This window comes from Phycodurus eques, chromosome 21 (genome assembly GCF_024500275.1).
Source record: "Phycodurus eques isolate BA_2022a chromosome 21, UOR_Pequ_1.1, whole genome shotgun sequence".
Taxonomy (NCBI): domain Eukaryota; kingdom Metazoa; phylum Chordata; class Actinopteri; order Syngnathiformes; family Syngnathidae; genus Phycodurus; species Phycodurus eques.
This window is the reverse complement of record NC_084545.1, coordinates 10,480,517-10,768,874: the sequence shown is the minus strand read 5'-3', so window position 1 is coordinate 10,768,874 and position 288,358 is coordinate 10,480,517. Positions and strand designations below refer to the sequence as shown.

The following is a 288,358-nucleotide window of genomic DNA, read 5'->3' as shown; positions in this document are numbered from 1 at the left end:
ATGCTATTCCATTGCAAGATGTTTTTTCATAGATTGATTAAGCTCCTGAAAAACCTGAAACAAACATTGGTTGTATTTTATTGTGCGATATTAACAGTTGAACTGGGCTATTACTTTTGCCTATGGGGCTAATTTGTCATTTAAGTGTCAATTGTGACTACACAGTTCAAGTAAGTTACTGTCCACTGTGGCAAATTATCTTTTTTCTCAACTTCTCAGTACTGTACTTAGCGGACAAGGTTCCCTACCCATTCACCATCCTTCGACTTAATCTTAGTTGGGTTTGGTTGTATTCAGTAGTTGTGATTAATTGCTCAAATTTTTAAGACTGCATGCCACATATTAGTGAAACTATAAAAACACAATCTTCTATCCAACTTTTTTCCACATTATCTTTCTCATTGTGTTTTGCACTCCTCTCTCTACAGCTACTCTTCCAGCTGGACTATTGAGCTTGAGTGTTCAGGCAATTAAATAATTGGGTTTGGTAACCACTAACTTGGCTTTCTGTAAAAAAGTTTCTTTTAATGTGGAGTCAAGATAGCTTTGCTATGTTACAGGAGTTGTTTCAGTTCTGAGTATCAAGGTTTTCTAAGTGTTGGAAATTGTTTCAGATTATTAACGGAATACAAAATGTGACAAAAGAAAAATTCACAGCTGCTTAACAATGCCCCAGCCAAAGAAAATATTTGAAGGTGGATGGTCTAAAGGTGCAAGTGAATATAGGGTGTTTCCAAATAAATATTTTTAGTTGAAGCAAGTTTGAAGCAAAATGAGGTGTGAAGTGTAACACGGTTGTTAATTGTGACCAGAATAGTCGTGGCCTTGAATCTCTTGAATCATCATTATTATAATCAGTATCTCATGTTTATAATTTTTTTTCAAAAATTCTTCTGGGGAAAAGTGGATGGCCACTCTTTGGAAAGGGACAGGAGGGTGATGGGAGATTATTATGTCCTATCCATCCAAGTGCCAATTCTAACAGTCAGCTATGACAGTTTCCTGTACAATTAAGTTCCCTTACAGTCTTTGAATGAAGAAAAATTGTCCAGTTTTGGTAAAACTGCTGCATGTCCGTGGCTGGAGGTACAGTATTGACTGTGTGAAAATTAAACCATGCTTAAAGCTGCTGACAGTAACTCTTAAAAAAACGCTCATAGGTTTGGTCATTTTTGCATTTTCGGCCAGGCTTATCAATTTGAAGCTGAATTAACCTCATGGATTTGGAATCTTATATACCTGTATGCTCAGAATACACAACCCTCCCCTCGCTTCCTGAAATATGTTTTTAAGTAAAAGACAGCGCTCACAAGCTCAGCGTGACCACTGGTATGATGTGAGAACATTATAGGCTGACAAGCCTACTGTGGCTGGCTCTGTTCCTCTCATTTGGTTGTTCTCAAAGCTTAGTGACGTGGATCTTAATAACAGATTTGTAGATGCTTGCTGCAAATGCCATGCTGCTTTCGCATTCGTTTTGAACATCAGGTGTTGACGTGTTCAAAGTGACTTGGTTGGTCTGTGCTCTCATCACTGTTGGAATTGTTCCACTCAGTTCATCTTAAAATGTCCTCCTCATAGCACGCAATCTCTCTTGTGATCCCACTGTCTTTTTTTCATTTGGTTTTGTTATCAGACATTTTCCCTCACCATGTTTGTTAAATGTTTGGAGACATGTGCAGCACGTTATCATATTAGAGCATTTATTATGCCAAAGGGTATGTATGTTTTATTTTGTTTGATGGTCCTTTCGTGATTCCTTAATGGAGATGATTGGAAAATGCCGCAGTACAAAGAGTTAGCGTGGATATTTTTATTGTCTTCTTTTATGTTATCCAATACCAAGTACAGTGGTACCATGACTTATGAGTTTAAGTCCTACCAGGACCGAGATAGTGACTCAATTAACACATATTTCAAATCAATATTCCCCATTGAATTGAATTGAAATGCCATTATATCCAATCCACCCGCCCCCCTCAAAAAGCACCCTATTTTTGTGTTTGTTGTTTATCAATTGTTTTTCAGGACAAGGACAAATGAGACTAGTCATATGTCATCAGCTAATTTTGCTCTCTTTCTTGTTTCTCAATCAGAATACATACTGTATTTGGTTTTCTTTCTTTTCGTGTGTGTACCCTTTATCAAGTGATGATAAACTGAAGAGAAAAAGGGAGAATGATGACAAAAGTATGTCTCACTAATAATGCGTAATAATGTGTAAATGCAGTTAGTTAATAATGCGTAGATGCAGTTAGTTGCATTTACAAGTTCTCTTTGCTAAACTGCTGTTTGCTAAACTGCTTTGCTATACTGCTTCTGTATGCTAAACTGTTACGTCATTACCTATACATTTTTTAAAAGGTTTTAATATGGCAAAGGTTTGACACCTGGAATGGATTTATCCTATCCATTATTTCTTATGAGAATTCAATTTGAAGGTCGGTCAGCCTCTGTAAAGGTTCTGTTTGAGTTCCAAGAGTACACTGTGAGCTGCAGGCTAAAAGTGCGAAAACTGTGGCTTATTTTCAAGTTTTGTAAAATTTTGTCACATTCCTTTTTTGTTTTGTTTGTATTTTTGCAATACTTGTCAGTCTTGACAATCCAGAAACTTTTTATCTCTGCACTAATTCTCATGTTCTGGACAAAGAGGCATGGGTGCATGTGTGTATATCTCGCTTTCTTTTCCTGAAGTGAAAACATTCTTTTCATCAAGCACAGTAAATCTCACAGTCATGTTCTTTGATGTTTTGTTTTGTTTTTTAAATGAAGAAATATTGTCAATTCTCGCATTTGTGACATTTAAACCACACCAGAAGCTGTTGCTACCATGCTATTTAAAGGATGCTGATGGGTTTGGTCATTTTGTTCTGAATGTTTTGCAGTTAAAGACCTCCGCTTTCATTATTATAATAGGATAAATGCACATAGTTGATTGTGTGTCAATGTGACATTCAAATGTGAGTCCGATGCCATCGTACACAGCGGCCTGCCTGGCTCTAGCCAACTTTAGTCAACACAGCAATACCACTTCTGGGCCCAAACATCCAGACATCCCAGCCGCTGGATACCAGTGGGTCAGCTGGATTTCCCATTATAGACCCACAAATAACATCAGTTCAGAGCTATAGCAGTTGCGGATGACATAGCCAGCATTATTATTGTAAAAGCTCCAAGAGGATGATTGATGTCTGTGGATTTTCTTAATGAGGGAGTTGATAATTGTGACGAGACAGGAAAGTCTTTTGATCGATACGGTGTGTGATGAACTTACAGTAGTTTTTCCATGAAGGGCAGCCATTGGAATGAACTATTGGCAATTTGACATGCCATGCTTTTCTCATCTGTGGCAAGCGGGTTTCCTCTCTGACACAATTAGGGCAATGGAATCACTGCTTCTCTGATTCCATTTGCCTGGAAGTCTTTACACACAAACACTTACAGGTTGCAGACTGTCCTGGTAGAATTGAATTACACTACATGATATTTTAGTATGCCAGATATATACTGAACATAATGTATATGTTGCCTGTTTACATCAGAGTGTGGAAAGCAAGGGAAGAAAGTAATGACACAACCAGAGCGCACCTAATGAGATTAAAGCAGGCAGCCCATATGTTTGTGTTTTATACATCAACTCGTGCTTTCAAAGCAATACATCTTTTGCTTGATGGATTAGACCTTGGTGCAATGGGAACATTGCAGAAGAAGATGGAGCACCGTACTTAAAAACAGAGAACACTATTGGTACGCTGTGCTACGTTATTTTTTTGGTACTTATACTTTTATCTAAACAAAGACAATCGTTTGTCAAAACAAAACACCTTTGTTCATTGAAAGACTCATTTTCAGTTACCATTTTGATAGCTGCCAACTGAACTGATAGGAATACTAGTATCATTATTGATTCATATCGTTTGGTACGTTTGACAATGCTGTAAACCCTTGCATCCCTGCAGCATAGCATGCAGACGAGCTACTTCACATTGTTAGTACTGATACTCTTCAGTGATAGCAACAATGAGTTCCCAACCTCAACTTGCACGAAACTCTTTTTTGGGACTTTTACATAATGACCAGACTACCCTCTCGTTCTGTGATTACAAAGGATCTCCAATGTCTCCTTCACATATCCTTTCCATTCAGTATGTCTTTGCTCGAAACAGTGGTTCAATTTTAGCAATGGCAAAAGGCCTGGTTGGACCATTCCTTTGAAAATAGCCATGTAGTAGACACATCGCCAACCGCTCTCAACACATTTTGCTGTGTCCTTTGGGTAATGCTTTGGACATTGCATACCTGATCATGTGTTATGACTTAAGTTAGATACAGATTTCCGACAGATCTCTAAAATTTCAGGTTCACTACCTTCCTCAAAACGTTGTCAGTTAGTCCTTATGATCATAAAATAACCTTTTAATGCTTAACAGTGGGGCAGTACAGATGTCAAGGGGTTAGCCTGTTAGCCCCACAGTTCTGAGGTTTGGAGTTTGAATCTGGACTCTGCCCTTCTTGTGTGAAGTTTGCATGTTTTCTTCAGGCATTTTGGCTACCTTCCACGACCCCAAAACATGCGCGTTCAGTTAATTGAAGACCCGCCCAATGTCAGTTAAGATAGGCTAACCTGCGACTCTAGTGAGGATGAGTATAGAAAATGATGGATGCTTAACAATTTTAAATGCTCATCGAATTCAGGTTAGTGATGTTGTTCACAATACTAAGAAACAAAAGGCTGCGGTAATTTATCGTAATGTAATTCGCTTCATGCTACACTGAAACAATACACCATGTTAACGGAGCACCTGAAGAATTTCCCAGGTCCTAATCTTACAGGCCTCTTAAATAAAATGTCTTCCTCCCATCATGTGTAATCATTAAGGCAGACACACACCTCTGTCCTTTTCCGCTCAGTGTAAGGAGAGCCAGAGGCTCCATAGCTGAATGTGGGCATTGTTTCCTGCTGGGCCGGGTGATCCTCAGCAGCTCTGCTTCCTAACCCACTTTGGAAATGAAAAGTGACACGTGAAAGTGCTGTTTTCGTTTCTCAGAAAACACTAAACAATCTCTCAACAGAGATAAACCTCTCTCCATGACACAACAGTCTCTTTGCATGCACTCTGTTTATGCTGGATTTTGTGTCTGCCTTGGTCACGCTTTTAGCAAGCAGGGGATGACTCGGCTCACTTTACATGATGATTCATGGGAACAGTATGGAAAGTAATAGACACACCTTGGTCATACATTACTAACAGATTTACACCCTTGCATTCACCAACACTTCTGAAGGTTGAAGTGACTTCCTAAGTGGGTTTTCATAGCAGCTGGGTATTAACTTGCATTAACATTAAGCTTTAAAGAAGAGAGGGCGAGTACAAAGGGGTGGTAGAACACAAATGAACGTAAGCTGCTCTGTCACGAGGACGTCTGCATTACATTACCTGGCAACCTCTCCTGGAATCCCTCTGGCTCACTGTAATTATCAGAGTAATGACCCGCAATTTTCATTTTTCTCAGTATACTTGTTAATTACTAGCAGGAGGTCAAGTCCAGGGTTAAGGAAATAAAAAGGGGAAACCAGAGCCTGGTTCAGTGTGAGTGGGAGTCTAGGTATGAGAGAAGTGAAGGGCAGGTGAATTACTTTTATTAGTTGCAATCAGAACACATTTAATCAAACAGGTGGAAATGCATAAAACAGGTCATTTATTAGTGGCAACTGGCTTTTTGCATTGCATCACCTGGTTAAAAAGTCCCTTTTAATGCATACAGAATCCATTATTTTTTTTCTTTAGTAACCAGAACATTTTCATCTGCTGTTCTGCAGATTTTGTACACAAGTATTTAAAGTATTTAAAAATGCTTATTGATGATTATAACAGTAAATTGTTTTTGTCTTTTTGTCTGAACAGAGCTGTATGGCTGTAGACTGAGGAAATACGCAAGGACCACAAAATACATACAGTATCTGTTTTTTGGGTGCATTTAATGTGCGACGGGTGGGAGGTTGCTATGCCATCACAGTGAGGTAAGATGAAATGACACACTCCCAACACCAGATATGATTGGACATAATTGTATTTTAATGTCCAGGAGGCCCATAACCACTTTGTATTTGGGTTTTCCATGGTCGACATCTGGTGTGAAGAATGCCAACATGTGTTTCCACTACATTTGTATTTATACCTTTATACATAGTGGTCAACACAGCAGTCGGCGAGGGTTTATTGTCGCTGTTACACTTCTGCTGTTAAGTGACATCATGTCAAAACAAGTCGGCTTCTTTGCCTATGCCGCTTGCGTTTGTTTTCTCTTGTCGCTGTCAATTTAAAGGGAGGAATATGTTTGTCAAATGCTACAGTGTTCAGCGGAGTTCACAGGGTGATGTTTTGAGTGGTCGTTATGCGCCACAAGCGAAATGGAGCGCCATGCTTAATTTTGCTTGTGGGTTTGGAGTCACAGAGTGGCTTTAGTTGTGGCACTGGATGAGGTAAGGAGATACTGTACAAGGATATTTCTGTTCCGCTGCTCTTTTCTAGAAAGGCCACACATGGGCAGCACCAAACTTTAAAATGTGTAATGAGTCAGCCATGATAACACGCAATCCCAATTGTCACATACACCCCCCTCTAAAAATGTTGGGACATTGCTGGAGATGAAAAAAAAATGGGTTTGATATCAACATATGAATATGAGGTCAAAATTTCAGCCTTATTTCCTGGTATTTACATTTTGATCTGATACACAAGTTAACCCTTTTGTTAGAACCCTGCCATTTTTCATGTGGGCAAAAGTAATGGAACAAGTGATTGACAAGTGTGTTTTGTTGCCCAGGTGTGCCCTATACCATTGATTCTCAAAACAGTAAAGAGCACCGAATGTCTATGCTGAGCAGATTTTTGCTTTGCTTGTGAACACTACATTTGCATTAGTCAAAGGTGTAACCAATAGACGGCTGTCCTTGGGTGAAGAATAAACGATTATTGGCTTTAATTGAAAATGTAAATTTAAATATTTTAAATGTTAATCACATCCTTGAGGCCTTTGAGTCTTGTTATAAACTGAAATATACTCTTTCAAGGGGTTTTAATGATCCGTTTTAGCCACCAACACTGAAAGACAGCTGCTCTTACTGTTATAGATTTTTTGGCAGTCTTTGACATGCTTGATCATGATATCCTCTTCTCTCGGTTGGAGAATTACTACATGGGTATGGCTATCGAATAGTTTCGATCTTACATGCCTCGCTTGGTCAGTTTTACTTGACATCTGTTCCCCTAACACATAATGTGCCCAGTGGTTCCATTCTCTGGCCCATTTTATGTTCTCTGTATCTGCTCCCCCGGTTATCACTAAAGGTCATGGTATCTCTTTCTATCGTTATGCAGATGACTCCCAAATTGACTTTCCATTGGAGAAAAAGGTTCATGCTGAGCATTTACTTGAACTTAGCTGATATCGAAGCTTGGATGTGCCGAAACTTCCTCAATTTCAATGACAGTTAGATGGACAGTAGGTTATTCAGGGTTCCTACACATTTGAGATTTCAAAATTCCATACTTATTCTAGACCCTAATTTTAAGACTTCTCAGTAAAAAAAAAAAAAAAAAATCTAATAATTTGTGACGTAAATCCCTGATAATTGTACACATTAACCCAATTATATAATGGTCACTTGCCAACAAAACTAATTAATGAAATTACCACTCATAAATTAATACATTTTGTAGTCAAGATGGGAAGTTTTAATAAAACAATTTTCCTTTGGTAACACCTGAGGGCTTCACTAATGATTTTTTTCGACAGGAACTACTTGAGACGTTTATAGGGTGTCATTTTCTGAGCCAATCAGAATCAAGTATTCACCAAAACCATGGTATAACACTGTGTGCTCTCCCACAAACATAGCTGCATTTACAATCGCCTTAAAAATACACTTGATCGATCTAATTTTTTTTTAAATAGATATTTTTTGGAAACAAATTTTTTTCCATACTCTCATGGCATTTAACCAAGGTAAAGGCTTTTCTTTCGTTTCATGTAAAGGTCTTGCGCCGTCCTACCTCAGGGATGTTTTACAAATATGTGCTTCATCCAGTTCTCTGAGGTCTGGAGATAAATCTCTCCTGGTTGTTCCCACGGGAGAGATAATGTGACGTGTATCAGTCCTCCCTGCCCGCTTATTTACTGACAAAACCAGACAGAGTTGGTAAATATTCAGCAACGACAAGATCCACTTATCTAGCCAGCTAATGGCGGATGCGTTGATTCCCAATGGCTGCTCTCATCAGTCATCAGCTGAACTGATGAAGCATGCTCGAATGAGAGGCGAAAGGTCTTCTAAGACAACCAGAACAGTCTATTTGCGATCGATTCAATGAAATGACCTTGAATGAATGAGAATATTCACAGGCATCCAGACTGTTGATCTCTTGTCTCATATTCATATATCGATGTCAAACCCGAATGTTTTGAGTCTACAGCAAAAATAAAGGAAGTGGTCTCACTTGTTCAAATACTTTTAGAGGAGTGTTGTAAAAACTAAGCAAACCTCACCAATATTACCAGTCAAATGTGTATATTTATAACCAATGCAAGAATAAAGCAGGTAGCATTAGCTGCATATGGAAGTGATTCCATGACTAGCTGACCACAACTAGAAAGCCCTCCGCAGTCCAAGATAAACTTTTCTCGCCTCCTTTAGACTAAGAGTTTCTGTGCATTCATCTCTCTGCCTGCCATCTTTTGCAATTAGCTTTTTGAAGACTTTTACTGTTCTTGTGGCATGGAACTGCTTTAACAGTTGGCAATGGGAATCAATCCCTGAATCTTTCAGTATATATTTTGATTCTTCCTTTTCCATGTCAATTTTAGATTCAAGCCACTTGATGTTTAAGTGGCATCTCATCTCTAATTACTAACAGAGCATGGCCAATTTAGGTGTAGTAACTACAGTAACTAGTAACTAATGATCCAGTTTTTTTTTATGTTCCAAAAGAGGCCATTTGCACTGATTTTAGGTAGAAGCCCACCTTAATGACATTGTTCTCAAAGAGACATGCTTCCATACACAAAAACTACAGAAATTGGTCTCTCATGCATTCTTGTTAATGACCTAGTTTCAAATCCCAGCCCCGCCTGTGTGGAGTTTGCATGATCTCCCCGTGCCTGCGTGGGTTTTCTCCGGGCACTCCGGTTTCCTCCCACATCTCAAAAACATGCATGGTCGCTTCATTGAAGACTCTAAATTGCCCATAGGTGTGAATGTGAGTGTGAATGGTTGTTTGTTTATGTGTGCCCTGCGATTTGCTGGCAACCAGTTCAGGGTGTACCCTGCCTCCTGCCCGAATAGAGCTGGGATAGGCTCCAGCACTCCCGCAACCCTGGTGAGGATAACCGGCTCAGAAAATGGATGGATGGATGGATAGATAGATAGATAGATAGATAGATAGATAGATAGATAGATAGATAGATAGATAGATAGATAGATAGATAGATAGATAGATAGATAGATAGATAGATAGATAGATAGATAGATAGATAGATAGATAATGTACAGAATATTTTTTCAGTAATATTTAGTTTCTATGTACAGTAGAGATCTAGTGTTTATGTGATGTATAAATTTGCAGCAATATTTACTGTCTTGGTTTCGGTTTATTGTATGTAATGTCCTCACTTGCAGTAGCTCAGGATCTATCAACTTATCTACACATAGTTAATGCCCTTATGTATGCTGCATAAAAATCCAAATATTCAAATATATACAGTGGATGTCCATAGATAAACCTTCATATCCGCATTGGATGTGTATTGTGACAGCTTTATTTGTTTACATTTAGGAAGCACATTCATTTAATTTACTTAAAAAAAAAAAACTCTTGCCACTGCATTTTGCTTTCTTTTTTTTGGTATCAGACATTTGGCTACCGTATCTATTCTGAGTTCAGCATACTGCCTGCCAGATTATTATCAATATAATCTTCCCTCCCTTCATAAATTCCCAGCACTCTCCTGCTTTGGCTCGCTGGGATGTCCTCCCATCAAGTTGTAATGCATTGAGTCAGATATAAATCACAAGTTTAAATGAGCTTTAAAAAGCTCCTTGAAGAGAGTTGTGAGGTGTCAAAAGGAAAATAAGTTGGTAAATGGGTCCACTGATAACAAGGATTGTTTTTCTTTCTGGTGAAAAAAGACATAAAGAGTAGTAATAAAATGGCTCACTCGCGTTCCAGAAAACTGGGTTCATGACCCAAGCTGTTCTTGTTTTCTATTCTAAATGTGTAACTCTATAATCACCATAGCCACTTGCAATAAATGTTGTCAAAGTGTGTTCTTAAATGGCATCAGGTGTTACACATTTGAGCCATATGTGACAAACACAATATATATCTTCCCACCATGCGCAAGCATTCCTGATACATATGCAAAGCACGTCTCGAGCGTTTATGCAGACAGCCCATTGTCATTTCAGAATCTGAGTTCAATTCTGAATCTGTTATTTAGTTTACTTTAAGGCTGCCACTAGAGAGCCCAGAGGACATAATACAAATATCCATAGTACTACTGGGTATCAGACAGCTGTTAATGGAATGTCAAAAAGCAAACAAACTACAAACTGAAAGAAATGTTAAAATATGATTTCTTGCAGGTTTCCATATTCTTACAAACACACACAGACACGCACACGCACACAGAGAAAGGCATCTCTGTCTGTTGGGCACCGCATTACATGTAGCTGCTTTAACTCACATGGTGGGGTTATATTTAACCCTGATACGAGGCTCTGTCAGTACCTTCCCTTCAGGTTGACCCATTCCACTGATTTCTCCACCATTGCAACCTCTCAAGTTAGGCCAATTATTCTATTAGGCACAGAAATGTCTGCAGACCTCACCACTGTCTTTTCCCTGATGTCTTTGCTAGTTTCCATCTCCACGCCAATCGGAAGGCCTTGAGGAAACCATTATCTAGGAGGAAAACCATTAGGTGTTGAATAGGTTGTGAAAACAATGAGGATGACATGCTAATGACAGTGGCAAAGTGGCACAAAGCAGAGGCTCCTTTGGTCCCATAAGTGTTTTTACTCTCTCCTTCTGTAGTCCTCCAATGAAAGTAATAATGGAGAAGGTCTGTTAAACGACAATAACATCAGGAATGACAGACTGTTCTTTTTCTATTGCTAAAATATTAGTATTCTTTTTGGATGATGAGATTAACAGGTAGGAATGGTTATAAGTTTGCAACCCTGACATATGTGGCAATTGAACAACTTACCCTTGACCCAGAACAGGATAAGTGACAGAAAATGGATGGATGGATCTGTGTAATTTAGATTGTCCAGCCAATAATTCATTCTGCAGAAGTAAGTATCTAAATGCCTGCCAAGATGGAGTCTGGTTTTATTAAGATTGCTATAATGAGTTGGCACCTATAACGCCTATACTCTTTTCTCTCAAAGCAAAAAGATGATTAAATTGTAAATGCATCACCGCTGAATATCGACAATTTGATACAAAGCACTATCCTATTTAACCCAGAAAACATAACAACAGACAGACAAACCGATGAAAAAGACTTATTATTACAGAATTATTAGATACCACAAATGTTATAAAAAAAATTATATTTAGTTTTTGTTATATATTATAGCTCACTGGAGTCATCCTATTGGTTGAGGTTATGAAAGGAAGAGCACCAGACACAAGGAGTCCAGTCAATTCTTTTTTTTTTTTCAGTACAGGTATCTAGTAGTCCATGTTGAAATAATTACAAATGTATTTTATGTGTGATAAGGCCTGTTGGGTCTGAACTGATTGAGGTTGATGGATAATACCTATTATTGGTAAGCATTGTCTTTTTGTGACATGTTCTGCCTTGTGTCCACTGTTCAAATTTGTCCTCTGTTTCAGCTCAATTTACTCGGCCAAAATAGCAGTCTTTTTTGTGATGGCTAAAACGTTCTTCCACTTATCCTGGAATCTGGATATCTGTTCCCAAACTGAACACTTTCTTCACTTCTAGAAGTCTTTCTTCTTTGTGTATAGACCACATGCATCAATACCACCAACATTAAAATACAGTGGCGTAGTGTTCATCACATATGAGGCAGAGGTTTTATTTGTAAAAGTATTTTTAATATCACTGCCAGTCAGCAACACATACAAACTGGCATTTATTTATGCTCTGTGTGAACAATGACCATTACTGGAGCTTAATGTAATTGGAAGCCTGGTGTCTGACTCTGCTTCTTGGTGCTAATTACCTTGCATCTACATCCATTAGAGTTCAGTGCTGACCAGCATCTTGTGGCACAACGTGGTACTACACTGAAGGCTGACATGCCTACACTTTACAGTTCTGTAAAAACCTATTAAAAAAAACGATAGGGGCGCAAACAATGAACTGTGATCACTTAATGTATTAACCTATTGCCTTAACATTGCTGTTATATTGGCAGCTGAGTCTCACGAGACTATGCTAATGTCCATGTAGTGTCAAGTGTGTTGAGGTTTGGAACATTTTCTGTTGTGACTGGGCAGAAAGTTATCTACAGTACATGTAAGAAAAAAACTATTACTCGCAGGTCACAAAGGACCATGAGTTTTCGTCAGACAGTTTAGCATGTCCAATAATGTATGGAATCACTTTGAGTCTTACGGGAAGGCATAATATTGCTAAACGAAGGAAACATAAAGATGTAATTATTTTGATGAATTAATTCGACCATTTTAGAAGCCAAAGAAACAATAATGACCCAAACAAAACATGTCCGAAATATAATTCCACAATATGACACAAAATAATTCCCTTAAATCAGCAGGATGTCGAAAACATGGAATCGCTCCCTTTCTCTGTGATTTCTTTCACACACCTACTGTATATACGTATGTTTTTCCACATGAGCCGAAGTGTCTTAGAAGGGTTTACTCATAATGACAGTATCCAATTTGGCCAGATGATACAAAAGCCTCTAGCAGGAAAATGTACTGAATTGAAATTTTGTCAGTCCAACTCGCTTTTGTGTTGATGAGATTTGTCCCATGCCATCCAGCCATCAATCCATTTTACAAACCGCTTATGCTCACTAGGGTAGCGATTTTATGTGTTGATAAATAACACCAAAATAAAATTGGCCTGCTTTCAAATACTGAATGACTTTTTAGAATTGTATTCAGTTTCAGACCTTATTTGGTCAACGTTCTTTGCGATGCCAAAACTATCATCCATCCATTGCTTTTGCAGTGGTGCATCTATGCTTAGAGGTTTGGGAAGGCACTGATTGGTTTTAACCCAGTGGAAAAAGTCATCCCATCTAAGGAAACTGGATAGGGCTCCTTTTTTTTTTTTGATTATAAGCCAAGATGAAGTATCCACGTGGCAAGTCAAACATGGAGAACCCTGTAGACCCCTAATAGGATCCGAAAACACGATTCTATGAACATGAAGTAAGAAAAAGCACCTGTGAAGGAGACAGACAGCTCCTAGCGGTTTAGGATATGTACACTAAATGAAGGCCTCTACATGAAAGACAACCTCTAACAGTATTCTGATAACTGGATGAGACAAAGTTTTCTTCAATTGAACCACAACAAAACTGAGCTAATTGTTTTTGGCAATAAAGAAAAGAGCATTGCTGTTAGTAAATACCTGGAGTCACTCTTTAAAAACCAAAGAACAATTCCGAAACCTTGGTGTACTGATAGATTCTGACCTGGCTTTCCACAGTCATATCAAATCAAATCAAATTCCTAAAACTGCCTTCAACCATCTGAAGAACATATCCAGAGGAAAGGGTCGCATGTGCCAAGCAGACCAGGAGAAGCTCATCCATGCTTTTATCTCAAGTACACTTGACTATTGTAATGGTCTTCTTACTGGAATCCCCCAAAAGAGCATTAAACAGCTGCAGCTCATTGAGAATACTGCAGCTCGGCTTCTGACCAGAACAAAGTGGTCAGAGCATATTACTCCAACTCTAAAGTCTTTACGCTGGCTCCCAGTCAGCTTTAGAATAGATTATAAAGTTCTGCTACTGGTCTATAAATCACTAAATGGTTTAGGTCCCAAATATATGAAAGAAATGCTAATGGGATATAAACCCAGTAGGGCTCTGAGATCGACAGACTCAGGTCAAATAGTGGAGCACGGAGTCCAAAGCAAACATGGTGAAGCAGCATTTAGCTATTATGCTGCACACAAATGCAATAAGTTGCCAACAGAAGTGGCGTCAGCCACAAAGTGTGATTTTTTTTAAAGTCCAGGTTAAAGTCTTTTTTTCTCATGCTTTTTACAGCTTTTCCACTTTTAAATTATATTTCTTTCACTGTATGCTGTTTTAATTGTACTTTTATTTTTTGGTCTTTGTTTTAAATGTTTATCTTTGTTTTTAAATGCTTTTAATCCTGAAAAGCACATTGAGTTACCTTGTGTATGAAATGCACTATATACAGTCAATAAATTTGCTTTGCTTTGCTTCTGTACCTTGCTCATAGTTACCATGCCAGTGTCTGGGCTCAAGCTAGCACGTATCTGCTAAGAAACAACTCCAACTTAAATAACCTGTACTGCATACCTCACTCTACTATATCTACTCCTACTGTCACTTCATATTTTTTTTTCAAACACAATCTGCCAAATTTCTCCTACTCCTGATTTCCGCACATTGTCTGGCCTGAAATGACTAATGACAGAAAATGATAGTCCTGGTATGGATCCATTTTGGACAACAAGTGGATGGAAAATTGCAAATCAGTGTGTGCTTGGGCGGCCACACTTGATATGTAACACAGAACTCGGGAGGCTCGTGCAGATGCAGTACTTTGGCACGGTCGAAGCAGCAGCCTCAACGGTAAACACACGTGCAGACATGATAGAGAAAGTAACACCTAATTTATAAACAATCAGATTCAAACCACAAGTAATTTGTTTTTTTCTTTACTCCCACACTAGTTTATCTCTTTTTTTCGGTCAGAGCTCCAAATTTAAAAGAATGAAGCTGTTGGAAATTTGACGCATATGCTGTCTTTCATCTTTTTATTACCCCCCTGTTGTTGTGAAAAAGTCTTATTGTGCATTTTTTTCTTTTTCCTTTCTAATCTCTATTCTCTAAACGGTGTATCCTGAAGATTTGCTTTGCCAAGACCTGTTGCAGCCCTACAAGTCCAGATTTCTTCGAGTTGACAAGCATAATATATATTGTTTCCTGTGATACATATAAAAGAACAGACAATATACTGTTGATAACTGACAGCAAAGCAGTACTTGACAAATGGACAAATTGAAGAGTGGACAACTGCCTATGCACACTTACAGTAGCGCAGCACATTCTTTGTCGTTGCTACACCAGTTGCCTTTAACTTTAAACCTTCTCACACCCCATCATTTTGTATGGATATGATTATGTCAAAGACAAAACATTTGACCATCCATCCAATTTCTATTGTTTATCCTGTTCATGGTAAGCTAGAGCCCTTCCTAGCTAACTTTGGGCAAAAGGCAGACTCCACCCTTAAATAGGAACTAAACCAAAATGTGTTTAAAGCAATAATACATTGTATGTGCCAGCACTAGTCAAAACACGATACACTGATTAATATTGGGTTCGTGGAATAAGAAATTAATCAGCATTAGGGGTGCCATGTTTAGCAAAATCATTATCAGCTGCGGACCGGAAGTGACGTCGAAGCTAAAGTAGCGAGTTTCCTGCTAATACAGCACTCGTTGAACTGCGTCGGCTGGCAGACTGCAGACAGAGATGGATTTACTCATTTGATTTTGTGTACATCATGGCTGAGATGGAAAATAGCAGCGGTCATCAGAGGAAGTGTAGTGAAGGGTAAAAGCGTTGCACATCAACCTCTTGAGGTGAAAGAGAGCCGCAACATGAGATCCAGATCAGCTCAAAACTCAGTAAGTACATGTAAAGGATGACATTTATGATCATGGTTTATTATGTAACTTTTGTACATGTAATGAAATTGATATGTAGCTTGTCGTTGCTGTATATTTACTAACTCTTTGTTTTTCGTAGTAAATAAAGCAGGCAGGAATTGACGAACACACGTCTCACGCAGTCTCGCAAGAGTGAAAAGACTTTCTACCCTTATGATTTAGAGACGTGAGAGAGACCAATTGCAATAAATTCATGGTGGCTCACTGTGTGCACCATATAATTCTAATCTATACGTATCTCATGTCTTGACAATGGCTAATCTCAATCATCAGTACATCAACAGAGGACCATATCAGAAATGGCCCTACTTCTTGTGCTTTATGTAATATGAATCGTTGAATAAATAGCTCTGATGTAGCTCCAATGCAAATAACTGCAAATCATCAGTCGACATCTCCAAACTTTCTCCCAGACTACACATAAGACAAAAACATTGAATCCATTTGATATTTTACAAATGACAAAAAGGAATATAAATTGGGTTTGAATAAATGGAGACAGAAACAGTCCATGGGTCATATTCAGTAGTGGATGTATGCCTGTGGAGCAGTGGCAGCCAAGTCCAAAGAGGCTGGGAGGGACAGTTTAGACAGGGCCAACTCAAGTCCGGCCTTGGGGCCATGAAGTAGTTTAATCAAAACATACCGCAGAGACCCCTTTTGTTACCATGCCAAGAACAAAGGCGAGTATTGAGGTTGGGGTCGCCCTCTTGATAAAACAATATTGATCTTGGCAAGGGTCTCATCAGAGTAGCTCTTGTCTTGCTCATGCTGCTTTCTTTGATGGATTTCTTGGTTATGAAACCGGCGTGCAGTTTTTACGATTAGGGCTATTCTTGGTAGAAATAATTTCTCCTTTTTTTAACCTCTTGAATAATTTCTATAAAGAGTTCGTCTTATTTCCAGACTGCCTTTGTGCTCTCTGAATATTCAAGTAGCGTGGTCTGGGTTTCTGACAGTATCTGTCTGGCATCCAAACCTGTCCACTGACTGAGTGTTTGGGTTGGTCTGCAGTCTGCGTAACACGTGAACACACATCTCTTTCTGTTTTGTCCCTATGTTATGTTATTATTTTCTTTTTAATTTGGCTAAACCATTCTGAAATATTGCCATATATATATATATATATATCCATCCATTTTCTGAGCCGCTTCTCCTCACTAGGGTCGCGGGCGTGCTGGAGCCTATCCCAGCTATCATTGGGCAGGAGGCGGGGTACACCCTGAACTGGTTGCCAGCCAATCGCAGGGCACATACAAACAAACAACCATTCGCACTCACATGCACACCTACGGGCAATTTAGAGTCTCCAATTCATGCATGTTTCTGGGATGTGGGAGGGGCCGGGGTTTGAACCATGGTCCTCAGAACTGTGAGGCTGACGCTATAACCAGTCATCCACCGAGCCGCTTATTTATATATATATATATATATATATATATATTATTTTTTTTCCATTATTATTGTGATCCTCCTGTTGTAGAAGCTGTCCCTGAGTTTGTTTGTCATTGACCTCACCTTCCTGTACCTTTAGTCAGACAGTGGGTGTTGTAGAAGCCTTTCAGGGAGAGAAGAGGGTGGGGTAATGATTTAGTGGGTGGTGTAAATAACCCTTTGCAGTGTCTTCTTCTGTGCCATGGTGCAGCCGGCGAACCACACAGCAATGCAATAAATAAACACTCTTAATGGAGCAGCTGTCGAGGATGGACAACAACCTCTGGACCTCTTACCTGTGTGCTGTCTCATCATCAGCAGAGTTGAAACCCATCACGCCGGCAAATTTAATGACAGCGTTTTCTGGGTGGGTGCTGACACAGTCTTCATGTACAGTGTGTTCATAAGAGGACTCAGCACACACCCATATGGGGAGCCAGTGCTGAGGCTGAGGGCTATGGGCTGTGGGGAGAACCCATTCTTAGTCTTCTGTTTATTATTTCTACTTTTAATTTTTAAAGAGAAGAAAAGAAGTTTAGAAAAACATAATGAGAATCATCAAATCATGTTGCACTTGATCACAAAATTACAAATTGTTCAGGTATTATTATTCTAGGGTATTGTTACAGGTATTAATTCTAGAGAATTGGAAGCATGTCCAGCTTGTTTAACGAGAAGGCAATGTGTGTGTCCGATGACGCCAGACCGATTTACAAGGTGCTGACTTGGGTTCGTTTGTTTGTTTTCCCCCCCTCTCCTGTAGAAGATGACAGCCACACTCAGTTTGGGACTGGTGTACTAAATTAAATTAGAACAATATATTCACATTCTTCTCAGCATTTGCTAATATTGGGTGCCGGTGATTTATATTCAGTTATCACATAGTGTTCCATTATGTGAGTAAGCAAGGCAACAAGAGCCTTAAGCAATGAAAACCATACCTCTGGTATAGGCACCAGATGGAAGCCTACCAATCTGAAATAAGGAAAGCACAGAGATGTTTATACTGGATATATCTGTAAAATTCACATATTGTCCTTGTTTTTCTTTTTCTTCACTTTCAAGTTTCCTTGTCTCTAAATTTTCATGAATCAGCCATCTACTTACTTAGGTATAAGATTAGATGTTGAATCAATTTGTTATTATTATTATGGCAAAAAAATGTTTTACTCTGATGTATGCTTTTTTATTTTTATTTTTTTTACACCACACAGAACCAGACCTCACATAAAATAGCCTGCAAGAACAAATGTTAGAATGATGGCATTTGGTTCTTTGCTCAAGGGCACCGCAACAGTAGTGAAGAAGAAGTCGACTAGCATCTTTCCAACGGCCATATCAATTTATTTTTGCCTGCAGTGGGACGCCAACCATTACCCTCCAGTTAAAAAGCCAGAGGCCTTAGAGATAAGTTACTAGTGCCCCAACAACAAAAACACTGCATTGCATGAAAAAGAGGGTATAATCATAACCTGGAACACTAACATTTAAAACAACTGGAGACAAACCTGGCTGGTGAGCAACCAACATTGTGTGCTCCGGGACATAAAAACGCTATTGTAAGCAAATCATGAACTGAGATACATAGTCATACAATTTTGAATTAGCAGTGTTTGTTTAAAATTGCAACATGGCAGGGATTGAAGTATCCTTCTAAAATGTTCTCAGCATCTTAAACTACAAACAGAATTTAACCTAAGTTTAACTGGGCACTGGCAGGCAGTGACACAAATTTAAGAATGTAATAGTTATTCCTAGTCTGTCTCCGCTGTGTCCTGAATTAGCCTTGGAAGGATTTGGGTTAAAGGGACAGCTTATTTAGCATGTTTTTGTAGATGTCCCCGCCCCACGTCCGACATCATTGATGTGGTCCTGGTCAGACATGGCAGTGACACGCTGCTTGTCCAGCCTTGGAGGGCGCTCCGTCCAATTTCCTGGCTTGTTCACAGAGTGTTTTTCATCGTGGTTTTTTTTTTAGTCATTCCGCCTCTGGAAAAACAGAGAATTGGTCCACCTTTTACTGTGTCCGTTCTACTAACTTTGTTTTTTGCTCAATGTTTGATGGTGTTTTTGCTCAATGTTTGATGGTGTTTGATACGCATGCAGCAATAAAGAACCCCATGCTTGTTCAGCTTGATTACTGTCGGTCCACTTTCCAGGGTTGAACAGATCAAACATCAGTCTATTATTTATAACTTTTTTATACCCCTTACACAATCAATGCGTTTGATAACCTTCGCCTCGCCTTTACCCATTTGCAACCAAAACAACATCCAGCAGTGTTGCGGGTGAGCAAGATTTCTCTATTCCAGCTGAGGTATAACTGAAATGAGAGAATGTCAAAATGAGTAGAAAAAAACTTGAGTTATAATAACATCTTCGCTAAGCGAGTACTCGCTCCATGGCTTTTCAGCCTGTTGGATGTGGTTTTATGATTTAGAGTTGGCCCGTTCCTAACAGTTTGAAACCCTAGAACCTACAGATGCTTTTGTAATGCTACTGAGGTTGCATAGGGAAATAAAGAAAGCAGTGGAATAGGATTAGCATTTGTTGTGCTCAGTTTTTGGTAGTTTTCTCTTCATATCTCAGTGATGCAATGTCTGTAACATCAATTGCCAAAAATGAGCTTGGAGTATTACTTGGAAGTAAGCAGATTCCTGTGCTCCGAGATGCTTCCTGAGCCAAGTGATGAGAAGAAAGCACATCCTGGATGGATGAAAAAATTTGTCCCCTGATGCCATCCAATCAGATTTATCTAGGGAGTATTGCTCAGAAACTCAAGTTTCTGTCCAACATGTTAACAGAGCAATAATCGGGCACATTTGAAAAATATGCACCAGGAGATTACATTTTCCCTATCATTCATCAGACTTTATAAACCAGAAAATCTGTACATCTGCTGTCATAACCCATGCCAAGGTTATGTATGAAAAAAACATGTTCATAATAAAATATGTTTTTTTCCCCCCCTCGCCATCAAAAGTGGTCCTCATATTCCATCTGATATCCATTTCAACATGTATAAAACATTTAGGTATAATCAGCGTTAGGTTTAGCTGTCTAGCTTGATTGCTAAGCGCTTATCAACTACTCAACTATCTCATTTGAGCCATAAAAGATCCTTGGAATTTCCTGGACTGTTGCGTTGTTGTATAGCCTCATCTCTGACTGCACATCAGACTGATGAAGTAGACAGGGATGTTATTTAGCTTCAGTACTTGGAACTTAGTGGGTCCCTCCTATTGGCATGTTGAAAGGAAGCTTCAAGGACTTCCCACACTTGTGTGTACTGTAAGTGTGTGGTGGAGGGGATACGTTTACTACTTGAGTTCACAGTGTTCTTATCGGGAAACAACATTTTGAGGCACCACATATTATTTTATTGAACCCAAAACAACAGGGAAAAAGCAACTTGCCCTGGCCTCTGTATCTATTTTAGAGTAATACATGGAGAAGAAACAGGCAAGAATAAAGGAGAGAGTGTGGATATTTTAGAGGCTGTTGTCTATGATAGCTCCAATCATCGACTGCACTTATGGTTTTCGGCAACAGACACGCTTCGATTTTTAGCCGCAGGTACATATGAAACAAAAACTATTGTTGTAAAACACCAAATATACTATACTGTATTGGTATGACTTGGCAGCAGCCAGCTGGATTTTGTTTGGTACCCAGAAATGTAAATTTTTTAATGCAAAAGATTATGTTATACTACATGGCAACACCTTTCAAACTAATTACCATTCATGAAAACTATTTAGTGAACCCCGCACACAGTGTGACAACTCAGTCAAATTCGATCACCTCGCCTGGTGTGCTCTGCAGCCTTAAGCAAGTACCACGTTCTCAAATTGTATTTGCAATTAAAGGTACTTGCGGACATTGTTTAGAAGTTGAAACTCACACTATCAAATCGTTCTGTTCGCTAACAAGAAGCTGAATGGCAAAACCCATGTTTATTTTTGTTAAATTTTGAAAGATGTCCACTTCTTTGCCTTTCTCTAACTTTTCCAGTCTCTCTGTATCTGTGTTGCAACCTGCTGATGACACTCTAATCTCAGTGGCCCCTTCCCTCTGAGAACACAATTGTTAGGTGTCGCCTTGGTGTCCTGATGTCAAAGTGTGCAAAATGTGAATAGCATGCTGAATGCTGAAGAGGACTCTTTAAATACAAATTCTAATGAATCCAGAAATTGTTTTTCTCCAATCAAAGATCAAACAACTGTTGTGAGTTTTGCCGTTATGCTCTTTTTTTTTTTTTTTTTTTAAAGAATAGCGAATTTTGCAGAAGTACAACATTTTCTAGAAGGTCAAATTAAGTTTCCATGTAAATGATATAGTGAAGCGGCACGGTGAGCGACTGGTTAGAGCGTCAGCCTCAAAGTTCTGAGGACCCGGGTTCAATCCCCGGCCCCACCTGTGTGGAGTTTGCATGCTCTCCCCGTGCCTGTTTGGGTTTTTTCCGGGCACTCCGGTTTCCTCCCACATCCCCCCAAAAACATGCATTTATTGGAGACTCTAAATTACCCGTAGGTGTGAATGTGAGTGCGGATGGTTGTTTGTTTGTTTGTTTGTTTGTATGTGCTCTGCGATTGGCTGGCAACCAGTTCAGGGTGTACCCCGCCTCCTGCCCGATGACAGCTGGGATGGGCTCCAGCACGCCCGCGACCCTAGTGAGGAGAAGCGGCTCAGAAAATGGATGGATGGATGATATAGTGAATTTTGGGTACACCCCAAAGCCCAATAGCCCTAACTTCATATAAGTATTGTATGTTAAGATCTATATAACTTAAAACCTGTTTTTTTTTTGTTTTTTTTAAACCGTTACTGCATACTTAGAAGAAGCCAAGCCAATGAATATTGCTGGTAAAACCTAAAACATGCAATTGTTTTTGCGTTCCACTATCCCAGCTCTTTAAACAAGCCACCATGCAACTGAAATGACTGTTAAGATCATATTTCACAGTAGAATTATGATGTCAACACTGTGGACTTTCAAATCTACGATGTCGGCACGCAAGGTGCAGATAAGCAGTTTTCCCCTGTGTGGTAAAGGTAATACTCATTGGGTGGGGGACTGTGGGTGCCAAATGAGAAGATTAACCAAACGATAGATGGCACAGACAACATAAACCCGGGCTTTACTCACAGTGGAACAAAGTTTGCCCTAAATGATCACTGTAACATTATATTATGCTTAGTGGCACACTTTGTGCTGTGCAGATACATAGGCTTATGGATAAACATTACTTTCCTGCTTCAGTGAATTCCAGTGTTGTATTTGCAACGCTGTATAGGTATTACAGAATTTGGAGAAGAATATACAGCATACAGAAAATGGCAAACTGATAATAGTTCTGCTCATACAGTCTCTCACCAGTATCACAGCAGATAGAACATGGAGTGGAAAAAGTCAAGGAGTCGTGACAAATGCATCAACTTTTGGCTTTCCAGTTAATTCGTAACGAGAAAGCGGGGAATAACCTATACACAGAAATTGCATATACAGTATTGGACATTGGACTTCTTGGTTTCTGAAGATTTAAGCCTAATCATTGTTTAGATCATCAATATTCCCTCAATTTGGGCCAAGATCTCCTTTCTCCAATCTTTTATAGATGATTAAAGATATGCATAATCTTGGTTTGGGATGTTCAGGACTTTGAAAATCATGGACATAGACAACTCCATACACGAGAAGTAGGGAGTCATTTTTGTCCACTTGGAGCAGTGTCAGAAAAGGACATCCTAAATTTATTAAATAATATGATGTAACAAAAGATTGCTTTTATTATATGTTTTGGGAAATTGTCAGACGAATGTTTTCGGGCTTGTTTTAACAGTCCTTATAGGTTTTTTTTTTTCAGCTGAAATGCTCTTGCCCGCAAGATTCACTGTCGGTTCATCAAACCTGCCATCCACCATTGGCTCACATTGGCCAGCCAAATATGTACTATTACATATCACAAAGAATTAACCTAAACACAGGCTGGTGTACTGTTTGGTGAGTGCTGGCTGCAACGCAATGCTTATTGAAACAACGGCACTGAAATCATGCTGACCTCACTCATTGTTCTGCTTTTCTGTGGTGCGCTGTAAAGCTTGGCACAATGTATGTTTAAGGTTTTAATAAAATACCTCCCTCCACTCCATCGAGAGACACATGGCACATTACTGAAACGACTATGACTCAGAGTTTTGCCCCAGGTGGCTTAGTGCACCCCCCCAAGGCCCTCCCACCTCCCAAAAATCTTTCATCAGTTTTGGGACTTCAGTAGAATAAACAGAGCAGGCTTTAAATTCATCAGTCAGATTTACTATGTTCATTTACTGCACCACATGCTTGATGACCTTTTCCAAGCTGAAGGAAATGTTTACACTTAACACGTTGGTGTCACAAATCACTCCATAGATGGATTAATAATGTCCCAAAGTCTTGAAATTAATTTAGTGGTTTCTCATTCTACATTTGTGGTTGGAAGACAACTCTTGCCAGTGACTGGTGGAAAGATATCGCCTGCCCAGGTACATCAGTAAAAAAATAATTTCGGAAAATCAATTGTAGAATTGTCAGAGACATTGACCATATTTTCTTTAAGAAAATATGGCAAAAATGTCCCTGACAGAAATGGAATATAACATAAATTTCAACAGTGCTTCAAATCAGTTTCATTTACAATGCAGATCTATTTTCTCCTCATTTACAATGTCAGAATGTGAATGGCAGTTTAAAAACATTCAATTAGTGCCTCTGTCAATGAAGGTTATTTTCTTTCCTTACACATGCACTCAGTTGTACTTCACATACATAGACTTCATCAGGACTTTTGTTCATTAGCAAGGCCAATTCCCTCCCCTCTATTCGCAATTTTACTTGCAGAATGCTCACTCCTTCCTACATTTCATGCTAAAGTAAATATTTTCATGTACACCCCATAATTTGGAGGACAGCCTACGGACAATAATAAGGTCTAATAAAGCAGAGACCCAAGGTAATCCCTGTACTATGTTTCTATGCTTCTTTTTTCCAAAGGGTTACTTCTTAGAAATATGACTGAATTTTTTATCAAAAATTGAAATGCAATCTTTTTATTGTCTGCGAAATATATTTGAATTCAGAGAACCTTTTGCCAAACCATACCACTAATGGTATAGTGCTCTAAATATATGCTTGTGTGCTAACAGTGCAAAGCCAGAAAATGCTATACAGCTCCCACTTCTGCTCTTAAAAACATCTCATCAGCATTTTTTTCCCATACATAATAGTTTGAATGTAATCACTTAAATTCTGTGTTTGTATGGTGTCTTGACTTCTACACCAGGTGCGACTGCTGCAAGGTATTATTGGCTGGTAATGTACTACCAGCCATTAATACCGTAATCTTTAGATTATTTTGCCCACAGTCTAGTTTGGCAAACAACAGAATACGTACTGTACATTGTTTCATACATATATTGTTACATGGTGAACATACTGATCTTACTGATTTGAACCCCCACCTTCCTGCACTAAGGTGTCAGTGCAAATTAATGACTACTAACTAAAATTCCTTATGATTTAGGGTTTTTTTTGCATTGTACCCAAGATGACAAAAAAAATATTTGTCATTTTGGCTATATCATTTATATGCACAACAGTGTTGTGGAGCCCGGAAATGCTAAATATTTTCGAAACAATACTGTTATTATTTCCATCTCAGTGCTAGAAATGGTCTGTCAAAAGGGAGGACAATTGCATGTGTGTTTTCAGTCATGGCATTGATGAGAACGTCACACTCAAAACTGTAATGTGGACCACGTTTTTCATTTGTTTTAGTTCTGTGCTAACTTTTTTACTGCACTGCACCACCACTGCATCCATCTGAATCATATTACATTTACATATGTCAAATTCTAACCTCACATATGCCACACATATGCCCAAAAAAGGTATTTATTTATTTATTTATTTATTATTATTTTAATGTTCCATTTGTACAAGGATCGTTTTGGCGACAATGTCATCTGCACATGAAACTCGTTGGAGACTCAATATGTTTAGTTCAGGTTCAGCAGGCCTAGAGTTAGGCTTTACTAGGCCTGAAAACCCGGTAGTTCTCAAACTTTATAAGATGAATTGTGCCTTTGACCTGGTCAAGTTTGTCAATTTGAAGCATTATAGGATGTGTTTTTATTGAGCCTCATAGCAAAATATTACATTTTTACTGCCAAAGCAATTCACAACATCAGAAGTACACAGAGTGAGTCAGCCAGTAAGGTTATATTTTATTGCACTGCTGATGATAGTAGGGAAGTTCTACAGGCACTGCTTCTTTTAGTTAAATACCTAGTGGTGTTTCTGTTTGGCTACCTTGGCAGATGTAGGCACAGATTAAATAAACTCAAATCACTCTCTGGGGAATTCTCATAAAGCCCAGCAGCCAAGTGGCAAGGGAGAAATGTCGAGAAATGGTTGGCAAAAGATACAAATAGTTGTAAAGGGAACTTGTTAGACATCACCAGTGGTAGCCTCAATGGCTCAGTTGGGTCGCTGTACAGGACCAAAGCCATATACACTATTTCAAGCAGACACACATCCGTTTTCTTTTACCGCTTATCCTCACCGGGGTGGCATGTAGTGCAGTCAGGTAGGTTATTCCACCTAACTTTGTGTGAGAGACAGGGTACGCCCCAAACTGGTCACGAACCAACCAACAGGGGATCTACCTATCTATCTGTAACTGGGTGGGAGGGTGCATCCAAAACGGGGTTGAGTGGGCATTAAGTGGTCCTCATATTCCATCTAATATTCGTTTCAACATGTATAAAACATTTAGGTATAATCAGCGTAAGGTTTAGCTGTATAGCTTGATTGCTAAGCGCTTATCAACTTATTTGTTTTAAGGATATAGACTGTTAAAAGTATTTTCCTGCAACAAGTTTTGCTGATATAGCAGTGCTCGCCCAGAACGTTAGGCATGCAAAGAATCTTCAATTCCGATGATAGTGCAGCTTCCCTCCAAAAAAAGCAAATCCAAAGCCATTTTTACAGATGTATTGTCCTGTCATTTAAAAGACACCAAAGACTTTGGATGATATAAAATAGTCAATAAACAGCTGTAAGAATGAAGCATTTCGTCATATTAAAATCAGCAGAGGCAATTATGAGTACTTTCCCAGACATTTATGACTGTCTGTCTGTTGTATTTTGTCAATATAAAAGCTTCACAACCTTGACTGATACAAGATCACTAACGGCATGTGTTCCACAGTTGCAATCACATTGCCCAACATATAACATTGCTGCTGTAAAAACTGGATGCATATAGCAGGCCCTTTGAGCATTTATAATTGATCTTGGATATCAATTATAAATGCTCAAAGGGCCTGCTATATGCATCCATTATCAAATAAATACTCAAGCTCTTTAAGCATTTTACTTGCTCATGAAATTGTCTTCTTAGTGAGGACAAAACTCAGACTGGTAGAGAGACTTAAGACGGATAACAAGGATATCGAATAAATGACTTGCCATAGTTAGCCAGTTGTTTGTGTCTCAACTGTTATTGAATTATTTTTCAACTTGTATTTAATTGGATCAAAAGTATAATATTGACTTTCTAGCTACATGATATCCTGAACAGACCAAAGCTTTTTTTTCAAAGATTAATTTTTGTGTGCTGGACAACAGAACAAAAACAGCCTTTTATCTCTGATGTAATCCTCAAACAAATAAATAAAATAAAATGTCCATAAGTAGAGACAATATTTTGAATAATCATGTGTCTTGTTCTTGTAAGAACACATGCCTATGACAAATAAGATTTCTATTCACAATGTACTGAGGCAATATATTTTCCCTATCAATAGATGTTTTTACGTCCATCAATAATGCATTCACGGCACCCAAAGATATAAAAGCAAGTCTTGATGACTAAATATTGGAAGGAGGTTACAGTTGAATTAATAGTCACAACTTCGCCTATGCTGTCCTCTCATCTGTCTTCATCAGTTTTCCCCTCTGGGAATGTGATGGGAAATCCATCTGACGGACAGAAAATGTTCCTTTATAATTTTCATTATTCTGTCAAATAACAATTGAAGTGTAACCAAGATTTCCTCTCATCTGATCACACTTAAAATCAAAACAATTATCTCTCCTAGAGATTCTTTAATTGTGTTGATTGTGCTTTCATCGATTTTGCGAATATTTTTTTACAGATATTCTTTAACCATTTTGATACATTTGGCACTGAACATACTTGCAATTTTTTTTTGTATGAGATATTGGAAACAATTTTTTTTATTAGTTTACAGTATTGTCAAATATTGGAAGCGTGGCAGTACTCCAGCTTTACTCATGTCAAAATCTTTGAGCTGAAGTAAATTTAAGTACTGCAACCATTATTCATTCTATTATTTACTGTTCATCTCTTATTTTTCTCCACTGACATTACTGTCATTGAAATGTCGACCTTGTCATGTTTTCAAGGAAAAAAAAAAACAGCTTTTAGCAAAGCACTGTGTCTGCTGTCACTAGAGATCATTAGTGATAGCTCAAGTAATGTCAAGTTGTGTTTGTGCTGGACCGACTTGTCTTGTGAGTTTGAGAGAAAAGGGTTGATCTTTGACCTGCAGTACTTCAGTGTGACCGTCCCATGAAAGTCGACATCATCCATTTCCTGCATACGATGAGCATCTGCTGCAGATCACATTTATCGTTCGAACCATTTCTCTCTCTTATAGTTGTGTCGTAGCTGTGTACTTTTTGTAATTGATTATGTGTTTCATACATTGCGGTCCCCATCACTCTTTGGTCTGACTTGTTAAGAGTTTTATAGTTTGGCAAATATCCTGGGACTGAGGACCACAATTTCCTTTTCCTGCTCCAACATCAGATTAAGTCTGTATCAGCTAAAATGCTGTTCTTTCCAAAATTAAACAAATTCACATAACCTTAAGTAAACTTATTTACTGAGATGCAACATTGCTACATAATGTTTCAAAACTAACTCTCAGAAACCTATAAATTTTACAGGCACTTTTTTAAGTCAAACTGCATGAAATCTAATGTGATTCATTGTAAAATTCCATCCATCCATTTTCTGAGCCGCTTCTCCTCACTAGGGTCGCGGGCGTGCTGGAGCCTATCCCAGCTGTCATCGGGCAGGAGGCGGGGTACACCCTGAACTGGTCGCCAGCCAATCGCGGGGCACATAGGAACAAACAACCATTCGCACTCACATTCACACCTACAGGCAATTTAGAGTCTCCAATTAATGCATGTTTTTGGGATGTGGGAGGAAACCGGAGTGCCCGGAGAAAAGAGTCCTCAGAACTGTGAGGCTGATGCTCTAACCAGTCGGCCACCGTGCCGCCTCATTGTAAAATTGAATATGTAAAATAATGTTTAAAATTCTGGCGTACTCATTACTAAATAACAGGCTGGAAGTGAGCTCAATCTATTAACGCATTTTGCTATAATTATATACGCTATATTGTTGCATACATATTGGCAGTATTAAGATGATCACCTTATGATGGTTCAGGAGTCAAATTTTATGCTGACAATGTGTGAGAGTAAGTACAGTTTGAGCCATGATATTCAAGTGTGGGGCACATTCACAGAGAATCGACTCCACATGCATTTCTAGTCTAGTAGTCTACAAGTTCTGTGTTTCTCTGCTTCCAGAAGTCAAATCACGTCTTCCCAAAAGTTGCCACACAGCAACTTCATTTCCGAGTTTAAAATTTTGTGACAGAAAAACACAATTTTGGCACCAGTTGTTGTCTTACTCGGCATGGAGGGAAACTAGGATGAGATTTGTAGGAAATGTGAGGAGGGCTGATACCTGTGGACATGTACATTATGTTTAGTATGCTATGTCTGCAATATTAATGCCATTCATTTCCAGTTAGTGAGCCTATTTTTCCAAACGGCTAGTTAAAACTATTATATAATAATAATTTTTAAAAAAACAAAAAAAAAATCTTAAATGTGACCTGTGATTGGGTGTTTAATATAGGCCAGATCAAATCTTGGCTCTCATTGAAAAGAAAGAGACTCAGAAACTGTCTACATCTTCTCCTTTTGACTGTTCGCTGCCAGTGGACACATGGCTGTATTTAACACTTGCTGTTGTTTTAAATTAAGCCTAAAAGCATTTCCCCTTTTATTGAGTTTGGGGAGCCCATACCAACCTTCTAAGAAAGGCAAGGAAAACTCCAATAAGTCATTACAATTGGGGGTTAACATTTTGATTCCAATCCAAGCTTACTGATATTTTCCATGAATTTGGAATGACCATTATTTTGATGAACAGTAATTGAATTCTGTACCACAGAACAGATGTCAAAGTAAGGCATGGTGATTTGTGTTGCTTGAGCTGTTTTGTATCTTTTTTAACAGGTGACTTGTTAAATATATTTTGTGACAAACTCCTCTGGTCTCCTTGTGTTTTTCTTTAGTGTCTTCACTGTCACAAGTGGATTTATATGTCTTCTTTAGTTTGTGAGTTTGTATACCTTGTGTGACACAACAGGAGTGACGACTGAACTGACGTATGACACTTTGGTCGGCGTGTGATCACAGTTTTATATACCATATTTATCTCACCTTTAACCTCTGTGGTACTCCTGAAACAGGCCAGAAGTGTGAGTTCACCCTTTGACCCTAACAAAACCACCAGAGGTGCCTGCTCACGCGCCCTCCACGTACCGCCGCTTTCTATTCACTCGCAAAGCTTTCTCGTAGACCCATAATGAGATCTCTTAATCTCTTTGTGGTTAAAATGCCTGGTAAAGCTCTGGCAAAAAAAAAAAAAAAAAAACGATTTACTTTTATTACTGCAGGCAGTTATTTACACTGAAATTACACAACAATACATACAAGGGTTGGCACGGCCCAGCAGGCATCTTGCCCAGCATTGAGCCAGACACCGTGGGACTGAAGTAATCACTCTCTTCCACTCTTTGTCCACGCTCACTCTCACAGACACCAGTTGGGCTAAGAGGAAGTATGACAGCTAAAGCGTTTATTTTTTATTTTTTATTTTTTATCTCCAAACATTTTTTGACTGAGAAGGAGCAATATGTGAGCCATACTGTAGCTGCCATCACCACAAGAGGAAAACTGTGCAACACATCATGCAAACTTTTATAAATTACTGTGTCACTATTGAATTGTCATGTTAATTTGGCTGCAATGTAATACGACTTCTGTGAGGTGTAGGGTCAGAGACTTGACATCTTAATTTACTGTATATAGCTTCAGTCATTTAAAGCAGTGATTCTCATAGTCTGATACGAGTTCCTTTGGTGGTACGCGGGCTCTCTCTCGTGCTATGCAAAAGAATTGCTGCCCAAGTACGGTTCAGTTGTATTTAACTTTTATGTGCAATGCATTTTAGTTGTATCATTTAAGTACAGTCTACTTTTTATATTTTTAAGTTGTTTTTAAGTTTTTAAGTTTTATGTTGAAACTGTGTATAATGCTTCTGTAACTTACAATAATATTACATGTAATTTTACAAAACCTCTTCCTCGTTTTTGATGAGCGCTTACTACGCTACTGCATTTTAATGTTGGTCACGATGTTGGTACTTGTAGAGCTAAGAATTTTTGTAGGTGGTCCAATATTTGAGAACCACTCATTTAAAAAAAGATGACGGTCACAATGTTTAAAAAAATAATTAATGATGCACAAATATAGTTTGAGACCAGCAGCCATAGCTGCTGTCTCTCTGTAGAGACCTAAGATATATATTTATCGGGAATATCATTAAACCATCTATCCATTTTTATACCGCTTACTCTCATTAGGGTCGTGAGTGAGGTGGAGCCCATCCCAGCTGACATTGGGCGAGACACCCAAAAAAGAGATTATTTTCTCAAGCTAAAACAAGTAGACGTGATCATAATATTATGGCTTTGGTCACGTAAAATGATGACTTCAAATCACAACTTTTTTAGTTGTGATTTGGACATAACCAAGACTTTGGTTATGTCCAAACAAGCTCAGACATTTGATAGACAGTCAAACTGCCTTTTCAGTCAATTTTAAGTATTTGTCTGTTTTATTATTTTGGTTTGTTTTCTGTTTTTTTTTTTTTTTCCAGGGAATAACTTCACAATCAATCCACGTTAGGCTTCCCTTTTTTCCTGATTAATCATTGTTGTTTTTGGCCATTTTCACTGACTTTTTCCGGCCTCTGAAAAAAACCTTGAAGCGCCAAACGTCACTTTATTCTTGGGATATGTTTTCATGTGGATTGATATGCTAATGCCAAGGATAAAGACAGATTCCTTCAGGCCTGGGGCAGGAAAAAACTTTTCAAAAATAGCCTTTTAAGTGTGAACATAGCCTTAGATTATATGGTAAATATATTTATACAGTATTTATCACCCCAAAGCATGTATAAACAAACACATGGGATACTGCTGCGTAGGTTGACTAGTAATTTTTAAATGCTGGGTCAAAAACAAAGCATGCATTTGTGGCGTTTAATGTAAATGTTATCACCATTGATGCATTTACTGTTAAAAAGTTACTCTGAGTGACCTATTGAATAAATAACAGATGGGTCATATTATTAAAAAACAACATAAAATGATTGCAACCATGTGAGCTTGATCAATAACATGTAGTTTAGACTGTTTGTTACTGTATATAAGGATACCTCTGTAAACATCAGACTGTTTAACCCGAGTAGCAGTGAAGCCAGCTGTCGGACTAGTCCAGTACTTGCAGCTACTGTTCAAACACGGACTCCCTGCTGCTGTGTGTCTCTGTAACTCAGTGTGAGCTGGTGCTGACAGGACTGCATTGGTAATGGATCTCCAGACACTGGCCCCAAGGTCTCCTGTCTCTGCTTCCTCTTCTCCTTGAGCACACGCTCTGCATTTGGCTACACACGTGACATATGTGGCCGACAGGCCGAAATAAATGTTGTAATATTAATGAGAAGGGTTGATGCCTTTAAAATGATCGCATACAAACAGCAGAGGAGGAGAAATGCACTTTGGGTGTTTTTGTGAAAACCCTGTACAGTGTTTATGCAAGCACATACAGCACTGATGATGCAGATGGAATCATGTGGTGCTGAGTGATAAAGTGTCAAAGGACGCGGAAAGACAAAGTAAAAGCAGTAGCTGTGTATTTCGGACATGGTGTGGTACATTCAAGGCATGCAATGATTTTCAGGGTGTGTGACAGTGGTATGATGTGGATTTTTGTTTTTGTTTTTTTTTGTGTTCAAATTACAAGGCAGAAAAGTAGACGATGAATAAAATGAACTTGCTTGTGTTATGGATCGAATATACATTTAAAAAGATAGGAGAATCTTTGTGTCAAGCTACAATTCATACTCCCAATAAGGCCAAACCTCCAGTAACATACCTCGTAACACACCAGTATACACTGGGTACGGAAAGTATTCAGACCCCCTTAAAGTTTTCACTGTTATATTGCAGCCATTTGCTAAAATCATTTAAGTGCATTTTTTCCCTAAATAATGTACACACAGCACCCCATATTGACAGAAAAAAAATAATTGTTGACATTTTTGCACATTTATTAAAAAAGAAAAACTGAAATATCACACAGCCATAAGTATTCAGACCCTTTGCTCAGTATTTAGGAGAAGCACCCGTTTGAGTGAATACAGCCATGAGTCTTTTTGTGAATGATGCAACAGGTTTTTCACACCTGGACTTGAGGATCCTGTGCCAGTCCTTGCAGATCCTCTCCAGGTCTGTCAAGTTGGATGGCGAATGTTGGTGGACAGCCATTTTCAGGTCTCTCCAGAGGTGCTCAATTGGGTTTAAGTCAGGGCTCTGGCTGAGCCATTCAAGAACAGTCACGGAGTTGTTCTGAAGCCATTTCTTTGTTATTTTAGCTGTTTAGGGTCATTGTCTTGTTGGAAGGTGAACCTTCGGCCCAGTCTGAGGTTCTGAGCTCTCTGGCGAAGCTTTTCGTCCAAGATATCCCTGTACTTGGCCGCATTCATCTTTCCTTTGATTCCAACCTGTCATCCTGTCCCTGCAGCTGGAAAACACCACCACAGCATGATGCTGCCACCACCATGCTTCACTGTTCGGATTGTATCGGACAGTTGATGAGCAGTGCCTGGTTTTCTCCACACATGCCACTTAGAATTAAGGCCAATAATTTCTATCTTGGTCTCATCAGACCAGAGAATCTTATTTCTCACCATCTTGGAGTCCTTCAGGTGTTTTTTTTTTTTTTTTTTTTAAGCAAACTCCATGCGGGCTTTCATGTGTCTGACACTGAGGAGAGGCTTCCGTCGGGCCACTCTACCATAAAGCCCCGACTGGTGGAGGGCTGCAATGATGGTTGACTTTCTAGAACTTTCTCTCATCTCCCGACTGCATCTCCGGAGCTCAGCCACAGTGATCTTTGGGTTCTTCTTTACCTCTCTCACCAAGGCTCTTCTCCCCCGATTGCTCAGTTTGGCCGGACGGCCAGCTCTAGAAAGGGTTCTGGTCGTCCCAAACGTCTTCCCTTTAAGGATTATAGAGACCACTGTGCTCTTAGGAACCTTAAGTGCAGTAGAATTGTTTTGTAAGCTTGGCCAAATCTGTGCCTTGCCACAATTCTGTCTCTGAGCTCTTCAGGCAGTTCCTTTGACCTCATGATTCTCATTTGCTCTGACAGGCACTGTGAGCTGTAAGGTCTTATATAGACAGGTGTGTGGCTTTCCTAATCAAGTCCAGTCAGTATAATCAAACACAGCTGGACTCCAATGAAGGTGTAGAACCATCTCAAGGAGGATCAGAAGAAATGGACAGCACCCGAGTTAAATATATGAGTGTCACAGCAAAGGGTCTGAATACTTATGGCTGTGTGATATTTAAGTTTTTCGTTTTTAATAAATCTGCAAAAAAATCAACAATTCTGTTTTTTTCTGTCAATATGGGGTGCTGTCTGTACATTAATGACGAAAAAAATGAACTTAAATGATTTTAGCAAATGGCTGCAATATAACAAAGAGTGAAAAATGTAAGGGGGTCTGAATACTTTCCGTACCCACTGTATCTATAATAAGCAGGACGGAACATTGTAAGAGTTATAAACAGCCTACTGTAATTCTTTAACTTATTTTCAAGCTGTATACCAACAAAAATAAAATGTTCTTACATGGCCAATTACCATAAAACTTTCTTTACAAAATGATGTGCCAGTCAAACTCGAGGCTGTCTGTCCGACATTCATCATGAGCAGACTGTAAGTATAACATGCCGTCCTATTAGCTTGAATTTTTTTCCACATCCTTTCTCTGCGAGCAGCTTTTTTGAAAAGATTTCCCCCAAAAAATACACATGTGGCTTACTTTCTATTCATGACAGCTGATTAGTGTAAAAAGGAGAAAATGTTTACTTGTGACCAGTTGCTTGTTGGGCAAAAGTCCTAAGAGATAGTACAGACTTCGCATTCAGGGCTTCTGCAGTCATAGTAGACCTGACAGGTGTTATTGATTGAAAGGGTACATGTAAAAACAAGCTGGGCCGAAATGTCTGCTTTTTACATTTGCAAAGGAATACTATCTTCAGATCTGTCAGCAGCTAAAAAGTATAATCTTGGAGATTTGTAGGATTTTTGTAAATCATCTCTCTGATGGATTTCCTTTGTGTGACAGGACCCGAATCCAAAGTTACTTCCAAAGAACATTCGTTTAAATACTAATTTATATGGGGAATATTAACGGGATGTTCCATGAAATCGTCTTTGCTCAACACTTACCGTACTTTTCCATCTCACCTCACAAGTTCATCAAGTTCGGCCAGTGCTAAGGGAATTACTACGGCACAAGACTGAAATTGGGCCTAAAGGCCTTGTGTGAGTGACAAAAACAATTCTTCTCCACCACTTGCTGCTGCTCACTCTGTGTACTTCTTAATTTTTTTGTCCTTTTCGCATTTTCAGTCTATTTATCTCGATCTGTGTATTTTATCTATCTATCTATTTTTTTAATTTTAAAGATTTCATTTCTGGGCCTTTTTATTTTATCTTGTGGTGCTTGTTACCTAAACATATGTCAAGCTTCTTTGAGCATGACTTTCATTCATATAGGTCATTTCCCACTCTCTCCAGTTTACCTTTTTGTTTTTGTTTAGTGGATAATGACAGACTGGTATATACAGTGCATACCATGATATTACCATTACTGTCTGTATATATATATGATTTCACTGTCCCACACCACATTGACCCTAGCAGTATTGAGAATTAGTACTGGGGCCATGCTTGCCACCTTGTGGAAGTCTAGAAAAGCTATTTACTGTACATTTATTTATGTACAGTACATGTTTGTTTTTGGCAATCATTTGTGGGGTTGTGTAAGCCCAAATTAGTTTTTGCCGTATTATATAACTGTCATAATCATGAAAATAACATAACTTCCAAAGTTAACCTCTTTAACTTCATACAGTATGTGTTCAATTCCTCTTCCAAGATGTCACTTTGGAGACACTGGCAATATTTCATGCAGTATTGTGAATCTTAGTGTAATGACCCTATATTCACAGCTTACAAACGAAAAACTGTAACAAGTGGCACCACTTCCTAATACATTTGGACTGAAAAACTGTAATAGTTTTCGTTTGTAAAAACTGTGGATAGCTGGAGAACCAGCTTCCGCACAGACTGATGCAAGATGACACATGGGCTAAGGTGAAAAAAAAAATCTGAATCAGAATAGCATTGCCTGTCTGTTCATCATCTTACATGAACCATAAAGTAGCCTATAGCCTCATTAGCTAACCAAGAAAACATTTTCAACATCCTTAGTTAATCATCATGATGGGTGGCAGTAGCACATCTCGAAGGACTTGGGCTTTGGATTTCAGTCCTGCTACGGACAAAAACTTCATGACGGCAACTAGCTGTAGGAGAGAGGCTAGTCGGTTTGAGGGCTACTGCCGAGGCGCCCTCGGACAAGGCATTGTACCCACACCCCAGCACAAGTGGTGCAATTTGCGTGCCTATTTCCCTCTGAATATTTCCTTGCATGTCTGCATGTGTGTGATATGTTTCTCATATACAGCAGAGTGTAAGTTGAATTTCTCCTTAAGGAATTATAAGGACTATAATAAAATTACATTAAAAAAAATTTAAATGAACAAGGACTATTCTCTACCAGGCTTAAAAGTGCTAGACGGGACTTATTTGTCTTTCTTTAGATTACTTATATATTAAAAAATAAATAAATAAAAAATGTCGGCAGCAGAGTTTATATCTGGGAACAAACAACATTCAGTACATGTCATCTCAGTTTGGATATATTACTGAATACTGTACACCACAACAGAGACAAGAGAGATGTGTTATATTAAACACAAACAGAAAAAAATGTTACGTAAGAAACTAGACTTATTTTTGACCTCAAGATGATGTAAAAAGATCACTCACCTAAAATACACATGGAGTCCAATCAAGACACAGTGTTTTGCTTTAAAGCATATGGCTTTCACACTAAACAGAATGAACAGAAACACTATCTGCACCCCATGTGTACAGTACGTGGGTGATAAGGTCACTCCTTACACACCTTACTCCCAGCCCAGGGGCCATCCAGATGAAACCAATTAACTGTTGCTCACTGCTGCTGTGCAATAACAGAGAAGCTTGGTGATGGTTGATGGTTTTCCCAGCCTCACAAGGCCCACCCCATGCTTGCTCCTTGCGCCTTGCTCTCTTTCAGCCGTCAGCTCTGAGGGCGCGTGCCAGGTCTGTAACACAGTGTTGCTGACCTGACACCTGATGGGACGCCACATCGTGTGATAGGTAAGAGAAAGGACAACTGTCAAGAAGATGTGATCACAACGAGATAGAGCAGCACAGGAACAGATGAGGAAGTTGTGACTATCCCAAGAAGCTGTGAACAAACACTAAGCACAAGTGGCACCACTTCCTAATACATTTGGACTGAAAATAACATGATTTTGGATAGAAGCTTCATATTAGAAACCAAATGTGGATCCAATTATCCAGACATATATTCAACCGTAATTCCTCTGTGGAAACATTTAACTTAAACGGCTAGCAGAACTACAATTTATGTATTGAAAAAAGTATATAGTATGTTTATAGTTTATAGTTCAGTTTGCTATTACACTGACAAACAGATGTTTCCGCAGATGTTTTTGTATCTTAGTGATATAATGTCACTTGTATACCCACAATGCCAAGTAGGTTTGATCGCTAATGTTCTACCTTTTAACCCTGATGAAGTCCATCGAGGGGTCTGGAGGGAAGCACACACTTCTCTGTCTTTGGCCAAATCCTCCAGTTCTAATGTAAGGAACCCAAGGCATCTCGGGTCAGCTGTTAGACTCGCCAGTCTGTCCTGGTGTCCAGGTGGGACCCAAAATGGAGCCACCTCAAATGACTGCTCTCAATGTAGAGGAGAATTAGCTCTACCCTGGCTCCCTCCCGAATCAGCCTTGAAGAGTCTGCAGCTTGACTTTGTCCTTTGGTCATGTCCCAAAGTTTATAAAGTCACTCTGAATAATAAGTAAGGTTTATTACTTCAATAAATGTATTGCTTAACATGGTGTTTCACTCATATCATTCATCTGCTAACTTTTGATAATTAGCCAATTATAATGGCAATAATAAGCTCTTAAGTAATGTAAAGACAGATCTTTAAAAATACTGTATGTGGAAAGAAGGCACAATTTTGCGATCTAGGAAACCAGCTCCTGTTATTGTTCATGCACAGTCCTGGAAAGTAGGTCAATGAACTTTCTTTTAAAGGTTTTGAAAAAGAAGCTGATGTTAGGGGGAGTTGTTTTAGACATACCTGTATTTGATTCAAACCCAGCTGTATTTCTCTCACAAAAAAAGACAAAGTCTGCTTTTATGATAAAGGGTGAGGAACAGTAGTCTCATTGTTTCAGAGACACGGTGTGACTCTAGCAGTATTGTTTGAGCTGGAGATGTTTCAGAGTAGATTTTCTACAAAGAGCTGAAATGTGATTTAGGCAGTGTTGTTCTAGGACGGCGGGCGGAATGATTTGATTTAACTCCAAAAGTGTATTTCTTTTTAAGCATTGTTAAAGATTATACGGAACAATTCCTTTTCAGATTACAGTAGTATAGTACTTACCATATTATTCCACTTTAGTGACTTTGCCTGAATATCAATTAACGATCTATCTGTTATTTTTCTGACTGACCAACTTCCAAATGAAGCATGCTTGTACCCAGTGGCTTCTGGAGAAGATGGACATATAAAGCTCTCTGCTGAACACGGACAGTTGATAGCCAGTTGAATCCTGACCTTTTTGTTAAGAGGAATTAGTTTTACAAATGTTTACTGTGTTATTTGAAACTTTGGCTTGTCTCACATGAACAATGCATGCATGGTAAGATGTTCACAAAACTTCACGACATGTTTTATCCTGCTGGGACTATTGTGTTAGATGTTAGTTGCTGCTGACATATGTGCTCCTGTAAATGTTGGCAGAGGTAATTGCTCTGTAGACAATTACAACAGTTACAGCAATTATAGATATACACACACACAAATATATATATATACACACCTACGTTAGAAGCTCATTAGAGGCTTCTGATGTTAGTAAATACACTCCCCCCCCACACACACCCACACACGCCCCACACACACACACGCCCCAAACACACACACACGCGTTAAACATGGTTATCATCTAAGTATGATTCTGTGGCCAACAATGGAAGTTCAGCCGATCTTTTGTCCACATGACAAAAATATTGTGCCACAGCGGAACAGTCTTCTCCACAGGCTAACAAACCTCCTTCCCTTCCCTGTCCTCTTTTTAGTCTCACCCCATCATCCTGTCAATCTCTGAAAAACCCCATAGTTCAGGTTCTGGATTGCATATTCCCAAATTTATGCTTTTGAATTTCTTTTGGAGTCTTAATTTATAAAATCAGGAAACAATGGCAATGATAATAATAATAATAATAATAATAATAAGAAGAGAGAACATTTTGAGAACAGTTTCTCATTCGCAATGCCAACCCTAAAGTCACTTTTGGGTTCAGTCTTGCTGAGCGGACAGTCAGAACCAGGATTCAAACCGCTACCCCTTCAGTCAGTGCACAACCCGCTCTACCAACTGAACCACAGCTGCCCTAGACTCTGATATTAACTGTGCACCAGGTTCAACCAATATACAGTTATTAACACCAATATTTACTCATCTAGTATTATGCATTTATCATTTGTGGTTATTTGCTAATCAGTTTCAGTGTAAGGTTCTATTAAAAATATCTATAAACATTTTCATACTCATGTTTGTTACAGTTAATTTGAGGGACATGTCCACATATATTTACGCTTGGTATGAAAATAAATGCATACAATAATACTAAATATGTTCCTATGAACAAAAAAAAACATTGTGACCAGATATTGTATTTTGTGTGTGTCACACCAGTGCATTAGCAGCACTTCCAACTAAAGTCTTTTTAAGAATGTTTAAAACATAAGACTATTAGAAACCAAAGGAGCTGTCATATTTCTTTTGGTGGACAACTTACATACACACCTGTAAAACGAATTCAAATGGGAGGGAAAGCAGTGAGATTCGCCATTCTATCTTATTACATTCCAATACCTCAAGGATGACTTCACCCCAAATGTTGTCATAAAAATGCAGTATTCTTCCTTTTTCGCTTACATTTTTAATCTTAGGTATTATTGGATTTATGAAAACAAATGTGCACATATAAATTGCTAATGACACTGCGAATTGTCTACATTTTAAATTTACATGTTCGATTTTTTGTAATGTGTCTAGCTGGCATCTGAACATGGTGGAGGAAAATGTTCAAATGTCTCGATTTGTTGCCCTTGAGTGCCAATCAAGCTGCACTTTACTAAGTTGAAATTTTAGAGAAACCCCACCAGGTCCATCTTTCAGCTGTCCCACAGAGGCTCAGTCTAAAATGCACATTAAGTTAAACAGAGCTGACACCGTTCATCTTGTAAATTGCAGTGCTGGAAAGAGGTACAGTAAATTCCTGTCTCCTTCTCTCATATGGACCATCTGTAATCAATTTGAACAATATCAGAAAGATTTCTCTTCTCAATTAAATATTTTAAGTTGTATTTTGGTTGATCCAAGTATTTTTTCCCCCTTTTAGAATCCTTGAATCAATGCAAGATGCAAGGAGCAGGCCTACATGATCTTGAATTGTCCACCAGAGTATATAGCAGGCCCCTGTTTGATGACGTTCCAAACCCCCCACTCGTCACTTGACCAACTCGGGTTGTCTAACCTTCACATTTTCCCTTTCCATCGTGCTCATTTTGATGGCTGTGTGGATTGTGGAGGGGGCTAAATTTGGTGAACTCGGTGAGGAGGAAGTTACAGAGAAGGTCGGGAAAAGGTAAAAACACTCACTCAAGCTGGGGAAAGAAACCATTTATCCCCCACTCACTATATTCTTGCAGTATTTTTCTCTCAGCCTGTTTTCTTAATTGGGATAACTCAGCAGGAGACCCATTGTTATCTTAAGTCCACAGTAGTGATGAAATGCAAAGGTTGGCAACTGGACTTCTTTGTGTTTGAAGACATTTGGGGCTCTCTTTTCGTGACTTGCGCAAATTTAGCGCTGTGCTTGGCGTAACTCTGTGAGAAAGCGGGCTAGACTCGGTTTTGGTAATTTCGTGGACCTGCTTACACTCAGCAAATTTAAAAGTGGGACGTCTGTGCTGGTGTAGGCAACGTCACAGTCGACTTAAATCCTGTAAAATAGAAGTGGCTTCTTTCTTCCCCTTTAAAAGTAGCGCAATGATCTTTCATGAGGACGTCTGTATATATGCAAGAGGGCGGAGACATCCATGTGTGACTGGAGCACTGAACGTTAGCAGGTACCCTTAAATACAGAATGCGATGGTGAAAACCGCTGGTGACTTCAATAAAGTCCATGGACCTCATATCTACAGCCCCTCCAAAGATTGTTCATTTCCAACCCTGGCCACCATAGCTGCATACCAGCCAGTATTTGGGAGGCTTTAGAACTTATAACTACATTATATACAGGTATTACCTATAATAATGAATAATAATAATCCATTCAATGACTTGATTTCTACAGTGATTAGGAGTGTTTATGCCCACTGTTAAAATAAGTCTGTCATCCATCTCACTTGTCCGAGGAGTTTATGTGTGTGTCTGTCTGCCTGCGTGTGCATGATGAAATTTGCCAAAATCGCATTAGATCACCTGCACCAAAAGTTCGATGTGGTCCAAGCAGGCGTATGCTTAGACTGATTTTCTGACACCAAGATCTAACAAGGGCACACCCCTGCTGCGCCGAAAAACACCCATCTTGACAAATTGGCAAACACGCGCAGCTCGTGCTGCACTTTCACGAAAATCAAGCTAGTTTTTACACTGAAACACAGCTTCGCTGTTAACGAAAATGGAGCCCTTGATGTTTTCTGCTAAGAACTTCAGTTCATAACACTTGTCCTAATAAGGGTCTTGGGTAAGGCTGGAGCCTATCCTCAAAGCTGTATTTGGATGAGAGGCTGGGTTGATCCTGGACTGGCAATCACAGGATTACAAATTAAGCATTGACACTCACATTCAGTATTCAATGAACTTAAAATGCATGTTTTGTAATGTGGGAGGGAGCCAGAGTACCCAGAGAAAATTCCCATGCAAGCACGGAGGGAACCTCAGAACTGTGAGGCAGACGTTTTAACCTGTAGACCATTGTTGTGGCTGCCCATATGAAATATTGGATCTAGTTAGAGGTTAATTATTTAGTAGCCCTGCCTGGGCGTCAGTCTCTACAGCATCCATAACCTTCACTGTGCTTATCAATCCCTTTGGCTGGCATTGAATTCCAAATTGCACCACATTTGGGGTGCAATGTATTGTATTTGTTTGTTTTATGTTTACCATTCATTTTCATTGATTTACAGTCCCTGCCTAGGTTTTTTTCCCTTTCCATTCTACCCCAATGAGAAATGTTTTTGTTGTAATTGAACTTCTCTGCAAGGGAGTGATGCTGCATGGGTACCTGTCTTACTAATGAACAGCGTTTGACAAGGCTTCATCTGAGGCGATGACACTGTCTTTTGTCATGTCATCACTTTGCTCCTTTAGAAACTCCCACCGTTGACTAAGCGATGAGTGCATTACCTCATCTTAACTGAAGTGGACAGAACCACATGTTTGCAGAGTAAATTTACATTTCATAAAGAAAGTCTAAGAACTAACAAATGATGTCCCTATGGTAAGCTTTTTTTATTTGTTCTGTGTCCAAGCTCGTTACTCAATTTACTAGTATCAAATCAATTTTACCCATTGGAATGAATTGCCATTAATCCATTTTAGGATGCTGTTCAACTTCAGATTTGTTTAGCTTTCATGACAATTTTCCCATAATATTTGTATTAAATGAAAGATTAAAATATATACATATCGTTGTCAAGGACACCATTTGAAGTGAACCAAAGACGTCTATGGTTGCGCATTTTGAAATGGATTCAACAAGGAAGAGTGACTTGTGCGGTAATGTCAGAAAACCCAACAAGCATGGGGTGAACATAAAAATGCTACAAAAAAAAAGAAGTTAGAGCTAAGATTCAAATCCAGAACCTTACACTTGGTCACGGTGTTGCCAGAGGTATATTTTTTCTCCAAATTATGGTTGAATTCTGAATACGTACTGCGACATCAGGGGTGTTCAACCAATCTCCTGCTTCCTCTTTATTATTTCGCATGTTATTCCTTAAAATGCAAGCTGGCGTGTGAGTAAAACTCAGCAATGGCTTCTCCGGTTCAGACATGGATACTAAAGCACATCAAATCAAAGAACAGAGTATGCGTTTTTCTCTTTCATTCCAAAGACTCAAATAGTCCAACATAATGCTTTCTGCATTTTAAAGATTTATGTTAAGAAAAGCTAAACCTTAGTTGCAGATGCTGGAGTTTTATGTTACCCATGTTATACTGCAGCGCGGTCTCACGAATCACTCTTTTTGGCCTTTTGGTGTATTTATTTCTGTTTAACCATTTTTGCAACAACCGAACCTATTGTTTGAGTGGTGATGAGAGACACTATATGAGCAAGACTGAAGCAGAAAAGTGGGCTGAGTGTAAAGGGCAGGTTAAGATGTGGCAAAGATAAAAATTAAAACATTTAATGTAATATCACAGGAGCTTACTGTGAATCAGTTACTACATTTGGCCGTCCTTTTAAAAATACTGTATCTGTCTTCCGTTACTACTATTTTAGTGAATTGGCATTTATCAAAGGAGAAACCAGACATTTTCAGAATTTTATAAAGAAAAACAAAATCCTTGGATAAGGTTTTGTGACTATGAATTATTTATGATGGGGGTGTTCTTCAAATTAGGTTCCCTTTAAATTGAAGACAATCAGAATCATCTTTATTTGCCAAGTATGTCAAAAATACAAGGAATGTGGTTGGAGCTGCTCTCGTACGACAACAGACAGTCAATTGGCAGAGAATACTTTTGAGACATAAAGACATAAAAAACACAGTCACTGACCAATAAAAGGTTACCACCAATGTGGTCATGCCAGTACAATTTTTTTTTTTTTTTTGACAATTGTGCAAAAAATGCAGAGTCCTCTAGCAATTAGAGCAGTTTAAAATGACTAATAGAACAATAATCCGGTGCAATGACCATTGTGCAAAGGGCGCAGAGACTTCAAGAAATCTATGCAGTTTGAAGTGACTAGTAGTGCGATAATCTGGTACAATGTTGATTATGCAAATGTTGCAAATGCTACTCAGGCACATGAGTGGCCAGTATTGGTCAACAACACATATGCAAATAGTGGAGCCTTGTGAGACTACTACACTGAGTGCACGAGTAATGTATAATTGGCCCGACAGAAATGTGACAACAAACTTAAGACAAATAATTGGCAGCATGTTGCAATGGAATTGTAAATTAACTGTTTAAGAAGTTAATGGCAAGAGGAAAGAAGCTGTTGGAATGTCTGTTTGTTTTAGTTTGCATTGTTCGGTAGCGCCTACCTGAGGGAAGGAGCTGGGAGAGCTGGTGACCAGGATGTGGAGGGTCCGAGAGGATTTTGCATGCTATTGTCTTAGTTCTGGCAGCGTGCAAGTCCTCAAGGGTGGATAGGGGGGTACCGATAATCTTTTCAGCAGTTTTGATTGTCGGAGTTTTGTCACTATTTTGCTCCCTCTGAGCCAGTCCTCCTGTCTACATTTGAGATCTAAGAAGGTAGCTATTCATTTGTTAATTTTACAGGTTATCTTGATGGTGTGCATTCTCTTAGTACTCATTATTGTTTTTGTTTTTTTTAAATCACAGGAACCCCTTTGATTAGCTAATATGATTGTTTTCCCATCCTCAGGTAAATGCCTTTGATCATATAGTGTGTTGACAGCGCAAGAGCTTCCATTATGTCATGTCTGTCGGTGAAGGTCTTTGTGGGCATGTTACCTTGAGCTGTATTACTCCATTAGAGGCCATATGAAACTGCAGGAACAGGGGATACCCTTCACTGGTATTTGCCCAGAGCATCTGTTTATCTGGGGATGTGTGTTCATATGTCTAAATAGCTGTACTGTATAGGGTTACTAGAGGAGATATGCTACACGTTTTTTTCACAATTTAAAACATATCCTCGGTGTCTTGCTAACATATCTGTGATATGGTTTTGACAAAAATTCCCAAAGATAAAAAATATCTTTGCACACCCTTTTCGAGGGGGCGACTCTGTCTCATACAAGTGAGCCACTGCTGGGCCAATGGCAAGTGCGGATTTTGTTACCATAAGCTATAGTGCTAAGGCTGGCTGCATGTTGAACCCAGAGCCTAAAAAAAGCAAGTGTGAATGGCAAAGTACAAGCAAGCCACCACAAAGACAGTATGGATTGTGGTTTCCCTCGTGGAGGAAGCACTTCATCAGCAAGCCACTTAACAATTCAATTAGTGTGCAGATGTGTGGATGTTGTGCATACAATGCAGTGGCAAACACAAATGCGCATTCTCCCCCCCCCCCGGCCCCATATCAACAAAGTCTGAGTCTGAGCTGCACTGCACTGTTGTGTCCCAGTGGGGCAAAATTCATAACCAGTTGCTCACTAACACATTGTAAATATATTTAAAAAAAGGCAGCTAACAAAAGAGATACTTGGTTGTTTAATTTCACGCTTTTGCACTTTTGTATACATGCCGTTAAAAATAAAATTTTCCATAATATGTCCCCTTTAATATGGGGTATTGTTTGCAAGCACTTTTTATGCAACTGGGTAACTGATTATCCTGAGGGCCACAAATGTGTTATCCATCGAGGAAACCAATTTCAATGACTCATGCACTTATAATGAACTATCAATAGCTCCTTTAAATACTGTATAAATACCAGGCTTTTTTGGAAGTTAGCCACAATAACATCTTTGCCATTATGATCCTTTTTTTTTTTGTGTGTGTCTGTCAAAGCCATTTACATTAATATACACGCTCTTAACTGTCATTGACAAATTTGCAGTTATCTGGAAGTCGGAAAGTTAGTCCTCGGGGCTTCAAATCAGTGTACGTATTTACCGCAGACAATAGAAAAATGTCTCTTCTCATTGGTTTTGAGAAGCTCTCACTATGCTAGGTTTCCATCAGGGCTTCCATTGGAACATCTTTTTGCAACTTCAAATCCAACACATGTGATTGTAAGTACCGTAACAAAACATTGTTTCTCCATCATTGAGCCATACGGCATACAAATGGAATGTAGTTGTATGTCCAGCAGAGCTATGAGAGTCCAGCAGCAGTGTCCCTGTTGACCCAGTGGCTAATGACAGTAAGTGGATTACAAGGAGGCCCAGGTCACTGGTTGCGAATATTTAGTCCACTAAAGTTACCTCCATGTGGCAGTAGCTACACCGCAGGGAATAGAGTGCTGGACCTCAAGGCAACCGAGTAGCCAATTTCTTCACAGAGAGACTCGGAGAAGTTGATGGCAGGCAAGAAGGAATTTCTATGATTCAATTATTTTTTAAATTTTCAAGTGCAGAGCCCTTCTGCTAATAACAGCTTCTGTGGGCAATGTCAAGCGTTTTAGATGTAGCCTGTGGATAACTACATTACGATTTACAATGATATATGACAATTATAAAATAGTTTACTGTCGTCCGATGCAGAACTTAAATATTAATGCTTTTTGTCGGAGTTTTTGCCCCTGATCAAACTGAATGTATTTACCTTCATGGAAGTTAACATTTCCAAGCTCATGAGTAGGCGTATCCAATACCTTTTAGTAAAGGACAGAGGAACCAAAATAAATGACCCTGTGGTCATACAATTTGGAGTCCACCAAAATTTGTTGGAACAATATGACTCTAAAAGTCACAAAAAAGTCCAGTATACAAGAGGTTCTTCAGCATATCTTGTGAGACTTTAGCTCTGTGATCTGGTGTGATGATTGTTTTGCTTTTGTGTGTATGTTTGCGTTTGTTTGTATGTTGCCACCACAGATGGGTACCTGTGATGACACTATGAAAAATTACCGTCAGCGTAACTCATTGCGACATACTGTAGTAAATGCCATAGCCTTCATGTGATTTGACTTGCGTCCTCCCTTCAATTTCATGTTTATCCTTGGGCTTGCCATGTCTCATAAAAGTTTGTCAACCACAGTTATATGGCAGTCGAGAATCTAAAGAGTTTTATGATGGTGAGATTTTTTTTTCTGGAACTGATTATTAATAGTTCCACTATTTCCAATGGAGAAGAAATTGTTTTGAAATATGAGCAAATCAGACGTTGATGTGTTGCAGAACGGATCGTTGTTTACCATCAAGGTTCCATAAGTATATGAGTATATGAAATATAGAAGTCATTTTGAGGATTTGTACTCATATATTCATTCATTCATTCATTCATTCCTTTTCTGTACCGCTTATGCTCACTAGGGTTGCGGGCGTGCTGGAGCCAATCCCAGCTGTCTTCGGGCAAGAGCCTGAACTGGTCACCAGCCAATCGCAGGGCTGTACTCGTACAAAATTGATATATTTGTAATCCTACAAAAATTAACTTCCTTTCATTAATCGAAGAATAAATATCTTTTGTTAAAAGAACACTAACTTCTAGAATGCAGTCACATGAAGCTCTAGAGGAATATAGTGTTTATCTTTGCATAGAGGCTTTGTAACATACAGTACATGTAGGTGTCACTCCGTTTTTGGCATGTTCTCGGAAACATCTTGACACGTTAGGTAGAGGAGCTCCTGGAAAATCAGGATCAACGCTTTAGGGGGTTGACAGGGCCTAGAACCTGACCATGACAGTTGCAGATGTATCCTTTAGACCTGGCCTCCCCAAGACCTGGCCCATGAACCTAAATACCCCATGAACCATGTTTTGACACACTGTCAGTCTTTTTTTTTTTATGTAGTAGAGGTGGGGGGGAGTCTAGATATGAGGAGCGCAAGGTGGCTGCACATGTGTAAACTTGCTGTGGCTGTTTATGTTTCTAATCAAGCACAAGTTCAGCCTTGATAGCCGGAATTTCCCACCTGGGATAGAACAAAACAAACAAAATCAAGAGGAATAAGATTCCATTTGGGCCACCTGACTCACTTTGCAAAGGATGATGATCAGTGACGTGACTTTCTCATGCGACAAGTCCCGTTGCGGGGCTGATGTAATTTAAAAAACCAAAGGTCACATTAAGATGTCACTACATTATGTATTGACCAGACAAGAGTCCTGCCCAGATAAGACGCGGTGGATAGAGGACAGATCTGTGAAAATGTCCACACAACACATTAAACTGTCAATGTGTGTGACTCACGAGAAAGAAACCATGTGGCGGGGCCCTAGACAAACAAACCATGAAGTGGTTCACCTTTGCCAACTAATAACAGTTAGCTTAACACTCAAGGGTGATGACTTTGGGACATCTGAAGTGTTTTTGAGGAAATGCAGTACAAGGTCATAAAGAAAAGGTGGCTAATAGGTATGCATCTGACAAGCAATGTGCCAGGAAAAGAGAGACGTGTTGGGTCTTGTTAGTCAAAATGGTCAAAGTTGAGTTCTCCCCATGAGCAGTCATTTGAAGCCTGTGGGCTATACAGTATGTTAGCAGGTGTTGATGGGGGCGGAGTGGAGTGAGACTATGAAGGCTTCGATAGCAGTTTGATTTTGAGTGTAGACAACAGATCCTAATGAGTGATGATCTACGGTGGCTGGTTTATAGCCAGACAGAGCCTGAGAGAAAGGATCATCTCCAAACTGGATCCATCTGAGGACAGGGAAATTCCCACAGGTCTAAAGTGTGGTTGGCTGTCTGGCACAATGCCAAATCTGTAGTCCTCAAGGGAGGAACCCACCTTGAAGCCGAACCAAAACTCTCTGTCTGTACAGCGGGTCTCACACGCAGGCTGCACACAGACTGATTAGTCTGCCGGGGTTTATAATTAGACTACATTGTTAACCTTGGAACAGCACAGATGTTGCTCTGGCTGGTTCAAAGAAGCCTGTTGAGAAATGTAGTCCCCAACTTTATACATGTCAAGGAAGGATTTTATCTTGCAGGTGTCATTTTCCTTTGGGATCGCTACAGTCTTTTTTGTCATTTGTCCTAGCCTATGTCGAAACCAACCTTTTCCCGATGTCTTTTGGCTCTTCATCCATGCACGAGCTGCACTGAAAATACATTTTTGGGAAATCTCTGGCCAGAGTGAAAATTTACACAAAATGTTTTTACCAAACCAGGCTCCACTGGATAAGATCAAATGTGCTGCCATCCAGACCCATCGCCAGACCTCATAAAATTCATGGCCTCCCATGAATTTTTATTACCCTATAGCCTACTCTGTTTACAAAACACTGACACATGTAATCATCATGTTAAACCTAACCAACAACAAGTATGACCAGCTACAACACCAATCCTCATAATTTAAAGCAATAGTATCAATAGCCACAAAACACTTGAGAGTTTAACTTATGAGATGTAACACAGAAACATCTCCCAAACTGAAAAAGCTCCACGGTTTAAGGGCCCAACAGAGGGAGATGCATTGCCAACACACACACACTTCGAACCTACTTTTAGTTGTGTGTCAGCATAGCGTGAGGCGATGTCTCTCTGCGCTGAACCTCCTCATCAATGCATCCTTCAAATCAAATTGACATTTTTGAGTGAGGTCCTTTTTAAAAGCAAGCTGGGCGGCATACTATGCGCCAATGCTCCGAGGAAAGACTTTTCACACATTACCGTGGACGTGTGCAGGCTGTGACAAACGCAGTCAGTTTGCAGCTTGCAGTACATATTTGAATATGCTAAGTATGTTAGCTATCGTCCATTTTCCACCTTTGAGGGGAACTGGGGTGTCGACCGTTTTTTTTCAATGGGAATACACAGCGAGCTACAGTATCCTTCGATTCAACCACATCACTCCCAGCTAATACAACCAGTGGTTGAGCTTTAGAACCATTTGCTCATATCCATAATTAATAATTAACAAATATACTCACTGATTCACTTTGAAAATTGTGTTGGACTGTTGTGAGGCAACATGTACAGTACATACGTAATGTTATGTAGGCCTACGCATTATGCACCGACTTTTGTTTTTTTCCCCCCAGTCAAGCCGTGATCAACTGTTGCAGATTTCGTTCATATCATAATCACACCATTGTTTTTTTATTTTATTTTTATGTCTTTGATGTCACAACGTTAGTATTTATTAACAAAAACAAATAGCTACTATGATAAAATAAAATGAAATTTAAAAATGTTTTTTTTGTAGAGATCTGTGTCTCAAGTAGGGGGGCACAAGCATCTTGGTGGGTGGGCATTGTCCCCTATGGCCCACCCATAGTGACGGGTGTGCTGCCATCTCTTGACGTGAGACAGTTTTTGTACCGGATACGATACGTGTGTATGCACCGTAAGTGTACTGTAGATTTAATGAATAGTGTTCCCGTCAACATTTGAAAGTTTTGCTAGCTTAACTTTCAGGAGACTATTCAAGTATGATCACACACGCAGGCTTAATCTTCGACGATATTGTTAATGTGCCTTTTCTGGGAATGACTTTCTTCAGGTTTCTCACTGGCTGAAATTTCTTTATAATTGGGGATGATAGAACCCAGGGTAAAAAAATAAATAAATAGCAAAATACAGTTCAGACACAGCCACAGATTAGCAGTAATATTTCTTGTTGTCCAAGCGCTTTCATGCTTAGAGCTCATCATTTGTCTCCAATAACTAAGTTTGTGACGAGATGACTGACTGGAACAATGTCAGCAAAACATTGAGGACTGCTTTCATTACAATTGTATCTTCATTTCTGCTCATTTACAGTAAGGTTGCCTTTTGAGCTTTGGCCAAAACACTTTTCCCACGTTTTGGCATATATTTCTTAAAAAACAGAGCAGCTAGCAGGAATATTATTCTACAAGAATGTTAGTCTAAATACCAAGAAGAAAGGATAGGAACATTTGCTCTAATTTAAACAGAATTGATTGACGGAAAAATTAAAGGAAAATTGAGACTGTTAATACAATTCCAGGTACTGTTCATTTGTACATAATTTTAAATTTTAAGGAAAATAAATACTTCACAGGCCACTCTATTCTTAATATAAAAGTGGTGAACAGTGAGTTTTCTTTCAATGATATTTGTGTGTTCACAATTACATCTTTCTTGTGTGCCTTTCAGGAGGGTGTGTCATCATTTCCAAGAAGTAGTGTTTCTCCCTGGCTCTCTTGTTTTATCGGAATGGCGGCACAGATGTTGGAGCGGCACCAACATAAAGGTTTCTAGCAGCACCTCCTCAAATGATGGAACCAGGACCAGCCTCCTCCCGAATCTGCCTCTCACTAGCGGATTACTACCACTCTGTCTTGCTTTCCCCAGTTTGACCATTATTTTCCACCCAACAGTTATCTTCATCTTAGTCCATTATTTGCACCCATGTTTTGTTAACTTTTTTTTTATTTTTCATGCTCTAATTCTTAAAGCAGGCCCACTGTTCTCCATTCTGTCCCTTGCTCCTAGCTCTTGCTTTGCCCACTCCCTTCTCACCCCCACCCACCTTCATCCTCTGGCAGGGAAGTGAGGAACAAAGAGCTCCTGATGTCTTCCCAGAGAGAAGTTAAAATGCAAAAGTAAAATTGTGTCAGAGCGGCCTGGGTTTTACCGAGTGAGGCACTTCCAAACGTGGAAAGTCTCTCAGACCAAAATCATAATTACACTGTTAGCGATGAAGCAAAGTAGACAGATGAGTCAGGAGGTGAAGGAAGGAGGAAAGCAACATGGGGGAAACCTGATTTTTTTTTAAAGGTGCTAAATGTTTAAAAAAGTAGAAACAGCTGTTATCTCAGTGCAAAGAGAAGTGTGAGCTGATACTACGTGATACATCTAGCAGACTGAATCTTGACTGCTCAAGAGTGTTTTAGAATCCTTATCTGTTAGATAAATGCGTTTCTCACATAGGCCAGACCAAAGACATTACAAAGGAGTACAAGGGACACGTTGAAAAGAAATAATTCTAACATTTATCTAAAAAAAAATAATAATAATCTGAATCAACTGCTCACCGAAGTACCCCTGAGCAAAGCACGAACCCCAAACCCCACTAACACAAGAGGTGCATGCCTGCAAATGTGTTCGCTGGTTCTCTGTCTGTTGTGCAACACAGGTTTCCAGCAGTGTGCGAGTTTAATTTCCACTTTAATGATTATTGAATGATTAGTCATTCATTCATTCAGCTTCCATTCCACTTATCCTCACTAGGGTCGCGGGAGTGCTGGAGCCTATCCCAGCTATCATTGGGCAGGAGGCGGGGTACACCCTGAACTGGTTTCCAGCCAATCGCAGGGCACATATAAACAAACCACCATTCGCACTCACATTCACACCTACGGGCAATTTAGGGTCTCCAAGTTCTGAGGACCGGGGTTCAAATCGAGGCCCCGACTGTGTGGAGTTTGCGTGTTCTCCCCGTGCCTGCGTGGGTTTTCTCCGGGTACTCTGGTTTCCTCCTACATCCCAAAAACATGCATACACTTTTGAGACATAAAGACATTGACAAAAAACAAAACAAAAACAAAAAAAAACAGTCACTGACCAATAAAGGGTTGCTAGTTCATAAAACTGACTTTTACATACTGGCCAAAATGTTATGTTTCTTCTCATGTTGCAGTATGATAATGCACAGTCCTATGCTGCAAGAATCTGTGTACAATTCCTGGAAACTGAAAAAAATCCCAGTTCTTACATAGCCAGCATATTGTCACCCATTGAAAATGTTTGGGATGCTCTGGATCAGCGTACATGACAGCGTGCTCCAGTTTCTGCCGATATTCAGCAACTTCACACAGCGGTTGAAGAGGAGAGGACCAACATTCCATAGGCTACAATCAACTGATCGAAGAAAGATGTGTTGCACTGCATGAGGCAAATAGTGGTCATACCAGACACTGACTGGTTTTCTGACCTCTTGGCATCAGTGGAGTGTTTCAAATAGTATACTTTTTATTATTATTGTGAGTAGATAGCATTATAAGTGATAGATATTTGTATTTTTGCACTTTCTTACATGTAATATAATGGAGATGCAACAATCTAGCTGAATCTGAATCTAGCAGCATGCTCTTTGCCTCCCCACAGTGAGGAAAACAGTAGTTGGCGCACATCCTCTTTAGCCTATGGGTATGTTTATTGTGAGTGTTAATGGTCTGTTGTGGAAGTTTGTGAGCGGATGCAATCATGACATTCCTCCCTAGTAGGGAGGCTAGTGTCCTCTGTGTGTTACCGTGCCGTTTAATCAAGGACTAAACATATAAACATCGCAGAGCGGTTGTGTTTATTATGTTGAATTAAGTTTTGAGTTAAAGAACATCCAAGTTGCTCCAGATGAAAGGCAAATTTGTTTGACTTTGTAAAAGATCAAGGAAGGGGGAAGCATTTCATTTCATCCTTTAACAAACAGCAATTAGGCTTTAATTACTAGCTAATTAATCAGTTTTTGGCATGCTTTTTCTTACATTTTTTCATTGTTGTCCATCCACGTAAGGTTTAGCATTTACTGCTTCATAAGTAAACAAAATAAAGCAATCCTTCAATTCTGCCTGCAGCTCCTCACCTAATCACCTTTCTCTATTTGTAATCCTTGTTCATATTAAAAATATTGAAGGCCTTTAACACTTTTTTTTTAAATATTCAATGGAAGTGCAGAAAGGAGCACGTTTGTGTACTAATTGTTCAACTTTGCTTATCATCGAAACATTTCCAGTTCACACGATTGCAAAGCATGTTTTATCGTGTGCCAAGAGACCTGCACTACAGTAACAACATCATCAACAGGTCTCATATTGGCATGGCTAGTTTGTCTAGAGAACAACAAAAGGAGAAGAAATAGTGTCAGAATTACTATGCGACCAATGTGTTTGTTGCTATTCAATCACACTGATGTGTTTACAGCCTGTATTGGAACAATGGTTTGCTTTTGTCAAAAAGTCATTTAAAAGCTTGAATAAATTCAACTGGAATTCATGAACCAGAGCCTTGTTAATATTTTCAGCTCAAAATGCAGCTTGAAATGATATGAGTACAAGCGGTATCGAAAATGGATGGATGTTTGCATGTAGTATCCAAATGGAACATTTCGTTCTTTTTGAGTGTTTTTTATTAAGGCCACATAGAGCTTGGCTATGTCTACTCGTTGACCAAAATCGATTTAATTGATAAATGTTGTTTATTGTGTCACATAAAATTTTTTTTATTGCTGACGATAGTGAACAAAAGCATTTATTTCCTACTTGAGCTCTTAAGCAATTTGACTTACTTAAATATGAATTTATTTTTAGATGGTGACTTTATTCAATACAGTTTATACTCTATAGCAGGGGTGTCAAACTCATTTTTGTCTCAGGCCACATTTCCCTCAGAGGGCCATTAGAACAATGAAACAATATAAATGTTTAATTACCAAATCATTTTATTACCATTACACAACAAATTGAGGGATAACTAGTTTTGAAATCAGAAGAAAAAGACAATAGATTGTTGAAGTATTGTTTAAATTACTGTAGAGGAAGGGTTTGGTAACAGAAAAATGCAAAAAACTCAACATTATTGTTTATTATTATGACAATTTGGAAATTGGGTACAGATTTTAGCAAAAATCATAGAAGTTGACGAGCATGAATTGCACTCGTGGGCCACATAAAATGATGTGGCGGGCCGCATCTGGCCCCCGGGCCTTGAGTTTGACACATATGCTCTATTGAATAAAATCACCTGCTTAGTTAGCCTTCTAAGATTAGAACGTGGATGTAAAATCTATTATTTTTTTGATGGTATGAAATTAATGGCCGACTGGTTAGAGCATCAGCCTCACAGTTCTGAGGACGCGGGTTCAATCCCCGGTCCCGCCTGTGTGGAGTTTGCATGTTCTCCCCGTGCCTGCGTGGGTTTTCTCCGGGCACTCCGGTTTCCTCCCACATCCCAAAAACATGCATTAATTTGAGACTCTAAATTGCCCGTAGGTGTGAATGTGAGTGCGCATGGTTGTTTGTTTGTATGTGCCCTGCGATTGGCTGGCAACCAGTTCAGGGTGTACCCCGCCTCCTGCCCGATGACAGCTGGGATAGGCTCCAGCACGCCCGCGACCCTAGTGAGGAGAAGCGGCTCAGAAAATGGATGGATGGATGGATGAAATTAATGAAACAAAATATGAAAGTTTATCAAAAACATACGCCATAATCTGCAGAAGATTCAACACAACATACAACTGTATGTTCTGAATGTAATAATATGAGAACATCCTAATTAATCTTGACTGTAGGCGGGGAATAATATATAACTACAGTACTATGCATCATGCTGAGATAAGTTTTTGTATGTTTGTATGTTTCTTAATACAGGATTTAAGATACACAAAAGGGACAATTCATTGTGAATTATTGGAGTTTTAAACAGCCGATTGTTGCCCATTAGAGCCAATGACTGTACAGGTATGAGTACATACAGCGATAAGAAAGAAAACATGACAAACAAGAGTCATTAGTGCTACAAACGCAGTGGAAAAGCGAGTATTTATAACGTCGGTGAAGTCATTCTATGATCACGTAACACCAGACTCCAGTTGCGCACCTTTACTCAATATTACGGTAGAGCCGTCACCGGTAACCATGGCGACCGGGCTCTAACAGGAAGTGTGCTGCCTGAGAGCTTTCTAACGACATGGTAGAGATTGACGGTGGCTGCAAGAAAAAGTACGGGTTTTTTTTCTGTATATCGTTTGTGTTTCTGTGACTGAATGCATGGAAGACGATTGTGATTAACATTGCAGGGACTTGGTGAAAGTTTTGAGTTTGTTAGCTGCACTTACAGAACAGGACTTGGGTGTGTTGACATTTTGGCTGTTGTGTTATAATTGTAACTTATTGGTCTAATAATTATCAGGCAACGTCATCTTTTTTTTTTAAAAATATGTAATATAATAGAGCAGCATGCTCTTTGCCTCACCTTCCATTTTTGTTTAGCTGTATCTTAGCAACCAAAGGCAGTGGGTACTCGTCGACGGTCCCTGCATTTGAAAAGTGTTAACAAATATCAGGTAAGTTTGCTCATGTGTACATCTGTAGACTGTAAGGACAACTGCTGCTTACAAAATGTAATAACCTTGTTCAATATTGCCCCATGTGGCTGTTTATTTCTGGCCAAATGTAATCTTTTTTCCCACTATTTAACTGTTTTTATTGTCTCCAGCAAAATGGGTAACTCATTGACCAGGGCAGCAAAGTGGACCAAAGGAGGCAAACTAGATTCCATGCCACTGAATGATCTGCTTCTGGAAGAAATCATGCGTTTTGTGGATGACTTCAGCTCACTGCACCCAGAGGAGGCAGAACTTTTGTTTGAGGAGCCGCTGCAATGGAAGACCACTTTGACAGCGTCTGATTTTGAAAGGGATTATGACCTCAAGTCAGTCTAATCATGAGCTTTCGTTATTATTTGGTGTCAGTGCAAAATATGCTGTCCTTTGCTTTCTACCGCGTGGCATTATTTTTTTTTATTATATCATACAATGTGTTTCACAGTCAGATATTTATAATCTAAGTAAAATAATGTAACTAAAATTGGAAAAGTACTACTGTGCTGTCCCCTCAGAGACTCAGATGGAGTAGAGTCCCAGGAAAAAGATAAAAACGGATGTCCAACATTACGGCTCTCTCCCCCGAATATTTCTGTCCGCAACTTCAACCAGCTCTCCAATCTTGTGAATCTAGCAAATGAGAATAAACTGAAAGAAGTTCAGTCGTGCCTTGAAGGTAAGTGATTCAACTATTTAGTGAGATTTTAATCCCATTTGCATCCAAAGGTTTCTGCCCACCAACAAAGCACGTAACCCATGTGTTCCTTCTTGCTATTCTCTTTTGTTAGTTAGCAATGAACCCAAACCAACCAATATAAAATATCTTTTTTAGATTTTAACATTTTGTTGTGTTTGGTGTTTTTCTTTTTTTGTATCAATTCATTCATTCATTCATCTTCCATTCCGCTTATCCTCATTATGGTCGTGGGCGTGCTGGAGCCTATCCCAGCTATCTTGGGGCGAGAGGCGGGGTACACTCTTAACTGGTCACCAGCCAATCGCAGGGCACAGAGAAACAAACATGCATTCGCACTCACATTCACACCTACGGCAATTTAGAGTCGTCAATTAACCTACCCTGCATGTTTTTGGGATGCGGGAGGAAACCGGAGAGGCCGGAGAAAACCCACGCAGGCACGGGGAGAAGATGCAAACTCCACACAGGCAGGGCCGGGATTTGAACCCCGGTCCTCAGAACTGCGAGGCAGATGTGCTAACCAGTTGTACACCGTGCCGCCTTTTTGTATCAATGAAGAATAAATTACTGTGCACCTAAAAACAAAATTCACTCATATGCTGGAGGTATGCATTTATATAGGTACGCGATCTAATGTGGCTAATGTAAGAATTTTTAATTGCAGATTGCCTTCGCTATTATGTGAAGAAGTTACTATTTTACCTCCAAGGATGTGATTTTTCCTTTGCCATTTATGCATTATTAGTAAGCAGCATGATGACTTGTTTTTCAAAATTATGAACATTTTTATTTACTTATTGAAAATTAGATGGATATTAAAGACACAATGCAGGCATAATTGGGTTTCTATGAAGATGTAGAGTTTGGTGCTGATTAAAATTATAGCAAAGTGAAGCCCTTTGAAAAATGAGTGGCCTGCAACCTGCATTTCAGTGCAAATATATGGCTAATTTTCCCATAATGCTCAGAAAACAGAATGCCGATGGTGACGATTCTTGGTCCCAGCTTTGCCAACATGAAGAAGGCTGTAAAGACTGACAAAGGGGAAGGCCACCCACAGAGCAAGGACACTGACCTCAAGATCCAGCTGCTCCGCCTTCTACTAAATCTGGACAAACAGATTGTTCGCAAGATCCTTAAAGAAATATCAGAGTGGGTGCTTCCCTTTTCTGGGTGTCAACCCTAGTCAAATAATATTAATAGATACTTCAGTGAGTTTTTAAAAGGCGGGAAGCTGTTTATTTATTTTTTTTCCGCATTTTTCAGAAAGTTCCGGCTCAATCCCTCCTTCGTGGATAATGAAGTGGAATATTTACAGAGCTTTTGCGGTCCAGGGGAGAATAGGGTGTTAAAGTTGGTTCAATACACGTCAGGTTTGTATTATAATAATACAACCCCAATTCCAAAGAAGTTGGGACTTTGTGGTAAACATAAATAAAAACAGAATACAATGATTTGCAAATTATGTTCAACCTATATTTACTTGAACACACTACAAAGACAAGATATTTAATGTTCCAACTGATAAACTTTATTGTTCTTAGCAAACAATCATTAACTTAGAATTTTATGGCTGCAACACATTCCAAAAAAGCTGGGACAGGTGGCAAAAAAGATTGAGAAAGTTGAGGAATGCTCTTCAAACACCTGTTTGGAATATCCCACAGGTGAACGGGCTAATTGGGAACACGTGGGTGCCATGACTGGGTATAAAAGGAGCTTCCCTGAATTGCTCAGTCATTCACAAGCAAAGATGGGGCGAGGTTCACCTCTTTGTGAACAAGTGCGTGAGAAAATAGTCGAACATTTTAAGGACAATGTTCCTCAACGTAAATTTGCAAGGAATTTAGGGATTTCATCATCTACGGTCCATAATATCATCAAAATGTTCAGAGAATCTGGAGAAATCACTGCATGTAAGCGCCAAGGCCGAAAACCAACATTGAATGCCCGTGACCTTCGATCCCTCAGGCGCCACTGCATCAAAAACCGACATCAATGTGTAAAGGATATCACCACATGGGCTCAGGAACACTTCAGAAAACCAATGTCAGTAAATACAGTTCGGCGCTACATCCGTAAGTGCAACTTGAAACTCTACTATGCAAAGCAAAAGCCATTTATCACCAACACCCAGAAACGCCGCCGGCTTCTCAGGGCACGAGCTCATCTAAGATGGACTGATGCAAAGTGGAAAAGTGTTCTGTGGTCCGACAAGTCCACATTTAAAATTGTTTTTGGAAATTGTGGACGTCGTGTCCTCCAGGGCCAAAGAGGAAAAGAACCATCAGGACTGTTATGAACGCAAAGTTCAAAAGCCAGCATCTGGGGCTGTGTTAGTGCCAATGGCATGGGTAACTTACACATCTGTGAAGGCCCCATTAATGCTGAAAGGTACATACAGGTTTTGGAGAAACATGCTGCCATTCAAGCAACGTCTTCATGGACGCCCCTGCTTATTTCAGCAAGACAATGCCAAACCATATTCTGCACGTGTTACAACAGCGTGGCTTCGTAGTAAAAGACTGGCGAGACTGGCCTGCCTGCAGTCCAGACCTGTCTCCCATTGAAAATTTGTTGTGCATTATGAAGTATAAAATACGACAACGGAGACCCCGGACTGTTGAACAGCTGAAGTTGTACATCAAGGAAGAATGGGAAAGAATTCCACCTACAAAGCTTCAACAATTAGTGTCCTCAATTTCCCAAACCTTTATTGAATGTTGTTAAAAGAAAAGGAAACCCTGTCCCAGCTTTTTTGGAACGTGTTGCAGCCATAAAATTTTAAGTTAATGATTATTTGCTAAAAACAATCGAGTTTGAACATTAAATATCGTGTAGTGTATTCAATTAAATATCGGTTGAACATGATTTGCAAATCATTGTATTCTGTTTTTATTTATGTTTAACACAACGTCCCAACTTCATTGGAATTGGGTTTGTATTTCACTGGGTTGCAATTGCTCTTAACACAAATACTGAATATTCCACACCGTAAAAAGACTGTGGGGCGGTGCCATTGACTACACAAGCATCATTTCATCTGTCAGATTGTTGTTTACTTTGGCAGTAATCAGTAAGATTCTTTTGCATGACTGGAGATGATGTATCGTGCCACGTGCGTGAGAAATAAAAGTCAGATTATTTTAAAATATTCCATTTATGCTCTGTGGGTTTGAATTACATTGTTATCTCTTTGCTGTTCTGTTTTATTGAGCCTACTTGGATAAATATGTTGTCAATGAAATCGCTTCTTCCATGGGCTCATTTCCCTCAACCGTGTTAGTTCTCATCATCCAAAATAGATTTGATCATTACTTATTTTGATGGATCATTGTCAGGTTGTTCAGTATTAAAATGCAGTATGTTTCTATATATAACCTTTTTCCTCTCTCACCCTTCTCAGACTATGAATATTCAAATGGATGTCGTGCCCCTCTCTGGAGACAGATAGAAGGTGAGATGTGTTACCTCGTGATTGAGCCTTATGACACAGAGACGCTGTACATCACCTGTAGCAGTGCTGGAGTTTTTCTCAACATGGTAAGACTATTGATATGGTGAAAAAATGATGGACTAATATTTCATCTGTTGTAGTAAATATGCTAGATAATTGACATTATTAGTACATAGACCTAAGTGTGTTGATGCCCAATAATAACTTGCAGGTCCAATATGATGTATTTCTTTTTTAGAATTGCATTGAGATCATGGACTTTGGATGTGAATTTCGCCACTGGGCTGGACAGTTGTGACAAAATAATTTCAGAGAATTTCAGAAAATATGATACAAAGTGCTATAAAGCCAATTCATTGGCTCAGTCTGAACATGTTGAACAAGAAGTAATCGATTCTGTATACAAGGATTAGCATGAGAAGAACTATCATTTTTCACTTGTGCTTTTATAGCAAGGGAGTGACTGAGTTTGTATGGTGTAATTTACTTCATTAGCCTACATGGAGTATAATAAAACGAAGCTGAGGTTTTTAAAGACCCTGTATAGTGAATTTGGAGATTTTATTTTCTAAGTACATTAAACACATTTCAAGACAATTGATTGAAAATGTGTGTAAGTCTGACATATATATATATATATATATATATATATATATATATATATATATATATACACACAGAGAGAGAGAGAGAGAGAGAGATCATTCCATTTTTCTGCACCATTTCATTTTTCCAGACTTTTGGGTGTGGGTAAAAGGCAGGCAAATGACACACTTGAGCCATTTTTCCATATTTTTGTGTGTGGCTAAAAGGCAGCGAATTGACACACTTGAGCCATGAGTCTATTTTCACTGTAAAGGGACTTTAAATGTTCAAAATTTTTGACAAGTTGCTGCCAGACATTTTTTTTTTTTTTTTATTTTATTTTTTTTACATCAGGTGTTTGTTAGACAATATGATAACCTCAGCAGACTATGAGAAATCTGAAAGGCTTTCAGAGACCAAACATTGGCTCCCTTCAAAGCTGTTTTCAATCATTTCTAAAAGTTAATTGACACTCTTGCTGCAGCGTTGACTCTTGCTGACAAGCCAGAGGCTTCCTGTGTCTGTTTCTTCACCTGGAAATATTTCAGCCAAAGCAGAGTGGTGGGGGTGCAGAAACTACAGCCTGGCACCGAACGGGTGACATTGATGCAAATGAAACCTCGAAATACAGTAGTGTCTTAAACCTAATTTAGCGGTTAACATGGGTTTACACTTCCCTTCGGAGGCTGCCTTTAGCTCCTCTGAGCTTTCTTGGCCCCTAGGCTACTCCCAAACTGGCATGTGGGCTGAATTAGGATTGTGGTTTTTCAGAATTAATGAAAGTTTTTTTTATTATGTGCTCACACAGGGTGTCAAGCAGGAGGGAGACGAGGATGCCTATGAACGAACGAGTGATGTGTTCAAGAGCCTGGTTACTTTGCTCAAGAGCAAATCTCAACTCTTTGCTGAGAGCTTGAACTCACAGGTACAATTTGTTTTAAATTAAATCCGCCCATTTTCTTTCCCGCGACTCCTGTTAAGACATTATTACATATTATATACATATTATACTCACATTCGCACCATCACTATGTGGCAACTGAACATATTGTATATGGGTGCCTGCACTGAATTCAGGCAAGTGAACCACTACGCCATCAGTGACTTACATCCATCCATTGATTTTCTATGAGCTGGAACCTATCCCAGGTGACTTTAAGGGGTGAGAGATTGGGTACTCCCAGGAATGGTTATCAACCAATTAAGGGGTACATCGACAAACAAGCATTCACATTCATATTCACACCTATGAACAATCTACAGTGTTCAATTAAGCTATTGTGCATGTTTTTAGAATGTGTGAGGAAGCCTCAGTACCTGGAGAAAACCCCACAAGCCTCAGGGAAAACATGCAAACTCCATAATGTGACGCAAAATTCAAACTCTGAACCTTAGAACCATGAGTCAAAAGTGCTAACCACTAGTTCACCAAACTTAAATAATTAAGTAATGACTCATTTTTTATATTATTCATTTCTTTTTAGCTAACATGGCTTCGTTTACTGCACGAGGACTGTTATCACAAAAAACTATAATTCAAATCTAAACTACAAACGACAAGTTTTACCCTTTGAAGCAATCCCCCTGGAGTCTATCTCACTTTCCCAGCCTTCTCTGCCACGACTTTATGCACTCCTAGAGGGATCCTTCCGGGATTCTTCAGAGCTGCGTCATAATAGCCGCATTGATGTCATCCACCTCTTCAAAACGCAGGTCCTCATGATGACCCCTTGAGCCTGGGAAAGAGAAAACAAATCACACAGAGTCAGGTCTGGAGATTTTCTTCTCGATCAGGAACTGTTGGATGTTCAGGACATTGTGAGCAGGCACATTGTTATGGTGAAGAAACCACAAGTTTTCTTGCCATAACTTCAGCCTCTTCTCGCAATGAACGAAGCAGAATCTCTTTGTAGATGTGCTTGTTGATCGTCTTGCATACATTGGATGGGAAAACTCGTAGTTTGTAATTTGCGGTTGAAATGTTGATATTTTGTGACACCAGTCCTGGAGCTTTTCTGACACACCTGTATAAAAAGAATGGCTCCTTTTTAAATTTTATCTCATGAAGCAAAGATGATGGAGTGGTAAATGCCTCTCTATCCCATGAACAAGGTCCTCCGTAGAGCAATGATTTGATCACTGATGCTGTATGACTCACATGTACAGTTTAAACAGTGCACATTGTGTAATCAGTGTCTGTGCTGCTCTATGCTGGTGAGCTAGTGTCTGCTTGTCAGTACGCTGAAGTGTATTTGATCCAACATCAAACAGCTTCACACACCACACACACACACACAAAATGAGGCAAGCTTCCAGACATTCAAACCTGCGTGATTTGTACAGTAGTACTGCTTCCTGCTTTAGTAATTTGATGACATAACAAACTGCCTCAATATTTAACACCAGTCCCACTCAAAAATCTGTTAATCATTTGAGCATAGATTTTTTTCTCCCCTTTTCACTTATTGTAATTTTGTTGGAAAATGTGTCATCATCACAAGTTCCTCAGTGTGTTTTGCGCCATTTAAGTGTGCCAGCTCTGAGTATGGGTCTGCTTTCTCTCTTAATACATGGAAAGATAATTGGAATTTTGGGTTGATTCGTTGACTCTTCTGGTAATTTGAAGCCACACTGTGATTATTTGACCTTAATCTAACAGATTCATAATCATTTAGATGGTACACTATTTTGTGACTATTAGAATGACAATGGTTTGTGTTTTTATTTTATTTATTGAATATTGAAGTGCGGTAAACTAGTGGTTAACACTTCTGTCTCACAATGGAGAGATTCTGGGTTCGAATCTTGGCTCATGACCTCTGTGGAGTTTGCATGTTTTTCTCGTGTTTGCACAGGTTTTCTCCAGCTCCCTCCCACATTCCCAAAACAAGATTCTTAGGTTAAACTGGATGGTCTAAATTGTTCATAGGTGTGAATGGTAATGAGTTGTTTCTTTATATGTGTCCTATAATTGACTGGCAACCAGTCCAGGGTTTACCCCATCTCCAGCCCAAAGTCAGCTGGGACAGACTACAACTTACCCATGACACTCATGAGGAAACACTTTTAAACACAAATTAATAGTTGGATGTATCTAATGTTACACTTATCAAGCAAATTAATAAGAATACCCTAGAAAGAATGGCTGATATAAACTATAATGGACCGTACCATTTTGATTCTTGGCCCGGCAGGACAGCTCCAATGTGGCAGGAGTAAACATTTTCTCGGATAAAAATATAGAATTGCATTTTTTTTTTTGTCTGATTGATTCTTAGCAGGCTACAGGTGAATGGTGTTAAGGCTTTGGGAAAAGACCAGTCAGTCTCACTATACTTTTTGTGGAGCAAGCAATTCCGTTGTGACTCAAACAGCAAGAAAATAAATACAATTCTTCCATTCGCACTTATCCAGATTTACACTATGTATAGGTTTCTTTCTTGGCAAAGTTGGCACATGAGCCAACCTTCCATAAAGACGGATGGACGGACGGGCAGACATACAGGAGATGACTGAGACTTGACCTGAAGTGATCAGAGCAGGGAGGGAGGAAGCAGATTTTCCTTCTACATTTAGTCTTTTGGATTCATTTTGACATCTCAGCAAGATTGGAAATTGGGCATGCTGTGTATTTGCAAGCGAAAAAAACCCCTCTCAAAATTAATACCAACTGTTGTATGCTGGAATCTGTGGTAGGAAAGACACTGACAGTTGTTTTCTGTTAAAAGCGGTCAGGGGCCTCTGATTTACAACCGTGCTGATTTCGCATCAGTTATTGTGATCAAGCCGTATGGGAGGAACGAAACAAGTTTTGAAAAAAAAAAAATGGCAAAACGTGTCAACGACTACATTTCACCGGGTAATAATAAATGAGTTCACTGTTTCAGGTGTCAGTCCTGCTTCACTCAACCTACGCCTCTGGGCTTCTAGTGTTGGTTTACTTGCAGTAAGTTACCAGTAATAGTGCTTTTTATTGAGGCATGTCAAAAAAATTTGAGTGTTTCCTTCTGTGAGAGCACATGGACTTTGTCCATTACACATATAATGGAATTAAAGAAGGTCAATTAGTTTGAATAAAGTCAGACTGCGGGTCTGTGGTTGGTTGGATTGACTTGGATATTTCCAATAGCCGGTCACTTTATGTTTAAGCAAAAACAAGTCTTTGGAAAAGTGATTGGGCATGCTTGGCTCCAGCTTGTATGTGAACGCAGTCAGCTGAAATACATCTTAATTCTTTTCCTCTTCCCTTTAAAATGTTAAGCCCCTATAACAACCAGTGACAGTCTGAGCTATTTCTGCAAGGCAGGTGTCTGTGATTAAAACACTGCTGCCTGCAAACTATTCAACAATTCACATGTGTCATATTGGCATCCATACATGTGGTTTTAAAGATTTTTTGTTTTTTTTTTTTTGTTTTATACAGACCCTGTAAACTTAACTGAAAAATAATAATGGAAAAACTGTGACACAAAGCCATGACTGTTGTCTGTGCCAAGGTCCCATTTTTGTGGTGTGAAGGCGTACTTAAACAATAACTTAAAGATGTTGTTCAGCTACCTAACAGAAACTGCCCTTTTCTGCACAGAACAACATATGCTATGTCACTGAATTGTTCCTACTTGTATATGTGAATATTTATTGAAGGGAAATGGACAAACCACTATAAGTAATATTCTTAAAACAATAATAATGACAGCGACACGATAGTGAGTGGTTAGCACATCTGCCTCACAATTCATAGGTCGGGGGTTTGAATCTGCACTCTGGCTTTCCTGTATGGAGTTTGCATGTTCTCCTTGTGCTTGCATGTTTTTTTTCTCCAATTGCCCAGGTTTACTCATGCATAAAAAAAACATGTTTATCAAAGACTCTAAATTGTCAATGGGTGTGACTGTCTTTTTTTTTCTTTTTTTTCTTGGGAGGGGTGCCCTGTGACTGGCTCTTGGCCCTGAAGTCAGCTAGGACAGGCTCCAGAGCGCCTGTGACCTTAATGAGTATAGAAGACAGAAGGATGGATTAATAACAGTCACACACATCATGTCAGGGTTTATACTATTTGGGTTTCTTTGTGTTTGACAGAAAGGTTTTTTTTTATTTTCCTGACATTTGATGGTTAAAACCTTTCTTTGATTCTTATACAATAAAACTCAAATACTATACTGTACTTCTAAGAAAGACCAAATGAACTTTGTTACACAGATGTCAGAAATAAGTAGGCTGCTTCTACAAGAGTAATTAACTTGAGAATGTATCATTTGTTGTACAAGCAAACTAAAAGATTAATTAAACTGACACATACATTTTTGTTTGATTTGCTTGAAAAGGATATTCGAGAACCTCCACGTACACCAAAATTAGTGGATGCGCAGACACAACTGTCACTTAAAAGGATTGACAAGAGCACTACACCTTCACAACGGTAGGATCTCTATCCTCAACTGTGTACTTAATTATAGTTGTCCTCAGAAGAACGGTAATACTGCTTACTGCTTGTTGTTGGAATCACCTTTGTTGAAGATACTGTGTGGGCTTGAGATGAAAGTGATGCTTGAGTCATGCCGTGCTGTGTGTAGTTACTGTATATGGTTTAAGGGCAAGTGGAAATACCCATGATTACACAGTCATCAAGACTAATAAATGCAGTCGCAGCGTGGAAACCCTTGCTGCCGAATTAAAAATATGACCCGCGGTAAGGAAATGCTTTTTAAAGTAACACTATGTAGTATTTGACCTTAAAATAATAGATTTTAAAACATTTTGATGGTACACTGGCTTGAAATAATGACATTAGTGCTCTCTGTCATTGCCGTGGCAATCCTGGATCACCTACTTCGGTGGACAAAAATAAGTCTTAAACCAGGCTGGACACTTGCTATATTGTGCGAGCATTCACCTTGGTGCTAATCTTTGTGCTTCTGACATGTTGTTTAGTTTTTGCATCTTGAAATTATGAAGCAATTAATGCTATACATAATTTGTGGATTTATTGCTCAACAGTATAATATTTGGAGCATCAGGTGAAAATCGAAGATATTTTAAAAATGCACTGAAAATAAAGGAGACCTGTTATTTAATAATAATATTTTATACTAATATTTGTTGATACTTAAGCTGCGACTTGACCCGCCGAAAAAGCGGAAGAATATGGATGTAGGGATGTTAATATTTGATAAAAAGTTTATAGGTTCATATTTAATATGGCGGCACGGTGTCCAACTGGTTAGAGCGTCAGACTCACAGTTCTGAGGACCCGGGTTCAATCCCCGGCCCCGCCTGTGTGGAGTTTGCATGTTCTCCCCGTGCCTGCGTGGGTTTTCTCCGGGCACTCCGGTTTCCTCCCACATCCCAAAAACATGCATTAATTGGAGACTCTAAATTGCCCGTAGGTGTGAATGTGACTGTGAATCGTTGTTTGTTTGTATGTGCCCTGCGATTGGCTGGCAACCAGTTCAGGGTGTACCCCGCCTCCTGCCCGATGACAGCCCGCGACCCTAGTGAGGAAAGGCGGCTCAGAAAATGGATGGATGGATATTTAATATGGAAATGAATACAATAATCTGCGATTGGCTGATGACCAGTTCAGGGTGTAGCCCAGAACTTCTCATTTGCTCTTTGTTTTAATGGAGAAATATTGTTCTGTTCCGATTAAATTGCTTCTATAGTAGCGTCTTTGTTAAGCACTCCAGGGGAAGCCATTTGGTGCAAGTTAGATTTCATCCATGCCACAGCTGTATCAGATACCTCCAACATACATCTTATAGAGAGAATTATAGCTATAGAAATAACACAACTGGGCATCATGAGTCTTTATTTTATGTCATTACAGTGACCAGGAAAATATATCTGACGTCGATGCACAGAAGGGAGCCAGGAGCAAGAGTATATCACGTTTTTCAGAGTCCTCTTACGCAGAACAACTGTCCTCTATGAAACTGTGAGTGTCCACTTTGGTTTTCCTTTATCACAAGCCATGAAACAACAAGTTATAATGTACTGTACACTGAGACTTGGGCAAGCAAGATTGCAGAATTCTTTTATTTTATTTTTTTCAGAAAACCTGATGTGTAAATTAACAGGGGTTTCAAATTTAGATTGTAAAGTTACACTGCTTTTTTAATTTTTATTTTTACGATACTCAACAATAGACAATAGAGTTTTTTTGTGCAAGAACACAAAAAGATTTTTCATGCATTTTTATTTTCCTTTTTGACCACATTGATCTTGTGTTTATTAAAAGTAACAGTATTTTGGAATCTCAGCATTGGAGAAAAATGGTATCTCATCAGTGTTGACCTTCTTTCCTCATTTAACGTTACTCAGGTATCTGTAACCATTTCATTTAAGCTGATTGACTTTATTACACTATTACAGTAACGGCAAATACACACCCAGTTTCATAAAAAACTGGGTTATGCCAGATGGAGCACATTTTGATCATCATCAACCATGCAGTTTGGGTTTTGTCATGCACTGCAACTGAGTGGATGCAATTTAATTTAGTGTATTGTATGTGTTGGAATATGTGGCTAGTGTATTGCTGTTTTTGGCATCTTTTGGGGGTTCACTATCAAGGAAATGAAATTTCTGACAGGCAAGAGGTAATCAAAATGGTTCTTTGAGCAACGCTAACTTATTACATATTCACAGATAATTGTTTAGAATTTTTTGTTATAGGGGTTATGTGCGACCAACTTCCGCATTTGGAAAAATGTCCGGTTTGGGTAAATGGCGGAGCCCGTTGCAGGAGACGAGATAAAGCACCCGTAGAACTCTAAACGGCTACAATGTCTTTTGTTTTATACAAGGCATTATCAAGAGTTACCAAAGATGGCAATATTTGATGTTCAGGCTTTGTTTGTGTTTATATATCATATTTGTATAAATAAATGACACATGGACAACAGCCATAAAAAAAATAAATAAAAATTTACCAAGTTTGAGTTCAAATCATCGTATCATCAACCCGTAGTTCTGCTAGTTATCGCAGCATACACAGGAAGTCCGCGAAACCTGTTTGTTCACTTGACATTCTGGATATAACTGCAAATTTGCATTTATCCATTCAGAGGAAATGCCGGACAAAGATCCATGGTTATGATGGAACTGACTGGAAATCACATATTTCATTGCTCTCGTGTCCAGCTTTTATGATACCGGTCTATCCTAAAGGCATGATCATTTTTAAAACACATCTGTGTCTATTTAGATATATGGCTGCTATATCGCCTCCACCGATCCCATGACATTATTTCCATCTATATCTTCCTTCTGCTAAAATTGTGAAGTACCTAGCATGTGGTCTTTAGTGGTCAATAATTTCTGCTTTTTGACTTTTTCAGCAAGACACGACAAACAGGGGAGGTTTTCAGTGAGACTTCATCTGAGAGCGATCAGAGTTATGAGGAAGAGGAGCAGCCAGTGCGCCGTCAACGAAACACAGATCACCCCTCAGAATACTGGCAGATCCAGAAGCTGGTCAAGTACCTTAGGGTAAGGAAAAGTCACACTGTGCATCACTCATGTCTTCTTCTGATGGATTTCAACCGCAAATGGAGATTTTTAAAACAAAGAGAGAGATGTTGTCCTGTAGACACAGACCGACACAGTTGACAGGAAACAGAAGATCTGTTCTTTTTTCCTGTCATCTGTGCAAGAACTTTGATGCTGGCCAGAGTTAGTGTTCCTGATTCATTGGTGAATCTTATGTAGCCACAGTGGTGCGTTAGAACCTATAATATAGGGGGATTATGGAAAGTGAACATCCTTTTCCATAATCTGACCTGTCTCAGGCATATCAGGATGCTGATCAGGAAGGAAGAAGGATAACTAGAGATTAAAAGAGATGCTTCTTTCAGATTGAAGTGGTTGGCTGTGCTCAGAGATTCCTGGTTTGTTAGACAGGCCTGTTTGGTTGCCTTCGCGAGCCAAGGCAGAAGGGATCGAGCTGTCTAACGGCCCCAGCTGTATGCAGTGTTTGCCCACACCGCAGAAGTATAAAAATGAAGCGCGCCTGTGACAAGTCTGACAGGGCATATGGTGAATATTAATGTGTCAGCGAAGAAAGAAAAGGAAAAGAGACAAAAACAGAGGTTACCCAGACCGCCTCAGAATCCAGTTGACTACTTGAGTTCATAGATTGCCCATCCTCAATCAGTGGATCCTATTAACTTATTTTGGGGGGAAGTATACAGAGACTGCATTGCTTCTCTGCCAGTGGGCAACAAATAAAAGTCGTACTCTGCATTTGCATGAGACAGAACCACAAAATGGCATGATTTGAACCAGTATGTGACAAGTGGATGTTAATTGTGTTATCATTCATAGAGAACCATTGTTAGGACACCTGGTAACTTTTTAAAGTGTAAAAAATAAATAAAGCAGAATACATCTCTTTCATCCACCTAAAACAAAAATCTGCAACACAGCAAAATAAAAATCATAAATCCATCAAAATAATATTTTACAAATATTGTACAGGTAGACCAAATGTTGTCTCTGGAGGGTATATTTTAGTATCTGAGTAAATATGCATATTATAATGAGAGGAAATGCCTACTCTGAAAGTAGGCTGTTGCTTTATTCCAAAGACGAGCAACAGGGGGTGTAAATGATATGAAAGAAGTGAATTTAGTCAGAGAAAAACAAATGAAAAACAGGTTTGTATGTTTTATACTTTTCAGCTGTATTTTGGTGTGCCAGCTTTTGGGTTGTGTGAGTGTGTATGTTCCTGTGTCAACAAGCTGCTATGCTGCAGGAACCAACACCGCAGCTATCTATCTGTCTTCAAACCACACCGGGCAGTTATTTATGGGCTTTGGCCAATACTCATTTTTATAATATCATTACCATCAGACGCTGAAACTTACCATGAGCCAAGTGAAATATCTGTTTTATTTTTAGGGAGATCTTACTCCCCCTGCATTATAGACAGCTGTTTGTACTATAGGACGTTTAATACTTTCTTGAAGCCACAAACTGATGCTCTGTTTTGTGTTTAATGTGCTTTATGTTGTATCATTTGCCCGCAGAATCAGTTGTTGTTGTTTTTTTGTTTTTTGTTTTATACAACCACATGACTGCACAGCTATTCACGTTAAATGGTTGCATGGTTTACGCAAAAGACAACATTTGAAGTCAGTAATGACCATGTATAAGTCTATTGGTATTTGTTTTATGAGGGGGGAAAAAAAACAATAATTTGAAGAAATATTTCAAGATTTAATGCAGAAAGCTACAAAGGCTGTTTTACATTAATCCATCATCGTAGATCCACATTAATTGAACAAATTTAATTAATTGCATGGTTTACGTAAAAGACAACATTTGAAGTCAGTAATGACCATGTATAAGTCTATTGGTATTTGTTTTATGAGGGGGGAAAAAAAACAATAATTTGAAGAAATATTTCAAGATTTAATGCAGAAAGCTACAAAGGCTGTTTTACATTAATCCATCATCGTAGATCCACATTAATTGAACAAAGGGGAAACATTTTTCAGTTTTCTGAATTTGAATGACAGTATCAATTTATTACAACCCAATAGATTTTGGAAGTGTACCTAATGTTGTAGTCAACGTAGTGGACCTAATAAAATAATGAAAGTATGATCATAGAAACAATGTAAAAAAGTACAGTATTACATTAATAATACTTACTAAACTTAGCAGCACACCAGTTAGTTTGGTTTGCCTGTTTAGCCAATAATCCTAAAAATGTAGTTCTATTTTGTCATTGTTCATTCTGCAGTCCTTTACATGCAACAAATTTACAATGTTTTTTTTTGTTTCAGTGATACCCAATTGTGCTAGTGCTATTCATTAGTCACTGCATTTCATCTGATTTAGCTGGCTATCCAGCGGAGTGCGAATGTCTTTTGCTGTCTTTGTACGCCACTGGAGCTATCAGAAGCATTTAAATACGATACACCAAATACAATATACTGTTTTAATGTGAGTTTGTATTATGATTAATCACACTGCATCATGCGATCAACATGAGTTGTTCTACTGTCACTATAAGGGATGAGTAATGTTTATTGCATGGAATTCATTAGTGATTAATCATGTTTTGAAGTAATTGATGTCTTGAAGTAATTGAGGGATAACACTGTATTCTGTACTGCACAACTTGCATGCAGCCAACCAGAGGCGCAGTTAATTCAAAAGAGCACCGATGGGAAATTGAGCGACATCCGGATGAACTCATCATTTTTCTACTCAGCAGACTGGCAGTTTAGAACATTCACAGTCTCCCTTCACTGCAACTTACAAACTATTTTTAAAAAATATTTTCAGGTCATTGTTAAAACAAAAATGTAGTATGTTTCTTAGAAATCATACCACTTGTATAAAAGTACTTTTATACGTTACATTTTTAAATTCATACACTTCAGTCAAATGCCTATCCCCCGTTCAATATTTAAATGTTGATGTTCAAACACTACCATTTGGTTTGACTGTAATAATTTAAACATCCCAAGAGGACTGATTTTTGTTTTTGTGTTTTCAGTTGCTTTGCAGTAATGTAACCTATGACATACTGTAAAAGAACAAAAGATCAGTTCATGAGACACAGTGGACACGGTTTTGTCCATCCATCAATTTTTTTTATACCGCTTACCCTGTTGAGGGTCATGGGGATAGAACCTATTCCAGCTGACTTCAGGTGACCTTGCTCTGGCCTCGTCACCAGTCAATCACAGGGTACATATAGAGACGGACAACCTTTCACACTCACATTTATGCAGTCACTGAATGGGAACTGGATTCAGGCTGCCTGATAAACAATAAAGGCAAATTGTGCAGAAAAGTCATAAAGCAATATAAAGTGTACCAGTAGTGTGGTAATACAGATCAACAACAGTTGTGCAAATGATGCAGTGTTGGAGCTACAAGGATATAGTAATAATGGCCCTTAAGAGATGTACAAAATTGGCAGTGTTACTATGAAATTATGAGTCAAGTTTTTAAGAGCGAAATGGCAAGAGGAAAGTAGCCATTGTAATGTCTGCTGGTTTTAGTTTGCATTGTTGGATAGCACCTACCAGAGGGAAGGAGCTGGAAAATGTGGTGTCAGGGGTGGGGTGAGTCCAAGAGAATGTCTGCCTGTAGTTCTTGTAGCATGCAAGTCCTCAAGAGGGGGTAGGGTACCAATGATCCTTTAGGAAATCCTAAATATCCAATGTAGTTAGATTTTGTGCTTCTTTGTAGCAGCACCAGACCAAGACTGATGGATAAACACAGGACTGATTCAATGACTGCTGTATATAACTACTTCAAACAGCTCCTGTAGCAGGCAGTGCTTCCTCAGCATACAAACAATTTTGGTTTCGTGTACGCACTGTCAAAAGTCAAACAAAATTGCAGCTCCAGATTGCACATTTGAAGTAATGAACATTTTACTCTTGGAAATGTTCATGCCCTATAAAATAAGGTTCTAATTTATTATTATTTATTGTAGGGATCTACATTTTTTCACTCTTGTTTCAACATACATACTGTACAACTACAAATAAGGACTTGTGGAAGGACATAAGCAGGCTTGATCCTACTAAAAATACATCTGAAACGTGTTTTTGGTTTGTGAATGATGACATAAAAACACAAATTCTGCATGTCAGGGCAGTAGTTTCACCATCCCCAAGCACTAACCATAGACCAAAGTTTTAAGTGGCATATGGCATGGCACGCTCACTGTCCATCCACAATAAGATTTTATGTCTGCGGAGAACATAAAAAAAGCTGTAAATCTGGAACATGCCAAATAGTTGATTGTCTCATAGAATTTAACCACACATGTTCTATTTTAAATCCTGGATTGTTTTATTTGAATCTACCATCACTTTGAAGAAAAGAGCTCCTGTTCCCCTCTTCGTCCACTTTTCACTTAGTTACGTTTCAGTTACAACATTGCTGTTTGCTGGGGTACAAGTTTAAAATAAATGAGTGTGTTTAGAAACTGTCAAAACATATTTATCATTTGAAATGCCAGATCCACATTAGTTTTGGGGGGTTGAATGCTAATAGTGTTCTTTTTTTCTTGGAGCAGTACCTAATGGCTTCTGGTCTTGGCACTAGAGTCGGAGCACAGCCCAGTGTTTGCAAATAATTTATTTCCATCAGCTCCCACCACAAAGCTAAATAGCGACCAGGCTGTGGTATTAAAACATCTTAGCTGGGGTTGTTATGGGGGATACTAGAGAGTGAAGTTGAGGATGGGAGTATTTCTCTAAAGGCAAACAAACGACCAACTAAGTTCCTTTTCCTTGGGATTGTTACTTGATGGTAATGTGTTCCTTTTGTTTTTAAGTTCAGCTATGTCCAAATGCAGAGGTTGCATCCTTCCGAAGACTACAGTATGTGAAGGCCGATGAGGTCATATAACATTGTGCAAGACAGACAGTGGTCTCTATATTTAAATTTGGAGGAAAAAAATGTAAGTTAACTTTCACTACCAAATATTTTATGCATCTAGGAACATGACATTTCTGTGAAAACATATAGCCACCTAGCATTATTATGTAACGGTGGCATTGTGACTCAACCTGGAACTCTCCCCAAAGACTCGACCGTTGAATTCAACAAGGGTTGACAGGGCCTTTGCAGATGCATCTGTTTACCTCTATAAACCCACCGAAAGGGCTATGACTTGGGACACAGATTTTGACTGATCAGTACTGATCGGAATTATAATTCCAGGCAGGCGACCAGACAGCCACTTTGCTGACTCTGTACGCCTTGATGGACTATGACCTGATGCAAGAGACGTATCATCTGGCCATCCAGGATTCAGGTGGCCTGAAAGTCCTAACTAACATTCTACATTTGGACGAAGTCAATCTCCAAGTGAGTCATTTTGTCAAGGCTCTATTTAGATGGCGTGCAGACAAGATCAGGGCCAACCTTGTGTGCCAATTTGTATTACAACCCCAATTCCAATGAAGTTGGGACGTTGTGTTAAACAAATAAAAACAGAATACAATGATTTGCAAATCATGTTCAACCTAGATTTAATTGAATACACTACCAAGACAAGATATTTAATGTTTAAACTGATCAACTTTATTGTTTTTAGTAAATAATCATTAATTTAGAATTTTATGGCTACAACACATTCCAAAAAAGCTGGGACAGGGTCATGTTTACCACTGTTTTACATCACATTTTCATTTAACAACATTCAATAAACGTTTGGGAACTGAGGACACTAATTGTTGAAGCTTTGTAGGTGGAATTCTTTCGCATTCTTGCTTGATGTACAGCTTCAGCTGTTCAACAGTCCGGGGTCTCCGTTGTCATATTTTACGGTTCATAATGCGCCACACATTTTCAATGGGAGACAGGTCTGGACTGCAGGCAGGCCAGTCTAGTACACGCACTCTTTTACTATGAAGCCACGCTGTTGTAACACGTGCAGAATGTGGTTTGGCATTGACTTGCTGAAATAAGCAGGGGCGTCCATGAAAATGACGTTGCTTGGATGGCAGCATATGTTTCTCCAAAACCTGTATATACCTTTCAACATTAATGGTGCCTTCACAGATGAGTAAGTTGGCACTAACACAGCCCCATACCATCACAGATGCTGGCTTTGGAACCTTGCGTCCATAACAGTCCGGATGGTTCTTTTCCTCTTTGCCCCAAGGACACAGGGTCCATCATTTCCAAAAACAATTTGAAATGTGGACTCGTCGGACCACAGAACACTTTTCCACTTTGCATCAGTCCATCTCAGATGAGCTCGGGCCCAGAGAAACTGGCGGTGTTTCTGGGTGTTGTTGATAAATGGCTTTTGCTTTGCATAGTAGAGTTTTAAGTTGCACTTATGGATGTAGTGCCGAACTGTATTTACTGACATTGGTTTTCTGCAGTGTTCTTGAGCCCATGTGGTGATATCCTCTACACATTGATGTTGGTTTTTGATGCAGTGCCGCCTGAGTTATCGAAAGTCACGGGCATTCAATATTGGTTTTCGACCTTGCCGCTTACATGCAGTGATTTCTCCAGATTCTCTGAACCTTTTGATGATATTATGGACCGTAGATGATGAAATCCCTAAATTCCTTGTAATTGTACATTGCGGAACATTGTTCTTTAACTGTTCGACTATTTTCTCACGCACTTGTTCACAAAGAGGTGAACCTCGCCCCATCTTTGCTTGTGAATGACTGAGCAATTCAGGGAAGCTCCTTTTATACCCCATCATGGCACCCACCTGTTCCCAATTAGCCTGTTCACCTGTGGGATGTTGCAAACAGGTGTTTGATGAGCATGAGCAGACTTTCTCAGTCTTTTTTGCCACCTGTCCCCGCTTTGCAGCCATAACATTCTAAATTAATGATTATTTACTAAAAACAATAAAGTGTATCTGTTTGAACATTAAATATATTGTCTTTGTAGTGTATTCAATTAAATATAAGTTGAACATGATTTGCAAATCATTGTATTCTGTTTTTATTTATGTTTAACACAACGTCCCAACTTCATTGGAATTGGGGTTGTATCTATACAGACACCAAAGTGCTTGGTACAGTGCCTTGCCTTAAACTCATGGCCTAACAATTATCCTCCAGTATTGTCTTCTGCAAATGTCAGTACTTCTTAAATTACTTTTATTTTTTCCATCAAACAAACACTTTTTTTATGATTTGATTAGCTTGGATCTCTGCGAATCCTCAGAGAGATCAGCCACAATGCCCAAACCCGCCGGGCCATCGTTGACAACGGAGGCTTGCGAAGCATCGTTAATGTCCTGGATTCACGAAACAAAGACGTGAAGGCCTTAGCTGCTGAGACCATTGCTAATCTGACCAGCTTCCGCAGGGCAAGGAGAACTGTTAGAAAATACAACGGTATTAGTAAACTGGTAAGTATTTGTCAAACAAAGGTATAGGTCATGGTACATTAATGTATATGTGCAACATACAATTTAGAGAGGAATTTGTTCTCTGAATGTAACATATACCTGAGTCGCATACATACAGGAGGGCCGAACCCAGATCTTTTGTCAGCACCTTGGTAAATGAAACTGACTGGAAATTAAGACTTTTATTTTTATTTTTTAAAATCTGTCAAGGAAAGGCGGCACGGTGGCCACGGTTAGCACATCCAGCTCACAGTTTTGAGGACCTGGGTTCAAATCCGGCCTCGCCTATTTAGAGTTTGCATGTGCTCCCCGCAGCTGCGTGGGTTTTCTCCGGGTAATCCGGTTTCCTCCCACATTCCAAAAACATGCACAGAAGGTTAATTGAAGACTCTAAATTGTCCGTCGGTGTGAATGTGAGTGTGAGTGGTTGTTCAAATGTGCCCTGCGATTTGCTGGTGACCAGTTCAGGGTGTACCCCGCCTCCTGCCTGCAGTTAGCTGGGAGAGGCTCTAGCAGGCCTGCGACCCTAGTGAGGAGAAGCTGTGTAGAAAATGGATGGATGGATGTATGTCAAAGGAAACGAAGATGGGGAAAAAAAGTTTACAATTGACATCCATTCAGTAATTTCTATGGTATTTGTGTATTTTAAATACAAAACAACACTGCACAATATATGAGGAACCCATTCATGCCCTCTTCATGCATTTATAATAAAAGGATAGTGGTTTACCCGTCCTTTCTGCACCCAGTCTTTTACAAACACCAGATTGGGTGCTGAAGCTAATCAGATAGAATGCCCCCCCCTTCATCCGATGACCTGCATTCATGTTTGTTGACAGAGCGCCCTCTGATTAAAGGCTCTACACCATTGTATATTTTCCTCAGACCCAAAATCAGATGTTCTAATGTGCGAGTCACTCTAAAGAGTAGATTAATTTCACGCTATGGTGCGAGACCACCTTTGAACCGGACAGTGATAGCCTTGCCTGCTCTGTCTCATTAGGAACTATAGATTTAAGCTGAATGATAGTCATGAATTAGATCTTACATCAGTCCCTCTGGGCAATTTTCCACTGTACCACCAAGTAGCAATGTAATTCATTTCAGCTCAGATGTGTCATCAGCCTGTTTTATGTGTATGTTAGCTCCATCCATATGTCTGTTTCTTGTATTTTGTCTCTGATCAGGTGAAGCTGCTTGACTGTGCCCCTGATTTAGTGAATGTGGATGCAAAGCAGGAGAAGGATGTCGAGGTAGCCCGCTTTGGGGTTTTAGCACTCTGGAGCTGCAGCAGGAGTCCCAAAAACAAAGAGGCCATCCATAAGGCTGGCGGCATCCCTCTACTGGGACGCTTGCTCAAGTCTCCACAGATGAACATGCTCATACCTGCGGTGGGCATCCTCCAGAACTGTGCCGACGAGGTGAAAACAAATTATCTTCAGACTTAAAGTATATTGTCATCACGATGATTTTTTTGTGGTCCATTAATTGTTTTGACATCACAGGAAAGTTGCAAGAATGCGATTCAAACTGAGGGCCTGATCAAATATTTGGTCCAAAACCTCAGCAACGACAACGATGAACTACGAATACATTGTGCCAATGTCATCTTCAAGGTAACTTTTTAATCCATGTGTTCTAATAAACATTGGAACAGTCTTTGTTGCATATTTGTGGAACCATTAAAAATGAGTACCATATTGAACTTGAGAGATTCAGCTGAAAGGCACATCTAATATTAATAGTTTAGCTTGATAAATGCTGTACATTGAGTAAAATAAGTGTCTTCTTTGTATAAGAAGTTTTCCTTTCTAGTGACATTTCTTGATCTGTCTCCATGCAAGCTCATGCACTGATTTAGATGGCAATGAATGGCCTTTACATCGAAGCCAAAAAAATATATATATATTTCTGTCCTAATAGCCAGTTGAATCCTGGTGCAAAATAAAATCTTCTATTAAAAACACAATATTCGTCTACCTAAACAACAAGCCTAACTCTGTAACACTAATCATAAGCTTTAGTATGGTATGCTTCCAGTGGAACTGAAATGGCAAAAAGATAATATACAATTTCTTAACAAAAGAACAAATAAAGCCACATCTGTTCAGTTAACCGTTTGCATTCTTTTGAGTAGGGATATTGATCCATTTCTATATCGCTTATCCTGTTGAGGGTTGCGGGTAGGTGAGGCCTACCCGAGCTGACTACACACCGAAAAGCAGACTACACCCTGAGCTAGTGTAACATTGTGACTCCAAAAGTGATATTATGATTTCATGAAAATCTGTTATGAGTTTTAGTTTATGATGTACTGTATTTTTTTCCTATCAAACCAAACTGATAATAATCTCTCACCCTTGTATCTCAGCACCCTGACTCTAAAAATGTCTCCAACCCCTTTGTTTGCCACTTAAATATCAACTGAATGTGCCTTTGTTATTGATTGCAGTGTGCAGAAAACAAGCAGACCCGCACCTTAGTGAATGAGCACAAAGGTCTGCAGGCCCTGGTTTCACTTCTGGGCAAAAGGGAAAACAAAGAGCTCATGGCTGCCGCCACTGGAGCCATCTGGAAGTGTTCCCTCAGCCCGGAGAACCTGGATGTGTAAGCTTAAGACAGAAGGGACACCCTTATTTTCTCCCACTATACACACACGCATACACACACAACATGCGTTATTGTCATCATCTCATGGCATTTAACTTTTATAGGGGGCTAGATGTTGTCAGTGTTTCCACTAGCATGATGATATCTTTACTATCGTGTCTGGATGATGTAATTTGCTTCGTTAAATGTTCTCTGGTCTTTAGCGCCGTGACTCGAACATAATTTGCACCAGCAGGCTGCCTAAATATGACAGCATTGCAAAAATGATACAAACTGTTGACATGCAACAAAAGTGGGCACAGTGAGATAATCGTGATGGGCACAATATGCAATTCCTCTAAAATTAGAGGCTAGCAGCATGGAACATTCATAAAACGGTTTGCCTAGCTAATATCAGCAGTTTTATTATTAATACGGGTTTTAGACATTTTGTACTGAGCAGCCACGATTAAATTACAAAAAAAATGTCAGTTCCAAAACTGGTTCCCTTACTGTACCTTCCCTCTTTGCTGTCACCTGTACCCTTCTGTGATAGGTCACATAAGAAAGACTCACAGCTGATCTTACACAATGTCCCAGCTTCACCTCAGAGTTTTTAGAATTGCTTTAAAAATTGTTGGTTTTTCCCTCTGATTTTTGTCCAGTTTCCAAATTGAAGGACCTTTTGGGCTTTTGAATGTTGAGGTTTTACTGTCTTGTTTAATTCAATATATACAGTCTATATAACACTTATCCATTAAATGGTGAAAGTAAGTAGTTGAAAGACTTTGCCTAAGCACTAACAATTTTGTAAAATAACAGGACATTGGATGCTTTTTGAGGTGAGATTATCTGAGAATACCTTTCCTTCCTCCCGAGTGAATAGTTCAAATGGCAGACAGGAATTTATAGATTCGAGAAAAAAAAGGCTGAGTCGCTCTTAAATGCATCTTTCTGCACTTCATATATCATACGTGACAGAATGATATCCTGCATTTAAAGTCTAATTTAAGTCTTCCCCCAGTGTAGCTGAGTGTATGCTGCCACGAGTTAAGCAAAGCTTGCTTTACAGAAGCAGATACATCACAAAATGTTTCATGCTATTTTTACTGGCTTTTCTCAAAAAAACATGGCATTGATATTGAAGCTGTTGATGGTAATATTTATAATTGAGTGTTGCTCCACAATCATTTAACAAAACACTTCCCGAATAAGTGGGAAACAAATGCTCTGACCACAACTTGGATTCAGATCCAAAACAAGTTAACTGCACAAGCCTTGATTAATATGAGCCAGTACAGGCCAAATGCCATCTGTTCTTGCTTTTCAAAATAGTACATATGTACCATTGATAGCAGCAACAGGAATACAATAAATCAATTTGCACCCTGCATCACTTGTAGAGCTTATTTAGTCACACTTAAGTGTACAAACGCAACGCTGTCTGGTTGCCCTCAGACTAAATCACATCTGTCACCAAGTTATCTTAATGATGGTGCCGCAGCAGCCAAATATGAATCGACCTCTCATTTTGTAGCTCTTGTGGATACTTGGGTGTGAATGAAGGGTCAGATGTGGTCAACTCTTCACAAGGAAGTCAGCATGGTGCAAAGCAAATATTTTTAGGTTTTTTTTTCGTTTTCCTTTTTTTTTTTTTTTTTAAACTCCCTGGCCTATTTGAATTTCTTTAAATGTCAAGGTCAGGCAAGAGCTCCATGGACTGAAGTGACCAAGCCATTACTGTCAAAAGGGAAAGTCTCTTAATAGTGGCAAGGCTGAACTTAAGTAATTTTGGAGTGTGTTTTGCAACAGCAAAAATAAAAGGCAGATATATTGTTTTTTCTGCTCTTCTTTTGTTAAGTGCATGCTCCAGGGAAACAGACCTTGGTCGTCAACATTTTTTTACATCACTGATGTTCTCCTCGGTCTGGACAATGTACTTGTCCGGGGGACTCCCACTTAAAACAAGAGGAAGCATGTGTTAGCCATTTTGTCTGATTGTTTCATCAAAGTGTTTATTTTAAGACAATATTGTCTACCATAAGCTTATGATTTTCAATGAACCTTCCAAAGCACGGGCAATGTGGGCCAAGATTTTATGTAGTTTGGGAAAAGTCCTCTGCCAGTGATGTGTGGAAACAATGGAACTTTATTTAGTGCAGAGTTATGAATGCATCAATATGTGACCCAGTCAGTGTGTACACAGAGGTGTTATGGACGTGTAAAAGTGTTAACAAAAGAGTGAGCGAAGAGCCCCTCCAATGGAAAATTATGGCTGCCAGGTTTCGCCGAACAGTAATGCTGGGTGTCTAAATTGTTTCTCAAAGGACATTGATTGTCCACGCTGTTGATAACCCAGCAAAAACGTTAAAAACTTATTATATTGCTTATGATGCTTGTCAACTGGACGACATAAAAAATTCACTACGGATTTTCCTGTCCTCCCACCCTGACACAGCTTTTGACACTTTTCAACGAGCAAAATCAGGTATTGGTTTGGAGGAAAGAAATTACAAAAACAGACATACTTAGCATTAGCTTACCCTGTTGCTGTGTGCCTTAGCAGTATTATACTGAAAGTCTCCACTTTGTTGTAGCACTTTCTTACCGGTACTTCCCGTAGTCTCCTCAAAAACAATTAGCTTGTCCTCCTCCTTATCTAAGGAGTTTGTTAATGTCTTGTTCCGACCGATGCGATCAATGCAATGTGGTTTGTGTAGTTTACCACTGTACTATTTTGAGAAGAGCTGAGCCGAGCCAGTAATCTCTAGTGGAAATGCCACCCTATGGGTGCAGGGTGGTGCATGTACATAAGAAGAACCTATTTAAATATGGGTCTTCAGGATACTGTGGTCTCGATACATCATCATACTCACAGTGATGCATGCTTATTATTAAACAGACCTGTTTTACTTGTTCAGGTTGGCTGGAACAAGTTTTGCTCTGAACAACCAATCAAGAGGGCGGAAAAATGCGACATCATTGAGGACCAGCTCGCTGGCCTTCGAGTGATGAATTTAAAATCAGATTGGTTAAAGAAACATCGCGATTGCAAATACAGTTTAAGTGGCAGGTGGTGAGTTTGGGACCTGCGCTATAAGTGACCTAATCCACCTCTTAATAACACCATCATGTCACAAAATAATGTACAAAAATGCTAAATATGTGTGGCATTAAAGAAGAGAAAGAGGCATTTTGCATATTTGAGGATAAGTACCATTATTAATAAAGCAAGAAACACAGTTACCTTTATCTTCCAATACATCATCTCCAAACCTCGACACAGCAAATTCAGAAGTGTTAATTCAACTCCTAGGGAGTTAAATGAACACTATATGTTAACACTATATGTTAATTAGGACTATATCGGTCCAATTTAGATAGAGTTAAAATAAGATGAAACTGTCAAACAGGTAACACTGTGACAGAGTAAGAACAACGCTTTTAGTAGTTGAATTTACTTAACACTGGCATGTAGTGTTAAAAGTTAACACTTTTGTTTAACACTCAATAAGGTGCAAATTACATTAACAGGAAGAGTATCACATATACCTCACCATAAAATATTTTATAGTTTTTTTTTTTTTTTTTTAGAATTACAAATCTTTGGAATTTATTATACAAATGTATGTATTCGTGTTCCTCAAGGGGAAATTCAACTCCCACTCTGACGTATACTTTTGGTTGCATACCACACATAGAACCAGATCAGACATGCGGGAATGCAACGAGAGCTTCAGAGTGAAAGAGGTGTGCAAAGAGTGTTACACAACTTTGAGCTGGATCGGCGGAGACAATGCCCTGCTCAAGGGAACCATGACAGTAGCCAGCACGCACACTAGTATCCCTTCAACAACTTGTTGCCATTTTAACATTTTTATTCATAGCGGAACTTGAATCCACATCCTCTGACTCCAAAACCCAAGTACTGAACTACTACATCTGGCAGTCATTTGATCATCCCCGATTTCACTCCTGAAAACCATACAACACTCCTGAAAACAATACATGCCACTTTCATTTTCCGAAGAAACCCAGCTTGAATCAACCCATATTTAAAGCAAGCACTTAAAAAACAGCACTGTCTTTGCTATAATACAAGTCACACAATATGACAATGTGGCTGTTGCACAGAAAAAAAGATCTTTGCTTGGCTTGACATCTGAAAAGAGTACATAGTTAATTTAGCTTTCTGCACTTTTCAACCTGTGATTTATGCAGCTGCATAAGACAATTAAAACCTTTTTTTTTTTTTTTTTGCCCCGGTGTATTTGACAGACTTTAATGAGCTTCCAGTTATGTGGAATAGATTTGTTTTTCTTTTCTCATCACATAATTTTGTCACTTGGGATTGGCTTACCAAAAATAAGCACAACTAGCTATTCATATAGCTACTGTATGTCAAACGCTGAGTCTCTGATTACAAGATTATACCGAAGTCAGTTGTTCACACTTGGCTTGTATTTAGGGTGAATTTCACCCAAGTTAGCTTTGGCAGCTTGTCTGTTCATTAGCATTGTTTTTTTCTTTCAAGAATAGGCTATTGCTTCTATGGACCCTGCCCAAACCGAAATGACCGTGGCCCTTTACAATAGCTTAAGCACCAGGATGCCAGCGACCGTAACTGTGAATAAAAAGATAGTGAATGTTAACGGTACATCAGGGGTTTCTTGAGGTTTGCTTTGACCACATTATATCCCTCTGAAATGTGTGCTGTAGTTTACGACTCAATCCCACTGGGAAACAAGGCACAATCACAAAAAAATCCTTGAGGACAAGTTTTAATGCTAGCTGTCTAATTTGAATTTGAACGAGCCTGGTTTGAGACTGATCTTGAGGGCACTGTTGCAAGGTAACATTCAAATTGCAAATTGGTAATACATGGTTATATTAGCTGTCCTTCTGTCCTGGTATTCTCCTGCATTATCATTTTGTGCCTATATTTTGTTATTCCTTTGTTATTCCTTAAATACTTTTCCTAAAGTGACCCCAAATACACACTTCTTTTGTAAAGATGCTTCAAGGCTTGTGTACACTGCGGCTCTTCTGGTTTAAATGTTACCAATGTCGACTAAAATTGGTTTACCATTTACCATTCATTCATTTTCCATACCGCTTATCCTCACTCGGGTCGCGAGCATGGTGGAGCTATCATGGGGGGCGAGAGGCGGGGTACACCCTGAACTGGTGTACTCACTCACATTCACACCTATGGGCAATTTAGAGTCTTCAATTAACCTACCTGGGATGTGGGAGGAAACCGCAGTACCCGGAGAAAATCCACACAGGCACGGGGAGAACTTGCAAACTCCACACAGGTGAGACCAGGATTTGAACCCGATTTGAACTGTGAGGCAGACGTGCTAACCAGTCGTCTACCGTGCCGCCTTCGATTTACCAGTGTGAGTTAAATCAATAAAGCTGAAAATAATGGTTGGAATCTTGAAACTGAAACTGTAGTTTCCATAAGTGTGTGGATTTTTTGTGTGGAGATGTGCAGTGTCATTCTGGCCTCGTGATCAACCCCCAGCTACCTGAGGAGCAAGCTGTCTTTCAATGTGGCAGGTCAACAGTAGACCAGGCAACCCTCTTGTGCAAAGAGATAGAAGTCAGCTTCCAGGCAGGAGAGAAGGCTGGTGCCGTCTTCCTGGACCTGACAGCTGCCTACGACACTGTCTGGCTGCGGGGAATAAACATTAAGCTTCTGGAAACCATCCCAGATAAGGACATAGTGAGCTTTATAATGGAGATGCTGAGCAATCGCAGCTTTCGGCTACTGACCAGCGATGGCCAGAGCAGCAGTGTGAGGAAGCTCAAAAACAGCTTTCGACAACGTTCAGTGCTGAGACCCATACTGTTTAATATGTACATATATCTATGACCTACCCACAACAACATCAAGGAAGTATGGTTAAGCAGATGACCTGGTCATTAAACATACTGAATATAAGAAACAGAAGTCAAAGAGGTCACCCGCCTCTTTGAGTGCAAGATCTGCAAAACAAATATTAATGGTTTCTCTGAAACATTACTGAAGAATTTGTCCTCATTGTCAGTAGCAAACCCGATCCGGGCTCTAGGCGAACTATGTTTGGGTGATGTGGTGCCATTTTTCTTGGTCTCTGGCGGTACTCCAGAGCACTGTTGAAATGGGGTTGAAAATTATTGAAATATGATTTCCTTTGACCATTTTGTGCCTTCTTTCCTTCTATTCTTACCCTGAGGCATAAATCCTCCAATTTTCCTTTTCTGATGTAGTGTGCAATAAATTTGAGTTGGCGTCGTTCAATTGTTGTCATGAGCTGTCTTTCTTGATTTCCACATCGTAAAATTTATGCGTTTTTTATTCTGTCACCGTAGGCAATCTTGAACATTCGTCGGTAAAACCACATTTCTGCTGCGATGTTTCTCCGCGGTTCCGCCGTGAATGTCCAGAACTCACATTCATATGTCAAGACTGACCACACAAATGTCTTGATTAAGGATTAATCATCTATTACTGTCAGAGAGGCTATTAATACATACTCATTATATCTGCTATGACTGATATCACCGTGTGTTGGTCTTGCTTTATATGACATATAGCAAATATTGCCAATTATTCCTATGACAGGAAATAATTAGTCATTGAAAAACCAGAAATCAAGTCCTGAGCCACTACATGATATACGGGATGCTTAATTTAAGAGGCACTGTAGCCTCTCTAAAGCAAGATGTTACACTATCAGAATTATACAGTAGGTTCAGTAGTACTGTCCACCAAAGTATAATCACTAATCTATTTTATTAGGGGTAATTATTTCTCCCACTAAGTTCTAGGGGTTAGCATGTCCACCTCACGGTTAATACTTAGTTGTTTGGGGTTCGAATCTTGGTTTGGGAATTCCTGTGTGGAGTTTGGATGTTCTCGCTGTCCTTGGTGATTGTACCCCAAAATGAATTGTCCTTTTCTTTATGCCCGAAAGGTTTCAAGAGCATAAAGTCCTGGAGACCCTGATTAGCTTGCTGACTAATCAGCCTGAAGAGGTGTTGGTTAATGTGGTAGGAGCCCTGGCGGAGTTCTCTCAAAAACCTGCCAACAAGATCACCATCCGCAAGTGTGGAGGCCTCAAACCACTAGTCCACCTACTTGTCGGAAGAAACGAGGCATGCAGGAACCACACATTTATGTAACCTTTTCTAAATTGCCTTTTAGCTTTTGAAGTGTATGGACTGATCTAATTTATTGTCCTTCCACTAGGCACTATTGGTGAATGTAACCCGGGTGGTGGAGGCCTGTGCCACAGATATGGACAACATGGCGTAAGTCTGCCTCATTTAATTCCGTTGACAGATTATACTAGCATTTACACTACTATTGAGAGCGTACCATACAATACCTAGCCTATTTGATGTGGCTTTATTGTTAACATGGTGTGGGGTGTCCCTCTGAATCTTTTTAGCAGTTTACTCATGTCATCACTGAAATAACTTTAAACTATACTCCTGGTCATTCAGTTCCTATGACAAGAGGATGACAAGAAAATGCTGGATAGAAAGACTGTGTCATTAACTTGTCACATGTTGATGTTTAAAGAAAGCTATGGAGCTTTAATTTGTATTTTGGAGATATATTTCTCTTTGATCCCCGGTTTAATAATAGTTTTGTTTTGGTTTTGCTTATTTTACCTGCTGCTCTAAATAGAGGTTGGTTTAATTCCTGGCATTTTTACTGTAGCTTTGTGGCCACTGTCAAGACAAATACATGTAAAGCCTTCCCATTTCCAAGACAACATGGCTGGGAATGCACAGCGACCCGCAGTCAAATCCAGTATTTACTCTGTGTTCATTTAAAACCTCACCCTTGATACAGGAGAACACTGTGGACCTTCCATCGGTGCCTCATTGCTTTTACAAGGCTGAAGGGACAGCAAGACACATCTGAATTAGCACACAACTAAAACTCACAAGTCTGAGTTCTCATAGTTAAAAAGCTGCCATTATTACAAATCAGCCATTAGGCTGTCGTTGCTGAAAAGCTGAATCCAGGGCATTCAAAGAAAGTAAGGCAACTAAATGAGACAAAGTTTGATGTTGGTCCATGTTGTTGTCTGTTTTCTCACAGTATGTTTATTTAGGCTAGACCACATATTCACATTTTATAATTTACTCTTTATAGCTGCTATAAACAAAATTTTATGTCAAGAGCTATTGTTTTAGTTTTTTTTTTATTTCAAGGCATGTATGTACAGCATTTTGCACACCAATTATAATCAGTTGCATTTGATAGTTTCTTGTTCTAACCAAAAACTGTTCCAAGCTGCCTTTCCATGTGTTTTAATGGTTTGACTTGTTAACAAATACGAACTTACATCATTTGTGTTCCTGTTATGTTGTGCATGTTATCCAATTTTTATTTCGACAGCAGACAAATCTCACCTCCTCAAATATCACTGTCAGAAGCCCGGAAGTTTTTTCAAAGCAATTTTTTTGAAGCTTTTCCATCAAATACTCCAGTTCCACTTTCTCCAATGACTCCTATGTTGCTACAAGAGAGAACACACACGGTTCGATACCTCCAGCATCTGCGGCCGCCTCCTCTAATTCATCACTGTCAGCTGCAACTTCAATGCTAATCTGTTACATACCTGCTTCACAGGAAGACAGAGCTGTTTTGGCGGATGAGATGAAGCTTCCTTTTTTGTTTTTGGTGCAGATTTAAGAGGCCCCGCAGACTGGAATCTGATGTTATGATCATTCGAGACTGATGTATGTGCCAACAGAACACAGATGGTGCACGGGACGCCTCTGATGAGTGTTCATTCATTGCCAGTCACGGAGATACTGTGATTACGGCGTGTTTAAGTAATTCTGACAACATTCAATGTTGGCCCTTGTTGGTGCAAGCACACATGGGGATGCATGTTATTTACACCACACAACGGGTGCACTGTGGTGTAAATTCAGTGCATTCTGAACCTTGACTATGCAATTTTAAATGCAGCTAATGCTTCAGTAAACTTCACACAAGCTCCATGAAATATAGACCCACCTCTGGCGCTGTTTCATTTGGAAAGGGCTCACCTTTTTTTTGGGCTCTGGTTAAAGAATATGCCACCAACATAATGTATAACAAAAATTTGTCTCAGTGTGACTGTCTAAATATAAATTTGTGCGTGAGGCACTTCACACAGATGTAAGTTAACTTCTGACCTGAGCTTTTCCGTAGAGTGGGATTTGGAGTAAGCACAGCAGCTGAGTGAGTTTTACGCCTGGGGAGGAAGTGAGTAGGACTGAGAATGTGTTGTGGTGAAATGTTGATGGTGAAATTGAGTATATTTTATGGAGCTCGCTGCTAGCCAGGCAGATTGAGGGGAAACCTCACTTAGCCTTACTGAACTCGGTTTTTATTGACACTAGTCAAACAAATAGTAGTTTAATAAATATAACTGTAGTTTTCAACAATGTAGAAAAAAAATAGTACCAGCTCTTAAGTTCGATGCAGTACAGCTCTTGCCTGCAATGTGGCTGGTTGGTGCATGTGTGTAGACTATATACTGTGTGTTTTGTATATGTATTGTATATATTCATATCATAAACATTACATTAGCTTGTTCCATGAGTGTGCACACCATAAAGCTCGAACTTTCTTGCTGTACCTTTTTGCTTTAATTTTTTTGTCTTTCAGCATGGCATGTCTAGACTTGTCAATTTGGCAAAAAAGATGAAAACATTTTTGCAAACCAGTCTTCTTTGCAAACCAGTCTTCTTTGCAATAGTGCTCCAAATCAGAACAGATGATGTGCTCAGCACCCCTGAAGTCATTTTACAGGTTTTCTACTGGATTTAGGTCTGGACTCTGTCTGGGCCATTATAAAACTTTCTTCTGGTGAAAGTAGTTTTTTCTTCTTTGATGGAGTGTCAGGCCGAAATGTCAAAGTCCTCATTTATGTCTCAATGGTCGGGGCAAAATTTGACTCTCATTCAGGACAGTCTTGCAACCTTTACTAAAGCCTGAATGTGAAATTATTTATTAAGACATGATTCATATTTGTTTGTTTGTTTACTTGTTCCACTCCCTTCTATATTTCTTACACCAGTGTTTTTCTTCCAAAGGATCATTCAGGAGCTCGATGCAATCCGCTGGGTATGGAGTTTGTTGAAAAACCCGAGCCCAGACGTTCAGTCCAGTGCTGCATGGGCCCTTTGTCCATGTATTGAGAATGCAAAGGTACAGTGAATATCATATTTGGTAAATGCAAAGGTATTTTTTGTATCACTTTTTGTTAAGTAGGCCCCATGTTTGTAAGCAGTATTATGCAATAACTACACAGCTGATATCCATTAAATCTTTGGTTTCCTCAAATTATGGCAAATACTTTTTAATTTATTATCTTTTTTCACTGAGACATTTAAGAACCATTCCCTTCATCCTAGAATACAAATAGCAGACTCCCATCTGCCTAATGTCTTACGTCAGTCTCCATCAACCAAAACTATATTGAGTTATGATAAAACAGTTCTGCCCATTCCAGATTCAACATCTGTAAAACCACGAATGGACCTGTTATCATATGGTCGAGTGAAACAAACAAAAAAATAAAGGCGTTCACCTTTTACACTTTTGTTACTGATTGAACCTGGGTGGAGGTCTTCACTTTTGTTGTGAGTCATTCCCTTCTCTTTTTTTTTCTTTTTGTCTTGAGACTGTGTCCGCACGTAGAGAAAACCAAAGCCTTAAGACAGCCTTGGGTTTTTTGTTGTTCCAGAATTAAAAGTTACGTGAGCATTCAAGTCTACTCACATAGCAGAAGCCCCTTGATATATCACCATGCTTGTCTCACTGTAACCTGCTGCTGGGAGGTTAGCAGGTTCAGGGCGATCTCAGACAGGGCTTATATGAACCACAGCCTAATAAGTAGCAGAACAGCTCCTTTGGCACACCGAGGTTGTTGAAGTGGGAAGCAGGCGCGGAGAAAAGACCAAGTAATATCCTGTGGTGTTGCTTCTTATTCTCGTGCTGAAAATCCTGACTCAACATACTACCTGTTATTCAGATACATTTGCCAAGTGTACAACAGAATACAAGATCATTTTTTTATCATTGATGAACTCACGTGTCCAGATTTATATTGATTTTTAAGTGAAATACAACATCATTGAATCTGCATATACTGTATACAGGTACCATGTAAAAACCAAAGGATCTCTGAGTAGCTTCCCCAAAGCAATCTGAGCAGATTACCTGTATATTACAAATGTACAAGCACCTTGTTGCTTTAGTTATAGTATTCAGTATTCAGTCTTACACCTTGTATCGCTTAATGTGGTAATTTAAAACTCCCAAAATCTCCATCTTTATATATGTTTGAAATGGAAAATGCAGTCACCAAGCTGAAATGTAATAGGAAGACTGGTGGTTAATGTATTACATGTCATAGAATGCACATATATACCATTTAGAAACCTAATATGCTTTGAGTAGCATGCTCAGAGCCATCCTCTGATTGGACAATTTCTAAATTCTGTGATCTTCTGTCAGAGCCATGACAAATCCCATAATTTCAGAGCTGAGTGCTTGGATAAAGAAAAAATATTATTTTACCCATCCCGAAGAAGCTCTTCAGTGGGCAGTTGACAGTCTGATGTTATTATTATCATTAAGATACTATTTAATCCGTTTAGATGCTGCCATAGAAAATGTCCCATGAAGTCTGTTTACTAACACATCTTTAATCCCCCAGTGCTTTATCTACAAATATTAATATTGTGTTACCGTATTATGACTATGATTATTATTAAGGCAAACAACTTGTCATGGAGAGAAGTCGGAATCCAGATGAGGGTCTTTGGTGAAGCCCTTTTTCTATCTTGCTTACTTTCTTTTTGTTTTGTTTTGAGCTGGCTGGAATTTCACTGGCTCAGTAGTGTGAAAATGATGCATGGCAACCATATGGTGGGATAAGTGGGACCACAAGCCCGTGCTAAGGAGGTCTAATGAAGTTTGACAATGTTTGGCGGCATATTTGCTGCCAATATTTAGGGACATTTATGTTTTTATATTTATATATTTATTTTTTTCCGAATTATTATTATTATTATTATTATTTTTACATACGCCCAGTTGTGCATCTTACCTTTAAAGGAACATGATACAATTGATAATGGTACGATTTGCATTAAGATTTATAAATCATAAAATACATTTTTGCAGGTTTATAGTGGATTCATGAGACGGCATATTTATTTATGTATCTGGTGGATGATCCCTTTTGATGCCCCTCAATGAACTGACTCTGAACCACTGAATAATTCAGTTGTTTTTATTTTTCAATGATTATTCAGATTGACTCACGTGTAATCAAACATATTATAATTCTACTGGGCACAGGATGCTCATTATACTATCCTCATGCTGGTCATTCTGATGTTCTTGAGAGGAACCTTAGAATACACAACAGATAGTGTTATCTATTTGACTTGATCCTTGGTGAAGAGCCTCATTATACAGCATCTGGGCATCAATCCTTGCCATGAAAGAGATTCAGGGCCAGTCACATCGCAGCTGGTGGCTTTAGAGAGCTTCCGCTGTCGCCGGGACTCCCATCGTCAGTATTCCTGCCTGAGAGCTTCCTGTGTGTGTTTGGAAGGGTTAGCTTGCTGGCCTTGGACTCCTTTACCCACTCCCCACTTTTCTACTTGTCGCTGCACACATTGCTCATCCCCTGGCAAAGTATCACAGGACCCATAGACTGCATCCTGGCTAGAATTCAACTGAAGCTAAAGCTATGCTTTAAAACACAGCAGCACACCCATTGAGCTCAGTGTAACTAGACACAACAAAGCTACATTTTATTAGACTTTACAATAGTAAAGTCAATGTGTCAGTGTTGGTCAAAATAGGCATTGTGAACAAGCATTTCTATCATATGGACACAACTTAATTTGTCACTAGAATATATTTAATGGTTGCATCTTTGTGGCAAGCCTTTAGCCAAGGCCAATTTGCACTCGTGCACAAAGGAAGGTTCATAAAGGCATGTTTGGATGAGTTTGGTGCGGATACATTTTAAAGCCCTTACCTCACCTTTGGAATATTCTAGCACACATGAGCCCATCTCAACATTTTAAGGACGGATGAGCAAACATTCCTACAGACACTCCAACATAGTGTAGAAAATCTTTCAAGAAGAGTGGAGGCTTGGATTTAGACTTTGCCACGTTGGTCAGTTCTTCTGCAATCTGATGAGTTGTATTTTTAAAAGCCCTGCTGAAGCCCGTGCCTCTGCCAGCTCTTCCGCTGTGGTTCTTTTAGTACTCCCTACCAGACTATTGGTTTGGTAAAGCGTTGCCCCATAAGTGGGTAAGAGCACTTGCGGTACCTGCCATGGCCATGAATTTGAATTGTGAGGCTTCTCTCACAATTCAACAGTTCTCTGGGGGAAAGTGCTATAAATGTCACTTCTAAGCTTTAAATTCCATGTGGCAACTTTGGGAGAGTGCCGAGGAATATTTCAGACTGATTGCTTTTTTTCTGTTCTAAGAAAGGGAAGCATTTTCTATTAAAGCAAACAAAAGTATTGAGGGTTGATACCTTTATGTAGATAAATGTTTGAGCAACAAAACATACCAGGAAAACTAATTTACTCTCTTTTACTGATGTGCTTTTTTAAAGAAAGAAATCAAGCCTCCCTTCCAAAGGTAATGGTATAAATTGCACAGACATAAAAAAACATTTGTATTCCATTTAAAGTTTACAGCTGAAATAACATGTAACTTGCAGACAGCAACATATATCAGGCTACCATATTATCTCAAATCTCAAACCACTTGACCATCTGATGCCTCATTTCAAAAACAAAAGAACAATCTGATGTCTGCTGAGAAGAAGAGAACGCACCTTATAGGGGAATGGGAGAAACAAAGTTGGACTTGGAGAGAAGGCTGTTACAATTGATTTATTCCAGGCAGGACAAATACAATACATCTGACAAATACAACCCATGCAGAGAAATGCTGAACCTTCACCGTCTGCACTGAAGGAAGCAGCGTGTACCACTAGACTGTCAGTGCCTGCTAAACTGCTGGTACAGTTGAGTAAATACTGTAAATGTTCCCCACCACCAAATGAGTAAACAGTAATTCCTTAGTCTTGTCAACATTTTCTCAGCCCCTCGTTGCTAAACAGAGTTCTTAAGGGTCACTTTTACCCAGCAGGCCAATGAAAAGGTTAAGGGTAGATTATGTTTTTTTTATTATTATTTGTATTTGTTTAGTTTTGGAAATTGATCGCCCTTGGTGTTCATAGCTCACCATCTAACGCAAGCATTGTTTATCTCTAGGAAGCAGGGGAAATGGTGAGCTCCCTGATGGGAGCCATGGAGCTGGTCATTGATTTGCTGAAGTCATCCAACGATGATGTTCTGGCAAGCATGTGTGCTGTCATAGCCCAAATCGCCAAAGACAAGTACAATTTGGCAGTTCTGACCGATTATGAGGTGGTCTTGCTGCTGGCAAAGCTGACTGACAAAGTAAGCGCACTTCAAAGCTTGTGTTCTTTTTTTAAACTCGTGTTCACTCTCAAATAAACAACTGTCTTTACAACCGTTAAAGGCTGCTTCTTTATATCCTTTATATCATCCATCCAGCTAATGAGACATGCATTGTAGAGCCTGTTGCTAGGCAGTAACTAACTTTGTGTTCCCTTGACTGATTGTTGGGCTCTAATGGCATCCTGTTCTCCACTCAGCCCAATGACCTACTCCGCTGCCACCTGGCTCAGGCCATCGCCCAGTGCTGCACGTGGCGCAACAACAGGGCGACCTTCGGGGAGGCGGGAGTGGTGCCCCACCTGGTGCATTACTTAAAGTCACAGGACATGAAAGTCCGCCACAGTACAGTGATGGCCCTGCATCAGTTGTCCAAGGAGTCAAACAATTGCATCATCATGCACGGTGAAGGAGTGGTAAAGGTCAGTCGTGCGATGTTTGATGCCTGCTTATTGTTGGGAATCTACTGCATAATTATGTAATTTTGTTACGAAAAGTGTGGTCTTGCACCACACTTGCTTTCGTCATGTGTGAAAATGAATAAATTAAATCTGTGACTATTTCCACATCCTTTGTGTAAGGAGCCAGAAACAAAAGTGTTTTTTGTTCAGTTGAGGAAACACGGCTCAACTTTCTAACCATCATGGGAATTCAGTAGAGCAAACAGCGCAGTGTGTGCAAAGTGTCATTTCTCTGCTAGAGCCTACATGCCATTACAGCGCAAGTCAAAGGCTTGTAGCTGGTGGCAACAGTTGCTAAGGTCGGTTCCTGGACATCAGGAGAGAATGCAGCATCAGGCCGAGCTGCCAGCTTAGAAATGAAAAACTATATTCTCTTTCCAAATGTTTTTTTTTTTGGGCTTTGTATTGTTACAAGCGGTAGATGCACTGAACACAGTCAAAATTAAGATCCTTTTACAAACTAATCACGTCCAACATGAATGTAAAAATACACATCTGAGCTTTATACAGTGTACTTCTACACTCCAATTATTAGTGTTATGCATTTTAAATTAATGCTTCCATAAAATGTGAATATGAATATTTATTTTTTAGAAGTAGGTTTAGGTTAATTCAGGTTATATTATGTGGTTGTGTGTAGGGTAACACCAATATTTATTAAAGTAGGAAACTTAGGAAAAAAAGGACAATAGTAAGCCTGGCCTTTTCTTAAATTAAAAGTTAGTCTAGACAGGGAAGTTAGTGAAAAAAATAAATTAAAATCTCTGAAAAAAGTTCCATGTAGAGCTCCATTCAGTAAATTCTCGCACCTGCATGATGTATCCCTCAGTCTCATGCACACAGTACACTACTTACTGTAAAGCTGTTGATTTTTTTTTTTTTTTCAATGAAAGAACATTCCAAGTACTATTTATATCTAAACCAAAGTAAAACATTTTTCCCACGTTCATAAAATTAGTGTATTATATTTTATGCTGTTACAGTCCCTGAGGTTGAGCACTTAACTATAATTGGTTTGCTCAACTAAACATTGGGTGTTCTGAAAAAAAAGTCCTATTTGCAAAAGTCTTTATGAACTTTTTTTAAATTTTACACAATATGAAGTGACACACCTTATTTTGTGTGTGTGTGTGTGTACTTTATTTGTGTGTGCTTATTGTAAAAAGTCTTATCTCGGGAAATGTGGGCAAATGCATGACATTCTGTAATCTGGTTGCAGTATTTGACCTTATTAATGTAGCAGTGAAGGATTGCAACAATGCTCCATAATGTATTTTTGGCCTTTTAAAGACCTTAACTGCACCAAGTGTTGCATTTGTTGTTAATCTCAGACAAGGAAAGCCACCGCAGGCGGCCTCATTGTTCAGTCTGGCTTCAGTCTCAGCCAGCATGAAACGTCCCTGCGTGACCCGGAGGAGACATTACAGTTTGAGAGCATGTCAATCACCACCGTGCAATGGGCATTGTAATGATCCGTTTGGATGACATACAGACACCCCATAGAAAGAATTTGTAAAAAAAAAACAAAAAAAACATCATCAGTAGTTTATTACTTGATATGAGGGTCTGTGACTAATATATGGTCTGGTGTAAATTTATAGACCACCTCTTGTGTTATTGCAACAGTATTTCAGTGATTTTCTGTGCTGTGGAGAAGCTCTCCAAACATGTTCACCCACGTGTAGTGTACAGTTTCAAATGAGCGCAGATTTCTTTTACTCCAGAGTTGCTTTAGAACGTAATGTTCATGCTGTAGCACACTTAATGATGTGTGTAGCAGCACCCTGAGGCTCACAAAGGAAATTAGGCATCCAAAAGAAAGCATTTCACTCTGGAAAATCGATAAACTGCCTTTGTTTTAGTTGTTTTATTCCTTCCACAATGCTTGAATATTGTCCTTTCATTCACATTAATTTAGTGGATTCAGGTTGTCATTTACAAATCTTTTTAACAGGGATGCTAAAGCTTCCTGTCAAAATATTTTCCGAGGAATCTCTTGACCTCTATGATCGTACATGAAGTAACACGATTCTCTCAAAGGAAACGGCAGAGAGAAGTTTAGCCAGAGAGATGGATTGCCCTTCACCGTTTGATTTGACATCTACTCTTGGTATCTCACAGTTTTATATGGATGCGCTTCATTTTGTGTGACGCCTGCCACGGTGCTTTACATGGCTTCCAAAAGGCTGGATTGTTTGCTCAAAGCATGAGTTCTCATGGACACTTTCAGACAGTTGTATGGATTCAAGAGGCTCTTTCATGAGAAATCGAGGAAACTGACCAAATGCAGATGGCCGTTATCAGTGCTAGCAGTAACATAAAAGTACCTGAGTAACTGAAAAAGAAATGGTGGAATATTGGTCAGCACGTCTGCCTCACAGTTCTGAGGTTCGGGACTCGATTCTCTGATGTTCTATGTGTGTTGTTTGCATGTTCTCCCCTATGCATGGGTTTTCTCTGGGTACTACGGCTTCATGCTGTTCCAGGGTTTCTGGAACAGGCTTCTGCTTATGATTTCCAGTGTTAATTTGTAAAATGTTTGGGCCATTAAGTGCTTGCATGAGTAGTGTTTCCTCATTCTCCATGCGTAAACCGAAATGCATCAATATCAGTAATGTAAAGGAATATCATAAAGCTTTTTGTAATATTAATTGTTCAGATTTTTGGGGCTCAGCATCTAGCTGAAGGCGCTTAAGTAAAAGGTGCCCCTTGCTTCATCCTCTTCAGAAACAGAAGCTAGCAGAACGCTCTGGCTTGCGAGAGGCTGCAGTTAATGATTTTTACCTTGACTTCCTTCACCAACCAGTCAGAGCTAAACTTAGCTGCCTGTTGGTGCCCCCGCATCCTAACGCTTGAATCATGGGAACACTGGGAGCTGATGGAGCCATAATGGCAGCTCGGGGGAAGGGTAAGTCTGAACTACCTGCAGCTGGTCAAACGTGAGCACACTTAACACTGTGACACCTACATGTGTGATACGATATGTGCAGTAGTGTGCACAGCCCTCCCAACCCGAGAGGGGACCCGGGAGCGAGGTTATATGAAGCATGTACACTTCCTTTCCCTTTCGACTTGGAGGTCACTGGAGTTCTGTAAAGTGCAAAAACCTCAGAAGAGCGTGATTCCCGATTTCAAACGTAGCGGAAAGTGTTTGCCACAGTAGGGGAATATCTAACAAGTGGTGTTTTATATTCTACAAGAGCCCAGCTGGGAGGGGAAGGGCAAGCTTCAGGGGAAAAGGGGAGGGGGGGGCAGCAAAGAGAGACACGCTTATCTAAGCAGAGCCACGTGCTTCGGGATAACTTATTTGGCGAAGTCTGAATAACATGCCGTGAAGTTGGCAACATCTCGACCTCTGGCACTTCTCAGGCATCCTCTTTTCACAAAAGAGACTTGTTAGCAAGCTGCATGTTTTCTCCAGCCTGTGGATGCAAGTTTGCTCACCGAGGTGTTTTGGATGCTATTTAAAAATCATATAAAACCAAAGGGCAAATGTTTCACATATTCCCAACACTGCTGCATTGACATGAGCTGACATCTCTCTTTGCTGTGTGCCTTTTTTCTATGAAATGAAATTAATAACATCCATGAGGAACACTTTTTATTTCCACCGTCCTGTATACATCCCTTTTAACTATTTTAGCACCATAATAGTAGATATATGTATTAGTTTCACAGCTTTCAGGGGCAGTTTGAATGATTAAAATGGTAGCGAGGAGTTACAGTAATTTGAAATACACGTGCGCCGCGGTGTCTCCCGTGAGCCCCGTGGTTTGAAAAGGGATAATGCCGTGCATGTAAACTGACTCATTCTGTCATTTTCTTTCTATTTTATTTAGAAAATACTGTGAATGTCCTTTCTGTGCCTTTTTAATTGTTTGCTCGCCACACAAATGTTAGCCATTAGCATGGTTGCATGTAAACACTGTGATGTTTTAGGGTCAGTTTGAGTACAAACAAACAAAGTAGAAGTTGTAGTTGTGATAGAAGTTGATCTTCCCACCAACTCATTGGATCAGAGGCGGATTGGGGGGGAAAAGTGGCCCAGGAGCCATGGACAGACTGGCCCAGTTCATGCACACCGTGGGGAGCCAGCCAGCCAGCCAGCAACACAAATTTCATCTAACTTGATGATTAAAAAAAATAAAAAATACGCTCTTTTGGACCATAATTCATGTAGTCGTTAATGACCTCAAAAACGTAAACCTAAAAATATAAACAAAGACAAAAGGAACAGAGTCAGGACCATAGATAATTTTACACTTTAGACTATGTGAATCCCGGGAAACAATGAGTCCAAACCCGGGAACAATGAGTCCCTGCAATTTATCATCACGGAATACAGATACAATAATCCTCCTCTATATCACGATTATTGCTTCGCGATCCCACTATATTGCAGATTTTTATTAGAGGAGTTACTCTTTTTTTTATACTGTTTGTACAATATTTTTGTGTACAATATTTTTGTGTTATCCATTGCTCTTGTTCTCTATCAGTATATTATATGTGTTTAGACCTGTCATGATAGCACATTTATTAGGATGATATATTTTTCCAATATCCAGTATTGTTTTTTTATGCCACTGATATAATGATATTAGAGCATAATAATTCAACTACATCCTTTTTTAAGAACAATTCACTTTTAATTCCAATTCTAAGAATAATGAATATTGACATTGTTATGTGGAACAATAAATATCTTAGATAAAAAAAATATAAATGAAACAGACTCAGGCTCTGTTCCCAAAAATTGCACTTCTACAAATATTAAATATTGGCACAGCAGTATAAAGAGTCATTAATGCCTTAACAGGCAATATACTACCAATCAAGTTTTCAGTTGATTAAGAAAAAGTGCCAAGTCGCAATTTAATGAGAACACAAGTCGATCAAAGCAACTTGTTTTGATTCAAGATGTGTACTTTTTAAATGTCTCAAGCCTTTCTTTAAACGCTTCTTTGTCAACATGTTCAATCTCTTTACAACAGTAATGCTATACTGTATATAATGTGAACATACGTGCGCCATATTCACGTTTGTATTTGCATTGTTGGGCAAAGGGTTCCATAATTGCAAGCTGACGGTCAACGGGAAATGTCCCACTGTTGTTTTTTTGTTCCCAGCTGAAGAAATTGGGTGGGATGGTTGTATTTAAAATGGATTTTGTCACTTTGAGGTTTTAAGTTCTGTTGCCTTTGTTGCGACTTAATACAAATTTAACATACCAGCTCGTTGGTGTTCGCGGGATGGCCGCGTTCATCTGGCTTAAATCCAAAATGTTCCCACATCGTCGCGGTGGCATGAGGCTTTGGAATTAATTTAATTTATGCCGCTACGGATGCAGGTGCGCGCACACACGCACACAGACACGCACACAACCAATCAGATGGAGGGTCCCCGCTCTTCACTATCTCTGATTGGTTTGGAGACCATGATGAAACCCATCATGTGTCTGCTTTCAAGTCGCGGAAATGTTTTTTTTTTTTCTTTCTTTCAAATGCCTGGGCAGCTGTAAGCACCCTCTGTTTTTTTTTTAACCCCCCTTTCTGTTTCATTGACTTCCCATCAGCCCACTGGGGATAACCCCAGTCTCCCCGTACGCCACGCTGCCCTGCATTGGATTGATACTCATTTTATTAGAACCAACTGTCCATGTTAATATCTGGGCAATTTATTTTATATAGCTGGCAGATTATTAAAGCTTTTTAAGTTTAAGGACAGATTAGAAATTGTACTGTAGGTTGACCACTCCATATTTTGGGACCTACAAAAAGCATCCAGCTGAAATATCATAACTTTAGTCATGTATTCTGCTGCACTCTGGATTGCATTTCTGTCCTGCCTCATCATGCAATCATTGAGCGGTCTACATACCAATCATTAAATGCAGGAGGATGTACAGCATACTGTATAACTCTTAACTCCAGTTTCCAGTGGCATAGCGCACCCACTGAGCATATAACTGACTCTTTCTCAGGTTTTGGTGCCAAAAATGGAAAAGAGAATTAGTTATTGACATAATATTAATATAGTCAAACATTATTAAGTGGCAATATGTGCCCCCTCGTGTGAGCCCTTTCGTTAGATGTGTACTTAGTGTTTTTTGAGTATTTTTTATCAGAATATTAACAGTAATTGACTTTATTACTGCGTTAGCGTTGTTTAGGGATTAGATGACAGTGTGTTCCGACAGGTGTACAAGCGGAACAGAGGTTCGTCGTAAAACGATGACCCCTTTTACTAGAATAGGTTATTTAGCGTCGTCTCTGCAATGAAAGTGACAGAATCACTGCTGTGAAAAGCATGTGTCTCTCAAAATATTTTTTTGTCTTTTAATCTAAAAAACAATGTAAATGTATTTTCTTATGGATTTAACGAAAGGGGAAAACAATCTTTTGAAATGCATGTTTTCAATGGAAAGCAGTTCTCATTCTTTGTCTTTGTGCCATCAACATGTAAGCTTTTTTAAGGTAAATTCATAATATATTTCAAACTTAAATGAAGGTTTGTCAGAATAATTTACCCTTTTTGTGTATTTATCAAGGCTTTTACCTTCATTGCTTTTTTGGGGGATGTATTGTTGTTCCTTTATTATCGATGTAAACAACCCTTTTCAAAATAATTACAAGTGTGGCTTGGAAAACCTCAGTGGTTTGCCATAGGGAATTTAGGAAGAAGCACACATTGAATAAATTTAGCTTCATCCATTGCGCCAGAGTATTTATGCTTACACTTACTTTTATTTCGACTCAACCCCACAGCCACACGCAAACGTAATGTAGTGATTTCACTCCAGATAAAACAGGAGAAAAAAAGCTCATCTCCCCAAAACACATGGCACTCAGCAGTGGTTTCAATCTCTATATATAGTGAGATTGTCTCTTTTCACTTGCTCCTACATGACAAAACTGAACAGTAAGCAAATCACAGTGCAAATCACAAAAGCTTGAGATTGTGGAAAATGCAGGAGCTTGTTTTAGTACAATCTACAACGCGTTCCATTACTCAAGCCACTAATAGTCAGATATAATCTGACCTTTGGAGCGCCACACTGAGTGGTGTGGTTCATTCTCAGGTTTTAATGTCAAGCCTTCCCTGTGTGGCTTTCATGTGAAAATATGTGCTTGCGTGCCCCTTGCTGATATTCTGTATGCCTCAGGAGAAACACACGAAAACATGAATACACATAGTACATACAGTACATGCATTGCTCTGCTGCAAGACAGTTGTGTTTCACTAAAAGTGTCTTCACTGCCAACCCAAACCTCTCTCTGTACTCGTTGCAGCCTATGACCCACTTCGCGGGCGCTGATGATCAGAAGGTTAGCAAAGCCGCCACCGAATGCCTGCGCAACATTCATCTGCTCTTTCCAGACCAGCCCAGGGCCAAAAAATCAGCACCACGCATGTAATTGAACCACATGGCTATAAATAAAATGCTATCATTAAATCCAAATCTCAGGCTCGTATTTATTTGTTGTTGTGCTTAATCTTTGTTTCAGATCCATTACTTCATGAAGATGAGGTAATGCATGTAACATTGACATCATCAAGTTAATTGTTATAGAAACATTTTAACGATCTTAATTTTACTGTGCCCACTTGAAGATTGGAAAAATTGGGTGCGTACATTTATTTACGTTTTGGTGTGTGCGTGTGTGTGTGTGTGTGTCTGTGTATATTTTTGATTTAAAAAAAGAGAGATTCTGAACAGTAACATAAATAAAGTAGCCCTCATTCAAATGAAGTAAAACAGACAGACTGAGTCTAATTTTGTATGGATGAAAAACAAAGCGGGAAACAACCGACTACTGTACTCTTAAAAAAATGTTATTGATAAGAAGCTGTGATTTTATTTAATTGATTTTCTTGTCAACTCGTTACAAAAAATTTCATTATTTTTAGTTAAACACTAAAATAACTACCTTAATATTAGAGAAACTCAATGTTTTCTGGTTACACAATGCAATTGAGTGAACCTGTTGACAAGAAACTAGATTATTCAAGTCAACTTGAACTCATAAACATAGTTATGGTTACTCTTTGGCTACTGTTTGTAAACTTGCAAATGTTCCACCCTAGTCTAGTTGGTGGCACTAGCAGGGGTGAAAAAATATCAATGGTGCATAATGGAAATGCTATTTTATAGGGCCGCTTTCTCTCATGAGCCCTCATCACTTTTGTCCCCCTTTCCTCACCCCTGGACGATAATGCACATTCCAACTGCAAAGCAATGAAGAGAAAAAGTGACAACATCTTTCATCGGTCTGTGGCCAACCCTGGATTACCAGAGCAACACAAATACACGGTGTGTCTTATGGACCATGACGTACCCAAATCTCGTCAAAACCGGTTCTCTTTTAACAGGCCAAGAGGTTATACACAAGTAAACATGCAGTACTTTTTCACAGTTCTGAAAATATTGTGCTTGTAGAATGTAACTCCAGGGTACTGGGTAAACCTCCATCAAAGGTAGCACCGTTTTGTTCAATTTCAGTCAAATTCTGAATTGTATGACCATATTGGCAGTCAATTTCAGAGGCTCCACAATGTATCAGAGAAACAAAGAGATATGGCTGAAAACATTGAGAAATTTCTGTTCAACTTAGCTGTGGATGTTGTTTATTATTGTTGCTTGGATGTCTTGTTTCAATGTGTTTCCCATAGATACTCAGAGGTTTGTGAATGTGGTTCTTTCCATCTGATCTTTTTATCCCCTGGTTTGGTTAACTAACCCGCCAAGCATTAAGTTTGACTGCAGCACAACAGAATTTGGCACAAGTTCTGCTCGCTTATGTTTGTCAGTCTGTTTGGATTCCATTTATCTTAGATGCCACAGGAGCTACTTTGGCCCTTAAGATTTATATTAGCTCTGTACGAAAAAAGAAAATAAGCAGAACATTGGAACTGCGTGGCCCAAAATCTCCATCACTCTTTGAGGTTCAAACCACTCCCAGCTGTTAGACAGGGTCAACTGGAGGAGCATGATGCATGGTGGGCAGTGCATGAATGAAGCAACTCCTACCCAAAATACAAGGAGCTGGAGGAAACCAAAAATGAATTCCATAACTTTTTTTAAAAATAAAACTTAACAATTTCATTTTTTCTAACTCATTTTAAAGACGTAATTTCTAAACATCTCTCTCACCAGAAAGTATATACACGGTGGGTGAAAAGTAATTAGGCATTAAAAATTGCTTTTAGGATTTTTAGTATTAATGAAGTCATTATGAAAACATTTTATAACCATACAACCCTAACGGGGACTTCTTACTGTTTTATTTCTTATCTTCCAGATGGCCGGTCACGTGACTGTTCAGAAGCGAGCCAAGATAGCAGTTTATTGCTTTCCTTTTCTTATTATTAATTATCATCTTTACTTTCATTTGCCCATGTAATAAATATATAATAATTTAATTTATTTCAATAAATTTGCAATAGGGATATGGATTTAATGCCTAGTTACTTTTCACCCACCCTGTATATCTTTTTAGAGCAACTGTACAGTGGAATGTGGTCAGCGGCTAATTTCTGAGGATTTAAAAAGAAAAACATACACTAAATCATGTAAAAGGAAACAAATCATTAAACATACAGGCAATGTTTGTGACTTTCTGTTGGTATTCACCATAGTGTCTTAAAAGGAAGCTAGATTACATTTCACCAATATAGGGGTATCCAGGTAGCCATAATTTACCAATTACAATAACAAGAAATTAAAGGCCTTTCCATGATGTCATTCAAAACAATGTTTAGGGTAAAAAAAAATTTTTTAAGCATGTCGGAAGTACATTCAAGCGATGTGTTTCGAATATTGTTGACAGTGTGACAGGATGTTTAACATTCATGCTGAAATAACACACAGTTGCACTTTGCTGTGTGAACCTGATGTTGAACGCTGTGGAGTACAAGGCAAAAGGCTGGGAGGATGTAGTAAGGTGGTCACGCAGCCTGGTCCCTTCCGACCTTTTGGTCTTAAAGCCACAGCTGAGAGTATTAGCTGGGCCACAAACCCTCTTAGAAGAGAAAGTGCCACTTTTTCTGGCTTGCTGTCTGCCACTGACATTATTCAAGGGAAATTACAGGTTAGGACTCCCGCCTCAGCATAGGCAGCAATTACATCCAGTGCTGGCCTTCCTGGTCACCTTTCAACATCCCATGTTTTCTCATTGCTTCGCATGGAAATACTGGAGGGATATCCCTGTTGATGTTGTCCCTCCGCTTTGCAGGGAAAATGAGTGCCCCTCTATTTGCCTCAGCTCTGTCCCTCAACTACCATGTCTCACCATTGGCCTGACTTTCACCTGGGGTTACAAAGGAGACATTGTAGCTGAGTAATTTTGGAAATACAAAGGAACCTCAAGGTCGATCATAATCACTTCTGGGATACTCGTCTGATTTGTGGATATTGTGAAATAACAGGGCATAATGTTTTCGTGTCAAACTTGCATCATAAAACCTATTGACTGAAATGTTTTCAGTTACATTTCAGCATTTCATCCCCCCAAGCGGAGAACAAAAGAGGACTAGCTGACAACTTGAACACCTACTGCAGATTTGAAAAGGACACCTTCACATCTCACACCCACCCAGCCGTACCACTGACCACCATCGAACCTCTGACTTCTTTGTTAACCATTCGACGCAGTCAACATGGGACTGCACTTCATCCTAGAACACCTCGATGGCGCAGGGACTTACGCGAGGATCCTGTTTGTGGACTTCAGTTCTGCGTTCAACACCATCATCCCCGAACCCTCTCCTCCAAGATAATCCAGCTCAGCGTCTCGCCTGCCAACTGCCAGTAGATTTACAGCTTCCTGACGGGCAGGACACAGCAGGTGATGGTGGGGGGCCACAACCTCATCCACACGCATCATCAACACCGGGGCGCTCATATGTTTTTTTTTAACCATGATTAACCAGCAATTTTAACCCCCCCCCCCCCCTCCCTGCGACCTCAGCCTGAGAGATAGGAGAACTCCCGGACTGTAGTTATTCCTTCAAAGGCAGGTCGCTAGAATTGAGGAGGTCTTGGAAGTATTCTCCCCACTGGCCTACAATATCCCGAGATGAGGTCAGACACAGCCCCTCCCCACCAGACACTGTTGATAGTTTTTGCCATAGCGACTGCAGAAGCCACAATCTGCATGACCACCTGATACCCATTAGCTCTCTCAGAGGTCCCACGGGCAAAAAAGGCCCAATTAGACTCCATATAACTTAGAGGTGCAGAACATGGCCTACTAAGAAATTGTGCCCAGCCTCCCCAGGGACATGGTCTCAGTTCTGCTGTAAGTGGGAATTGAAGGGGTCTGTGGTACACTTCTGCCAGTCATCCTTCCTCACCATCGACGCTAATACACCTTAAGAGGGTGATCACTTGACAGCTTCTTCACCCAATGTCCAAAAGATGCAGCAGTAAGTCTGATGGCAAGACCACCAAGTCGATAATGGAGATGTGGTATGGTGCGAAATGTACATAAACAAAATTTAACAAAATTTCTGCTGCAAAATATTCATTTCGACTACATTTAGGTCCATTGTCATCAACTCATGCAATTTGTCAAAGGGTTTTGCAACCCAACCTTCAGTGATGGACGCAGCTATCGTGCAGCATGTTAAGACGCAGGCCTTAAAAGACGAATGGGCGGATCAAGTAAAGCAAGTTTTCTTTTGAGGTATCCCACATTTCCCTAGATGCTCTGCAAAAATATTTCATAAAAGTAATGAATAGAATAGAGGTTTTCTTAAAGTATTGGAAGCAGCTTTCCGTACCCCTTTTCAATGCCATTTTTAATATAAGATCACAGCAGTTGGCAGCAGTGTTGTCTTGCTGCATTGCCATAAAAAATATATGTGCGCACAACAGCCTCTCAGAGCTCCGTCCAAGTTGAGAGCAGCAGAACACTGCTCCTGTTCTCCACCTGTAAATTAGCCTTTCTATCATTGCAGCGTGCAGGTCTCGTGGTGGGAGCGTCTGGTGTCACGCTCAACCAGTGTTTGCTCAGCGGCCATGCATCCGCTTCCTTGCAAATTCTCACGAATCCTCAGACATCTAATGAGATCTCCTGCTATCCTTTTTTGGGGGGAGTTTAAAATGTATTTCATGCCATGTATGAATCCCGACATTCACTTCCATAATGTGTAAATACCAAGCAATAAATTGACAATAAATAAATAGAGAAATAAGTGTGCAAATACCACAGCATCTGGGTCATATTTCAAGCATACAAACATCTCCATTAAGGCCTCAGTAATGTTTGTTATTACCCCACTTTTTTGTTTGTTTGTTTTTACCTGTCCTGTTCAGCTGCATGGCCATGCAGAATGGTGGATCTGTATGCCTTTTCTGCTGGAACAGTTTTGCTGTTTAGCAGAGGAGTTAGAAATACTCTCTCTGCTTATTTTTACATTTTTTTTTTTATTATTCTAATGTTTATTGAAAATGCAGCCGGACAGAAAAGGGTTTTAGGGGACAGAATGGACAAGGACAATAGGGGTGCGAACCACATCAGAACAATAGATATTTGACGACAAGTAACATTACAAGAGTCAAATCATGGTTCTTATGTGGGGGGGGGGGGACCCAGTGAGGACATGCAACAACCAATAGATCAAGATGAGAGAGCACAGAAAAAGGGCAGGACAGGACTGTTATTATCCTCCAAAACATTACAGCTTTGGCCTTTAAGTACAAAGTCAAGCATTTTTAGATTTTAGACAAAACTTTTCATTCATAAAATGTCAGTGTACCATGATTTTGTATGGAAAATTATGTTAACAGAGATTTGAAATTGCCTCAGTGCTAGTATAGAATAATTATGGTACAACGTAGGCATACTACCTGAGTCAGCAGGTATAATATTATAATTATTATTATTACAGCAGGTACTGAACTGTGATTTGCATCTCTGTTGTCTGTCCTACTTGGGCTGGACTCTTGTCATGGGCCGACATTTCTGTCACTGTTCTTGCAATCATTGGGCCTTCTGCATGTCAGTCATTATATGCAGCACCAATGATATTCTGGTCGCAAACAAACCACCCTAAAATGTAGTTTTAAGTAATTGTCACAATAGAAACTGAGCTACAGTATGCTAGAAAAATTTAATTCTGGTTCAAGAAATCTTTACTGAATGTCTGAAAAGGGACACAAGTGATCCCACTCCTCATTTTATTTGTTTACTCAGTAAACATTTCCTTGGGTAGTTTATGTTCTTAGGCACATAGTTTTTACTGCAGTAGATCATCCTTAATGGTTGAATCAGGGCAACTGGACTGTTTTTGTTTGTTGAAGAGGTTTAACCATTAATCTAAAAGGCTTCTTTGGTTCTAAATTTTAGTTGTGGAGTCTCCCTATTGATGCCTCAGTGGGTGTGTGCCCTCAGAGTGATCAACAATGGTTGTGTTGCTGTTGTCCGGCTTGGTTAGTAAATCAACCGTCTTGCATACCAATCAGTCGCTGACTCGTCTTGTGGCAAAACAGCTCGTTAGGCCCACTCTTCCCATCAAATGAGGCGATCTTTGAGGGGAGCAATGTTATAGGCAGACGATAGGTGATGCCTCAAAACCTAGTTTGTGTCTAGTTTCACATAGATAGCTTTCTTTTACTTCTCTTTCAGACCCGCAGTCCTCCCTATCCAGAATTTGGACATTGTTTTCTTCGAAGGAATGTCCCTTCTTCTTGAGATGGAAATGAAGGGCTGATTGTGGATCCAAAAAGCTGCCCGCCTATGTTGCGCCATGCGTCTGTGCAGCAGCTTCTTAGGTTCTCCGATGTAGAGGTCATTGCACTCCTCACTGCACTGCACTGCTACATTACATTGCTACATCAACATTGCTGAGTTTGCTTCTTGGTATTTTTTCCTTGGGGTGAACCACCTTTTGTCTGAGGGTGTTCGTGGGTTTGAAATGCATTGCAAATGCAAGATTTGATTAGCACCTGTTTATATATCCACAGTTGGTGAGAGCCTTCCTGACGTGAATCTGCTCTTTATGTCTTCCTTTGTCGGTGTTGGAGTGGTGGGTGAAACTTTGTGGATTGAAGGTGAAATGTCTTCAACAAACAAGGAGAGTCCAGTTGCCTTGATTCAACCCTTGCAAATTAACATGGCCTGGATGACTGAGAACTGACACAGACATGCAGCAGGTAATTTGTGTAGATCTGTAAATTAAACCCTCCTTGTGATTGATTTGCAACATGCCTGTCAATTGTGGCGGAGCAATACAATTAGTTGAGCGCTACATTTGGTGTGATTGAACAGTTTCGCTTAGAGGAATCAAATGACCCCTGCGATGGCCTCAACTTTATATGCCTGTCTGCTACGTTGACAGATCACATCTTTTCTAATGCACCTGACCATGAAATTGTGGAAATTGCGAAATTTTAGACAAAGCTCTGATTTGATGAGTCTCCCAGGGTAGGACTGTTCTTTGATTGGCCATAAAAGTTTTTTTTTAAGGGGCAACAATGTGCATGTCTTCATATTCTTGTTTACAAACTTGCAGTACATTAGAGAATATTTGATGAGATCCAGTGTATTATTTCCTCTGCCAAGTGCAAAATTGCAATGGCAAGTGGTTATGTTCCTCTAACTATTTGTTAGCAGGATTGGACAAAAAAACAAACAAAAAAACATAACCAACTTCCATAGAAACTTTTGCGAGCAAGAACCTATTGCAGGGTGTTATTGCAAGACCTTATTTTCACTCTTTGCTGTAACAATCTACTTGCATTGGGGCCAAGTGTTGCAGTGACCAAACATATTCAGCAGGTAGAGCTCTACCTACAGAATCGGAGTGGAACAATTTGTTCTTCAATGTCATGATTGGCTATATTTGGGATTGTATGGCCTTGGCTGAGGTCTGTGCTCTCCTGAGTGTTACTGACATTAACTTTGTGTTTATAAGAATCTATGCTTTACTGTCCTGAATTTACACCACACTAGAAAAGGATGATGCTAACAAGTGGTAGTTGTATGTGTTTGCAGACTATATGTGATAATGGCTACTCGAATTGCTCCAAAATGCCAAATGCTTCTTATATAGAAGACAGTGATAATGTGACACACACTCCGGCACAGCTGTAAAGCATTTGGTACCTCCATCCAGGATCCAACCTGAGAGCTGTGTGTGGCACCTGCCCAAATAGGATTTAATTCCAGAATTCTCATCAAGGGTTTTTCATCACTTTATTCCAACCGTGACCCTTAAAGCTAAAGCCACAAAACATCAGCAAGGTATTATGTGTACATCCTATGTCACTCTTTAGCTGACTGGTTTTTGTTTGTTTGTTTGTTTGTTTTAGTTTGTTTTTTTAAGACATGAGAACAAAACTGAAGTAGGCGCTCTGGACTTGAGTTTCTACAAAATTAAGATTATTACGGAATTAATCAATGTGAATTGGGCATTGGCTCAAGAATGTGTGTTTCTACTGTGATGCATTTATTCATTTTACAAGTTTATATTCCTGTTCTTATTTCGATGATAATTAATGTACAGTACTTATCTCTGCACAATGCATCAAAATCTTCATACTCTCTCAATTGCAGTTTTTCACCTAAAAAGCAAAAGGTAGGTCGACCAGCGTTAAAGAGGTGATGTTATACAAATAGCTGAAATATTCCGCTTACCTTTTTACAGTGGGCATTATAAATGGCTTTTAATGTTTGAATATGAGTGATTTGTGCTGATCTGGTCTAAAAACACATTTTGTTTGACTGAATTGGATTTAGATACCAAACTTAAGCGTCAGTTTTACAAAGAAAACATGTTATTTCGCACATGCATCCATCAGTGCTTGGACACGTAACGGACATCCTCCCTTTAAAGTGTGCATGTGTGTGTTTCGTAGTTATTTGTTTTTCCCTGGGAAGCCATAAATAGAAAGACAACAGCGATGGCAGGGTTAAGAGATGGGTGTTCCGAGTTGCAATTATGCCACACTGTAATTTAAAAGAACCAATCCCAGCAACTTCTAATGACATTCCGTTTTCACTCTTGATTGCTTTTAGTGGACAGACATGGTGCACGTTTTCACTCACGGATTTGTGTCCCAAATGATTAACACTCGTCTGAAAAACAGTAATTGGGTCATTTTAAACAACCTGCAAATTTCTTCCGCAGTCACATTTTCCACCATTGCAGGCAGACCAACGAACAAATATGTATGTGGCTTTTAACTAGTAAGTCTGCGTGCTGCAATGTATAATTCCAACTCGGTTTACACAGACTTAAGTGTAGAGTAAAAACATCACGTTAATTGAAGGTCACGCTGTGGTACAGAGATTGAAAAATATTATAAAAAATTAGGATCCTAATACCATGAGGTGGAGAGATAGCTTCGCTGTGAACAATAACCAACTTTAATAGCTAGATCCTTGAATGATTAAGTGACATGGAAGCAGAGACCAAGTCTTCAAAATAATAGAAAAGTCATGTTTTTAAGTTTATGCTTGAGCTATCCGTGGTGTTTTCCAGATGTGTCGTTGATATGGACCAATATCAACCGTCTCTGAGGGCCACCAGCCAGCATCGGCTAGTAAGGGCCCTGTGCAGGGGATTTCCGCCAGTTGTCATCCAGAGCGCCACTGTTTTCTCATTCATTTGGTGCCAATGACAGCTCAGGACCCAAAGCAATTCCCCTGGGTCGCCTGTACGGTACTGTATGTACTCTCTGCTTCTATTAAAACTCTCATTAATTGCCACAATCGTGCATGTAGTACATCATGTTTTACTCATCTTATTTGGCTTGTTCTGGATGGGACAGACAGCATCTGTTGTTTCTTTTAAGTGACTGTCATTTTCCAACTGATCTTGATATTGGAGCTTTCTCTAAATTCATATTACACATTATTTAGGGGTTTTACACTTTTGATGTTTTGGTGTTCATGATGTTTCACCTCTGGTTTACAGCTAAGTTACAAACACAAAGTCTAACACAGAGGCCAAAGAAGAGCATTTGGAGCACATGCCTTCGTTAAAGAAAGGTTGCTATAAAATCTCAATGAATCCTCTCCAGGGAAGGTTGTGGCAGGTAACACAAGTTCACGTCAGGTGAGAGGGAAAGCCCACCAAACTTGAGAAAATAAACCCCCTCTGACCTTAATTACAGTGATTGCACCACTTGACGACTCAGTAGAGAACATGTTTGCATAAGCTGTTAGTAAAAGTTAACTTCCCCCGTTAAATGAAAATAAGCACAAATAAACAATAATTACACAGATCCCCAACTCTTCTTATGAGTCCTGCTGCTTAGTCACCTCCTTAGAATCACTACCTAGGATAAACCCCAAAGGAACACACAGCTGAGGACCTCGGAGCTTATGACTCATGAGCACATTACGTGACAGGCTTTATAATGGAAGTCAATGAGAGGGTTGATCAGATGTAATCAGCACCCGCGTGGTTATAAACAGCCAGAATCCACATTTTTGGAATGTTACAGCATGCATAGTGTTTGGTTTGATCCTGATGGAATAATTTCTGTTGCAGGAAAAACGCCAGTCTTATGTTTGATAGCAATTTTTGCTTTGGGACAGAAAAACAATATGTTTCATGTTATTCAGCCTCAGAATGGCGTGACGATGACGATTTTAACCAAGCAACAGAAATCTCGGGTACAAGGGGTCATAGTGTTGTAGGGTGATTTTAATCAAAGTAAATGCCCTGCTGCGTTTGAATGATATCCTATTCAGGATGGCCACAGTCAAAGGTCAAATTAGTGCGTATTTTCATTTCTTTTTAGTGAGGTCTTCTCCTAATTTGAGGGATTATTGTTCAGAGTTGTAACAACAACCCAATAAATTTCAAAGGAGATCCGATCCAAACAGCAGTGGTAGCTATAAATTTAAAGGTTAAAGGTGTGGTATTCTTTATCGTTTTGCTCACTACTTCTAAACAACTTGTGTTATGCGATGAGAGTTTGTGATTTGACAGCTGGTCATCATGTGTGCTTCCTACAGACAATCACATCCTGTTCCGAGCCCAACGCCACCAACAACCACAGTCCGTCGCCGTCATGTCAAAGCTAGTGCAAGTAGTAACGCATAATTTTCAGACATCTTTTCCAAACAGAAAACAACCAAACAACTATCGACATAGAATTATATTGGACAATTGTTAGTGAGCAGAACATAGGTCACACTTTTATTTGGATTTTACTCAAATGTTGTGCATTTGTAGACGACACAGTAGTGAAGACTAACATATTTCCTCTATACAAAGTTAGCACAGCTACCTCCTATTTCTGCGGATGGGGGTGTCTGGGAGTTTGTATGTTCTCTTGGTGCTTGCGTTGGTTTTCTCCAGGTGCCCCGGCGTCTTCCTACATTCAAAAAACATGTTCTTAGGTTAACTGAGTACTCTAAAACAGGGGCGGGCAATTCATTTTCTTGAAACTGGTGGTAAAGTTGTCAAGGGCCACGCCATCATGCTAACCTCAAACATGTTTCATATTAATTTGATGTATCTAAGCCATTAATTTGTATTGTTTCACTAAGCTTCTACTTGTGAATATATGTTGTTATAATTAGGTAATATAAATGTTAAACATAATTATAAATGATCATTAATATTACAAATATATATTTTTAAATTGCATAGTTTAATTTGTGTTTGGACTTCATAAAGACTGCGAGGGCTGGTCAGAGACTGTGTATGGGGCAGGTCTGCTCTAAATTGTCTGTAGGTGTGAATGTGAGTGTGAATGGTTGTCAATATGTTCCCTGTGATTGGCTGGCGACTAGTCCAGGGTATAACCCGCCTTTCGCTCAAGTCAGCTGGGAAAGGCTCCAGCTCACTCATTAAAATGCCGGGTCATGGTTTCATTTGAGGGCATTTTGGAACAGCATAGTTTACTTACTGTCTGATTACAGTTAAACAATGTGTTGAGTTTTAGACTCCTGATGACAATTTTCATGCACTGTCATCACTTTGTCTCAAGGAATCATAAATACCATCCACCCATCCATTCTCTGCACCACTTATCCAGTTTAAGATCGCGGGAATCTTGAGACAAGCCCAGCTGACTTACGCTTGGACAGCATTTTCAAGCTGTGAGAATACTTCAAAGTCCTCCTCAGTTTATACGACATATGTACCAATGAGGAAGCAGAGTCCGGAGGCTGGGTTGGACTCTGCTTTATCGCTGAGGTCATCCAAAAGCTCTTCAGTGGCCGGGCTCCGGGGTTGCATGTGATCTGCCCTCAATTCCTCAATTCCTCTGGATGTTGTAGGGCTGTCTTGGTTGACATGCCCCTGCAAATTGGTGTGGACATTGGGGACTGTGCCTCTGGATTGGCAGACTGGGGTTATGGTCCCCTTTTTTAAGAAGGGTGTCTGTTCCAACTACAGAGGGATCTCACACCTAAGCTTCCCTGGTAAGGTCTATTAGGGGTTTCTGGAGAGGAGCATCCTTACCTTTATGGTGATTGTGCCCATCAGTAGAAGATTACCGAGCTATTGGATATCGGGGTTTCTCAAGTTGCCAAGCTGATGTAATCAAAGTGGTTCAGGCTGCTGAGAAGGCTGATTTGCTTTGTTATGATGATGTTATTATGATTATGATGTTCATGTTTCTTTGTTTTTGTTTTCCCCACTAACTGCCAATAAAACATGTGTGGTCACTTTGTTGAACACGATTTTCTACTTGAAAAGTTTCTTAAAAAGTAAAATGGTCATTTACAGTATGTGCTCCAATAACAGTCTGGAGTTGAAATTCTAAATTTGCAATTACTGTATTGTCACGAGTGCTCAATAAAGTCTTAATGTATTAAGTTTGGGTAACTTAAGCAGTTTTTGGTTTTGTTTGTTTCATGTTTATTTGTGTATTGTTATTCGTGCAGCCCTGTTCACATGATTCGTGCATGGGTGGTAAATTCACTGTGGCTGGAGGAGCAAAAGTTGTGATGCAGTCGGTGGAAGATAGCAGATAGATAGATAGATGTGTACAGGATTAGATGTTTGTTTGTTTTTTTTGCATTAATGACAAGTAGTGACATAAGTACACATGTATGCAAGTGCCCTGTTAACAATAGCCATTATCTGTTATACCTGAATGTTTTAAAGTGTTTTATATGACGTTAAGTCGTGAAAGTTGACAAGTAGTGATTGCTAAGTTAGCAGTATAATAAATATGATGCTGTCACATGATGCCCTCTTAACATTTCTGCCTGCCCCTTCAAGTATGCATGGCTAGAATCGGCCTTGATCAGGATTTGATGTTTGGGTGTATTTTATTTGTAATATTATATAGACTACATAACCTTACTCACAATCCACCCTATTTGCTTTAATGGGCTGTCTACGATGGAAAATAGAGCTTACACTAACAACAGTTGCATGTTTTCATCACCATAGAAGGTCCCACTGGCCATGAAGAATGTTAGTGCTGCACATGCTAATTGTACGGGTCTTGTGAAATATCAAGAGAGCGTCCACTGCTCCTCCTACTCCTACTCCTACTCCTTTTGTACACCCAAAGTAAGTAAGCAGCATGGTTAGCAGGGGCTTTGCGATGACAGTAAGACAAATGGTTATTGTCAAGTGGTGTGCCTCAGGAGTCATACGCAAGCACTCCACACTTACTGACTTATTTATTTATTGGCCCCCATGACAGACATACATCTCACTCTTGTCCCCGAAGTGTGGCGTGCATGCACTTGCACACTAAAGGCGAGGGGGCAAGACTCTGAGAACCACGTGCATGTAGCATTGTAGACAACGATGGGCACCCACATTTTCCCATGCATCTTGAGAAAGTCAGGTGTGCTACCTGTACATGACAAATACTTTGCATGTACTCTTCACTTAAACTTTGCTCCGTGCTTCCATAACATTAGATACACATGCACTATTCAGTGAAATCCAAAGCAAAGTACACACAGGAAGGTAGTCAAGATTCAAACCCTAAGCTTCATTAATTGTGAAGCAGACAATAATTTCCCCCATTTAGTTATTTTTAAGAATGTAATATGTATATCTATATGTATATCATGCCAGGGTAACTAATATTGTCTGAGTGAAATGTATTTAAACCAGATGAAGTGGTCATGGTTGAAGTTTCTGCAGCGGCACGGTGCCTCGCCCCCGCCTCCTGAGCCTCCCCGCCCGCCGACCCTGCCCATGAACCGGCCTAAGCCATCCACAGTATGTTCGCAGGCTCGGCTTGTGTGCGAGGAAACATGAGCAGGGTGACATATTCAGAGTCCCGGGCGGAGCGGCGCAGGTCGCCGGATAAAGCTGAAGAGGAGCCGGAGCTCCGCGAGTTTGGGCACAAGACCTCCGGAGAGGAACATGTGAGCGGGGAATGGGCCAGAGGAGACGGGATTATTGCTCGACAGCGCGGACTGACTCAGGAAGAGCCCGGGACAGGTAACCGAAGCATGCAAAATTGGCAAACCCGTTAGCGATGCATGCAAAGGTTCCCTTTTATCGCCTCAAATTTGGGATGTAGCGCAGGAAAACTTGGTATAGGCATCTGCGTGGGATTCAGAGATAATTACTTCTTACTTATATTAATATCCAGACATCCATGCTGCACCTGAGAAATTAATTGTTCTGTAGAATTCATATATTCTTTATCCATCCATTTGACTGCGCTGCAAATTAGGTGCGTGGGACAAGTGCAATAATGTTAATTTATTAATTTATGTTAAAATGTGCGAAAAAAAGACTGCAGCCTACAGTACTGTTTGTCAAAATTCAAAATCTGCAATTAATCCACGTTGCATGAACTGCAGTGCGCTAAAATACATCGGATTCTATTGTAATATTTGGCACATGCACTTGTTTTGGCTTGATGATTTATCAGTTGTTATGACATTGTTTTTGTTTAAAGTTAATAAAATGTTTGGTAAGGTTACAAATCTCATTTCATTGACAGGAGCATGATGTTCCTGTTTAATTCATAGTGTTATATAAACAAAGCTGGAATGTAAATGTTTATCCTCAAAACAAATCTTTATCAAAGAGGTGTGATAACTAAACACATATACAGCACATGATGTGCGAGATTCTATAAAACATTTATACCCAACAGTACTCCAAATCTTTGTTTTTTCAAGTTCACCATTGCTAAACACGCTCATGTCCTTCACAGGAGAGACACTTGCGTACTGTGACGCGCCCGAGGGGATATTTTCATTTTTACTCAACTCGGGGACTACCTGGCCGAAGATGAACGCCATCGTGTTTAACAAGCTGAGCGGACAGGTTCTGTTTGAGGAGAAGGCCAACGAGGTGGAGATGAGCAGCAGAAATTACTTGGAAGTCATGGACGGACAACACCCGGACCTCCTGTCCAGCAAGCAGGCCATCATGGACAACCAGGCCATCAGACACAGACGCAACGGGTAGGTGATTCAACCAGACGGTGGTTTGTGTGGATGAAAAGCACTTGCACTTGTCATTTCAGCCAAAGTTAGCGCACAGCAATTACCGATGTCGTTGGCGTTTAACCTGTCTGTAAAATTGTGACAAGACGGGCAAATCAAGCTCAGATCAGACATAATGTATATTGACACACTCTATATGATCTGATTATATTAGCATTAGGCCTATCTTTGAAATTGTAACCGAATAAGGCGTTGTCTGTGTTTGTGCGCAATTAGGCGTGAACCCAGTTTGTCCACAAGAGAGGTCATGCTGTTAAGTAACTTATTTCTGGGTTAAAAGCTCATTTTTTTATCATACGCACAATGTATCAGTTTATTGACTAGTGGGTGAATATGTATATATATATATATATATATATACATATGTATTTTATTTTTTAATTTTTAATTTAATTTTTATTTTTTTTCAAAAGTCTGGTGTTGTTCATATGGTTAATTGGGGTGTAATAACTAGGTCGGTTTTATTCAGTAGCTGTCTCTTACAGTTCGCCATCTGCTTCCAATAAATGCATTTGCCCTTCAACTTTCTGTGTGGTCTAGTCCATCACACAAGGGCCATGTGTTAGTTGTCCAAGTATTTTATTTATTTTTTTGTGTGTGACAGGGAACAGGTGTAAGAAAAGATTGTTTGATGTTTTGTTTTTCTTAATTGAGCAAACAAGATAGATGGGAGCAGTAACCTTAGGGAACCTTCAGTAAAATAGAGGATATTATGAGTTTATGTGCCTGTCAGGTGTCTCTTTAAGTGTATCATCTACTCAGATATGTGAAGTTGGCATGTGACTGTGTGAGTGAGCAGGGCCGTTGTTTAAAACCAATGTTCAGAACGGGGAGTAAAATGTACTTTTAAGATGTTCATTCCAATCTAGATTACAAGGAAAATATTTGTAGAACACCAAACCATCAGGCTGAGGTTTAGACTAAAATATTACATGTGCAGTGTGTGAGCTCTTCAGGGAGCTAAAGGAAGGAGCGGAGTGCTGCACCATACTGACATCTACAGGTTTGTGAAATCCCAAAGTTCTGTACGGTACAGGTGAGAGGGAGGCTCTCACATAAATCTGCTTGAGAGCATCAGAAAAACCAAACTGTTGTTGGAATACAAAATAATGTATTTCATCATTTTATGGACGTTTTGGTGGTGCAATTACAACAATATCAGTCTTTATATCTGATGTAGCTCCATGGAAAATCTGGCTTTTTAAGTGTGTTCCCTGAATCTCAGCATCTTTCATTTCATTGACACTTCTCATCAAACACTGTGTACACAAAGAGTACATGTAATGTAAAACATGCAAAGTGGCAAAGTGATTCTTTTGCTTCTTTCAGTGCAGCCTCACTTCAGCTTAATTGCAGCATTTGAATGAGAAAACAGCAATCCTATACTGCAGTGTGCTTACTTTATATTTCCTGACTGACAATTTCACACAACCTACTGCTCCACCTGGAAGCTGTGAAACATTACTTGCTTCATAAATAAACATCTAATTCCACTTCATGGTCTTTGGACCACATTTTACATCAAGCTGAAGCGTTAAGTCTGCGTGTGTAATTCACGCTGAGTTTGACATTAGCTATAAGTGCCACATGGAAAACTAAAAAATAAGTTTTAAAGATGTATGTGATGCTATGTGCCCAGCAGATGATCGGTTTCATGGAAAAACAATGTCCTATGACTTCTAGGTTTAAAACATAAACATTACACTACATTAGCTGCTATAATATAATGAGATTGATTACATTTTTTATCTGTTCTTTCTTAATTTAACAATATATTATTGTGGTGTGTGCCGCTGAGAAAAGTCTCTTTTGGGAAAACCTCAAATATAGTAAAATAAACACTTCAGTATGATGGCGTGCAGTTCCACACTGCTGTAAACTACGACCACAAATAAACGTTAAATGACTGTTTTCTGACAGACAGTGTCAATCAAAACAGAAGGCAGATTTTCTTCTTCGTTTCTGGACTTGGAACTGCCAAGATTATCCAAATGAATGTGTCTAGTGATAGAATACAGTACAATGTACCATATGTAGAATTTTTCGGTCTATACCTGGCTGACCTTGCGCAACGTCTGTCCCCTTTAGGGGTCGTCCCGGTGGCAGCAAAGTGCGACACAAGCGTCAGGCCCTGCAGGACATGGCGCGACCGCTCAAGCAGTGGCTGTACAAGCACCGAGACAACCCTTACCCCACCAAGACTGAGAAGATCCTGCTGGCTTTGGGTTCACAGATGACCCTGGTCCAGGTGGGTCTGCGGTCTTCTGTCTTTGTCAAGTACACGTGTGAGCGTGCGTGTGCGTCTAATCAGCTTGAAAAAACTGGACGTGAGCTTGAGTTTTGGAACTGACAGGCCGTGAGGAGAACATGTTTTTACAACTTGAGCTGTTTATTTTATAACACTCGTACACCCGTGGATATTATTTCTACCTTCTTCCAACTACTGCAGTTTTTCCTTTTGCACTTCCACCAGTGATGCAGTGTAGTATATTGGTACAGTAGATCTAGCATATGGCGGTATTTACTTTTTATTTTGTATTTATAATTAATGCAGAGTAGTGATTAAATAGTGAAATTGATGTGTATAGTAAGAGGAGCTGATTTAAGTATAATTTCCTGCATGGGGTCACCAACATGGTGCCTGCGGGCCCCCAAGCACCCAAGTCTGAGGGCCTGTTCTAAAAAAAGCTCACCAGTGATGGGACATTGTGATTTCCTGGAAAGGTTGTAGAGTTGATCAATTGAAAATGTAAACATTTAAAGATTTATAGAAATAAAGTGTTACATATTGTTATTTTTCTGTTTCCTTGCTTGTGTAATGACTGTGATAAACCATTAACATGAGCAATTTTTTTCTCATAAATCAATATCATTAATTATTAATAATAACATAAAATTAAATATCAAAATGCCACGTTGTGGCCTTCCCAGTTATTATGTAAATGAATCATTTCTGAACATGTTCACCCAGTGGCAGCAACACACCTTCAAAGGTGTTGGGGGGATGCTGACAGAAAAATGTTCCCGATTGAAATACATTCGTCGACGGAGAGGGGTTTGATGACCCATGCCCATGGCCACCATCCCCTCAGCCCACCCTTTGCACGCCACTGTGTTCATCACAATAAGATAACAAAAATAAAATCCTGAAATTACTTTTTCATGTAAGCATGTTTCAAATAATCAACTTTTACTATTACTGTTCTTATTGTTTTCTATTGCGCCCTCTATTTACCCACATTGCTTCCTCCTACTGACCACTGATTAGAAGGTACATGGTATGTGGTTTTAACCATGTGAGTATCAACTCTGAGCCAGTTCAAACAAACAAACAATCAAACAAACAAAAATAACATCTGTGGTAGCATTTTCATTTTAGCTGTGATGGTAGGTCTGGTTCTCTTTCCAGATGTGCTGATGGAGGTGTTTGTTTTGCTAAAGATGCTTCATAATGTGTGGAGGATTGCTTCATGTTGGGTGCTGGGATGTTTTTTAATGCACACATGCATTATATTCATTAACAAGAGCAAATATTCAAAATGAATTGAAAGGAAAATGTATATAATTGATTGGTTATTTAATACATTCCACATTTGCTGCGTTCATTTCTCAAATGCATGAGCTTGTTTTCAATAGAATTTTGAATTTTAATGTAATCAACTTTGATTAGTCCAGATGAAGATACTTGATTTATTATTGTTTGAAGAGTTACATGTGCATGTAGTTTACAGTTAAATATTCAAGATTGGACAAAAAATGACTTTTGACGAAGGGTTGTAGGATGTCTAAGTTAATAAGAAACAACAACACTTCAATCACAAAAATAAGTACTCTAGCATAAGGCCTCTGTCCCTGCCCCTGCATAAGCCACTTCAGGTCAATTGAGCGTGAACAGTTATTCTAGTATAACATCTAATGGTCTTCTTTCCCAGTAAAAGGAAGAATGGGCTTGTGTCTTTTTTTCTTTTTTTTTATTGCGACTTGAGGTCAGTGTTAGAACTATGTGTTATTGAAAAGAGGCCAAGTGAAACCAGAATAAAGATAGAGGACATCCATCTAAGTCAACATTTATCAATAATAGATGATTTTTATTGGCTGTCCAGCATGTGGAAGGTGTTAGGTGCAGAAAATATGAGATGAAACTGTCTGGAATTCCTTTTAGTTACTGGACTGTTTCGGTCTGTCATGTCTGAACAGACGTTTTTCTAAAGTCTTTGTTTCACTGTTGATGCAGAGATGTTCAAGAGTCAAAACAGTAATGCTGTATTTCCGGACTCTCCTTTACGTTGGTCCGTCAGGTTTCCAATTGGTTCGCCAATGCCAGGAGGCGGCTGAAGAACACAGTGAGGCAGCCCGACCTGAGCTGGGCGCTCAGGATCAAGCTTTACAACAAGTACGTTCAAGGCAATGCTGAGAGACTGAGCGTCAGCAGCGATGACAGCTGCTCAGATGGTACGACGACGCTTCACTGCACCATCTACACACTTTACACTCCACTCCAAGTGTGTGAGTCGCGTTGCAAATCACAATGGGACAACATGAATTTAAGAACATCCAATTATAAAGACAATGGCAGATGGATGACAGTAAACAACAACTCAAAGTCAAATTTAATTTAATTAGTTCAGTTCATCTTTGTTTTCTTGTTGAACTTTTGCTATTAGTTAACCAGTTTTAACTCCTGTGTGGTAGCACATGGACACTCACCCATTTCGTCCCTAAATCTACACCAAATAGTGGTTTAAAATCTCACACAGCACAATTCTTGAACTTAAACAAGCAGTTCAAGGAGACATTTCATTTTGTTTGGACCTTGGATTGAATTTTAACTATCAGCTTGGATGTTCCAACTTGTGAGTGTTTTCTTTGGTTAATCAATTTTCCTCATCCCTCTTTCCAAAAGTTAAATGATGACTCCCATAAGTTCTCATTGGTGTGAATGCGAGTGTGAGCGGTTGTTTAGCTATATGTTGACGAATGAGCAGTCCCGGTTGTTCTGCAGTTGAAAATGGGTGGATGCACTGCTTTGTTCTCTCGGGTTACCTCTTGCCCAGATTTCATTTTTGTTCTGGATTCTTGTTCAGGTTTTGGACAATATTTTCCTTGAAACTATAAGGTCCAAAAATGACTGCTGATTGACTGCCAAACTGTTTCAGTTTAGAGGGTCCTTTGCAAGAGAGGAAATACTCTCTCTCTCAAGCTGATGGTCTCCCAAGTTTGCACACCTACTGTATATGGCTTTGGTTTCCAGTCCCGAATTTATCAAGTATGCTCATGTTAAGCTAGTGTGAACCAGATGTGAACCTGCTGCTTTCCTCACATCTCTGACACCTGACAGTAAAATCTAATTTTTAGGACATGCGAGAGGCGAATGTACCACAGAAAGTTGTTTGGCGTACAGTACCTTCTATACCATCTATTGTATTGTATGGCAAGTGTGTGACCTAGCTGAGACTCACTGAGACTGGCGGGCTGTAAGACGTTATTTAGACACCCTGCTGAGCCAACCTCTGCCGCCCAGTCTGCAATTGGGAATGACTAACTCTCTTTCAGCTATGTACTTACTGCAAACATATGCTGCCTCTTGCTAGCCACTGACAGGACAAAAAACATGGCGCGAGGAATAAATACATAAACAAAAAACATACAGTTTATACTTGCATAGTGAGAGATTGAACGCAGAGGAAGAGCGCTGTGGTGTAAGTAATCTTTAATTACGTCTTTTGAGAGTCAGCGGCCGAACGTGTGGCTGCGAAGGAATGTGCGCATGTTGTTTGCATTGTGTCCGCCGCATGCCATTGTACCACCGGTGGCTCGCTATATCTCCCGTACTCTTCCTCCTGTCACATTATGGTTATGAAGTTTTCCGCAGCCTTATCCCACATTTGACCCATACACCGAACGGCCCACCATTATTTTTAAAGTCTATGTTTTTGCTTCAGAGGCTATTTATATGAGTAGGTGCGACCCCGCTGACCCGTTGACCATTCTTCTTCGCGAACTCCTCCTGCTTGTTTCGTAGCTACTCTTGTGCACCCAAAGAAAATGCTTTAGATGTTTGAATGTTTATTTTGAGAGGTGCCAGACTTGGATGTCGGCCATGTGATCATAATGGCAGATCAACATTGTTTGGATGGTTTTTGAATGGAGGTGGACTTTGAGAATCTTTGCTGAGACTGCACAGTTAACATACAGCAAGTACCTTCCTGAGCTGTAATTATAATTTGGCTAGTATACATCCAACATTCCCCAACTACAAAACGATCCAGAGTGGAGTTCTTGATTTCCCTCCTGATATCTGATTTTCCAGAGCATTGTTTTTTTTTTTTTTTTTTTATCTACTTCCGCTGCTTCTTTCATCAGGGGCCTCATTTAATTTGATTACCTGAGCAGTGCAAAATGCCATGGATAGTACTGCAAGCTTTCTGCAGACGGAAATAGAGGGGCAATGTGCTTAAAATGGATAGGAAACATTCTCCCAACTATTATGGTTTGCTCAGCTGCTTTATTTTCTTGAGTGGAATGCCAAAGGAAATTAAACATTAGTTCATTTTTATTGAGCTTTTCATCATTGCTCTGCACTGCACAAGTGTCCATACACAGACTGCCTTTAACCATTAAAAAGACAGAAAATAAATTAATTAAATTCGAAAATAGCATAGTAGTCACCTTGATGGCATACAAAAAGTGGCATTCAAAATCATAAATAACAACATACAATTTATGGTAATAATTACTAGTGACTTCATCAAAGACAAACCTAATAATATTATTTTCGTGACTCATCAGTTTGGTAATAATCTAAATATATGTCTACAATTGTGACTAAAATTTTGTATTTCTTATTTAATGTTGTTGCTTTAGTTTTAAGTTTGTTTGTTTTCATTGCTTCCATATTGTAATAATGAGCAGTTACAATTGTTTTTCAACATTCTGTAGAATGTAAACATGTACAGTAAACATGCTTTGGTATGACTGAGTGAATTGCAGGAGTTATGAAGGACGGTGAAGAAAAAACAACAAACAAACAAGCAAAAAATATATAAAATAATCCAAAATAATCTAGTAGATTTGATGATATAGTTCTTATACTGGATCTCATAAAAATTGTGCAGATATACTGTACATAATGTGAGTGTGCACTATATATGCAGTTCACATTAATCAATAGTTGAAAAACTGTCTATAGCAAGTACATTACTTGACCATGAATTGAAGATTCCTAAGTGTCTTTTCGTGATTCTTCAATGTATCAGATGGAGACAACCCTCAGAGGACCCAGAGTGGCGCCGTGGAGCTCACCAAGCCCATGTACCAGAGTGTTATTAAAAAGGAAGGCTCCGCCATGATGGGCATGGCCATGGGGATGGGAGCGGGCCTGCGCTCGGCCACCGAAGCCGCCTCGCTGGCGGACGACTACGTGTCTCCGCCCAAATACAAGAGCAGCCTGTTGCACCGCTATCTCAACGACTCGCTGCGTCACGTCATGGTGGCCAACGCTGTCATTGATGCTCGCAAGAGGAACCACTCGGGCTCTTTCAGCTCCAACGAGTATGACGATGAGCTGCTCTCGCCGACCTCTTCGGAGGCCGAGGCGAACTTTGTTTATCGTGCTGGTAAGGAGCCACATTTCTTGCATTCTTTCTCCATCTTTCACTCTGTGTCCCCTCCATCTGGACACTTTTGTTTTACTTTTTGCAGCTGCTATGTTATTCTCAAACCTGTTAATCAAACTCACATCCCAGCTCCCTTGTTTTATTTGATACGCCGCTTGTGTCGAGGAATGCGTTTTCTTAATGCATTTATGAGTCCCAGTAGCACACATGTTCGCACATTGGAGCACACACTCACATCAGACAAGGAATTCCCTCCAGTCAGCTCCTCTGATCAAGCACTAACAAGCCAGACACAACAAGGCTGTATGGAACACGCTCGCCCCTCAAACTACTGTTTGGCCTGCTTTTGATCCTCTCCACAAGGTCCTGTGGAGAGAGTAGGTGAACATATAATACTTCCTCTCCTTAAAAAGTTTACCATTCACAGGCATCATCATTGAAAAAAATGGTGTTACCATTAATCAAACATTCATCTATCCCTATTTTAATCGCACCGGGATCCATAACTAACTTTCAGACGTCCAGAACTACATTCTTCCCATGTGATGGACTGGCAACAAAAAGTCCAGTGTATAGTCTGACTTTCATCCAAAATCAGTCGGCGTAGGTCCAGCTCACTGCAACCGTGAACAGCACTAGAGAAAGTCATTTAATGGCTGTAATAGTGTTATAAAAAGTCACAAAAGATCAAACAAAAGTCTTCCATTAAATATCAAGAGTAGAAATATTGAATCTTCCAGTAGTTTCATGAGTGTCCTATAAAATGTTGTTGTAATATTGTTCTACAGAATTAAAAACAGCCTCCCGCCCAAGATAAAGTTTCAAATTGCCTGCTATGTTATTTTATTGAAGAAATGAATTAAGAAATCTAAAGAAAGCCATAATCCTTTCATTCATAACTTCCATCCACGTGTTTGATTCGTGTTTTGACTTTCTAATCTCAAAATTTATGAAAAAAGAAATGGAAGAAGATGATACTAACAGTGTAATATTAAATTACAAAAACAACATGTATGTTTAATATAACATTGATGTTTAGTTCATCCATGACAGGGAAGCCGTATAGTAAATAATAGGTTGGATGGTGTTGTTTCAGTAAAAGATTATTCTAATCCAACAATGCACCTTGTTAACAATGCGAACTCATCAGTCCCTAAATATTAACTGCAATAGATAATAGTATACAGTCAAATGTGTTGCATTCTACGCAGTCATTTCCAAAGACATTTTACGCTGCAGCTCAGCTAAGCTGTGAAGGCCACATCTGTACTGGATCTTCTTCTTCAAACACTGAGCCTTTTTTAAAAATTCCAATTGTATTTTTTTTGGTTTTGTTTTGTGTGTGGTTAATGCGGACACGTTCTGCAGCAGCGAGCGGCTCTTTAGCAGCTTGTTTTGTTCAAAGTTCCTCACATGGACAAATGTGGTTCGGATTATGGGAGTATGGAGCTGTCTCTTGTGTGTGTGTGTGTGTGTGTGTGTGCGTGTGTATTTGTTGTGAAAAATGGTAGGAAGTCTTTTGGATTGATAAATAGCGAGGAAAGTAAGAATAAAGGCAAAGCGTGACTTGATTTTAAATGGAGGAATCCAATTCAAGGACTAATTCGTTAGACTGTGTGGATGTTTCTACTTCATATTAATATTGAATGTGATATTTTGGTCTTGATCCCTATTGGATATCTTTTTCTTGGCACAAATGCTGGAAAAAGCTTTTACTGTACACATGGAAAGTTGTCTAAGGGAGGGTGACTTCTGATCACTCGTTTCATAACATTTGATTTTAAATGGCACATATATAACTGCCTTTAAATTGCTTGTATACAAATGTTTGAGCCTCCTCAAATTTTTTTGGAGGGAGCTGCCTATTTCTGAAACTGTGTCTGTCAACAAGCCGACCTCCTTTTTCAAGTAACCGCCGGACTTTGGGAAACCGCTATCACTTATACAAGCTAAGCAGAGCTGCACACCATTTGACTAATGTAATTCAGCGGTCTGGTGATGAAGTGCCACCTCCAATAAATAATACAATCAATGTTTTTACTGTTTTCATGGGGGTTCTAGTGCATTTTGTTCCCGTTTTTTTCTTTCTTTGGAAGTAAAATTCAGATTCGAGACTCAAAACATCTGGTGCTTGAGCCCAACTAGCTGCTAACACCTAAATCCACCCTCACCTCTCTAGAGGGGGGTGTTATGAGCAGTGGCTCATATGTATGACAAAACAATCAAAACAAGATTGTGAGAGGAAAGTAAAAAATAAGTGCTGTTATTCTTGATCCTTGGGATATTTTACTAAAGCATATCATTCATGCAAGCGTTTTTTATGAAGACGCCCGAGAACGGATAATTCTTTTGAAAAATGGCACAATATGTCTCCTTTGAATTAACAAGTCAGTAGTAAGTGTCAATGAAACAAGAAGTTTAGGTTTTCGTTATTTTCATGTATTTCTTTTCTCCGTGTGCTGCACGTTTCTCATATTCCTGTCATTAGTCATTTCCCATAGTCTTAAAGTCTTAGTCTAAGTCTTCTTTTTCTTCTTCTTCTATTGTCTTATAGCTTTATTATTGCCATTGTAAAAGTTCATTCAGTGCACATGCTTTTTAATAAACATTATACTATTCCTGCCTGTGCAATGTGTCAAAGTAAGTATAAAAAAAAAAACTATACTCTTTTTAAGCAGCTTAACTCTAATGATAAAAGTGTAATATGCAGTTGAATCACACTGCAGATGCAAATAATACACTTTAACATACTAAATAATCAAGGGTTAAAAAACTGCACCATTTTTACCAACACAATAGAATAGAAATTAAACAAGTTTAAAAGTCTTTAAAAATATATGCCCCAAAAGACAAAAATGACAAAGAAAAAGCAAAACACTTGAGCAGAGTTTGAACTGAGCTGAGTCCTTGTGTCTTTTGATATCCCAAGATATCAAAATATCGCTTTAGACGTTTCTAGACCATTTCGGTAAAACTCCAAATTGCACAGCATTGAAGTTCCATTGTTTTGTATTTTTCCTCTGTCTGTTCCCCGAATTAAATAAATAAACACACTTTCCATTGCAACGTGTCTTACATTTTCAGTCAGTAAGGGTCACAAAAGAAGAGGGGGGAAAAAAAACACAATCAGTTTCTTTTGCCACATTCCTTTGAAGAATTCCTGCCGATGGATCAGTTGTGATTGGTCATGGCAGAAGTGGCATGCCTGGCAAACGTCACGCCATTGGCTAAAAAAAAAAAAAAATATCGTCCATTAATGGTGTTGTGAGCCCACAGTGTTATCTCTGACTTCAGAGGGCAGTCAGACGTGGCAGAAGATGGAGGGTGTAGATTTACCCCAATGGAAAACTAAACTTCTGATGGCTTAAAATGACTCATACACACACACACAGACACACACACACCCCCACACACACACATGCAACTTCCATTCACAAGCTGCACACACAACGTCCAGTATAAACACACACCTTCAGTCCAAAGCCTTTGGGGAATTTCATTGAAGGCAAGGAACAGTAGAATTCCATCGCACATGCCAGGGGTTCATGCCAAATGACCCTTTAATGGGATATTAAATGGCAGGAATCTGGCTGAATGTTTTTCTTCCTTGCTCAGTACTAGATTTCGCCCTGTCCGGTATCATATAGATCATTATTCGCTAAATAAGTCCCAACGTTCTTGCCAGAGGAGACTGAGTGATCTCAGACACATTACACAAGGTTGACAGAGGCATATTTGGCTAGAATTTCTATTTTATAGACTCAGGTTGATGAATACAGTAGCCAGATGGCAAATGTAGTGCAAGTGACTCCATTGATGTGGAAAAGCACTGAATGCTTGAAGCAAGTTGGTGGCCGCAGGCAGGTTTCTCTTGTTATTATCAGGGGAAATACTGGTTTAGTGGTGAACTTCTGATTTAAGATGTGTCACGTTAAAATCGGTACACAGTGGAACCGCTATTTTACGGACTAATAAGGGGGAGGGGTCGTCTGTTAAAGCTGTTTGTCTGTTAATTTGAAGCACTGATTTCATGGCCTAAAAACACCCATTACAGTACAAAATTATTGCAAATCAATTTGTGCCACGATGGCTTGTGCTTGGGAGGAGGTAATAATGGCAATGGAACGGAATCTTTGACCTCTTTGGAGCATGCAGGTGTCCATAATGGTATGGCCAGTTAGTAGTAGAAATTATAAAATGTCTACAGTACAGTCTGTACCATAAACACACTTTCAATGTGTGCCCTCTTGTCACCATAATGTAGAGTCTGCAGTGACGTAAAAAAACAAACAAACAAACAAACAAAAAAAACAACCTAGTGTGTCCTCCAGGGAGTGGCTGATCCAACAGTGAGAATGACTGAAAGTTGGCAGAGTTGTGGTATGACCCTCTTTCTAACGGGGATGTTGACTGACCAACACAGACATTGTTTATACGAAACTCATACCGAGCGCTCTCAAACTGATAATTTTTAAATCGTTAACTTGACACGCCCACAATCAGGTCATTGCATTCGGAGAACACAGCTGCCTGCTGCCCTTGTCTGTGAAGGAAACTAAGTGTTTCCATTCCATAGTGAGCAGTGTCAACAACAATAGGCTGAGAATAAGGAGAGAAGGAGTTTTTGTGAGAGTGTAGTTTTTCCTGAAAAATTTGACTATGTATAATTAATACAATACAATATGTATCGTATACAGTGATGTTTTATCTTAATTTTTGGCATTACCATTGTTGTGCGACATGAGATGTATTCATCTCATTGAAGTCAATCGATTTGCCCAAACTTTGTGACTTCCATTGCTCATCTCCAAGTTAGAGGTTTGTAATATCCGACTTCCCACTTTTGTGGTAGGCAAATTACATAACATGTCAAAGTATCAGTCCAGATTTTGATAAATATTATTAAAATAACCTATACTCTCAAATAATATCTGTAGCTTCAGCTTGAATAGATGCTCTGAAACTGCAATTGTGAGGCAGTTACACGTTCCATTCTCATTATCACATAAAAGTAACCATTCTCAGTGGACCCGTTTACGGAGAGCAGCTTGTGTAGCATCAACCATTCGTGCAAATAAAGGCATCCACTCGAATAGACACCTCCCTAAAATAAACACTTAGTATTCCCTGCAGTAGAAACAAACACACCTGGCCACTATTTTAGCAAAGACAGTAATGCTCAAAGCAACTCATTTATACCTGCTCTATTATCAAACCAGTAGTAAAGGTTTTATCTGTTCATCACCAGTGGCTCAAACATCCTTGCTGTGATGAAGTCATTGCGGTGTGACTCTCAGTTTATTTTTCCATCTTTTGTGTTGATCATTTTTGTATGACTTGTGTTGTCAGGCTACATGACATAAACCCTGATCTTCTTCATCATGGTAATGATAGTCTGTTGTTTGTCCGTGGCGTCCCTGCAGCAGTCTGGATTGCGACACACAAAAAGAGGACACTAGCTTTGACAATATACTGTATTTACTTCTCTTGTCTTCTCCTTCTGGCTGATTTACTGCAACCCTGATTACACACTGTTTACTGTTACACGTAAACAGTGACAATTTGGCAGGGTTTACTCATCGGAAATAAGCTTGTTTCCTCATCTGGCTCCGACTAATTCCTCACTTCAGTTTCTTAAAGCCTCCTCAACAGCCGCCAGTGTGACATCTGCCAGACACACACAGCAACAAAGCAGTGAAGTGTGCAGCAATCATTTATAGGCAGTGCCTCAGTAACTATCAGACAGTGTAAACCTGCCCGGTTGTCATTTAATTTGCACCATGTTTAATGTCTTTGGCTAAATGAGTGCAACTGACTGATTCACATAGGCAGCGTAAGTGTGTGTCAGACAGAAATGGCTACAAGGACAGCTAATGAAGCAGAGTTGGCAATATGCAGGCGACAGACCGCTCTTGACATTGTTAAACATACAGATTATTAACAAAACGCGAAATTGAGCGAGCCCAAAGGCATCTGTGGTCCCTCGGTGTCGCACCTCCTAATCAAGGCCGTGGCTTGGTTTCAAATCAGAAAGCGCATCGGGAGATGTCGTTATCGAGCACAGCGTCCGTCCATTCCATTTTGGTTTGAAGCAAAAACCTGTGTCCAAGCATTCACATCTGCACATCCAGCAATTTGAATGAGACTTCGGTAAAGGTTGCGTCATCACAAAGGCGGTAAAACTGGTTAATATGTTTTCCATCCAGTGGCCTATGATGACAGTAACCCCTGACTCATACTGTATGTCGGCTGCCTGAGACATCCAAGGGACTTCATAATTACACAGTGATCTGTTCTAGTCTTGACCTACAGTTGCAGGTTAGTGTCGAGCAGAATGCCTATGAGATGTTTCAGTGGAAATCTGTTCACCTCATCTCCTTCCTTTGGATGTTGAGTTTGGAATTCTCTGTGTGTTCAAGTTTGTCTTCCCGTACCAAGGAAAGACAAGAATCTTGTTTTATGTGAACTTGTCTTAAAGACTTAATTTTGCTTTCAACCTATTCATACACAATGTTTCATGTCTTCTTTTAATTAGCCAGCTGTCAGAATTTTGTTATAATAGTTGAATAAGTGATTCATTAAAACAAATGAATAAAGTGATGTATCTTTGTAAAAAGAAATTAAAATAATTATAAAAGAACTGTTTAGCACCAGTTTGCCATCACTCTTTGGTCTGCCATTTAGAAAATACGTGAAAAAGCTTAACCAGTAGACAAAAATTACACAGCATTATGACTTTTTACCATAGCTACATTCCCTAATCAACTATGATTCAAATCAAATCAGTAAATGTTTGAAGAAAGCATCAATACTTCTAACCAGTAGAACGGTAACAGGAACATATATTGAGATGCCGTTTGACTCCTGCATGCTTTAACTTCTTGATTCAGATATACTTTTTAATTGCAAGGGATCTTGCTTTGGTATCAAAATCCTTCAGCCCTGGAAAAAAAAAAACCTGAATCGTGACTACTAGAGAATTGACTGCCAGCATGTGCAGATGGTCCCAACATATGCCGTTTCAAACTAGTTTGCTCAGTGGTGTAAAACCTAAAAAAGGAACGCTCAGTCACTTATAATTTTTCATTTGATTGTTTTGTATTTATGGCCGACAAGTATTTTTCATTCAAATATGTACTGTAATTTTGACTTCACTAAAGTGTTAACATAGGTTAGCGATCAACTACGGCATGTTCCAATTTAGAAATTAGATTTTTGACCCCCTTTTATCATCGACCTTGGCTAGCTCAATAAATCAAATTTCTTGATCCTTTAAATACTTTATACATGAAAGAATTGTGAGGTGGACACCAGTCTCATCAATTGAGCTGTCCATTCACTTTAGTGAGTGCAAAGCTGTTGTGTCAGATTTTCTCCAATTGCTACTAAATCTCCAATCTTCTGATATAATCCACAGTCAATAGGGTTCTTGATCTGACATGCAACTGAGAACAGTGCTCCGTTGGGTTTTTAAAAGAAGTAAAGAAAATTGTGTGTCACACGACACTTTACACTCTACCACTTTTACCTAAAGGTTATGAAGCAAGACCTCTTTGTTGCTATTGATATTTAATGATACGATGGATGCGAGGATTTACTAGAAACAGAAGGAACCAATTTATGGGTCTTTTGACAAAGGACAAGTCAAAGCCATAACATTTTAGTTATTTATACTACAGTTTGTGTCTTAATTGTAAACCTGTTGAGAAACCGCCATTTGCTGCGATGTTTACATCTATTCAACACATCAAATATTGTTTTAACGTTCTTTCTCTTTTCTTTACATTTCTGAAGCCCTCTTTGTTGTTCTTGTTGTTGTCATGGGAAAATACTACTTTTTCTAGGCAGCATGTAATTTTTAGAGAATTGACACTTGAGGAGGATGAGCTCATCCCCCTCCCAGAGGCCTGCCACACATTGTAAATATAAAAGTGTGCGTTAGTGCGTTTATTTGTGGTCTTAATTCAGCCCTGCCCATGGTTTGCACAGCAGCCCCGGCCTTGTTTATTGTTGTATGTTGCTAACAACACCGCCACATGGGAATGATGATAGTGGACTGCACTCATCCGAACAGGTGTAACCTCATCCTCTCTTTAATTTGTCAGCCCTGGTTTATTTTCCCCTCATTTTTGCAAGGTTTTATGGTTTTTTTTTACTCTTTTTTTGCCCTCTTTATGCCCTCCCACCATCACTCCGCAGGGATGTTAAATGAGCTAGTATTTTTGGACTTGTAGCCCCATGCCAGAGACCATCAGACTTCTTAGTTCTCCCCTTCGATGTTGTGTGAAACCCCACTGTCAGTGGAGCCCAAAGGCAACAACAATGTCTACTCCAGTCTTCAGCAGCAAAGCAGGGAAGCAAGAAAGAAAAAAAACTAGATTTTTTTTTTTTTTTTTTTTAAATAATAGTTTATCATCATTTAATGGAGATTTGTATAGTCTTTGGCAAAGCTGTTGTTTTAAACTATCTGGATTTTCGATGTTTTAGGCACACAGCTTTGGAAACTGAGTTTTTGGGGGAGGGAACAGTGATATCAAATCCTATGGTTGTGGGCTACCAGAAGTGAAGACAGGTGCCCGAGGCCACCAGAAGAATAAGCAGGCTTTAGGTCATTTCTTATGGTTGGTTGGTTGGGTTATGCTGAACTGATTTTTCCATGAAACTATATGGATAAGCGGTACATGGGCCAAGGAATAGCCCATTACATTCATGTGCTACCGAGATGAAAATGCAAATACTTTTATTTTCTCTTTTCACCATCCAATCTCTTACTAACTGCAGAAAACTGCCACTTGCCAAAATAAAGTCAGACAAACAAAGCCAATTGCACCACTTATGATTTAACACTTAACTGAATGACATTCAAGTTAGTTAGTTAGTTCGTTAGTGAGCTAGTGTTTGGATTTTCATGACACTTTCAGTGACTAACAAAATGTCTTTTTACTTTTTAACAATCGAGCCGAACCCTCCATGAACGAGGGAGTAAAAAGAAAGAGAGCGACTGAAAAATACTGTTTCTTAGCCCACTGTCAAGATTTGTTTGTTGGAGATTGTCTATGGAATTACCAAACTGACATATATGTTACATGACTTTGTTTTGTGGGTACAACAAACCGGTCAATTAAATTTGGCTATTCAGAATAATGAAATTGTCTTGGATTGTCATGCTGGATGTTGTGAATGGAAGTGGCTGCCTCACACACACAGGAAACACTTTAAAAGGTGGATGGAAAGACACAAATCCAGAGACCGTCTGCCCACACAAATACACAGTCTTGCCCCACACGTTGCATGTCTTTCATGTCACTGAAGTCGACCTACTTGCTACTGTTATCGCTGCCAATGACGAGCTAAACACTGAGCTAATATATCTTGGGGGGGGGGGAATATAAACATCATATGAACATTGGCCCTATAATTACACCGCTGTGATGGAGAATGTTGCCAATCCACAGTCTTGCAGGGAGAACAGATGGAAATGGAATGAAGAGGATGTATTCACTCTCTTCAAATATTGGCCGTTTAGTTACTCATTGAACCAATATAAGTGCCAATAATAATATTACAAAAATTGATGCACTAAAAGCTTTCATAAAAATATTTTGGAATTGTAGTAGTGCTGATTCTTGACAAAGCATAAACCCAAACATTGACAGGAAGCCTTGCATTTATTTTGGCAGGGAGCTACGGGAATGGTCCATGTCCAGTACCTGGATCCAGGGGTGTTACAGAACTTCTTTGTAGAGGTGAACAAGTAGAGCATGGAGACATGAACAATGTCAATCAAGAAAAATGTTTCTCTGATAAAGCCACATAAAGACTGAGCACTGATAGGACATCAGGGATAATCCAGGGGATTTAATTGGAATGCTTTGAGGTTTTTTTGCGGTTTCTACACTTGTGCAGACGTTCCTCTCATCTTCTGTCTGCCAAGGATCAAGAACTATACAGTATGAAGTCATATTTCTCTCTATGGAATATACACTGGAAAGGAAATGTTCTAATCAGGCACATTCGGCTCAGTATTTGCATAGCAATGTATTCACTGTGCAATGGTGGAGCACAGAGAAATACTTAGAACCTTTAACATTGCAATGCAAAAGCGGAACAAACCTTTCTGTTGTGTGGCCACTTTCTGATTCATAGTGGATGATGTATGACAAGGCTGCGTCTTTTTTTCCGGTTCCATCTTGACTCAATTGGCAAAAACAATTGACTGTTTTGCGTATCATCCATTATTCCGTTAGTAAGCCGCTTTCTTGTTCTTGGATATTGATTTAAAAGTTATGATTAGACCATTTGCATCCTGGACGATCCGCCATCATAACTAAAACAATGAAATAAGAAAATACATTTTAATTATTTATCTTGAATCTATTGAGATTTACATTGGTAAAATCTGTAGGTGTTTTGACATGATCCTTATCAGTCCCAGTGACTTTTTTTCTCAAGTTTTCTCAAAGTTTATATTTTGAATGAAATGCAACGCGAGTCGGCTGAGGGAAAATCCTTCTGCAGATCTGATTATTTTTCAGCACTCTACCAGTCACAATTTTCCCCTCAATTCATTTCACTTGTCCAAGGAGTATTGTTCTATGTCATAACTTGAACCCTATTTATTTCTAATAGCATAAAAAAAAATAGTCTTGAGGACAAAAAGGTTCCGTTTTTTATCAGTTGCTCATAATCATTATTAAGTGTCGCTGACCTTCATGAAATAAATAAACAAGTTTTTCAATTTTAAATGTCTTGACTTGACAGAAACAAAAAGGTCCGTTTGAAACAACGGTTTAGAAATGAGACTGGGGATTTCTATGCTACGGGACATGCTTTTACTCAAGCAAAGACAAACACTGGTATTTTTTGACTAAAAATAAAATTGGCTCGCTTCAGAATGTTTTTGTGTCTGTAAATCCTCTGTACCTGCTCAAGAGTGAGCTTCTGAAAGGTCTCCCAGGGCCTTAGCTGTGTGTTTGGGTAGCTTAAGGAGAGCGACTGGCGAGGATATCCAGATGCTCTGCTCTCTCTTCGGTACCTCCTCAAAGCCAAAAGTGTGTCATCATACTGCGAGCAAAACACCGTTCGGGTTTATAGCTTGTCACACAACATGGAACATACGCTGACACGCACTTGGTCTTCTTCTTTGATTGAACAGCATTTTGAAGTAAACACACTGGTTGCCCTGAAGAGAAAGTTGGTTAGATTGTCTAATGACGACGTTATTGCCTGCTAATGATTTACATATGAGATAATGATTACTTCCAATTTAGGAGAGAAAAAAAGAGAGAGAGAGAACTCACTGACTCACGTTGCGTTCTTTCGTTTCCACTCAAGTCTTTCACGCTCAGTCGTTTTCTAAATGATTTCCTCACAATTATGTTGGCGGGGGACAAATTGTTTTTGAACTAAATATTAGAGAATGGAGTCTATGAGTCACAAGTCTCGATCCTATTAGCTACTTTCTTTCCTGATGGCTTCGTCGGAAATATTCTTATCCTGAAAACACAAAATGATACACACAACCCTGCACGTGACACATCACTATAATTTAAAGTTAACTCATTTTATTTCTTCCTTCAGAAACCACAGAGCATGGACCAAGTAAATATGACAAGTGAGTTCACTATCCTTTGGCTTCATATTCATGTTGTTGGTGTAAGTGAGTTTTGTAAAAGGATGTTAAAACACTGTCTTATAATAAGTGATATATTTCATGTAGCTCTTTTTTTGGATCTCATTATATTGTGCTATCGAAGTCCATCATGCACACTGACCACGTCTTAATCTCTGCCCTTATTGTTTTTGTTTCCTTGACGGCCCACGTTTGCGTGTCATCAGTGGTGGCGTCAGAGCTGAACACAAGGTGAAGGGCAAAGATGAGACGTACTGGAAGGAGATCAATGCCGCCATGGCCTTGACTAACTTGGCGCAGGGGAAGGACAGTGCCCCCGGTACCACCAGCTGCATCATCCAAAAGTCTTCCCATATAGCAGAGATCAAGACTGTTAAAGTGCCACTTGTGCGCCATTATTAGCTCCAAGCTGAGCCTCCTTACTCTATGCAAACATTCCTGTTTCGGCAAACTATTCATAAGAGAACTCCTTGAAAGGACAAAGAAACATTTTGTTGGTTAAAAGTGTGTTCAGTAGGACTTCTTTTGCTGTGCTGACATGCAAAAGTGATCACAAGTTGTACTGCAGTATTTCCTATAACAAGACACTTTTTAATATTAACTTATTTTTTGGATGACTTTTTTCCCTATTTTTTACACTAAATGTGTATTTTGCCAAAGTGACTTTTGCTCTAGTAAAGTACAGATACTCGTAGTGCCTGTTTGGAATTTGTGAAGGATTATTTGACAATGTTTAGAGTCACTGTCGTGATACAGGAAATGGAAGTGTGCCTTCAAAGACCGAATGAGGTCATCAATCATTACACAAACACATATACGCGCATACAGACCGACGGACATATCGTGTGTTAACGCTTTGTTACAAAATAACCAGTAAGTAATTCCTTGAGGGTGTTCTATGTATTTTGACTGGAGTCCTCCGTTTGACTGTAAACTGAACCATGTTTTGTCGGTGCTAGCAGCCCAACAATGAAAGTTGGGTACACAGATATGCGGCGCTAACGTGAGCAACGCATCGATAAGGAACTAAGGGACGCATCCATCCTTGGATTGTGTTTTATTAGTGACGACGCTCCCTCTTATCGGAACAAAACATGCAAATGCTGGACCCAAATCAAGTTACACTCACACATGCAGTGACACAAATATGCACACCCTACAAACTTGACCCCTGATTATAAAGGGATGTTTTAAAAAAAAAAAAAAAAAAAATGTATTCATTATCTGTGTTTTAAGTGGGCGGCATTGCCTTTTCACATTTTTGTGCTCACAAAAAAGATATGTGGGTTGAAAAAAATAAAAAACACGACAACCCCTGGCTCTGCTTCATCCTCAGCTGTTTAGCATTACATTCAAATTGGTGTTTACAAGAAGCCGGAGGACAAGCTTAAACATTTGACTTTTTACCCTTTGTCTTTCTTTTTTTTTTTTTTTTTCTTTTTTTTTACATATGTGCATTGCAGTAGTATCTCAGTTTAAATATTTTGTTATTGCCAATCTGTACATTGGTGGTTGTTACAGTATGTTTTTGATCAGGCTTCTGTACTTGGTTTGACGTAAGCCTACCACATTAAGAGCTTCTTTGACATTTGATGGAACGTACCAAAATGTTCACAAAAGTTTGACAAACTGGAGAGGCTAAAGCTGACCCATTTTTTTCATGTGTTTTCTTCTAAAGATCTTCAAGGTACTGTTTATGTGTCATTAGGAGAATTCGGGCCGCAATGAAAAGAAAAAGAAAATAATACGAAAATAATGTTTTTTTTTCAAGAAACATCTTCATAGTTTTGGGGGAATTTTTAATCTGATGATATCTTAGCCTATATGTTAATATATTGTATTTGTATTGTTAGAAACAATTTCTTCATTCACCGAGTCTGAGACCAGCGGCCACTATTTATCTCTCGAGACCTCCCACATATTATTCGGAATACAAAAATGTGCACATTCCCACGACTCGTAATGATGATGGTGTTAATTTCATCCATTCATCTTTCACTCATTTTGTTATACCACTCATCCTCATTAGAGTCGTGGGTGAGCTGGAAATGATCCCAGCTGAGTTTGGGCAAGGGGCAAACCCTCGACTGGCCGCCAGCCAATCACAGGTGTTGATTTCATTGTCGATGGAATTTAAAACTTAACACGATCCTCAGTTGTGGTATACACAAGCCATGATTGTAATGTTGTGATGTAATGTCTTTTTGTTCTCAAAATTGAAGTCTGCTCTTGTAAAGTTATAATTTTATTCTTGTAATATATATATATATATATATATATATATATATATACATATATATTCTTTTCAGTGTGGCCTCAATACTCCATCATTTCAAAATGTACATTCCTTTGTAAATTGTGCAGTTATTTTTTGTTGTTGTTGTTGACAACCCAGACTGTGATTATGGTCAAAGATTTAGGGGATGGAGAGATGCTGCACAAAGTAACTTTTTGACCTTTCTATACGAATGTGCAAATGGTTAAAATGATGCACTTATAGACGTATTGTCATTTAATCAGAAGCCTTCATTGGGAACATGGCTTATTACATGAAGTCAAAGAAATGAACCCGATGTTTTTCATCTTATCTTATGGATGTATAAAGAAATGAATCACACTAGCTAACCCCGAGGCACTATTTATACAGCGGGGACCACATGTGTTTTTTATACACCTGACCCAGACAGGGTAGCTGCAGGGTAGCAGTTTGGACTGCTCCTTGTGTTTCAAATCACAACCCTTACACCTCACACGATACCCACTCTCTGGGTGAACGTTGTAGAAGGGAGGAGGCCTCTTTTCCAGTCTTTATCTTGTTGTTGTTGTTCAATGCTACCCACGGTCCATCTTCAAAAGTGACACAAACAGAAGGGTTTCTCCTGCCAAAACGTTGGTGCTGTACATGCCTTTCTACAGGCTGAATCCCATGACAAATGAAAGGCAACAACATATGTAAAGCCGATAAATTATTATTACCGACTTTGTAAAAACTAAGAAATTGTGACCAGTATTTTTTTTTTCTACTGTTAAGTTATATGAATTGATTTCTCTTTTTGTCTATTTGATAGAGACTGGATTTTTAATCCAATGACCAAATGCATATCTCATTGTATTGTTTTATTTCATTTATTTTATAAACAGTTTTTACTTGGTCAAAGCATTGAATAAACCTCAGAATTTAAAAAAAAATGCTTTTGTCACTGGTAAGGAAATTCAGTAATTTGTATTTGGTCTCATTTAATTTAGAATGACATTGGAACAAAACAGTGCCACAAGATCAGCTGAGACAAGTTTATTTTTGTGAAATGTTCTACTTCTCAGTTTTTAAGTCAAGGAAAAATATACTTGAAGTCGGACCTACAAAATTAAACTAGATATTCATTCAGCCATCCATTTTCTGTGCCGCTTATCCTCACTAGGGTCGCAGGCGTGCTGCAGCCTATCCCGGCTATCTTTGAGCGAGAGGCGGGGTACATCTTGAACTGGTCGCCAGCCAATCGCAGGGCACATAGAAACAAACAACCATTCGCACTCATATTCACACCTAAGGGCAATTTAGAGTCTTCAATTAACCGACCACGCATCTTTTTGGGATGTGGGAGGAAACCGGAGTGCCCAGAGAAAACTCACGCAGACATGGGGAGAACATACAAACTCCATGCAGGCGGGGCCGGGATTTGAACCCCGGTCCTCAGAACTGTGAGACACGTACTAACCAGTCGGGCACCGTGCTGCCAAAAACTATATCATATTATATTATAACAAACACATCAGTATGATGCAGTTCTGCTCTACACCAGTAAATCTCAACTACTTGTGTGCCGTGAGAGATTGTCAGGTGTGCCATGGGAAATTATACGATAACACTTAATTGGTCAGAAATGTATTATTTATTTACTACATATTATGTGTATTTGTTCATCTATCTACACCAGCAGTATATAGTGACAATTCACAGGTAATATTCTATGATCATTCTTTGATGTGTGTGATAGGATTACCATTTTTCAAGACGAACCCCGAAAACCTTTTGGGATAAGTGTGACATTACCTACCTATCCATTAATCACCTTTAGCTAACTAGCAACATCCATACATACATTGCTCATGGCTTTAAGGGGCAAATTTGTGTATGATGTGCTGTGATGTGTATTAACAAAGTTCAAATCATCGTAGAATCCACCCAATTTTGCATTTTTTTTGTTCCAGAAACCGTTATATACATAATATGTCAATAAAAAAAAAACAAGACAATAACGTTCTCCAAGTATGTCATGTTTTAATCTAAAGTTTTTGCCATTTCTCCGTAAAAGGAACAATTTTGCCAGTAAAGAAAATGTCATTGATGTAAATGGTTGTTTTCCGTTGTTGATGTCAGCTCACTAAGCTCTTGATTCTAACACTTGGCCACAACTTGAGGCTCATCACAAAACCGTACCTGTTTGTTTATGACGCACAAGGCGCAGCGGTTTTTAAGAGCTAAACAAAGTAATCATGGCAAGAAGAGCTGAATGTATACAGTGGCGAGCCGTGTTTGCCTCATACCGCACATTAGTGGTTTGAGTCCCGGCCATTACTATCTCCTGTGTATTTTGCTACCTTCAGAGGCATGTTTGGCATAATTCTTTATTTGTATAACCCAGGATCACATCATAATCAATCTTTTGTGAGTTCAAGAGGACAGCAACAGCAGCAGCAAAAAATAAAGATATCTTACAGTTTGGGGTTTTTCTATATCTGCTATTGTGATGTGGATACCTAAAGAAGTCTGAACATATAATTTGAAATCCTGTGGTGCTGAACATCCTGTGTGATACTGTCAATAGCCTCTATGGCTTTTGTGCAGTGTTTAGGTCTATAGGCACCCTAGGTGTCCTTCAGCCTCTGGCGTGGATCAACTATGTGAAGCCAAACCTGAGCAGAGGCCATGAACCTTGTTTGCACCAGAGAGAATAAGAGAGAAAACAAGATTGTAAGGACGATTTGACAGACAGATGTTGACAGGATCCCGTCCCAGAATGGTAGCAGAAATGGCCACAAACTGGACGTCGCTGCATCCTGTGGTTCTTTTGTCAGTCAGCGCCAGTGGAGACTGCCAACAGTCCAAACATGCAGGCCTGCTTGTTTTGCTGCAAGTGCATCAGGACCTCAGAATGGCCCTGTGAGATGGATCCCTGAAAGAATAGCATGACAAAAGAATTCTCTCCTTCTTATGTTTTACAAATGGAATCCCAGCTACACATTGAACTCTGAGCCATACCTTCTATTGAAAAAAATACAAGGGATATTTGCACAATGTTTTTTTAAATATATATATATATATATATATATATATATATATATATATATATATATATATATATATATATATATATAATGCATGCCCCCTCTCTGCTTTGAAAAATCTGAGAACTACAGGAGACAGACAAGTGTAGATTCTCGCTTTGCGCTGCCTGTCATTTGACAGACTCCAGGTTTTACCTTGGCAGGTTGGTTGGCCCTAAAGTGAACCTCAAACCACGAAATAAAATACAAGAATGTCTTGAAAATGATTTCCCATTTGATGAGGAAATATGACTCCTGTGGCATGCTGAAGTAATTAGCCACCGTGATGTGAAGGATGCCGTGTTCATTAAAGCTTATACCTGCCGCTGAATACAAATATGAGAAAAACTGCTGCGGCTAATTGTTTGATTCCTGAAAGAATGGACTGATTATCAACGTGGTCGGGTCTTGCAATCACTTTGGGGATTTGAGCTGTTTTGGCTCAGCCATAACTTCATGGATGTTTGTTAAAGGTGATGTGTGCAGGTCATTGTTTAGGTCATGGATATTGTGAAAAGCAGACATAATCAAACTGTGGACAAAGGGTCAGACATGTCTTATTACCCAGCAGATGAATTACACGACAAAAATTAGCATCCCTTCTTCAATGGCAAGTCTGCAATTTGAGTTTGCGTTATATTATGTAAAAGAAATTCTGAGGTTTAATAGCATAATTTATTTCAAAGAATAGCATATACAGTATGTTTTCTCTATACCTTCTATGACTATGTGAAAACCAAATGAACCACTATTCTGGAGCTCCTTTTGTAAATAACTTGTTAAACACTCATCGACAGTTGTAAATTACATCAAAAGCCTTTTCAGCAATAATTCAAATTTATTCATAATACCATTGCATACCATACCATACCTATTCTGATACAAGTTTGGTCACTGGCTAATGAGAGCCTTATTGTAAAGTCTATCCATCCATTTTCTATCACAGGGCCCTTATTGAAAAGTGCAAGACAAAATGTACAAATTAGTCATCACTATTCATAGCAGAGCAAAAGGGCAAGCAGTACTTGCATTTCATAATTACTTACAGGACTTATAGAAGTCTTTACAGAGTGTTAACAAACATGCTACCCATTTTATAAACTATTTCTAAAGATGTCCAGTACAACAGCAACCATTATGCTTACAAAGCAATACAGTATCATGTTCAATGTTCAGTTTCAATGAGCTAATTCTACAATAGGTTTATTATTGCAATGTGGTTTACACTGGTTTAGAACTGCATTGCGGTCATAGTGACAGCTGTTTATCATAATTTACTCAATAATGTACAGTACTATCCAAGTGGTGAGCATAAACTGTCTTCTCTAAAACCTAAATGGAATGGGACCCTTAAAGCTACTTTTTCATGATGTATGTATGTTTGCCAAGACAAGAAGAGTAATTCTCAGGAAAATCGTCCTTGTGATGTGACCATGCCGACATTGTCATTGTTAACATTGTTAAATTTAGTTTGTCCAACAGTGTTAATGTAAATAGACGATTATTGTCTTTGTAAAGATTAAAATTATTGTCAATTGCCTTTTTATTGAATTGTATTATATTGTGCAAGTGTACCAAATGTTGTGCCGGGTGAATATGTGTACATAAACAGCTAACAAAGATTAAATGAAATGAGAATAAAGACAGTGGTATCCAAAGTGGACATCATCATCTTGAGGTTGTTTTTTTTTTGTTTTGTTTTACCTCAAACTACATAACTGGCTGACTGCCAGTTTTAAAGAGAAAGAGAAAAGTCATGTGTTTGTTAGAACAGAAGTGTGGAAGCGCACTTATTGTACGGACTTGTGGACGTTGGAAATGGATGAACATTTTTTTTTTTTAAATCATTTTGCACTGTTGCCAGAGTAAATATTCCTGACTGAAAAGGAGACACTTTCCATGAACTGGAACAGGAATCGGTCTGTGGTGGGGATGGGTCTTTTGATTTAAAATGAGTCCTTATGGTCTCTGAAGTAATTTTTTAAACTAAATTTCTTACTTTACTTTTGACCTCTTTTACTAACTTTTATTTGTACCCCTTTTAATTCCTCAATGGCAAATTCAATTTACACTCTGGTATGTATATTTTGTTGCACACAGAAAAACAGACCACACACACACAGGCACGCAATTTATTTTGTTCGTAGATGAACTCGAACCGTGACCCTGCGGTTCCAAAGCCTTTACAGATGAGCTACTTCCGCTCCTTGCATGCAGACCTTAATTGGAATGGAATGGACAATAAATGAAGCATAACCTAAAAAAAAAATGTCCTTGTCTTTCCCAGTTGACCGAATGTCTTTCCACAAAGACGTGCATTACAATATGTGTCATGTTTAAAGGTAAAGGTTGTGGAACGTGCGCTGGTTGTTTATTGGAAATAGATAGTCTCTCAATTTTCTACCTCGATCCCATGTCTCACGCCATCCAAAAACACATGCAAGGGAATGCACACACACACACACTCACACTCTCTCTCTCTCTCCCTCTCTCTTGCTCTCTCTCTCTCTCTCTCTCTCTCACACACACACACTTTTTTATTCTAAACATACAATCCCCTTGGTTGGCACACTACAAATTAATGAATAACTAGTTTTGAAATCAGAAGCCAGTAAAAAAAAAAAATAATAATAAAATATATATTATTCAATGTATTTTAAAAGGTTGCTTGGTAAAAAAAAAAAAAATGCTTGATCTATTCAATGTTAATAAAAGTGAAGACAATTTCCAATTTTGATATTTTAGCAAAAAAAACATTAAGACGACACACATGATTTGCTTTCGCAGGCCACATAAAATGATGTGGCGGGCCGGATCTGGCCCCTGGGCCTAGAATTTGACACCTGTGGTTTACATACAGTAGATCGAACGAGGTCAAAAGTTCATTCTATTTTCTGCCAGCAGCAAGTCCTACACTGCGGGTGTTGTCAGTGGCTGAGGCAGCACAATTTAAAAATAAAATCAAATATATGCCATGATTATAGGATTGCTGTTTTTATATACTATGGTGTTACTTTGTTCTCCAAAATTCATCCTTCAATGTCTATAGGAGTGACAGTTGTTGCACAAATAAGAGTAAAAAGAAGTTAAACACTCCTAAGAGTAAAATGTAACAATAAAACTTAACAGAGGTTATGTACTGCATGCTCATTTGTAATCATTAAAGCTCCAAACTAAAGCTCCATGACATAATAACATAATAACTTCTTGTGTAAAATCATGCATGACACTTATGTATCTTGTAGAACAAGTGCTACAAAAAGCCAAAGAAAAAGCTAAATGCAAAACATCATCTCTGGGGATCAGGTGAGGACTGCAGGTAGGCCACCCCACCTGCACATAATGCCTACATAAAAGTCTACAGTCCGTGGCTTTGCATTAACCCTGGAAAAGACGCTACCCTGAAGGCCCATATGGAGACTGCATTGATGAACCCATACCATGATAGACTGTGGCTGCAGCTAATAGTATGGAGAGCCCTTTTTAATTTTGGCGCACAAATCAACAATTGTGTCCAAAAAAAAAAAAAAGACATAAAACACTGACTCGTCTGACCACAATCACGTTTCCACCGTGACGGTCCATCACAGATGCCGCAATACTCAAAGACAGCTCTTCTGGACACATTTAACTTAAAGGCTTCCTTTTGGCACACATAAGTTTGATCTGGCATTTGTGGATGTAACTACGTATTGGAGTGTTTGACAAATATTTGCCAAAGTAATACTGAGAGCATGTGTTTGGATTAGCTCGAGATGTGCCCTTGCCCTTTAAGCACAGAAAATCCTCAAGCCTAATCATTTTCTCGTGAATCTGTTGGCAAAGCGGTCTTAGCTCCATGTGTTTGAAGACACATCATTGTTTAATGATTTTACCTCATTACTACGTCCCCATCCCAACTTTATGTGGAAATAATGTGCGTATGTGTGTGTGTGTGGGGGGGGGGGGGGGGGGGACGGTAATACAAACCCATAAAATCCACATAGTGAAATATAAATAAATACGGTACAATTATTTACACTTATTTTCATGTAAAATATATACACTCTGTGCCTTAACTTTCTGATTTGGAATCTTGAGAAGGCATTACATGGAGAGAGAGCAGCATGACAGGGTATAGTGTTTAGCACACCTGCTCGTGTGGGTTTTTGGCAGATGGTACTCCACCTTCCTCCAACATCGCAAAAACATGCATCTTAGATGAACTGAAGACTCTAAATTGTCCATAGGTGTGTATGTGAGTGTGAAAGGTGTTTGTCTATATGTGCCCTGGGATGCTTTACAGTATTGTTATGTATTTATGATGGATTGACATAACATTGATGGCAAATATGTAGTCAAATTAATACCACTTTGATAGTGTCTATCAAAACTAAGCTTTAATGTATTCTACTGAATTACAGCACTCGTATTGATTTCATTCAATTGTGAATGTGGTTGTAATATTGTGGTCAGTTGGCATATATATATTCATAGTCATAACAATACACAATACATAACTATAATATAAAGTCCCAATGGCCACATCAGGACTATGTTTTTGCTCTGTGAGGACAGAAACTACAGTATTTCTGTTGGGCTAAGCAGCAGTGCGCTGTTGAGGAAAACAAGGAGCCACAAGCACTCATAACATAATGACAGCTATGGGATCACAAATAAGGCATGGACAAGAGCTGGGCGCGGTGAATCTGTGTAATATTTCATCACAGAAAGGCGAAATAAATCCCTCGGAACAGTCAAGTGAAACCACGTCAATGCAGCAGATGTAAGAAATGGCAGCTGCCGGAGGAAAGCGGTTTGGCAGCATGTGATTCCTGCAGGCTCCTCTCAATATTAACGCTTTGTAAGACAAAGCTATATTGTTGACAGACTGAGCTTGAATCCGGTTGCTTTTCTGCCTCCGCCATGTGCATGTGTATATACTGCATCTGTGAAATGCACAGGGTCTAATCCCTTTGATCGATGGAAATGTTCTGAGTAAAGCCGAGCGCCATGTGTTCAGAGTTGGTGAAAGTGTCTGGACGTGTTTTAAAAGGATGGCATATAGATGTATTAAACACAGATGCACACACACATTTCATTTATTTCATTAGAGCATACTGTATTGTGATATTTAGACAAGGCAGCCAACTCATAGAGACAGATTTAGGGGCTTTAAATCTCACAGACAGCTTTGTATAGGAGTATAACAGCCAGTTTTGAAGGCTAGCAAATAAACAGGCCTCACATTTCGTAAGTACACAGTCAGAGCCAAAACTGTAATGTTACCATAAATCTGGAATCAAATGGGCATACTGAGCCAATGTGGCAGTTCATTCCTCCAGATGTTGCTTATGGAACTGTCTGGACGCACAATCTAACCACGGGTGAGTTGCAATTTGATGAAGTCAGTTTGTGATTTTCATTCGACTTTTGTGGACAGAAACATCTAATCCCGTTCTGCTCCGACTAGCCACGGCATCAAACAATCTGTCTTCATGTTCAGTCTGTTAATGTCGGGAGGCAATTATTCACTGGTTGTATCAAGAAAATGTTCAACGCGAGCTGCGTGTTCTCTTCACTGAATGTAAACTGCAGGGTTAAGCAAATATTTACCGTATTTTCATGACCATAAGGCGCACTTAAAAGTCTTAAATTTTCTCCAGAATGGACGGGGCGCCTTATAATGCGGTGCACCGAGTTCCAAAATCTGTAAAAGTTGTTGTGTGACTTTAATGAGCGCTCCGCTTGACTGACTGGGAGCATTTCCTGCCGACACGCTGCTTATGTAGAGGAAGGCAGATGTGACTGAGGACAGCATGCGGACGTAAAGGGGGAAGGGTGCGCGTGACAGGGGACGCTAAAAACACGCCCCCAGTAGGTATATAGTTCCGGTATGTGCATCGGTTTGGCTAAGGACCCCCGGAAATGGCACCTACAAAGAGACACGCTTACGAAACACAGTTTAAACTGCAAGCTATCAGTTATGCGGAGGAACGTGGGAACATGGAAAACGAGCTTCACCAAGTCAAGAAGACGAAGCAAGAAACAAGACTAGGTGGCCCAAGTTGGAAGACAAACTCGAGCACTGGATTAATGAGCAAAGAACAGCCGGGAGAAGCGTCTCTACGGTCACCATTCGACTGAGTGCAATAACTCGGAGCTTGCCATCATTTCGGGAAGCTTGACATCCGTGTAAGCAGGGCGTTCAAAGTGAAGTTGCGAGCGGCGTGGGAGCCATGGATGACAGATGGCCCAGCTGTTCATTTCGGATACAGACGATAAGGACTTTGATGGGTTTGTGGAAGAGGATTGATAAAAAAATAACGTGAGTACATTGTTAAATACTTCAATAAAGGACAACCAAACTCAGTTTTGCTCCCGCTGCCTTTTTAAAAACATTGTTTTAGCCTGCATTCATGCTACCGTATGTTTTATGCTAGCGTATGTTTTACCATGCCTGCGCCCAATAATACGGTGCACTTTATTTATGTGTTAAATACAGAAATAGGCCCCATAACTGAGACTGTGCCTTTTAATACGGTGTGCCTTATGGTCGTGAAAATACGGTAGTCTGATATTTGAGTTATTACTGACAACGTTGTCTTAAAAAGTAAAATTGTGAATCTCTGATTTGGTTATTGATAGAAAACAAAACTGAAATCAGGGACTAAAGGTGGAGAGTGATAGAAATGAATATATGGTGGAACGATAGTCCAACGCCCCTGAGGTCTTACAGTTTGGAGTCTGACCAACATGAGAAAAAAATTTGCCAAAAGCCAAAGCAATGATTAACTGCATTTATATATTAATAATTGTTTTCATTTTAGTGTGTAAGAGTAACAAACCGAGACATCTGATGATTGGTCCAACAACACAATTTACTACTAAGGTAAGTTATTTAGTGTCACCATGGTGATGACAAGAGATAGTCAAAATGATTGTGAACGGTCAAGTTAGTAGTGTTGCTTTGAGTCAACTCTATTCTAAAGGACAGCAGTCAGTACTTGATATCCAGGAGCAAAGGTTAGGGATGGTATCTCCTGCCCGACCTCAAACATACATGTGCTACTGTCTGATGCTGGATTAGATGAATGTAAATATTTGAACACAGAAACACTGCCTGCTGGCAAGCTGAGCTCAGGCATCCCGCATCATAACTGAATTTAGGGGCCACTCTGGGATCTGGGAGTAAAGAACTAAGGTTTAAACAGTGTGGAAGTAGAACCATGCCGTAGCCGCTGTAACACCATCTGTTCACAGCCCCAGGAAGGCACAAGGCAGCGGTCGGGGTGACGACCCAGTCTAATACAACAAGTCTACTCTTGGCTCGGTGTTTGCAAGAGCTCATGTAAAATAAGACTGGGGAGGACCGAGACAAGCTGAAAGTCAGCGGGGTAATAACATAAGCCACATTGCAACAGAAGGTGGTGAGGTGTAGCCAAAATAGCTGCACCGATACTGTAGCTACTATCTCACCAAGTCACACATGCAGGGAGCTATACAAGATTGCCTCCATCTACGGACATCTGGTTCGTAATTCGGAGGCATCTAAAGGTGTCAGTTTCAACTGAAAAAAAAAAAAGTGGCTCTACATTCCGACTTCTTAGAAAAGCAAAACTCAGTTCAGACCAAAACTCTTTAAGCTGAATTTCACCATATACAATATACATCATCATCCTGTAATACAGTTTACAGGTATTATACTCTCAAAACTGTCTTAAATTTACCCACAGGCTGAAAGTGAGATGTTGTCCAATCTCGTCTGGAAAACGTACTTAAATCATAAAAGTAATTTTCTGAAATTCAAAACTTTGTTGAGTTGCAAAAGCAACAGCTGTAGTTCCCCAAAATCTTTTCAAATATGGTTGTAAGTGTAAAGAACAAGCTGCAATAACTATAATTTGCAAGAAAATGAAACTTTCTGAGCTGTCAAAGAAATCTTGCTGTCATTATCTTTAAATTAGGGACGGCAAATAAAAAACAAAAAAACTACAATTAAAATAATAAAAATCTTACTTTGAAAGTAACATATTTACATTTTTAATCCCACTGGTATCAAGTGTAAAAAGAGGTAAAGAGTGATGAAACTTCAAACAATACATCGTGTTATCGCCATTAATTCTGATGGTGATCGTGGAGATGTCCACATGTCCAGATCGTGTTTTATTTACACTACCGGTCAAACGTTTTAGAGCACCCCAGCAACATCCTTATGCCTGCCATAACGGTTCAACCTCCAAGTCATTGTGAGACTATTAAGGCATATTTTGTTCTGTCCCTTTTCCAAATTGCAAGATTCAGGGTGGAATTTGGAGTTTGCACTTTACAGTGCTAAACTTAATGCATTTCCCACAAACCTTTTGTGAGTGCAACATTTTACAAAACCTGTACTCTGATTAATCAAGCAGTGTTCTCCCACACTCTCAACCATCGGAGACACAAAAGTACCTGTACTTGAACCTTGACAAATAACATCAACAGTCTTGCCATTACAAAACACTTGTCTTGCCTCTTCTCCCAAATTATCTGAATGAAATAAAACACTCACAACAAACTGGATAGTTGAAACAAAGTTGAAATTAGTTGAAAAACACATTGATGAGAAGTATCATATGTTTGTGTGACCGGGGTACGATGACCTCGGGGAGAGCTTTATTTGACATTAGCTTTACAGGTGGGAGAGCGGGACATGTAGCGGTTGGCTCTGTGTTTTCACATCCAATTGTTCACTGTTCGTTAAAATACACTACATTTCCTGAGGTTTCTGTATTTAACCTAAACAACAGATTATAGTCACATCACAGAGGACTGCAAATGATCTTTGTACAGAATAAGTGAAATGGGCATCTAAACGGATAAGGCCGTGAACGCCACAGGGTTGATGGTGCAAGGTTTTAACCTCTCAATGTATCCCCATATGATTGGCTTGGTTGAGTCTCGAGTGGCCTTTGTGAAACACCAGCCGATCTTCTACTGCCTTCCAGGCCTTTCTTGTCTCTTCAAAGTGAGGGAAATCAGGATCCCTCTGTCTTAGCGGTTTGCAGTTCATTTTTTCTGGTCCAACCTTAAAGCCAAGATCGGCCTGGCTAAGAAAAATAAGCGATGCAATTATAACACAGTGGGTAGATTATTTACACAAAATAACGAATTTGTTTCTATACATGCCAATCATTTCACGCAGAAGGCAGTTTATTAATGTGGATTTTTCCCCACTGGGGGCGGGGTGCTACAGTGGAGCATGTGTAAAGTCATTGACAATGTTTGAGGCCTATGGAAAACTAACACCCAGGCCATGTTGATACAAAGAGATTAGTTTATTATAGCAGCTGAAAGCCTGACTACATGGGTCTTCCATGTTGTACAGATCCGGATGGGCACCCTGACACACAGAATGACGCCATTCTTGTGGAATCTGAGGATGTGTATGGCCAGATGGTAGAAAAGTGTCGTAGACAAGGGGATTTATGGATATTGTCCTGATAGGTGAATGTACTTATCTTTAGAATTGGGTACTAAAAGTCATCCCTGCACCAGAAACACCACTCCTCTGCTGCCGGTGTGTCCTCGGTCCAGATGTTTATTGTAAAAGTAACCAGAGGCCAGAATGAACGCAACCCCTACCGTGAGAGAAGTTTTCTTTTAGAGGGTGAGAAGTCCTCATCCCTTACTTCCTCTTGGGCCTGTCCACGGGGCACTGTTTTAGAAAATAAAAGTGGGTTACAAAACAACCATTTTGGTTTAAATTAGATTGACCGAATATCAAAATATGACAAAACTCAATTACAGACATATAGCTGATCTAACTTACATGGGCTCAAGGCTAAAGGTTCACAGCAAAATCAGGGTGGAAGTTTCCAGCTCATGCAACGTCTTCTTATTAAGTTAAAGCTGTTTGGTAGGATTGATGGGAAGACATATAACCCTGGTACAAGGGTATGACTAGGCCTATGTGTTGACAGAATGAATCTTCGATAAGACTTCTCCCAAATGTTTTTACTTTTCATATTTTGAAGGAAATGGTACAAAAATTAAGCCCTAACATGGCTAGTATCATGGCTAGCTCTATCACACCATTGAATCGATTGCAGTGTTGTTGTAATTGTATGTTAGAATATGATCAAAACATTGATGCCAGTCGAGGATGAGGTACAAGTGCTTTGCGACTGATATCTTTTGCTTTCATTATGACCACAACTTTTACAAATGCTACTACTACACCTACCATGTATTTTTTTCTCCTCTCATTTGAAAAGATTTATGTTTTGTGTGACAGTGACCTGTCAAAGCAAATAAAATAAAAAATGTTGTGTTATGTAAATGAGCCCACACTAGTTGTTGGTCAAACAGATCATCAACAGGCCTGTAGCACAACACCTATGTATACCCACATCAGATCGCACAGCTCAACATTTCGGACCACTTAGACACCACAGCTGCTTGATTAAATGAGAAAAGGGCCGAAATATAAACGGGTGCAACAATGTGAACAGACGCTTGCACACAATCAAAAGTGTTTCCACATGTAACGACACAGCCTTGTGCATGCTGGTCATTAGCTCACTGTCGTCTGGTACTTTAAAGATAAACTAAGAGAGACGAGAGCCAGGTTTCAGATAACTTCACAGGAACTAACAGCACAAAGGGTCACTTTCCAGCAATTCAACATAAACATGGATACAATCAGCAGGCCTTCAGGCGGCAAAAGTGCCCTCAGCCTAAATCATGACAGGTCATCTAAAGAGAGAATTTGATTCACTCGGTGCGAGACCATCACATTTTCATTTCCAGAATATAGCCTATAAGAAGCTGTCCTTACGATAAACAGATTACTTTCCCAAATTGATGGCAGAGGATGATCTTTCCAATCATCCTCCATGCTTTTAAAAGCCAGCAAGGCACTCAATCCAGCCATGAGCATGACAAAGTGAGTGACGCCTGGGAATCCGACACCTTATGAAATGATGCCTGATGTCTAGTAACATTTTTAACACATGGCAGCTCAGACTGCTCCCTTGAGAAGCTCATCCAAGCTTTATCCATACATGGCAGAGATACTGGCAAAGCAGAGGAGCAAGAGGGACAAGACTTAATTCACGGAAGATTTGTTCTTGACAATTAGTGGTTGGATAGACAGAATGTCAGAAAACGTTCCGTCAAGTGGTCCCCGTAGAGCTGCTCTTGACTTCTCGTTCTAAAAAGTTCCAAACTGTGTTTAGTCTATCGTTCACATCGACAGCCTGATGTGAATGGTGCATATAGGCTTCATTGGCATAGTGCCTACTTGTAGCTTCGTGTAGTACGCTTATTGAAATTTGTGACATCCACAACTGTCGGTTTGATTGATTGCTCAAGGATGCTTCGACAGGTCTGTGGAAGAACTGAGGATCGAACACTTTCAATGTCGACACTCTAGCTCCTCTCAACAAAGCTTCCTAAATACGACAAAGTTAAGCATTTAACCTATGTCAGGTATTGTTTCGATTGTCGTTTGTTGGTCGGTTGGTTAGCAGGATTAACAAATCCTATACACAAATTTCCATAAAACTTTGTCGAATTGGGACGCTTGCCGAACTCATTAAATTTAGTTGATGATTGAGATGAAGTTGGAGATGTAGGAATTTATATTCAGTCTTCACCAATTTGTTACACCAATGAAACAGTAGTCCTGCCATTCACTTTTTTCATTGAAGTACATGGTGCACCAGTTTAGAATCAGCCCTGCAACTTCACAAAACTTGGCCATAGGCCAAGGAAGAATCCTTTTTTGGGGAGGAGCTTCATCAATGGTACGCACACATAAATATACAGTACATACGTACCAGAGGTCACCAACATTTTAAAACTAGGAACTACTTCTTTTCTGAAGATGCTAATTCAATTTTTATTTAGTCTATACGTAAAGGATTTTTCTCCTATGGTTTATTATGCTTTTTCCAAGACAACAAACACAAATTCCTCTCTGTCTTAAGAGTTCCCTTCCCCCCCCTTCTTTTACAAATTCTGTCTTTAAACTTCACATTCTGGTGGTGGCTGGCAGTGCTCCACCGCTGTTACACCTCTGATACTATGTCAGAAGCTGCCATACAGTATACCCGGGTTGACTTCAGCATCAGAATCTTTCACAGAGGACAGCTAGAGAGTAAAAAAAAAAAAAAAAAAAAAAACAGTGAAAATGCAGGCTTAGATGGCCTGCAGTGTCAAATAGGTTAGAGACAGAGCACATGAACAAACGAAAACATGAATAAGACCAAAAACCTATGAGTACAGACACAACACAGCAAACAAAACCAAAACAAAAAGAAATCATAACATTGCATGTTAGGTTCATGTCTTCATCCAAGAAGGAATTAGTGCAGGAGGAAGCTAGTCATCTTGTTATTTTTTTTCTCTTGACTTTTGTCAAATGTTCAACCTCAGCAGAGCCCTAGTGCAATTTTGGGAAAGAAGATTGTCATACCATTTTCACTATTTTGGGGGCATTTTTTGCCCACCCCTCCCCCACCAAAATAAAAATACCTCAAAAATAGAGCATTTATCAGCTCGGGACCCTCTTTACTAGCTGATGTTTTTCTGATGTAGGCACGAGGAAATGGCAGCGCTTAGAGCTCAGCACACTGTCGCACCACATGAAGGCCTCAGTTAATGTTTGACTGAGACATATTTCCAGACAGCGGCCTGCACTGTGGCGGGAGATGAGGGACAGGCTACAAGCGTCCTCGCTCATGCTGCCAGCCCTAAGCCTTTCATAATCGCCCAGGAATTATGCACATCCCAGTTAAAGCGTTGGTAGGATGAGTTATGGCTGTGGTTGTGTTTCCCCGAGAAGTCTGCCAAAAAATATGATTTAGTTCGATCACACGTCTGGGGTCTGAGGCTTCCTCCGACACTGTTCAAACACACGTCTTGATTCTGAAGGCAGCGGAATGTGAAGGGTGCCGGGTGAAGAAGCCCTCACCTAACAGCGACATTTCCAACACGGCAACCATGACAGCAGTGTTGTTGGTCATCTCCACAGAAGACCACAACATTACAAAAACAGAGAACGCTTCCTTTCCATTATTGTTTATTGCATTAACAGCGCCTCAACATAGCATGGAGTGTGTGTAACAGCGACATTTTTACTTTAAAAAAACAATTGTTTTAATAGATCGGGCAGTCTGTAGTGAATATGTATACATTCATCTTTACAACTTAGGAATGATCCCTTTAATTACTAAACTACACAAAATGTACACATTAATTGTTTCATATCTCTGAACATAAAAAAATGGCAGACATAACAGAAGTATGCAGTAATATAACTATTCAAACAATTCTTCCTTTTGTGTTCAATAACACTCTGTTGCTAAACCCTATTTACTCATATGAGCTAAATCTAAGTTGACAAGACAGGCCAAAACAATATATGGCAAGGCAGTTCCACATGCAAGTAAAGAAAAGAAAAACAAATCCCATTTGTGATTAGACATTGTAGCAGACTATTTGTGTCATTTTCACAATCCCTGCGTTATAAGCTCAGATGCTCAGAACTACTTACTATACATTTCCCAGATTCAACACCAGCACTACTGTTAAAGCCATTAGTAATGCGGGACACCGAGCACAGCCTTTTTTGACTCTTCAAATTTAGGCAACACTTGCTGGACTGTTTCATATTGAACACTTTTCCTTCATCATGACAGAATGCAGTCCTGTTGGTGATATCACTGATATTATCTGTCTGAATGAGGGAGCGCCAGAGTGTCTCGCACTCTATTGAAGTGCCACATTGACTAACAGGCGCTCCCGTCTTCGGTGTTGGGTGGAAAGCTTTTTTCTGGTGCCGATACATTTGATTCCATCCACTCATGACAAAAAACACCACAGCTTTAGAAGTCAAAGTCAATAAAAGTGGTAAAATGTCATCCAAAACACTTGCTAAATCTATTATATACGGAGCAAATGAGGCAGTAGTGTGGGCGGGATCCAAGCCGTTCACGGAGTGTTGCGAGGGACTTCAAGATGGTTTGGCATTATAGAACATCTCCATACGCAAAGTGTGGTGTATATTGGAAATACTAAGGACAAAGGTTTTGGGACACCTGTCTTCACCAACTAATTCATGAATCAGAGGATGGCTGCCTGGCATGACCTTGAATGTTCAGTTCACCAAGACTTTTTGAACAATTCTATACTTCCACCTTTGCGTTTGGAGGAGGTCCATTTCTGTCTTGAGATTGGATGAGTTTGATGTAGAAGCACTTAAGAGCCCTGATCCCAATCCCATCAAAAATTGGAGGAGCGGAAGTTGCTTTAAGAACCAAGGTGGTGTATTTTTCTCAATTTCAGTTTGTGTAAGAGTAATGGCCTGGTGTCCCAATACATTTGTCCATGTAGTGAAGCACCGGTACCTGCTTCAATACAGATCAGCTACCTCAAGCAAGATATTCCTTCAATAGCAACAAAAAATACACTTGGTCAATATAATTCTATGATAATACTTAGGAAGGACATTTTTTTTTTACACACTTTTGGTTTAATTCATCACACTTGCCTCCTTTCAAGAAGAAATGAGTTGCAGAGTGTAGACTGACAAATGATCTATCCCAAAATCTTGCAACTCCACGAACGCCAATTCAAAATGAGGCAAGACGAACACATCACACACATCCTGTGTTGTTCAGATCAAGGTTGAACAGCTTTTGCATTTCAAGCGCACCCTTATAAAGAACATGTGCAAACAGTAACGCCTGTGTGAACACAGGCAGGGTGGATGGTCCAGCCCACAGTCTGGGTTCTCAGCTCGCGATTACACAACAAGCGAGGGGAGGAGGACGGAAGCAGAGGTTTGTGTCAGTGTGTTGGGTATTCACACTTGTTCGTTGGAAAAATGCTTTGTGTGTATGCACGTGTTGTTTAGAACAGCGAGCAGTATCCACCGCAGCTGGCACCTCCCGCGTCCTCATCGGTGAGCTGCACTGCTCTGCCGTGGCTCTCACTCTGCCATAATCCTGGACTCTGGATGATCTTCTCTACTAGCTCCTCAAACGCACACTGAACGCCATCGCGGGTCTTTGCACTCGCCTCTGTGAGGACAGAGTTAAAAGATTACAGTAAAAGCTAGGAGCATGAACTCTTTTTAAAGACTAGGAAAAAGTCAAGTGCGTTGCATCTGACTTTTTGAAGTTGGATTTATAAATAGACTACACAAAAATTCCTCTCAGAGTATTAGAGAGCCATTTTAAAAAGCGGTTTCCCCTCTTGTAATAGTCCACTGCAACGTGCCCAGTGGCTCTTCGGGGAGGAGGGAATCCTCATGACTTACCTATAAAAAGCATGGAATGTTTTCTTGCAAACTTCAGGCCTTCGGCCCTGTCAAGCTCGTGGTTTTCCTGAAACAAAGAAGAAGTAATGGCTTATTTGAGGTCTGCCGGGTGGAGCTGTCAACTACTGTGAGCATCTGAGGACAAGGAGGAAAAGTGATTTTTTTCAAAAAACAGGACACAATGAATTCATAATTCTCTATTCAGTGGTTCACTGCCACTGGCATCCTGGTTTAACACGAGCTGCCACAAATATGTGGGTGGGTCTGCCATGCTCATTTAGTGCAGTCATTTGTCCATTAGTTGTGCTTTATTTTGGACATCTATTGGGATTTGACCTTACATGATGACTTAAAAGATATTAATGTGTGATCACTGTGAATGGCAGGCCATAACTCCTGTTGATGACAAACCCAAAACTAATAACGAGAAATAATATAGACGACAGTACAAATTCATGGTTGAAGACAGCCCCAATATGATACAGTAGATCCATTCCACCACGCATTATAAAATCACATTTATGATATGCATATATACTCGGGATGCACCAAAATCCGGTCACCGAAGATTTTCGGCCAAAAATGCCCCAAAAGTGCATTTTCATTTTTCGGCCAAAAGACTTCTGTCACCTAAGCACTCGAGGAAAGCTAAGCAGTGCGGAAAACCTGGTCTCTGTCACGGCTGGCTGGTCGCGGGGCACTGCCTTGCAGCTCAGGGTAAGATGAGACTTAGAAGAAAAAGAGGAGACCACCTGAAGAGACGGGGGTTTCGTACCGGTTAGCCCGCCCAGAGAGCTTGCTGGACGGCACAATGATGGGAATGTCACGACGCACTGCCATGGAGCTGGGGGTAACATTAGACTTAGAGAGAGGAGGGACGGAAAAAGAACCAGCTGCAGTTAGCGGTGCCTCACGCCACTGTAGCTGCTCACGGTGCACCTCACTCGGCCACGCATGCGACGACAACCAACTGAACTGAGCGGAGGTGGGCGGTGAGCCTAAAATTCCCTGCCTCAGCAGCTGGGCCATCGGGCAAGAAGGCTGCCTGGCTGCCAAAGACTGCCGTGAAATTGTCCGCATCAGAAAATTATCCAGCCAATGATTGTCTTTTTTTTTTTTTAAGGTTTTTAATTATATAGAATTTATTTTGGTGTTTTGTTTTTTGGCCTTTGTTTCCTTATTTTTGGTTTTGGCCAGGAATTTTTGGTTTGGTGCATCACTCATACTTACCACAACAGTTCTTCAGTGAAACAAATCTAACAATAAGGTCTGCTTATATTAAATTGTTAAGTGCGCTCAATCCCTCAGTTTACATTGGTCCCAATATAAGATGCTTTGTGGTTACGAAAAGCATGCAATGTAATACCGTAGTTTGCGTTTGATTATTTTGGCATCGAATAGTTTACTTCCAAATATTTACTGTAATTATGACTTTACTACTGCATTAGCAAAAGTTATTGATAGCGATACGGGAGTACACGTGTTTGAACCGACATAGAAATTTGGGTTACGTCGGTGTCATAGGAACCATAGGAACTAGTATTTAACTGAGGACCCTCTGTATCTTTGAAATGATATTGAATCGATGAAGAAAAAAAACTGCACATTTGAAAATAAGCTACTTTAAATAAAACTGTGACCTCATTGTGACGGACATAGCAGATGCACAATCAAAAATCAAGTGTTTCACTACTGAGATATAATAAACAATAGAAGAACAAGAACCTTACTCACCTTATCTATTTTGTTTCCAACGAGCATTTTCACAAGGTCATTCCTTGTACAATATGTCTCCAGCTCATTGAGCCAGTTTTCCAGTTTGGTAAAAGTTTCTCGCCTCGTGACATCGTACACTGGGCCAAACCAAACAAACAGAGGTATGCTGACAATGAAGGCAATTGAAGATCTACACATTTCACACATTCAAGTAGTACATTTTTGTATTTTTATTATATTTTTTTATTACCACGAGGACAGCATTGTGTCGATATTACAAAGGACATTATGTTAACAGTGCTGCCTTGAACTTACATAAATACATGATAAACTATTTTTTCCATTTACAATTGGAAATTAGCCGAGAGGAAACATGGATACATTGTGTGCTGCTGCATGATGAGGGCCTACCTAGGATGACTCCCTGTGCACCACGGTAGTAACTAGGTGTCAGGGTTCTGAAACGCTCCTGTCCAGCAGTGTCCTGCAACACAAACAATCTGATCTTTGAGGGGCGGGATAGAATCTGTAACAGCTCAAAGACCATGGCAGACGACAAAAAGAAGAGAAGCGCCAGAATAAGTGAAGGTGGAAACAGTGTCACATGAGTGCCATCTTCTGGACACTGGGTTGAATTCTAAGACGGCAGTACTGAAAAAAAGTTCATACTATATTTGAATACAGTATTACTGAATTATTGCACACTTACCCATATAGCCAGCTTTGCCTTATTACCATCTACACTGATGGTCTTCACTTTGAAATCAACACCTGGACAATTAAAAAGCAACCAGTCAATAATCAATCTGCAGTAGCGACAAATTAATTTTACCCTTTGAAATTAATTGAAATGCCATTAATCTGTTCCAGTCTGCCAAAAAAATTAAAAAACACTGCATTGTAAAAGACAAACATAAAAACATAATAAAAGAGAATGTAAATAAATTTACTGATTTTCTAAAGTGTAATGAAGCCAAAAGTCACACACACTCTGGTACATTCATGCATTGTGTGCGCCTTTCGGGGTGTGGCCCATTGAGTGACGTCAGGACCTGCAGTCAGTCTGGTTGACCGTTTATCACACACTTAGTTCAGTGTCTGCTCCATGCTCCCTGTGAGTGTTTTCATTTTGGAGTTGTGTGTTTTACTGTTTGTCCCGATCAAGAAATATACAAAAAATAAAAATACATCTGCGACTCCCCCCCCCCCCCCCCCCACACTTTACTGAAGCAATGGCGTGGCTTGCATAATACAACATGTCAACAAAGTTAACGTGACAAAAGGATTACGAACGCGACTGGCGTATTGAGTCGGCCATATTACTCCATGTGGTATTCATATTTTCACAGAAAAAGAGTGGCAACAGATTAAAAATTACTTTGTTCAAATCTTAAATCAACAAAAGGTTGCCTGATTTCAATGTAGACATCTGTTTGCCAAAGAATACCACCTGGCCAAGTTAAACAGTAGCCAAACGCCTTGACCTTGGAAAATATTCTAAAGAAGTTTTTTTTTTTACATGCCTTCGAAACGATTGGGTTGTTGTTTGAACAGTCATCATTGTGTCCAAGTAATTCTACACTCAGTCCCATCAGACAGCAAAGAGAGTGAAACTAGACTCAAATGCTTTCAATTAGCCTTCTCTTAAATAAATGCCAACTTCAAACAAACACTTGGTACTCTCTGCCTCTAATTGGGGAAATGTTCCATCTAAGGAAATTCCTGTATTTCAATGTCAGATTCTCCCTTGTGTTAAACTAATTTGGGTAAGTTCTTGCACCTCTTGGTTTAAATCACATGTTGCATTTCAAATATATTCTCATTGAATGAGCTTGTCTGAGTTACTCACCTATTGTGGCTGTTTGCTCTGGGTCAAATGTGTCATCAGTGAATCTTAGGAGGAGGCTGTGGAGAAGATCAAGAAAACAGAGGGCTTAATTGACACATCACAAAAAACAGCAGACTTACTTTTTCACATTTTTAGCATTGATGCCAGAGAACCAGCTTGCTTAGTTGACTGCCATGTGCTGAACTTGCACAATCGCAAGATGACATCATTGCCAGGTTGTGGTCACGAGGACAGAGTTCATTCTTAACTACATGTAATTAAGTGTAAATGTCTTACTCACACCCCCTGAGGTGAGGCTAGGTTCACTGAAATGTTGACCTAAGTACAACCCTTTTCCAAAAGTGAATGCTGAAGCAGTGAGTGTAGAGCCAATGAGCTACTCTTGGAGAACGCCAAACGAACAGTGCCTTGTTTGTGCCCAAATCATTTTCTGATAACCCTCTCCCTGATGAGTTAAAGGCTGTTAAATGAAATCAATGTTATGCAATCCAAAAGTGTTTTTTTTGTGTAATAACAGAAAATTACTTTCGGGAAACACTGCCCTTGGCCTCGATGATACACTCAGAGGCATTGTACGGTACATTGGTGCATTTGGCCGCAAAATCATCAGTTTTCTGGAAATATAAACAGACCTGGGTCTTGCATGGTGTTGGCATTTACTCTGATTGTTTAGCCTTAACTGCAATCACAGTACGAACACTAGTGGCTAAGCCAGGAAAAGGACATTATTTTGTACATTTTCTCAACCATACACACAGTGCCAATATATTGAATAGCACACCAAAGTCTGAAAATATGGGGGGGGAAGAAATGGGATCACTATCAGTGCTCTGGAAACATTTACTGGCTTTAGCTGATGTTAAGAACAATAGAAAGAACAGACTTTTAAGACTATTTCCAACCTCCTGTGTTGACTACTGGCTGACTCTAAATAAAACGTTACTCAAACCTTTTCAAAGGATAGTCGAGGATTTTCACCTTACAGCTGTTATTAACGACATGATACTGTACATTAATGAATCTGCATATTGCAAATTATTAATTGACTTTGTCTGTCACATTAAATGAGATTATTATTAGGCTAAATCTCTGAATGTGAACTCCATTGGATCCCTTGCCGATCGCACTGAATGGCAAAGTCGTATGAATATGACAATTAAACCCAATGTATACCCACTCACAGCACATGTTACAGTTTGCTATTCCTGGAAGCTGATGCGTGGACATCAGGCTGCCTTAAAAGATGATGTTCCATCAAACCTCATAATTCTTGTACCTTGCTATGACTCATGAAGCCATTCTGCACTCTCGGCTTCAGTCTGCAATGTGATGATTGATGACTCAGGCCAGCTATCAAGAATCACGCATGCAGTCACCACATCCATGAACACTAATGCATCTGAATATGTTCTGTGTTGGTAGTGACTCAGACTGAACACAACCTGCAAAATACTTGAATATGCATATCTCTAGCCAATCACATTTGTAGCTACTGATTAGCAACATTGGTTTATCATGATTATCATTATCATATCAAATTACACAAACAAATCAGCTAAACAGAGAGGTTATACAGAGACACAGACTCATAACTTGTTTCAGATTAAGACTTAATTATTAAATTGTAATGATTTAACTGGAATTGTAATAGAAAACAGGAATTTTGATCTTGAAATACAATACATGGTTTTTATTGCATCCATACACTCAATGTCAGGTTATTGTGAGAGGAATCTGGTCAGGGGGGTGAACCACTCCACGATCAGTGAACAGTAACTAAATAAGTTAAGCAAAATATTAGAAACAGCACCCTGTGATGTAGTGGAGTTGAACACCACAGAAAGCTCCAAAATAAAATGTTGCTCTATTTTTGTAGATCGTTTGTAAGGGCACAATCGGTCTATAGAAGACATTACAAAAATACAGACAACACAAGAAAAGGGGTTTATGTCAATAAATACGTACAATACTAAGAATGGAGGCTCCTGTGCCAATGCCATTCGTTCAAGTTGTATCTAGGGTTGCTTTTCACAGGGTTCGTTAAAAACAGAATATTAATGTTAACAGACGCAAACAAACAACACATGAGTCTGTACATCAGGTTTCTTCAAGGTGCTGTTAAAGTGAGTAACCTCTATCTAGGTGTACGCTTTGTATGCATAAATACACTAAATGGTGTCTCGTGAGTACATGTTTATAACGGGGAGACGTTCCAGTTTGGATAATAAAACACCATATAATACGGCGCTATTTATTCTCTATGATCTCGATCAAAATCGATCATTTTATCTGGCTGGCCAGCTGGCTGCGTGTTAAACAAAAACCAAGCCTAATTTGATGATACTGTTTTACAATTTTTTTTTTACAGTCATAATAGTACTGGCTTATTTGTTCATCAAAATAAGACTGTAAAACGGTGTATCGCGTTCAACACGCTTGTTTTAACCCAACATGGTGTAGCTCGCGGATGAGCTAGCCAGCTTTAGCAGTTAGCTACAACATCAATACCCTCCCTGGTTACTCTTACTTACCTAGACTTTCCGACCCCACTTTCCCCGATGATTAGTATTTTTAACGTTGTCAGTATGTCTTCTTCCATTGCCTCCAAACGGCTAACTGTCCGTCTATACAGAACAACGCAAACGAACGTTTAAATAATGCTTCCCAACAGCTAGCATTCCTGTTTACTGCTTTGGGTGGGCTCAGTTTGACAGTATTTTGGTAAACAGCCCGAGTCCAACCATTTCCGCTAAAATTTGACTTAGACTTCCGGTTTGTAAATCTTCCGCCTTCTTTTGTACGTCAGAGCGGCCGCCATATTGTGGCAGTCATTACCGTCATGTCAAGCAGTGCAAATCAGCGTGACAGCTGTTTCCATGATATAGTACTAACAAAATAGTTATAAAAATAGTCCTTCACATTGACGAAACTCTCAAATGTTTTTAAACCAAGTACCACCATCACAACCAACATTAAAAAATACAGTGGCATGGTAGGCCCAAGTGTTCATCAAAAACAAGCCAATTTTAGTCCTAAGAAGTATATAAAACATTTTTAATCCACTGTAACATTATGGAGTTTGAAATATAGCAATAAGTCTTAAATCTTAAAGATTAAATGCAAGTGTATCGAACATAAAAGTTAAATACAATTTAACTGTCCTTAGGCAATGATTCTTTCACATACCACTAGAGGTAGCCCACGTACCACTAGTGGTACACGTACCACACTTTGAAAATCACTGCTCTAGAGTTTCATAACCTTTGGAGCTATGAAGAGAAACAATGTGTACAAAATACTGTTACAGATTCCACATGCACCACTGATAATGGTTATTAAAACATTGTTTGCTACCTTCCCACAAAAAGAACCAATGAATAATGCAATTAGCATCTCTGACTCATTTTCTGAGTACATATTAAGTATTGTGTTATTTTCAACTGTATTTTTATTATAACGCAAAAAAGGGCACAATGGGTCCTTGGTTTACAACAGAGATCTGCTCCTATGGTGGTGAGGTAAACCAAAATTGTATGTCGGAATGCGCCAGTCTATCGCCAACCAACTCTATAATTACACCTTGTAAATACAAATATATGAAAATCACTTCTAGACCATAACTATAAAACAAGCAAATGAAACAGTAAATTGTACAGCACTACCATAACAGCAGTAACTGAGCATGCTCTCTTGTGCCACATAGCGACAAATTCTTACTGCTGTTCGTATCATCGGAATGCTGTATTCCAGGATGTAAACGTGTAATTTAAATAAAAAATGCAAATATGTGTACATTCACATGTGGTGGTGGTATCAATTATGGAATCCAGCACAGAGTAATATCAAATGTGACAAAATAATAGGAAGTGTCAAATAAGCAACATCAGTCAGCAGATGTTAAACATATTGCCTTCATTCTACTACTTTATCGTCAATACCTAATTCAGATTTAGTGCTAATGAAAACACGTTTTCATATTAATTAAAAATGACATGATGTAGCCCAAAACAAAACATTGCAGATTAATTTGTGCTTATATGCAGACAGAGAGTCAGAAGAGCCCATGGTGACTGTGCCCATCGTGTAGATTTACAGTTTACGCTCCATGGGATTGCTTGGGGCATAATATTCTGTCTAGCCTAAGAAAGAGACAACAACACTGTTTTTGGGGTTTATTTAATAAATAAGTCATTACAGCACTGGGAGAGAACATGGTAACTGAAATAAAAGGCAGTTTTTAAACAATACTGTAAAGGCGCGTGTGGTGCTTCTGAGGCATTAAGGTGAACGATGTTAAAATATTTTTGTAAAAAAAAATTAAAAAAAAAGATGACTGAGAAACAAGTTCACAAAATATTTTTTTTTTTGTGTGCTTGGCAAAAAATACAGGAAAGGACCTGAGAATAAAGAAGTCACTGTTATTGGTAAATTAGATGCATCACAATTGCTCGCTTAAAAAAAAAGAAAAAAAAGACGACAAATCATTTGCCTCAGCACTGCCATCATTTCATATTTTTACAAGTGGTATAAAGTCCATTTATGACTGTATATCAACCACACAAATGACTGTTGATATTAAACATTTATCTTGTGGTGTAATTCCTTCAAAGTAAGCGAAACGCAAGAGTGCAATAAAACTGCTGCAGTCCAAACTACATTTACAAATATTCACTTTTGTGGCATGAAACCTTTACCAAAATGCTAAACTGAAGGAGTAAATTGGTATTGTATTTGTTTTTCAAGATATACACATATTGTGGCATAATGTGCTGCTCTGGCTGACAATTTATCAAAAACACCTCAGCTCTTGTCACATAGAAAGACACCACAGACAAACAGTCAGTGCAGAAAGACATAAGAGGGGGTAGAGAGTTCAACATGAGCTGGGAAATGAGCACAACATTTAAGAAGCTGTATATTTCTGGGGCATAAATTAATATTCAGGATATCCACGTTCTGTTGGTAAAACAAGCGAAAAGATATGCCCGCACTAGACCTTTGGCAGGTTATAAAAACAACGCAAATCCATCAACTTCCAAGAAATATGCATTTGAAAAGTATATACACATACTGTACATCTAAAATACAACAAAAGCATATAAATATGTGTTAGTAAAAATAAAGACGCATGTGCATTGTAATGGCGAAGCAACAACAGGAAACAACAAAATCCTCCTCAGAAGCTGTAGATGTCTGTATGCTGTCGATGTCAAATTCTTGTTCATTATTTTCCTTCATATTTGGGATTGACCACAGTCGTAACAGCACTTTTGTAGATAGGATTTTCACCCTGGAAATTAAACAAAACAGTCATAATTATTATTCATTCCCATAATCAAAAAAAAACAATCACACAAAGAAATGGATACCATTCTTTTTTGTATTATTATTGCGGCGGCACGGTAGACGACAGGTTAGCACGTCTGCCTCACAGTTCTGAGGACCCGGGTTCAAATCTGGCCTCGCCTGTGTGGAGTTTGCATGTTCTCCCTGTGCCTGCGTGGGTTTTCACCCACATCCCCAAAACATGCTTGGTAGGTTAATTGAAAACTATAGTGCCTGTAAGTGTAAATGTGAGTGCGAATGGTTGTTTGTTTATATGCGCCCTGCGATTGGCTGGCGACCGGTTCAGGGTGTATCCCGCCTCTTGCCCGAAGACAGCTGGGATAGGCTCCAGCACGCCCGCGACCCTCGTGAGGATAAGCGGTTCAGAAAATGGATGGCTAGATGGATGGATGGATATTCATTTGCAATGCATTTAAAACACACTCACAACATGCCTTTGAGATATTTGCAGGTAGAGATGAGACCTTTTTAACATTCCAGAAAATGCCTTTTTGTAATTGTAGTCATAAATGAGACTTGATCCTCAAATTGTGTGTATCACAGCACACTCATGCACTTGCTTTGTCACTACTATATTCCTCCTCATGATCCCTTGTAAGCTCATGTATTATTTAGGGTTTTGTAAACAGAGATACAAAAGAAGATGCTAAGAGACAGTACACACACAAATAATCCATGCAGGAAAATAAAGTGGAAATGTGAAAGAATACAAACTTAAAGGACAGCAGCTCTACGCCCATAGTTTGGATTCTGGAACTGATTGATAGGACTCTTGTATATGGGGTTTTCTTGCTACATATAGAGAATGGGCACAGAAAGAATTCAACAGTAACGAACAAATAAGACTGCAAAACGGATGCTGAGAAAAGTCAAGAATGAAAACATAAAAGACATGCATAACACAAAAGAGCTCAGAGTGAAAGTGAATGGGAATACTGTAAAACCTCAGCACAGAACAGAGCCATAGCTCAACAACTGAGGACTACACCAATCCCACCAAAAGGTGGCGCAAGAGACATGTATCACAAACATAAGTTTTTATCACGCCACCACTAGGTGGAGGCTAATTACAGACCAGTAAGTCGTGCTGCAATCCTGTCATATTGATGTTGGCTGCTGACTGTACACCAGGCAGGAATAAGGGAGAGGAGGAGGTGCTGACACTCCCCGGAAAAAGGTTCGGCTTATGCTCAGAGTGCATAACATTCCCTAAAAAGTCCATGGAGCCTCCAACTTTTTCCACTTGATTTTGAGAGCTGTTCAACGGCCACATATTCGATCTGTTTCTCCGAACAAGACTTTAGAAAAAGTGAGGCACTTAAAATTAATATTAACAGGTCTGCAAAGCTCACGATCTTCACAAATGAATTCACTGCTTAGAGGCCAACATTTCACCACCTCTCAAACACCTGTTTTCTGCATCAGTATGACTCAGAACGCTGTAATATCCACATTAGTATCCCACCAATATCTCACTGAGCTTGTTGTACTTCCAGACCCTCACCGTGTCCCATTTGGCGTTCATCTTTTCCTTCTCAAATTTGGCAAATTCTCTTCTGTCATGGATGATTGTCAGCAGCTTCCAGATGAGCAGCAGGGCTAAACCAATCAAGACAATGCCAGCAACTACGCCCGCCACAATGGGGATGATGTCAGGACCTGCAGGACAGTCTGAAACACAGCAATGGAGCATTAAGACACAGATATCAAGGACACGCTCAGGCGACAGTATGTGGAGCAACTTAAGAGTTATTTTAAAATCCAATTGCCACAAAGCCTGGAATTGAACTTTGCCTGACAAAAACAATAAAACAACAACCACATCCGAGTTGGCATTAGATAGGCTTCCAGCTTACCCAGAGTTTCAACCACATGGACCTCCTTCTCTGTGTTGTTGTTGACAGCATAGGTGTAGTAGAACCAGCAGTCGTTTGCGTCCCTCTCCTTACAGTGCATCACAGGGTAGGAGGCATCGTTGGGCTGAGGCAGCTTGTCCCTGTCCTTCACTTTGAACAAGTTGAAGTAGCTGCAGTCTCGTTCACACGTTTCCTTCATCTCGCCTGTACCAAATGCCCGACACTGGACGCACTCTCTGGATGAAAGATAGTAGTATAGTGATTTGTGCTTGGCCAATTTTGTAGCTATAACAATTTTTAACCTTCATCAAAGTTTAGGGCTTATTGTTGGATACCACCCACATGACACTTTTGATTTTGAGATATATAAGGCATAGTATAATACTCCCTATGAATACAAAAACATGTCATTACAGTTCATGTATCCATCATAAATTCAAACATCGAAGTGCAATTACACTACGCATATTGTGCCTCATGGGGGATAAAATGTTTGACTGAGACGAACACATAGGCTTTATTGTTTGTGTACTGACTCATCAAAAAAACAACAGCAACAAAAAATCTGCACTTGACGATTGGAAAGTTTCCCTCAACTGAAACTTAACAGAATAGGTTATCCGTTCTACTGAAAAGCTGTAAACGGAATAACTTAAACTTTCTGTGTTGGGTTATTTAGTGAATTAAAGCGTGTCCTTCAAGTATTTGTTTACTGACAGCCTGGTCAAACCTACTTGTGTTCAGTGCACACTCCTGGGCAGGTAGGGCACGTTTCACAGGTGGGACCCTGGAATTTGGGGTCAGTGCACTTGCAAGTGCCACATTCACACGTCCCTCTGCCATTGCAAATCTGCCTGTTGCTGGCCAGACATGTGCTGGTATCCAGAGAACAGTCACAGGCGGTCCCAGTCCACATGTTGTCACAGATGCAGACTCTGCACTCACAACGGCCATGCCCTAAAGAATGAAAACAAAGAGGGAAGCTACTTAATATTGTCTCAAAAAGAGAGTTCCATTATTTTGCTCACCTCCACATAGTTTGTTTCCTGAGCGGTCACAGTTAAAGTTGTCACACTCGCAGTACTGCCCGCTGTAGCGCTCTTCTGGGTTGTCTCTCTTCTTGCATTCGCACGTGCCGCAAACACAGTCGCCATTGTTGCTGCAGATGTCAGTGCCGTTGTCTTTGCGGCAGGTGCGGTCCATGTCCTCTGTAGCCACATCATTGCTGCTGCATTCACACTGTTTGCCGACACGTCCTTCATAACACCTGGGAGGGAGGAGGAAGGAATAACAGATTTTGTGGTGCTTCTTCTTTCTACATATCTATCTTTCTTACATTCTTGCATATCTACAAGCATATTTATGATGCAGCAAAGGTGGTAGTAATATCCAGACTTACTTGCAGGCTCCACATTCATAGGTCCCATTCCCATAGTGGCAGTTGTCACTGTTGGCGACACCCTCCTTATGGCATTCACACTCACAAATAAAGCTGAGGGTAATCTCTACCTCCTCTGTGAATCCTAGGGGCTTTATCTTGATTGTCTCAGGCTTGCCGTGCTTTGGACAGCCCTTAGATGTCACACTGATGTTAAATGTGACCTGTGAACAACAACAATCAAAATGGAAACTGGAATGGAACTTTGGGGATTTAAACCTAAATTGGATATTCTATCACAGTAGATTTAAGGCATGTGCATCCATCCATCCATCCATTTTCTGAGTCGCTTCTCCTCACTAGGGTCGCGGGCGTGCTGGAGCCAATCCCAGCTGTCATCGGGCAGGAGGCGGGGTACACCCTGAACTGGTTGCCAGCCAATCGCAGGGCACACACAAACAAACAACCATTCACACTCACATTCACACCTACGGGCAATTTAGAGTCTCCAATTAATGCATGTTTTGGGGATGTGGGAGGAAACCGGAGTGCCCGGAGAAAACCCACGCAGGCACGGGGAGAACATGCAAACTCCACACAGGCGGGGCCCGGGATTTGAACCCCGGTCCTCAGAACTGTGAGGTAGATGTGCTAACCAGTCATCCACCGTGCCACCGATTCTTAACGTGATGCAAATAAACAGCTTCTACATTTTCCAATTTTATTTCCAAATTGTATTCCTCACCTCATCTCCAATTGAGATGTTGGAGCACTTTCGTCCATTTTCACCCTCAGTAATTACTCCATTCTTACAGCGGGATGTGTAAGCAATGGTCACTCCCTCTGGAAGCTTGCTGTTCTCCAGAATGACTTCAGATGAGAGCGACTGTCAAACAAAGAAGAAATAATAACATGGATGTAAACAAATTTTCCCCTGCACTGGAATGTCATCTGGTAGTTTTTTTTCGACGGTAGACTACACAAATGGCTTAGCTGAATATTAAATGAATGAATAACAATATTTTTCCGAATAGAGTATTTAGTATATTTCATTTAGACCAAAGACTTAATCTGAACTTAATCTTTCCTCTTCCAATGATAACTTGTTAGTAACTCGTGCAGTTCTAAAAATGTAGACAATGAGACCGTTCCACTGAAGTAAAAAGGCTTTAAACAGTGCTCCATGTGACATACATAAATTATACTTTTTACTGTCTTGACATCATACTTACATTGTAAGCATCTATAATGAGGTTGATCACGTTGCTTGAATTGGCAGACAGGGTGCCCACTGCAGACTTTGGTATCAGGTTTTTGAGCTCCTAAGGACACAAGAGAAAGTCACATTACAGTGTTATTTATTTTTTCTAAATTTATTAAATTTATACCATAAAATCCAAATAAGCACTGAAGCACTGCATTACAGTTTGTTTTTCTTGTGATTTGAATGGATACTATTGAATTACACAGGTTTTATTGCTCAAAACACACCGGAGCTTCTGTGGGGTCAGCCATTGAAAGAACCTTGATCCCACTCGACGAGGCTATGGCTGCACAACAGATGGAAATAATCAAGGATTCAAGGAGTTGCTGCCATTAATTCGTAACAGATGTATGGGCCTAGTTAGATTTATTTTGTTATTGTTACAGTTATTTATTTACACTCTAGGAAGCAACACTGAACTTCTTCCAAATTGTCACATACACGAGTAAACAAACAATAAGAATTAGAAACACGAATTATTATATGCTTATCAAATGACTCCTATAATTAGTGAATCTACTTCTGAATTACACTTGTACTAACTGCTAAATCTAATAATTGAGTTTACACTGTTAGATGACAAAAATCATGTTTATATTTCTGGCATTAAGTGAACCAATGACATTTTAAATTCAGAGATCACTGAAAATATTAATTTTCGTATGATATGTTGTTAACATACAGTATTTCGGCATGGTAGAGTGTGTCATCATTAATAAATAAAGAACTAACTTGATAAACAGGCTGAAACTCCTCTGTGACAGCAAATATGGTTTGAATGTTGTTGTCACTCAGCTTCTGAACCAAGTGAGCAATCGAGGGATAGTCCTGAAAGAAGAAGAAAACATTACATTTAGAGGAAAAATACACATTGTACACTTAAGAAGAGTGGTCATGTCATTTCCAAAACGAGAAAAGTTGGATACTCACATAGTAGTGGCTCATAGTGTATGAATTGTTCTCCAAATGACATTTTCCATCATTAGGCAGTACGATGCCACCGAGCTTGCCATCTCCTGCAAAGTGGAAGCCAGCGTCAGTGGAAAACACAAGCAGGCGAGTCACATTCCTCCAACCAATCTGCTCCTGAGAGATGAGGAAAAAGCATACAGTACATTGTAAAATACTTTCAGTTTCCATCGTAAAATGTGCATGAGCTTTTGATTATCAATAAAACAAAAATCTGGATGTCAGTCTCATAAAATACATGTTCACACATCAGCGCATAAACATGGTCAACGGTTTTGGATCCCTTCAAGCAAATTACGATTGTGGGAAAACAACCTGGTAAACCACACATTATTAGTTTTGCTCGTGCACATTCACTGAATAGGTACAAGTTTATTTTGTTTTTACCGCATACCCCACACACAGCCACTTGCATGATGGCATCGAAGCCCCCCTCAGGAGAGTCCAGGTTTCCAGAAATATGCTGTTGGCCCACCAGGGTGTTGAACTTTTTGCCATCACTGGTGAGCTTTAGAACATTCTTGTAGCTGAATGGGCTCGTGCAGTTCTGGTCACCGGTGCATGGGTTCAACAACTTGGCCGGGGTGGTGCTGATGTATGGCATAACTGTCTTCTCCACAAAAGAACCAAAGCCTATGACAACATTTTTTATGAAACCCAGGAAGGACACAATTATATGATTTACTGTGAACCAAAATGTTAAACTTCCAAAATATAAATTGAGAAGTAAAATAATTACCTATCCTGAAGTCAGATGTGATCTTTGACATTTCTAGCATTAATCTAGTTCCCAAGTTCTTTACATTCTCCAGATCGTCTTTCATTGAGTAAGAAAGGTCCATCAAGTAGTACAGGTCAATGGGATAATCTTCTGCCCGCTTGAACTTCAGGTTGAAAGACTGGGGCTCGCCTTTACAAACAAGTCAGCCGTTACAGTCATATCAATACAAGCAGAGAACATAATCACAGAGATCTTTTTGCTGACAATTTTTCACCTGATCTGAGGGTGAGACTGAGCTTTTGAGGTTGGATCTGAGTGATTTCTTCTGGCTTTAGTTTTTCTGCTCCTTTTCTGCGGTTTGTCACCATTTTGTTCTTGAGGACTCTCTTCTCTCCACGAGGATTCTCTATCAACCTTTCTCTACAACCTCGGTTCTTTAGAGACTGCAGCTCGTCACATCGGGTAGACAAGGTCTCACCTTGTTTTAGGAAGTCCTGAAATCACCAGTTATTATAGCCAGAAATTCAAAAAATTATTAATTTGCTCAATTTAAAGGGGACATATTTTTCCAAACCAACTTTTTTGAGTATTTCGGATATAATATTATCTCTGTGGTGCCTCAGTAAACGTGAACTATGAATTAAAATCATCCATGCATTCCTGAGTGCCTGACGTTTTTCTGCAGAGAGGCCTGATATCAGATCATTCAAATTTCTTGAACTTATCTACGTCACTAGTGAAGCTCTCCGCCTTCCCTTTCTGCTCCAGAGGCAGCGCTGTCAACGTAACAAATGTGTGTGCTTTCACAAGTGGGTTTTCTAAATGGAGGCAACCAATCAGAGGAAAGGGGGCAGTTTTAGCCAAATATTGAAAAAGGGGATACAAAACTGGGTCAAACAGAAGTAGCTGTTAGAGGGGCCTTTTCTGGACACTCGTATAACAAAAGCAAGATGTTTTTTTAAATGAAATTGACACCTTTATATTCGTCCATGTTAGAGAGTCACTCGATGGAGGTCCAAATAGCCAAAAATACAGGACCTTCAAATGAATGATGATCAAATTAAATTAATGATTTAATAAGGTTTTTGAAAATAATTTTTAAACGTAATATCCATATTACAAGAGGAAGGCATTAGAGGTTGTATTACACTAAATTGTCAGATCCAGTGCTTTTTTTACAAGGATAGATATGAAAAAAATGAATTAATGTTTTGGCTGCATCACTTATGATCTAAAATGCTTATCATTGCTTTTTAGACCATTGATTCATACCGGGTCTGTACACCAGCCACATTTTGCTCCAGCCTGGATGCACTCTCCACAGTACCTGGCATTTGCACTGATGCACTCATTCCCCTCTGAATGAAAAACAAAGAGAAAAGAAGAGGACGCAGTGTCAGAGAGTGCAGCGCATCCCTTGCAAAGTAAGCTGGCCTGTAAGCCCCCATGTTTACACATCAGTTCATCTGGAACACTGTGGCTCAATCGTAATTGGAGACGGGAGTGGAATATCCAGCCTCCATTATTCTCTCCATGATGCTGAGGTGGAGCTTCAGCAATAGTCAATGACATCATCAGGATATAGTAGCTAGCTACCACTTTTTCGAGAACTGGGTAGTCATCACTATGAGTAACACATCTGTATTGCAAGCGTACGTCAACGATACTTAATACATATAAGACAATATAATAATGATGTCATAACAATATTTTGTTTGCATACCTTTCTGAGCAGTGCAGAAGACTCCTAACAATGTAGATATTAAAAGCAGTTTCAAGTCCATCTGAAAGAACATGGGAACATGATATTCCATTACTACATATTCTCTTTATTCAACAAATAAAACAGAACAATGTAGGCCCTTTCAAAATATATTTTCTTAACTAACAATAGCTTAAGTGCATGGTTGCCTTCACACTTTAACTCATCCTTTCCGGTAAAAAAATGATACTGAAGAGCTATAGGCTTGACAGACTGAATCTGTAAATGGTTGAGTTTTATCCATCCATGCATCCATTTTCTACCGCTTATCCGAGGTCGGGTCGCGGGGGCAGTGGCTTTAGCAGGGACGCCCAGACTTTCCTCTCCACAGCCACTTCATCCAACTCTTCCGGGGGGACCCCGAGGCGTTCCCAGGCCAGCCGAAAGACATAGTCTCTCCAGCGTGGCCTGGGTCGTCCCCGGGGTCTCCTCCCGGTGGGACGTGCCCAGAACCCCTCACCAGGGAGGCGTCCGGGAGGCATCCGAATCAGATACCACAGCCACCTCATCTGGCTCCTCTCGATGTGGAGGAGCAGCGACTCTACTCTGAGATCCTCCCGGATGACCGAGCTTCTCACCCTAGCTCTAAGAGAGAGCCCGGACACCCAAACTCATTTCGGCCGCTTGTATCCAAGATCTTGTTCTTTCAGTCACGACCATAGCTGAGGGTACGAACGTAGATCGACCGGTAAATTGAGAGCTTCGCCTTTCGGCTTAGCTCCTTCTTTACCACAACATACCGATACAAAGTCCGCATCGCTGCAGACGCTGCACTGATCTGCCTGTTGATCTCCCGTTCCATTCTTCCCTCACTCGTGAACAAGACCCCAAGATACTTGAACTCCTCCACTAGGGGCAGGATCTCATCTCCGACCTGGAGAGGGCACGCCACCCTTTTCCGACTGAGGACCATGCTCTCAGGTTTGGAGGTGCTGATTCTCATCCCAGCCGCTTCACACTCGGCTGCGAACTGCTCCCCTGCACCAGGGGGTTAGGTACCCCATACTCCCAAAGCACCCTCCACAGGACTCCCCGAGGGACACGGTCGAATGCCTTATCCAAATCCACAAAACACATGTCGACTGGTTGGGCGAACTCCCATGCACCTTTGAGGACCCTGCCAAGGGTGTAGCGCTGGTACACTGTTCCACAGCGAGGACGAAAACCACACTGCTCCTCCTGAATCTGTGATTCAACTTCCCGACGGAACCCTCCTCTCCAGCACCCCTGAATAGACCTTACCAGGGAAGCTGAGGAGGGTGATCCCCCGTAGTTGGAACACAACCTCCGGTCCCCCTAAAATGGGGGACCACCACCCCATGTCTGCCAATTCAGAGGCATTGTCCCCGATGTCCACGCGATGTTGCAGAGGCGTGTCAACCAGGGCAGCCCCACAACATCCAGAGCCTTTAGGAACTCAGGGCGAATCTCATCCACCCCCGGGGCCTTGCCACCGAGGAGCTTTTTAACCACCTCTGTGACCTCAAACCCAGAGATAGGCGAGCCCGCCTCAGAGAACCCACACTCTGCTTCCTCATGGGAAGACGTGTCCGTTTAAGTTTTAACTAGTGTTAATAAATTGTGTGGTGGTGGGCTGGGAGGGGACGTGGCTATTTTCAGCCAGCTAATTGAATTCAGACAGACAAACATGTATGGGAAGAATAATACAGTATGTGCACATATACACCTGCACATACCCACACACGCGAGCATGCACACACACTCAAAAACACACATGCAAACAAACACACACACACACACACAGTATCTGCTGCAGCCTGTCTTTTCCCACAATTCCCTTTACTGTAAATAGCATGAGGTCCCGAGAGTCCTTCTCTAGCAATGCATTTTTACCCCTCAGCTGTGTGCAGGTCCTCTGGTCAGTCAAATCGATTCAGCCTGTCTTGCTCTTAATACAGCCCTCATGACTTAATAATGATAAGAGGGCTGTGCTGAACAGCTGGAATTGGAACATCTACAGTCACGCTAGAGCTAAAAGTTTGACGTTTCATTTGAGAATACTAACAATAACAACTTTGCTGTAATAGTTTCAGGAAATTGATTACAAGCCTGATCCCAATACAAGAAAAACTCCTGGTAAACAAAATTGTGTTAACTAGAGGTACAAACTAGTCGATCGTAAATCGAGTCAGTTATCAAGTTAAAAAAAAAAAAAAAAAAACGAACGCTGTCAGAATTTCCGCATTCAAATGAAATGAGTCAATATACTTTTTTTATTCTGTCAAGCGCCTTTTACTTCCACCAGCCACTTTGACTTATTGCGCATGTACGCATTGTGGATTCACTGAGCCCTGCATAAAGTTAGTTTAAAGAAAAAATATTGGGTCATGGCTGAAGGAGGCTTGCTGTTAGCCTAGCTGTCCAATGTGATACATGGATACAATGGAAACGGAAATGGGGTCATGCCTATTCCCTGAAGAAGGCCACCACGGTGGCAAATTTTCTCGGAGAATATTGATCCAGCACAGCGTGCCGTGAACTACAGCGGCTAGGTAGCCAGTAGGCTAACTAGCTAGTAGGCTAGCTGGAAAGGCGGCAGCTTGATCCGTGAGGGTCTATGGAACTGGCAAAAATCGCAAAACAGACCCGGCAGAGATTCAACCTGTGGCCAGTCTACGACGACGGATCTTTGTGAAAGTAAGCCATTTTAAACTAAAAAGAAAAACTTTTTTGTACGGAGATGCAAAGCAAAAGCCAGACGATCCGTAAATCAGAAACTCCTGAAAGTCATTGCTCAGATAATCTGAGTTGTTTTAGACCAGTGGCAGTCACTGGCTATTCATAGAGGCTCCATAAAAGACTGCATTCTCTTACACTGTGGTAAAGGACGGACTGACGTCCAAGGTGGGGTGTTAAGTGATGTATTCCCTCAGTACGACCAGTGTCTGATTATAAAGACAGACACGTCGACGGTTCGTCTACAGTTGCCTAAATTAGACTTGCAATGCTGTTCACTGGTGTGTGCATGCATGTGTATGTGTGTGTATGTGTGTGTTGTATTACCATATGAGATAAGCACCGCATTTAGCCTTGCTGTGGGGTCACGTGCCACCATAGAAAAGTAACAGACGAATCTGATGCACAACATAGTATCACTACTCTTTTCCCTCACGTGCGGTATGCTATGAATGCCGTACTAAGTATTTTTTATACAAAGTACCAGTGAGAAAAAAATGACACTTTCTCATTTATAACATGAGCAAGTGCGACCAAACCTTTCACCTTTATCGATCGTGTATATACAAAACATTAGCAGATGTCCATTACACTAACTTTGGCCAGCATCACAGCAATAGGAAGGATGCAATATGACACCCCAATTTGATGTGGGATTGAAAAAGCAGTTACATCATTATTTTGTAACGTTAAAAGGCTTTTGTCACAGAGCAAAAGCAAATGTTAATGTTACACAACAGTTCAAAAGAATTATCTGTAAAAGTATTGATACAATGTCTGTATATAAAATTTCTGGGAGCAGAGAAGGGAGGATTAACCCTCAAATACAGGCAGCAGCGATGTGTCAGAAGCCTGTGAAGCTCTGCAGCTGCACAGAGGAATGTTCTAAAGAAAACTGCAGTAACTCTGTAGAGCGGAGCACAGGCCAAGAAAAGGCTTATGGGAGGGAATTAATTTTAAAAAAAAAAGTTCAGAAAAAAAAAGAAAAAGGTAAACATTAATTTTAAAGGTATAGATGCCTTTAAAATCCCCCTCCATACCTCAGAATCTTTGAAATATAACTTCTTGGTATTTGGGACAACATTAAACACTACAAAAAAATAGCAACTACCGGTAAATGAAATTCTGACCAGAAGTCAACAACAACTTGCATGTTGCCTGTTTCCGAAAGACAAAGACATAATTCCAAAATGCCATTCCAAATCTAAGAAGAGCAGATCTTACCAACATTCAAGTTTTATATGGCCTTTATTTTCAAAATATTGATTCCATACCCTATTTAATGTTTGCACGTGAAAGAGTTGGAACAGCCATATCATGAGATAACATTCCTCAACATACACAATGCAGCTTGATTTACTGAGTGTGAAATTGACTTTGTTTTTTTTTGTAAACTACTGAAATAATGTGTATGCCTATGCTAGTATAGTGGTCTCAGATCCAAAGCAGAGTACATACATACTGACAATCAGTCCAAATTTGAGCATTTTCCCTGTTCCCGGTGGCCATGGTTTGTCCAAAATGTAGTGCGCTGTGAAATTGTTGCATTTTTCCCCCTCCCTATTAAATTCCGGCCAAGTTTTCTCACGATCAATCACAGTATCTGTGACGGATACACACAACTGAAAAAAATAAAATTGGAGACTCTAAATTGCCCGTAGGTGTGCATGTGAGTGCGAATGGTTGTCTGTTTGTATGTGCCCTGCGACTGGCTGGCAACCAGTTCAGAGTGTACCCCACCTCTTGCCCGATGACAGCTGGGATAGGCTCCAGCACGCCCGCGACCCTAGTGAGGATAAGCGGCTCAGAAAATGGATGGATGGATGATGAATTAAGAAAAAAATGGGCTGCAGCAAAGAGGGCATTTTTCTCACCCAGGGCAAAGAGGCAGGTGCTTGAGCACCACTGGGGGTCTATGTATGCACGTGCTTGATTATGAAGCTACGTGTACATTAATTTCTTGGGGGTCACGGCAGCCAAGTTTCAGGCAGCTGTGGACAAAACGGCATAGTTTTCAGACTACGCAAGGGGACGGAATGGACAATCATCTCAGGCCGTCATTGCTGTGGGTGCCTGGCAAGATTTTCAAACTGTCAATTTGCCGCAGCAATCACGATGCAGATGAGAAACAAAGTCGTGATGCCTAGTGGCCATGTTAGAACGGGATACAACGTGAACGGGCAGTTATCGGGTGCGACACAACTTGGAAGAGGTCTGTCGTGTGACGATAAGAAGATGAAGCCTGTATTTCTCAAGGCTTCATGTGCACACTTCCTGCTGTCCAAAATCTTGAGTTTGATTTCAACCATAGTATTTGTGATAGCCTTTTTTGCTGACTTGCAACAGTGCCTGCATGGGAATGATCAACTGAATAAAAACACAATGAGACTGTGCGGTTAATTCAGCTAATCTGTTTATTATTTATTAATGTGTGTGTAATGCTACGGTATAAAATCAACAAATCCAATAGCACATGAGATGTTCATGCAGCTGTTTTTATTTTATTTAATTTATTTTTTTTGTGAAAGAAATTAGAATCTTCAATCAACCGACCACGCATGTTTTTGGGATGTGGGAGGAAACCGGAGTACCCGTACCCGGCGAAAACCCACGCAGGCACAGGGAGAACATGCAAACTCCCCACCTACGGGGCCGGGATTTGAACCCCGGCCCTCAGAACTGCTAACCAGTCGTCCAGAGTGCCACCAGGACATAACAATCCATGGTTACGTTTTAATATTCGATCATACTAAAACAGCCCTTAACGTACTTTTAAATTGAGGAGACGTGTTAGGGAAGAAGAAATGGCAGCAGTCAGCAGAGGCAAGCATGTCTGTGGGATCTTTTCCTTTGGAATTCAGTCATCCTCTTTGCCTTCGAGTTGGGAAACAAGCGCCGCCCCTTCCTGTTTTTCCTTCTTTTCCATTCCTCCTTAGCCATGTCTGAGGAAGAACAGATATTCTAAGTGCAGGAAAGCCCTGGCTTTTTCTTAAAAAGAGGATTGTGAGTTTGAGCTCCCAACAAGTCCTGAGCTGCTTCACTGCCACCATGGCACTGCCGGTCATTATTCATGGGAGCACTTGCTCTCCTAAGTGCTTGCATAGCTATGTAAATTTGTTTTAGGGAGCATATACTCACTAATGTATAGCCAAATTGTGCATGACTCAATTTCATTGGCTGATTACAATCATGTCATTTATTACCACAAAGTTATTTGTTGGAGGTAGACTTCATGGTAGCATTGTCCAGAGTGGTTGAAAATGTTCAATACTTTACCAGAATGTGTCTTAAAATAGATGATACCGCTGCTCTGTATAATATTGTATAACAGAACAAACCAGCAAAAACAAAATATTTTGAGGGTTTCCATCATGCTTTAGTCTCTCCAGAGTTGTCTCTGGCATATCTTTGGCATTCCCCCCCCCACACACACAGACACCCCCTCCTCTTCCCTTCCTCTCCCACTTATACCAGCATCACAATCCACAGCTCACTTGTCTGATATGAGCAAAACCCCGTTGACTTTAAACAGTGGTGAGAGGGAAAATGTTGGAACACTGAGAGGTTACACGGCTTCCAACAGAGCTAAGAAGAATACCAAACAGCCTCTTCTGGTGTCCATCCCCCATCCCCTCATCACCATCAGAAGGATTCTCTAATGGAGGACAAGCAATGAATCAGACTGTCCTCTGAGATCATGAAAGAGGATCTGATTCTTTATGTGTCTCCACTCACTGCCCCCCTCTCCCCTAAAAGAGGCCCTGTGTGATAAATAATAATAATGAGACAGATGCTGGTGACTTTAGATGCTTCCTTGGTTCGCAGCATAATCACATGAGCAATTGCCTCACAGCAAACAAAAACGTGTTGACTGAAGACTGACTGGTAAATGATGCCTGATTATATGAGCAATGACATTTTCTAATTAACTAACTAATGGGAATATTCTTATGATGGAAACAACGGTAGTAATAACTGGAACTAGAGTAGAAATTGTGAGCCAGAGGAAGGAAGGTAAAACAAACAAACATAAGTTTCCACTCATCCTTATTTCCTCAGCCTGCCATTCCTTCATTATCAAATCTTCAAATAAATATAGATGTTTTCAGTAATAATGACATCGGGTTGTGTTATTTTTCCACATTTTAAGACGCTTGTCAGTACAGAGCCAGAGGGAGTAACATCGGAGCATGTGTCATAGTTTTACTCGATGAAAAAGAACTGCATTGAGCTGCTTTAAACAATAACACCTAAATTCTCTTTTTTTTTTTCTATTTAAGGAGCTGTAGAAATAACGATCGGTCTTGATTTAATCCAGGCTGCAGTAGATATAAAGCAGTTACATTTTAAAGTTGGGTCCATCACAAAAAAAGATACTTCAGAATTCTACAGGATTTACCAAACAAGCTCGGCTGATCCTCATACCAATCCATTTTATAATAAAATAAGGGTTGTAGTGACATCCTAAATGTCAGCTTTGCGAGTAGCTTAAAGAGCTTGTTACTTGTTTTGAAACTTCTACTCTGCATTTTACACAAAACACTCAACCACAATTGACCTGAAGCCAGTCAGCATTCCTCATGTGTGACAAAGGATAAAGATACACTCCAATAACAATAGAGGGATACAGACTGGAAAAGGTCTCCCTTTTCCATGTCTGGCAATCAATAATGTGAACGTTGTCTTGGTTTCTATTCAACAGTTAATTCTCATTGATACTGAATAAAGCTCGCACTCAAAAGCTGCTTGTTCACTAGTTTGACAGAAACAATTGAGGCTTATGCACAGCCTTGGGAAAGTGCCAAGTCCATATCACTATTCATGGCTCCATCCCAAGGGTGAAAATAGCTGTCCAGAGCGGTAAAGATATTTCTGAATCATCCTTCACACCTGGTGTCTGCAATCACTCCAAAAGGTAGACCATCACAAAAAGACCTCAACTGCACCCAGCCTCAACCCAACAGACACATACGCAAATATTTTACATTGGTTACAAAAGCGCACACCTACTTGTGGTCAAAAACTATTTTAATGTTGTAGTCAAGGACATAAACTCAAATTACTGTAAATCAAGACCAAGACTGAGGGCAATATGAGAAGGAGTCAAGAACAAGGCCAGGCTGGTATGATTGTGGGAATCTACAAATGTGAGTAAAAGGGTATTATCCTAAGAAATTGAAATGAATATTTATCTGGATACAGTTTGAAAAATTATGTATGATGTACAGTATTTTGAAGACAAACTGTGCAGAAGAAACGTTGCTGCATCAATCCAAGCTCACGCACCACAAAATATAAATAAATGACAGGGTACTTGCTTAACAAAACTAAATGGTCTCAAGATATCAATGGGAAATCATCACACTAATACATTATATATTAGCATTTTTTATGCACACAGTTTGAGTGGACAGTATCTTTGTGAGAACATCTGTAAATCTGAACGTATTAGGGAGCCAGGAGTGAAAAAGTTTATGGAGCTTTACTGAAGGCAGATGTACTTCAGTGGGCAGAAGCCGAACATTCATTCCTCACCAGGAGCCACCATGGTAGGGGCTCCTGATTGACATTTCTTGTTCAACCTTTTACAGCAAAGTCAATTCCAGCGAATAAAACTAAGTATCAAAGTGGAGGCAATATGGGTGCGTTGCAGATGTTTCGGTTTACTTCTCTCCTCATCTGCCTCTTATGTGGTGCTTTGGCAAGCTTACACTCAAAGCTGTCACCATAACAGTCTGAGCATGGAAGACTTACAGCACTACAGCTCAGATATCATGAAAAAAAGAGGCAGATTAGAGAGGGGTTGCTGTACATGTTCCTGCCACCTGGCAAGTAAGTGCCCTGAGCTCCTGCAGTCGAACACCAATTGTGAGCCCAAAACTTAACAAGGAGGAGCCTCTAAACACTTAAGTCACCACAAATCGTACTGTCTTTGTTGAGCTAGCCTTTCCTTTGCTGAAACACAGGAAACTAAACTGGATCACACAGGAAGGCTGTATTTTGTTGCTGGAGAAGCAGCCCCCGCAGACCCCCCCAAACAGCAGCATTATGGGATGTGGCTTACATTGAATAGAAACCATAGAAAAGAGTGAAGGAGAGGTCTATGTTGTCTTTTTACAGAGAGGTAAAACGCAAGCGCCCCCCACATATAGCTGGATAGATTTTTATTTTCTGGGATATTGGACAAGAACTGCACTTCCTTCCTGAGAGACAAACCATTTAGATACAAAAATGACGGCATGTCTGAAATCTCAGACAAAAACAGCTGCTAAGTATTAATCAAGAGACCTTGTCCAGATTTAGACCTTTTGACCAGAGCTACCGGTCCCAACAGCCAATGCGCTGCTTCTGCCGAAAGACAAACGTTATTTGCTCTAAATAGTTGTACAGTATACGTGTGTGCATTTTTAGATGGAATTTAACACATGCCTGAGCAAAAGCAGCCACAGAGCAGAACAAAAGTCATCTAACAGTAGCCAAGACATCAAAAAGAACTGCAGTACTGCACAAAGTGTGCGCCTGCTCTGTTTGCCTCAACACAAACAGCAACGTCAAAGTTTGGTGTTGATCTGAAAAGTCCCAGCTGTGGCCACCTCTGCTTGAATGTGTAAAAACTGCCATATTAATGACAAGCAGATGTATTTTATTAGGCTCAAGGCTTGACACTTGAACTAGAAGGCCTCTATTTCCGCAACCACAGGTGAGTGAGAACTCTGCAGACCAGGAACAGTAAACACTCCACGGCTATGTTATTCCTCTTGGAATCAGCAGATAATGGTCATGTTTAATTTTTCAAGACATGTTTAGAGGTTTCTGACTGAATATTATGTCCTATTTCTGCATTTCAGTGATGGTAGGGAACTTGTTATCAGTAACACACTGATTTACAGGCTTATAATTACACAGCAAGTTCTGCTTACTACACTTGGTGTTCCTGCTCTATAGAGGAAATGTGGATCAATGGTATTGCCGTTATTGCCATACCAATTAGAATGAAGTCGTGGTCAAGATTGCATGCTCATTTAACATTTTCAAACCCCAGTTTGGTGATGTCTGTTCTTTTTATTCTTCTTTTATCTACAATATGTCCGAGTGGATATCTGATTGTGAGTCAATTAGCATTGCTCAGAGTTGAGTGTCAAAAAGACCCATTCACAAAGATAGAGAACACTGTTTGCATTGTTTATTATGTCACTCCTTCCAGACAACCTATGAACTTTTAACAATGTCGCTCTTTTCCCTGGAAACCTCATGTTCCTATGTCACATTTGGGGATAGGGTTCAGCTTCAATTGCACAAGGAATCAATGCATTAACAACATAGAGAAAATGCAACATGTAGATACAGCTGAGGTCATCCTGTATATTAAAACAAGCTTGATTTTTTGCAATTACTGTCAAAAAGATAATAATGCTCTGCATTGACTGTCTGTCAGAGATGTTAAAATGTGATGCAGGCCGATATTTTTCTCCATGTGTTTATCAATGTCAATGTACTGTAGTTACTGATGCAATATAGTAATGTAGTGCATTACATTACCAGTCTGTTAATGAAAATTGAACATTGCTAACTTTTGTAAAGGTACCGGTAGACTCATTCATAGAGCTCTTGTTGCTGTTCTTGTGAGCTTAAAGTTGCGGCAAGATAGTGTAGATTTTAAAATAGCAAAGTATATCGACTCTTCACAACATGCTTTCACAGATTACAATGTAGTTTCCTTTGCAAACGTCAGTTTATCAGAAGTGTTGGTATGAGTTATTGTTAGTAATTTAAGCAATGCTGCTAAGCAGAGTGTTTATTCTTAAAATGCTGGGCCTGAAAGCCAAATAAATATTCCTGTTCCCTCTCAAAGACCAAGCTGTGACAACGCATTCTGCTACTATTTTTTCCGCCAACATACATTTTAATTTGTTCTTACAGGAGACCCTTGCGAGCAGGTCAGCTTTCACTACTCCTTGGAGAGTCTTCGAAGGCTGTTTTTAGAAGCAGGCGCCACCACCCAAAAGACATCCAAACTAAATGTGGAGGGGGGGGAAAGACGGCGAAGCCTGAAGTGTTGGCTAAATAGAGCTCCAACAGAGGCGCATGAAACCAATACCAAAGACGCACTCCACAATCTAACTGCAAATGTACTTTCAAATGAACGGACTAGAAGTTATGACGTAAGACAGTAAAAGCCTGAGTCGTCTTTCTTCTAGCTAGGCTTTGCATTTCCATATGCCTTGACAGGATAAAGATGGCTGTGCTTGTTGGTCAAACATGTGATTCACTCCCTAATGCATAACTGTTCTCCTGGTATTATCAGTAGGAGACCTGCTTTCCCTCTTTAATGGTGTGTGACATAAATGGCTGTCACATAGAGCTAAATCGTCCTCTGGCTAGCTGCTGCTAAGTATTTTCTATTATTATTTTCAAACACATTGACTAAAGTGACACAAATGAACGGGATCACTTCGGTAAGTGATTCAGAGTAACCTAAGTTTACCAGCACTACTGTCACAGAGGGCTATCGCAAACATTCATCACTTCTGTCACAGAGAAACGGCCACAGAGTGCACATTCATTGCCCCTGTCTCATGGAGAAGAGTTCACACATAAGATGTATGCCACACATGAGACTTGTCACATGCCCTGAAGGGAAGCTTGGGCGTGGCTCTGTGTGTGGAGGCCTTTTAAATCAGGTTGGAGCCTGGACCCTGTCGTTGCAGCTGTTCCCTGGGAACTTGAGGTCACATCCATTTAGCTGACGGCTACTGCCTTCTTCTTTACGCTAGTCCCAACCCCCCCATGTCCTATCCTCCTCCTCAATTAACCTTCCTTACTGTCATCTCCCCCTCCCCTTCCATTTATCATTGTAACATCCCCAACGTTCCCTCTGCCCTTCCTCCCATCCTGCCTCCATTTCCTTGATTAAACTGGCTGCGGAGTCAGCGACTGTTTATAAGGCCTTTATCCCCCTGTTCTCATTTATGCAAGGCACTGGCAAAATAAGCAGCAAGGTCTGGGGGTTGTCTTGGATGTGTCTTCGCAAAATGAACAGGCCCTACCTCTCAGGTGGGTACACAAACAGAAGAAGCTAATACAGTACACAGATTCACATCAATCGAACTGATGATCTATTTCAACCACTTTTGTCTAAGCCAGCAGCATACCCTGCTGTTAAGTGACCCCTGAATAATTGAAAATGAACATGTGAAAAGAGGGAAGTGCTTTTCTATGCCTGTAGTGTCCACACTAAGGGTAAGAGGGGAAACAGCACAACTGTTGCATCTGTTTCTCCAATGATGCATGGCTACTCTACAGGTGAGATCATTAACAGGTGAGATCAGGGCTGATCACAAACGGGGGAAAAAATAACAAAATAAAACATGAATTCATTCATCTTGTTCACTTTTAGCACAATGTCAGATTTTAAAAAAATATCAATACAGCATTAGGACCATTACAAATACGACGAAGAAACTTTCAAATTATAGTGCTAAATACCCCTCAAAATCCAAACGTTATGGTAAAATCAGTTAAATCGACAAAAAAAAAAACATCTTAATAATTAGTTTTCTCGCCACCTGAGATTATTAATAAACTGGTTATATTGTTTACCTTTGCGTTGAAGTGGTATTTCCGTGGCAGCAGCACGCAGAAGATAGCAGTCCTCCGCCTTGGGTGATCCGCCACAGCAGCGGCGGTTTACTCACCGCCCCGCTGGCACCGGACCACTTTTTCCACCCCCCAAAAAAGGTCACAGCTGATTTCCCCTACTGCTCATTCAATCCAGATAAACGATAGAAGAAGAAAAAATAACTGTATAAAGTCAAACGTAAAATTGAACGAAATAGTATGCCGGGAGTGCTTTTTGAGTTTTCAGTAAGACAACAACCGGCGAAGCTGACACGAAGCGCTCCTCTCCTCCGGCCCACACCGCACTGCTCTTGCTTGAATGACAGGACGCGAAAACTACTTTAAGGCATTCCGCTTCGTGTTGAAGTAACAAAATAAAACAAAGAGATCCATCGGCTTTTTTAATACTTCCAATGCTTCACCAGAAAGTCCGTGAAATAAAAGCTACAGATATATTTTATTGATGCTTTACAACATTTTGGTTCGTTTTAGAATCAATTTGTAATAATTCTACACGCATGTTATTTTATTTTGAAGTTACAGTTATCGGCATTCCGGTTTAGCCTTGCTACTGTAGAGGTCCCATCCAGTCTCCTTTGAAACTGATGCTCATGCTGCCAAACACGCTTGGAATTAAAGAGTGTGTCGTCGCTGACAGGAAAATACACTCCTACAGCGTTCGGCGAATCCCAATGCATGGACCTAACTGATTTAGTTGCAGTCCTCATATTGTATGCTTCACTAACTATTGTACAATAAACCCAAAAACAAACAACACACAACTGGAAGATTGACTTTAAAGTTGCAACAAAGTCCATCCATCCATTTTCTGAGCCGCTTCTCCTCACTAGGGTCGCGGGCGTGCTGGAGCCTATCCAAGCTGTCATCGGGCAGGAGGCGGGGTACACCCTGAACTGGTTGCCAGCCAATCGCAGGGCACATACAAACAAACAACCAGTCGCACTCACATGCTACACCTACGGGCAATTTTAGAGTCCCCAATTAAGACATGTTTTTGGGATGTGGGAGGAAACCGGGCAACACAGTCATTTACCTTTTTTGTTCCTACATATTGGTAAATTATATGTTTGAAGGAAAGTGCTGAAAACATTTGCAAATACTGAGAACAATTTAGTACTTGTTGAGCTATAGCTAAAACTCCTTTTCACCATCTCAGCTGTTGGTATGATTTAGGCGGGGCTAAAACAGTGAAGAAAGTGGGTTGGGGCGTATACTTTCTGGCATGAGACCTTCCCCAGCTACGTATCTAACAAGCTCAGTCAATGGCTATTCGCTGGAATTGCGAGTTACGTTATGCTTGGCCCTTTCATATCGCTACTGCATTGTGCCGTTTCGACATCAAGCTATGCCTACAATCCGAAATCTTCCCCGAAGCGTCATGTGTTATTTGGGCTAGTGTCTCTGTTGTGGCGACGACCAACATGCGGCTAACGCAGCGAGTTGGACGGCTCCACTGCGAAGTGGCCTGCTACTAGCGGCTAGGCTAATATATATTAACCGCTCATGGACCGGCGGCGGACAAGTGTTGCCTTGCTTCATGCATCGCATAGTCGATCCACACGACAGAGACACTTAAGGGAAAGTGAACTGTTTTATTATGTTCGCTAGCCCACGAGCTCGCAAGCTAACGAACTAACGACCCACTCGCAAAAACATACAGTTAACAATGCATGAACTGAAAAAAGAAAGAAAATATGTCATAAGATCTAATAGTAATTTTGCATGGCGGCACAGTGGAGTCCGAATCCGGCCTCGCCTGTGTGGAGTTTGCATGTTCTCCCCGTGCCTGCGTGGGCTTTCGTCGGGTACTCCGGTTTCCTCCCACATCCCAAAAACTGAATTGAAGACTCTAAATTGCCCGTAGGTATGAATGTGAGCGTGAATGGTTGTTTGTTTATATGTGCCCTGCGATTGGCTGGCGACCAATTGAGGGTGTACCCCGCCTCTTGCCCAGAGTCAGATGGCCTAGGCTCCAGCACGACTGCGACCCTTGTGAGGATAAGCGGTACGGAAAATGGATGGATGGATGATTTTGCATTTGGAATTTATAACAATATACAGTACAAGCAGAAGCATATGGAAAGCACACTAGTAGAATGATTGCGTAACGTTTTTCTACTACTTCCTTCCACTAGTGCAGTTCTGCAAAGTAGGGTAACTTTGGTGCACTAGTAGGAAAACTACATACAGTATGTTACAAGTAACGTAAAACTGTGCACTAGTTGACATTTGCATGCTACGAGAACTACTAGTGAAGTGAAAGATGTTAATTGGTCGAGTACCAGTAATAGTAAGATTGGCACCAAAGAGCCTACTAGTTCATTGACCTTAAGGTGGAAATCAAGGATATTGCAGCTATTTTAGCATTTATTTGATATCAAGGATGCCAAATACATGCAAAGCCATTTGAGCACTTATTCAATATCATTGATATTCAGCCTAAGGTTGTACCAGTAGGCCAAAAGTGGTACTAGTAGTGGAAAATAATTACTGGCAGTTGTTTCACTCGTGCGCTGTCTTACTGGTGAGGACAAAGAGCCTACTATATATGGATATAAGCTGGATATGAAGGATATCAAATAACTGCTCAAATGGCTTTCCATAAATACCCACATACTAAGGTCTGATATCATTTTCAGTTAAAAATAATAATTGGAGATATGTTTATTTTTAAAACTTCATAGAAAACATTTCTGTATGCGCAAAGTACACACACTGGACAATCCCAAAGAAAACAAACCATCAACTCCGGAAGGGCCTTGAATCCTGTTTAGTCCCCAAGGAGTGTTTAACCAGAGAATGCAGCTTAACCCCCATGAGACATGTAGAACGCTGACTCTGCATTAAAGGGCTGGAAACGCTGCAGTTATTATATTATTCCTGCCCTTTACTTTCAGGATTTGATTTGTCCCAAGAAAAGTACACTCGCTTTTTTTTGTTTTTTTGGTATCACTTTCCTTTCAACAAAAGTCCTGAGGGGTATTACAAAGGTAATGTTTCATAGGCAAAATCAGATCATATAGAACCCAGAATAACACCAATATGTCAGACAACAAACAAATGAGGAATTTCAAAAGATGTACACAGTTATTTAGCACGAGTTTCCAAACCAGAGGGCAGATTTGTTTAGAGTTAGGGGCAGGATGTGATGAAGCGATGCATCATGTGTAACAGGAAGTCAGACATTTGACAAATGTTATCAGAGAAGTTTAGCAACGCAATCACAGCTCAGGCAAATCCAAAGTTGACTTGTTTCAACAATATCCACAACATCCTATCGTAAACATTAGATAGGGGAAATTTGGGGGGAAATGGGAAAGGTTGCGCGAAAAGCTTTAAGTTTGCGCAAAGGTTACAAAAAAAAGAAGTTAAAAAGTAAATCCCCTGTTAGCTATAGGCAATTGTAGAGTTAAATAGGATTGAATGGCGTGCAATTTACTGGCATTTTGTTGAGTGTGGACCCACATCTCACAAAATATCTGCTCACCTCTCACACCCTTAGGATATGCTTCTATACAAAACAGAACTACAAACAAATTAGACGAATTCATGAATGTGTACTCTTTTGCCGACTACCTACTGGTAACTGCTCATCTGCTGAATACTCTAATATCTAGCGCCTCCTTGTGGTCAGCTTTGGCCACTGCAGTCAAACAAGACAAAATGCAGTACTTAGCACGTTCCACAGTCAATAGAAGAAAAACAACACCACCAGGTAGAATAATACAGCTGACACGTGACTAATTAATATTTTGATATTTTCAGTGCAAAATCAATCAAATTTTGAGTTTACAAGATTTACTTGAATAATAAAGCTGTTTATACCCTATATACTATACGCTGTCTATCTGGTTCTAATAAGGGAACCAGATAGACAAGATATATTTACAATGCTCCAGTCAGGCACAGATCGCTGAGTCCTCTTCCGCAAGTAAAAGACGTCTCATGCGAGACCATTGCGCTGTCTGAAGTCGGCTATGGTGACTCCCACACCAGTGCAGATGTCCCACTTTTCAATTACTTGGGCTTACACCAGTCCACGAAATTGCCAAAACCAGGTTTAGTCCGCCTCCCCACAAAGTTACACCAAGCGCGGCGCTGGATTTGTGCTAGTCACGAAATTAAAGCTTGTAAATATTTTGCTGAATAACTCACACAACAAAAACACAACCCAACCTTACCAGTTTCCACTTACCTGTGAGAAAATGTCTTGACGGGGGTTTGGTTCCCGGTCGGTCCCTTTAGTTAGAAGTGGCTACGCCACCACCAAGCTGTCATTTGTGAAAAAAAACATGATCAAATCCCTTATACCAAAGTAGTAATTTGTATTTTTACAGGTTGGGGCGAAATTTTTTTAAGGTAATGGGAAAGGAGTGGCTTTTGCAAATGTGCTTTTCTTTTTTTTTTCTTATTTGTCATTATTCGCCGAAAAACACATATTTGGAGATTTTTGTGTGTGTCCTGACCAAAGCGATAAGAGTATAAAGTTTAAACATTTCTGGGTGGAATGTCCATTACTTTGTTACTTGGCGCCTGCAATTACTATTTTAACGGATTCATTACTTCAAGTGATTGATAATACAGTATTTATGTGCCACAAAAGGCCATATGTCTTTCGGGGGAAAATGCCTGATTTCAAATGACAGGCTACCATGAAAACCAACAAACTAAAGCTTACATCAGTGTCTCATTAGTGGTCAGTACACGCCCTTTTTACGATGCAATCATTTTGACCTTTGATTACATCCAGTGGTGGTAAATCCTCACATCACAGACTTTGTAATTTTTTTCAAGAAGTGCAAACAAACACAGCATTCCTTTCTCGAGGTACATCCTATTAATAATAATAAAAAAAAGTTGACATGCTTCTTTTTCAAATAAACTCCCAAAGGGTAAATTTCTGCCATGACTTTACTTATAGTGCTGATTCTTCCTGAAATTTCATAGTGAAGGATCAACAACCAAACTTAAAAAAATGGTTGACCTTTTCTTTTATCTGTCTTTGAATGGTGCGATCTATAGAATGAACACATGTATCTTACACCATTTTCTCATAAATCAGCATTTTGAATCACAATACAAATGTTCTCTTTTTAAGGCGTTGCTGTTTATTTTTTTTCCCCTACAACAGCAAATTACAGAAGCAGTATTGAAAATAAAAAAGTTTTTTCTTGTTTTATAAAAAAAAAAAAAAAGAAGCACAAAATTGTAATGACAGTACAAATTGAGGCAATTATATGCCATTCAAATGAAAGTGGGAATATCTATTTTTTTTTCAATAATGAAAAGATCTCAGTATTTTACATTTCAGAATTATATCACATAACCTGAAATTATATATAAAAACATGAAAGTATCAACACTGTGTATTTTTGACTTCTTTTCTTGTTTTTCTTCGCAAATATTCACTAGAAACACACAAGCATTTGAAATATAATATTTATCAGTGCAACATTGTTTCTTTTTAGTCCACGCTACAGTATTCTTTCCCCCCTACTTAAGCAGCAGATGTTGCTGGAGCTACACATTTTTTTTTAGAGCTGAAAGCGCAGATGTTATGATGTTTAGCGGTGGAGCAAGGTGGCATGTTAAATCCTGAAAGCAACAAGCTGAGAATGTGTTCACCATAGCACAACACACAAATCACACAACTGCAAAAGATGTATGCTTTCTCACGGTCAATTTTTGTGTGTGTGTGTGTAAAATACACTACAGAGTTGTGGGTCCCCTGCAGGGATATTGTGCCCTGATGCTGTAAATTTCCCCCAGAGTTCATCCTCCCACCACTCACAAACAAACAAAAATCTCCGTGGGGGTTCTGGAGCGCTCACACCAAGGTGATATTGAGCCTCTTGTTGTTTAAAAAGCCATCGAAAAACACAGTGTTACATTTCTTTACATTTCTCTGTTTATCCCCATCTTGAGTTTCTCTTTAGTTTATTCCTTTGCGTCTGATGCCGACTCGTGGTGATCTGTGGTCTTATAAAATGACAGTAAGACCCCGGAGTGAAGAAAAAGAGGGATCAACAACCTTTGGTAAAGTGATGGAGGCCAGGTAACCTGAATCAGGTGACCTCACTCAATCCCCCATTTCACCAAACATTCCATTCTACTGAGAACAGCTCTGACATCACATTATTATGGCTCCTACTGCTTTGTGTGTGTGATTAAAGTAATTATAGCACCATTCGTCAGTTCACCCCTTTTAATAGATTTCTATCAGTAACAAAGTGCACACAAGCTGCATTGTTCACATAGCTTTTCCTCAGTGAGCAATCCACAGTGACATTTAGAGGTGGTAAAGCAAAAATGATTGTTGCATTTTTTTGGTATGTTGGTGGCTCTACCAACAAAATTAGCATGTTATGAGAGCTACATGAGAGACAGATGATAATGCAATTAGGTGGATGTTGAAAAGCGCCAGAAGTTCATTGTTTCAGTTTTTAGAGTGTGTTTTGCAGTCTTTTTTTTTTTTTTTTTTTTTTTTACTCATTCAGCCTTCAATGGTTTCAATGAAGTGGGTGTTTTGATAACAGTTGGCCTGAATGTTTGTTTGAATCATTGGAACATGGTCACAAAAAATGTCAAATGAAACGTTAACACTGCACCATCCACAACACAGTCAGGAAATTGTATTTACACACACATTCGTGATTTGCACACAGACACACAATGAAAAAAGGCAGATTTTTTTCTTATCACTTTCTTTAAAAAAAGACAATAAAATATATTAAAACATATTTACAGTGTGTGGTTTTCAGACACAAACAAATAAAACACAAGGATGTGACAGACTGATAGATTTGATACCATTTTGCAGGTACTTATATGATCATGTGCCCCTGTTTTCTGCCCTTCATCATAAATTAAGCAAAGTACAGTAAAAAAAAAAAAAAAAAAAAAAAGACCATCCGATATGTACTAAAGGCACTATCAGACCCATAAATTCCCATGGATGTGACTTTCATTTTGGAGTGAAGGAGGTTCAAAGGGGGTGGGTACATATATCAGATTCATGGATTATGAGCACACCCTGTATGCCATAACATGGGCAAATTTATAGTTTTGCCAGATATGGTTAATTTAGGATTTTAATTTCAAAACTTGAAATTCTTCACCTTCATGAACTCAAATTAAACAAAAATCATTTATTTTCCAGAAAATGATAAATACTCTTAACATTATTAATAAATTGGTCTCAACACCAGCATCCGATTGTAAAAATGAATGGAAAATCAAAATAGAAAATTAAAATTTCATCTACGTATCTGTACATCTTTTTTTTCTGTATTTATTTTTGTACACAGTGTCCCCTACTGATAGGTTATTTTTACTGCAGCTCCTGAGAAATGCGTGGATGAGTTCAAACCTCCCGTCGGTTCCTGAATCTGTCCCTCATCCAGAAAGCTGAGGGTAATGGACGGTCCTTAGAGTCCACCTTCTCGTATGGACATACGAGAAGATGTAGCTACAGTGTGTCCCGTGCACGCTCTCAAACCTGTGCACATCACAAAGTCACAAGAATGTGTGGGTTTGGGTCTCACGCCTCTGTGTATGAGCTCTGTACATTGAGTTTGTCCTTCTTTAACTTGACGCCATCCACAAGTTCAAAGTTATAATTTTCCAGGGCTGATAAGTTCCTTTCCGACATGCCTCCATGCGAGCAGGCGCAGTAAAGGACAACACCGCAAATGGCGCCCAAGAAAACGCCCAGGGCGGACATAGCGATGATAGTGATGAGAATAGGGTCAAGTGTCTTTAACATGTTGCCAGCTCCACTGATCTGGTTGGTCTCCACAAAGTCCGGGTATTCCGTGATCTCCTCAACTGGAGAGGGGGATTGAAAATGAAGCAATATGAGTTGAAATATAAGAAACTGTAAGGCCAATAGTAAGTGGCTCGTTACAGAATTGGAGGACATGAAATTTCAAATAATGCATGCACCAAATACAGAAACATGCACTTGTGTAAATTATACATAGTTGTAGCTGAGACAAACTGTTACAGCAGCTGTAATAAAAGTAATTCCTAATTATGAATTATGAAGCACTCGAGCACCCCCTAAAATGGCTTTATTCTCTTTTGGGTCAGGTTGGCGACACGGTGGGCGACTGGTTAGAGCGTCAGCCTCACAGTTCTGAGGACCAGGGTTCAATCCCCGGCCCCGCCTGTGTGGAGTTTGCATGTTCTCCCCGTGCCTGCGTGGGTTTTCTCCGGGCACTCCGGTTTCCTCCCACATCCCAAAAACATGCATGAATTGGTGACTCTAAATTACCCGTAAGTCTGAATGTGAGTGCGAATGATTGTTTGTTTGTATGTGCCCTGCGATTGGCTGGCAGCCAGTTCAGGGTGTAACCCGCCTTCTGCCCGATGATAGCTGGGATAGGCTCCAGCCTGCCCGCGACCCTAGTGAGGAGAAGCGGCTCAGAAAATGGATGGATGGATGGATGGGTCACGGGTATGCTGGAGGCTATCCCAGCTAACTGCGGGCAGGAAGCAGGGTACACCCTGAAATGTTTGCCAGTAAACCCATCACAGAAATAACAGATATAATACGTTTTAAATAAGATGTTTTGGTATGACTTCATTGATATGTCTTCCTTGTAATGGTTAAAACATTTTGTTTACTCACAACATAAATGCAAACCTGTTACTAAAATCTTTTAAGCCATCTAGAGGATGCTGTATGTAAGGCACATTAATGACAATTGACCTTTAAAATTAAGACAGAGCTTTTTTTTTTTTTTTTTTTTTTTTTTTTTTTTACATTTTGCTAATAGTGGTTAACTTTGACACTTGGATTACAGTTTATACTCTTGATTTTAAAAATATAAATACAAAAATAAACTGCACAGTTAATAATAGCCTGAGAAAGAATTATTACAATTTGTCATTATTTTCTATGGGATCAACCCCCCCCCCGCAAAAAAGTGAGTGTGAAGTCTACCAGTGTTCCAGAACATATTGTGTTCAACCTTAGCGTTTCCACGTTATGTATATGTAACAGTTCCAAACAAAATGACTTACTGATTTCATTAAAGTGATCCTCTGGGAGCATTGGCTCAGTGGGAACATCTGGATCTGTCCAAACAGAGAATGTACGTAAAAACCTCGGCCAAAAAGCATATACATTTCACAGTGTGTTTTCAATGTCTAGTTTTGTCCTGTATTGTGAACCTCTCACCTTTACAGTCTGTTGCAATGAGGCCACTGAGAACCTTAATGTCATCCACTGCAATATCTCCCCTGCTCTTTCTCTCTACCAAGCCTTCAATCACCACCTAGAACACAAAAGACATTTGCGTTTTACATGATGTTCTAATGGGAAAAGCACAAAAAGTGAAGCTCATAGAGAGGATGGTAAAAACCCTTTTTGTTTGTTTAAATTGCAAAAGAGTTTAACTTACCTGATATGGCCGGTTTGTACGTGGCAGAAGAACACGGCCTTCCCTCCAGCGGTTACCCTGGTGACCGCTGATGGTCCAGAGCAAGATGTCAACGGGTCCATCAACAGTCCGTTTGCGCTGTTTGATATGTAGTGTACCAATGTGTGACCCGAACATGTGGTACCAGAATGACACACACAGTTCAGAGTCTTGGGAGTCGACCTGAGGGCTGACTAGCTGTGCCACCTCTGTCTCTTGTAAACCCGTCGCCAAGGTGTAGATGAAATTTCCTGAGCCACCTATTGGATAAAAAAACGTGTCTCAAAAGCCCAACATTGTAGGTCTTTTTTTTTAATATGCCACATTGTAACAGTACCAAATGGTAATATATATTCACTGACTACAATATAAGATATAGTGAGGCACAAAAGGGCGGTATATATTACTGTATATGGTCAATATCAAGAGTGGAGCCAGCACCTGTATGGTCCATGTTAGGTCCGGTGTTGAGGGTGGGAGTTCCGCTAGACTGGATTTGCCACCGAGAGCCAGTGTCTTCAGAAGTCCACCTGCAGAAGGACGGGTCATTGGCCCAGCCAAAGTCGCAGGCAAACCACAGAAAATCTGCAAATGTATTTAGAAGATAAAGCGATTGGACCGCATTTCATAACTCACAGAGAATCTCCCAACAGGCCTGGTTGTAGTCATGCAATTACGTAAGAACATAATGGGATAGAGAGTGCAGCTTCATCCACTTATTACATTGAACTGGAAACAGTAGAGGGCAGCAAATGACTATGGAAAGTGTGCTTTGAACCACCTAGCAGCCCAGAGCGAAGGGATAACCATTAATTCAGTTCTGGGGATCAGAAAGGACAAAGGCCAACGTTTTGCTCTGCTATTATAATATACATATGCACATATTTTTATAAAAAAAAGTTACTGTTTTTAAAAAGAAAAATATATAGTGGGAGGGGTCCCTCAGAATGTGCATACAGATGGGTGACAAGAGAACAAATGAGTTGCTGGCATGCTATCTATTTAAAAGCTACATTCAATAGAAGCTATCCACAGAGACTTGTGGATTTTAATGAGAGCGGGGACTTGAGGTTTGAAGACAACTATGGCAACAGTGTCGGGGCCCCTTTCCAACAATGGCATTCAGCATGAACACATGCCACACTTGTGAAAAAAAAAGGTTCCATAGATGCCAGAAAATATGTGGGTGTTATTGCTTTGGTGTTTTTAAAAAATATATATATATTTTTAACTGTATTAAGAACTCTGTCTGGAGATGTTCGCTATGGTCTCAATCATGGCATGATATAAATCTCTGGACGCCTATATTTACCAACTGAACACAAAGAATGCAGTTATCACACATCAAACATGTTATTACCAATAGAACTCCCACTCCCAATTAAACTGACTTTGGCAATTTTGTTCCATATTTAGATCTTGCCAAAGCTCATTAACAGTAAGGTTTATGATTAGGGTGCATGACATATTAGGTGAGACTGAGGCACAACTACTAGTTTGACCTCCATCAACATGCTATATGCAATGTGTATAAGTATGAGTGCATGCAGCCAGAAAGCAGTCTCAGTTGAGCACATTGCGTTACCGTGTTTGAGTGTGCGGTATGTGCACGTTTGTGCCAGCCCGGTGATTAGTGATTACGCTGAGGCAGCAGCAGAGCGGCCGTGCTAATCATCTTTGCATCACACATTCTGCCTCAGCAGGGGCCTCTGAGCAGCTTATCATCAAATTTAATAACACACATACATCAGTAGATGGACGACTTTATGAGGCACGATAAAACAGAATGGAAATTAATGCAAAACAAACCATGAGTAGGTAAATATTTTCCCATGGTGGCACCACACAAACATTGTCAACTATATTTTTTGTTAACCAATGGAATCCGTAGGAGCAGAAACTAACCTGGGATGATATCCGCTGCAACCGTTGTGGTCTCTGTTGTCGTACCACCTGCAAAAACGCAACACATTAGGACAGTTGTCCAAATGAAGCCATGAGTTGACCTTGATTTCATTCCCATGCACTTCATGCATCCATGCTGGATGCAACAACGTTGCCCTCTCTACAGTTACTTATGCAACAACCTCCTCAACACATGGCTGAGATGGTGTCATGCTCTTCATTGGAGACTGCAGGTTAATGGGGAGTACAGGCAGCAGTGCAGGCTCAGAGCATTACTGGGTTAGTGGGAAATTAGGCCAATAGGCGTGAGTAGGAAAAGCACTTGAGGGAAGGACCAGCAAGGTGAGCGATAAAAGGATTGGAAAGATTTGAAGCAGATGTGTGCGTGTGAGAGATCTGAAAGTACTGATCCCCTGCTTTCAGCTTGCATTGGAAAGGAGCAAAAAATTACTGAGGTGGGAATTACAAAGTGGGTGCTGTTAAAATTGTAACAAGCCAGAGAGCACACATAGGTGCACACGTGTGTTTGCAAGTGTAAGGAACTCAGGTAAACTGTGGTTGAGCACGGGAACTTTAAATTAATGAGGTATGAGCATACTCCATTGAAGAAGGGTGGAGGGAAAGAAGAGAGACAGGGTTGGGGGGGGGGGCGGGGGGGGGGGGGGGGTTTAGTTGCAGTCTCATGAGGGCGAAGTTAGCACCTGTGATATCGTAGTCATCACCTGTGCCACTGTGGCAGTTTGCCTGGTCGTCGTCGCACTCGTCTGATGGAGAACTGGTAGGAAGAGTCGTGGAAGGAGGGACCGTGGGAGCTGCGGCAAACAAAATGAAAGACAATGGATTGATTTCATGTTTAACCAGACGTTTTTGACACCCTTTCACTGAGTACCAACAGCAATTGTATGGGACTAAAAAGGTTAGAGGACTTCCTAGTCTACTGGTCATCTCCATCGACAGATCAGTGGAAAGCACAATCAGGGTTACAAATGGTATGCACAACCTGAATTGAACCATACCTTTTAGACGTTAGAATTTTCCAGCGAAAATACTGACCATCTGCATTACAAATAACTAACCATAGCCGATATTCCTCTGGATTTTGAATTACAGTAGCTACTTTGCCCGAGCTATGAACGAGCGCCCATTTAGCAATTCTTCCATGCATATGTACCTCTGTTGGGGTGTCTTTTATAAATAGAGTTAAACCAAAGGTATAGGAGCTCAAACACATAGAACGGGGTTTCAGATGGCTGGTGGCCCCAGTAGCCTGTCATTATGATCCTGTGACACTTGGATGTGGGTAAGTCCAGAACCACTCTTGCTTCTCTGCTACGGTGTGTGCGTGCGTGTGTGTGTAGGTGTGTCAATGTGCGCATCTGCACTGGCTACAGTATGTAAGGAATGGGTCAAAACATTACAGAGTGAGTAAAGAGGAATAGGAGAGAAGATGGGAAGTGTCGATAAAGACAGACATAGATAAATTGAGGTAAACTCCCTGCACGTGTGTGTGTGTGTGTGCATGTGTAGTGTGTGTGTCCTCTTCTTCAGTTAGATGAAATATGAGGCAGATCAGCCCCTGTCAGATTCAGGGTGGAGAAGGTCAGAAATGGGGTCAGTGCTGCATCAAGGGAGCCTCTCACTGAAATGAGGATTTAGCCCTTCTGGTTGTGCGTGCACATACACACACACATACAAACCTGCACCTGTGTATTTTTGTAATAGTGTGTACATGCCTGTTACAACATGTTTGGCCATTGCTATACGTGTGTGTGTGTGTGTTTGGCATTAACACTGAAAACAAGCATTATCATCTGACTAAAGCTGCTGTTTGGGAGTCAATGAGGCTTACAACGGAATGGGCTGCCCTGAAATTCAATATGTAAATCCACTTAGGGCTTGCCTGGTGCATATTGTTATATTGCTAAGCTGTTTCTGTGCTATTAGCTTGGCAGTGGCATAAAAAAAATAAAGGTAATTTTAAAGATAATGGAGGGAAAATGTGTGCAGCCCTTGGAAAGAACAAATAATGCACGGGAACTGGGAAGAGTTTGATGGATGCCAGGCTGCTATAATCCAGCTGGGCCAGGTGGGCATCTATTTGATCCCCTTCCCCAACAAGTGATGAGCAATAGGGGCAGCTTTGATGAAACTGGGAGACAAGACAAGTGTCCCTTGTGGGAATACAGAACAGAAGCTCCACAGCTGTGGGATCAACATAAGGAGCCTTCATGGACACCTTTAAATAACTCTGATTGTTGCAAAGACATGAACCTACTTATAGTCATGCTATTAGTTAGGATGATAGATGGCTCACCTGTGTGTATAACAGAGATATGAAAACATATACCTGAAATATGCAAAATCATACGCAGGTCACAAGTGCACCGATGGTACTCACGGTGTGTCGATGGGAAAGATGAGGTCATGATGAGTGAAAGCATCATTACTGTGAAACTTTAGCACAGCTGGAAATGTCATTAGCATGAGTGGGAATAGGTTTCACTGTCAGTGGCACTTTACCACTATTGGTGGCAATATCATTACTGCTTGTAGAGAAGTCATAACCATGGCCGGAAATAGTTTTTTTCCCGCTTGAATAAAGGTAATATTCCTACTTGCCCTCTTTGCGCATCATGCGACCAAGCTGAAAATTTGTAATTTAGATGTAATTTGATGGATTGTTTACCTTCAATATCACAGCCCAGGAGCTCAAGTCGCAGGCCCATTCCAGTCGCGGTGGCCCTGTCTGGGTAGATTCGGATAAAGCGGGTCAGCAGGGGTTCCAACGTCCTCAACTCGGGAGTGTCATAGTTGCTATTCCCTTCAAAAATCTGACAGAGAAAAACAGTAGAGGAAATAAACACAGGGTGATTGTGAAATCAGTACATTTCTGATGAACAATTAATGCTGGATGGTAAACGCTTTCTTCATGAAAACACCTCTCAAAAGAGGAGAAACGGGATCAAACTATGACAAGAGGACACAAATCATCTCCTTCATAAATCAGCCGTTAAGCATTCCGGATAGTTTATGTTGTGTCATGGTCACTTGAAGTCGTAATTGCTGTAGTTCCACTTGGAGATGTGTGGTTACATGTGTTCTCATGCATTCACTCCCTGCCCACACCATTGAAAAATAGCATTAAAATAAGTTAAGGCAGACTTCTTGATATAGGTCTTGTTTTGGCTCTCATTATATTGTGCAAAAACACTGAATAACGTTTCCAGTGAGTGTATATTGTAACGATGGTCTACATTGTTATCGTGTTTTTTTGTGTACTGTGTATGCAGTGATGGTGGAAAATATATCTTTGGTTTTGCCAGGATTTTGGATATCCTTTCCTCCCCTCGTATCTCCCCACTCCCTTCAACTACTCCTCAGGTGAAGTTTCTTGCTGCCACTGAAAGAGCTGAACTGAGTGTGTTCTGCAGAATACTAAAAGGGAAGACAGTAGTGGGAATAACTCCTGGTGCTTATCCTCAATTGATTCAAGTCATGACAGAAACTTGCTCGGATTGATTCTAGAAAGACTTAGAAAACTGGGAAACTGAGTACATTCTTTATAATTTGGACTAATGAGCTTGATGTCCATGCACACATTTGTCTCTCTTGAGGGATAAGATTTGTTTAGATTGATAACTGATATCATCTCTACTGATACAATGAAGTACTAGGGCAAGCAAATTATATTTGCACCCTTGATGTTTGTGATACTTAGGGTGTAACAAGAAAATCTCAATGACTTCTGCAGCAGATATGTCAATTTGGCTTTCCTCCAAAGAGGGCATGCAAGAAAACATTTCAGAACAATTGGTTACATTTCTTAATACTGTACCTTTGGCTTGTTTCCGTTGGTGTCAAGAATCATTCTCCAGTCAGACCCGTTGTTGCTGTGGCCAAGGCGGAACTTCTTCATGAAGACCTTGTTCTCACGGTGCTTCCCTCCCTGAATGATTAATCCCTTCACCACTTTCTCCTCCCCTAGGTCCACCTGTAGCCATTCCCTGGTGTAAGGCTGGGGCTGAGGCAGCAGGGTCCAACCCGTCCGGCTCGTCAGCAGACGAGCGTTCTCTGGTACCCAGCTCCGGTCGGTGTGAGATGATGCAGTAATTTGGTTGTCAGTGATCAAGCCTGATACCATGCCCAGCATGCCAGAGCATGGGTACTCTAAAAGAGAAAAACATTATTGAAACTCCTTGAAAAAAAGAATATGGGCATGTTTCAAGGCTTCCTCTGTGTGTTTGAAGTTTGTGCAGGGGTAATGGTAAGTGTCAGAGTCATTGTGAGGACACTTTCTTCTTTGTGATGTTACTATGATCTCCCCTCCTATTCTCTTCCTTGTCCACAGATCTCATGCAAGCTATTTTTTTTTTTTGCCCAGAGGCGCTTGTCTCCAGGCAGCCAATTAAAACTCCCCACTCACTTGGCACTTCCACCTCCTGCATTCTGGGGGCACTATTTCTTTTCATTTCTCATTTCCCTCCACCCTCCTCCACAGACTCACATGTAATCTTGCAAAAAAAAAAAAAAAAAAAGCATTGTCTTTTTGTTTAAACTGTGACTGCACTCATTTACCTTCTGTTCCACAGCTGGGGACATCTGTTGACTCTGTCTTTTACCGCCTCATCCCTTCTTGTACACATATTCATACTGTATACTGCATATGTTTATTTAAATATATAGCTGAAGATCTTTTGTTTCTTTCTAAATGCAAACAATTGCTTTAGCATTTTCTCATCCCTTAGTTTAACATGCTTTTTATAGAAAGTCGCATTTTCTATTTACCAACTTAATAAGTTAACTCGAATGTTGACATACAGATTATCAATGCAAAGGTGATGGTGGCAGACGACTGATTTGATTTATGAATGGAGTATGACTAGACCAGCTTTACCTTGCCAAATGCAGTATACTGTTCTGTACTGTATGTTATGTGCATTTTTAAACATAATATTTGGGTTTTAGACACATCCAAGGTCATCAAAATGGTATAACATTGATATTGTGTAAACATTTACATTATTGTTCTTGTATCTCAACAAATGCTAAATGTTTTGCATTCAACAGATTTGAATTCAGATACACAAAAGTTTGGCTTGGTCAAGGCGATGAAGCTATTATCTTTCTTTGTGGAGAGAAAATCTGTCATATGACAGTTATGTCACAACAACATCAAAATAATTACTGATGCCTAATCATGCGGCCCTGATGTCATCCCTATGCTGCTCATATTGTCTTTGGGGATTCCTGTGTGTGGATTAAGGCTGTGGTGTATTAACAGTGTATAGTCCTACATTCATGCCTTTAATTTTTAGCATTCGCATACATTATTTTGAGGGGAACTGCACTTCCTAACTTTATTGTAACCGGATATTTCAGCACTTGAAGAAATAATCATATTTAAGGTAAAGCCAGTCCTTTGATACAGTACCCTAATGCAACACATGCCATTATATCTTTGCCTTTTTTACAGGAGGCCAAGAAGGACACAGAGGACCTATTTTCTCCTGACCTCCAGCATATCCCCAGATGCTGAAGCAGGGGCCAGTTGTAGCAGTTCTGACTCCCACAGAGGAATACATCCATACGTTATTATATATCTTCTGTGTCTGCTGGAGACAAAGTCTGCACTGTGTTGCAGCACAACTAAGCAGCATAGCTGCATCTGGGAAAAGCGAGCAAAGACTTTGAGAACAAGGCTTCATTCAGACTCTTTCTGTGGTTATCTAAAAGCAACTCCTATGCAGATCCGTGAGAGAAATCTCTGATTCTGTATTCTGTTGGTGTAAATGTCCAAATGGAGCTCAAGAAGGTCTCCACAGGAGCTCAGCAATCACAGGAGATAACCTTTGGCTAAGGATGATCTTGGAAGCAAGAGGATGGTAGAAGGGTGTACTGTAGGTGTGTGTGCTTGAGAGTGTATCTGAAATGATTTGATTTGCGCTTTATATGGCTTCTGGAGTAGTTTAGATGGACTTTAGCTGTAGCCTCTCTGATGACATACTTTGTGCAACTGGCACACCCAGAGGAACAAACATCTTAGTGGAGATGGCGATCCAGAAATTCATGGGTCGTATTTTGGGTTTGGCTGGAGCCTCAGTGGTTCATCACATATATTTATAAACTGTGGTATATTCACTAACAGCAGGGTGGATATTCTTGATATTAATGAGTAGCTGCAACTTTACGATGAGGCCCAAGCACTTCTGATGTCAAATAATTACCATATACCTGTGTTTTATATGCTAGTGTTTCCTGTAGTGTATAGTTTTCTTAAAAATCAAAGATCAATCACTAACAAACTCAGTTCTCCCCAATACTCTATATTTGTACTTCTTTGAGCAAGTTCTGCTATCAGAGATTGTTAACCTCAAATAGAAGAGAGTGAGTCATAGGCCACAAGAGCCTCACAACTCCAATCCCACCACATGTGCTGTACTAATGCCATCGAGCTGGCAGTGTCTTCTGAGCACCCAGGGGTGCTGACGTCATCTCAGAGGCCCTGTGGTGACTTCAGTCTTGTGATGTGTTTACATCCTCTGTGCCATGGTTTGGTTACGTTCCCGAAAAACACACGACGCAGCTGCAACACTGATATACCCACAATGCACTCTGCAATCATACAAACAGCCACAGATTTAAAGTGCACAACACTCATGCTCTTCAGCTCAATATACAACGGATCCTAAACCTTCCTTTATCCAAGATAACTAAAACCAGAAACAAAAATAGCTTTTATTTTGCCCCAAGTGTGTATACATGTAAACTACTACACATACTCACAAAGTAACCAGCAGATGTGCTTGAGCCATATGAAAGCCTTCCACTCCGACATACTGTATACACTGCCAGTTTCATTAAAATAACATCAACTAGAAAAGGGAACAAGAGGAGCTTTGCCAAAATCAAAGCTCTGCAAGAGAAACAGACTGTAGCTAAAGAGGAAGCTGAGACCAGATCAGCAGGAGGGATGGGACCGTATAAAGCCCATCCCTCTGTCTGGCAGATGTTAGCTCCATTCATATTGTATGAGGTACATCTAAAGACAAGATAACATGAATAGCTCATCTCCCAACATGCATCACTTCCCTGTTACACACTAAAAAATACTCGGTCAAACTCAGTTGTTGGTTTGGTATAGTTGGGTCAGAGGTTTGGTCAATTTGAACCAACATTGGATTAAAACTAGAGCAAATTATTAACCCATCTGTTGGGTAAGAGATGCCCTGCCCACAACACAAAACAAAATGCACTGATTTCACAACCTAGCAATTGGTATAAGCGGATGGTTTTGAGATGGATTCACACCATTGGGTTACAGGTAGACCACCATTGGTTTGAGAAAACCTACCTTCTTGAAGTTGCCATTTTTGTTTTGTTCAGCTGTTTTTTTGTAATGTACAAGTTATATTTCTGGGGTTAAAGTGTCAAATATAAATTACTTAGAACTTTCTGTAGCTATCATTATAAAATGCAGGTTGATATGCTGAATAGATAAAACAGTCACCCTGGCAGAGGCAACAACAGACAGCAAGACAACAACAACGAAGATATTTTGAATTTCACATTCTAAGAAGTACTTTTCGATGCAGCTTTAGTGACAAACACAGCAGAGGAGTGTTTGCATGTTTGTGTGCATGTCGGTCATGGATGGATCGCCACTGCACTAACCTGATATCTTACAGCCATACACTTCAAAGCGCACTGCAATGCCTGTTTCCCAGGTAACAGGACGGATGCGGATGAAGCGCGTCAGAGTGGGTTTGGGCATCATCGTTTTGGCAATGTCTGTTGGGTTGGTGTTACCTTGGAAAACCTGTCAGAAAGAGTGAAGAAAATCATTGACTTGCTGAATTTACCCTCACGATATATTTTACGGGATATTGTAATATTAAGAAATAAATAGTAAGTGAAGTTCTTTGCAGGCAATTAACCAAATTTGAGTAACGTCATCATCATCCAAACACCTCACTCTAAACTAAGCACCCCCCCCCAAAAAAAATTACAAATATATAAGAAATTACTGTACAATGAAATATGTTTATTGTATTGATATAATTATTTCAATGATCGTCACATAAAGGGTTACATATACAAATGAATCTAATGACTATAACATTAGGATTCAGTTAGTTAAAATCCACATGACACCAAGTGACTATGGTATCAGTGTTATGTTTGCTTGAGTAAAAGACCTGAACTTAGGTGGCTCATAAATAGTTCGCCTGTCTCCTGTGCAACACATGTAGGCTATGACCTGTGAAACCCGAGGATGTATTCGTAAGACTAACTGGACAAAATTGACCAAAGATGCCCTTTTCTGTCCTCTAGCTCCAGATCCGTGGATGTTTTACTGCACTGTCTTGTCTAAAGGTCAGGGATGTCACAGTTTTGCCCTGGGGTACTCAGTCAGTTTACTAGCACCATATATGGAGGCTGACCACCCAGCCAAAAAACACAGTTCATTCCGGGTAATTGAATCTCACCGGTGACCATACAATCCCCTAACACTCCTGAACTGAGGGCATAGAGGGGAATCTATCAAAGAAGAGCAGGGTGGTAGAAAAATAGAATAGAAAAAGAAAACATTGAAGCTTGGTGAATTTCACATGACCTAAAACATAATTACACTGAGTTGTTAGTCCATGCAGTCTCTGTCCTAACGATGTCAGACATGTCACTAAGGGACTCACCACTAAGGGACTCAGTAACAAAGTCATGAACTCTCCTAAATGTCATCAGCTTGCTCAATGTAAAGTTCCTTTTCCTAGAGTGCAAAACTGCAACCTCAGCAGGCGGTAAATGGTGCCCATTCTGTACTGAAGCACTTTAGAGTATGGGAAAACACATGGTCGAGTCTTATTGTGGTACCATGCAACCAGCACTTTACACACAAGGGCCAGTGTACTTAAGAGAGGACAAAAAGGAAGCAAACCCAGTGGTCTGTGTGCCCAAACATGATGGTTTAGATGCCCTTTTGCTGAGGAGAAAGTATCGCTTCCATGCTCTTTCAAAAATATTTACATGTCAAACATGACTCACTGACCCTGTGGACACACACTTTGGTGGTTGCATCCAGATGGACAAAACCTGCTCTGTTTGACCGGCTGATCAGCAATCAATGGATACCACACTTCGGTCGAGCATGCGATTCCTCCCTCCCTCTTTCTGGTTGTTTTCACTCTCCTGGATCCTCCTCTACCAGCTGGGCAAACATGACATCCTCAACAACCATTCCATTAAAGTGTTGCTTGTCAAGTCTTTTGTCATTGCTGTACCTTTTACAAACTGACTAGAGCCAAACACAAACGGATGCAACATTCCTTGGAAAATCTCCTCCCTGGTTCCAGTTTACTACGAGCATGCTCAGTAAAAGGTGACCGCTGACACACACGCAGTGGCTGGATGACCACACTGAGCAGAGTGGATAATTGCACGTTAGAGGACATATGACAGGGTATTTCCCATTTTGTGGCGCACGGAGGCAACATGCAGCAAACCATAATTCAAATCAGCTGGTCTGTTGGAGTTGGGACATTCCAAATGTTGCTTGTATCTGTGACTTGGTCATGGCAGAGAAGTCACAAAAATAAACTACTTTCATTATCTACTCTGCTATTATTGTACTGTCAACATCTGGAGGATGTATTGTAGCAAACTGGAAACGTAAGTGGATATAGAGTACATTATCACTTCATATTAACACTCATATTGGACATGTGTACCTAATACATTTGAGAAAAACGCTTGCCTTTTGTTTCGAGCCCTCCTTTAGTGTAATCCAGTCCTCTCCATTTGAACTGACGTCCACTTTGTAGGACTTGACAAAGTAAGTCCTCCGGGTCTCCTGGGAAACTGCACCCTGTGTACCGATGGCTGAGACAAATCGTAAGAACCCAAGGTCCACCTGAGAAGTTCAGGATCAGAACAAACACAGCAACTCATTTAAAAGGTTGATAATCTAATATATTTTCACAGCTATTGCAAGAATGGCAGGATATTCGAAACACAGATTAACATACGTTTTTTTTTTTACATTCAAATGAAAAAATGTTTTTAACATAAAGAAAACCCCCCAATCAGAAACATTTCTAGCCAGGGTTGCTAGCAGGAATTTAATAACATGTAATGACAATATCTATGTAATAAAGAAAAAGACTCAGGATGACAACTTAATTTCCTGATGTGTATGACACAAGCTTATTGGATAAAAATTTAATCTTTACAGGAACAGAGTTGTGTAATCAGATCAAATCCAAATTCACCAGTAAGAAGGTAAGAAATATAGACTGAATATCAAATATAGTGCCTCTTAGTCTTTATGAAGTAATCATGACCTGTAATGGATCACCGATGGGCTATTTTATATTTTAGAAGGTCCTGGAGAATGAGAGAGTGTGCAGTTGGATGTTTGTTCTTTATATATTTGTCACATGTATACATTCTCAGAGCTAATGCTCAGCAAAAATAGTCATTGACTTGCCTCAGCCCTTAAAAAGAATCACATTCTGTGTCAGCCAAGCATCACGCATGATCACGACCATGACCATCACTTTCAGGAAACGAAGACCACACAAACCCTTATGGAAGTCGGCCGGCATCGGTTTATGTGGCAAGGACATTCGTGCCTTTTTAAAAATATATTTCGAATGCCTACATTGCTTGCAATGACTGCTACTCTAGGCTTAAGGTAGAGTAATCAGTAATCAGAAAGAACAAATCCACTATCCGATGAATGAAATGAAGACAAATCCCAGGGAACAACCCCTAAACCACAACTGAGTGGCAGTGGTGTGCAAACTGAAACGTTTTTAAACATATGCTCTATGAAGAAGCTTGCTAACTAAGCTCCAACTCTACTTTGATAGGCTGAGCGGACATTAATGAGGAGTAATTGACTTCAGATGCTACTGAAACAGCAGTGCATTACTTTTGGGCATGGGGCAACCGGTTTTCCAAATCATGATGAGAGAGTCTGCTTTGAATCTTAAATACAACTATGAATGTAGACTTTGGTGTTTGCATGTGTGTGTAGGAAAGAATGACCAAAATGGAACCATTCATTTAGGACTGCTTCTAAAGGCACAGATGTATGTTTGTGCTTATTCTTAGTAAATAACTATTGAGCATTTTGGAGGGTTAAATCAAATGACGCTTGATGCATTTGGAGCCGAACAGAAAAGAGTGCATGTTACAGAGTGCTAGTCACACTTACTGTTTGCTTTTATGTTAGCGAAAGTTAGTTAATTAGTTTCCTAGCGTTAACGCGTTGTAAATCACCACATGCAGTCCGAAATCTATAAAGTCCATTGAATCATACATGCTATCAAGAGAGGATGTCATGATAAAAGAATTGTTTCGAAATACTATGGAAATAATTATAAAACAATTTTTACATGTTAATGGAGCTTCCACTAACAAGTTATTAATGCCATAAAGTCAGTCTGTAATGTTAAGGAATTGAGGTTGTTTCACAGTTCTGTTGGACCTGAGTAGAATGGCTTGGAAGATGTGAAAGTTGAACACAGTGAGGTTACTGCGGATAACTTTCATATAGACTGGCAGACAGTAGGAGCCTGGATAATGGGCAAAGCATGATTTATTAATGACTGCTTGTTAGAGGAAGAACAACAAGCTAGTGGTTGCACTAACAGACCAAGGTTACAAGGGTCAGGAGCAAAAGACTGCCTGCCTGGGTGCTTGCATTCCACAGCCCAGAGGCCAAAATAACAACAAACAAACTAAAATAACAATGAGTGAAAGTTCTTTCGGCAGTTACTTCAGCTTGTGGACAGGGCAAACTACTGATGTTTACACATAAACCAATAATGAACATTTAGTAATTACTTGCAGTGCACAGCTTCGAGCCCCTAAATACTGAATCACGCTCGATGAGTGAATCACTTCACAGGGAGTGAAAAGTGACTCTAATATGCATTTATGGAGACTTTTTGGAACTTCGGAAATCCAACATTGTGAATGTTGTCCACAAACACAGCACGGATACTGTCTAGACAAATGAATACATATGGGACGAAAGAACACCGAGTCGTTAAAAGAAAATCAGCCCGGCCTGAACAATTTGACTTGTGTTCTTTCTGTGTGGTCTGAATACTCCTTTGTAATAATCAAGCTTAGAGGCAAACTGACAACTCTGTGTGCACTATTGCAACCTGAAAGGGAGGAAGACAAATGTGTTGTGATCAGGCTTGTAACAATATGCAAGCAGATCAAAATGCTTCAGCCCACATCATGTATTTGAATGAGATATTTTTGCATGTGTTTGGAGCAATAATTATAAAATTATATTTAAACAGTATATAAGCAGCTGTAGGATTGAAGGGTCTCGTCATTACTCAAGCTACATGATATGTATTTTACACTAAGCATAGTCACTGTTGCGTAAATATAGTATGAAAAGATGGTAAAATGGGTGTTCTGGAAAAGAAACTCAACACAATTCTCTGACAATATATCTCTCTATGCTTGATTGGCTTTTAATTGAGCTGTCAAGAAGCCAGCAGTCTGAGCTCTGGGAAAAAAAGTTATCAAATACTTTTTGAAAAACCCTCCTCGTCAATGTTGGGGAATGTGTTCGTGATAGGAATGCTGGTTGAATAAGTAACATTTTGTCCCCGCTGAAAACAACAAAAGGAGAAATCAGAAAGCGAGCAGAGCTTCAAAGTTAGTAAAGAGCAGCTGGTGGAAATAGAACATAACTTCTGGAAATGCTTTATGGCCCTTGAAGTATCAAATACACTAATCAAAGATCTGACCTTCCATTGAATGCAAACCATTATGCTAGCTTTATCCCAATAGTAATAATATTTTTTTTTTTTATGATAATAAGAAAAAGACAAAGGATTTTGGCAAACTAAAATGCAAACAGCATGTTTTGCCTTATTTTCATTATTTTCTTTTTCTTTTTTGAGCAGCCTCTTTGGTTTTCTATTCTTTGACGGGATACAGAATTAGTTGTTCCTTGGTTTGGGGCATCCTGTAGCTCCATTACTTGACAGTGTAATTAAATCTTCTTGAATAAAAACTATTACTCAAGGACTGCAGGACCTTTGAGCCCCCATCACAACCTCCCATTTATTACAATAGTCACCTGACATTGTTATGGTTTATTTTTAGACATGCGGCTCTTTGGGACCATTAAATTATGTATGTCTTCCATGTCTTATTATTTCACACAGAGGGACGTAGTCTCACAACAAATTACACACAAATTTGTTACATTTTTATGGGAAAGGTGTGGTTGTATTACACTTACCACTTCACTACTAATGCTTGTACAATTTAATTTTAAGAGCTGTATCAGTACTTTTCCCATCATAATGAAATTCATCTGAATATTTTACTCTCATAGATAAATATGGGAAGAGATTACAAATATATCTCAGTATGATATAGTCCACACCACTGCAAACTATAACAACAATATTAAATGTTGTGAAATGAGCATACGTATCTCTGTAAAGGTAGAATATTTGATGACTCCAGATCTCATTAGATTGTACAGGTTTACCTAATGGTATGTATGGTTTGTGAGTTCAAGCTTTTGGATGTTTATTTTTTTTTAGGTCCCTGTCATTTTTAATCATTGTGAGCGCTCTATTGTTATTACCACCATGACACATCTGTATGAATGACGACTGCGGTGAGTCATTGCGAAACAATTACATGGTCATTGGACAGGAAAGGAATCCTTCCTGGAGGTTTATGTCACGTCTGGCAGCTGCTTGATGAGCCCGTCCCAGAATATGCAGCTGACCATTTAGGAATCATGACAGTAATTATGAGATGAATTTGTACGTGTAACAAAATGGTTCATTTTATCACATCATATGATCTCTTATGGTTCCATTTTGAGTCCAAGTTTCTTCAACTTCTCCACTCAAGTGTGATTTTCTACCCCTTCATTGATTTTCCAATTGAGAGTGGGAAACAGGGAAGCAGCGAGGCAGCCACCATTGTTTCCAGTTCAACGCTACGGTGATGACGAGGTTCATGATCTCACTGCCAGCCTCTTTTTATAGCTGCTTTTGTCAATGGCGAAACTGCTGTTTATTAACATTTTGTTTTCATTTGAGGGGCAATAAATGTTACTGGAGGGGGCATATAAGGCACCTCTACTGACTGAAAGCATATATGGATGAAAAGGGAAACTACATAAATGATGGGTTTACTTGGGAGGTTCCTCTCGTTTGAACCACAGAACAGAAAAATGTTCTCCCTAATGGTGTACTTTTTGTCCAGATAAGTGTGCAATTAGTGGTTGTTTGGTTGGTCGGCTAGTGGAACTCAACCTGTTATCTTTGCTATGTAGACTGTTTGTCAGAGCTGTTTACTTCATGGAGCTACACTTAGGAAATAAGGTCAACGCCAACTCCTTGGTGAAACTGTGCCTTTTTTCAGGTATTAAACTTAATAAATGAATTTTGAGAAAACACATTCAAACAAGAATGTTGGACATCACATTCAGATTTGTATCACATATGAGAGCGCAAATGCACATTACGTGTATGTAAATACACAATGTATTGTGTACATATTGTCTCCTTTCAGTTTGGTTGTGTAGACTACAATGAACATACAAATACCAATAAGAATAACAGATAAAGCATGGTAGAATAAAGATTGTAGTCAATAGCAGGAACTATTGAGAATTAAATTATAGCTGTGATTCATAAGGCATAAAAACCTTACCTATTGTATGGCACATATGCTAGCGTAAAAATGTTGCCATTGTGAGTTGTTCAATAAAAAGGCTTTTCAGTATCGACAGTTGGGCTGCCTCCAAGACAGTGTTAATTATTCATGTTGTGTCTGCATGCAATCAATGGCAGCTGCCTGACAGCGACCTGGCCCTGCTTTCATTGAATCATTCAGACACTCCAGTGACTCTTTGTAGCCATCAGATCCTCTCTCTATAATATGCTTCCAGCTCCTTAGTAATTTCCCCCATTATGGTCTCCAAGGAACCCTTAGTTCTCGGGCCGCCGTGTTCCGATCCTCAATGTGCGAATGCAGGTGGTTTCTTGACAATGCTAAGTGTTAATCAGGTTTTCCTTCTGGTGTTACCCTGACTTCATAAAGGCGATGATCAGGCCCTAAGCCGATAGAGTCTGGGGTGTAGGCTAATTCATTTTAACGTCAACCTGCTGCAGAGACTCCTGCTGTTCATCCTCTTAGGCTTCAAAGAACACAGTGCCTCATACAGGAGGATAATACGCACAAATCTCCCACCTTCATGCTCCTCGACAGACCTGAAGTTTCATGAGGAATAAGTGGGTTGACTAGTGAAGGCGCTAGCGAGCTCAAACAAACAGAAAAACAAATAACCAAAAGGCTCAACTAACTCAGCACTCAATGTCCAAACTAGATAACAATAATCTAACCACCCACCTTTGCATACATCAGAATGAGGCTCCATTAAGCTTCATGACAAAACTGAATTATGCTCGGCAAAATGAAGGACAAGCAAAGCAAAGTAAAACGTCCAGGAACCAAAAAGGTCACATCTCATGAATTATAAAACTGTTTGCCACAAACCACAGCCAGAGAATGATAATGAAATAAATAATGAATGGATCTGATACATCTCACGGTGCATGAGATGATTTGTACGTGCCATGAGGGGACCTGAGCTTGTTGACCGACTGAATGAAAGCGGAATGACGAATTCCACTCTTTTAATACCACTTGTGATAATTAAGCGTGTGCTCAAAGTGCTCGTCACAAGTGCCACACACTCCTCAGACGATATAAATTACATGGCAACCACAGACTTGGCTCTTTCGTTTGCTTTGAAATTAGAAGGGTTTTAATCTGATTAGTATCGGGGAACTAAGCAAGCCCATTAGAGTGCATCCATTTTAAAATCCACATTTTACTGCCAAATCAAATTTTCAATATGATCAATACTGTATAACAAGGGGAGTCTCAAGTGACAACAAATCATTGTGGGGTCTTTCCGCTGGAAAAGAGCCACATTGGGATATAATGCTCAAGATGCTGGTTAGTGATCAAAGCCAAATACTGTAGGCACCTCGTTCAAAAGTTCAATTTCCTTTTGCCCTCAGAACTCTCTTAACTCATCATTTGCATGGTAACCAACAATGCTCAGTTAGGATGTGGTCAAATCGGTAATAAGGAGCCCAAAGAAAATACCCCACACAACATTACACAACTAAGATCAAATAGAGATGGACTCCTTGTGCTCATGGTGGAAATGGAAGCAGAACTTTGGACTCATAAAACCAGGGAATATTTTTCCAAACTTGTAGACTGTAATCAATTGTTTGAGGGCCTTTAAAATTAAAAATGAAATTTTCCTGTTCTTAGCTGGCAAATTGTCATTTTCAACCAACCAGGATATTCTCTTTTACAAATTATTCTCTCTAGGTCCTAACTATGGTTCTGTTTGAAAATCCCAGTGGGTGAAGTACTCATGCCAGCTCATCTAGCAAAAGTAACTGAGTCTGAGTCATTATTTTCTTGGCTGTGTCTACTATAGCTAAATGCTTAATTGCTTCCTGCCATGTGACTGGCTGATTAGTTCTTGAGGGTTTCAGCAACTATACATTAAAAAGGGAATGATGACTATATAGCTGACAAGCAGCATACACTATGTCTTTGTCAGAGAGATAATGTGTGGGGGAAAAAATGTAACAACCTTTGTGGCTATAAGGGGAAGTATGTTAACTTCCTGGTCCACTCAGACACATGCTGTGTTCTTCCACAGGAGAAAGTGGGCCCCTTCCAGACCTGCTCAGTCACCCACAAATCCGAAAGCAAAAAAAAAAAGAAAAAAAAGATGGATGCTTGGGAGAATGCACACCAACTGACACACATGCACATTCTCTCACTGATTAAATTAGTCTGAAGGAACACCATGGGATCCCAAGACAATATTTTCATTGCAATAATAAAGGAAAAGCTTGCTTATGGCTCTCAGCAAGTAAATATTTGTCTTGCGGTCAGCTCTATTATTCATCCCCTCAGGAATATTCTGGGGCCAAACTTTTCAGCAATGAAGCAGAGAGAGCTGAAAGAAACGGAAGAAAAAGAAAAACAGTCTTGGAATTTACAAGGGCTGACGGGACTTCAGATAATAAATCAAACATGCCCTATTTGCATCTAGGTAGTGCTCTGGCTCGGTCACTGAAGCTGTTTGTGCTGTGAGTGGACATGGAGTACGGAACATCTTTCCATGCAGGGCTGAATGATATATATCTTTTTACATGTAGTTGCTATCTGAATAATGATTGTTGTGCAGAAAAGCCAACCTACCATAATCTGTTATCGAGGAATGGGGGAAATAATGGATAGGGCAGGAAGACATAGGATGGGTAAACAGCTGAAACAACTTTGGAAAATCAAATATACACTTCAGGGTGGGTCATTTGTTTGTAAATGTGTGTGGGCTGTGTTTGGCAAAATCATCAAAATATCAAAATCAAGAGATCCTTTAATCTATTAGAAATAATAATGTACAGAAAGTGGATGGATGGATTTATATTTGGATTTGTAATGATGCATTTGGTTACCTGTATCCACTCCTTGTTTGAGTCCTGTGCAGGGGTCCATGCATTTTCATAGTAGTTGAGTCTGGAACGCTCGGGGGACCAGCTGGGGTTGTACTGGGATGAGGCTACGATTTGGTCAGATGTTATCTCACCCGATTCCATTCCTAAGGGGTCGCTGCAGTCAAAGTCTGAGAAATAAAGGTTGAGAAAATGATGAAAAGGGGAGACAGCAGGAGGTATTTATTTGAGCGCTGTACTAGCACACAATAGATCTAAGCATATGTTTTCAGTGTTTCCCAGTTTCACAGCTCATCTCTGGGGAGGAGGATGCCACATAACAGGCACTCGGTGCTGATGTCCGGAAAAGAACTCCACATCAGGGAAGCTTCAGTAAATCCTTTCTGTTTTCATTGTACCCTGGTTTTAATGGATTGCAGGTTGGAAGTGTTCTGCATTAAGAAGTAAAAACGCCTCCATAAAATATTCAGTGTAGGCTAAATTCGTCTTTTTATGGTTTAAAATTGCTGTCCTGCCACATTTTCATTTCAGACTGGATCTGCTTCCCTCATCTCTCTTTTTGTACATGGCATTATTTTCTTTAACTTAGTCTCTTGGGAGAGTTTAGATGAATTTACTGTCTGTATCGTGGGGTTGCAAATCACAATCAAAATGACCCACCACCCACATTAGGAGATGGTTTATGTTGTTTGGTGTTGACATGGGGCAGCCGTTTCCAGACATGCCAGGCTCCGTGGTTACAAATTCTGATGGGTCAGATTGCGGTCGACTCCGCTAACAACCTGGAGGTCAGACATGCTGATACCTCTATAGGTGACGCCATAATGGCCAGCCAAAACAGAAAATCTCTCCATGTGTCACCATGCCCACATACAGTTACTAGGGTTTGTGTTTCAATAGTTTAAAATTTTCCTTCATACAGACATGTAGTCATGCATGTTGGCATCTCATTGTGACACAGAGAAACAAAATGCTCCACTCTACCCATTGTCAGAACTCTTTGAAATCTCAGTCTGGTCTTGTCAAACTGACATTTCATCCACGCAGTCATGTAGTTTATTGACTGGCAGAAACACAAAGCGGTGCTTGTTTGTAACCATTGGCACAACCTGATCAGGTGTGCTGTCAGACATCACATAGTGTCAGATTACAGCCAAGAAGGCACTGAATGTGATAAATGCAATCTGAGGAGTTAAGAGATTAAGAAAAGCCTTGCCTTTCTTCACCTTATCACCTTCATCAATTACTTTCAGCTATTTCCATTCAACCATTGCTGTCACCAACCACGGACAGAAAGAGAGGACTGTCTTTGGCCATCACATCAGCTAATAAAGCCTGATATTCTACCATGATGTCAATTTGAAAAAGTTAGTCTGATCTAAGAGATGTGTGATTAGAGCAACTCAAGTAGCTTGGGGGAAATCAGCAAAGAATGACATCATCAAGCACGCTAATCGTTCTTTGCAAATGTCTGTTGTCTGTGTGTGTCTCCCCTCAGGGTAAGACACAATCCCTTGGAGATGATCAGTAGATTTGTTGAATGTCAGACATCTCCTGTGCTAGTCAAAGGCACACTGTGTGTGTGTGTGTGTGTGTGCGTGCGTGTGTTAAGGGTGGTCTTTAGCCTCTGGACAGATTTATGACTCCTAGCTGCCCTTTCTTTCTTAATGAAATGTTTAGTCGTAATGTTTTTGCACAATGGGGTCGGGAGGTCCAGCCCAGTGACGGCGATGTTAAAACACCAGAATTGTGTGTGTGTGTGTGTGTGTCTGTGGAGTGGAGAATCCATGTTTTGGTGCACGTCTCTGCCCGTTGTGTGTTAATTTAGGAGTTGTAAAACACATTCCACAAATAAAGAAAGAGGAGGTGTTTATTTAATAACACTTAATCTCTGTTAATCAAGTACCTACATTATAAGGAACCGATGTATCCTCAGTTGCTACTTTACATTCATAATATTCCTTTGGCAGTTATTTTTGTGGAACTGCATCGATAAGATTATTTGGCTATGTCTGCTTCTTCTTTGCTTGACATCCTAGTCATTTTTATTTTCTAGTGTGTTTATGCCAACTCACCCTCTGGAACGGTCCTTTCGATGACTGTGAAGTTGGCAGAAAAACCCTCCCTGGCGATGGCACTGTCAGTGTTGATTGTAAGTGCCAGGATGCCGGTGTAAGAGATGATTCTTCCTGGTGTGTTCTGTCCACAGTACCTCCCAATGTATGGTCCAACTAGTAAAGAAAATACATGGGGAAAATTCAGGCAAACCCTGGACTGGAGCTCAATTGCCTTATTTGTTTACCATAGTCATGTAAAAAAAAAATTTCAGTGACCCAATGAAAAAACCTAGTGTGTATTGACAACACTCATGGCGAGGTAAATACAGCCCTTACCTAATAGATCATAAGGACTCTTCCATCAAACCTGTACAGAACCTCATAACTGCCAAGCACATTGTATTGTATTTTTAAAAAATCCCGTAAGTAGCCAAAATGATTCAATAGTAATTTAACATTGCCTGTATTATTTTGTTTTTAGTCCCCCAGTTCACTGGGGCTTAGTCCAGGGTATTTCCTGCCTCTGACAGGTGGTAAAACTTAAAAACCAGCAGTTAAAATTTTGATAGTTCTCTTCCTGTTTCATCATGACAACAAGCTTGCTTTCCGTCAGATAAAGCTGCCATCCACGAAGACATTTTAGTCTCTCATAACAGCGCTGGGGACATCACAGAGACCTTATTCTAATAATGGCAACTAACAACACCTACCACTAATCCCCCTTGACTAGTACCCTATAAATCTGCAAGACGCTTGGAGAAAAGAGTTCCAACATTCCATGGGCCACTGTGATCAAACGTGGTGAGGTTAGCTTCCTGTGATCATTGTCGGGTTGCTGGCTGTAAATACCTCAGCCCTGTCCCATCACCCAACCATGTTTGTTAATGTTGTCAGCACTGAAGGCGATAAACTGCAATCTTCGAGTCACTTTTGTGGAGGAGGAGCAACAAGTTGAGACTGGGCAGACACAAAAGAGGAACTGTAAAAGGCAACGCAATAAAGCCTCATGTGGTGCCCGTTCTACTAAGCAGAGTGAGAAAAATGGACAGCAACGTTAGCAGCATAGGGAGGTGATGGCACACAAGCACAATGACCTTGCTCTGTGTCCCTCATGTGTGCTATGATCCATGAACCCATGTTGGTGTGCAGAGACCTGTGGCTTATCTGTGATTACGAATGTTGTGATCAGTGACGAGTGACAGTACAACATCCCTGCAGCCGGCTGTCATCCCATCACGCCGCTCTCTCTATTTGATGGATAAAAAGCAAAGGCCGGGCCACGGAGATTTTAGGGGGCGCACAGTGATGGCCCAGCTTAATCCTCATAACCCAAGTACGGGCTGTGTACGCATGATGGTTTGTGTGTCTTTTAAACATGCTAAGGGATGGGCTGAAGACAAAATAAGACCATCTCCTAGATTATCTGCATGAGTCCCCATGATGATGACATTTTAATTAAGCCTTCGCATGTACTTTCCTTCGTTGCTTTACACCTCATAGAATCAGAAGGCGTATCCAGAGGTTTTTCCACAGCCAAATTCAGCGTGGAAAACCTCTCTCACTCTCACTGATTTGAGAGCTGGTGGTTATGGTAGTTGGTATTGGACTAGCAGATTTCCATCCCTTGTGCTAATGCACTAATGATCCAGCAGTTACCTCGGAATCCACAACAAAAGCAGACAACGTTTTTTCCTCCTGCAGCTTATTGCTAGTCAAGGCTGTCTATCACATACAAAAACACTTCAGTTCGTGTGATGCCATGACACTCTGAGGTGGTGTTGTCCAGTTTTTGCCCTGACAAGAGATACCTGCTTCTGCGTCATACTGAGCTCAAACTGAGACTTCTGAATATCACAGAACATTTGTTTTTGGCTTTGTCTCGAGGGGGACCTTTATGAAAACAAGTATCTATTAAAATTTGATGATGTTGTGGAATGTGTGGCATCAACACAAAGGTCCCATCCAACTATCTTTAAGCAAGACACAAAACCTGTATTGCCACGATGTAATATTACTTTTCAGATATTTTATATATATATATATATATATATATATATATATATACACACACACACACACACATACACACACACACACACACACACGCACTCACGCGCACACACTCTATTGAATCCTGAGGGCTGTGAAGAGAAAAGCTCACCTCCTGGAAAGCCATCCCAGATCTCCAGACGGTCATAACGACAGAACACACCAGTCGGAGGCGTTTGGTCAGGCTCCAGCTCAAAGTTCTCAAATTCCAAAATAATTTCTGACATCCTTGGGGCAAATATCATAAATGTACAGTCCAGGTTGTTGGGGTACTTTTCTGGAAAGCCTGGAGATTTTATGACACCGCTATTAGAGGTGAAGTTCCTGGAGCATTCAGGACCTGCAAGAAAGAACATCGTACCTAATGGTAAATTACAACCTCAGACAAAGAAATTGGTAAAGTTTGATATTCTATAAAAAGGTTAGTTGTTTTTTGTTTTTCTGGTAAATTTGAATAAAGTTTATCAAGCGGTGCGGCCTTCAAACTGTTCTATTCGGTCGGCTGAGGCAAGTCAAAGGATGAGCTTATCACATCACGGCAACATGAACTTTGAAAAGTGAGAAAGGAAGGGTAACATTGAACATACAGCATTGGTTCACACTGCAAAGAAACTTGCTTGGATTATTTAAACACAAAAACACAACATGAATAAGGCAAACCTCATCCATATTCGCACTCAAACAAACCTTTTGACAAAGCTTCATGGCAAAATATTTTAATTCCCATCTTAAAGTGCTTACTGTCATTACTTGAGCATTTATACAGTTCCTGCATTATCCATGTTTTAGCGTGAGATTATAATTCACAAATCAGTGACATCCAGGCAATTTCTGAAGGAGTGACACAATACGTTTGAGGGAAAGATGGTCTCTATGCTCGCACAAATGCAAACTGTGAATGACCCCGCTTCACACAAGCACACAGTCATGTGTCATCCAAGAGAATCATTTGGATCTATTAGTGGCAGAAATGTGCCCAGGATAACATAATTTCCCACTAGTCTGACAGTCTGCATTATGGGTGCAGAAGGGGTTGACCCAAAACATAACTGGAAGGATTTTTTTTTTTTTGCACGAAAAAAAACAGCAGGGTACAGTTGTCATAGCCGAACTGAATGTGGCAAACTGCTTTTTCCACTCAGGCATCTTGCTGGGCCATAAATTCAGTCCATCATACCCGCTTCAGACTGTCAAGCGGTGCGGCTTTCAAACTGGGGAAATTAAAGGGAGAACCATGTCGCTTTGCTCTTAATTCAAGTTGAAAGCCCCGATGTGGACCATTTTACAGAGTTGACATTTAGAGCAGCAGTGAAAGTGTGGCTTTTGAAAACAGTAGGTGACAATAATTTCACAGCTTTCACACAAATTTGGTCCTAGAAAATTGGAATACTTTGAGGAGAAGGATTGGGTCACTAGTTGCTGCACTGATTTGCTTTACCTGGACAAATTTGACAGTAATGTAGGGGGGAAAGACACAGACCTCTTATTGGCCATGTTGCCTTTGTGCCCTCTACAGTGTAATTTTACTTGTAACCCTTTCACTATCAAGAACCTTATCGCTGTTCAGCAGTAGACACAGCCGGTCTTGTCCAGGTGTGTCTCGATGTTCTTATATAGAGCCTTCTGGTAATTACTTCCTTCACAATGGTACTTAATTACTTATACTAAATGCATTTCCCCCGCGACCCTAGTGAAGATAAGCGGAACGGAAGATGAATGAATGAAATGCATTTCCATATGTGCAGAGACCCCAGCGTGTTGAAAAATCCATTTCTAAATCCCTTGTCTGGCATTAACCTTAAGTGATCAGACAATGTTCATTTTTAGACATGAAGTTGTAAAGCGGATAGTTGAGCTGTTAGAGTTTATCACATTGGTTGGCTGCTTCTTGTTGTAGCTTATCAAAAACCCATTTACAGCTATTGATTTATATTAATAACAGTAGTAAATGACATGGGGGGGGGGGGAGTCCTGCAGCAACATTAAAAAAGATGAATCCTTACGGCTACTTTAATAGTTATGAGTCATACTTTTGTGTGCTATTCTTTGTGTGCCTAACAGTGTTGATATCCCCCAAGAGAAGGAAAGCACAAAGATTTCACCCCGGAAGTTTTGTGCTTGTTGCTTGATAGCACAGTCACTGCTTTCCTTGCGACACCATCAGTCCATGGAGCATGTGTACACCGAGTCGTCATGACAATCAGCATCACAGGAAATGTATATCGTGTTGACAACCAAGTACATGCTCCCAACTGACTCAGCGTCTGCCTGTTTTATCACCCAAGATTTTTGCTTCTCTCCAGCCGGAATTTACCCACAGGGTCAAAATAAGTAACAGAAAGGGAATTTGTGAGGACTGACTCAGGAAAACCTCATCGCAGAGCAACACGCACACTGAGATGTGTCACCACATCTGAGATGAAGCAGACAGTGTAGCCACTGTAGTCCAAATACTGCTTTTCAGCAAAATAAATTTTATGACAGGAAATGGGAATAAAAGAAGTAATGCTGAGTGACAACCTCCAACCAGGGGGCTACAATATTTATTACCAGCAGTAATGGATTCTTTGAGCTCCCCATTGTATTAAGCCTTCTGTGCTGGCTAGGGGAGTACACAAATGTCACTCTGGCTCGGTCGTTGAGTGATTGGAATTTGTTTAACAAAGGCCAAAATATGCTTTTGAAATGCTATTTGATTGCTGGCAGATTTCAATTCCTGCAAGACTTCGAGATTTGTGACAAATATTTATTGACGTGTTTTCAGTAACTTTTTAATGTTCTCAACTGCCCCCCAAGCAGCAAGAAGCAATATAAAAAAGTATTGTCAATCTGTAGAAACGTGATATGTTGATGTCACGGATACACCTCTGTAGTGGCATCATAAAACAAGCACAAAAAAAAAAACTTTAGCTGCATATTTGTCATGTAAAGTCAAATGTTATGATAGTCTTAGTGTAGTGAGAGGTTAAATGATATTTCATGATAATTTATTATCATCATTACCTTTATTCACTGATTGATTGGGAGCAATCACATGAAGGCATGGGGCTACATTTCGACGACATTATCAAATAGGGCTCTTTGCTCTTAACGGGCTACTATATCGAGCCGATGTTCTGGAATGAAGAAGTAATCCCACCACTCTAGATGTTCCATTTACAGACAAAGAGCACAGCGTTATTAGTACTGTGTAACATTCCACAACGCCTATTTACGTCTGTGTTTGATTTACACAGAGCTGCATGGCGTATGTATCGTCAGACAGCGGAAACAGTGGAAAAGGGGCTTCTGTCTTTCCCCTCTAAATTTTGTTCCCAGTTGTTCATCACTTGCTCTCCTTGGTCACTAGTTATTAGCGTCTGGAGCCATAGGAGGGGACATTGTTCCTGAGCTGCCCAGTAAATGAAAACTATGTTCCACGCTGTTTGTTCTCTGGCTGATCATTAGCCTACTCTCCGACCCCCTGGAACCCTTTCCCTTTTATGATCATTTTGTTGTGACCCTCCTTCATCCGACGACACTGAGATTAAATCACAGGTAAAGAATGAACCCATAAGCATGTGGTGACACACGCACACAAGCTCTAACATACTTTGCTTATGACACAGCATTTAAAGTGCTTTAAAGTGTCTTGTTGAGTCTGCGACGTCACCCCTGCCTGGTCCAATAAAATGGGTGATGACACAGTGCTTAATGGGGAGGGGGCTTAACGTAAAGGGCTGGAGTCTCCCTCTGGTCGCACTCATACATAGTCTTATATTTCCATGAGGCAAGCGTCTTTTTGTATGATGACAGCATGTCTCTGTGCCAGATGTGACCTGTGGCACTTGGGCGTGTAGTCCATGAAAGCTACATTTGCCCCCTCTGAGCCCCACCCGACACGCACGCACACACACACCTTGAGTGTGTTATTACAGGTGTGTACAAGTAAAAGCACTTTGACTGCTAATGGCTAATAAAGCGGGCATTTGCAATAAAGGCTATTTTTATGTTCAAAGATACTAGTCATGTCAGACGGCCCCCAAGCAGACTTAGTCATGCTTCTGAGTAATAGTAATGATGAGCTTGAGCTTGAATGCGGTGCGGGGGGTGAGGTGTGGGATGGGGGGCGGGAGTTGTCTATTGAAGCCACCTCGCCCACTTGAATGGGCCCGCAGCCAGCCTTGATGTGGGTCTATGCAAACTGCCAAGCTGTTAAAGGAAAACATATGTCGAGCCAGCATGCTAACATTTAAGAAACACTTGCAGATTTAAGATTTTATCTAAAAGAATAAAGGCTGTCTTCTGTAGAAGGAACATGATTTTTCTGCGGATAAATCATGGAAGACATCCTTTTTGTTTGCCTGATAATTTTCACTGAGTAGACTATTTTATCTTTAACTTAGTACATTGTTTTGTAAAACGTAGAGTACCAAAATAATGCTGAATGTTTTAAGTTACATTTTAACGTTTTTTTAACCATCATATGAGTATAAGAAAAAGATAAATGCTGTGAATTTAAAAAAATACAGTATGAAAGTCATAATAATAACAAAGGTGTATTTTTCTTAACATAGGCATGAACAAGTTGCAGTGGAAAAGTCTATTATAGAAACTAAACTGAACTATATATGTATATATTTTATCAATAATTATAATAATAAAAAGCAGCTTTCCGGTCCTGCCATTATCTGTGCTCTTAATTTCTTGCTAGAGTATTACTTAGATTCCATCAGGAAACACAATACAATCTCCTAACCTTAATTTTTGTTTGTGAATGTAGGATTATTCAACTTCCTCCACCATGTGGCACTTCCGCTCTGTTTCCAGTGGAGTGTGGCTGCCAATTTGCAAGCTATAAACTAAATAGCCTATGCTAATTAAGATGGTTGGATGGGATCGGAGTGGGTGAGAGCCAGATGAGGAAAGGACCATAGAGCGCTGCAAAACAACCTGCTTTCTTCCAATTAGACACTTCTCAGCACCCCAGTGATGAAGGCCAGGAGTCCCAATGTTAATATATTTGAGGTATTTGTAAGTCTATAGTTTAAACGGTTCTGTATGTATTCAGCTCGGTATGTGATCCTCATCAAAGTGTATTTGCATAATTTTGCTTTGAGGGTATGTTTAGCTTGAATGTGACAGTGACCTTTGGTTGTGTTTAACCCATGACAAAAGGCGGTGCCAGTCCCGCAGCTTGACATCTAGTGATCACCGAGTCTTTAATCATAGTAATAAACCGCCTGAATTCTTTGTATATGACTTCATTGGCATGCACAAGTTGGCAATTCCTTCCATTATCAGATCATCTGTGCATCATCATTAACGCTACATGTGTTTGCCAACACAATGTTTTCCCAGCTAATACCCTGCTTGTTGATAAGACGTGCTAATCAGCTAGCTTTGTACCCCTCGCTCTGCTAGGCTCTCTGTCTCCGTCAAAGAAACCACACTCTTAATTGATCTCGGGGCCTCATTCTTGGCTCCCTGCACTGCAGTAGTCAAAACATGCAGTCTATTCATAGCATAATGAGGGTTTTGGTCTACTGAGAAATAACAGTTCCTTCTTGAAACGCTAAATATGGGGGACAGTGTCCCAACAGTAGTTGGTGCATTTTTTTAAAAAATTTAATTCAGATTACTGATTGCATTGCATAATACATATGGAGATGAAAGTAATGCCTGTACTACTTCCTGGGATTGACTGACATAACAAGATGTTTAATATACGATCTACGATAGCTCGCCATAAACTCGGCTGGGCAACAACCACCTAGATTGTGATTTGACCAGGAAAAACAATACAAAAATTTTATTTCTGTTGTAAAGTCAAAATATTTTTTTTTTTCTGTGCTTTTTTAACAGTGCCACTGGAACACAAGAGAATATGTGTTTATTTATACATGTATATAGACTTTACATCTTTTATCTGATTGATTTAAGGCGTAATCTTATCTTCAAAAAGTAACGTAAGCACAATTTCCCCATGAAATTGTTGATCTGGCTCTGACTGTATAGACTCATTAATGGAATAGTCCTTGTATGTTCTCAGTTCTCTAAGTATGAGTTCTGCAATTGCATTACTTTCACCACCAGGCCCCTTATACATTTCAAATTCAAATCTATGATAATAGATGGGACTGGAAAATACCAGGCTAATCAAAGGAAGAATGTTGTGGATTTAACTGGTCCATCAAGGGGGATCAGGCAGTGTGTGCGAGGATGAGCTTCCATGTGGTAGGGTGGAGTGTCACTTTGATCTTATAAATGGACCCACACTCCACCAGCTGCGTTGCTGTGGTGGTGACACTCACAGATACACACACACATGTACGCCAAGATTAAAATGAAGAAGGGGACCTTGTGGACTGTTCATCATGTCTTGGAGGTCAATGGGGGCTCTCCCATAGACGTTTGCTAAGGTTAATGAATGAAAGTGGAGTCTGCCTGGTAGTCACTTGCAGCTATGTGTTTTAACAGCACCAGGGCATTCTCTCAATGTTGCATTGGGTATGATATCTGTTGATCATTCTTTGTCAGAAAAGATTAGATTGTGTCCCTATATCTATGCTTTTTTTTTTTTTTTTCAAAACATTGCGTCTTAAAATAGGGGCACTAGTAATGTGACATCTGACTTTGGTGGAGCTGGCATGGGATCGATTCCCACTTAATGGCTCACTCACAACCACCCTGCAATTGCCTGCCAACCACTGTAGGGTGGAGGCCACCTTCCTGCCCAAAACCAATAGAGATAGGCTCCAGCCCCTTTCGTGACCATGAATAGGAGGTGGTATTAAAATTTAATAAATAGATATATCCTGAAATCTAGCAGGTAGTAGCTTCCTCGCGACAAATGAACACCTGATATCAAGTTAAATCAAATCATGCTTTTGCTCCTTCTATAATATTTCTCCTCAGATAAATAGGGCCACAGTTGTGGAACATATGGGTCTGTAAATCATTGGTTTGGAATGCCGCATAATGCCTGCCATATTTCAAACATAATTTTGACGCTTTCTTGCCTTGCTGCATCACAAACACAGCATGATATTAGAAAGAGATGCTCACAGATCCTACAGTGATGCACATGAATAATTTTAGCTTAATTAAAAGTTAGCCTTAACAAGCCCAATCATCAAAACGTTTAGGTAAAATGATCAAAAATTTGCAAGAGTGATTTTCAAAATTTTGCTTTGCTGTGGTGCTTCGAACCTGTTTTGAAGATCTCATATCGTATGGAGAAACCTGCCCCATGGGTCTCGTAGTCAGAGACAAACTTGATGAAGAGCTGGTTTCCAGAGGAGACCACAGGAGAGGGGGCGATCTTGCCACAGTACTTGCCAACCAGCTGACCACTCTCATCCATGCCGTCTCGCACTTCCACATAGTCATACCTGAGTGAAGTACAAGAGAATCAGTGTTACTATAAGCTACATAACACACTGGATCATTGGGGGGGGGGGGGGGGGGGGATTTAAAAAAAAAAGTTCTGTCGCAAACACCCACTAATGAAGTTGGGGAGGTGTCCATATTATCATACTGTAATCTAACATCATTACACTCTATACACCACACAAACACTGCTGATGTATTGCCTTCCATGTGCACTGAACCTGCAGAGCAGGTGTAAAATCTATTAAACATGCACACACGCTAAAAATTAAATGTCGATGGAATTTAGATCTCCAGCACCTGAGGGGAAACAGCAGACTAATTGAGTCAGAACTGAATTTAGAAGCAGATAAGCTTTGAAATAGGACTCTGGGAAAGGAGACATGATGCAAAAAGACATGCACACACAGTATAACGCATGCAGAAGTAGGCTGAGATCATCAAGGGTGGTCCAAACAGCCTCAGGTTAATATGTGCATGCCTCTTATTATTCTTGGCAGAGAAGTATGAATTTAATAGTCAGCTGGGATAGGCTGTAGTGAAGATAAGCGGTATAGAAGATGGATCGATGGATGTAATACGTTTTTTTATTGGAGGATTACTTTTCAGCCATGAAGAACTGCACCACATCATAATGAGAGCGAGGTAACATTTTACTTTATTTAGACATTTAAACTTAAAATATTGAAAACACCTCTCTATATGAAACATTAGTAGCAGTTTTACATTACTACAAACAAGAACCAGTTCATTATTGTGGAGGTGTAACCTATGAAGTGTTCAGTTTGCACTTTCATTCCATCATATCAGAGAACGTTGTATTAAATTTCTGGAATGCATCTTTACAATTAACTTAACCACTACTGCAGTAAGTCTGACCTGAAAACTAATCATATATAGTGTTCCCTCGCTATACTGCAGTTCACTGACTGTGGATTCAGCGCATTGCTGAATTTGTTTTTTTTTCATATTCATTTTTTGCGCATAATTTGCCATAATGCGGGATTTTGAGTGTATGATGTAATTTTTTTGTGGTAAAATTAACGCTTCCTAGCCTAAAACATTAAAACTGTGAAAACAAAAAAACACACAAAAAAAAATTCATTAAAACACATTTGACAAGGAATAAAATGTACTGTACATAGTGGTAGAGTACTACTGTGTATTACTGTATGTTTAAGAGTTTAAAAGGTGTTTAAGTGTAGAGAAAGTATAAGAGTATGGAAGAGGGGAAGATTAATAATAGTCTGGGGAGGTATATGTATAGATAATAATGGTCTGCAACCTAACCACCAAAATAAACGAGGGATGACCGTACACCGATTTGAAATTTTAAGTTGTGAAGGCATACTGAATGGCAGGTGTGCAGACATGTTTGGTTACACATGAGCTCTTTCCGTATACTGATCAAATATGTACCTTTTGAGCACATGGACTGGTTTTCCTAGGTTTGCTTGAATCCCAAATTACTGTCAAAACATTTGCGCTTTTCGGTGATTCCGAATTTATCTGAAAACGATTGCTCAGAAAAAAACCTATTCAAAATTGCTCATAGCTCAGGGTAGGATAATTTCCTCAAGTGGGACCAGACTTGTATCCTTTGTTGCTCCCCTTTTCTATGAAACTGCCTCGCAGATGGAATAATTTTCATAGATTAGATAAATTCCGAAATTTAGTTAGTGATTTAGTGACGATGTGCATGGGTTTTGGGTTCCATTCTAATTTTACAATCTTAATATGAAACATTATGACATAGTTAGATTTAAGATTGTAGCTATTTAGAGAACCTACAGACTACCATTTGTATGTCATGCTTAAAATGTTGTCCAGTGAGCAAAACTAAAAGGGATCCAAAGTAAAGTTTTCAACATGCATATAATTCTCCCACTTGTTCTCCTCTTATTGTTACTCTCTTGGGGTGGCTTCAAACTCACAGAACAGGAGCTCTATTTATTTGTTTTAAATAGCGCAAAGGCATTTTGAGTATTTTTATTCTTTTTTCCTGTTTCCTGCCTTAAACCTTTGCATGCTCTTTGTTTTCCTTCAGCTGTGGGAATGGCTTTGCTCGTGCAACTTTAACAAGAACTACTTTGTTTCAGTTTCTTTATCAATCGCAAAAAAATAAATAGATTACTAGGTTCACATGGTGTTTACAATGTTGTTCTCTGTCAATTGACTGTCTGTTGTCGTAGTAGATCGGCTCCAACTACCGGAGACAAATTCCTTGTGTGTTTTTTGGACATACTTGGCAAATAAAGATGATTCTGATTCTGATTCTCCCTGCAATGTGATTGAATGGTTTGGGAGTTTTCCTTCAAATGCTCCCCCGACCTAAAGGAATCGTTTTGGGTTAATGATGCCTGTTACTTGCTCGGATGCAGGTGTTAGAAGTTCATTTAAGGTTTACTGGTTTGCATTTGGTGACTATCTGATCCCACTAATGTATTTTCCCATCAAAGCAAGAAATCTCTTTGATTTATAACTCTTATCCATTTCCCTTTCTCTGCAGCTACCTGCCAAAAAATGGAGCAACGATTAATGCTCATTTGCATTGCATGGTATTTTTATGCCACATGCAAGTTTATGAATGGATAATGATAAACAATGTTTTTATTTAGCCTACTCGCAAAGTCTCCTTTTTCACCATTTAAATTAGCTCCTCATACCTCCTGGAAAAGATGTTTATTGCACACACATTTGATGTTTTAATTACCACATCCTGCTTCATCCTCAGGTCAGGTGGTGCTTGGAAAAGTGACACAATGGAAAAAAAGAGAGAATAGATGTTTTTTTCGGAGTGCTTGCTTCACTGTGTGCATGCAGTGCCAAAAGGAGACGACAAAATGTCTTTATTGGGCCTTGATGAGTGGAGTGTCACCCAGACCTCCAGTAGTTCTGCACCAATCACTCGACACTCTCTGTGCTAACGCAAATCCATTTAGACTCTTATCATCTGGAAGACATTATGGTAAAATTGCTTGGTGGGGCAGTTTAACGCCTCTGAAAAGCCTCTCCTGTCTGTTCTAGTGCCATTTACACCTGTGAGGATTTATTTCAAAACCCGACAGTCTTTAGAAATGACAGGGGTCATGTATCTGTCTCTTATCTATAATCATAAAGGAAACAGAGCCTGGTTTTAAAGTCCCAAATGGCCCCTCAGTTTCAGGGTTAGCTTGTCATTAATGCCCTAACCTGTCAAGTTAAAGTTGTATGCTGCCTCTCAGAGCCTTTGTGGTGTCATGCACCTTTATATCACTGCAGTGGATGTTGTTTTTATGCCTCACGACAATATAATTAAGGTGAACATTGCACCTATTTATTTGTCTTGTCTGCTCTGGAGCTCCACAAGCACACGCACACACACTGTGCTAATAGTGAAAATTGTTTGTCAATCCAATGGGGAAATTAAAATGAACGACGAGGGGGAGTTCGGAGGGGAAAGGGGGTGAAAGTAATTCTGTACAACCTTCGCTTCACCGACTCAAATGTATTAGCCTGCCGTCTTTCTCCAGGCATAGAGAGAAAGCAATTGGCTAGCATTGGACAAGAACATTAGTAGCTTCTTGCAAAGCCGAAAAGAAGGCAACAAACCCTCAGCCTGATGATCTAACATTTATATTGCCTGCAGTTTTCCCATGGAAATAGTCTGTCTACTGGCTATAAATGTTTACTTGATGTGCTTTTTATGTGGAAGCCTCCTACAACTGGCTAGATTCTTGATAAGAGCCTCAAAATGCTTGAACATGCTGTGGAAACCCCCAAATAAGATCTCAGCTGCGAATAAGAGAAAATGTTCTGTCTCTGACATTTCTCTTTTTGCAGCTATCCTACTATAATGGCTGCTGTATGAAAACATGTCCCCTACAACATGTTCAAACATCTCAGGGTAACACTAGGGGAAATGAACCTCAACAACTGATTTGCAGGTCTGGGAGGCCCCAGAGGACTTAAAGAGGAAAATGAGCTTTTGTCAGCTGTCAGGAAAGTTGGGCCCCCACATGCTTACAAACTGTCACTGGGGGCACAGGCATAACATTATTAGCAGTTGTACAAGATGATCGCTGAGGTGCTTTTTCCATGTTTTGATCCTGGCTCAAATAAAATGTTCTTTCCTCATAATTTTCCCTTCCCTGTAAATCTGGTTCGCATATGACATTCATTACCCTTCACTCGAAAACTGAGCTCTACTCTATTTCCTTGAGCAGGAATATAAAGTCCCCTAGGAGAAAATACACTCTTCAGCAGACAACATTGGGTAGACCTAATGAGATCCCAAAAAACAAAAAGGATCATATCAAAATCATAATGTATATGTATACGTTGACATTATTCTTTCCATATTTTGTTGCTTCAATGACTCACATGGCTTATATATTCACCCAAAAATATATATGCCTGAGTGAACTGCAGAAGTTCTGAAGAAGGATCAAAATAAATATTGACATTTTGCACACATTTGATGTAGCAAAGTCTTTAAAAAATTATACTGTAACTTGTTTATTCTTGTTTTTTTAGTGGAGCATAGACAACATACAAATACTATTTAAAAAGATATGAAACAGCAAAGTCAGAAACACAACACTCAGTCTAGGACTTTTGGCCACAACTATTCATTCATTCATTCACTCATCTCCCGTTCTGCTTATCCTCACGAGGGTTGCAGTATTAGTATGAGTGACAATGCTTAAATTCATCTAGGCCTAGTTTAATAATATGTAGTACAACATTATTATACTTGGAGTTATTCATTTAAAATATGTTTATTATTGTGCTTGTGCTTAATAGTGGTGTAGAACTGCACTGCATCATAAGAGAAGGTGTTTCTAAAGTTATGTGTTGGTTAGATTCACTTGGAAGGTGGAATATCAGAAACACAACTACAAGACCAAAAAAAATAAATAAATAAATAAATAAAATAAAAGGAGCCTATCCCAGTGGTACACCCTGAACTGGTCACCAGCCAATCGCAGGGCACATATAAACAAACCATTCGCACTTACATTCACACCTACGGGCAATTTAGAGTCTTCAATTAACCTACACTGCATGTTTTTGGGATGTGGGAGGAAACCGGAGTACCTGGAGAAAACCAACGCAGGCACAGGGAGAACATGCAAACTCCATACAGGCGGGGCCGACATTTGAACCCCGGTCCTCAGAACTGTGAGGCGGAACTCCTAACCAGCCGTTCACCGTGCCGCCAGTCACAACTATATTTGTAATAATTATATAGCATTATAATACTCTTCTTTCAACATGTTAACATTTTCATTATTACCATCTTTTTGACTGATTGGCTCAGAGAAACCATAGGGTACTATTACTATATAGTACAGCATGTGCCGTACATATATGATTCTTTGCCCAATAAAGGGAAAGCACTGCTGTGGGCCCACACCTTAACCTGCCCCCAAAATCAGTGTTGAAGTATCTGGATGTGGAAAGTGACACAGCAGGATAAAACACTCACCAATCAAAGCTGATGTGTTTTCAACAGTGGTTCATTGTCAGTAAAGGAAGAAGGCCGTGATTACTTCACGCACCTCTCCATTGCCACAGGGATGGTCGAAAAGATAAGAAAGAGGAAAATTCTCTGCCCTCAAAGCCCAGCTGTACCCATCAAGTGGGCCTCTTTGGTCAATATGGCCACACTCACTTGGGAAACATTTTTAGCTGCCAATTTTGTTTCTGGTTTTGTGGCCTAAGCATATTCCTAAACAGCAATTATCATTACCACTGATGGACGTAGCCAGCCTCAATCTATTATCTTTCCTAATTATGTTGTCATGTGATCTGTAGACGACAACAATCACAATAATGAATCTGGCTATTTAGACTCCATTATTACAACTACCCCCTCCGTATACAATGCACAGAATAATTCTTCATTTAGATATATGAGGCCTCATTGACAACGAAAGTTTGCTTGCCTCAAGGGGCCTTTTTTATTTTTTACTCAGTGTGAATTTGGTTTGTGGAAGCTCTCTATTCTATTGCATATTCACGGGCCAAAGCAGGATTATTAGGTGGTTTTGTAAAGTACAGTGTATAACGGGAATATTCATAATTGCATTTGAAAGTGTCCATCAAGTTTTGTTGTCTAGTATCACAACATTTAACTTAACATAATAAATGTATGTGCAAAAAGGCTAAGTTAGAATATACACATTTAACACTGTTGCTGTTTATAGTGTGCTTTGTGAAATAAATTGCTTAACTTGGTGGACAGTTAAATCACACCCTGAGAGCATACTTTTGCAAATGAAGTGTCTCTTTTGGATACACTTGAAAGAAAAATCTGATTAATGAGCGTATTACTGTGCTGGTAGTTTGCAGTGGTGAGAATTTCAGAGATGTTCTGGGATATCCTAGTGGACAAAGAAGACCAAGGCATTAAAAGACTAAGTGAGCCTATCAGATGGAGAGCTGAAAGGCTGATGATGTGTTTGCTCAAAGAGGGAGCAAAAGAAAGAGAGAGCAAGAGGGTGAGGGAGAAAGAGAGAGAGTACCTCCTCATTTCTGTGGGCCATTACAGGCAGGAATAGCTCCGATTTGTCCCACCTTGACATTTTAAAGGATCTCTGATTGCAAAGGAGAGAGGAGCAGGCAGAGGTGAGCAAAGAGAGTCCTCCACAGGGGTTGGTGACGTGACCCACATGATCCGCCATTGTGGCAGCGAAGAGAGGTCAACGGTAAAAATAACAGTACAAGAAGGACGCGAAGAGGCACAGCGAGGCTAATATATACTGTATGTCTGTGTTTAACAGGATTCGTTCTTCCTGTCTTTAACTCGTCACATAAGACCCGGTGTACACAAAGACAATCAGACTGTGGCTGTGATGCCCCTCTCGATCAACGACGCTAAACACCAGACTATCTCATGTTTTATAAGATTATTTTAAAGATAATCAAACAATGAAATCAAATCATTTATTTTAACACATTCACTGCCATTGACGGCTTTAGAAGTCAAATAACCATGTTAACTGGGAAAGCTGGCAGTAAATGAGTGAGAGATGAGCGTCATTGAGGTCAAAAGCTGTTTACAAGAGCGACCTGGCCAAGTGACTCAGTCAAAAAACTGAATTACAACACATTCCAACAGGCAAAAAAACATTCACAACAGGTTCAGATTCTAGGCAAGTTGTCAGACACAATGGCACCATTCGAAAGAGATGTTTTCATAGTCTTTTAGAATACAGCGGTTTTTATTTCTCCTAGTGTAACTAGTCCTGGCAATTTGAAGTCTTTTTGTAACTCGTTCCAGGCCGAAGGACCAGCCGGGAATACCCTTTACCATAATCGGGGCAGAAACAGGTTGGTGCCTACAATCTTTATTAAACGTGTTCAATATTTACAACCAAAAATCTTCATGTGTGTGGGGAAAGCAGACTTCTCTCAAGTTACTGACTCAACTGTGACGTGGAACGGAATGTAGCCAATCAAAGAAGCTCCCTAACTGTCGCACAAGGAAGCGGACATGAATAAAAACAAACGTGTCCTACACAATATAATATTTTGTATAAAAGTGGGTTCCCCAGACGGCAAGAAGTAAGTCTTTTCTGACAACATCGCCATTTTACAATGCTGCTGCCTCCGCTCCCCTTGAAAACAATCAGCAAACACCAGTATATACCTGGAAGTGTCTGCATGATCACATGTGATGACGCGAGATTTTTGCCTCGGAGGTCTTGTTTCTAGATTGGTGGCGGAAAAGAATATTTATGTGTACGGTGGTCTGTGTTGAGTTTATCAGAGCACACCACACATGGTACAACCACAACTGTGAAATGCCTGTTTTTTTTTTTTATCTTCATGTGTTGGGGTCTGTCACAGATAAAAAAAAATTTTGAGATTTTAATAATCCTTATGTATGTACCAGGCCTAACTCCAATTAGCATGGACACATGTCCATCATGTGGAAGGTGCAGATGGTATTGATTCCATCTACTCATTCAATGAAGATGACAAATTTACACATCAGTCAGGAGGGAATGAAATGCCCACTTGACGAAACATCACCAAACTCTACATGATTTGAAAGCATTAAGATTATTTACACTAGTATGGTGATCACATTTTAATGGGAGAATTTGCATGAGGAACGATGCAGGATTCTGCTACAATTAAACAAATGTGTCAGTGTCGCTAGGGATGTAGGATATACAGTCGGTTGTGCATGCTTGAAAAAGGAATCATAGAAATACAGTTCTCAATTTATATGAACCCAGTAATCTACACTGTAAAAGAAATCACAGAAGATGAGAATAAGCAACAGATATGCGCATCTGATCATCCATCTGAGACATTTTGCTTGTAAAAGCGAGCGATGCTGGACAGTAATGAGCTGCAAGGAGCGTACGACATTCAAAGTGGGCAGGAGATGCGAGAGGAGGAGATGAGAAATGGGAGGAGGCGAGTTGAAACTGGGGTCAGTCCGAGGTAAAAGCTGTTGGGTGCTGTGGAATTCGCTCGCTACTGTCACAATGGGCAGGAAGGAGAAAAGAGTTGTGTTGTGGGTGGGTTTGGGTCTGTTAAAAGGAAACAGACTTTGAGTGAGCTGGTTAGACACAGTGAAGGAGTATATAGAGAAGAAAGAATATATAAAATAATAAAGATATCACAATTGCATTCCAACATGAATACAACAAAAAAAACTACATGAAGCTTTATAATCTTTTCTCTGTTATGTTTCCTGTTAATAGCATGTTTATAACTTGAATAACTTCTCTATAAAAGACATTCTGCTCACTTAAGCCCTGTTTCTACAGAACAGTAGGGTTCGGTTCGGAGGGGAAACCGAATATCAATACAGCAATGCATTGTATATGATTACAGTATCTTGTCAGACAGTATCGACAGCATCTAATATTCATATTTTTATTAAATAACTGGGCAGTCAAAAGGAGTTATACTGCTCGAGTGAGTTATATGTGGGTCAATATTTCAAAGTTTGTCACAGTGATGCTCCTTAAACAAAAGTGTGTATTTGTGACGTAGAACTACACACTGCCAACTTTCAAATCTATATCTACACCTACTTTTTCTTTTACAATTTACAATGGAATTGCATATATTGGCAACTTTCCAAAAGTTGTTTTTCATTTGTTACATATTCAGCTAGATACATACATAGAGAAACCTCATGGCTGGATTTGCTTTCCAATATTTGATCATTGTAGAATCATTGTGTCATAACATTATCATTGGCAACATTTTGTGGTGCAATTAAACACACCTAATTCCTTTTAATACAGTTCAGTCGATTTTATCGCATTTCCATTTCCAAAAGTTGTCAAGCGTGTAGGGCTCAAACAAAGCTCGTCTTCTTCTTATAATAAGCAGCTACATACCCCCCCCCCCCCAAAAAAGGAGGAGGGGAAGATAATGAGGGTGTCGGAGATCAGTCTGGGCATGTTGCTTTGTGACCGGGTCATGTCTCCGGACATACAGCCACTTGGCCGCGAGTGATGTAGATTGTGGTCAGACCCTGACAAAATGTCTTTTTTGGAATTCTCAGTGTGCCCTATCAGCAGCTACACACGGGTTTAAACTATAAAATAACCTTGACGCAGGAAAAGGATATTCCTGGTTCTTAACAGGAAAGGAAGGGGGAAAGGTATTTAGGTAAATTTAGTTTAGTAGATAAATAGCCTATTCTTATTATTATTATTTTTTTTTGGTTGGCATGGATGGGTAGGAAGGTACCGCTTCTCAGCTCGCTATGGAGACAATTACAGTCGTCGTTGTCGTCACCCCCCCACACACACACAAACACAATTACTGCTGTCCAACAAAAGACATAAAGCTTTGAAAAAAACAGTGGCGGCAATGAAAAAGAAGGAGCCACTTAAGTGAGGAGAGATCAAGCAAAGAGCAAACAAAGCGAGAGATTGTGAGTGGCTGGAACTCAATCAGAGCGCAGCAGGCAAGCGCCGCATCAATCACTGTCTTCTTGTCCTGTGGCCGAATCACGCCAACGTTGAGTGATGGACAACCACCAGCAATTTGAAGCCTGCTGTGTGAAAACACAGTTACCTAAAATGACCCTGTGGATCTGGGGGTCTCGGGCTTAACTTCCTACCCACCAACTCTCTTACCCACTGCAAACAAACTACATTTCACTCAGATGCCCTCATGGGATCTGCTTAATTCGTTAAATAAAGCATCCTGTAGTTGCTGAGCTCCCTTTCTTGTGACCTGTGACGATCTGTGTACGCACTGGGTAACAAACAGGAGACTTAGCACCAGCCCTGCATCAATCAAAATCATGAGATGCAAATACACTGAGATTACTGGGGAAAAACAAGTCAGGCAAGCATGGAAACACCCAGCTCTATTTTCATGACTGGCGTAAATTGGGCGTGGTGGACAGCGTAAATCTGCGGGAGGCAGGTTAGGCCGGGTTTTCATTAGCAGACGCACGCAAGCCTGCGTATGTGAAAAAGGGCGCTCTGTGCCGCTGTGGGAGTGAACAAAGCCGACCGGAGCATTGTCACTGGTCTTGGCCGGTGTGGCAACAGACAATGTGAGCGGGTACCCTTAGTCAATACATAATGAACTGGTGATAGCCACTGGCGACTTAAATATGTCAGCGGACCACCACAGGTATACAGCAACCCGCTAATCATGAAGACTGTTTTGCTTAGTCATTTACCTTCCCCATCAGTCTGAGTGCACAATGCAAACAGATCCAACACTAGAGCGGCATCATAAATTCTGCCTTTGCAAAGATGATAATAAAAACCTAGCTTTTATTTATATTGACAGAGAGCAATTCGTTTAGCAATATTCATGTTATTTATGTGACATTGTACAACTGCATCACCTGAAAGATAATTCTGGTGACCTTATTTAGCTCAATGACAAGTTCAAAATACTATAAAAACATCTCGGTATGACGCAGTGAATTTCCAAACTGCTGCAAATTATCCCCATCATAAATCAATTCTTATGATATTGAATTATTGTGAGAGAAATTTGATTGCGCAGAAGTCTGAAGACATGACGCAGACTGATAGGGAAGAAGCTTCACCAATAATAAAATTGTTATTTTGGCAATACTGCAACACAAATCAATAAGAAGCCCCATCCCTCCATTTTCTTTAGCGCTTATCCTGTTCAGGGTTGTGGGGAAATGGAGCCTATCCCAGCTGACTTCAGCAAAAGGCAGACTACACACTGTACTTAAAGTAAGAATGTCTACATTTCGATAAAAATTCATTTTAACATGATTTTTTCATTATGAGTCCTATTGGAGAAACATGTCGAACCAATTTAGAGAGCAGTGTTTTCTTTCCAGAAAGAGACTTGCATGTAAGGACGCCTGAATCGGTTTGGAGTTGGAAAGAAATCTAGCAAGATGAAAGAGAAAGAAAAAAAAATCAACAGTGTGCTGACATCTGAGCAACATTCCATCCCTCGCAAACATAGGCTGCTAGACCCTACATCGTGAGGAACAACCAAAGAGGCGGATTTAAAATCCAGCATGTTATTTATGAACACTGCCCCTTGTCCCTTCCATTCGCTCCCCACCTTTTCCTATATTCTTCTGCTGTGAAGTGCATCTCCCTCCCGCTGCGAGGTAGAGTGGCTCACCTCCTGCTTGTGGTCAGGTTGTGCATGAATCAAAGTGGTGACAGAGCAGCGGGGAGGATGGCAGATGCCACAGCCAGAAAGCTTTTCAATCAGGTTGCCCTTCCAAGTCTTAGCCAAGGTGAAACACTTCACCAGCAGATTAAAAAAAAAAAAAAAAAAAAAAAAATGAAAAGAAGAATAAAAAACACCCTCGGTCATTCGCACTGCTGCACGTTTTCTATCGCACAGTGCAAGGGCCTGCTGTAATCCTGCTCATTAGCCAGGGAGTAACCTTTTATGTTTAAAAGTGATGAAGAAAGAGAGTAATGAGAGTGAAGGTCAATGGTGATTCTGTATGCTGGACTCTTCTCTTGCCTCTGGTTAATTGATAAGGTGAACACTTAACATTTATAAGCACTGCAGCTTTCATTTGCCTTTAATGGCTCACCTGTCTTGCTCGCCTCTATTTGTAAGAAGTAACAGGGACCGTACATGGAAATGTTAAGAAAATATGTTTACAATAATTGTGAAGCACAAACGAGACATGTTCAAAGCAGATTGCTCTTTCAGATGACGGCCCAGCGTTTCAGTGTAATTTCAGACGCAATTTGATTTCCATTGTCATAAACTGCAGTGGTCTATTGCTGTGCAAAACACCAGCTGCATAATTTGGGACACTTTTGTCAAAGGTGGTCATTTAGAGAACCGTTGCTGCCCAACACACCTATTTTGTCAATTGCAGCTCCAGTTTGGACTCCCGCAGCATGGATGCCATTCTCTCTGAAGAGACGTAAAATATGTCAAGTGAATTCAAACTTTGAGCACTAACCTCCACCAAGGCTGGTCAGATTGTTCACAATCGCTAGATTCTCTACAATCTTGCTCAAATTATAGTAAAATAAAAAGTTAACTTTCTATCACGATGTTTCATTGATTGTTTGAAACTATTAAATATTGGAGAATGAAAAAACTACTTTAAAATAAATAAAATGTATTGCACATAAAACTGATAAAAGAAAATGACCTAAATAAATGTTAAACATCAACTGTTCTGAAAGATTAAATGTAAATATGTTGAACTTAAAAGTTAAATACAACTGAACTGTACTTAGGCAGTGATTATTTCAAATATCATAAGCTATTTGCGCCGAGACAGTTAAGAAATTGTGAAAACCACCTGTACGTCCATTGAAGCCATGCTCATAGCAGTGAAGAAGAACAAGTGTCTCTTGTATTTACTTTTTCTGTATGTAGCTTTGGGCACATTTTACTTGATAGCCCCTCTCTGGTGGGATTGCAGGGGGAGTAGAAGAGTTTGGATTGGGAACAGGGAGGTGCTTTCAGACTTTCATGGAAAGTTACTACTGTGCAGCACCCCATCAATTTATCATGGAATTCTTGTTGTAATTCAGATGGAGGGGTAAATCGGATTTAGAAAGGAGATCGACCATTCTGTCCTTTACTCTCACTTCCCAGTAACAGGTGGCATTCCTTGTCAGTAGGATTTCAAATGTCAAAGGAAGAACTAACAATAGTTCCAGGGTGCATTTCTACCCTGCCCCTCTTAAAGTCTAAACCTGGTCAGGAATACCAGGAAAGGACAGGTTGTCTGCTGGAAAAAGGTGCTCAGCAGAGAATGTTTGCCTTCCCAGCAGGCCGAGCTGCTCCACGGGAGCGACACCGCAGGAGATCTGTGGGGAAGGGGCTGTGGGGAACCAAAGTAAAAGGAAGACTACAATTCACTTGAGGAAAGAAGTGCTTTCCAAGCTTTGAGTTACAGCCACCTAAAGGCAGGGGGGCTCCTGCAGACTTCTGAACCGTGACAAGGCGGGATGATTTCATTCCTTCACCTACACAAAAGGCTGCTTGAGAAGGCATTCTTCAAATAACTTTGCTTGCTTAGTACCACCCTGCCATATATCTCATCTAGCCCACTCTTCGTACGCTGCATCAACATTTCTCTTGGAATTCTTCACCATGGAATCCAGAAAACTCCGAGTCCCCTACTCCCGGCCTCGATAAAACAAATGCTGCAACATACAGTGACTGACTGTCTGGCTTTGATTGATTTTACATGTTTTTCGGAATGGTCAGCAAATCTGATGTTATCAATGATTCATAAGGACTGTCAGGATCATATGTATTAAAAGCTTTTTCTCCTCCATGAGTCAGCAGGGGGGAGTGAGATGGCGAGAACAGCCTTCAGCTACAGATGGACGATTGAAGGTCTTGCCTCGGTTAAACATTAGCAGATTTTAAAACAGAAAAGTCTATTTTAATTTGTAGATCAATTGCTCTTTAAAGCATGTTTGAAAAACAATTTTTTTTTTCTTCACAGATGTACAGCTGAAAGAGCTAGCTAGGCCTCACATCGTTTGCATCACAAAGAAAAAATTTATTTACTTAGTTTTTTTCATTTGAGTTAAGCATACTTTTTCAACTGATTATAAGAACGAAATTACTTCAAATATCTGTCCCGACACAGGCTGTGCCTGCGGCTCAAACTTCATTACCTGCGAGGGTCGGCCCACCTTCAACTCCACTCTGTGAAAGTCTACAACGGTGCGTGAACTGTAAACACGTTCTGCATTGAGAATCGCAGGGCTCACTTAGTCACCTTATCTTTGTGATGAAGTGTTTTCCTCCTCCTCCTCCTCTCAGGATACAGGCCCATGCACTTCCCCAAACAAACCCGACAAGGGTATCGTGCATGTACAACAACATCAATGCGTCCAGGCTCCACTGTGTTTTTTTCTTTTCTTTTCTTTTTACCAGCACCACTTTGAGTGCTTCTTGTTTGGTTTGCTGATAACGGCTATGTTGGGGAACATGTGGTGCATGTGTGTTCCATTTGCCCACTAATTAGATTGCAAAGGCTGTGTGCACTGAACCATGAACTGTAGCACCCCCCATGCCCCCCACTCCCCCCCCAACCTCATGTCTCCTCCATCTCCACCCACTCTGCCAGTCTATCAGATAAGAAGGTTATTCTGTCTCTCATCAGTGTCCATTTTGTAAAGGCTGATTTAGTGAATTGGGTTGCAACATGTAGTTTGAAAAAGCATAACCAACTATAGAGCATTGGCCAAAACAACCCGCCCACATGTGACAAATTGGCATATTGTGAAAGTAACTAAATACATGAGCCCCTGGCTAAACTTGAAAAACCACCAAAGGCTGACTGATACTGAAGTGAGAGCGCTATACAAGCTGGAAAGTAATGTGGACTAGAACCTAAGTCCCATGGAAACCAGCTCCATTATAAAACCATTAAAAATGAAACATCAGTGCATCTGGTTAAAAATAGAAATATTTTGAGGTCAGGACAGCTCAGCTTTCCAGTGCAATCTCTGTAGAGTTCTCACGAAGAGTCACAATTTGGTGTTTGTTTATATTACAGTGGAACCTCTGAGATCCTCCAACAGGACGCTGGCTGACCTCTGATTCATTTGGATTTGAAATCCGTTTTTCTCATATAGGAAATAATAGCAACAAAAGTAATGTTTCATGGTAAAATTTTAAATAAAGAAGTTAACCATTGTTAACATTGTTCACACATTGAAGGTTTACGGATCTTAAGAGGTATACCCCCCCTCCGACTCCCCCCAAATGTGAGTCAAATGCCAAATGGCAAAACCACATAAAACAGTATTTGTAAGGAGCAGCTACAAGGGTCAAACATGAATACAAATTAGTCTTAACACCCTAGTAACTGGCGCTCAAGTGGATACAATCAATGGCTGGAAATGAAAAAGAACAGCTAAATCCTACATGATTCAGTGATGGTCCACTATATTTAAAATCCCACCCTCGTGTCATCCTAAAAAGATGGCTTCCTTGAGTCTTCACAGACCAGATTATTTTTCCCCCGCCTGTGTTGAGACACAGGAAATTCATTCCTGGCTAATTTGATTAGCATGATCATTGTTGCAGGCATCCCCCACTCCTCCCAGCGCTTCCTCACCCACTCCATTGGACAGTTTAATAGTCCCTCTGGTGCTGAAATCTGAACCAGAAGAAGAACCGAGGAGCATCCAGCCTTAAAAAACACCCAGCCATTAATCTCAGGAGTGATAAAGGTAGGTTAAAGTGGGACTGAAATCCGGGATTTAAAAAAAAAAAGAAAAAGAAAGAAAGCTGCAAACAGATACAGGAGCCATTCAGGGAGAGACAAAGGGAGAGTGGGTCCAGGTTTTTGGGTGGAGTGGGGATACAGTAACAGGATCCAGCAAAACCCTGTACTCTCTTGAGCCCTGCAGCATAAACAAACAGCTGGGACAGAGCGGGGCAGAGGCTCTGACACACGCACCGAACCGCACACGCAAACACACACACACACACACATGCATAGACGGGCAGTGAGAGCGAGGCAGTCTGCCCAGCTAGGGCTCACCTCCGGGCACCCACATTGAGACTTGACTCATCACATTAGTGTCCGTCTCTGGTTTCATCTGCTCCAACTCGCAATCTGACAACAGATTGACGGGCTTTGTTGACTGGGACTGCTCAAAACGTTTGCGATTCCTCTTAACCAAGGAGTACGAAGCGACCCTCCTCGGGTGATTATTGTAATTTCATTGCCGAAAATGAGCTAAAGACTGATTTTTGAAAACATATCAATGGAACCTCCAATTTCAGAGGCTCTGAAAGCATTTGTGTCTGAGTCAAAGCTGCGAAAATACCCTCTAGTGATGATTTGTGTGCCCGACTCAGACAATACAAAAAGTATATTAGCCCACAACCATGTGACTCCTCCATGCCACAAAGACAGGAAGTAAGGACATTCATTCCACAAGAGGTTCCTTTGTGACCTTTACTGTATGTATTGCAGTGCAAGGCTGGGGTCGCATTAAGGACACTGCTCGACCGCTAGATGGCGCAGTTTCACGTGCAATATGTACAAGTGGTTAACGGGGAGAATGGGGAGGTTTAAACAAAGACACTCCTGTCAATCTATAGCATTATAGTCATTTATAATCTCGATTTACAACGAACACATTCCGGACCAAAAGAGCGTGTGAGCTTTCTCCTTTTCCTAGAGCATGAGAACCAGTTCGCTCGGTACATACTTGCACTCCCGATCCTCCAGGTCAAAATGTGGATTGAAGTTGATGAGGATCCGCTGGTGGGGGCCAGGGGCCGAGATCACCCAAGTGCAGCGCTGGGAGGAGGTGTAGGACTGGGGGTACCCGGGAGAGGTGAGGTAGTTGGCATTTGAGATTCGGATGTTGCCTCCACATTTGTCTGCGAAACGTGAAACGAGTTAACATGTTGAAACAGTCGGAAAAAAGGAGAGAACAGCCGGACTGTATCGGTGACTATGGCACAAATTCACAAAATCTGACTGTTAACTGATTTATTGTTTCACTGCAATCGCAAATCCAAACTGTACCATGTTTAGTCTAAAAAGAAAGCTATTAATTCATCAAATACATAGATTTAACATGCACGGGAGGAAATGGAGCAGTTTCATATATTTTTGGCATATATAAAGCCGAAGAAATCATGCAAAAAGGAGGGTTGAAACTTACTTTCAAAATTAATTCGTCAATCAATTTATTTATTTAGTGCTCAGATATTGTGACAATGCTTTTCGGAGCCCGCAGTTTGGTTTTAATGTGAGAAAACAAGTGTTAAGTGTAAAGAGAAACGTGACAATTTGGGAAATTTAGAATAGAGGAAAATGTTAAACTATGAAAATGCAGAAGAAAAAACTAATATTTCAAAGTCACGATAGATTTAAAAAAAAATCATATCTTGTATCAATCAATTATATGATTTCGAGTAAAAGAATAGGGTTTTTTTTTTGTATTAGATTGTGAATGGGGTATAACAAAATGTTATCGTGGACGTTTGAATAAAAGTAAGTATAAAGCCAAATTCTCTTTAATAAAAAGAAGTTGTGTTTTTTTTATAGCCAGAAGGTGCTTGTGAGAGTTTGCCAGCAGATCAGTGAGGATCACACGGGCCTAATCTTTTAAAAAAATATTGGGATTAGTTGCCATGCAGAGTACATAAAGGGATTATTTCTATAGATATCAGATGTCACTTACCGTTTTTGAATGCCTTGGCCAACAAGAGGAATCCCATCCACAGGACAAAAACTAATCCACAATGCATCCTTGTTTTGTCCAAATAAAATTAGCAAAAAATCCCAGATAAACTCATCCGAACGCCTTATTGCTGGAAAGTTGTCTCGTTTAAGCTTGGCAGTAGTAAAACAAACAAATCAAAAGTGTCACTTGTAGTGAAGCTGCTGAGTTTGGGGTTCAGGTCGCTGGCATCCTGTCATTCAGCTCCTGTTTCCTCTCGCAGCAGCCGAGCGCGCTCTTCTCTCCAGCCCGGAGTTGGCCATATCCTCGCCACCGGAGCCCAGGTGCTCAGTGTATAAAAATGCAAATCGATGATCCACTCAACCTTAGTCAAACCAGAAGTTGGCAGGGCGCAATCCTCCGCTGTGGAGAGGAGAAACAACACGAAGCTTGGAAACTGGCGATGAAGTTGTGAGCTTTTCACAAGTCAAAAACGATTCAACCCTCAGTTGAGGACTGATTGGACATAAAATACTATTTAAGTAATGACCACCTCATGAGAGGTTGAAGTTGGCCCGCTTGCACGCAGCCAAAGTGTGCTACGCGTAAAAGCGGAGCGCAGCTCTGACTAACAGCGGCAGTCGTCCATTAAGTGACATGCCCCTCTCTCTCTCTCTTCTCTTTTCTTTCTCTCCTCCCCATCTCTTTCTCTCTTTTACCACCCTCTCTTCGCCCCCTGTCTTCTCTTACACAGAGGAGCGCGACATTCATGAAAGATGCCCTCTTATAACAGCAAGAATATTCAAGGAATATTTCCAATTAGGTCCAAATTGATTTCACACACAATAATGAAGCAGAACTTAAAATGAGAATGTTTTTTTTCCCCTTCTTCGTCTTCTTCTTCTTCTTCTGTTTTACTATATATCCAACATTCTAACTTATAAGTGTGCTTATACTCAGGTCACTTATACGGCAAACAGCTTGTTGCGGCGTCACTTTCTGCACATAAACGCGAATAAAACAGTTTATATTCTCTGTGCTTGACATTTTGCACGCACCAGTTGTTATTAAGATGAAGCGATAGGAGCCTGCCCCACAGCGCAGACCCCCCCCCCCCCCCCCCCCCAAAAAAAAGCACTCTAATATTCAGGGGGAATCAATTCAAGCATAAATGATAGAATTGTACTGGTGTTTTACTCAAGGCTGTCTTTATAGGGTCAGGCTGCACAAATAAGAACAAAGACGGCTTGTAGTCGTCATGTACCTTAACCTTCACTCATGTGTGCAGTCCCCACTCAAATCGCAACCCAATGCATTTGATCTTGATTGCATGATCTGCTTTTGGGCTTGTTTGATTAAAAAGACAAATGCAAAGAAAGTCGGGAGGTTAACAACCAATGGTTCATGAAAATAATGCTCGTTCTCGTCCTTTAAGTGCTCACAAAACCACCGAGATTACTACGTTCTTTATGTAAAATATATATTTTAAACAAATGGTTATATTCACCTGTCTGAAGGAGCGTGCATTCAGTCCACCACTTCCAAGCTAAGATCCGACAGGCTGTGTTTTCAAATAATGTAGTCTTTTCAAAACAAATCAAAATAAGTAAATACAGCTCCAACCTCCTTTTCGTTTTTTTGTTTTTTTTTTTCACGCGGAGGGACAACCACAATTTGCGTCAATTAAGACGCACAGCCGATGTCCCGAAGACTCCTTTGCACTCTTCCCCGCATTCAGACGCGCTTCTCCAGGCTGCGTTTTTATTTTATTTTATTTTATTTTTTTGGGCCGATCGTTCGCTCCGTTCTGCCCCGTCTTTGTCAAAAGCAGACCCAAAAGTGTTCCACTAGATCGAGACGACGGGTTGAAATAACATAAAGCGACAGCGAAATCCACAGCGAGCCAATTTGTGCAAGTTTCTTCCCGTCCGCGTCTCCCTAAGTGCGCCACTGCTGCCTCTGCTGCAACTGATGGAAAACGCCACGGAGGGTTTGAGTGGCTGCCAGCTTCTCACGCCCCTTTTACGAGACGCGAGGACGCGGGCGCGCGCATGTGGGTGCGGGAGTTCACACAGCTGTCTCTTCTCTTTGATCCGATACGCATTGATTGAACTTCATGGGCTGACCCGAAGGAGTTCGAAGGGCACATTTGAAGCCAATCTCTACGATGGTGTTTGTCATTCTCTCTATCTCGCAGTTGTGGGAAATAAGTAGCCTACAAATAGCTTGTTACTGTACTTAAGTAGATTACTTTCTGACATTTGTAACTTTACTTGAGTGGGCCAGGCACGTGGGCGGACATTTTTGGGGGCAGGTGCTCAAGTCACTTGCCATACTTATTCACACAATTAAGACAAGATGTAGATGTATTTAACTTATGTATTCATTTCGGTGAAGACAATCAAGTCACAGCCAATAAACGGAGTTAAGAAAGCAGGTGGAGGAAAGCTACGGTGAATATAAAAAGTCTACACAGCCCTGATCAAATGGCAGCAGCTTGTGTGCACTGCGGATCACCAAGGGGTACAATTCTCACAGGAATTTAAATATATCCCATTTGATATCAAAACACCTTTTGGCGAGAATTAATAATAGAGGAAGTGTTTCTTTTTATTTTATATTTTCAGAAAAAAATGGACTCCAGGTAAAGGGCACTTTTCTCATCCAGGGCAAAAGTTGCTTGTGCTAGCAATGGGCATGAGCCCATTTATTTTTCTGAAATGGTTTTACTTTTACACTGTGCATTTCAAAACACATATCTGTACTTTCTACTTCTTTGTCAAAAAGTTACTTTTTTCGCAGATGAAAAAGGCGTAACTAGAGAGATATGTCAACCGCAATTGAGGTACTGAGATCTTGCGGATTTATAGTATAAAGCAGAAAAAACACAGGGTTCTGAAATCTGAACCAGGGAACAGTGAGACAATGATGCACCAGATTAGGAGAAGCAAGATATTCCCTCTTCCTTGGCCTTATTGGTCAAGAGTACTGGTAGATGTTGTCGACTCCTAGAATGATTTGGAGCAAATGGTTTTGTTTTTTTACCAGCCTAAAAACGTGTGCGCAGTTTTATTTCATCGTGCCAAGTTATCAAAACAGATATTGTTTATAATTGCCAGTAAAAACTCGATTTTACCTTTTTACTTTTGTACTTAAATACATTTCAGTCTACTTGTTTTAAAAAACCTTTACTTAAATGACTTCAATGGCCCTATGAGTGGAAGAGAAACCAGTGACGTTAAAACAATTACCTGTCATTAGGGAATTAGAAATTTAAATGTTTAATTCGAATGGATTATAAAAGGGAAATTTGGTAATGCTGCAGATAGGTGGTGCATTCTAGACTTTTTGATCAACTAGAGGTCTAGAGGTCAAATCTCGGTGAAAATGCTGGCTTCAAGTTCCACTGAGTCCAATAACTGAGCGTTTCCAGCTGCAGGTCTGTGCAGTTATGACCCTTGTGTCCTGTAGGGGGCCTTTGGGGTGCTGAGCACTGCTCCTCAGCCTCAAGGAGTGAATGCACAGCTGGTTTCCAGACAAGTGCACTAAAGTGGAATAAAGGTTGTTGTCAGACTTGCGTCCTTGCAATGCGTCCTGTATTCATTTTAATCAGACTCTACATGGCACAAGTTATTTCAGCAGCAATAATTCATGCAAGTATTTTCTTTGATTTTCTCTTCCAATGTAATATTTGTATCACCCCTTTGTATTTTCTCTTTCAATGTAATAGAAGCCAATGCCGTGGATTCAAAGCGGAGAATGGTACAGTCTTTTGTTGACTCCACAAGGAAGCGAATGGCAACTAATGTTTACTGCATTGTGCTACTGCAATCCAAGTTTTTTTAAATAAATGGGCCATTTTCTTATCATTTGATCAATAACGGTAAAGACATACCCCACTTCCTTTTGAAAATGTATTAATTTTACTGGTATGAGTATTTGAATGATTGGGAGTTCTTATCATTGAAATGGTAATAATTGTGTCTAAGAAGAAGAAAAACAACATTCTTAATCCATCCATCCGGGGTACAGCCTGAACTGGTTGCCAGCCAATCGCAGGGCACATACAAACAAACAACCATTCACACCTACAGCCAATTTAGAGTCTCCAATTAATGCATGTTTTTGGGATGTGGGAGGAAACCGGAGTGCCCGGAGAAAACCCACACAGGCACAGGGAGAACATGCAAACTCCACACAGGCGGGGCCGGGGATTGAACCCGGGTCCTCAGAACTGTGAGGCTGACGCTCTAACCTGTCGCCCACCGTGCCGCCACATTCTTGATACTTTTCAAATTCTTAATGCCAAAATGTCTTTACAGTTATGTGTCCCAAATGAAGTTTCATGATTTGCAACATGTTTTCTGAAGAAGCTAATTAAACATTTTTGATGTAAAGGATTTTTTTCCCCTATTGCTTAACATGCCTTTTCTATGAACACTAACTCAAATGCATCTCAGTGTCTTCAGAGTTCCTTTTTTATCATTCTTTTACAAATGGTCCTTCTTTGTAACTCAAACTGTCGTAACTGTTAATCCCACTGGAGAGATCCTCATTATGTTGTTGCAATACACCAGAGGGATCTGTGAGCTGAAGTGCCAGGATGAGGCAGCCATTTTACTTTCACACAATAGAATAGAAGACAGCAAAATAAATGGTGTTGTTTCTGAGATGTAATGGATATGTACGTCTGCATTCGTTAACATGTCGGAAATATTGCATGTCTTTACTGTTATTACGATTGTATAAAGACGAGAGTGTAATGGGTTTAATGAGGAGTTAGGATCATTTATGCACTTAAATCTCCAGAGTTGAAAGGGTAACACATGTAAATTGTGCAAATCACACAATTATTATGAAGTGTATTTCAGTGCGCCACAACCATTTGCTCCGTCAGTAAGGACTGCCTTTACTATGAATGTCTAAAACTTTAAAATCATCAATAACGTTTTTGAAAAGAGGACTTGAAACGTGGCTGTTTCAGCATGGGAGACATTCACCCATATGAAACCAAGGCAGCATAAAGAAATTGCAAAAAAAAATGTTCTTGACTTTCATTGATCAAATTATGTGAAAATGACCTAATATCTATCAGGCCCCAAATGTTGGCAACATCTCTCAATAGCCTGTTCAATATTAATGCAAAGTACAGCTACACAATACCTTCTTGAATGCCATCAACCACCATTGGCACCACCATTGAGGACTTGCACCATTGAGGACTTGCACGCTGCCAGAACTAAGACAAGGGCGTGCACACCCGGTCACCAGCTCTTCCAGTTCCTTCCCTCAGGTAGGCGCTACCAATCAATGCAAACTAGAACTAGTAGACATTCCAACAGCTTCTTCCCTCTTGCGATCAACTTCTTAAACACCTGACCTACAATTCCATTATCACATGCTGGCAATTTTTTGACTTGAGTTCGTTGTCACATTTCTGTGGGGCCAATTATGTATTACTCGTGCACTCACTGTAGTTGTCTCGCCATGCTGCACTATTTGCATATACTGGCCACTCACGCCAGAGTAGCATCTGCCCCATTTGCACACTGATTGAGGAGTATCTGTAACATTTGTACAACCAACATTGTCCCAGATGATCGCACTACTCGTCACTTTAAACCGCATACACTCCTTGAAGTCTCGGCGCCCTTTGCACAATGGTCATTGCACCGGACTATTGCAATATTAGTCATTCGAACTGCTCTAAGTGCTAGAGGACTCTGCATCTTTTTGCACAATTGTCAAAAAAAAGAAAAATGTACCGGCATTACCAGATAACTAGCAACCCTTTACTGCTCAGTAACTGTTTTTTTTTTTTTTTGTGAATGTCTTTCTGTCTCCAAAGTGTTCTGTAAATTGACTGTCTGTTGTCGTACTAGAGCAGCTCCAACTACTGGAGACAAATTCCTTGTGTGTTTTTTTGGACATACTTGGCAAATAAAGATGATTCTGATTCTGATCAAAGGGAACATTATTCTTTGTTAAGGCCGAAAAATGCCACTGGAAATCCAAAATAAGATGTGATTTAGCAGATCAACAGCGTGCACTTTGTTAAGATGTCCCCTTGATGAAAAGTTTATATAGCACATCAGAGCAAGATAAGACAATCGTTGAAGTATATTATATATATATTTTTTTGTTTTTTTTCCTAGAGAGCAAGCGCTTCATTCCCATCCCAACTCTTTTGATTCTCTTTCTTACTGATAGTGCAAGTATTAAATTGGCGTTGAGCATCTTTTTCTAAAGCAGAACTAGCCTTTGGTGTCCACGTGATAACACAGGAACAATGTGTATAGTCATTTCACAAGAGTGCCTCCCTGTGTCATCTGAAATGAGGGCTTGATTGTAGACAAACAATAAAAGAACCATTTAAAGGATTTGGTCTCTTATATTGCCCCAATAATCTTTTGTAGAGCTGGGTGAATAATTACTTCTGGGGGGAAAAGCAGACATTTTTATTGCTGCAGAAAGCGGTGGATTTGATTTCATTAGTATTTTCTTTTCCTTCAAAGTAAGCTCTTCAGGATCAAGCTATTTGGCACAGAAGAGAACATTCCAACCTGGATTTCTGATTGAAAAATCAGTTTTTCTGAGTATTATCCCAACAACCTGTTTGCAATTAAATACTTTTGGGCTATTTTGGATGAGAGGTTACAAAAAGGTTTTGAATGGAAGGAAAACAATGTACTGTCAGAGCGCTCTTTAGAGCCCATGCCTCCTCCAAGGCCACTTATATAGAAATCTGCCCCAAAGTCTTATTGGTTCTACCTTGGCCTGTGCTCCACCTCTCGAGGAAATTTGGTGAAAATTGCTTGAGTACTCTGTGTGCAATCGTACTGAGCGACAAGCACTTGGGTCTCTGCGAAATGCAACAATTATTTATTTTTTTTACAGTTAACACCATCTGACAAAAAATGAGAACGCTATACGATGACATATATAAGACTCCTATAAATTACTGTAGATTAAGTGGGGTACACACATGCAGATTTTTCAGATTATAACGAAACCCACACGAGGAAAAAAAAAGAAATGCATGAGTGGTTTCTGCTCTTATAGTGTGTTGTGTTCTCGAGATGATCAACACAGCACACCACACGCATACCTGTAACAATATCTCTATTTCCAATTTCTTAGTCGGCAGTCTCCTTACCCAAACCTTGTGTCAAGACTTAACTGTGAGAGGCAGCATGGTGCTACAAGAGGGGATCCAGAATGCCAGAAAATAAAAAAAAGAAAGAATAATAGTACTGGAAGAAGTATGAGAAGCTAAGCTAAATGTTATATGATCTCCTAACCACATTGCGGTTGCAAATTCTTCTCCTTGTCATTTTTATTGCGGTGAATGACTTGGCAGACACGTTGTACACTAAATGCAAGCAGTTGTTCTTCTATTTGTGTCCAGCAACAGCTCAAGCTTTAGTTCGCTTCCTGATTGGCTATCGTTTTGTTTCACGTCACAATCACGGATTCTGTGTCTCGGATTTGCAATCGTTAATATTGAACAGGTTTAACATTTACTATTGTTGACCAAGATCATTTCCAAAGCAAATTGGGGAGGGAAAATCACACTTAACTCACCTTAGGATAATCAATCAGAATAATCCTTGAGAGGCATTTGGCAATCGGACCTTTGCTGACTTTGATCGGAACTGGGGGAAAATGCTCAAATTCAGCCTGATTATCTGTATGTGGGCACTACACTTTAGGTGATTGGATAGAGGATCAGTACTGGTGGATTATTCCACCAGATTCCTACATAGGTTTAGTTCTAAAGATTTAAAAACAGGGAACGGTAAAAGGCAGGAAGGTGGTCATTGTTGATTGTCACAATCATTTGGGTTCAACTCGCTTTATCACATCCATCAAACCCTCCTTGATGACCCCCATGTGCTTGCGTGCCCACTGTCACTGATATACTCATTTTTAAAAAATTAACATCATATAATCACCTGTCTGCACATTGGCATACACTAATAACGTAAACAGCAGTTACAATAATGTAACAATAATGTAAACATCTATCTCTCCTTTCACATCATGCAATCTTAAGTCTGAGAGGAGGGAAAAAAAAAATCTCTGTTCCAGACCTTGGGGACCTCATAGCTGGCTATGAGCATGGCAGCACCATTCCAAGGCATTACAGCCTCTATTAGAGGTGCAGCCCATGAACATTTTGGGACTCCCCACCTCCCACCATTACTGTATTCCGGTCTGTCCTTCATGACAACCATAGTAAAAGACATTGACATGGTCTTAAATATCGACAGTTAAAAAGGCAGATGTTGACGATTGCTAGCCAAAGAAATACTTCACACACTCTTTTAAAGGGTTTGCTGAGACAAAAGCTACAAGCTGGGAATCTGGGATTTATTATTATTATTTTTTTTTTTTATCATATCAGAGGAATGTTAAATGTGTGTGTGTGTCTTATAGTGCAGGTTGCAAATTGAACAACTAAGTAGAAAGGAGGCAACCAGAAGCAGCAGTGGAATAGTTCTGAACTTGTGGGTGAAGACATGTGTGCCAGTGGACACTAACAAATCTCTACGCTGCCGATTCTTTATCAGAAGGGTGGGATTGGCGGGAGTTTCGGGGGGGGAGGGGAGGTGGGACATGATATCAAGCTCTGGTGTAAGTGCTACAAAGACGGGCGTCTCCGCCGAACCATTAGTGCAAGGTGAACCCAAGTGTGAATGAAATTAGCAGAGGGCTGAATAAAGCGCATTTGAAGTTTAGAGACATTATGGTAATAGTTAAAGAACATGAAACATTTTCAGGGGCGGTTGCTCATTCAAGCGAAGGGGGGTGGGGGGATCATATGAAGAGGAGGTGGTGTAGAGCGAACGGAACAAAAACAAAGAAATGGCCTCATTGGTAGTAAACACATTTACAGTGACATTTACCGAAGCAGGGAAGATGTATGAATAAATATGCATAATGTTGCCGGGAAGCACTGCGAGCTTCTCAGGGGTAGAAAGAGGGTGCGAGAGACTGCTCCTGAATTAATGATGAGGCAGCCGACTGTCAGTCTCGGGGTGTGCGTGTGAGTTGAACATGTGCCGCCATTTTACTGCCGTGTGTGCGTGTGTGCGCGCGGCCTACATTCACACACTCTCAAACTCGTTCTTTCAGCACCAGAATTTCTCATCACTGATGGAAATTAGCAAATCCCCGATACCTAATCAAGCAATCTTTTTTTTTTTTTTTGAGACCCCAATTTGCAATTGTTACTGATGTTTAATTACATTTCTGGAACGCAAGTTGAGACCTTGGTTGGGAAATGTTAATTTGTATTTATTTTTTTTATCCAATTATGGTCTTTTTTATTTTTAACATTGTTAATTTGGTTCTCTGGAATTTTCTTCATTTTTGAGTTTGTGATAACGAATGTTGTACTACTCACAAAGAGACACACACAGGAAAAATCCCAGGGATGGTTGTGATGAAGGGGAGGGAGGTGTTGTCCAGGAGGGAACTGTCAGCCTGAAAAGCTATGTAGGTCAATGAAGAATTGCACTGGGATATTGCCTCCTCAGCTCAGTCTGGGAGGTTGATATGATTTCTGCTGAATCCATCTGACTTAAATGATGAGCGATTACCCTTCTAAAATCTCCTTGGTGAATGATGTCATAAACCCTGCTCCCCTAGGGGGATAAAAAAATATCTATTCTTCATGTTGGACTCTTGTATATTACGCCACATACTGTAGATATGCTTAACATTGTCAGAGGGAAGTTTGTCCATTGGATGAATGCCGTTTGTATCCTATATTCACCAGTCTGTTAATGCACGCAAATAGGCAAATACTACATTCAATATAAAGTGGAACATCTGAATTTGAACAACCCGTCAGTTGTAGTTGGACCGTCTTTTTGTGGGGGGCGGTGGGGAAATGCCCCTAAAATCGTAGAAAAACCCAGAATTCAGACTCTACAAGTACAGTTCATTTTTCTTTTGTCATTCTTGTCTTGTGTTTTCTGGAATTGCCACCACAGAAAGGTGCCAGTGATAACGAAGCATGAACCAGAAAAGGAACTTATTGCGAAGGAAAGGAAAAGTAGGAAGAACATTTTGGACACATCTGACCCTGAAACTAATAAAATCTTTGTCCGTTATTCCCCATAGGAAAATTATATTTTAAATTTGAACAAATTGGACTTTAACAAGATTTCTCTGATTGCGTTCAGCATAAGGAGTTATACTTCTGACTTAAAATGTATTTAAAAAAACTGTTTTTTTTTATTGTTTGCATTTTAAAGTGTAAAAATAATAGTTATTTATTTTAAAAGTCACTACCATTAATGGAATTCTGTTATTCAAATTCACATATTTTTATTTTTACAAAGATGGCCCATTAATTGGGACAAAAGGAGTTCTGGTAACTTTGGCATTATTGATGTGTCCCACTACCAAACAGTGAGGTCCTTATTTGATTTCCTCTGTTAGAGTCAGACATCACATGAGACAAATGATACTTGAATAAACCATGCAAAAAAAAAAAATAATTGGATCATTAGATGAAGGTTAAAAGCTAAAGGTCTTCTTTCAAAGACTCCATTGTGTTTTGTACTGTGAAAAGGAGTTGGGTCATGCTGCAAATGCTCTTCTTCAACTTTATATTAAATTGAGCTAAACAAACAATATGATATATCATGAATGTCAAACGCTCTTTCATGAGGAGGACAATGAAGTGAACGAACTATAACCCCCACACTTGGCACCCATGCTTTGTTAAGTGACAGGAACTGCCCCAACAGGTGGTAAACCTAGCTCTCCCTCTGGCCAATCCACTTTTGTCGGATGGTTGATAAAGAAGGTTTGAAATCGAGCCTGAAACAGCAGCAGAGAGAGCCCAAAGTCCCGGCAATTAAGAGGAGGAAATCCCAACAATGCCTGTGATGACGAAGATTAGCTGAAACAGTGAGACAGGCAACTGAGGAAGAGGAGAAGCTGGCTTTGTATCTAGAGTCTTGCTGGAGGGGTGGGAGGTACCTCAATCAGTCAAAGTGTGTTTATGTAAGTGGATATACAGTATGCATGCTGTTCCAAGTCCTGAAATAAATCCCCAATGAGTAATAAAGCTCTAATAAGTCATAATTGTGTTCTAAAATAACAGCTTTAAGTGCATTTTAATGGGATGCTGGATTGGAAAAAAAAAATACAGTGTCAGTAATTTCCTTGGTAACCCCAGATCACCTACTCGAGTAGTATATTGCAATTTGTGTATCACCCAGGACACTTCTTGTTGTTGTTCTTGTTGGTATGCTTATACAGGTTTTGATGTTTAAATCAGATTTTCTGCACCCATCTTTTTTCACATACGACTGCTATCAGCTTCAAAGTTCCCTAAGTGACACACATGCACATTACACGCAGCACACTGTGTTTACTAAAGTAAATATAGAAATAAATGTGTACAGATAATTTTTAATACTGCTGTGTAGTGGAAGTAGGCAAAATAAGTGAAGAAAGAGAGCAACATTTTTAATTATACTGTTTTGAGGAGTAGGGTGCTTGAGTGCCTGCCAACAGAACACACTCACACCTGAGGAAATACGACATAGCTGCTCAGATCGTGCCGCAAAACATCAAAACTCTGTTAATCGAGGACTACATACACACATGGTAACAAAAATTTTGAATCGGGCTACTTTGGTCAGCGCTTTGAACATATCCTTAAGGTCTGCATGATGGAAAATAATTTCATATAGGTGAGTTTTGTCAGTGTTTAATATGCATTCGTTTCATATTGGTTTAACTTCTAGTTAATACTTTTAAATAAGGAATTTTAAGTTTCATTGCATAAATTGTAGTTATGTCCATGATTTATATTCTGAACAAGGCGGTGTCTTTTTCTGTGTCACAAGGTCTAACACTTGTCATGGGGCCACTGTAGACAGAAGTACAGCCTCAAAGTTTACTGGACAAAATGACTTGGTCTTACCATGTTCAATCGCAGGAGGAGCCTGCCAACAGGATGTGATGCACAGACTAAAAAAGGAAGTCTGATGAACACTAACTTCTCCAGAAAACTGTGGTTGCAGACGTCACGAGATCCTTCAACATTACTAAGGAATGGGATCAAGCATGAACGTTTTCCTCTGAATTTGTCACAGGGTTAAGTCATTTTAAATTTTTAGGCAATGCCGGGGCATTTACAGTGGTAGTGTTTCAGCATTTTAAAGGATTAATTTGTAATGCATCTTTCTAGCAGGATTAGCTTCAACAAAGGCAGTTGAGAGTATAAGATGGTGCGAAGAGAATAAGAATGTAGAAGTAAAGTAAGAGCAACCCCGTTCAAAGCAAATTCAGTTGAAGTCATTGTCACCATACCCGTTTCTTTTAAAGCAGTAAGTACATTCCGATAATTGATTCCCCATTTCCAGTGATAATCAACAAAGACCCGATTATCGGATGGCTCTGAAAATTATCCTGGCTGATTATCCTTTGGTGTGGGGTGTGATAAGAGTGATTTTTTTCTTCCCAGATCAGTAGTTGGGGCAGACAATTATAAATGTCGAACGTGTTCAGTATTTCTGATCTGTGTGGTCATCACCGAAGGTGGCAGATCCATTGACTCCATGGTTGTGACTTAAAACGGAACAATAGCCAATTAGGAAAGGACCTTAAGCTCGCTTCATTGGCATAAGTGGACTTTCGATTCAAAATTTACTGGCTGAGTGGCCTCCTAAATTCAACAGCTTGGTGGCCACAGATGTGCTATTTTTTTCCCCATTTCCACCGCATCTCTTTGGGCGATTGGAACATTTTTCAAAGAGAGAAAAGAATAATATTTGACCTTCTTACATGAGTACACTTTGGTCTAGGGCTTTTTTTTCATATACTGTATCTCCATTAAAATGCAGTTTGTGTTCACTGGTTATTCTACTGAGGTGATATTCATTGGCTGATGTAACTGTAGTGAAGTCACTCTGTTCCTGTATTATACAACATTGATATAATATGACAGTACGTGTCGGCATGGATGTGACAAAGATGTGGGTTCTAATTGGTTCTTGGGGTCAGCAAATCTTTAAATTGTGCCGTTCACATTTTACGTCATTCTTGATTTTTCTGCAATTGAAGAACGGAATGTGAAGGACTCTTACATAAGCACTTAATTTAAAGCATTTTCATGCCATTATTTTAACCCTGTAGACAAACAAGCTTGTCTTCTCCTGGCTGCCAACTAACTGTGACCCTTTCCCTCAACTCTGTCAATATTCTGAGCTGTTATCCAGGCTGCAAACTGCTGCTGTCACTGCAGGAGCAAACTTATTTCTTTACACCGTGTCAGAGTGCAGCCCTCAGAGAAAGCAACGTTTCCACAAAGACAAATAGAGACGGACAGCAAGACAAAGAAGTGTAGCAGGGCAGACAGAGCGAAGGAGGAGACAGGCAGAGCTGAAATGGACAAATTTTTTTGGAAGGCAAAATATTTGAAGGGGGCTACGAGAGAGGAATACAAGAGCATCAAGAGGGCGAAACGGATGTTGAAAAGCAGATACTGTTCTGAGCAGTCAGGGAAAAAGCGTTGCATATAAGATAAAACACAGGGGAATAACATGTATTGTCAGGAAGTAAAAAAAAATATAAAAATAAATCATAAAAGCTTTATGAACTCAACAGGCCACTGTAGCCATTCTATATAACAAATAAAAATCAAATGAACACCTAGAGTTGGGGGGGAAGTGGAGCTGGTGAGTTGACTTAATGATGTATCATGCTTTTAACATTCATAACTGTCAAACAAGTGTAAAAAATAAAATAAATACTGTTTACTGGGATCAAGTCTCACTGCAGGCCAAAGGAAATACAACCAGTTGTTGGAGAGATGCTAGTCTACATCCAGGCTACTGTCGAGGTGCCACTGAACAAGGCACTGCAATCATTTCCAATTGGTCATCATCACATTTTAGTCAACAGACCTGTACTGCTTGATGAAAATGAGGCCACAGTACACACTCACAGCTCATGGTATTGTTGTAAATTTGCTGTAAAGAATAATGACATCACCCAACAAGAATCCAGAGACCCTTTCTGGATGTCAGACAAAAAAAAAAAAAAAACGATGGCTAACCACAATTCCCCCAGTCATATTTTATGGTTAATTATTAAGTGTTTGAAGATAGTGGCTGTCCTTTGAAACGGATAAATGGATTGGAGTGGCTGTGAAGCTACAGACGAGACATATGGCTGGTTGTAATTGCCACAAGGTTTGTGCAAATGTTTAAAAATGGGCGAGAACACCACAGCACAAACCGCACACTGGTTCCAACACATTGAATTCTTGTTAACTGTTATGTTAATTTGCCATTGGACACAGGATCTGCTGAATTGTGAAATACTCCCGGCCTTCCCTGAGCCCAGCTTCACTGATACGGATCTGGCGCCAGATTATGAGTTACTGGTTTGTGTCGGCTCCCAGATATTTCGTTTGCACAGATGTTAGTTTGTCAGATTTATAATTATGTTATAATTGTGCACAGAATTGGCCCCAATCTGTCAGCTCGCTACCACTCATTTTTCGTTTTTTTTCCCCCGAATCCTTCTCAAACCTCCAGGGATTATTTTTGAGTCTCAAAAACAGATTTCGAGGACTATTATATTCAATGTGGCATGCTTACCTTGCGCAAAGCCACCGCTGGCTATATCCATAACTATACCCCCTTCTACACAAGTGATTTCACACAAGCACTTGGTTTTCTTCGTGTTCGGACGACAGCTCCCTGGTGCAAGCTTGCCCCTATTTGGAAGTGTTTGCGTAGCAGCCAATGAGGAAGTAACAGGGTGGCTTTTCCTGCTGGTTGGTCTATTGCTGTTAGCATAATGGACGAGGAGTGGAAACAGGCTGCAGCTGTCATTTTAGGGTGTTATGTGTAGAATTTTGAGGAGAAAATGAACGTATTCCATTTTAGAAAAAGGCATTAGATAACAAAATGTGGAAAAAGTGAAGCGCTCTGAAGACTTTCAGGATGCATTCTACATTATTACTATATTTTTACCACAGTAATAGCCACAATATTCAAACAGTAAAAGCCATATGAAGTCAGTTGAGTGTCTGGCACAATATATATATTTTAAATTTAGACATTAGTGATTGAGGGCCATACTTTGTGAGTTTTCTGCTTACTGTATTACTTATACACTAGTAATAGTACAACAGAGTAACGATTAACATTCTAAGATTGTTGAGGTTCTCAGTCAATTAGTTTCACTTGGATGCATCCAATTTCGAGATATGCTTGTCTGATTTGTCTGCTCTCTCAGTGTCTCTTCAACCTCTCAAAGCCTCACAATGGGTCCTCAATGCACAAATGACACACACAACGAATCCAGCATGACACATACAGTATATACAGACATTATCCCACTTTGACACGGTGGCTGCAATCAGCATCACATCACATTGTGCACAGCACATCCAACAGCCCTCCAAATCCGTGCGATAAGATGGAGTGCTCTTCTCAGATAGGTGCCTCATTGTTTCCTTGTTTCCCCACTCTGCTGTCCCATCATTCCTCGAAGCAGACACTCAATCTGTTTTGTTCGGTCATTAGCTCCGCATTCACAGAGCGAGGCACAAATACATGCCCCTTATATTGATTTAACATCACACGCTGCCTGGCAGTGATGTACGAATCAGCTTTGCTTTGCATGGGTTTTACAGAAGTGATGGGAGAGAGCTCATTTTAATGTTTGTTACACACTGACAAGAGACAGTGGGCAGCTGGTGACAAAAAGGAGATACGACATTTGATAGATTATTCCTTTTACTCCTGGAAAAGTGGGCAGTCATGGCAATGCTCACTTTCCAGAAGGGAGCTTGAATCCACAAAGACAGGAAATCTGGCGCTGATTATACATCCACTAAGTATCAGAATGTTTACACTTTAAACAGGAACATAGCTCTTCACAACAAAATTCCAGACGGAAAAATAGTGACCTTTTAGTACAGTGTTTTCCTCCTTTCTATTACTAGCAGTGACCACATTGAAGTATAATAATCATAAACATAATAATAATACTGTACTATATTATCTATTAACACTGTTACAGTTTTGTGTAGTTAAGTGTATTTCCAATAAAATATTTTCAGCAGTAAGCGGTAAGTAGCGGTAATACAGCATTTAGTACTTAGTATTTTTAAAGAAATAATCAGTACAGTTTGTGCACATGCAGGAAACTGTACCAATTATTGTACAACCCCTATTCAAATGAAGTTGGGACGTTGTGTTAAACATAAATAAAAATAGAATGCAATGATTTACAAATCGTGTTCAACCTATATTTAATTGAATACACTACAAAGACAAGATATTTAATGCTCAAACTGATAAACTTTATTGTTTTTAGTAAATAATCATTAATTTAGAATTTTGTGGCTGCAACACGTTCCAAAAAAGCTCGGACAGGTGGCAAAAAAGACCGAGAAGGTTGAGGAATGCAGGAATCAAACACCTGTTTGGAACATCCCACAGGTGAACAGGCTAATTGGGAACAGGTGGGTCCCATGATTGGGTATAAAAGGAGCTTCCCTGAATTGCTCAGTCATTCACAAGTGCGTGAGAAAATAGTCACAGTTTAAGGACAATGTTCCTCAACGTACAATTGCAAGGAATTTAGGGATTTTATCATCTACAGTCCATAATATCATCAAAACGTTCAGAGAATCTGGAGAAATCACAAAATGCATCAAAAACCCACATCAATGTGTAAAGTATATCACCACATGGGCTCAGGAAGACTTCAGAAAACCAATGTCAGTAAATACAATTCGACGCTACATCTGTAAGTACAGCTTGAAACTACTATGCAAAACAAAAGCCATTTATCCAAAACACCCAGAAACGCCGCCGGCTTCTCTGGGCTCGGGAGCTCATCTAAGATGGACTGATGCGAAGTGGAAAAGTGTTCTGTGGTCCGACGAGTCCACATTTCAAATTGTTTTTGGAAATTGTGGACATCGTGTCCTCCGGGCCAAAGAGGAAAAGTACAAAAGTCAGCATCTATGATGGTATGGGGCTGTGTTAGTGCCAATGGCATGGGTAAGTTACACATCTGTGAAGGCACCATTAATGCTGAAAGGTACATACAGGTTTTGGAGAAACATATGCTGCCATCCAAGCAACGTCTTTTTCATGGACGCCCCTGTTTATTTCAACAGAACAATGCCAAACCACATTCTGCACGTTACAACAACGTGGCTTCATAGTAAAAGAGTTCGGGTACTAGACTTACCTGCCTGCAGTCCAGACCTGTCTCCCATTGAAAATGTGCGGCGCATTATGAAGCGTAAAATACGACAACGGAGACCTCGGGCTGTTGAACAGCTGAAGCTGTACATCAAGCAAGAATGGGAAAGAATTCCACCTACAAAGCTTCAACAATTAGTGTCCTCAGTCCCCAAACGTTTATTGAATGTTGTTAAAAGAAAAGGTGATGTAACACAGTGGTAAACATGACCCTGTCCCAGCTTTTTTGGAATGTGTTGCAGCCATAAAATTCTAAGTTAAAGATTAATTGCTAAAAACAATAAAGTTTATGTTTGAACATTACATATCTTGTCTTTGTAGTGTATTCAATTAAATATAGGTTGAACATGAGTTGAAAATCATTGTATTCTTTTTTTTATTTATGTTTAACGCAACGTCCCAACTTCATTGGAATTGGGGTTGTACATTTTTCAAGGGCTGTGAAGTCCACCAAATTCAGTAAAACAAATGAATTAAATTATATCATCTTATAGTTTCTCATTACAGTAACCAGTCAGTTGCATAATCATCATTAAGCTGTTAGGTTTACACACAAAAAAATTTAATGGCATGCGCTGTATTGAATTTTCTGTCTTGGACAACTACAATGAAAGTGGATAACTCCACCAAATTCGACCCGCTACAAAAACTGCAAGCATAATTATGCTGGTAATGGCATAGCTAGTAAGAAAGTCTGCAAGAATTACTTCTCCGTTATTAACACCATATTTGTGCTTGCCTTTCTAGCCGTATGTTAGCATATAACAGAGGAAAGACAACAACACAGTACTATTTTGGATTCTGTGGTAGGGGCGGCTCTGTCGCCAAATGAACACACTCGGTAATAAATATAATGTGGAGCACTATATTTGTGTTCGCAGGCTACGTTTGGTTAATGAAGAATACTTTGATATGTCATTCCTACATGAATGGACAAGAGTACTATTCAGTCGTATGGCACATATGGAGGCAGGCAACCATTCCTTCTCACATTTACACCGTCACAGAGTGGGAACTGAATTCACTGCTGCCGGCATCCAAGTCAGGCGAATGTACCACTACACCATCAGTGACAAATAAATCAAACCAAACTGATACCAATATATCTGATTCATTGGTTCAGATTATCTTATGTTGAGGCTGCTGTTTTTTTTTTTTTTTTTTTTTTTTTTGCTGTTTACCTGTATGTGACATTCTCTTGAGTATATTTATAAACACTGAAGGCTATACAATGCAATCATAAGAGCACACATCGCATTCATTCTGCATGCGCCTCACCTTGCTTCTGAAACTTTTCATCCACTTTATATAACTCGATCTGATGTTTGGCTGGCGTCGGAAGGTGTGCTTTGCTGCTCTCCTCAGGTCTTCGTCACGCTCAGTTTCCAGGCAACTGAAGGGCATGCTGATGAGAGCAGCAAAGCATAAGAAGAAGAAGGCTGGCAAAGCTGCAACAAGAACTTGACAAGTTAAATGAAGACAGGCAGAGAAACAAAGAGGTTCGAGACAAAGACAGATGCCAGAGATCACTAGGGGCCAGACCAAGAAGGAAGGGCGCAACAGTGCAGAACATTTTTCACACATTTTTGGGCACTTTGTAATTTGATATGAGCAGGTGATTGAACACAATGGCCTTACTTTGATATGACAAGATTCACTCGATGCAAGCAGTGTATGAACAATTTAAAAATAATGATGCTAGATTTGGTTGTCCATTGTTTAAATATATTGGCATAGTTGTGTTATAGTTGGTAGTGGTGCAGAACTTGCCAACTAGTATTAGAAACACTTCATACAATGAATGCAACTTATGACCACAATCATCATTAACTCTCAATCAAAACTGAGCATTATGTTTGTGAAAGTTAAACTACTGAGACAGCATCCTTCATTAGAAGAATCAATGTCTAAAGATAATATTTGGCTTTTGGGGTCCTTGACAGTTTTTGGCTCAGAGGATTTGTCGCATTTCTGATTAATCTTAACCAATAAAGAGTTTGTGTGAGGTTTCACAAAGAGTCTCTATACATGAATGCAAAATTTAGGATTGACAGACACTAGTTTGGCTATTGTCGTCAGTCTACCGTTGAATATTCCTGACGCTCTTCAGGTCAAGTCATATCACAGCTCGGTTTAATAAAATCCTTATTCCAATATTTTATTTTACTATTGGAGTCACGTCTGTCCAGTGAATGACACAATCCATTGATAGCTCACTCAATTGAAATGCCACAGAGCAATAACAATTTGCTACAGCAAACAGCTTGCAGATATAGCTTGTCTCCCTGAGCAGTAATAAAAAGCCTTGCGTGGAAGAGGTTATATTAGGACTGTGAAAAATCAAATAGATAGGATCTGTAGTGCTCGGTTTGAGCAAAGAGCTATGAAAGGAGAGTTGGGCTGTCCATTGTGCTGGGTAAATATTGCACTCCACCAAGTCATGTATTTCAGTCATAATGAAATGCCTGGAGGTCATGAACATGTACACAAAATCTCTTTACTACTGCTTTAAGCCTAAATGTGGGTTGTTTGGCCTTTTAATATTGTATATTTGGCCTAATAGACAAACTAACGAAGATAGTTTTTAAGACTTTTTTTTTTTTTTTTTTTTAAATCACAACCAGCCACAGAATTAACTACATTATCGTAACACGGACAAACAGTCATTTATTAATAGTGTCTCAGCAAGATGCAAAGCAAATTACAACCACAATAAATGCTAAATGCCAAATCGACAGCTCTCTGACATCTGTAGGCTTATACTGTATATTGTACACTTGTACAAAATGTGGAGGCCAGAGAGTTAAATATGTGGTAAATATAACACAATTGCTCCATATTTACCAGTTAATTTCAGGTTTAGTACAGAATGAGTCATTCCATTCATTACGTATAACCTAAAGTAATGAATTAATAAAAAGTATCAATAAGTAAAGACAGTGTAGCATCATATATTTACGTTGTACATGTAAACATAGCCTGCACTGCTGATAAAAGGCACTGTGGGTCAAATATGAATGGAATTTATTTAAATGAATGAAATGTAGAGAATGGCATATATTTTACACAATAATCTACTTTGGAGGGGGTTGTAAACCTTTAAATGCATGCTTCACTGGACATGTCAACAACAAAAAACTCTCTTTTATCATCTGTGGGTGTTAACCCTTAACCAGGGTTACTATCGGGAGTTTGTGTGGAGTCACAGCCTAACAAGGTCACATAAGCTTGCCATCCTGTCACATGCCTGCAGGCTCCAGACTCCACTTTTAGTTGAAGATAACCTTGCTGAACAACCGAGGCCCTGTGTTTGTGGGCTGCATGAGTCACTGATTATTTGTGTTTACTAAGGTCAGTGACGTTACAACTCTGGATATGGAGTGTCCGCCAGCTTTATCTGTCACCTGGCCTCTGTGGCCAAACAGGCTCCTGTGTGAGGAGGTAAGTGCAAAGCTGCTTGGACTTTGTAAACAAGATCGAACGTGTGTGTGAGAGCCTTTCCTCTGTGAAGAAAGGTTTTGTTTTCATTGCTATTTATGAGCTTGTGAGCAGCATAAAAAAAATAATTAAAAAAATATACTAATAAACAATTCAAACTAGATCCATGCAAAACACTTAAGGCCTGTGACCAATGAAGAAGAGATTTAAATTGGGTGGAAATTCCTTTTTTTTTTTTTTTAACCAACTGATTAACTAACTTAACTAATTTGTAAGCAAATATTCTACATATTTAAGTGGCCAAATTATGTGTGTGTGTGTATTATATATATATATATATAAAACCTTTACTTGTCCAGGTAAGGCAGTTGAGAACAGATTCTCATTTGCAATGCCAACTTGACAGCGGTAGGAACACATGCAGACAGAGCATACAACGATACTCACAGGCAAATATTTTTTATCTTCTGTGAAATAAGAACTAATACAAATATGTTTTTCCTCATTTAGTATTGTTGGGCTTTGGTGGAGGTCAGCACTCTACCAATTGTTACTCTATTTGTGAGCAAGCAGTATGACACAAAAACTACTGCAGCAGCTTTTACGAATTTATGGATGGTTTTACTTAATTTAAAACTGTATTTAATTCTGCACCATTAGTCTGAATCTGTTCCTTGTTTTATTTGAATTGGTTTTGAGAAAATCAGTATTTGCAGCTATGGCAAGTTAGAAGTGTATGAGCAGGTCGTGTGTCAAGCAGGAAACCCTTCATGCTCAGCCCTCGGGACTCAATTTAAATTTCGTTATTCCAACTCACAGAGCATCATGGTGAGTCCTCAACTTCAGTGCTCTGCTAAATCTTTTGATTAGTCAACCAGGATTTTTGCTGGAGCTCCCCCTTCATCTTTTCTTTTTCGACTGAAAGCCTGGTAGCAGATCATTTGCATGAAAAGATATCAGGGAGAAGCCATTGCTGAGAATTCATATTTTTTTTCACAGATCCAATAACTTTAATTAAATAAAGACAGAAAATATATGCTCTGTCTTCAAATATTTTTAAACAATGGATTGTCAACAAAAGATTCTTAAAATATTTATTACAAATGTTATTATCACAACCATCTTTTTTTGTCTGCTGCAGTTTACCATTTTTTGTTGTTGCTGCTCTATCTCCAATTCTCTCCACAAACAAGCACGAGCGCACACATGCATTTGGGCCTGGCTTCCCTTATCAATCAAGTGGGGACAAACCAGAAAGCATTCACAGGGCGATAGCAATCTTCAATGTGTGTCATCATTCTGAACACTTCCTCTGTCTTGTGTAGGCGTGTGTGTGTGTGTGTGTGTGTTAGGGGTTAACACACCACGATCACGCTTTCCAGACAAACACACAAACGCAACCTTTTTTTGAAGCCCTGTGAGACGTCCCTTCACATTTTGTTTGCACAGGAGCAAAACTGACATGTTTGAAGTTAAACACATACATACATCCACAAAGGGCCAGAAGACAGCTGCAGGGTAAACTCATCAAAATGTCTAAATGAGTAAGCATGTTAATGGCCAAGGGGCTATAAACAGACAGGAAAAGAAAATGTTGGCTTATGCTGCTGCGAAAATGCAGCTAAACAACGTGTTATGTTCGTGAATAATCTCACAGCAAAGTCATCATAAAATGTAAACTCAGATCATGGAGCTGTCTGTCATAGTCTACTAATAAGTTTTAATGTAAAAAAAAAATCTTCACAAACAATAGTAATTCTGACATTTGGTAGATAGTGTAAGAGCGGTATTATCTTACTTCCTGAAATAGTGGCTGAGGTGCTTATTTACAAGTGTGAAGAGAACCAGCAAACATCGGAAGTAAGGAGATTATTGAGAGAAGGCCTTCATTTGTGAAAATGCTTTGCGTAAAGGAAGAGCTCAACACACTGCCGTCCGTTAGCTGGTGAACGGAAAATGGTTAATTCTGGTTTACAATGGGAATGATATGTGTAACTGTAAAGTCTCAATGGTCACAGTTTTTACGAGAGTGTTTTTTATTATTGATTCCTGTCCAGGGCTTGACATTAACACCCACCAACCTGACAAATGTGGGTGAATTTCAGCAGTGGCTGGTATGGGCACCGTCACTCCCACTAGCAAGTTTGCCATGTTGTATTTCAATCGGGAAAAATTATTGGTGGTTGTTTCCACAAAATGTTAATTCAAACCCTGTTAAGGTTGCTGCGTGTCACTCACTACAGACGCACCTGCCTCAACAACACGGCTGAAGCAATGATGGGGAAAGCTCTTTAGTGAAGTTACATCTATTTATGTTTGGACTTGCTGCAGTGATGTTTTTAAAATTATTATTATTATTATTATTTTTTTTTAAACACAATTCTCAAGTGTTGGTTTGTCTAAAAATCGAGGTAGTATCATTCTGATCTTTCCCACACAGTCTTCATAAAACATTTCTAAAGGTCGTGCATTGAACCACATTAGATTGTGGACAGGGAGTGAGTTACAGATGTTACAGTGTCAAATGACACAAAACAATAAATAATAGCAGCCTCTGGCTCCAGGCAGGAAATACTGGGCAGTTTCACAGAGGAATTTGAAGATTTGTTGGCAATAACAAAATTACTGGACAGCCTGCCCCTCAGATAAATGTCCTGTTGTAAGATTAAATTAAATAACAGGGAAGACATATTGTCTACCTCACTTTCTCACTTCCTCTCTTCTAATAGCACCACATAGATGCCTGTTTAATGAGGCCATTTTATTTGCTGGAACTGCATGAAAAACAAATGTGTCATTCTAACCAAGACTGGCTGCTTGATTACAAGTGTTGCTATGAAACGCTTCCTCTATTTACATCATGTGTGAAGATGTCACTGTGACCTCGTCGTGCACCATCTCGGGAAGTCAGCCTTTAAAAGCACAACTACACCCAGTAATGGGATGACTCTTCACTTTTAAAACCTGGGGTGGGGGATCCCAAGCCTCTTTTGTGGTGCGGGCTGATGGGTTTTAAACAGCATACCGTGTGTGTGTGGAGTGCACAGTGCAATAGTGAAAGTCATCTACAAGTTGTTGGAGATGTAGTGTTCCACTTTCACCAACACATCACCATCCCTTTATTTCCATAAGTCTTTTCTCACATTTATAGGCAACCCACTTTTATTATCTTTCTTTCTTTTCATGTGCTCTATTCTTTATACTTGAAGGGAATGATACTCTTATTTCAATATTCCCTCTCCTCTGGTTGAAGGGATATTGTTGAATGGTAGTTGCGCCTATGCAGCTCGTCTCTGTCTTTCTTGCTGTCTTGCTGCCTGTCAGTATCAGTCTTCCACTCTTAGGAAGGGATTTTAGTGATGAAGATGCTCATTTTGCTATCCTCCCAGAAGGCCAGATTGCAATGTTGAGCCATTACCCAGAGGTTGTGCTTGTGCCTTGACAGCTTATTAACATATTTCATCTGCATGTGCAACTGTCCCTATACAATTCAATTGCATATGCCTCGCAGTAATGTCCAAGCCTAAGTCTTTGTTTTGTAAAGCTGGGCAGAAGAGGCTAAATTACTTGCATTTTCAAGCACAACAATGCAAAAGTAGACAAAAAAAATAGAAATTATCCTCTTGGTGTCACTCGACTCTTTTGTTTGCTCTCTTTGTTGAATTCTATTGCTCCACGGAGTTGTGTCACCCAGAAGGGAAAGATAGCTGCACAAACAAAAATTGAGTTGGGTGATGGGGAGAGATTTAAACTCTCTGAAGAGTGAAGGGCAGTAGTTATATATTGGATTAATATTTGACTCAGTGAAAGTTGTAAAAAGTCCTGTTGCATAGTTGGATGGTTCACATATTTAATCAGGGGTGAGGGACAAGAGTTTTAAGTCAAGGCACCTTTTTGTAAAGTAACCTCTTAAATAAAAAAACATTACAATGACAAAAATATAATTGTTGTATAAATACAATGCCAAGAAAATGTGAGGGTATGATGCAAACAACTTCTGAAATCATATGAGAACAAATACAACACATTGGTGAATACCATATTCAACTTTAAAAAGAAGTAAGAGGGATTTAATCTTTTTTTTTTTAAGAGCAATTGGTGAATGAGGCCCTTTTTTGTTTCATGCCGTTCATGGGCCCGCGTTTGCCGCTTGTAAGTTTGCCGTCACTGACTCTCCATGACGCCGTTAATTATTCCTCATCATATCCAGGCAGGTACTAATTAGGTCTTTGTTGCTTGCTATGATATTGTGATACAACAGACATCACTCAGGTTGCAATTGTGAGACGATTACGCATTTTAATACAGCAGGTGAGAATTATAACTACGGAAGGAAAAAAAGACAGCGTATATTGGCCATGTTTATTCATGACAGATATTGTACAAGTCTCATATCATGATTGAAAATGACTCACTCGCTAGGCACAATCAAGAGTTCTTGACTGGCGCTGATGATCAAAATGGAAAACCAAAGTGACTCCCGTCTCAGTTGATATGCAGCAGAAGCAAAACAAAGAGCAAATTGACTTTTGCGGAGATCAAGAACTGATTGCTGAGTGTGGGTTTTTTGCACTTTTCTCATGCATAAATCATAATAAAGATGCAAAATGATCACATAGGTAATCTTGAAGAATTCAACACTTAGGAGACTCTAATAGCTGTTACGCTTGCAATTACTGGCCAAGGACACAACGTATAAAAAGCCAAATCATTTTATTTAGGATACATCTTTTCCCTTACTTTCATTTAAAGTGAGATTGTAATCTCCCTTCCTGCAGAAAAACATAATTCAAACATTTAAAATGACCTTGTGTACATTATTTTGAGGAAGGCCTCCGCCCTTAGCAGTAACATCTGCAAAAGCTCAAGAGGTTTATGACTGACCAACACGAAACCAATGACGATGTTAATTTCTATTTTACCCATGCGCATTAGGCATATGAGTGTCTTTTTGACGTGAATCTCATTTATACTTGAATTATTTGACAGTCTACTGAATCAGAGATGGTTTTTATTTTTTAAAATTTAAAAACGTTGGATATTCAGCAAGGCTAAAAATCTCATAGACTGTACATGCAGGGTGGGCCAAGAAATAATGATGCATGTGATTATCAGAGAGCGAGTGACTTCAGACTACGTATCTTTAGCCACTTTCACACTGCATTAAGTGTCAAGCCGTGATCCTGTTTGTTTCAGAGAGCACCCACCGCTCTCGTATAACTAGATGCATGACAACCTCAAGCAACAGAGATAATTTCTGTCAGCGCAAAGGGGCGTGGATTTCAGGTTTAAAACTTTACAACCTGGTCATGGGTGGTGGCTTTCCGCCTATGATACTACGTTAAAAGCAGACGAATTTTCATGTCGACTTCAACCCCTCATTCCACATTGGCCCCTTACACACAGGAAAGCGAGCCAAGAAAAAGCCCGGAAAATGCCAGTTTAGCTGGCTAGTACCTCATGAAGTTATCTTCTTTTTATATTTTAGATCATAGTGACTAAACCTACTTAACTAATCAAGACTAATACAAAATAAAAGACCACTCTGTATTTTGTTTTTTTTATTAGTTCCACCAATTAGTTTTTCGTTTTATCAATATTTATTGAGAAAAAAAGATTTAAATATACAGTTTTTACACAAAACTTGGGTCTAAGGAAGAACCAAGCATGAGTTTCTGTTTTACTTTTACTTTTACAAGACTGATTTCTTAGTAAATAATACATGGTTGTAAATGATACAATGTAATGTATAATGTACCATTATGCAATGCTCTTGTGAATAAGTCAAGAGTAAAAAAAATATGACGATCTAATTTAAAAAAACAGTAAATTTTGTATCAGTTGTAAATGGAATTTGAGTAGTGATGAGTTTTGTGGGGGTCTCTACAAATTTAGGTGCGTGTACATGTACGAATGGACATCCTGACACAAATATGACGAGGCGGCAAACACAACACAACAGAAGAGACCATTTAAAAAAACCTTTGTTTTCGAAAGCTAAAAAAAATGCTCATCTTAGTGCAGCTAGAGTAGACCAAACTGACATCAGGCATCAGTCCCAGCCTGAAATCTCATCATCTTCAATTATGTCCTTTAAAGGAGACATGGTTTTTCCCCACAATTCAAAACAGTTTCTAGGTGTAATACACTTTCGTCAAAATACCTCTCACTTCTACTAGTGTTAGTGGAGACTTTTGAAGACCCTTGACAGTCCCTCCTAGCTACAGTCAGAGCAGGATCTATTCAACCCTGCGAAACACAATCACTATTGCGAAGCTGCTGCTGATTGATTTTCATGATTTTCACCTGTAGAGGCAACACTTGTTCACCAAGCCACCAAATTACACTTGTAAATTTGGTGTGCAGATCTGTACATGTGGCACATGAAGCGGGCACACAACGTGAACGACTGTACAGTCGATGACACCCACACATATAGTACCGGTCAAAAGTTGAGACACACTTTCTCATTAAATAAAATGAAATGTTTGTGAGAGTATTATCCTTTGTAACAATTTTGGTGCTAAGGACCGATTCAGAGGAAGTATATGGCTTCATTCTTTATAGACTGTAAGCAAGCCATTTCTTTTTATGCTTTATTTTTATGTAAGAACACACAAAACACACATACAAATCACATTTTACCAGTTTCTGACACACTCTTCACTGTGTCTAAAATGTAATATCCCGACCTAAGAAAAGTTTCATTTTGAACGTAATAAATCAACCTCCTACTTCCTAGAGGCAGTTGATGGAATTTCCTCACTGTGTCATAACCAGAATAGGATATCATATCATTTACTAATACCGGAGAACATAAAATTATTTTAAACATGCCTATATTAAATGATGAAATAATATCAGTAACCACCACCACTTTTTAATCTTAACTCCATCTAACTTTGAATGGCTCCTTAACTGTTCAATATCACATCGTTAAGTGGTGGTGACATCCTCAAAACATCCTCAAAGTATAGTACCAAGATGATCTCCTCTCTTCAGATCGAGAGTTCCCAGAGTGCAGACGTCGGTGGCATGATGAATGAACTTAAAACATTTGACATGAGCGCTCCCATCGATCGTCCTCTCCATGTAGATGCTATCAAACACGACAAATGGATCCCTCTGTTATTTTTTCTTTGCGACTTTCATCTGTGTTAGTCTTTATCTAAGAGAGGGCGATGAAGGCGAATGTAGTGGCATTTATCGCGTTGTTGGAACACAAGTGAGTGTGAACAGTCTATATTTGAAGCGCTACTTAGATGTATATATAAGATGGTGTTGGAGGAGTCTATAGATGACAACGCTAATGAGTGCTGGAACACATTCTGCTGAGATGAATGTGTGTGAAAGGCAAAGACCCCCCACACGTTCAAACAGTTTATGGTGTCTGGTCCAGGTGCAAAACCTATGTTAAGAACACAAACTAAAACAATCTGAAACAGAATGAAATCGCATGAAAACCAAACTGGCACTAAGATCACAGTCGTACATAAGTATATTCACAAGTTTATGATTAAACCATGACAGCAGAGAAAATAGGAGCTCTGGATATCGTTAGGAATTTCGAGATAAGATCAGCAGTGGCTTGCAAAACGTGCTTTTTACCACAGTTCAACCTTTTGAAGCCTCTGACTGACTGATCAGAAATCATGAGGTAAACGTTTGCGTGAAGTGAATTAATCAGTCAAGATCATCTGCACATCAGCCTCATGATCACCCTGTGACACAACTGTGCAACACAGACCAAGTTGACAGTTATAGTTGGGCTTAATGTACTGAACACGGATTATGACAAAAAATATCTTTGTTCAATTTTGTAAGTTTTGCATCAGCATTACCTCTTTACCTACATTTTGGCCGTGCTCACATTCAAGTTGTTTCAGGTTCTCTAAACAAAGTGATATTTTGTGGATAATAGTTACTTAGAAAATGCAATATATATATGTAAAATATGTCTGGAAGGAAATATGAGCTGTCTGAAAGGAGAAGGCTGCCATATTGATGGGCTTAATCAAAAGGTGACTAAAGTTCTAATGTCCAGGGGAATTTCATCAGTCAAATCAACGCCTCCATCCTCTGCTCCCAGTTAAGGTTTCTTTCATGCCATCTTTGAGTGACAGGATGGATTGATGCGGATGTCGACATGAGCCTGTCTTCCCTGGCAATAGGTCCATTTCTCTTCAAGCATCGCATGAATGGACAAGACAAAGCAAGTGATTGTGCATTCCACAGACATTCTTCTTTTTCTGGAAAAGCCGTAGTGGCAAGCTTGGGCTACTTATTCATAACATCCCTGCTCAGCTCCGGGCTACCCATTGTGCATATGAGCTGATTCTGAACAACTCTAACACGCCAGCTCTCTGGTGTTATGTGGGCTGTGTCCCCAGCAGGAGATAAGTGCGTTGGCAGGGACGAGGTGAGGAGCTGTGAAGCTGGTGCAAGGACCTCAGTGTTGGAGGGCTGTGTCTTTCAGGAACATAGGAGGGAAGGCGTGATGAGTGACTGGCACCTGTTTTTGAAGGACCAGATGGCCAGGCGGAGGTTTGTGCCAGCAGGGTGAAGGGACCCTGTGTCGCCGTGTGCATCTGGAGCTTGCTTCGGGATTCTGGCAAAGTGGCGATGTTTGGCGAGCCGTCGCCCCTCAGCAGCCTGCAGTACCGAGGATGGAAATTTGAAATGGGCATGGAATGAGTCGAAATGCACCTGATGCTGTGTTGACATGCAGGGAATCAGTGGCAGTCATCCAAATCAGCTCTGAGAGCACGGGTAGCAAGGCAGAGTGGTTTTGGCAGCTTAGCTAGGTGAAGTAGAAGTTGGGGGCTCATCAAAAAAGTTTAGTTTAATTAGAGAACAGCCAGATGAGCTGTAGAGCCAAGCAAGTGCTTTCATTTTCCACCCTCGTCCTGATAACATGCATGTTATATAATTACGTTCATGCTTCAAATAACTTGATGACATGATGACACTGCTGCTATTCATAATATGATCTGAAATGCTATTGTTTGTAAGAGAGTGCACGGAGTCATTATATTTACATCTACTGTATCGATCTATCAAGAACAAAGCACGAGGCAGTATGTATGCAACCGATATAAAGTATTAAACAGGCTAAGCTTAGAAGCCTGTACTTTGGATTCAGTAATCTATCTGTCCACTGCAGGGTATTTGGATACAGAATTGGGGAAAAAGTTCTATTTGAAGCAATTTTGTGTTTGTGACAGTATTTGAAATTTCAACATGGGCCACAAATTCTCTTTCTTCATTTGCCTTTTCCTCCAGATCAAAAGATGGTTCACAGTGTAGCTTGAGGTAACTGGAATCTGAATTTTTTTGTTGAAAAAATTACATATTGCATACTCCATACAGCAAATAAACAATTGGAGGAAGGATACACTGTGCTCATCTACAACAATACATTTTGAGTTTTGGGTGTTGTTCCAGGATTTTCTTTTAATTTAACATTTACTATTGCGAAAACTCTGATCCATGCAGGACCCAAAACATTCCTGCCACCTATGGGGCACAAATCGTTGGCTTTGGCCTAACTACTGAAAGTAGTTCTGTTTTGTATGCGTACAGAAAGTGAACAAAAATGTGTTGGTGGAAACGTTCGATGGATATCTCGAGTGATTTAAGTACCAACCTCTTCGACTGGGAAAGATGCAGTGTCCATGTGTATCCAATAGATCCTCACTGATCAATGCTACAGTTCTGGTGACACTCTTCTCTTCTGTTCTGCTTGAATCAACAGCGGAAGGTGGATGAAGCCCACGAAGCCTGCCTGTGCTTACACTCTTGGCTGCATAGCCTTTAAAACCCGCCACCAAGTCCCACGGGTGGCTGTCTGGCTGAGACAAAACACCTCAAAGACACCACCAGTGATCAATATTTGAGCAGCTTTGTTCTGCCTCAGCTCCCCAATCCTTGTCATATGGGTCCTCATTCCTCTCGCTGGAACGAGCTCCAGGACGTGGCGAGCTCTTTGAGGCCTGTTTCCGGAGGTGATCCAGTAGGAGCAGCTAGGACATCACTTGATCCATTATGAATGAACCAGGGAATTCAGTGTCATGTTGTTCGCCTGTAATTGTAGGAAATGACTAGATAACATTGGTGCACAAAGAACAAACATGGATAACAAGGACAAAACAAACCAGCACGCTTTCACACACTAACACATACACAACCACTAAACAGGATGGTCCCCCTGGATCTATCTAGTTTAGGGGGAAGTGGAAGACAAGATATTTAAGGGTGTATCTACAAATAGAAAGAAAGAAGATAGAGTGTGTCTGCTTTTCACCTACACAAACACTCACAAACTACAAATGTGATCCAGTATAATAACAAGTGAAGAATTAAGGAAGTGATTTGTCTTTGATTAGTTGGCAACCTCTTTTGCAAAATATAGCGAATATTTATTTATATATCAATATATATTTTTCTTTTCTTTTTATTATTATTAGCAAATGGTTATGATGCTTAGTTACTCTGCTGGGAAGCTTCTAAGGTTAATGTGAGTCAAGGTCAGTTCTACAAATATAATAGTGTTATGCTCCGCAATGTAGTTTACCATTCCTGTTCAGGTTGACAGTGAGCTTGTTTTTTCCATGTTTCACTGTTAGAATTCAAGGTTATCCAATGTTAGCTTGCATTTAAAGAGAAAATTGAGCTCTCTCAAGCATAATAGTAATCTCACAATCTTGCTTGAAAACGTTTTTATTTTATCTGTGGGTGTCAAAATGTAGAGAATAAGTAACAGTCCATTCAACGCTCCCACTAATTATCAGTGGAATGACTGCAAGAGACAGAGAGCAGCAGTGGAGTCATTATTTACAGCAGGGATCTGACGCTCTGATATTAACTGACATGCTTTATAGTGTCAGCCCCTTTTCTCCTATGTCGAGTTCGATCCTCTGTATTCGGAGCTACGTAATTGCAGTCTCCACAGCGATGTTTTTGGTCAGATTACTCACTGGACATTTTTGATTTACGGCAATGATGTGTAATGAAAAAGAGAGAAACGTCCCTGATGGTTGGGGGTTTGTGGCAGGTGGAAACGCTATCATTTAAAAAAAGTTTATCGGCCTCTGCTGTCGTAAAATGAAAATTAGAACAGCAACTACACCAGTAATTTCTGTTTTTGGGTTCAGCATTTTCATAATGGGCCAGAGCAAGCAGCAAGGCCACATTTTAGGAGGTGGTTAATAGACATTCTGAAAACTGTGAAATTCAATAAGGCGTGGTCTTAATTACTGCCTGCGTTCAGATTTTTTTAAATTCATGCTAGAGCATTAGTAAATAATAAATACTGCTTAAGCTATAACATGCTTGAAGTAACAAGTAAAGTTCACCTTGTCTCAAATCCGTTCATCAGCTGCTGACAAGATCATGTAATGTTAGTTAATTCAGCATTTAATGCAACAATAACTTCAATAACTATTATACTGTGGCAGGCATTGATAAAAAAGCATGTGTTAACCCCTTTTTAAAGGAGGAGTCTGGAACAATCAGCATTCAATAAAAACAAAATAAATTAGAGCTGTAACTAATGTTTATTTTGATAATCGATTAATCTGTTGATAATTTTTTTGATTAATCAATGAATAAAAAACAAATCCATCCCTTTATTAAAAAAGGACACTATTTCAAATTGACATTGTGGAATATACACAAACAAACTGATTATGATTCAGTTACTGGCTTGGGCCGTAACATGTCAGAAAATGGGAAAAATGTTGATTGTTGACAGGTTCTAAACGATTAATCATATTTTAAAATAGTTGTCGATTAATTTGATAATCAATTAGTTGTCGATTAATCGATTAATTGCTGCATCTCTAAAATATATATATTTTTAAAACTCAACTTTAGAAGCAGCCAATAACCCAAATTTAAAAAGTGGTATTATAATAACAGCAAAAGACAATTTCTGAATTCAAAATTGTTTTATAGGTTTGTTGTGTGTGTGTGTGTGTGTGTGTGTGTGTGTGTACCATATCAGAGTTTCCTTTCTTAAAAAATGATAGTCATGTTATGTTTACATTCAGATTTTAGCAAACAACAATGCTGTGTGGTAAAATTGTTAGGCACATTATTGACAATGCTGCACTTGCAACTAGTTACAGTGGAAGCCCAGAGCAGAACAAAAGCTGATGTAAACTATATAGGTACATAGTTTTAAAAGAAAACGGTGAAGGGATAGCTATAAGCTTTTTTTCCTTGTCTCACTCAACAGTGATGCCTGTGGATGGTATTCTCTTTGCCCTCAAATGGAACATTTTGCTTGTCAGACCAACATGATTACAAACACCCCACAAGCCTGAGCAGACATGCAGGTGGTTGAGGGCTTCTCCTTGACTGCCCTTGAGGACTGCCTTGTACCAAACACCGTTCTTTGTCTCGGAAATGGTAGCAATTAGCGGCTGGGGCCAAGCTGAGGAGTTATTTTGAGGGTGAGATGGGGCAAACCGAGTGAAGATGTGGAACCCATGAGGAGAGTGCAGTCCTGAGTGAGCCACAGGGGCCCTGAGAGGGAGGCAAGCTGAGGGAGAGCCAGAAGGTCAGGGATAATTAGAAGGCTTTGTGGCCATCTCAAGAGGCTCCAGAGCCATCCCACAGATGGGCTCTCAGCTTCCAGACACCTTGGAGAAGGTGATGAACAGATACACACCTGAAGGGTGTCACCATGAAAGCAGATACAGTGGACACAAGTGTAAATGAGCATGGGAGCTGACTTCTTTTTTTTTCTTTATTTGTAAATTTGTACCAAAACTGCTTTTGCTATTGATGGATTTAAATAAATGCATCTATGGTTGAACAGAATCGGTTCAAGGATGCCGGTTGACCTCTTATTTGACTGAATATTGAAAAAGAAAATTCACATTGAAAGCTAATTAATCATTTCCATAAAGCGGCACAGAAAATAGACGGATGGATGGACAGTTTTAGTTTGCTCCCATCATAAAACATTTTTAATCTCTGCAGGCAATATTTTAGGTAGCATTTTAGCATTTTTACAAATATGCAAGTTTAAAAAGAAGTTTATGGTAAAAAGCAATTTATTGTACGGTACCGCTTTCATGTGTCTCATGAACAGTTAACGTAAGCCATGGTGATCTACTTTAGATGTTCTTTACTTTAGAAATGGAACTTTTCATGTCAATGATGCTGCCTACAAGACTGCTAATACAATCCTTTCACTGTCCCACATTTGTGGCCTCTTGGAATTACTATTTTACTTGGAAAGGTGGAGTGATACTGGCATCTGGAGTTGACTATCAACTTAAAATGTCATTATTATCAATTGGACCCATTCCCCAGCCTTCAGCTTCACCTTCCCTGGTCACCCAGTAGGAAACAAATCTATTCAAGTAAACAGTGTTTTCTCTGCCTCAGATATAGAACATGCAGAAGGGCTGTGATAATAGTTATTAATGACCTGACATTTCTATTAAAAAATAGCCACTTCCACAGTGTTTTGCAAGGGGAGCTGAGGGAATCATTTCAGGGGCACTTCAGTGTTTTTGTCTGCAGGCGACATTGGAGTTGGATGCAGTCTGACGTGTGAGACACACATACATAGACTGTGACTACTGGAATGACATTCATTCTACTGAAACCAGTACTACCAATCAGTTGAATTCTTGACAGGCACTGCGGCGGGTCTCCCAAGGCTGTCTGGGCAAAACTTGCTGATATAAGCACTATTATTGGTGATAGCTGTCTGCCAATCAGGTAACATCGCCATTAGGGGTGTTGATGGTCGACTTTACTATTGCGGTTACATGATTAATATAAGAAGCAATCAATATAGCCTCAATTGTCTACATGCCTGTGACTTTCAGTGAAGTCATTTTCGAGCAACATGCCACATAAATGACCTTGCTGTATTATATTCTCACTTTGCTGCTGCCACAACATCTTTGAGTGTTTTGTAGTCAGTGTGGTGGATGACGTAAAGGCTATACAAATGTATAATGACAGAGGGTCAACTTTCTACTGCAGCTCCGACAACTGAGGCGGTGAGAAGAAATTACTTCTGATTGATATTTTGCCTCTTGTCACCAGTGCAATTTCATCTGGTGACGGATGGGATTGAAAGGTTCTCCCCGCAGAGATTCTGTGTTTCGCTCCAACGCTTTGTAAATAAGTCATGTGTGTAATATTTTAATGAAGGTTCCAAAGGAAGTAGGACTAAGTGGGTGTCTTGGCTAAGCTACACGGGTCACCTGTACCAAATCATTGCATGATGGATTGTATGCATTTACTAAGCTTTGTCTAATGTGAAGCTTAATGTTTCAGCATGCTAATTTAACATCACGCATGACATCCAAATATCAGCTAAATGTCACATTCATTAAGGGATTTCAGGATGTGGGACAGCCCTTCTTTCTGCTGTGGATGGAGCTACTGCCTCAAGGTCTTAACTGGGTATAGGGTGGTGGGTAGGGATTTCCAAGGCGGGGTCATCCTCTGAGACCATACCCATCTGTGTGTATGCCCATGCCGAAATAAACACACTTGCACTATTGGTTCAAAATATAGAATCCAGACATATTGCTAGCTGTGTACTGCTGTAGAACAAGAAGTTCGCATGCTTTTGTTACTGAATTTGCTCCCGCTTGTCATCGTGTTTAGGTCAAACAAACATTCACACTCAATGCACACCTATGGGAAATGTATTCTTCAGTTATCATAAACTACATGATGTTTTTTTTTGTTGTTGTTTTTTGAGAGAAGGGAGTACCGATCCCACCATGGGCAGAAAATGCAAACTCCATGTGCAGTGTTTATATATACTGAATATGTCAGCTACAATGCACACATCCTAAAGAAAGACATTGACCATACTGGGCTGGTGACATGCTTACCAATCATCCCCATCTATAGAAATGATGGATAGTGTTGTAAATATTCTGTACATACAATTGTTTTATAACACTAAAATGCCAATTTCACTGTGCAAATGATACATTATTGCAGCTCTGGCGAACAGCAACTTTCAGGTTCAATATTAGCTTGCCTACTGAGTATTGATGACACCAAATAAAAGGTCAACCAGATGGCAGATACCTTCGTACTTCCGCGAAATGTCTGAGCTCAGGAGCTTCCTGTGGCGTTCTGATGACTCTATAAGCTCCGACTTTGGCCTTTTCTCCCTTTCAAGCACCCACAAAGAACACAATTGTGTGTGTTGTGTGTGCGTGTGTGTGTGTGTGTGTGTGTGTGGTTCTGATTGGCATGCCGGGGTTATGGATGAAGGTGGTGACCCGATCATTAGTGAAATGGCTTTGTGATGCTCACCCAAGCTGTCTGTTTAGAGACAGAATAAAAGTCACCCTTTTTAATGAGGCTTGGCGACCCCTCATTCACTTCATTAATTACACTCTACAAACTCAATTCTTGTCATTAAAGTTTCACTTTTTCCAAGAACATCCAATGGGCTTCATTAATCTAACGCGATGCCTTTAATTATTTATGTATCAGCCTGCCTTGACCACTCTGTTAAAAATGTCAACACTAAATACTATCCTGACAGTCCATCTATGGAAGAGCTATTGGAATCTATTTGGAAAAAGAGCAGGCACTTTTAAACTAATTATAGTAACCTTTTAAGAACCTCTTAAGAACTCACAATGCATTCCAGTTTCTTTGACCTTCGAACCAATTCTTCCAATAAATAAATACTTCAAAATTGGTGAAATTGAATCAAACAGTTCCAAGGGCAAAGTGCTGCCATCATAAAGCATTCATTAACAGTATCTGGTATACAATGTTTCAAATAACATTTTAACATTCTTGTCTTCCATACTAGCATAAACAGGGGTTTACCACTGTAAAACTAACAATAAATACTGTATTTAACCTAATAAAGCTGAGATTAGTTTGGTCCTCAAAATGTAACTAGTGTCTAGAGCCACAAAACATTGAGCAAATTTAAGATGATAGCTGTTTTGACGGGTGCAACAATTTACCTTTTGTGGATTATGTTTAAAGATATAACACATATGACTGGAAATTGATCACCAGTTTGTTAACAAAAGAATGAGTGAGTTCTGGATTTTAATCACTGGTGGATGGCTGTTGGCCATCGCAGCGGGAAATATCGATAGGCGTCATGCTCCGTGTTAGGGAAAATCAATGTAAGGTTGCAGGGAAAGAAAGAATTGATGGAAACAGAGGGCAGAGAGAGAGGGGGAATTGAAATGAAATTATTTTTTTCTACATAGAAACTACTTGCCACAGAATTAGGCACACTTGCACAATCTTATGAGATTCAATACAATAATCATATTCATATGTATCAAAACATCTGATTTCACAAAGATAAGATGACACTTTTGATTGACAATATCAGCAAGGCACTACTTTACAATATCTATTGTATTTATACACCACTGTAAACTACAACTACAATCTAAGAACCGAGCACGATAATTTCGGTTAAGGCAATATTTTTCACATTGATCATTGTAAATATTAGATCTCATACAGTAATGTGTAGTGTTCAAACCTAGTGATATCCAGCTGCTTTACACTAACCAGTGATATGTAATAGACTGTCCATCCATCCATCCATCCATCCATTTTCTGAGCCGCTTCTCCTCACTAGGGTCGCGGGCGTGCTGTAGCCTATCCCAGCTATCATCGGGCAGGAGGCGGGGTACACCCTGAACTGGTTGCCAGCCAATTGCAGGATAATAGACCGATGGATTATAAAAGATGGTAGGGGAGGGGGGGCGACAGGGAATGTCAGAAATGTTGATGAGAAGGACAACAATGACACGGAAGAAGGACAAAAATGTAGAGCTATATGTAAAAAGGAAGAGATGGAGAAAGACGAATGGAATGACCAACAAAGAAAAGGAGTGGAGATAACGTAAGGAAAATACATTTCTTGCACAAAGACAGGAACCTGACAAGCGTATTATTCCAACGTGACCCCCTTGTCACTCCTCCACCATAACCGGTCCACTGCTTGCTATTCTCCCCACAGACAAAGTGCTGCCTCTGCCATGACACAGCCAGCTGAGTCTCGGGACTGAGGAGGCCTGCAGAACACCGACAGGCCACGCCAAAGCTAATTACCCCTCAGAGACATGAGGAGGATCACTCAGCTGTGTCACACAAACACACACAAACCCACGAGCACACACACACAAATTATAAACAAGGATTAACCCTCGTCCCCGCCTCGTCTCTGGTGACAGTGACTTTTTAATGAATGAAGACAGCTTTTTAAAGCATCTGGTGTCGTCGTTCACCCACCATCCAGAAATCCATTTCCAAATAAAATTTCTTGCATGGCCAATCAATAGTAATCAGGAATAACTCAAAAGTAGCAAATGTTCAGATTGGAGATTTTGATGCTTGAATGCATTTCATCATGCCATTTGTATGCCCTTGGATACTGATGTGTGTCTAATTTCATGTTTGCTGCACGCACAGGGTGCATTTAGCTTTTATGGCAACTCCTCATAGTCTGCTAAATAATAACTGGAGAGACATGTTTCTCATCCAATTTGCTGAACACGCTTTCAGAAAGGCAGATGATGAATATTAGCCTGGATAAGTGTTGGGCAGTCACCATAAATGATCATATTGCTGCTGTAATTTAGGTGACTACATTTTCTGAAGTTTAATCCTCATTATTTGCATGTATGTTGGAAAAGTCAAGCTTTTGTTTAAACTCTTCTATTTTGCCCAAAACAAAATAAAATGAAAATAAATGATAGAAATAAAATAAATAAAAAATTCCAATAATGCTTAAGACTGAAAACATCAACCAAATGTATGCAATTTTCTTTCTCTATACCAACATATGAGGTTGCAGGGGGACATCAGTTCCATCATAAACATTTCACATTTCAGAATTTTCTCTTTAATTGTCCCAAAACTATGCAGACTGTGCGCCCACCTGACATCGAGTCCCATGGCCAATCATCAACGGGAATGGACTATTTGCTCACAAAATGGTGACCCTCGCCCCATCCTTTCTTGTGAGAACCAGATCCTTTCAGGGATGCTATTTTATACCCAAAAGAACACTCACCTGTTTCCAATAAATGTGTTCACCTGTGGAACGTTCCAAGCAGGTGTCTTTGAGCATTCCTCGATGTCCCAGTCATTTGTTATCTCCGTTCTAGCTTTTTTGGAACGTATTGCAGGCATCAAGTTCAAAAAGAGAGAATATTTGCAAAAAAAAAACAATAACGTTCATCAGTTTGAAATTAAATATCTTGTCTTTGTAGTGTATTCAATTGAATATAGGTTGCAAATGATTTGCCATTCATTGTATTACGTTTTTATTTACGTTTTACACAATGTCCCAACTTCCTTGGAATTGGGGTTTGTAAAGGGACAATACATTCCCTAATTAATTGAAACATTGCATGGGTGGCAAGAATGGAGGCCAGCATTTCTGATATATGGTTCTTTAAAATACCAGAGATATACTGTATGGTTCTTTTGAAAACGACTGACTAATAAACCCAGGAAACAACTGCGTAGGGTGACTATTTAATCCAAAAGAGATGATTCCACTAATCTAATCAATTAGTTTTATTAGTCCCACACACAGTGTATTTCAAATGTGAATCACAGAAAATGTGAGTCATTCCATTGGTTATATGTAGCTGGGTAATCATTTAATAATGTGTCCATTTCATGGTTACAAGAAAAAAAAAATATTATTACAATTGCATGACACTGCAGTACAAGACAATGCTTCTCATCAGGACATGGCTTGCCAGTGGCAGACATGAGGGAGTTATGGCCCCCAAGGGTGAATATCTAAATGAGCACAGCACACCATGCAATGCTTACTTGCTCTCGGTCTCACGGGGGCTTTCCCCAAATGGTAGCACTCTTACTGATGAGGCAAATGTGTTAATTTGGTGAACCAAGGTTATTTGTCGTTAAGTGTTATTTCATCTAGCCTTACTTCACTGAACAAGTATATGTTATTTCAGAGCTGCAACTGGAGCTTTGAAGTAGAAACAAATGGGTGGGGCAAAGTATATCATTCAAAGTTTAAATTTGGGTTTATCCTCATTTTAGGATTCCACTGATTAGAGACAAGTTTAATGCTTTAAAATCATAATTTAGAAACAGAATGGGAACTAATCTAAGAACATGTTTTTTTTTTACGTGACATTTATGTTTGATATCCTGATATATACTGTACATTTGAACAGTTTCCTTGAACTTCAACAAAATGGTTAATGAAATTGCATATTAATAGGAACTAAAAATATGCATATTGACCGAATAACTATAGATCTGTTCCTGATTTATTTGGATTTTCCTGTTTCGTACAAACCATACCTTTTAACGTGTTACACTAAAGCACTTCTTCAATGGCTTCCAATCGTTAATGTTAACCTTAGAAATTTGCAAACAAATACCATAAGATTTGCCAAACAAGCCTACATGCTACACATTTCCCAGTAAATAAATGTTTGGTAAATGGTTTTACCTGCGTAGAAAAGATATGGCCTAACATGATATCTCACTATCTATCCTTTAAATTCCTCCATGTCTCCTAGAAGTTGCCATTTCAGTCACAAGCAACACTGAACACTGTTCCGCATTGAAGAACATTGTTCAACCTGTCTGTGCCCTTTTGTTTGTGTCAGTTTGTGTGTTCCAATGCCCTATTGGTTATCAGTCTGGAAGTGGACGTGCCAAGCATTTCTCCCATAATAATATTAAATACCCTTAGAAGAGGCTGCTAATAGATGACAAGCATACAGAACATTACCAACCATGACAACGTGTTATTTCCACTATCTAATAAATGAAGCCTTCACATGCATTTTTTGTCTTGACACTCCCCATTTTACCTTCACCGTGCACTTTTCCCCTTTCCCCCTCCTTTGCACATGCATGAGTCGTCACCGCTATATTTCATTAACACCGAAATGAGGCCAAGCTTGCTCGAGCCTGCTACTAGAGACCCTTAATTTTCCATTTGGCTTTATTTAAATAGCAGACATGAGAGTCCTTGCACTCTGAATCTTAATTGGAAAACTAAAACATGATGAACGCATGCATTCAGGGCAATCCAATCACGAGACCCTTGGAAACCAGATGGCTTTGAAAAGGAGGGATTTTTTTTTCATGTGGATTCTATGAGCTTTCTTTTGGAACTGCACCCGATACCTATTCATTTCTCTTACAGCATTTTTATTGCATCTACTGCCCAAAACAAATAGCAATAAAAGCAATGTAACCATGGATACACAAGAGCCACATCTTTCTTTTTCCCCCTGGTTGCCAATGCGATTGAAATGTTATTCTTTTGAATTCAAGCAGGAGGAGTTTTGCACCGCACCCCGGTTCGTCAACGTTCAGAATGTTGTGTGGAACAGAAACAATGCACTGCTGTCTTTAAAGGAAATAAAGGAGCAGCCACCAAGGTGACATTGAAGAAGTTTTAGGGACTTTTAAGCCTTTTTTTTTTTTTTTTTTTTAATGTAACATAATGTTAAGCAGGAGTGAGAAACACTGAAACAGAAACAGTGATCTGTCCATTAGTGGTCTTCTATCACTAGTTTGTGTCATTACAAGAGAGACAAGAGTCACATTTTAGCCCGTCACCCTGATTGACTGAATGTGTAATCTCTTGACAGAGCTAATGAACACATCAGCTAATTAGAACCACAGTCAGTGTGCTTTCAATAACTCACAGAGCTACACATGATACATGTTTATCTTGTCTGTGCGGTAGAGCCTGCAGACATCACTTGACTGTCATGTATTTTTCTTGAATTGTTTTTCAGTGTGACTGTTGTTTTCCTTGCTCCAAGTAATTGTCAAGATGTCAGGTAGTCTGCATAGACTATTTTACATAAGATGAGGAAAGTGGAGAAAGGAGACAAAAAAGAGTCAGTGCCAGCAGTGAGACAATGTTTAAAATAAATAGGTAAGGGAGGCAGCGGAGAGATAGATTCACATCCATGCGGCAAGCACGAGGGGAGATCCTCATAGTCTCTCATAGTCCCTGAACAGGAACTCCAAGGTAGCTGTAATGGCTTCTGCTAACACCTTCCATGAGGTGACCTGCCCAGAGAATGAAGAGGATCGGTCCTCTTCACTAATGACAGGTACTGTATGTATGGAGAGGAGTACCAAGGCAGCTGAGATTGTCATTGTGGAACAGTACTCAGAATAGAATCTTACTCAAGAGACCGATTAAAGTTCAGTGTGTATGGAATGCTGGTAGTAGAAGATTGAAAGATATGCTAGTTAACTCAGATGCTAACACTCTCAAGCGAATAATCACTAAGGGATAGTCGGAGTCACGCACTTTCATGTCAGTTATTATAAAGGCACGTAGCTGATCCATTGATTAAATGGTATTCTGTAAATTAAGTTCATGGTAACAAACAGTGCCCTGCTTTCGGCTGGCTACTGGTCCACGGTGTACAGCTCCTCTTGCCCAAATTCAGCTGGTGCAGGCTCCAACTCACTGGCGACCCTCGTAAGGATAAGTGGTATAGAAAATGGATGGATGGAGTGAAACAATGTAAATACTCTACATAATGAATGTCATACACTGTAAAAACCGTAATATTTATGTAACATGCTAAATGTTACAAGATAGTGTGGAAAGTCCAATCCAGTCAATATGATACACCTTTTACACATTTACATTAGTACTATCAAAGCTAAGAATTATGTTCAATACTAAATACAGTAAATATAGAGTGTCCTAGTCATAGCTCTTCCTACTGTTTCTCATTGAAATTTTCAGCTCTTGTAGCCATTGAGTGCATGCATTATTTTTGACTTCTTGTCTTTGTGAGTGTTTACTCATTTGATTTTGCATGTATAAAAAGTTCAAACATACAAAACGACAGGGAACTTTTACAGTACTAGCAGAGGCTCCAATGGGAATTATTTTCTCTTGATATACTGTATAATGTCCCAAGCTATTGCTTCTGCGCAAAAGGGGTTATTAAGTGAGTTGTAATCCACAGGCAACAAAGTCTCGAAGTATATTTATTCCTCTATTCTGTTTGTGCCATAGCCCTGAGACTTGGAACACCAAGAGATGTCATTATACTCTTGCATTGTCAGAACAGCTAGCAACAGAGTCACCAGGCAACAAGGCTATACAGTACCAGTCTCATTTAAAAGTGTTTGCTTCCGTACTCTCAGCAACCACTTCTGTACACATGTACACAACTGCACACTCCCCCCAAATCCCCTCTTTTTTAGTCTTTAAATCAGCCCTAATCCGTTTGGGTCAAACCAAAGTCCTCCAAACAAACATAATGGACAATAATCAGCTCTGCAGCAGCAAGTGTATTGGCTTACTTGGTCATGCTTAGATGAACAAACAAAGTAACAATGTTTCTTATTAAAAAGAGGCGGTTATTAATCTGATGATCTCCAGTCCCTATTTGACACACACGCGCGCACACACAAATAGAGCTACACGAAACAACCTTAACAGGATTTGAAAACCAATTATCTCCTGCTTAAAAATCTGTTGCATTTTGTAGCCAACCATTAACCAGACCTGTTTTAGACCCCCTATAGCAGACTCTTGCAATTTAACAGGATCATAATTTTATCTTGATATAATAGCTAATCTAATCTAATTGATTCTTCATTGATGTTGTGTTTTGTTTGTGATTTGGTAACATTCCATCAAGTGTTGCAATCATATATTGACAGGTTTTCAAAAAATAATGCTGGCTAATTATGCTTGTTGTTTTGTAGCATATAATTTTAGACAGCGCGGCACGGTGGGCGACTGGTTAGAGCGTCAGCCTCACATTTCTGAGGACCCGGGTTCAATCCCCGGCCCCGCCTGTGTGGAGTTTGCATGTTCTCCCCGTGCCTGCGTGGGTATTCTCCGGGCACTTGGTTTCCTCCCACATCCCAAAAACATGCATTAATTGGAGACTCTCAATTGCCCGTAGGTGTGACTGTGAGTGCGAATGGTTGTTTGCTTGTATGTGTCCTGCGATTGGCTGGCAACCAGTTCAGGGTGTACCCCGCCTCCTGCCCGATGACAGCTGGGATAGGCTCCAGCACGCCTGTGACCCTGGTGAGGATAAGCGGCTCAGATAATGGATGGATGGATGGATGGATTTTAGACAGCAGTTTTGAAAACCTGCTACAACAAAGCCCTTCCATTTTTTTCCCCCTTAACTCCAGTAATGTTGCTGGTCCAGTGGCTCAGAATACTGATACAACTGTTGATAGTATAGTATTATTTAGTATTATTATTTCGTATTATAAGTAATATTGTGCAACTTTTTCATATACTCAGTCCAAAAGTATGTTTCTACCTCATCATTTATGACGAGAAGTTTGAAAAACTGTTGTTTTATTATATGTCCACCTTAATGTCAAGACCAAACAAATACAGTTCAGATTATGATTGTGATTCAAATTAGTGATATTGGGTACCAAAATGCAACTCAAACAGGCAACATGTTTGTTTGGTCCATGTCCCAGCATTTAGTCCTCCTTTTTACCCAGATATCCATTTGATAAATTCCACCATCAGTTAATAACAACGCCTCTTGCTATGCTTTCATACATTGAATACAGAACTGTGAAACGGCTTGATGGAAAAGTGCTACCTCTCAATTTAAAAATTTTTCTCTACTTCAGATGTTCTCTGTACAACAACCCTAACAACAATAGCAGCAATTAAAATATACTGTACAATATATGATACATGGTTTGCTTTTGCTTTGTACAAAAAAAAAAAAAAAATGCAGTTAATCACTGCCCTCAATTCTCTCCCTGGAGAGGCTGGATAAACTTCTAGCGTGCCTCATTCTACTTTTTTGTGGGGCATTCCTTTCAAAAGGCTCCACCGGTATGAGATCTGGTAAAGGACAACGCCATAGAAGAAATTAAATACTGATCAGTCAAAATACTTATGAGCCCTTGAAAATGGATGCTACAATTATTAAAAAGGTAACCAGTATATTTGACTGCAACCAATGGAATTAAGATGAAAGACTCCAAAACACTAGATTTGATTTGTTTCAATTTAAACCATTGTGGTGGTATAT

At 39.9% G+C, this 288,358-nt stretch overlaps 5 protein-coding genes across 8 annotated transcripts; 2 read left to right on the top strand and 3 right to left on the bottom strand.

Annotated features, from left to right (window-relative positions):
* Positions 1-55,238: 55,238 nt before the first annotated feature.
* odad2 (outer dynein arm docking complex subunit 2) lies at positions 55,239-107,883 on the top strand. Of its 2 annotated transcripts, XM_061666457.1 has the most exons (24): positions 55,239-55,620; positions 55,891-55,964; positions 56,117-56,332; positions 56,519-56,679; positions 57,669-57,852; positions 57,967-58,073; positions 60,107-60,243; positions 61,551-61,667; positions 66,067-66,161; positions 67,569-67,676; positions 69,082-69,232; positions 74,441-74,587; positions 76,398-76,607; positions 77,795-78,028; positions 78,113-78,223; positions 79,060-79,214; positions 86,162-86,342; positions 86,437-86,498; positions 89,292-89,406; positions 93,518-93,706; positions 93,925-94,146; positions 101,478-101,599; positions 101,694-101,716; positions 107,817-107,883. In XM_061666457.1, exons 3-23 carry the CDS (start codon positions 56,121-56,123, stop codon positions 101,707-101,709), a joined length of 3,036 nt encoding a protein of 1,011 aa, XP_061522441.1. In that variant the 5' UTR covers positions 55,239-55,620; positions 55,891-55,964; positions 56,117-56,120; the 3' UTR covers positions 101,710-101,716; positions 107,817-107,883. The 2 variants fall into 2 exon arrangements, with proteins under 2 accessions (XP_061522441.1, XP_061522442.1); XM_061666458.1 differs by lacking the exons at positions 55,239-55,620; positions 55,891-55,964; positions 56,117-56,332 and having other exon boundaries at positions 56,619-56,679; positions 57,706-57,852.
* Positions 107,884-114,817: 6,934 nt separating this feature from the next.
* On the top strand, positions 114,818-137,253 carry mkxa (mohawk homeobox a). Its single transcript, XM_061666621.1, has 7 exons — positions 114,818-115,566; positions 116,294-116,546; positions 118,677-118,836; positions 120,887-121,040; positions 123,845-124,204; positions 135,785-135,818; positions 136,043-137,253. Exons 1-7 carry the CDS (start codon positions 115,344-115,346, stop codon positions 136,236-136,238), a joined length of 1,380 nt encoding a protein of 459 aa, XP_061522605.1. The 5' UTR covers positions 114,818-115,343; the 3' UTR covers positions 136,239-137,253.
* A 16,936-nt stretch (positions 137,254-154,189) lies between these two features.
* Positions 154,190-162,747, bottom strand: rab18a (RAB18A, member RAS oncogene family). The gene is made up of 7 exons (XM_061666609.1): positions 162,544-162,747; positions 160,013-160,068; positions 158,873-158,934; positions 158,575-158,647; positions 158,182-158,300; positions 156,448-156,514; positions 154,190-156,208 (listed from the first exon to the last, which is right to left on the bottom strand). Exons 1-7 carry the CDS (start codon positions 162,609-162,611, stop codon positions 156,039-156,041), a joined length of 615 nt encoding a protein of 204 aa, XP_061522593.1. The 5' UTR covers positions 162,612-162,747; the 3' UTR covers positions 154,190-156,038.
* A 1,423-nt stretch (positions 162,748-164,170) lies between these two features.
* On the bottom strand, positions 164,171-185,929 carry itgb1a (integrin, beta 1a). 2 transcript variants are annotated; one of them, XM_061666356.1, is made up of 16 exons: positions 185,606-185,929; positions 173,270-173,330; positions 172,819-172,904; positions 171,821-172,040; positions 171,565-171,735; positions 171,220-171,458; positions 170,787-170,942; positions 170,589-170,684; positions 169,825-169,914; positions 169,338-169,478; positions 168,614-168,816; positions 168,243-168,481; positions 167,949-168,171; positions 167,215-167,450; positions 166,863-167,029; positions 164,171-165,302 (listed from the first exon to the last, which is right to left on the bottom strand). In XM_061666356.1, exons 2-16 carry the CDS (start codon positions 173,328-173,330, stop codon positions 165,237-165,239), a joined length of 2,394 nt encoding a protein of 797 aa, XP_061522340.1. In that variant the 5' UTR covers positions 185,606-185,929; the 3' UTR covers positions 164,171-165,236. The 2 variants fall into 2 exon arrangements, with proteins under 2 accessions (XP_061522340.1, XP_061522341.1); XM_061666357.1 differs by lacking the exon at positions 164,171-165,302 and adding an exon at positions 165,716-166,150.
* Positions 185,930-191,835: 5,906 nt separating this feature from the next.
* nrp1a (neuropilin 1a) lies at positions 191,836-245,588 on the bottom strand. 2 transcript variants are annotated; one of them, XM_061666249.1, is made up of 18 exons: positions 245,120-245,588; positions 243,634-244,035; positions 242,650-242,824; positions 225,824-226,005; positions 218,745-218,972; positions 216,602-216,757; positions 214,530-214,696; positions 206,726-206,881; positions 204,646-204,790; positions 200,810-201,141; positions 199,661-199,805; positions 197,676-197,786; positions 196,975-197,022; positions 195,511-195,654; positions 195,052-195,329; positions 194,829-194,925; positions 194,672-194,725; positions 191,836-193,471 (listed from the first exon to the last, which is right to left on the bottom strand). In XM_061666249.1, exons 2-18 carry the CDS (start codon positions 243,698-243,700, stop codon positions 193,185-193,187), a joined length of 2,772 nt encoding a protein of 923 aa, XP_061522233.1. In that variant the 5' UTR covers positions 243,701-244,035; positions 245,120-245,588; the 3' UTR covers positions 191,836-193,184. The 2 variants fall into 2 exon arrangements, with proteins under 2 accessions (XP_061522233.1, XP_061522234.1); XM_061666250.1 differs by having other exon boundaries at positions 197,697-197,786.
* Positions 245,589-288,358: the final 42,770 nt, after the last annotated feature.

Bases quoted from the DNA above. Each gene is read 5' to 3' on its own strand.
- odad2 (XM_061666457.1), top strand. From the start codon at position 56,121: ATGGGTAACTCATTGACCAGGGCAGCAAAGTGGACCAAAGGAGGCAAA. The intron at 56,333-56,518 runs GTCAGTCTAATC...CTGTCCCCTCAG, and splicing joins GAAAGGGATTATGACCTCAA to AGACTCAGATGGAGTAGAGT. The intron at 86,499-89,291 runs GTAAGTCTGCCT...TTTCTTCCAAAG, and splicing joins ACAGATATGGACAACATGGC to GATCATTCAGGAGCTCGATG.
- mkxa (XM_061666621.1), top strand. From the start codon at position 115,344: ATGTTCGCAGGCTCGGCTTGTGTGCGAGGAAACATGAGCAGGGTGACA. The intron at 121,041-123,844 runs GTACGACGACGC...TCAATGTATCAG, and splicing joins CGATGACAGCTGCTCAGATG to ATGGAGACAACCCTCAGAGG. The intron at 135,819-136,042 runs GTGAGTTCACTA...GCGTGTCATCAG, and splicing joins GGACCAAGTAAATATGACAA to TGGTGGCGTCAGAGCTGAAC.
- rab18a (XM_061666609.1), bottom strand. From the start codon at position 162,611: ATGGAAGAAGACATACTGACAACGTTAAAAATACTAATCATCGGGGAA. The intron at 158,301-158,574 runs GTAGGCCCTCAT...GGTTTGGCCCAG, and splicing joins TGCACAGGGAGTCATCCTAG to TGTACGATGTCACGAGGCGA. The intron at 156,515-158,181 runs GTGAGTAAGGTT...TCTTTGTTTCAG, and splicing joins TTGGAAACAAAATAGATAAG to GAAAACCACGAGCTTGACAG.
- itgb1a (XM_061666357.1), bottom strand. From the start codon at position 173,330: ATGGACTTGAAACTGCTTTTAATATCTACATTGTTAGGAGTCTTCTGC. The intron at 172,905-173,269 runs GTATGCAAACAA...TTTTTCATTCAG, and splicing joins CTTCTGCACTGCTCAGAAAG to AGGGGAATGAGTGCATCAGT. The intron at 167,030-167,214 runs GTAAGCTGGAAG...GCTGTGTTTCAG, and splicing joins CCATGTGGTTGAAACTCTGG to ACTGTCCTGCAGGTCCTGAC.
- nrp1a (XM_061666249.1), bottom strand. From the start codon at position 243,700: ATGCATTGTGGATTAGTTTTTGTCCTGTGGATGGGATTCCTCTTGTTG. The intron at 226,006-242,649 runs GTATGTACCGAG...TACTTCACTCAG, and splicing joins CTGGAGGATCGGGAGTGCAA to GTATGACTATGTGGAAGTGC. The intron at 194,926-195,051 runs GTAAGTTAAACT...TTTGTGTTCTAG, and splicing joins GTACAAACCGGCCATATCAG to GTGGTGATTGAAGGCTTGGT.